General features: G+C 40.0%; 3 protein-coding genes across 4 annotated transcripts; all 3 read right to left on the bottom strand.

Moving 5' to 3' along the window:
• Nucleotides 1-57,576: 57,576 nt before the first annotated feature.
• COMMD10 (COMM domain containing 10) lies at nt 57,577-163,125 on the bottom strand. Its single transcript, XM_082074519.1, has 7 exons — nt 163,066-163,125; nt 162,832-162,922; nt 161,045-161,155; nt 159,275-159,430; nt 142,093-142,203; nt 58,773-58,832; nt 57,577-58,127 (listed from the first exon to the last, which is right to left on the bottom strand). The coding sequence occupies exons 1-7, from the start codon at nt 163,095-163,097 to the stop codon at nt 58,089-58,091; spliced, it is 600 nt and encodes a 199-aa protein (XP_081930645.1). The 5' UTR covers nt 163,098-163,125; the 3' UTR covers nt 57,577-58,088.
• Nucleotides 163,126-171,763: 8,638 nt separating this feature from the next.
• ARL14EPL (ARF like GTPase 14 effector protein like) lies at nt 171,764-183,840 on the bottom strand (the record flags this gene model as incomplete). Its single annotated transcript, XM_082074717.1, has 4 exons — nt 183,763-183,840; nt 173,931-174,050; nt 172,361-172,500; nt 171,764-171,986 (listed from the first exon to the last, which is right to left on the bottom strand). The coding sequence occupies exons 1-4, from the start codon at nt 183,784-183,786 to the stop codon at nt 171,764-171,766; spliced, it is 507 nt and encodes a 168-aa protein (XP_081930843.1). The 5' UTR covers nt 183,787-183,840.
• A 7,938-nt stretch (nt 183,841-191,778) lies between these two features.
• Nucleotides 191,779-229,493, bottom strand: LVRN (laeverin; the record flags this gene model as incomplete). 2 transcript variants are annotated; one of them, XM_082074313.1, is made up of 20 exons in its annotated part: nt 191,779-192,012; nt 193,574-193,649; nt 194,882-195,022; nt 198,094-198,264; nt 201,618-201,725; nt 202,317-202,411; nt 203,296-203,449; nt 204,707-204,762; nt 206,271-206,410; nt 208,956-209,032; nt 210,519-210,688; nt 211,463-211,528; nt 211,665-211,730; nt 212,074-212,217; nt 216,145-216,258; nt 217,548-217,702; nt 219,844-219,970; nt 222,099-222,238; nt 223,405-223,547; nt 228,898-229,493. In XM_082074313.1, 20 exons carry the CDS (start codon nt 229,491-229,493, stop codon nt 191,866-191,868), a joined length of 2,886 nt encoding a protein of 961 aa, XP_081930439.1. In that variant the 3' UTR covers nt 191,779-191,865. The 2 variants fall into 2 exon arrangements, with proteins under 2 accessions (XP_081930439.1, XP_081930440.1); XM_082074314.1 differs by lacking the exon at nt 228,898-229,493 and adding an exon at nt 228,601-228,811.
• Between the last annotated feature and the right edge of the window lie 25,918 nt (nt 229,494-255,411).

Here is a 255,411-nt window from a genome sequence, read left to right as displayed (position 1 = left end):
CAACCACCAGTCCAAAGCAATTGCCACATCTCTAGGTAAGAACAATTACTGATCAGCAAAGGAGAATTATCCTCCCCACTGATCTGGCTAACAGTTACCGTGTCTGGGAGTAGGGACAAAATATGACTAACCAAGATCATTGTCACATCTGCTTAGTGTTTCATGACAAACTCTATTAAGGCTAACAGCACCACTGTTAATTCAATTAGATCAGTGTTTTCCTTTGCTGGCCATGATGCATTTGGAAGACCAGCAACTGTATGCAGAGCATGGCTGGCAGTCCACTGCAAGGAATAATAGCATCATAAATAATATATTAAGACGAAGACAAATCTTGCAGGCTGCAGTCAGAGCACATCAGCCCTATAGCCAAACCCTGCAATATCGCAAGCCGGGGAGGAAAAAAGTAGCTATGACAGGAAATTATAACAACTATAAATGACAGGGACAACAGGAGGGAACAAAACTCATTAGGTCAGCTCTTTAAGCAAAGTGCAGGGGAAGCACAGGCCAGCCCACCAACAGTGGGGGAGGCACTGTGTGCCCTCACATTCATCCTCCTTAAGATGAAATAGCAGACATCTAGTGCTGGATTTAAGCAAGATGATAAATAACAAAAGGGAGTGGGCAAAGAGCTTGGTGGAAACCCAGCTCTTTCCCTGGCCTGCAAGCACTGCCCTGGTGTTTAGCCCCACGGAAGGCTTCACCCCATTCTGCAGTAGGGACCAGCACAGCTACACCCTCCCAAGCAGTTGTACTGCTGGGTCAGGCTGCCCTCCCTGCGGCCAAACTGCCCCATTTCGGGGAAGTACCTTGGGCAGGTGGGGGCTCAGCCCGTGGGAGCAAAGGGCACAGGTTAGCTCAGGGTGGACAGTCCTTTGTTCTGACCTGCTGGATTTGGGCTAGCGGGTGGCACACACCAGTGTGTGGGCACACCAAGCAATAGCTAACACCAGGGAGTAAGAGCTGTGCTTGCGGAAATCCTGTTCCAGCCTCTTCTGCGGTCAAAGGGAAAAAATAATGTACCTGTGCCTCAGCCAACATGCTAGTAAAAAGGTGCTGATAAGAGCTTCCCAGAAAAATTTCTGCTTTTTTTAATTTTCATACTGCCTTGGTGTGTAGGGAAGGGCACTGTATCAGAAGAGGGGGAAAAAAAAAAAAAGGGAAAAAAAAAGAAAACAAGAAAAATGTTATTTCTCCGACTTTTAGAAATGATGACATAATCTTATCAATTCTCCACAAACACAATCTAAAGTGCTCAGGCTGCTGATAAAGGTATTGCCTCCGATGGTGCAGCAAACTGCAGATTGAGGGTTTTTTTAATGCTGCATAAATTGCCCATGAAGCAACCTTTTACAAGATATGGTGGTTCAAACAATTTTGCAAAGAGCAGGAGACAAAGAGTTCCTTTTACACTAAAATGGTTTCCTAGGAAACACTGTAAAACGTAACGTGATGCCTCTTTGTAGAAGTTCAAGGACTTGTGTGTGTGAGGGAGCATGTGTTTCTCCTGACCCTCTTTTTTTTTCTTTTTTTTGGTGTGGTATATGGTAGCAATGGCCAATTTTACCTTTTGATGGTATCACAAGAACAGAACAAGCCTGTACAACAGCAACCCACAAACTGAAGGTCACCACCCTCTTTTGATAATCATATATCTTCTCTAAACAGAGAAGAAAAAAATTTCTTGAAACCAAGTCTTTTCATCTGTAGCACTGTGTTTTCAGAATAAGGAAAAAACAATGACTGAAAATTAGCAGAGCCAAATGTCAGGTTTCAGATAGTCCTCTTGCCTGTCCCTGTGTATATGTATGTAATATATATGGAGCCTATACTACACAACAAAAAATGGTGAGGGTAAAGCAGAAACCATCACCCTGCAGTGCTAATCAGAGATCTGGACCTGTGTGTAATAGGAAGATGAGACACTTGTCCAGACCTTCATTTTAATTAAAGCCTAATAAACTGCTCTTCTGAGAGAGGCACTTTGCCCTTCCCTAAGTGCAAGTACCGTGTCTCTAGAAATGTAGTTTCTCACTGGACAACTCGGGTGCTTACCCAGACAGGAGATAACTATATCTGAATTTACCTGACTTCACACCTCGTCATTAGTTGTACTAGTCTCATGGATTATGATAGTTGACACAGCATTAGGTCTATTTCCTATACATGTTAAAAGAAATAGTGATGTATAAAATCATTTCTCCTAGCCCTGACTATTCTCAAGACCTTAATATGTTGAGTTCCTCAGGTAGACAACACATGGAACTGTGCAGTGCTGCTAACATGTTATTCATCCTCTGAGCTGTGACCTGGGCACTTAGACTCATTCAGTTCTGCCCAGCATTACACATTCAATCAAAAAAGCATCCTGGCCCAACCGCAGAAGCACCATGACATGCATACGAGACAACAGAGCCAGATGGACAGGGCCCCAGCCTCAGCATAGCTAGAGGTGAGGGAACGCCCAGTTTCTTTCGAGATATTTTACAAGAAGCTGCTTTGCAATAGACCATCACTGGATAAAAGATTCGAACAGGGCTGGGGACAGGAACTGGATTTTAGGACTCCCTTTGCCCAGTTTGGAGAAAGGAGGAGCCAATACTTCAGAAGTCATAGTATTTAGTTTAAGCAGAGCATCATTCACAGATGAGAGGGGCAGCACTGGCTCCCCCAGGCAGCCTCAGCCAGTGAACCTCCTCGAGTTACCTGGCCTGTGTCTTTGAGAAACACACACCCAATATACTGATCCCTAGTGCTGCCCTCCCACCCCCATCACTAAATTTTACCATGTTGTTGCAGCAGATGGTCCTTTGTGCCTCGAGCAGGGCCTGGGACAGTGGCAAGCTGTGCAGAAATGTAGACATTGGGAAACTACTGAATTTAGCAGAGTGACCAGGGGTAAAGGAGAGAGCAGTGTTTGGATAAAGATGTGCACCCTGGAGCAGCTGGAGCTCATTCCTGCTGGCTGACCCAGGGAAACACTTCAAGCATAATTTCAGCCAGTGAGCTCCTGATTTTGCTGAACAACTGCTTCTCTGGGCAGGGTCCCATGGCCCTTCCTGAAGGAAGCATATCAACCACATAAAAAATGGTGCTGAGCTTCTTCCAAACCAACCCAGAGCAGACAGCCATGCATCCTCCATAAGGACAACTGTCTTTCAGGCCAGGAAACTCAAGGAGTTACCTGACTGTTTTTCTCATCCTCTGCTGTGCTGGCTCTGCTGTACTAACAGGACTAAAATGCAATTAAATTAAATTTCATCTTTAAGATCAGCAGGTAATCAAACCTACAGAGAAGTGTTATACAAACACTTTCTGAGTAGAAATGCATCCCACTTCCCATGTTTATCTGGGTGCCCAGTTACTGAAGGTTTAAATAATTCATGAACAGCTCTCCCTTAGTGTAACTTGTACGTTTAAATATCTCCTAACTGCAGTACAACTGCATTTAGAGATTAAAAACCCTACACAGACAAACACATTTACTAATGTGAATAACTTGTATTAAATATTAGTCAGTGCAGCAAAACCTGGCTTTCAGGCAACGGATTTCTGAGATGGAGAAGAGTCATGAGTTACTCAAGCCTGCAATGCTGGGGCTTTGGTTGTATCCCAGTGTAACCAGCTCACCACATCGTTTATTCACCAGAAGCCAGTCTCACCCCTAATCACGATGATACAAGATCTTCTCTGATACTCCAACACAGAACATGAAATGCATTAAGCTGACTGGCAGAAAACTAAATAGTCTCCAGAGTATTTACTTTTAAATGAACATGCCATTTTGTATAACACATGCAACTCAGTTGGGTTTTGTTCCTCTTCTTTTTTCAATAAACATATGTAAAACAAGTCTACCTGAAGACTGAACTATTAACTGCTATTACTACAATGCTGGGAAGGTCTTTCTTCATAGAGTTGGCCTAAAAGCAATAAAAAACAATATATCATATTTGGATTCTGTGACTACATCATCTAAGAAAAAGGATAAACTCCCCCTCGATCTAGCTAAAGATGTCAGTGGCCTTTCCCCATTGCTTTAAAAATGGAAATGAAAAGCTGTCCCACTAGCACTGATCACCCAGGCAGAGCTCTAGTATGATGTCTTTCCTGATTTCTGTGCATTGCCAGTACTGCCATCATGACCAACAGGATTTGGCATGTCTGCAGGACCTTTACCCCAAGGTATGGGGAAGGCCTGAGAGTCACTGCTGCTCTGGTGTCAGGGAGAGCAAGACCCAGCTGCTGAGTGCTGCAGGGAGTAGGGTGGCTGGGGGGATCAGTTACTGTCAAGGAGGCTTGCAGTCCTCGCAGTCCTCTCTGATGGTTGCACAAAAGTGGCTCTTGCTCCTTTCCAACACGGAGGCCTATGGGCTTCCTCAGGTGCCTTCAACCTGATTTGGACAATGCAGGGAAGCTTCATGTATTTCAAAAGGGTTTTGAGTCAGGCCATTCTTTTTTAAATCATTCTTTTCTCTCTCCTCTTCTTCTTATCTTGCTGCCTGCCCAACTGGGACTACTTTAATGCAGGTGAATGGGCTGGATGGCCCATTTTATGAGCAAGCAAAGTGAGGACAGAATCCATTTTGTCCCAGGCTACCTGCAAACCAGCAGTAAGAACAAGGGGCAGTCACAAGGTCCCAGGTCACCGTCATCCACATTCTCCTCCGAATTGCCCAGTTTAACAGGCAGGTTTGAGGAAAGACACAGAGCTCACAGAGTCAGGTGGCAGAAACAGACTAAAAAAGGAATGGGATTTGAAAGGAAAATAATTCTCTTTTTTTCAAAAATTTCCAAATAGGGCAGGCACGCATGTATTCCTGTTTCAAGCAAAAGGAACCAGGAACAAAAATGTTCCTTCCTGTAGGGTGGAAGAAGAATAAAAAGGGAAGCTGCTGGTGTGAGAGCAGGGAAGAAAACCAGCATGCTGGTCCAGGGGTCGAGGCTGAAGGTCACCTCAGTGGCATCTCTGCAGAACACCTCCCTGCCTTGCCTGGAGACCTGCGTCTCCAGCCACAGGTGACAGGCTTGGCCACCAGCCGAACCTCCATCTCCCACCAGCCCACACATGCCCGTGGCTCCTGCCCTGCCCTCAGCGCTGCCCAGACACTCGCAGCAGTGCCAGCTGCCATGGGACGGGCAAGCAAAGGGGATGCCTCCAGCATCATGGCATTTCTGCTGTCAGAAACCATCCTGCAGCCATTTGATCGCAGAACTTCAGTTTTACTGATATGTTTATTAAAAACACTTATAATAATATAGATATAAATATTTATATAATTTACATATATTATATGTAAGATAAAAAGTATTACGTATATTTTGTATATATTACAAAATTAAACTCAGCTTGATAGTATACAACAAATTAACTGCTTATATGCATTTCTTGGTAAAACAACTTGTTCACAGCAGTGGTAATTTGTGAGTTTATTTTTCAAGAGCTGACAGTCACCAGTCCTTTCCCCCTCCACTCCTGATCCCTTCAAAAGTGAGGTTTGACGTCTGTAGAAAATTTGGCAGAAAGTAGCCCTTTGCATGTTTTTTAGCTCCACGCAGCTTTATTGGGAAAGCAAAGGGCTGCTTAGAGGGGCAGCAGGGAGCTGCTCCAGTGCTGCACCCCAGGGGTGGCACAGGTGCAATGAGTGGGCTCTGTCCCCAAGGAGCAGCATTGCCACTGGGGTGAGGCACAGCGAGGTGCCCGTGGGGCTCAGAGTCCACACCTCTCCCTCAAAAATAAAATGTGAAGGTCACCGTCACAGAAGGAAGCTATGTCAGGCATTGCGGCGGGGCATGGCAGGAGATGAAGCGGCAGGTTCTTCCATGAGACGGGTAGGAGTGGATAGGGCTGAAACGCCTGCTAGCTTCCCACAAAGGAAATAACCTTATGAGGGTAGAATTTAAGTCGTTTAAGAGAGATGGTGTCGTCTTACTCATGCAGCTAATTAAAGGTTGCCTCACGTAAAGGGAAGAAAAAGTGTAACATTTACAGCAATAAAAATGATGAGTGATATGTTTCCAAATTGTGCCAAAGACAAAAAACCCACAGAGCCAGCAAAGTTTTTTCCTTGTCTCCTCCAGGGTATAAGGACTGCAGGCAGCCAGCTGCCTCCTGCCCAGGGGGCTGGCACTGGCCTGGAGCAATTAAATACTAGATTATAATTGGGCTTCGGTGAGCTACCTCTCTAATCAGTCATCAGCTGTGCTGCTGCTGCCAAAGTAGCCTGGATGATCTTCACTTAGCCTTTCTCCCTATTTATGAAGGGTTTGTATGGGTTTATCTGTATTTGAAGTGGAAGCTAGTGCCAGAATGGAAGGTCTGCCTACCACACACACCTGTTTTGATTGCTGTCCCTTTCTCAGAACTGTTCTGTGCTCCCAGGTGCAGAGGGACGGGAAGGTCCCACAGATGAAGAGCCAACTGGCTGTCTGCATGACCGGCACAACACATGTGGCAATGCCTTTCTTCTCCTGATCTCCTCTGCTGCCCTGTGTGGTGATGAGCCTTGTGCCTCGGTGCTGGGGCAGGGAGGAGGCTGCCGGCCATCCCCAACCGGCAGCTGTGCCAAGGAGGTCTGGAAGATCTTCAGTCCCAGCAACTTGGAGCTGGGCCACATCCTTTTCCTCCTTCCTCTCGTCACAGGATGTTTTTGATCCCCACTGTGACCCTGGCTGTACCAGAGGAAGCACAGATCTGTAACACCCCCGCGCAGGCTGGGCAAGCTCCGCTGGCCAGCGGCCTGGGCTGGTGGAGGTAAGCCCAGGTCACCAGACCACGTCACGAAGTCATCGTTTTTTAATGCGTACTTGTGCATGTTGCAGAATCTAGACGTATTCACAGGCTGACAAAACAGTGGAGGCTGGCAGGCACCTCCAGAGGCCACCCCGTCCTGCCGCCCTGTTCCAGCAGTGTTAGCTAGAGCAGGCTGAACAGGACCGTGTCCACTTGGGTTTCGAGTTATCTCCACGGATGGGGCACCACAGCCTCTCTCAGCAATCTGTTCCAGAGTTAGATGGCCTTCACAGTAAAAAATGTTGGGTTTATGTTAAAACAGAATTTCCTGTATTGCAATGTGTGACTGTTGCTGCTCATCCTATCACTGGATACCACTGAGAAAAGCCTGGCTACCTCCCATCAGGTATTTGTATATTTATATGTATTTTTTTAATACCCTATGTTTAATAGAAAAATAAAAGAGGGCTTCTGTAACTGAAGCAATAACTGAGGCAAATAACCCATAAAGGAAGAGAGGCAAACTGCCAGGAAAGCAAAAGTGGAATGCAAAGCTGCATGGTAAAATATGTAGTTAGCTTGTCTGTCTGCATATGAGAGCATCAAGAAGATTTGTTGTCAGATGCTAACAAACTTCCTTGGATCATATATTTGCATATCTGCGAATGTTTCAGTCTGAGTGAAAAGGATTTTCACTGGCCTACCACCACCCTAATCCCCCATTATGTTTCAAAAGCTTGCGCTTTTGCAAAGCAGGTCTGAAATTTCACAATGAGAAGATGGTAGAGGCTTTCAGATGGGGCAGGGAGAAGCTGCCTCACTGTGGCTGCACAAGCCACCACTCTTGGCACTTCAGAAGCAGCATCGTTTTGAAACACCCACCTGGCTGAGGCCCCTGCCTTCCTGCCAGACAAAGCCTGGTGACAGCTATAAACAGCAGCAAACAGTTTCTTGCAGTGGAAAATACTGAACAGCTATAAGTACAAGCACACATTCACCCACATCCTACCATGTCCATTAACACAGGTAATGTTACTGCAATTAAAACCCATGTATTTTCCAGGACGCCACAGTTAACCCATCTGTTTAGAACAGTTTATCAGAATAACATCTTACGTGCCACTATGTGGTAAGAACAATGTTTTTAATGGTAAGTACTGCATGTAACATTCTGACTTGAAGACTTTTATGCATTAAGGAATTTTCCTTCTGAATAGTTCCACTTAATTTCTGTATTTTAATTTAACTCAATGTGCAGCAGAAATACGCACAAGCCAGAGTCAGGTGTTTTTATTGCCCTCTGCTTAGGATAATGAATTACAATAAAACAGACTCAACATTTCACTGAAGGTCATTTGGATTTTCTTAGAATTTTTCTGAACTCAACCTTGTAGCTACATCCACCACATTGTCACTCGATGAGCTGCTGTTGTACTTGCCTCCAGTTAAAGGACATTTCTGTAGGATACAGCAGCACCAAGTGAATGAGACCAGTCACTCTGGGTAGTGCACACTACTGGGCAGGACCATGCACTGAGACTCAGCCTTCCTCCCTCTGTGTTGTTTTATGCCTTATTAAAGCCCAAACTCTTGTATGTAAGTTGAAAAACTTGCTGGAAATTTTGGGTTCAAAGCCTCAAACACTTGCCCATATATACTTTAGATCAGGGGTATCAAACTCCTACATTTATATATATATATACATTTACACAGTCCTAAAATGACATTCGGCCCTTTGAAGGCAACCGTGAGGCTGATGTGCCCCCCGTGAAAATGAGTTTGATACCCCTGCTTTAGGTGATGAAGGGGAAATAATGCAGTCTCTAAAATAAACTGAAACACCAGGGGAGAGTGAGATTATGGTGGCTCTGATTTTCACGCCCATCCATCACCTGTGTTGCATTTGGGGGAAAAAGACTTTACAGACAATATCTTATTTATGAGTAACATATTAAACAAAATATTTGCAGATGAGCCTAATCACAGAGACAGAGGCTTCACATTGCTGCTTTATATAGAGGTAAAACCCTTTCTGCTGGCAGGCTACCAAGCAGGAGGGCAAACATCCACCATACGTAGGAGGCCTTACAAGCATCGTGGATAATAAATGCCAGTCAAGCAGGTGTTCTTGGTAAAGTATGAAATTACTATTCTGCCTAAAGCTATGGATTTCCTCAAAAAGTTTATAAGGACAAGATGGAAACAAAGATATCTGGTTTTATGTCCTACTTTCTTACAGACTCCCTTTTTTGGTTATAGATAAAACAATTCATTTTGCTAGGAAGGCATTTTCTTCCTGTTTCTGGACATGCAAAATGGCTTTATTATAATAAGACATTATTATGTTAGTATCATTTATTGACATCTCTGAAGTCTTTTAAGAACCATGGATGAAAGGTTCTATACAAGTGCCAAGTACATCATAAATTATTAAATGTTTCTTCAAAATCTGCTTGCTTAGTCTTTGTTTCATCTACTGATACCAGATTTCAGAGTGAGATACACAAAAGGCCTTTATGAAACTCTCCCCACCTCACCACCATGCTTGTGCTGTGCAGGATGAGGCATAATCAGAAAAAAATCAGAATATGCACCATTTTCTGCAAGGCACAGCAGAGACACTTCCTGGTGACCTGAAGCCACTCTGTACCTGAGAAATTTTACAGGCCTTCACTTTAGAGCTCTCTCTCTCTAAAAAAAAGAGTTGATTATTTGCATTCACAACATTTGATTTTGTGTCTTTCAGAGTGTCCCCACAAGGAAGGGATCCTGAGGGCAGCAAAGTTAAAAGTAAGCGTACAGCTGCGTACAGTCCTGCCGTGCCGCTGTGAACAGCCGTTCCTGGGTAAAGCAAATTATGAAGCTGCTGCTGGGCATTTAAAATGTATATGAACAAGCTGTCAGTCCAAGATCTAAAACTTATTCAGTTATTCAAACTAATTCAATTCCATCACCCAGCTCTGACACCCCCAGCATTTGCTACAGACCATTTTAATGGGAAGTGATATGTAAGTGCAAACACCTGGGAGGCGGGTGGCAGGGGGAGTTTTCTGATACAACAGTCATCACCGTGGTTGTTAACAGCACTGGCATTTATGTGATCCTAATTATGCTGTAAGCGTAAGACAGGCAAGGAAGGTTCACAGTCTTCTTCCTGCATTGTTCCCACACCGTCTGCAGACTCCTGCTGCCCCTTGTGTCCCCCCTACACCCCATGTGTGTCCTCACACCACCCCATGTGCATCCTCAGACCACTCCGCGTGTGTTCCCCCACCCTGTACATCCCACACAGCCTCCACTGACTGACCGTTTTGTGTCCTGAATGCCTCTGGCAGGGCTTACATCAGTATTATGCAAGCCTTCAGCATCTCTTAGGTCAAACCAACGTACCAAAGAGTAGCCTGAAAGAAAATGATTGTTTGTGAGTAAATGTTCAAAGCAATGAACTTTCCCCCTCTTTTGATTAGCCTCTGTTTAACCACAGCACAGACCATGGTGACTGTTAGCAGACCTGATATGGCCACTTGCTGTATTTACATTCACATATCTTTGTGAGAGCAATAAGACCATGGAAGACCATGGTCTCTTGCCTTGAGACCAAGTTCTGATTCGCGCTAACATTCCCATCTGCAAGATTTTCAAACACCAGCAAAGTCTAGACATGGACATTCTGGTTCAAAGACAATATTGCATTAATTATGCATGAAGACAAATTACAAACTGGCTCTCCAGTAGATCCTTATGGATGATTACCAGTTCTGGCAGGACTGAGTCTTGGGCCAAAATTATTTAACTTGTTTTTAATCACTGTTCCAAAAGATTATACAAAATCTTCAATGGCGGTGTCTGCAGATGCTGTATTGGTTGCCCAGCATTGAGCAAGACAGGTTGTGGCTGCACAGTGGGTTGAAGTGCATGCCACATTTCAATGATGTTTTGGGTACGCGGGAACCTACCTCCCCCATGGGATAATTCAGGTGGGGTGCAGCGAAAGGCTGGCTCCCACACGCCATGCCAGTTCAGTGTGCACCCCACCTTGAAGGGAGGCAGTGGGAGCCATGTCTCTGTAGGAGAACACAGCAGTGGTCATGGTCTCTGCACACAGGAGAGAGAGCAGGGTGATTTTTGGCCTTGCTAAAGAACACGGTCCAGCTGCCAGGGATGTCAAAGCAGCATTGCAACAGCTCTGCATCATGCAAAGCCAGGTCTGTGTGCTGTTTGTGGCGTTTGGGGTGTGAGATGTCTCAGCCCAGCTAAAACCTCTGCGGGATGTGCCAGGTGGCCACCCTTAAAACAACTTAATCGCCCTGTAATTTACTGGCGGCCAGGCTGAGATACTTAATGTTCATTACTTAAGCTCTGGGGGGCTCTGCTGAGATGCTGTTTTTTATGTCAGAGATGCACCCACCAAGGTCAGAAATCCAAGGAAGGCAGAACAGAGATGAAGGGACTTTTATATCCCATTAACGGCCAAGCCAAGAGCAGAACCCACTTCCCCTGCCCCCAGGTTTGCATCTAGGCTGAGCCTTTGACCTTGCTCTTGCAGCAGCAATACTGGAAGAGAAAACCAGCTTTTAATGAAGTTTATGTGATCAAGCACGTTTCTTAAATACAATAGTAATTTTCAGCAACTTGTAAAGCAATTCTTCTTATGGTACTCAAGGTTACCTCCTTTGCCATAAAGAGGGTTGTTGTTGGTTTTGTTGGGTTTTGTTTGTTTGTTTGTTTTGTTTTTTAAATACAGAAAGCTTTAAACTTGCAGCTTCTCCGTCCACACAGGCCTATGCCAGCTCATTTAAAACAAGGAGAATACCCAGCCTTATGCTTTGGATAGGAGTGGTTTCTGCAGACAGAGAAAGCTGCAGCTCCAGTCGCCAGCTGTGGCAGCAGTGCCTGCTGAAGTGCCCAAGAGTGCACCAACACATTTCAGACCCAAAGGAGCCATGTTATTCATGTTCCTCCTTCCCAAAATATGCATCTGAAAAAGAAGAGGGGAAAACCAACCAACCAACCAAACAAAACCACACCTTTAGAAGACATTTCTGACAGCACTGATATACAGGTTAACCCTGGACTTTGTTTCATCACATGAACGTAAGGCAATAAATTGCACAGCAAAGCAAACAACAGTCTCCTCTGCTTTAACTACTTAGGCTTTCCTCCATGGAGAACAATGCCGAGGGCATCCTTCTGAAACACCAAACATTTAGTGGGGTGGACAAGCAATGCTATATGTCAGAGCAGTGGGCAAAAGTGCTCTTGAACTTATTTTGGATCATGCATGAGTACAGTGATCACGGTTGGAAGATTAGATACTGCAGTTTCCTCAACAGGAATTTTCCTGATAAAAAATTACTTTCTTTTGGCACTCTTTGTGTATCTCAAATGAACCAGTCATCAGAATAGAAAAAATAATCCTGCTTGTTTTCAAATTAACAGTATTTTCACTTACTATTAACATCTTTTAGCTGTGCAAAAAAAAAAAAAGCAATAAATGTGACTGTGGGGCTTGTTCATTTTACCTTTTAGAGGTAAAACCTATATGTATCTAAACTATTCTCAGATTCTTTTGCCAGATTCACTGAAAACAGCAAAATTCACTTCAAACATTGAGGCGGTTACAATTTCCTCACATTAAAGGGCTTTATTTGCTTAAGTCTTTTTGAATGACTGTGTTGCATGTAATAGGAAGAATAAGCATCATTAATTTATTACCTTATTACTATTTAACATGTAAATTGCAGGCGGGCACGAAGGACCTTATAATGCAAACACTAGCCCTTCGGAAATGCAAAGCATAGAATCAGTACATGATTCCCAGCACAGGGACACTGGGGACCACCAGAGTGAGGGGACACTACCCAAGGGGATGAGGATGGGGCCTCAGCAGTCTCCTAGCCAGTTCCTTTGTACTTTCCATGCCTTTGCACATTGGGAGCAAGCACCTTTGGCCTGAATATTCCAGGGTCAGATGTGAGGGAGAAGTGTCCCTATGACTTTTCTCACCCAGCCAGCCTGCATAGATGGCCTTGAATTTAGATAGCACTTCACAGAGCACTGCACATTGGTGCAAGCCAAACTAAGCAGGGTAGGGACAATTTGGAAACAATCATCTCTCTTTCTCAGTATGTATATAGGTGAAAGATAAATCCAAGGTTTGGGTTTCAAGCCACTTTGGGGAAGGGAGGGCAAATGCAGATTGTGATCACATCTGTTTTGCCTGCTCTCTCAGTAAATGAGGGGTATGGGTAGGAATAGCTAGTAACAGCTGAGTTTCACTTAAAATAGCAGTAGGTCACACTCACACGATGCTTTTTGAAGAGGGCAAGGTCTGGTGCCGGCTGTAAATGGGGAGAGCAGCATGTGGGAAGCAACTCAATTGACAGGCAAGGACCCCAGAGGTCATGTAATAGGGTTCAAAGTCTGTTTAACCATGCAAAGACAAGCTGGGAAAGTGCCTAATAAAGCATCAGCTAGGTGAGACACAGCTTTCTGCATCAAATCACAGTGTCTGGGCTAAATCACTGGAAAAGCAAGCCCTCCACACAGTGGCCATGTTGTTAATGGGCCCGGTCCCGGTGCTGCCCCCCACCACCACGTGCATGGGCAGGCACAGGCAGCTGCTGCCAGGCTCCTGATAAGTGAACCTGGGGATTTGTGTTGTTTTTGTAACCAGATCTCTGCTCCCCAAAGGGCCTGAATACATTTTGCTGGGTGCGTTCTGCCACCTACCCGGAGAGGTTTGCAGCCTACCACTCCTTGCAGACTGCACCACAGGGCAACACTTTGTACAGCTGCCTGGCGTGAGCACTGGAGGGACAGCAGAAATCGGGGGGACCCCATGCCAAGCAGCCAGGGTCATGAGAAAGCTCGTCATCCGCCTTTTGGGGCGTCCAAGTGTAAGAAGGAAAAACAAAGCAGAAGCTGGGTGGGAGGAGGATGTCTAAACACATGCGGCACTGGTGCTCAAAGCCCCACGACATTGGCAGTGGCTTGTACAAAGTGTTGGAACACAATCCTGCCCTGTACCTGGGGACACAAGGGTGGTGGGGACAGGGTGCAGGTCAAGGGGAAAGTCCTGTGCCGGAGTCCCACCAGACAATCTCACCAGCCCACCTGGCTAGGAAGTTACAAGGCATTTTTCATCCACTGGGAGGGATTATACAAAGGCTAAAGTACCTGAGGAACTCCAGGCTTGGGAGGACAGAAAGCACATGTCTAAGCTTATTTCAGGGAAAATAATATATTTCCAGCACAGTGAGATGTGAATGCAGATAGCTTTTAACCTATAAAAGCACACAAACAAATCATGCAACAAGAGCAGTTCAAAGACATCTCATTTACTTAGAAGCAGAAACTGTTCATTCAAAGAAATCACAGTAAAAACCTAGGGGATGCAGAGCTTTAAAAAGGGACATTTTAAACAATGTTTAACCTAGTCCTGAAATATTTCAGTCAACATTCAGATAAAAGTTGAAGAGAAGGAAGAAAAAAATACTAATTCATTTGAAAGCTTCCATGAAATGGCCCTACTTTTATTCCTAGTTTGTTATACTTCACGACTATCTTGAATTAGCTCTTCGTTATATCAAGTGAGTTCCCGTTAAAACAAAATTACAGGCCAGACAGGAATTATCCATCCCTTTGTTTTACAAAACAGACTATTTGCCAAATGCTGCTATATTTAGCAGTCTTAATTTTATTTCATCATATTATTTTATTTTGGCTGTTAAACTTAGTTCAAATACACCTCAGGTAACCTAGATTTTTTAAAAATTAAAGCAGTCATTATTTGAATCGTAGAAATTTATTCTTTGGTGTTACGCAGTTCAATATATGCTTCAGGGCTTGTGTGCATAATTTATGTGCATGTATACACACTACCAACACTGACTCGTATGTTCCTCCAACTTTGCAACTTGAGCTGCTGCATTCTTATCGTCTGCTAAGCTGTTAAGAGACCAGAGAGAAAAGACCAGAGTGAGCAATGCTCTTCTGGGGACCCCTCCCAACAGTGAGACTGCACCTTGGGGAAAGGAGAGGCTCAGCAGCAGGAGGTTTTCTGCCCTAAATTGCATCTCGTATCCAAGGAATCTCTTTCATATCCTGCTCTGCTCTGAAATGTCTTAAGCTGTTTCTGGTACTGCGCAAGCCCAGGACATTCAGTTTTGTGGGATGACTGCTTGCAGCCTGGCTACAGCCTCGGACACCAGGTGGTTTTGATCCTCTGTAGCCTAAAGCAGAAACTCTAGTAACTGGTAAAATCCTTCTGAAGCACAAGTGCCTTTATGAAGACTGAAGAATACATTTACATGCCCCATTGACTCCCCATCTCTTTTCAAATCTCATCTGAAAACATGTATTTTCTCCTTCACCTGTACCTCTTAATTTCTCACTCACTCAGATATTATTTATGGTTCTGCTTTACAACTGCATTATTTAACTGTATAGAAATCTGTAATTGTAGTTTGCACAGAAGATTATACATAACATAAACCAGTATTATCAATGTTGTTACCCTAGGGAGCTATATTAAAGATGAGCACATAAAATACAGCTCTAAATGTACTACACAGCCAATTCACTTGTGATGTTTTTAGTCCTTGTGAGGAGCAGCATCGTGGGGTCCTGGAGTACACAGGGGCTTGGCGAGCAGCTCAGAGGGGTGCAAAAAACTGAGCCGAGGCTTGAGGCGTAATTCCAGCTATGACCTCACTGCAGGTAAAAAGATTGTCTTCTGGGTTTCCACCAGAAGGACACCTCTGGGACCAAATTCCCCATCCTTCCTTACCCTGAACTGATTACAGCCAAGCATGAACAGCACGCTATACAGCTGAAGAGTGGCTGAATTAGGCCTTCAGCAAATGCAAGAGACAAAATATTAACAGGAAAAAAGAAAAGTAGTTTTTAATTAAAGAAAAAGGTGGTGTGGCTAACTATCTGGACATTCTGCTTTCCTAAGGCTTATATTTCATGAATATTGGCTTCCATAGTAATTTGGGAGCTATGTGTATGAAACTTCTATAAACATTAATTATATACCAGGAGCCATATCATTATACTTCAGCCTACAGAAGTTATAACTAACTCTCTGATACCCAGCAACAATTTCCAATGGATTCACATTAGATAATTAAATGGTTTATTTCCTTGTGATACCAAATCGCTTCATGATCCTTCTAAAGGACTGACCTTTAGCTTTTGAGGCAGGAAAATGCTACCCCATTACATGGCCAGGGGAGCCAGCCAAGGAGAAACAGAAAGGAAGGGGAGTGCTGGAGGGGGGGCTGGAGGCAGAACACAGCCTTAACCTGCCACAAGCTTTTCCAGCCGCTAACAGAATCTGCTGAGCTTGCAGAGGCACGGAGGAAGCAGCAGGATCTGACCCGTGTGTGCATTAGCTAATTCAGCTGGCGTAACTTGGCACACCTCAGTGGCACTCTGTCAGCCTACACGCACCGAGGCTCTTGGACCTATGTCTAAAAGTATATATTTCACCTACCTTTGATAGTTCTTGTAACAAAATACTATAAAGTGCATTGCTGGAACCAAATCTGCCCCAGCAGGACACCAGAGTGGAAAAACTAAGATTTCTTTCTGTCTCTCTGATAACTGCTCTTACTCACAAACATGGTAACATAACCAGCAAATGCTTTTTGCATACCTATGCACTTCTCTGAAGGACAGAAATATTTTCCAATTCATTTCTATTGCTACTATTCATTATGCGATTCAATTACATTAAGTGCCCTAATTACTTATTTACAAAGGGATAGTAACTCTGTATGTACTAAGCCTGGAGGCAACAAACACTTTCATGCACTCTGCTCTTGCTAGTACCTGTTTTCAATAGCGCTTTCTTTCCCACAAGGCATCAAGTTGGCAAAGCTTAAGAGAGAAGGCATGACTTTCAGCTGACGATGAGCCTAGACCTGGGGCAAGCCTGGGAGGTCTGATGCTCTCCTGCTCTAGTCTCGCTGTGGTCCATACATTTCTGCTGCTGAAGGCAGGGAGACCTGGCCTGTGTTTCCAGCAATGGTATGTGTAAACTAGGGGATGTGACCTCCTCAAGATGTCTGCAGAGGACGACAGGCTGTGAGGGATGTTGTGTGCCAGGGCCATTGCTGGGAGGTTCTTCCCTGTTGGCACCCACCCTGGGGCACTGGAGACCCCCCAACCTTGCAGGCACACAGCCTGCCCCACAGCCTCACCTATCCTCCCATTTCTGTTCGCTTTAAGGTTTATCCTTGTGGCAATCAAGTTCTTTCTGCCTGTCCAAGAACAACAAGTACAAAAACAGTCCCTTCACCACAACTTGTTTTGGATTCAGAGCTATCCTATCTCTGTTGGGCTTTTGTTCTCTGGCTGAAGAAGCACATTTTGTCCATTTTTTTTCAGGTTTTCTGGTCTGCTGTACTACTCCTCCTGCTTTTGGCTCTAATCAAGTAACCTACCCTTCTTTTGAGGTGCAGAGGCCAAAACTGGACCCAGTAGTACAAGGAACTATTTTCTGTGTAAAGCATAACATGTGTATCATGTGCCTTGTCTCTGTACAGTCATGCTCATGTATTGTAGGCAGGGGGGTTGTCACAACACTATATCTGAGTACTACTGTCTATATCCATCGAAAGCCATATCCATATTTTCCCTCACTCTGGCTTGTGCAGCTGGTTTGTTGTTTATGTGTTATACCTTAGGTTCACTCCTACTGAGTTATAGACTACTTTTTCAGCCCATATCTCTAATTTTTCAGCATCAAGTGGAATGTTAATCCAGACTTTCAACCTCCTTGCAGCATTACTGATAAGCATGATCACTACTCCAATATTTAGGTAACCAGTGAATTACTGAATAGTATCAGTGTTCAGAGCTGCTGCACAGGTAACTCAACAGATGTGAGGCTGCTGCCGCTCTGTGTCCCCAGCTCCACCCAACAGCAAGGCTGAGCATGTATTCTCCTCTCCTTCCAGTAAGTGGCCTTAGACATGCAGACTCTGCAGTATCTTGTCCTGCATCTCCAGCTTCCCTGGCTGCCTTACAAGCCACAGCCCCACTCCAGCTCCTGGTATTCATACCCCCTTGTGCACAGACACATACACATACACAGAGGTCCAGGGAAAGGTACACACACCCTGGTCTCCCCAGATGTCAGCATCCCAGCCAGGCAGGTGACTCTGTGACCATAGTCTCACTCCCACAGCTGGAACTCACACCCCATGCACACACACTCATGTAGAATGGGATCAGTCAGGAAAAGTACACTAACTTGTCCTGTTCATACACACTTGGCCCCTTTTATCCCTTCTCCTGTCTCCCCACACTCGTTCCTTCTCAATCCACCTCAATGTCTCCCTTTCTTCACCCCTGGTCCTTCCCAATCCATCACTTCATAAGGCTTGCACATCCCTGCAGCCACCCTACCAATATCCCATAGCATGTGCTGCAGAGTCACCAGATGCTCTTCCCCAGCGCCCCATCGCCACAAGGCAGCAACCTCCAAGAGTGTCGAGTGCCCCAGGGAGTCCCTCCCATATACCCTGTGAGGTCTCACTCTGCACCTGGGCCCATCACTTGCCAGATGCTTTTCTGACGATCTTTTAATCTTCTCCACAGTAGAACATGACTTTAGCTTGCCAATGACAACTACTAGGCGACACAGCAAATACCATATGTACTGAGAAATGCTTGTGAAAGGAAAATGAGCCAGCTACATTCTTCAGATCAAACCATGAGCCCTGGTCTGCTGAAGCTGGTGCAATTTTTGCCTTTTACCCCATGATGAACAAAGTCTGCCCCTCAGCTCTCTGCATGGTGACTAGAGCCTCATGTCCACATACATCCCCAGGGTTAGCCAAATAAGAGGGCAGACTTTCCCATAGCAAGGGTCTCCTGTACTTTTCTGGCAGTCGGTGAGGAACACGGGTGTGACAGCTAGCCACAACTGAGATTTCTGCTAGGCTTGGCTGCCCTGGGGCTGCCAGCCCAGGAAACTCATTGTTTCTATCTTCGGGAGATCCCCTGTTGTCAAGCGATGCATTGACGAGAGCATGGATGCACGCACACACAGGCAGCTGGAGGTGTGCTGCAAAGTCTCCTTGGGTACCACGCTCAGAGAGGGGCTTTTCCTCTCTCCTGAGCCCTGCTAGCATGAAGCCACACAGAGGGGAGATGAACACTTGCTACTGTGTGCTGCTATGGATTTGGCAGCCCTGTGGTGGAAGACAGCTTGTTGTCCAACTACTCTTAAATCGAGCTGCGTTAATACAGAAACATGTAACCACAACTTTTACAAAATAGATGGAACAGTTTATTCCTTTGAAGATGTAGCTAAAGAAATGAAGGGAAAAAGTGCTTAACATACAGCTAGTAAAATATGAAAGGTCTCTCTGTTTCTCCCTGTCTCATGGCCCTTCTCCAGAGCTGGCTGGAGAGCACCCAGCCTTGCATGGGAGCTCCTACGGACTTCCAAGGGGGTCTAGCCTTCCCTTTATTACAGTTGTGCCTCTTTCCTCCTCTTCCTGCCTCTGCCATGTTCCTGAGATAGTCTCGCCCCACTCTAATCAAAACATTGTTTGGCTCCTGGGAGGAGCAAACACAGTTTTGTGATGCCAAGCATTATCTCCTGGACTTGGCCAGTTAATCAGCTACTCCTGTAGGTAAAGAAGGGGGCACCCCCACAGCCCCCAAAGCATTCACCTCTCAGCTTTGAGGCATCTCTCCCCACTTGCACCTTAAATCTGAAACCAGTCCATATGTCTGCAATTGCACTCAAACATCCACATCCTTAGGGGATAGACTTGTACAGCACAATGCTGGCATGCAGCCAGCCACAGCTGTAATCAGCCACTCAGCAGCGTGAGCTTACCCTCCCACAGCAGCTTTCTTCAGGCCAAACCAAGGCAAGAGAATGAATGAACATTTGTGCCTCTGTAGCATAAACATGCGGAAGGCTGAAAGAGCTAGAAAGCCCCCCTCTTGCTGGAGCACTGGATAAAAATTGGAAGGCAAAGCAGAAAGTGTTGGAGGGGAGAAGCTGGAGGCAGCAGAAAGCACAACCTCATCTATGTAGTTAGAGCGCTGGACGCAGTTTTCACATCTCTGTGGTCATTGCTCTAAACAGAAAGTCTGTTTATTTCCACAAGCATCGGCTGGTTTGTTGTTATTACCCAGAATGCGGCAGATGAACTGAGAGTACAGCCCCTCCTGTTACACGTCTGTAAAGTTCCCTAAAATAGTAGCACACGTTATTGGGAAGGCAGAAGTGAGAATATATAAATAAGGGGAATCGGTATGACATCTAAGCACCACAGATATATTAAGGCATTCTAAAAATGCTAATGCTAATTTAAATATAAATTTACTGAAACTGCATTTATTTCATTATATGGTTTTGTGTTGTGAAGAGGATTTGTTTGGGAAAATCATTACTTTGAGATGCATTTAAACCTTGTATAAAGAGTGAAGGAAATGAAGACCTATCCAAAGGGTAATACATTTAAATGAGAAGACACCTTCCACACTACACATTCATGCATACAAAAGTGAACATCACCAGCTAGCAAAATCCTTCAAACTGTGTACATTTTTCTTGCTGAAAATAAATCCATGCAAATGGACACAATGGCATACACCTAAATATAACATTAGTTATAAAAATAAGCATCAACAGCATTCTAATTCACACACAATGCTACAGAAAATGCTCAGTCGAGAAATGTCTGATACCAGATTACAATATACTTAAAAGGTCTTTGCTTCAACATGCACTGGAGAGGTGTGGAAAATTCAGAGCAAACTGACAACATGTTTGATTTATTTTTCAGAAATCTCTGGAGCTCTGTCAACTTATCACAATTAATTCCAAACACAAAAAGAGCTTAATATGGTGTGTGAGGAAAGAAATGGATGCCATCTCTGCCTACCTTCTGACAGGAGAGAGAGAGACTATTTCATGCAACTGTTTGAGCTATTCCAGTTTCATTCCTCTGTTGTGACAGGGGAGCACAGGAAAAGCATCCTGGGGTGGTGGATTGGCTTGTTTTATACCACCAGCAAAGTGAAAAAGAAATTAGAAGTATTTTTGCATTCTCATCATCAACAGTGACAGTTTAATGAAAATAGAAGCAACTCCTCCCAAACCTCTGCGCACCATTATTCCATCATGCCAGTAGGCTCACACACGTACAGATTCAGAGCTCACTCATGCTGCATGAAACACTCTTATATTCTTGAATAATTTAGACAAAATATGTAGACATGCTGGGCTTTTCACTGTAATTATTCGATGCTGATGTTATCCCTTCCAGAAATCTCAGAAATACTGGTGATGCATACTGGGAGTTTGAGTGAGGCAGAAATATCTAAATAAAGGAATTGGCCCAAAGAAGCTGCTCGTATGTGCATTATACAAATTGCCTGCATCCTTTGTGGGCGGAGGACATCCTGGATGTGTACAATAAAGCAGCCAACAGATTTAGCTGGCCTGAGTGGCACTCAGGCAGCAAATCACTGCAGACCTTGACAGTATAGTGGAGGTCATTAAGAAATAGAAGCAGCAGAAAGAAAACTCTTTACCAGCATATTCAACACAAACAAGCACTTTCCCCAGAACAGGCAGGTAGGTCAGCCTTTTCTGGTCTCATTTTGCATCAGGGGAAACAGACTGCAAGTGCAGTACTGTCAGTTTCTGGGTTGCTGGTGCACTGGGATTTATCTCAGGACAAGCAGGGCAGTGAGGAAGTTTGGAGCATTGCTCCTGCCTCTCTTGAGCCTCCAGTACTTTAATGTTACAGACTGTGCTTCTCGTTCCATGCCACTGCTGTGAGAAGGATTGCTATCGATCATTTCCAACCTCACATCCACAGATCCATATTATTGTTTCGTTGGGTGTCTCCAGGGAGGGAAGTGGCACCAGAAGCAGATGGTAAGGGGGTAGCAGCTTTCTGAAAACCAAAGGTGGCAGTTTTGCATGACTAAAGTACTTAGAGAGATTTCTAGCCTGCACCTCTTCCACAAATGCAAATTACTCCCCTCACTGGGCTGGTGTCTCTGTGGGTAAAAATCATTCAGAGAGCCAGGGGTGATTGCACCCAGCCCCTGCACATATGGGGGTAAACAAAGCAAGCCTGTGGCCTTGGCCAGCTCTCTGCTCTGAAGGGATTTGAGGAAGGTCCTCCCCTTAGGCGACTGAGCACAATGAGCTTAAATCTCTCAGATCTTCTCCTGCGGAACAGATTACCAGTGTGTCCCACTGCTCAGCAGTGCTAGGCAGAGCAGGCAGAGGGACTCCTGCAAAGGATACATCCACAGGGGTCTCCCCATATGCACTCCTCCTGCCTGGTGCCTGCTCCCGCATGCATCTTGCTGAGAACTGTGTACATTCGGGATCAACTCTGCTGCAGATTGAGCAGCACAAGGGCTTGAAATATTTCCTTTCCAGTCAAGGGCACTAAAAACTCAGATGGCAAGTTGGTCTCCAGCTGTGCCTCGAGGCACAGCACCTCAGTGCTGAGCACCTCGATGAGGATGCTCCGAAATGCCTCTCGACACCCTCCTCCCTGCATTGCCTTGGGGGTCCTCTGCTGCTCCAGAGAAACCCCATCCAGCTTTGGCCATGCTGTGGGATGGCACCTGCCTCCTGCACAGACATCATCACCTTCCACCAGCTCAGAGGGCAGAGGGTTCTCAGCAACTTCCTCCACACCACCAACCCTGTTCCTGTCCCTGCCCTGAGTGCTGCATCACCTGCAAGATCACCCTCCACCCGTTCAGGTGGGAAGCACTGGACACAGAGCCATCATTCACGGCCCCTCCCTGGTTGTTACACTCACAGATAGCTAACGCCCATATGTTTGTTTCTGAAAACTGACTTTGGAAACACAGTCCTGACAACACATCTCTCAGCAACAGGAACGCGCCTGCCTTCCCTTTGCTGCCTGCCTGCTTACGTACCACCCTCTTCACAGAATATGGAACTGTGACTGTGCCACTGGTGTCTGTCAAGATTATATGATTACACTAACCACCTTAATATGTATTTCTTTACATAATAGCTAAGCAGACACTTCACACCCCAGCAAGCATTCAGCAGACACAAGAATCTTAACATCAACACAGATTAAACCCAGAGCGCCACTGAAAAATATCTTATAATTGGTGAGACTCAACCAGTTTCAACAGAAATTATCTCTGGCCCGCAAGATACAGAGAAGCTGTGAAATGGATTAGCTGAGACAAGAGAGGAGTGGAACAAAAGGAGAGGGGAACAAACACCAGCGCAGACTAAACTAGGTGGGAGGGCTGGGACAGTACAGATGTGTTTCCAAGGGTGCTGAGAGTGCTCCAGCAGTAGCCCTGGCCTTTTCCCACAATGAGTTGATATCTGCAGGGAAAAAAAAATCCAAAAAACAACAAACCACACAAAAAAACAACAAACCAAAATAAACCAACAAAGCAGGCATAAATGTGCAGCTCCCATTCAATGCCAAAGCTGGTTATCAGCAATGAGGCCCCATGTCCCACCAGTAGTTGTAAATTTACTGTCGGCTTTGCCTGATGTGCAGATAGGTTCATTGTGCAGTTATCTTGGTAAAGATTGCCAGTGGTTTGGGGGCTTTATGGTATTGGCTAAGGCTATGAAAAGAAAATAAAGGGCCTGGGACTGAAAATATTAACCCATTACCAGCCAGAGGGTCCACTATGTCTTTCTGTGTAGGTCCTAGTGCAGAAGAAAAATGATGTGATCCAGGTACAGGTATTAACTTATGTAACACAGCTAGAGGGCTGAGCCTGGGATGTGGCAGGCACCTGGCTGCTTCCCACCCAGGACAGTGAGATATATTAACAAATACCATCGGGGCAGCTGTGCTGCTGCGAACAGCCAGAACCTGCTGCAGAGGAGGATTGCCCATCGTCTGGGCATGGCGGTTCCCATGGTTGAAAGCGCTGGAGGTATTTGATGTGAGATAGAGGCATTAAATGCCACAATATCCATTGGGAATACCCAGGGCCTCGGAAGAGACCCATCACCTTCTCTGCCACTCCCCTCACAGAAGGACCCAGCAGCAGGGTGAAGCCCTGAACCCCCCAAAACCACGGGAGGAGTGGGTAGTCCCCAGGCCCCCCAGTCAGCCTCTGTTCTCCAGCACTGCTCCTGCTGCCTGCACATGGCAGTACAGGGGAGATGCTAAAATATCAGCAGGGAGGAATTCATGGAAGCAATGGCATGCAGGCAGAGACACCCCAGCACTATCTTCAAAATGAAAAATGGAGTTTACTTAGCTTCAGATGGAGTGTTTGCATACAAGACAGCAGCAGAGAAAACACTGAAATACATTCTTCCAACAAGCAAACCCCAGGCTATTGATAGCCTCTAGAAAACTAAAATGTCCCCGGGGGTTTTTCCCTCACAGAGTATTAGTTTGAATTAAATACATAGAACACCTCCTAATAAAAAGCTATATATTAAAATACAATGGAGAACATCGCACAGTGTGGACATCCACAAACAGTGTGATCCCACCAGCCTTCTCAGGGGCAGATGTACCACAGCTGAGAGAAGGATGTAAAAACAGGCTTTTTGCAGAAACATACCATTATCTCCATATTCTTTCCTAGGAAAAGGAGTACAGTTTAAAATAGGAAAGCTTGAAGAAGTCTACCATCAGTTATTTTGGGAGTTGTCTTTAATGTCTAGATTTGCAATTCATTTCAGTATTTTCATAGTACTACCTGCAGAACTACTTTGATAATACAAGTGTGTGTTAGAGGAATGACAGCTCTCTGAAAATGCCTCCCTGAGAAGCATCTGGACACTGGAAAATAAAGATATAATAAAAAGTGAGGAGAAAGTGATTTTCCTATTGATCTGAAGGTACTGATCTGCCACAAGGGGCTACAACTTTGCCGGTGCCTAAGGTCATATATGGCACGTGACACAGTAGCTCTACCTTTGTGAGAGTCTGGATTCTGAATCAGCTGGGAAAACATTATCCACCAGCCACAGGAATCGAATGTAAAATTTCTATGGTGTGCCCCATGCTATATATAAAATCTAGCTACTAAAGAAAACTAAAAATTCCTAGTAGAAGAAACTGGAAAAGGGGCTGAAGTGAAAGAATGACATCTGCAGAGCTTCGAAGAGATGTACAGGGAAGGTGGTGTGAGAGATGTGCTTTAGCTTACTAGCTAATGAAGCTTATTGGAGAAGGATTGTTTGGGCAACAGGGCAGCTCAGCAACAGGCTTCATGGAGGACCTGCAGCAACTCTGACAGGGAATGAACACTTCAAACTCTCACCAGCAAAATTTGCTGCAGAGATCTGTTTGGAGACCATCCTGATGAAAATAAATAAATAAATAAATAAATAAATAAATAAATAAATAAATAAATAAATAAATAAATAGAATATCTGACAGTCTTGATGGTCTCATGAAAGGTTTACAGCTCATTTACAGACATTTTCTAGTCTGAGGAAGAAAAACACTGAGCAGAAAGGCTGGCTTGCTAAAACAACCATCGTCAGTGGTGCAACCAATGACAAATGCTGGTAAGTGCTGTCTAACCAATCCTGACTTGGGCAAGCAAGCCTTTTCCCTCTTTTTTTTCCTTCAAATTTCCCAAGGAGGCACATTTACCAGCAGGCCCCGTGTCCCTGCGAGGCAGCCTGCAGGGAAGGGGAGCAGCTGCGGCTGCCCGGCAGCGCAGAGTCAGCGCAGCTCCCCTGGGATTGCTCGCCAGCCTGTTCGCAGTTTGATCCCACTTAGCACAAGCAAATATCAAAATATTTTGTTTCTAAACAGAAGACTGAAGGCTGTTATGCAAATGACTCTTATCCTAATGCACAGGCAAATGATTGAATTAGAGCAATAGGATTAGATGCTAATGTGTCAATATGATAGTCCAATTTAGAATATATTAAAAAATGAAAAAAGCTGACAGCGGAGTTTCTGGTCTACCAGTCAAATGTTTCAAGGGATGACGTCTTCTCTTTCAGCAGAAAAGTCCCCTAGAGGAGGGTAATGGACTAATTAAGGCAATTAAGGGCGAAGGCATCAGGGGCTTCCCTCCAAATCACAGTAGCAAGTCGCTAAGGCACCAAGCCTTCTGGGTCCCTGAGCCCATGTGTCCTGCGGTGCAACGGGGGGCCATGCTCAGGGCCTTCTCCTCCTGCTAGGACCCCCGTGTGCACGCCTGACTAGCAAGGAGACGCCCTGCCCCGGCACCGTGCTGTGACAGAACAGAGCTGGTGCGGGGCTCACCACACCGCCATGCAGAGGCCATCTATGGCATTTACACCAAAGCAATAGTCTGCTTCTCGCCAGGAGCCCTCTCTCACTCTTCTAGCCCTTCAGAGGAAACAGACACATTTTCCCAAGGTGTTACAATCACAGCGCCATAAAAAAAGTGCTTCTCCCCATCTTGCCATGCAGCCCTTTTCCCTTCTATTGTCTCTGGCTGCAGAGCAAGCCCAGCCTGCTATTTCACCTTCAGCAAAGAGAGATCAGTGGAGGCACCTGATTGCTTAAAGTACACTACAAGTGGCACTAGGCTCTGATATAGCAATTCCTGTCTGAGACAATTTAGCTTTTGATCTCTGGATGCAGTTAATTGCTAGCTATGCAGACGCTGGTGGAGGAGAAAACAATCACAAGCAATTTTAGAAGTGAGATGCTTGATGCTTAATCTTGTACCTGTCCTAAGAAATGAAATGGGCTTTTCTTAGTCCGGATCGTGCTGCATAGAGCTGCAGATCAACCAAAGGCAAAACATTTCAAATGTCAAATAGATGCAAATCCACCGCTCTCTCTCATGATAAAAAAGGAAAGTCACCAGGACAAAAACAATAAGCTGTTGCAACCAATATACTCTCATTAACAGCTTTCCTCTTGAAAACAAGGCAATAAATCATATACAGAATAATTGGAAAAAGCAGCTACATTCATTGTTCATTTTGGTCTTTTTTTTTCTTCATGTGGGTAATACAAGGATAGCAGAGTCAAGTCTCACTCCTCCAGGGAGAAACGCAATGCTGTTTTCAGATGGGGAAAGGAGGAGGTAAAACAGGACACCCTGGAGTGCACCTAATCCAAGTTAAAGTCCCAGCATGTAAAACAAGTCCTGGCGAAAATCCCTTCTGTCTCGGACCTGGTTAGGTGTGTCTCACACCCCCCCAACCCCTGCCACTGTGACACACATCCCACTAACCACCACCAATTTGCTTCTGTTCTCCTGGGGGTAATAATGACACATCTCAAACCCTTGAAAGCTCGGTAATTTGGGAGGGATTGCCTTAAGAAATGTCACACCAAAGCCTCATTTAGCCCACAAACTAATCACAGCTGGCCGAGGCTGGCAGTGAGTGCTTTGGAGGGGTATATGGAATGGGGCAAGCACATCTCCTGTGCTCCCACGCTGCCCCCAGTTTAGGACCTGGCTGCGCTGCAGGGTGTAACCACACTGCCCGGTTTGACTTGATCCCTGCACTCATCCTCCTTCAGTTTACTTGGTGCTCCCTGCACCCCCTGGTCCTCTGGCATCCCCAGTACACAGGAGCAACAGTGCAATTTACATCACGTGAAAAAACACTTCTCTGTCTTCGCTTCAAACCTGATAACCAGCTTGCCCACTGAGCAGTGCTTGGATGCTTTCAGCAAACTCTCCGCAATGACTCAAGCTGTCTCTCATTTTTTCCTGAGCTAAGAGATCATAATTTTGTATATGTAGTCACTTTTCCCCTGACAGCCCCAACACAGAATTTCATTTTAGTGCAATGAGCTATTTCAGAGTCAGCACTAGCTTTGATTATCCTGAATAACATTTTACTGGTTATAAGCATCGTCACTATTTGCTTGTATCACCTTATCTGGGCCACTTAGGAAAATGCTGAACATCAGCCCCAGGACTGGTGTCTGTAGGAGCTTCTCCTGATCTACGAGGTGACTATTTCCTTCAACCCTCAGCTTTCTGGGGTTTAGCCCACAGGTTACCTTTCCTGGGTTAGCCCAGAGGGTAACCTCTCCTGTTCCATAAAAAATGTCATTTGTTAGGAGCCTTTCTTGCTTCCCTAAGGCTGTATTGAAAGCTACATAGCCCAGACAGGCACGACCTGTGTGCTCCTGACATTCTTCCAGGAGTTCGTGTGGCTGTCAGACCCGATTTTCCTCTCAACACCCATATTTCTTTTCAAACCTCTAGCCATATCTATGACCACTACAAATGAAAGCCTTGGCTGACTGATAGCTCCCAGGACCACTCCTGCAGCCCTGCTCAAAGCCTGGCATCGCATTCCCATTCTCATCCCTCTAAACACAGAGCTGGTTGTAGCGCCAGATTACACAGTTAGTAATTCAGAAATTTCTTATTTGTGGTGTGTGTTTTTTTCAGGACTCCTGAGTAAACACCATCTGGTGCTAAGAATTTGTCAATGTTTAGTTTATCAATTTGTTCTAACATGCCTTTTCCCAACACCTCTATCTGAGGTGGTTCCTCAGGCTCCCTCCCCGTTCACGACATCTCCATCATAGCGAATGCCAATACAAAGAACTTGCTCAGCTTTTCCGCATTGCCCTTGCTATCTGCCGGGAGATCTTTTCAGATCGGGGTCATTTATTGGCCCCACTGTCTCCTGATCATCCCTATGGACTGTGAACTGGTGTTGCGCAGCCATACTCATCCCATTAATATTTATAAATCAAGATAGATTTTAAATGCATTTATACTTCAAATACATGCTGCTAAGTTTACTATGAAAATTTCAGATGGAAAACACCAAATGTGATCTTGGTACGCATTCAAACACAAATGTGAATTCTTTTGAGTATTTCCCAAACAGGAACAATTTTTATCTTAGAGATCTACCAAAACTAACTGATAACCAGCCCACAAGCACATTGTGTAGCCTCCAGTCAAGTCAAACATTTGCTATTGACAGAGATGAATGCAGCCTGGAACAGCACCTTTCTTTGTGTTAAATGTTGCATTCAATCCCTGAAAGTACTCAACAGGAGAAAGAGAAACCAAATACAAGATGACCCTTGCCTGGTCAGGCATAGTGCTTTTGAAGCCCCTGTTTATGTGAAGACTTGTTAATAAGATTTATGTGAAGTTGCTCATGAAAACTAATAATGAGTGTTTCAGTAGTGGAAGGTAAAATATTTATTAAAAACTGTGGATTGAAGAGAAAAGCTCATCCCTGTGATCAGTTTGTCATAACATAAAATGAGCAACAAAGGTGACTGCCTAGCATTTCCTTACAATCCTAACTTAAGCCCTTAGAAAAAGAGACCCTGGAGATAAGGGGCAGCAGCTTCCACAGCACTGAAAGAGAAGAGAGTGGCTCCAGTGCAAATGAGAGGGAGATGAAGAGAATGATTTATAAGTGCAATGATTAATCTTTCACTTTATGTGGGAACAGACTTGGGCATTTGATTAAATATCCAAGGCAGGAGAACAACATCTAATAACGTAAAATCTTGTTTTGCAACTGCTTCCAAGCTCTCACTTTTCCTTCCCTGAAAGTGATTTGAATTTCAGATTATTAAGGTTTTGATTTTTTTTTCCCCTAAATTAAAGCTGACATTTTTGGAATAAATTTAAATGTAGAAGTGTGGAAAGGACAGGAAGAGTTTTATTTGCTAACTAGCATAGTCTCTGTATCTTCTTCTTCTCCTCTCCTGGTCCAGGAGGTAAGGAAAGCAATCGTAACAATGAGGAACACACTCTTGGTGTTGGGGCAAACAACCACAGGAGGCAAATTAATTTGGATGCTGTTTAGAGCTCAAATATATCACTGTGTATTCATCAGCACTGGGCATGACGACACATAATGAACATTACTCACATAGATGTGGTTAGGGTAATAAACCGGCAACCCATGTCTGGGAACATAAAGAAACCCTTGCAAGTTCACATCTGGCAATCGAAAAGAGAGGATGGGGGAAGGAACTCAGGAAAACCTTAAATAGCATAGTTTCATGTGGGAAGATAATACTGTCACACAGCTCTGAACAGTGGAGATGGATATTTAAAATTATTTTTCATTAAAGAACATTTTTAGATGCTTAGCTCTTGCCTTTCTCTTCTCTTCTCTGTTTTCTGGGTAACATTTTGATGAATATGTATATTCCTGAATATTTTATTTACATATGTTCACTCAGTCTTCATCATAATTCTACCTTGTTACTAAGTGACAAAGCTGTGCTGTTGCTATGTTTTCTTCCTCAATAATCCTGCTCATTTGGTGCTGCCATTCTTCTCCCTGTACAAAAAGACTTCAACCAACAACTGGCAGAAACAGCTGGCTTTGTTTCAAGGTCCCAGTTTTCACTTGTGTTGGTAATTGTACGAGCTATGCTGAGTTCACAGATGTGCAGCCTTCTGAGACTTCCTTACTATTGCTACATCACAAGCTGCAGCCCCCTGGACTTCCACCCTGCCAAAGGCAATGGAACCAAACCAAGGAACTGAGTGATCTGCCAGCTTTGGTGGGATAACTCACGCAACCAGGAGACTTGACTCACAACTACATCCATCTGCAGGCACACAGCCGAATCATGAGACCAGGTTTGAATCACGATCGCACCTGAGGTCTCACACAAAAAATTTAGACTAGGAAAGAGATTACTCATTCAAAAATAACTCAATTACAGCTATCCATTGTGCTAAAAAAATTGGCTAGCATGTATTCATAAGAGTGTTTGCCCAAAGTGCAGCTGCAGCAGGAGCTGTAGGGCTGGCCAGGCAGTACTGGTGGCCATTCCCACCTCACCACCCAGAGTATGCCCACAGAAAGACAACATTATTGATCCAGACCAGCCAAGGGGCACGTCCAGCCCTTTGGTGCTCCAGGGATACCAGGCGTACAGAGCACAGTTAAGGCAAAGGTGGAAGGCAATGTTTTGGCTGCAACCCAGAGCTAGGCGCTGGTGCAGTGGGGCACTGTGGGCTGGCTTAGGCAGGACCACCACCTGTACTGGCCCACATCCCTTGCAGGGTGCTGGCAGGACAAGTGGAGTCCCTGGCCCTGGGCGAGGACCAGGGGGATGCAGGGGGACACTCTTGAGGGACCCGCTGTGAACCAGCCACAGCAGTCACGAGAGGAAGAGGAGCTGCTGTGCGCCGCACAGCTGGCCCGGCCCCTGGGCACTCTGCACGGGAAGGGAAACCTCAGAGAAACCATCTGGTGTGGTCTTCCAAATACCCTGGGAGCAGCACTTCACCCAGTAGTTCCCACTCCAGATTTACTTGGATGTTTTCAAATGATGTTGACCTTGATACTATATTGCAATGTGCATACGACAAGGAAAATATACCTCCGTATTTATAAAAGCTTACCCTGTAGAATAAATCCATTTACTTTTCACTAACACATTCAGAGTTCTTTCTCACACATCTAGAATTCTAATTAAGGACAACCAACAGTTTCCTTTAAAATATAAGAAATATCCTGTGTTATCCAACTGCAACTAGGGAAAAAAAAAAAAAACCACACAGAAAATAGGCCTATTTGTTTGCTGTCCTGCTGCAATTTGAAAAGCAGATCATCCCTTTTTTCACAATTGCTTTAAGAGCATAGCTTTGTCAGTCAAACTTCTGATCTGAGCCAATTTTCCAGTTGATTTGCAGACCCCTTAGAATGGGTGTTCCTAATCCCGTTGTAAACACGGACGTGGCAGACACCATCCTGGCGGGTACCTCTCTCGCAACACCACCCATTGCAGCTGCAAGAGGCGTGCTGGAGCGAGGCTCAGCCTCCCTCATCCCACAGCGTCATCCCAGCTTTCCACACACAGTAAACTGGTTTGTATCCTGGCCCAACAGTCAGTTCAATAAAATACCAGACCTCACTTTTCCTAAGCTCTCCTGTGTTCCTGTTGTTTTTCCATCTCTGATAAAGGCTGGCTTGCTGCTGGTTACCCTTCTCCCCTCTGTTCACCTCCCCAGTTCTCTCACCAAGCTCCGCCGCACCGGAGCTTTCAGGCCCTAATTGCTCTAGTTTAGTGAGGATAGCAATTAATTTTGGTAGGAAAAACAGGGAGCCAAAATTCACTCCTGCACACATAGAGATTTCCAGTGTGGAAACAACAGACTTGCCTTGTTCCCTTTGAAGTCCGATTCCTGGCATGTTTAATTTAAAATGAATATATCTCCTGCTGAGTGGATACTCGGCTTGAAATTTGGACTGAAGTGGTGTCAAGCTGCTCGGTGGTAATAAGTGGCACATTTGCCTCAGCTTCCTTTCAAAAGGTATTTATTTTTGGTCTGAGAACTCTGAAGTTAATTTGGCTGCTAGTTCAATGACATCTCACTCACGTAAAGATTTTCCTGCTTGAAAAACATGAAGAACACAGATATTTATCAATGAAGTAGTAATGGGGCATAGTCAGTATAGTACTTTAAATTGTGCAGTCTTTTGCTTTTCTTTCAAGCTGAAGAACAATGTGGTTTTGGGTAGTTCTCCCCTCAAACACACCCTGTACTTTATTTCTTTACTAAGACATAACACACTGAGTTCAGCTGTCATTTTTTTTTGAGAAGAGTACCAATTATTGTCCAGGATAATGCAACAATTTTACAGGATTTTTCAGCAAAGAAGAAAAAGCCTAATGAGCTACTGCTCAGCTTCAGTCTTGACAATACATATAAGACGTGTTCATCTCACATTCGCCAGACTTTCCTACGAGGCTTATTATTGAGGTATAATAGCACCTATCAGGAATAATAAGAGCAAATATGTAGAGTGGTCAATTCAGATGTAATACTCAGCCCCACAGATATGCCTCAAGATAAACTGCCAGGAAAAGTACAATCAAGTTTTGACAGAAGCATTTGCATGTAATAGTTAATTAAAAAAATCACTTACTAAACTGTAATACCTTTAACAATGACAAAATGACAGTTAAAAGTGACCTAATGGTAAGAGTATTTAATTAGGCTTAATAAAATGCACAGTCAAGACCAAGCCCAATAACTAATTCCAGGGACTGGCGTATTTTTTCTGTGTTTTAAAATCATTTTACTCAGTCACCAGAGGGAAAAAAGAAAAAAATGTTTTACAGCTTATTGCTGAAATGAAGTTGAGCTGCCTACCTCTTTCCAGGAAAGCCACACTGCCAGATTAGTACACAAAACATATTTTTAAGAATTTGTTTGGTTTGGTCTGGTTCAGTTTGTTTGTTTGGGTTATCTTGTTTTGTATTGGTTTGTTTTTTGGGGTTTTTTTTGTTTGTTTGTTTCCTGAGAAATAGCAAACAAATAAATATAATTTATTATTAAATATATTTATTAGTAAAATAATAACAATAATAATTACTTTCCAAGAGGCAGCTCTTTGAGTTATACATACAGGGGAGTGGAATGCCTTTTTTTTTCCCAGTTGTCATTACCAGTGGCCCTGCCCAATCCTGCTTTGCAGCCTAATTTGGAAATTTTTCACAGGGCACCAGCCTGTGATTTCTTTTTTCCTGGAGTATCCCACAGCTCTAAGGAAACATTGGTACGCTTGTGCCAGGCCCCCTGCCCCAGATGATGCCAGCTATTGCAGAGTACATGTTAGCAGGAGAAACGAGACTTCAGTTGTGAGTGAGAGGGGAAGGAGCCCACATTGCCATGGGCCAGGCTGGGGTCTGCTCCCTGAGGACTGAGCAAGGTGGCCCTGGTCAATGATGGGAGTCAGAGGACAGCCAGAGCTAACTGAGTGCTGCTGTCCACTTCTGCCTGCAGGTCATGACTTCTTTGGAGGCGCTGCTCACTCATCTCTTGTGACCCTTTTTGAGCAATATTCAGATGTGGTCACCTGAATCATAGAAGAGTTTGGGTTGGAAGGGACCTTCAAAGATCCTCTAGACCTGGGAGTAGGATCTCCCCAGCCCCAGTCCAACTCTGCCCAAACTGCACAGAGGTTTTCTGAGATGGGACTGGTGCACAAGTGCTGTGCACGCTCCTGCTGCATGGTGAGCAAGTGTGGGCTACCAGGACTCAGAGGTTGCCAGACTCACCAGCAGCAAGGCATGGGGTAGGTGCAAACAGCCTGTGGTGGCTAGCTTTTCCCTGACAGGCCTAATGACTTTCTTGCCTCCCATAACTTCCATCCTGTGCAGTTCGATTCATCACGGGGGCTGCAAAAGGGGGACTGCTGCAAGGACCTGAAGCATTAGCAGCATGGACCAAAGTGCTATCAGCATGTGAAGAGATGGCAGCAACTAGTGGAAAGAGCTGATTGCCTTAACAGAACACACAGTGTGACAGACAGCAATAAAACATCCATCCTGTGCATTGCAGAAGTTGCAGCAATACTTCTAGCAGCAGCTTGTGCTCTTCAGTGTGTGCACTGTCCAGGTGGGAGCCACCAGCACGGCCATAGCTTTTAGACAAAGGGAATTAGTCTAGTTTTGTTTCAACTTGTGATTCAGGCTGATCACAGCTGCTCTTCCCCCTTACACTCTTCTGGGCTGCCCTAAATTCATTAAGGACAGTTCTGGAGTTTCCCTCTTTGCACTACTAAGATGATTTGCCACACATGAAAATTCATATGAGACAAAGCATGCAAAGAAGATGGAGGGTCTTCTTCCTGATCAGGGACATGGTGATGATGGGAAAGATGTTTGCAGTGTTCTGGTGACATCTGACTTACAGCTTCCAGGAAATGCTTATACCAGAGACAATATCTGCCCAGTGAAGACTGTCCAGCTATACATAGGGACTGAGTTCCTGTTTGGGAGCATTAGCAAGTGGTAAATGGTCCTTACCTGAAAACTACTGGGGACTAGCGGTCAGGTCCTTCACAGTTATCTCCCCATGTCTGGACAGCTGTTACTCTTGGGGGAGAAAATGCACACCTTTCCTCCAGTCATCTGTGCCTGGGGATGAGAAATTACAGTTGAAGTTCTGCATTCAAAATTGACTGCAAATGTAGCACCTTCTCACATAGCCACCCTGTTCACTCTGAATTGTCACATCTGCTGACTTCAGGTGACTGAAATAGATTCTTACTACCTTCTGCTTGTTCGTTGCATAAAACCAACAGCACTGAGAGAGAGATTAAAAAAGGCGGACTGTTTTCCCTATTTCATCAGCTTTCACACTATGTTCTTTACCAGGGCCAGAGCAGGACAATGAGAAGACAGAGCTTCACATACAGATCTTGAGTAATTACGAAACACAATAAACACAGACTCTTACAACACAGTTTTTCCAAGGCTGCTTTTCAGAGCAGACCCATACTCTAATGTTTTATGAATTTCCCCAAGATTGCATTTTTGCAGCAGCACAGCTATTTTTAGCATCCAAAGCAGACTCTGGAACCACCAACCTAAAAAATTGCCATGAGGTACACAGATACCAGCTCACCTCGTAACCCCAACCTTGAACCTGCACTTAGGCTAGCAAGGTGTTTTTTGTTTTATCTGATCTGCCACCAAATATCCCAAACAAATAATTTCCAGTAGCATGGTTTGTCTAACACCATTTAGAAGTCTTGGATCAGCACTAACATAGAAAGGAGAAAGCTATTTCATGAATTACAGACACCGCAGCAGCCAGATTTTACTTAAGGGCTTTCACACAGGAGAGGAAGAAATGAAGTCCTGGGAAAGGGAGGTCTGATGATGTCTTTGTCATCAAGTAGCAATATCCCAAGTCACTGACTCGGTACTTGTAGATGCTCCAGGCTCTGCGTATGTGCCCTGGCTGCAGAAACAGTACCACTCTGTTTCCTGCTTTTCAGTGCAGGGTATTTGTATGGTACAGACAGTCCTTCAGGCACAACAAGAGAAAGAGCAAGCAGATGACAGATGATAATTTTGTGCTGTGCAAAGAAGCATTGTGAACAAAGCCCCATGAGCATATAAATCCCCACCTGGTCAATTATGAAGTTACATCTTTATCTACCATTGTTACCCAGAGGAGGGAAACATCCAGATCTCTGGATCTGGAGTTTTGCTCCAGCACCAGGTACATGACATGCCAATAGCTCTAATTGCTGAAAACCTTGTTGTGGTGATGAAATTCTTGCTTTCTCTTTACCCTCAGGGACAGCCAGGGATACTGATTTGAAGCCAGTCTTTTTTTTTTTCTCATGGAGACATATGCCGCTGCAGTAAACCAACTTGCCTAATCAGTCCTCTGATTTACATGGTCTCAGATCAGGTCCTCTCCAACTCTTCATGCACCTGACACTCAAATTGTAGATGCCTGTCATTTAAAGTCCTAAAAACCATCACAAAAACCATTACAGCTTTTTTTTTGCCAGACTCCTCACCTGAGGGAAATTATTTCCAAACTATAAACCAGCATAACTGCTGCTGGCACCAGTGCCAAACCAGTATAGTAGGACAAGCCAAACTGGCCCCTGCTCCCAGCCCCATGTTGAGCTCCATAGCAGCTGTGCATGGCAAGGCTGATGCCAGCCCATCACCAGCCAGCCCTCCCAGGACACCCCCGTGCACTTGGAGAGGTGGGGAGGGAGAAAGAGAAACAGATGATTTCCTCTCTCTTCTGCCTTGTCCTCTCCTTACAGTGGGGTGAGCCCTGCTTGAAGCATCCGGCAGAACTGCTCCCCCACAGACTCTGGGGGCTGTTCCTCTGCTCAGGCCTTCAGGGAGGGCTTTGAGAGCTTCACAGGGAGGGAAGGAGAATCTTCCTGCCCATTTCTAGCTGGGAGAAATCTACAGCCTCCAACGCTGACGGTGTTTTGTTCTGGCACTAGGTGGAACAAATTGCACCTCCACAGTACAGCCTGGCCTTGTCACCAGCGAGGCAATGTGTTGTCCTGCCCACATCCCAGGTTGAAGCAGCCAAGAAGGGACCTATTAACTCTCAAGGACAGTTCCCAAACATGACCAGTAATCAGCTGAGTTACTGCAGAGCAAATACCTGGTTTGGCTCTTGTAGGATGAATGCAAAGCCATGACCAGTCATGTTGACACCTAGTTTTTGGGATTTGGAAAGAACTGTTTCTATATTGTTTCTTCTGCACAACACCTTGTGGGTTACATTTAAAACAAAACCCTGTATGGAGAGAATTTTCACTGATGTGCTGGTTTGACTGAAAACAAGTTAATTTTCTTCATGCAATTAGAAACCTTTCTTTTTTCTACCTAGCATGGTCATTATTTGGACTTAGTCTGAGAACAAGAGGTAACACCCCAGCACAGAGTTAATGTTTCTAATTGCTCTGGTCTGAGAGCCAAGGACACTCTGAGCGCTGTGCCCACAGTATGAGGCAGTGAGGAAGGCTGCTCGGTGTGGACAGAGATTGTGAGGAATTGCACTGAGCATCTCTTATTTTATATTCAATATCCATCTTATATGTATTATTAGTAGTAGCATATTAGTGCTATTTTGTTATTTTATTAAACTGTGTTTATCTCAATGCAAGTTTCTCCCTTCCCTTTTGATTCTTTCCCCTACTTGGGGGGTGGGCAGTGAGTGTGCATCTTTCGTGGTTACATTGCAAAGCTCGAGTTAATCCACGACAACTGGGAAGACTGACTATTTTATCAAGAGTCAAAATCTCTGTGATGTTTATGAATTAATTTCTTTTTTTAGGATGATGAAGGCCATATCCCCACGGGAGCGCTTACTTGGCTCTCCTTTCATCTGTGTGCAGAGACAGAAGGCAGAGGTAAGGTGCAGAACTGAAAGGTAGTGCCAAAGCAACGCTGGAGAAATAACATATGGTGAATGGTGTGAGGGCGAGTTTGTCAATTTGCACAAGCCAATGTCAGTGAAACAATGAGCGGCACCCACCGGAGAGCTGATCCCTTCACAGCAGAGATTTCCCCATTCTCGGCTGCCAGAGCATGTAACATCAGGCTGGTTATGTATCCTTCTGGGTGACTGTTTTCCAAATACTTCCAAACAATTTTAATGTTCCTTTCTTGCTTGTCAGGGTTACATATCCTTGGATAGGGTTTCTATAACAGGTTTCTAAAATCCTTTCACATATCCTTAAAATGGCCTGTAATGTTACAGAGCGCTCTAATTTTGCATAGTTTAAACCAGTCGTAACTACGGAGCTGTTATATCCTGTGCATCTTGCCTCAAGGCACAACGTAAATGAAAGTGGAGCTAAGAATAGGGCCTCATGTCTCAGCTGAGGAGAGAAGCATGTGCCTGCCTACATAAAGAGAAGTAGGTTATGTTTGGAATAGCAAGAGATTTTTTTCTTTTCTTTTTCTTTTTTTTTGAAAGGAGGAAAAAAAAAAGTGTCGAAAGTATCAACCAAGCAGAGCTGATCTATTCTCCTTGCCTCATTCCCAAGCAGGTAAACCATATATACAAAAAAACCAGAAAGACAGAAAATCCCTGAAGGAGAATCTTGTCTTCTTTAAGACATAATGAATTCAGTCTTCGGGGACCACGAAGTCTGAGTGTTTTTAAGCTCTGTGATGTCAGTCGAATAATTATCTCACAAAATGTGTTTGTGGAGGTGAGGTCCCCCTGGTTTGGTTGCTTTCCTGCTATGGAATAGAAAGCTGTTAACCCCTTGAAAAAAAAAATACAGGGAAATCAGAGAACATCAAGTTTGTATAAACACTGCTTTCCACTTGTATTCTCCATTTAAGTCTCAGGGATAAAATACCTCAGAAATTATGTTTCTGTGTGACACAGACTTCTCTCCTGGTTGCATGTCCAGACAACCAGAGTGAAATGTTAAAAGAAAGAAAATTAGACACGTTGCCAAACAGTTGAATGTTAAACATGTCATTAACTGAAAATCTTATGCTGAAGTTAAATACAGAAATTTCAGAAAAACACCCTAATCAAACACATTTATTTTGTTTTTGTTAAGTTAATTAAAAGTAGAGTATTAATTCAGTTGCAAAGTGACTATGTCATTAACTTGATTAGATATTTTCAGATGTAGAATATTTTACATTTAGGAGATAAAATCTGGCAGTGTGGCCCAGTGGATATGGAACTGGATTAAGAATTAATCTGTTAATTGGCTGGGCAATTGGGCAAAGCACTTAATCCCTCTGCATGCCTCGTATTTTTTCGTCTTTAATACGGAGTTTTTATACTCTCCAACTTTCACAAAGTGCTTTGATATACACAGATAAAAGGCTTATATTAATTATTATAGATGAATACTGAAATGCCATAAAAGCATTGCTTAATGAAATATTGATTTAAAAAATATCAAGTGGGACTAACTCCTTGCCTTAGATAGTGAGGAAAAGTCTGTGAACTAGTGGTCTTAGACTGTTCTTCTCAGAGATGATTTTCCGCTCTGAATGGTGGAGCAGACAGAAACAGAGGTATTGTGTTGTTCAGTGGAAAAGCCAAGCCCTGGGTCTCCTAAGTGACCAACCAGGAGTGCAATTAACAGCCCAACCACACATACGTAAGACGCCACCACCGCTCACGGGAACATCCTTGGTGACTTCAGTGTCTTTGGGCTGGGTTTTTTAAAGTGGAAATGAAACCTAAGGGACCTGAAGATATAAATCAGTCTCTTGCAAAAGGCATCCAATTTTGTGCTCTGTCTCTTTTAGCAGAAAGTGGTCTGGAATAGGGGGGGGGGGGGGGTGGTAGCATTTAAAGGTTACTAGCTAATGAGGCTGCGTGGAATCAGAGAGACCAAGGATGGGAGGAGGAGGAGGCAGAGGTTTCTGCTAACTAAATTAGGGAATCAACAGAAAGCTGTTTGAGCTTACATTTGCAGAGACATTTACAGGATCCCACAAACACCTACAGTTTAATGCACCGTGGGTATTTTAGGTGACAGTGGTATGCTGAAGCATTTTGATAACACAGTATGAAAGTTTCTTAACTCTATGGGCAATCTGACAACAGCCTTCTAATTGATGCTTTAACATTAGAAGTGCTTGAAATAGGTTGGAAAGGTATCTGGAGCCTCTGGGAGGTGGAAAATCATGTGAGCAGGATGCAATGGGTTAAACTAAATAACGTGATCTTTCTACCCTCATAGTTATGAAATGTGACACCTTTCTTTTTATATTCGCATTTCTCTCCTTCTCTGAATTCTGCTCTTTTTTGTGTTACTACATTTTCCCCTTACCATTCCCCATTTCTTCCCAAGGCATTTTCTCCACCTCTTTAATGATGCCATTTGGTGTCCCAGATGGCACTGAGATTGTCAGTGACCACAACCGTGTTTATTGAAGTTACAGTGAACACTTCCAAAAAGTTTACCAATATAACTCAGCTTTGCTTCCCTGCCAGAAAATCAGTGGGACGAGTGGCCAGGGATGGCTGGGGCTGGCTCAGATCTTAAGCCCCAAGGCTGCATGTGCCAGTGTGTCACAGGTCACAGAGCTGGCCGTGCTGCTCAGCCACCAGAAAAAGAGGAGAGGAGACATGTGCAAAGGCATGCTCTCACCTTTATTTGCTTCCCAACCCAGATCTGTGATTTCTGAAAGGAAACATGGCTGATGGAGGGGCTGGTGGCAGAGCACAAACGTCAGCGTTTGCACCACACTCGGGCTGCCCCTGAGCCCCTGGAAACCGCGGATGGTTTTGAGCTGCATAAAGCCAGGTGAAGCTCTGACAATCCCCTGACTAGACTCCAGTGCAACCAGGTATTTTATCACAGGTGTAATTTTAAGTGCATCCATAATGTCACTGAAATCTGCAGGGCTATTCACATCTCTCCATTTAGGCATTTTCTGTAAGTACTTTGCTGAATCTGTCCCTGGGAGCTTATTGATTGGTTTTTTTTAACCATGTTTAGACTGCTTACCCCACACAACAGTTTGCCAAAGTCTAATTAACAACCCCAACACCACTTATGTGACCCAGAAGCACAGTTTAAAGCACAGAAGGAAGCGAAGACAGATCAAATGAAGAAAGATAAAAGCTCCCATAGGATGAAATTCAGATAACCTTGTATCAAATGCCTGTGCCATGAGCAGCCCAGCTGGCTTCCACGAGACCCTTGCAGGGGTAAGGTGACGTTCAGTGGGAACTGGGCTATTGGAGTTTGGCATTTAATAGCAGAGAGAACACACTGAGACGTAAAAAGACAAAATGAAGAAAACAGTAAGCAAGCAGTGAGTGTCTGACACAGCCCGGTCTGCAGAGCCCACCTGGGATGTGTTTGAAGGGAGCCTGTGGAAAAGCAAGATGCTTGAGCTTGTAACCTCCTGTACCAGGGGACATCTGCCCTGTGCTCAGCCTTCTGCAGCCTCTGTGCACAGTACAGTAAGAGGAGCAAGCCAATACACCAAAAATAATAAAATCCAACAAAAAACCTAAACCACACCAAACCAAAATTTACTGATTTACAACAAGGGGACCGGGGAAGTCTTTCATCCACCTAATCAGCAGCAAAGCATTTCTGGCTTTTCCTTGGTGTCTGTGAGAGAACCGCAGGCACAGAGGCTCAAGGCACACTAATTCACGTCCTGCTATCCTGCTGGGACACCCTGCACCAAGTACAATACAAGAAATCAAGTCCAGCAGAGAGAAGCTTAGGGCTCAGTTTTGCCTTTTCTCCTGGGAGCAGGAGTACAGCCCTCTGTTTCCATGACTGCCCTGTGCCAGTTGTTTTCTTGGGTTAGCCTGGTCTTGTGGGATAACTCCTGCAAGAGCAAATAATGTAGCAGCATAAATAAAAAGTATCTCCACAGAAATAATTTAAAGGGATGATCTAGAAATAGACTGAGTTCTCACCCAGGGCTTCAGTTTTGCCAGCGATGTTAGCTTTGATGTGCCTTCTTCAGATGCCATGCTAAATTCATACATCCATCTCATTTTAAAGAGTGGGAAAATTAATCCTTACTTTAGCTCTGTCACTTCGGAGAACGTATATCAAGAAGGAATCAGCCCATTAAAATAGATTTGAACTTGAGTCAGAGAGGTGAAAGTCTAATGCTTTATGAGTATCCATTAAATATCTAGTAAAAGTGCAGTATATTCCAGATTTTATCCATCTGATTTTATAGTTATCCGAATAATGGAGACAAATCTGAAAGGTGGATCTATTAAACTCTTCATATAAAAACAAAAGCTGGGAATCAGCAAAAAACTGGAAAGTGTGAAAAGTTTCACTTCAGTTCCCTTTTTTTTCCCCTCCACTGTAACTTCTCTCCCACTATCACTTTAGTGATTCAAATTCTACTCCACCATCTGTTCTGAAAAGAAACAAATGGAGTGCGTCTAATTTCTGGAAATTCTGAAATAACCTGGGTAATCTAGTTCCAACAATGAATCTAAGAAGGAGTCAGCTTTTCGATCTTAATATTATACAAGAAAATGCAGCTGAGACTGCATCAAAAGAATTCCTATAGAACAGAATGCAAACATCGCAACAGAGTAAATATAGACCCAAAAATATATTTATTCCTTCACTGCATTGCTCTGCCTAATGTGCCGTTACCTCAAGTGACAGGGTAGTGTCTCACTTAAGCTGCCAGACTGTTTAACAAGTCTGAAGGATGTTCACAGCAAAGTTACTTGGGAAAGTTCCCCTAAAGCTCTGGATTAAAAACTAATAAGTGACTATCAAGTCTGTAATCTAACTTGGCAGACTTGAAACCATGTTTTTAACCTTGTCAGCTGCCCATGAGTTACACAGCATGAAAAGCATCCCTTCCTCTTGATGGCCAAGGTAACGATACATCATCTTTTCATTGTGATGTGTGAGGGAGATGACAGATGAGCCTCCTCCATGTTCCCGTTCAATGCCGAGATGCAATATTAATGACAAGGCACATCAGCCACTCTCCAGGAAAAAAAAAATATTAAAAAATAGATTGAGGGGAATAAAATGCCTCTTAGAGAAACTCCTGCACTTTTTCATCTGCATTCCTAACTTAGCTTCTTTCCACATAATAGCCTGTAGGCTTACACACAGCTAGCAGATAAGAGTGAGAAGAAACAGAGCTGTTATTCCTCTCATTAAACATAAGCATAAATAGTTACACGAGCACCTTATAAAGATTGCTGGTTAAATGTACAGTGACTAACTAGACATCACAGCGTGGAGTCTTCGCTTCCAAACACCACATCTGCTGAACACCGCAGACTTACCTCATAATGGTGTATAAAACAGTCGGGCAATTAAAACAGGTGACTGCCTTTCAGATTCCCTCTGCAGAGAGCTTGTTCTGTCAGCCCAGGAGGCTGGAAATGAACTTCTCGTGGGGGCTTTGACCACTTCTGCTGAAGATTTCTCTGTGGCCTTACAGGCTTTGGGTAGGTGGGTTTTAAGTCACTCTATAGTGTGGGCAATATCTAGCATGCAGATATACAAACACAGCTAGTGGAAGTCTGAAATCTCTGAAAGTCTGAAAGCTTTCCTCTTTAAGTACATCTGCAGATGTACTTAGGAGTCTTCCAACGGCCAACACACACTTCAGTTTTTCCTTGCTATGTCTGTAGGATCCAGACAGAAATGATGACAGTGCTAGTTCTGTAGATTAATGGGTATAGGACTCACCTTAAGAGTGAGCTCTGTGGCAGTTCTTAGGATGACACTGTCCTGATGAATGGCACCAAGCTGAAGTTCAGCAGTCAGAGCCCTTGCTTCTGCCATTTTCCTCTGGGAAGCTTGACAAATAAGGAAGCAGCCTCAGTGCAAAACAGAATTATTTCAGCATTGTTCACAATATATTAGTACCCACAGGCCCCTTTCAGAATCAGTACTGCCTTTCTCTGCCATGGTGCAAGCACTCCTATTCCAAAAGTTAAAACAAGTCACTCTCAGAAAAAGATTACGAGTCAGATAAAATCAAATGCAAATAAGAAGTGCCCTACACAGCACCCTGACTCTTGCATGAGTGAAAAGTTTTATAAGAAAAGAAAATGGAAATTACTTTGAAAGTACGAGAGGGGGCTTGTATATCCCTTAAAAGATCAAGCCAGCAGTGGCAGAAGAATATAAATAACTTTTGCAAAGTTCTAAATGATGAACAACTTGTCACCACCAGTCACCAAAAAATTGTTGAACTTAAACCATTATTATAGATAAAACAGTATTCTTGTTTTGAAAACATCTGCCAGTCTGCCAGATTAAATGAATTCTACATCATCACAGCACAGGTAACGATTTCAGAAAAGGATTTTATTAGGTTGCAATTAAAGGATCACATCTTCACGGCCCACTGCAGGCCATGCAGAGCTACCTTCACCTGCCTTTGCAGTGGTTCTGTGCTGCTCACTCTAAATAACTCAAAGCACACTAGCCTGGATAGCAGGGTGCTCTTTTGTGGCTACTTCAGCACTTCAGCTAGCCCAGGTATCTCTACATACCACTGCTTGGTCCTGCCTGTGCTGACATTTTTCGCTTTTGTTTGCTGTGGAACACACACTGGGCATCCATTCCTCAAGATATCCTACATGGCAGTACCCCAGGTTCCCTAATTAGGATAAGGCTGGATGCAAATGACATAACAAACACTAGAAAAATAGATCCTTCTGCATTAATGAGCTCTACATAATAAATCTGGGCCTCAACTGAATTTAAGTGCCATGGTCTTAGGATTCATATCGTAACAATGTAAACTTTTAGGTATCCTTTATTTTAAAATATATCATTAGCTACATTTATATCATTCAAGGAGAGGCATGATTTTAAAACAGAAGTCTTGGGAAGTTAGGCCTACTCCTTTCAGACATCAAGTCCGCTATCCAGAAGTCAACCTGCTTGGTCAATTTTCCTTTAAAACATTATCTGCAGTAAAAAATGTACCAAAGCAAACAAACACTTTGTTTCCCTTTCAATTTAGGCTGCATTTTATCTAATGAGGCAGACACTGAAGCTGTACTTTGCATATCTCGATTTATGGATCAAAGAATAAATATTGCCTTAGATGTGGATTTTATTCCTGTCAGTGAATAGTTCTTGTTCTTTTTTGCTTATATTACTAGACATCACTGTCACATACTGACTTTTAAGGTTTTTACAATGTGTTATGATAGGTCCACAGATGAAGGTTGATGGAATTCACAGTAAGGAATTATTTTTCATCTGCTTCATTCCTCTGCTGACCATTTTACTTTCTTGATCCCACAGGGGATACGAGTACTGCCTCTATTTAAGCTGATGTAATGCCTTTAAAAAGGATCTTAACAGAGGCATTACACAAGATCCTATAACAGTTAGTTCTCTGTCCAATTTCTTAGCTTTCTGTCACCATTTTAGAGATTTGTGGACTCCTGTAACACTACAATTATTTTCTCTGCATTTTATATATGTGACACCTGATAAATTTGGTAGCACCTCATGGTGAACTACCCTCAAATAAAAACTCTCCATCCTCCCACCTCTGACCCCACAACCTACACCACATCACCAACAGACCCTAAAGACTAAGGTTATGAATACATATTAATTTGAAAAGAAATTTTTTTTAAAAAAATGTGCACCTCAAGAAAGTATCTGCCCTTGAACAACAGACAGAAACTTGTCTCTCTGCTTTAAAGCAATTTCAAACACTCTTTATGTGTTAAAGTTATCCCACTTGGACATACCACCAGATGGATGCTTCTTGATATCTTCAAACTTCGTCAACTGTCGTGGTTGAGACGGACAAACAACATGGACCAAATTCTTTCAAGATGAAAGTAATAGGTGCCATTTATTGCTACAAGTGCATTTTTATACAATTCTACCAGTTCATGTGTCTTTTCACTATTGGTTACAAGTTCCAGCACTAACATCTCATTGGTTAATTTTTCTGTCATCCATGTTATTCTTCTATTCCCTTCTCTCTCACGGGTACATCTCTCCTCTCTCCGGATACTCCTTTACTCCCATCCTTCTCAAGGGTAAATCTTAATATCTCAAGGCTGATCTCTACTCCCATATTTTCTGTCAAGGATTCCACAGACCTGCTGCAGTTTCCCACAGTCAACAAAGGCATTTTCCATAGATTTGTCTGCAGGTTGTGAGTAACTATGTGGCTATAAATTCAAGATTCAGCTTCATCCTTTGATTTTGTCTAAGGTTTTTGCAAAGAAAGGCAAAAATCTTTCAGACTGACATTTAACATGGCTTACCTTTAGTTCAAGCAGCCTTTGGCCTCTCTTTTAAGAGAAATTCCCAATCATTTTATATCCTTGCAAAAGTTTTCACACCCTGAAGATGTCTCTTAGGAGAAAGTTGAATTAAGAGATATCTTTATCTTTAGTAGGCAGCACATTTAAAGCAATCCTTCTTTTATGGACCTCCACTATAACAGAGAAGTACTAGAGGAATAACTGCAGTCTAACACCTGATCCTTGGGATCCCGTAAAAAGAGAACAACCTTCCTTGCAATAAGATTAAAAGCTAAGAATAAAGGTTGTATAAATATTAACACTGCAAATTGGCCAAACAAACAAACAAAGAAAGAGAGGGGGAAAAAAAAACCATAAACAGTTACGCTGCCTGGATGCTAAAAACAACAGATACAAGAAATAGCTGTGTGAATAAAGGAGGACGTGCTTCCCCACTCCCACTCTACCAACAAGGCAAGAAATCCTTGCCAGAGAGCTGAGATTAACGTGGACATCAGAAAAATCACTGTATCCCAATTCGCATGTAGATGTTTATTTACAACACAGAACTGGACAACCAGGAAAACTTTGAGGACTACCTAGAATTTTCAACCCCAGAAATCTGCCACACTGTGCTTTCCTGGAAAATAATTCTGATAGAAAGTAAGAAATATCTATGTAGGTGAATGACGTTAGAACAAGGCAAGGTGAAGACACAATAAACTTAGGGCTGGTGTACAAAATGTTCTAAATGATATGCCTCAACTGAGAGAAATGAAGAGTCAGCAGCTCTCCATGGGGATGACCAAGCAGCAGGTGTCAGAGAGCAATGTGAGAAATGGTGACTTGGAAAAGGAATTCACCTACCAGGTAAACAAAAGCTTTTTGCCAGGGGTTTAAGCAGGAGCCACAGTACTGCAGACCATTCAAACAACTGAACGATGCTAGAAGGAGCCAAGTCCCCACATGCTTGCTTGGCTCCTTCCTTTGCAGGGCATCCAAACCCTAAATCCAGCTCCCAAAGCACCAGCAACAGCTCACCTGTCACAAAGAATGGGACAGCATGCACACCACTTCCTTTGTTATAAGTACCTATATGGTTAATATGAAAACAGACAGCTATGGTGTGAAGTCTGTAAAAAAAGATGGAAGGGAAGATGAACTGTGAAAAGTGGAGTGCACAACGATGGAAAGAGATATAATGTCAGAGCTGACCAGGTGGGGAAGAAGCTTCTGAAGTGCTCTTAAAAATTTGTCATTAAATGAGTCATCCACTTCCAAATGCCAAAATGACTGTGTCCAACAGGCAGTTCATTAAGTGTCAGGTAAACACTGAGATCACTGAGCTTTCCTAATATTCCCCCAGGAGCAAACTGATCATAAATATGCTAAATTCTTCTGGCAGTGGTTAATTCAATACAGATGGATCCCCCTGAAGAAAGATATGAGTGGTAGGACAGTAAAACCTTACCTGATTTTGTGACTTTAGAGGAATATAACTGTGCTCAATACATCAAAAACAAGTTTCTTACGACCAATCCTCTGCCTTTCTGAGAAAGGAAATGGGATGTGAGTAAGTTGAGATCTGACATCCTGATGACAGGTAAAAGAAGACAAGGTTTGAGGTAGCTCCTGCAAAACATTCCCCTCCACTATACATACAAAAGAAGGTTCAGTAACATGGGGAGGAACCTGTGGGCTTAGCCGCCATCCTAACAAGAGGCTGCTCCAACCAATGATTTGCTGTAGCTGAGGAAGGCAATAAAAGAGTTGGGCTAACCTAGCACACATAAAACAGAAATAAAAGGTCTTAACAGAAGAGTTTTAGAACTGAAGTGCTTGGACTGATGGTAGAGCATCCCTTCGTGGGAGCTAGGACATGCTTCCCACTTGAAACTGGATGAAATGCAGTAGGGAGCTCTTGGATTAGCACCTCAAGTGACAGGCATCAAGGGAAACTAGTGAGGGACTAAATGTAACTTTGTCCCCTTCAAGTCACACCAGTAGGCAGGTAAATATACACGGAGCCAATACTGCATGGTGATAAAGTGGCGATCCAGGTGTGCAGATTTGGGCTTTAGACAGTTTTATATGGCAAGTTTTCAAAGAACCTCAGAATTTTTGAACTCGGCCGTGTTGTAGCCTGTGTTATGAAGATTGTCTTGATCCTGAAAAAGAACATTGTGAAGGCCTCTGCCTCTTGAGTGCTATATACTACTTACTGCACCATAGAGCACAGAGGACTTTACATTAATACTTGAAGAAACACTCATACTGCAAGCAGTAGGACAGACCTTTCAGTCACACACAACAGAACTGCAGACCAAGTATGTTAGGGGAGAACCTGAGATTCACTGTTCATGGATACAGAAAGCGTGCTCACCTGGAGATGCTTACGGCAAATTCTTCAGCAGGGCATTGGGCTCCATTGCCTCCTGAAACAAACAAACTTGGTACAGCAAGGCAACTCCCAAATTAAAAGGTCTTCTTATTCTGTAACCAGGTTTTCCTTTTCTGTAAAAAGGCCCCAGTGAAGACAATGCATAGTCAAAAGGAGTATCCAAGCAAAACGTTCGGTTGAGGTAAATGTCTGTGATAACCCAAATCACTAGAATTTGCTGGTTTCTTGGTGTTCAGATGTTCTGCATCCTGACAGTTAATAGGTTAATCTGCATTCAATAAAAAGCAGAACAACAATGGCAAGCTGAGACTGAGACTTAAAACTGTAGATACGCAATACCTACATGAAGCATATATGCACCTGAACTAGCTTCATACTGCATGATACTGGATATCAAAGGACGCAAAGACCAGAAATCAGACAATGTGTGACAAAATCACTCTAGATAATTAAGCCAGTCAAAATTCTGAGTGACACTTTGTTTCATTTAAAGCAGCAAATCTTTTTTGTTTTGAAACTGGGAGTACACTCAGGCCCTCTGGAATACAGGCAGAGGCTACTTGGTAGTCTGCTGTGCTACCAACAGATCCTTCGCAGCGTAGCCCATGAGAATATTTCAACTCAGATCTGCATGTTTTTGGTAATATAGAATTATTTGTATCATCAAACTGAAGATGTTCTATGTTCTTATCGTTTGCTGATAAGAAACACATCAGTCTTGCAAGCTCAGCAGCTGGTATTTATATATATCTCAGTTTTGATCATGAACCATATCTTTCAGCAGGAAATTAAAGTCTCTTGTGAAATAGTATCAAATCCATGCTCACAAAACACATCAGTGAAGAGCGTTGCTGATGTCTCTTCAGAGGATTTAACTTGACCGTGTCACATTAATCACCTCTGAAGTAAAGGAATGACTCATAATTGTTTTCCATTACCTTGCGTTTGCATTTTCAGCATTGCAAAAATGCCTGGGCCGGAACTGTGGAACATAAATCTCATTAGACTTGCACACAAGTCCTTGAGTGTTTTTTGCCATCCTATGTTACATGTTAGTCTTTTTCTTCTGATCATATAAATTTGTTTCAAATACAGGTGCTTCCGAAGCATCACGTTTTCAACCTTCTGTTCCTTCGAACGCAGTGATCCTGACAGTCCTTGTAGACGGTAAACTTAATCTATAGGGCTGTTCCATATGCTCGAGGATAAACTCAGACCTATTCGCTTTTCAGTGGAGTGCCTCAAAACCGCTGTGTACTAACACCCAAATAAATAGACTGTATTTGCAGCTAACAGAAAGATTGTTGTGCTAATGCAGCAAAACCTCTGTAAAGAAAAAGTCCATATGATCACTTAAGGAAACAAAGGAAACATTTGTTTCTTAGCAGGACTGATCTTCCAATAAAGGTGGATTAGAAATGTGCTTCATGTGTCTAGGGACCTTTTTTTTTTTTTTTCCTGAACAGGCTTTTCTGTATCTTACTGTTTCTTGATCTTCCCTGTTGTTTTGCTGGTTTGTTTAGTCACTTTGCTGTACCAGCAGTACTGACCTTGGGTGTCATCATGATGAACAGTGCAATTTTACACAGTATAATCCATTTGAAAACGGTGTTTTACTGGCTTTAAGTTCCTTACTGAGTCCTTCAAAAGTGCACACCCGTGGAGGGCCCCTGATCCTTCTTTTGAAACGTGTCTGAGGTACATAAGTTGCAAATAGGAAAAGAACATGTCAAAACATTAATTACAACTTAAGAGTGTGGGGCAAATTATGGGCAAAGCCAGTTAGCTCAAGATGCACAGCAAGCCAGGATAAGAAGAGTAAAAGAGAAAACTAGTCAGCAAAGAGGTCAAAGAAGAAACTAGGAAGTTAAATGCTTTTAACTGAAGACATTTAAAGTATTCACTGAACATATGTGGTGACATCCAAGAGCTAGAGCAGCTCTTCATACAACTGATATGAAGATCTCATATCTCTTTATACAAGAGATATCTCTGCTTTACTGGAGGCTGACAGAGCTGTCAAGGGCTCAGTTTTCAAGGGAGGAACAATCATTTGTGACGCAGACATGGCCTAACAGCAGCTGAAGGCACTATCTGGTTTGAAACCATCAAAATCACTAGACTGAAGATAGCTATGATGACGAAGGGACTACTCTGGCAAGGGAAAGTACATTCATGTCTGCATCCTGGGTTTGATTTAGGCAGAGCTATGAAATGCAGAATGAGGTTCCAAGTTCATGCTTTGTGACCTCATGCACTGAAATAAGGTTGATTAATAGGAAATTTCCTTTCTTCCAACATGCTGAAATCATTATACCACAGGGATATGACCTTTTGCTCAGATACTCTTATGCATTCATATCCAAGCCCTCCTGAAAGGAACTCAAGGGGAGATTTTATTCATCTAGCATAGTAGTTAAACCATGAACTTTGCTCCAGGCACTAGAGTAAGCTTCACCTTTGGCTTCTCTTTCATATTGACCATTTCAACTAAATATTCATTTAAAACCTCTGTGTTCCCAGAAAGAGGACTGATCTCAAAGCTTATCCACTTCAGTGCTGACAAAGAGACATTCGCCAGTCCAAAACTTGGTCTGTCAACCCTAACAAACATAGCCTCTTCAGTCAGAAAGACATTACCCGAGGTGCTTCACCTTCCCAGCTGGGTGCTGTTTGCAGAGGCAGGAGCAGCACCGCTCAGCTGGGCCTGAGGTCATTCTGGGACTTGTATCCTCCATCCTGACATACAGAAGGGTTCAGGGCACTCCTACTGACTACAGACACAAAGGCATCCATCAGTAGGCTACCAAACAGACTTTTGAAGGGCAGTTGCAAGGGTGACATCTGACAGGGTATGGGAAGCTGCAGTTCTGTTGCAGAAGGACGTTAAAAGGACAGCAAGTCACTTACTGGGTGTTGCAATGAGGCATGCTTGCACTCTGTGTTGCCCACATTGGAACTGAGAAAACTCCATTTCATTGCAAGTTTTCTCATTTGTATACTCAGTTGTATACTCTTGCTTAAAGGAGACTGCTCTGCTTATTTTTCCCTTTTTGGTGCCTTTTTTTTTTTAGATTATGTTTTAGTATCAGATTTTCTAAGAAACTTGAACCACTGCCATTCATCTCATGAGAGACAGTGAGTGAATCCGGCTCCGAAGGGATCAGCTCACGTTTATGTGCTTGTTTTTTCTACATTTATCTGTGAACTTCACTTCTGTTGCCCTAAATCAGATTCTAAGGATGCTTTAGCCCGCTGCAACCCATGGGGATGATGTGGGGAAACAGGGGTGATTCTATTCATGTAGGGAGTTTGGCTGCAAAGGAGAAACTGGACCGCTCATTGGCTGGACTGAGAGTTTGCTCCTGAAATGGCCAAATGGTGAATAATTCCTTTGTCCCTAAAGCTGGTCTTGTTTTACTTCCCTTCTCATATAGATCTTTTCTGGCTCTCTCTCAAAGTGATTTTCAAACCTGGAGTGCTATGACAGCCTCCACAGAAGCATTAGCCTACCTCAAGCTGCATCTGAATGCTGGACTGAGATAGGAGACAGGGTCCCTTTGGGGGCTGAGATGAAGCAGAGGAGGAGAAAGGTCCTTCTTTGTTCTTGAGATCTGTGGTGCCTCATGTGGAGGAGATCTGAGTTAAAGTGTTGCTTATCATGAAGAAAATATTATTTTCATCCCTTCCAGAGTGAAGAGCAAGGCGAACAACATTAAGTTTTGGCTGTGTTTGGCCCAATACAGTCAGCTCCTCTAAACTTTTCCAGACTCACTGCTGTCCAGCAAAGAGGCAGAGCTTACCTAACCCGCAGCCTGAGGTGCAAACCCAGGCGCACAGGCAAAGCTGCTCCCCAGTGCTTAGCAGGGAGCGGTGGGTGGAACAGGAGACACAGTCCTTGCCTTGCAGCCCAGGGCTTTGCTCAGATTCATTCTCTGCTGCCTACAGGGATTTTGGCTATGGCAAACACTTGAGAAGTAGAGATAAATCCAGGACAACAAAGCTTCTCCAAAACGCTTATTGTATAAACTAATGGTACAATTTCTTAAATAAGACTCCTTTTTTTTTTTTTCTTTTTTAACTAATCTGCAGTCCTTAACAGTCTGAAGGCAGAAAAATAAACAAGGGGGTGAGAGAAAAGCAGAGAGTTCTTATGCTGCTCATGAAATGCAATTTAGTTAAGTTGCACTACTATTGAGCCTGTGGATTGGAATGAGAAAAAACAAAGCTCACCTGTACACAGAGCTCTTCATATTAACCCTCATGGGATGAACCTTCCAACACAGTGCACGTGTGAGGAGTCTCATCAGCCCTGACCAGGGAGTGCTGCTGCTTCTTCCTTCACTTGTCCTGACCGACCAGAGGGTGAATTCCAAAGGCAACATGGTTTTTCGGCAGGTCCAGTCCCATAACTAGTACTCCACAGAAGTGGACAGCTGCCTGGGTGTGCGAATCTGTGCGGCCATGTCAGAGACAGCTACCACATTAATTCAGATTTCCTTGAATGCATGCTGTATATTACCATAGAGGGACTGTTAAGGTAACACTGATGAAAAGAATTTCACTGTGTCCCAGTGGAAGAGGAATTTGCTCTAACAAGGTGATAATCTTATTTGAACAGCCAGTCAAGAAAGGCAGCTTCCTGGATACAGAGCTCAACAGAGCTGAACACCATCTGATTTGTACCTGACCAATATTTCCTTCTGTCTCTTGAGAAACAAAGTAATGGAGGAATGAAGGGATCATCTAAATGTTTTATTTCAGCTAAAATGACATCATATAATTTGGTCTGATCAACACAATTACAAAGGTCAAGAGAAAATACAATAAAATTGATTAATTACTATGGAATTAGAAGTCACTTTATGGAAGAGTTGCAGATAAAAGCATCCTATTAGCTTATCTTTACAAGACACCATCAACAGTGCATCAGACAGCAGCACCATAGTTCATCCACCTAGATTAAATCACTGTTATTCAAGCCATTCTGGCTGATCCATAGAAAAGGAACTTTCTCCCACTGGCTCAAAATGTTTTTCAGTTTCATTACTCAAACAAGCTAATACAAGGGTCACAAAATGATGTGATACTTATTCACTGAACAAGAGGCATTATTAAGCTCTGTCATTTCTTGACCATAATGAGTGAATTCATCATCTTTGAAGATATGAAATACCAATACAGGCAAACAATGAAATATTACTGATGTTGTGGAAATCACAGAATATGAGATGGAACAAGTGTGATGGGGAGCTTATACCATTTTATCACAATAAATACTTTTCTTCCTTTGACCAACGTAAGCCTTAGCATTTCAGTATATTTTTTATGCTTTAGAAGAACAAGATTTCAGGGTCTTTAAAATCACAGACCGTAGGAAATGAAGCTGCAAGTCATAATTCAAAACTGATGTCTCAATAAATCCAGGAATTAAAGAAGAATTTGAAAACCTCCTCTGGAGAGCCAAAGCAGCTTTGGAAAGTAGTCAAAATTGAGATGGTAAAGTTGTATTTTTCTGCCTACCTACATATTTTATTTCAATAAAAACAGAATGCAGAAATTTACAGACATGTTTCATTAAGAAATAAGAAGTATATGCCTAAGACTAAACTGGGAAAAGACAGATTAACACATTTGTATTTAAGAAGCATTACCGTTCTATTAGTGTTTTCTCTAAGTGATGTAAAAATAGATTATTCTTTAGCAGTAAGCTGGTATTTTAGAGGCAATTCTCACACTGATTTATTTTCATGTTAGACTCAGAACTCTAAGTCTTCATGTCAAAACAATACTGATGCTTGTTTACACCCAAACTGAAAGATTTCCTTCTTTCACCAGTGGCCCATGTGAGGCAGATTTTTATATTATAGCTTTAAGACAAGAAAATACTGTCTTTAATGTCTGAGCAAAATGAATCAACTGTTTTTAAAATGCACTGAGAGGCCTGGAAGTAGATTTACTAATTCTTACTCATTCAAATTTCCAGTTTTAAAGCTCAATAAAACTCTGCAAATTATCTTCCTTCAACACTATCAGAAGCCTTGGTAATTTCACTTCTGGATAATGCCCAAGATATATTACAGACCAACGCTTTGCTAGGACATTGAACTACAGAGTGCCTGGGATGTATCCCTTTCCTTCAGTAAAAACTACAAAACACCCACCAGACTCACTCTTCAAAATGATGTTTTACCAGAATGTGAAACTAAAGCTTGAAGCCCTTCAGCCTGCACATCCCTGTCAACACTCCCACATCAACCTGGTATATTTGGTTCTGAATACGCTACATGCTTTCTTCCTCCCAGGAAAGTGGTTTTCCCTCTGTCGCTGCTGAGCTACAGCATGGGGTCTGCTGCAGGCAGATCTCCTGTTCTCCTCAGGCATCCCCCAGTCTGTACTGCTGCATGTTTTTTTCTTGTCCTCTGATGCTGCTTGGACACCAGGACGTTATCCAAACTATACAGGGGCAGCTGCTCACAGGGGAAGACTAATCTTCCCTTCTCCAGGTCTACTCAGGCCAGAGAGCAGCAACCAGAGTACAAGCCTTCCTTTCTGCAAGATCTAACAAAAAACTTCTAAATAGTTCTTCTCTTTCACAGTCTATCTTCTCTCCTTATACATGAGCACTTAAAAAAGTGACAACGTTTCCCTCTAAGATGGTATTGGTTATGCCATCTCTACCTAGTAATGTACAAGAAAGCTTCACATTACAGAAAGGTCTTTCTAAACAGAGTGTTTATTTATGAGTGCTCCTTGAAAAATGATAACTGTACTTCTTACCATTAGGAACACTACGGCTTTTTATGATGGCTTCTGATGCTAAGAAATCTAGTTCACTTAGTAAAAAAGGCAACCACCGTTAAAGAAATCATAAATCTCTTCATCCATCTGCAAACAAGGACGAACACATTTTACAGAATCCTTGTAATATTAGGCTTTGTTTTTTCTATGCTTCCCGTTAAAGTATATTTTACCACTTTTAAAATATTTCCTACTAATCCTAGATTTAAAATGCTCTTTTTTGTTATCCCACACTGTAATTTGATTCTGGTCAAATTTTCACCAAGGCTGACACTTCTGGGTTAGTTCAAAGTACTAGATACAGTTACACAACTGGCCACAGTTTTCACAGTTCACTCTGATTTAGTTAGTTTCTCCAATTTTCCTCCCATTCCCCTACTATATAAGGTTTTTCTTCCCCTCTGCCCAATATTTTCTTTGTATATGTACTTTTGCTATCGTTTCCAGTGTTGTTGCTCTCTTCCTTGTACCTCCCAGATTGTATCTTTGGACGTATCTGTTACTCTGTCGCAGAATCACAGAATGTTAGGGATTGGAAGGGACCTCAAGAGATCATCCAGTCCAATCCCCCTGCTGGAGCAGGAACGCCTAGATGAGGTTACACAGGAATGTGTCCAGGTGGGTTTTGAATGTCTCCAGAGAAGGAGACTCCACAACCTCCTGTTCCAGTGTTCTGTCACCCTCACCATGAAAAAGTTTCTTCTCATATTTAAGTGGAACCTCCTGTGTTCGTTGCTCCTTGTCTTGTTATTGTTTGTCACTGAAAAGAGCCTGGCTCCATCCTCCTGACACTCATCCTTTACATATTTATAAACATTAATGAGGTCATGTCCTCTCATTCCTTTAACCCACACCCAGTTTCTTCCTACTCTTTGGCTTCTTTTTTTTTTTTCAGATGTGGCTGCTAATTTGTCCAAATGCTTCTTGCACTCCAAACTGGTCCTTCCCTCATCCCTCCTCTGGGATTCATTAATCACTGCTTATATTCACAAAGACAACATAATCCCTCTCTCACACTCTGACAACTGCCCTAGTATGTCCTGCATCCACCCAGGAGATCTTCAGCTTGCTTCAGTCCTGACTTCCAGAACTTGAGCTCTGGAAACTCAGGGAGAACACTCAAGAGCAGTGTACTAGCATAGAATCATAGAATCACTTAAGTTGGAAGAGACCCTCAGGATCATCGAGTCCAACCATAACCTAACCTAACTCTAGCACTAAACCACGTCCCTAAGAACCTCGTCTAAATGGCTTTTAAACACCTCCAAGGATGTGACTCCATCACTTCCCTGGGCAGCCTGTTCCAATGCCTGACAACCCTTTCCGTGAAGAAATTTTTCCTAATATCCAACCTAAACCTCCCCTGCTGCAACTTGAGGCCATTTCCTCTTGTCCTATCACTTGCTACTGGGAAGAAGAGACCAACACCCTCCATAACATACATAGCATAAAACATGATGTCCCACAAAACCAGCAGCAAAGCCAGGACCTAAGTGTCAAGAAGAAGTGGATTTTCCTCACCTGCAGACCCACACCAACCTGTGCAGCCCAAGAAGGACAAGCTGGCAAGCGACTGCTGAAGAGCCAGGCTGAGGATGTGACATCTGTGGGTGGGAGTGTGTTACCCCCAGAAGGTAAGGCACGTTGGCCAATGGCTTAAGACAAGACTTGAGTTCAGCATCCAGCCTGACAAGGTGTACATAACAAGATTCTGCCATGCAACAGTGACTCATTATTTCTTTCCAACAGGGTAATACCACGCTACCAGAGTGGTACAGTATCATCTAGCATTTGGGTTAAGAACTACAATAAATTAGTTTTTCTCTTCGGTGCCCTTTACTCACATGTAGGCTGTTAATGACTTTATATTCTAAATCTATTATCTCACAGCTTAGACTACTGGTGCAAACCCTTTCAGTGTTCTAGAGCACAATCCCTAATAAAGCAATGCAAAAATCCAGAACAACCCCTGAAAAGCAACAAAGCAAGAAACTTGGCACAAGGGGACCTAAACACCAGATATTAAAAATATACGTTCTGGCTATACTTACATCTAGTGTCAGGAGCAAACAAACCTGAAAAGAAAACTGACCAGTTGGGTATTAACCATCCCTGTTGTAGGTATGTGGAAGAAAAAATCCTTGTTCAGGGAATCCCTTAAGGAGGAAGAAAGACAAACTAATGCCAAAGATCTGTACTTCCTCTCATCATGTCTTAGCCCGGAGTAGAGAGTTGTGTATTGTGCCCAGTATCAAGGTGCAGCAATGAATCTGCCCGTCAATGAATGGCAGCAAACAAGAACCAAGATGATTTTTACCTTCTCACGCTGTTCATGAATCTCCATTCATCTGGAACTAATGTGTGAAAACATGACTAACCTGTCCTTTCAGTCACTGTACTTTATTTTTTCCTGTTTGATGTAAAAACAGGGGTGGACAACATTAGGAAAGATCAACAAACAGCTTTCAGAAATCTGACTGTCAGGCTATTTCAGTGTTCTTTGTTACATATTCTGAGATTTCCCCCCCCAGATATACACCAAACTACTTAGATTAATTGATTTGCATGCAGAGCTAAAAAGCCGTATTCTCACTGCCAAAAGTAAAGACTGAAATCAGTGATGTTGTTGATTATTTAGAAGGAAAAAAAAAAGACAATGAAATGAAGTTAAAATAGCCAAAGCTAAACCAACCAGTTTTAAAATTCTGAATTTATTTTGACAAATTTGCAATAAGCATTATCAATTGTGTGAATAACTATTCAAAATGATAAAGGTTTTATTAGCTGTGTATTTTCTTACTATTTATATAATCCCTTAATGTCTAAAAAATATATTTTATTCCTGGTCCCTCACTAGTATGCAGATTTCTGCCAGAATCAAGTAACACACATAACAGGACAAAAAAAAAAAATCTCTGAAGCAGGGTAGCATTCTGGGTTTTTTTCTTTCTTTCTTTTTTTTTTTTTCCTACAAGTAAAGCCATTCTTCACAATTGCTCAGAAAACAAGAGAAAGTCCATTAGAACCTTCAGACTCTTAACAAAGACTCTTGGCTAATGTTACTGGTCTAAAAAGGAGATAAGCCATATAATTTTACAGGAAGTAACCCACTGAATCCTTCAGCAAATACAGCTTGCCAATCTATCTTCAATTCAAAATAATGAGGCGGCAGGAGTGTGATGGAGAAATAAGTCTTCAAAAACATCATGTAAGGGAATCCAGCTGTGCTTGTATAGCTTCCAGCTATTTAAAGGAAAGGAAAAAAAAAAAAAAAAGAGATAAAGACTCCACTCATATAAGATGTTGTTTAGAAACATGCAAACAGAAAAAAACCCACATTCCAACACCTTCAACTATGCATACTAAATCTATTCACATAGCAATAAAAAATCCTGTACTCATGAATATTTGTTTTTGCACGAAGCTATCAGAATTCTTTGCTGCAGTTTAAATATTCAAATTTTAAAGAAACAGTTGTCTAAATACTGCCTTTTTTACATGCACAGATGTTTTGCTGTGAATTTCCAATGCATAATAACAAGGTAAAAACATAACAGAGTTCACTTTGACTGTGAGCCTGGCATTTCAACTGAAGACATAACACAAAGATGTTCTTTCCAGAGAGCTCCTCATTGTTAATCATCAGCTGCTCCTCTCGATCTAACCACCAGGTATGCTTACAAGGACCCAAGCTCTGCCTATTCCAAATTCAAATGTACAGAGTCTTTTTGAGAATGCTTTATGTGATCAAACAAATCCAACAGCCTTAATTAAAGCTGGATCCATTTTCCTCCCAGTTTCATTAGCTTCAATTCATATAGTCAACACTTCCTGCTGAGCAGCATAAGGTGTTTACAAAGAAACTGTAGTATTGTAAAATCTACAGACCTTGTTATAGAACTCAAACAGCTCCTGGTGATTAAATTCTACAAACACTTTCTTCAGGTTCTGTGAAGGAAAAAGAAAAAACAAAACAACAATAAGCATATATTTTTTTTCTTATTCATTCTAATAATTCAGAATGCGAAATTAAGCTATGTGAAAGGTAACAGTTGCAACAGTTAGTTTTCCTTCCATTCACTAGAAAGTCTCTCACATACGCATATTTCATTTCAGTGAAGAATTCAAGTCTACATCTATTCTCCTGCTGCGAAGAATAATAATAATAAAATATTCTATGAAAATGATTTTGTTACCTTATTTTCAAGTCAGATAAAAATGAAAGATTACATTCATCTTACTAAGCAGTTTGTCTAAGATCTGGTAAATACCATTACACAATGACAAAGTCAGTAGTGTACTTGATTGAATTTGCACAGCTATTAATGTACTGCACCAGCACAGAGCTAATACTTCCATTCATTAATCTAACAGTTATGATCTTAGCATGCTGACACTGCTATAGGCATCTAGGCGCAGATTCAGCCTAAGTTAACAACATAACAGCTTTAAAGCACTGTTTAAACATGAAAAAAGCAAAATTAACATAACTGATGGAAACGACTGTGGATAAAACAGATGGCATTAATAATCCTCTGTACACATGTGCTGATGGTCTGTGGAGGTGGGGTTAAATTAAAATTTCTGTCCTGCTTAACTCGCTTGCAAGAAACAGGTAGTTTAATGCCTGCTACTTTCAATCACAGTGCAGATCTATCCAGACTGTTTCCGGCCCTATTTCTTCTACTTTGTCACTTTACTTCTTTCAAAATACATTCCTAACTATAGCTGTTGCTGTTAAGACTTTCCAAGGCTTGGAGGCATTTCTGCCGACAACACCTGCATTTCCACAAACACTAACAAGGCTCTGTGGAAAGCGAATCTGCAGACACCTCTACTCACAAAATATTATCAGATGAAATAATGTAGACACAATAATTTTGTTTAACTGGTACCAACTTCATGCACCACTAAAACAAGTAGAAAAGCACTTATTTATCAATTCAGCTTAAATGAGCAAGGATACTTTCGCATACAGACAAGGCTATGGGTCAAATTCTGTGTACTCTCATGCCAATGCAAGTCTTGATTTAAGTCAATGCTGCTAAATTTGGCGCACCAAATGCCCAAGAGCAGCAGAAGCCCTGGGAACTCAGGATAGGTACTGCCTGGTGCCTCCTCCTCAAAAGGAGCTGTAAGACACAGGAAAGGGATAAAATGACTGGGGCCAGCCTGTCTGGTGCAATTCCTCCTCCTTGCCCTGCAGAAAGAAGGATCCTTTCCAACAATTTCAGGGAGGCTACAAAAGCCTAGAAAAGGACCAGTGATTTGCATGAGAGACCAATCTTCCCCTCTGGGAAAGAACAATGCAATTCTGGGAATCGTATGCTGAATACAAAATAAAACTACCAGGACAGCAGTTCTCTTTGCCATGACTCCAGCTGATCCTCCCTCCAAAGAGCATAATGCTGTGACAGGGAAGTAAAAGCGTTTTTAAAGGCTTTCTAACAGTTAAGAAACAAAGAGAAAGCAAACAAGTGTTTTTTTTCAGAAAAGAAAGTGGGTAGAGAAAAGAAGAAAGATACACTAACAGCAAATGGATCTACCATTTCAGCTGGATGTTTGTTTGGCATTTGCCACTCCAGAAGGATTTTCCTGTGTGAATGGAAGCGAAACTGAAAAAAAGAGGAGGTTCTGAATAAAAGGAAGATACCATATATCTTAGAGTTTATCAGTCACAATGAATAGTCAGTGTCACCTCTTGCATGGTTTCTGGCAGAAGAGTCTGCTGGGTTTCGATACAGTGGCTTTGCAGAGAGGGGCAGTGGGTGTGTGACACCTCCAGCCACCAGATCAAATTACTCTCAGCTCTGTCTCTTTCAAGATGGGCATCTTCTCGTACTGTTTCAGATGAGCAGGAAAGATCAACTTCTCATATAAATATAAACTGGATCATCATAAAATATAAACTGGAAAGCTTGTCTTTCCTATATTCCCCTAACTACACTAATTATTGTAAGTTATAAGACAGGGTATGCAAATGAAAAAATAATAGTGCGATCTTTTTAATTCAGGTTCTTTTTATACTAAAAAAAAAAAAAAAAGATCACTATTCTTTATGAACAGGCTGAGTTGTCTCTTCCCATTATTATTTAATAATCATAGTCTGATAACTAAGCTAAAATTTATGTTGCATTGTGGCATGCAAATGTCTGTGGAGATCTAAAAGAAATGAGGCCCTGCCAGGCTGTGTTTCTGATCTGGGGGCGGGGGTGTCAATGGGAAAAAGGATTTAACAATCTTTAATGAAATATGCTGTTTATGTGCGCTTAACCCTCTGCTAAAACAGAACTGCTTCTGTGTGTAAAAACCTGGTACCTCTACTACATCACTTCAGCAGAGAGCAGTGTCACAAAAAGCCATGCAGAAGTGTGGCACCAGTCAAAAACGTAGTCAGGTGCCAAACAATCACTGTCATGTGATCAGGAGATTCTCCATACACCACAAAACCCATCACATCGTAACTAGGTCCCTACAAGAAAAAGCTACATCAGAGCTGAGACATCCATTATTCACTTCTTTGCTTTATTCTGTGTGAACACAAATAACTAATTAAAGCAACATGTCAAATGGCTAGGTTACCATATACTTCTTTAATTACTCAGTAAAGTACTACTAAAAATGACTGTATAGATAGACTATTGCTAAAGCCCTCAGAGCAGGCAAATTCCTAATCTACGTTGTGGAATTTTGCTCAGATAAAGATTCAAAATTACAAATGGCAATAATTTTTCAACCATAACTAAAACACAGGATTAAAAAAAACATCACTTTCAGCTTACTGATCTAATTAAATGTCACTGTGTGCAGATAAGAGTCTCAGCCTACTTAGGAAAGTGCAGCTAAGCTGCGTTGTTTTATCTACACATACAGGTTTTCAGATGTTGTCTCTGACCTAGTAAGTGTTTCCCAGAACGTAAATAAGAAAACAGTAATCTGCTGGATGTCTAACTCCTTTCTTGCTTCTATCAGCATTCTCTTTTCCTCTTCCCTGATAAATTTCCTCCCATTCCTCACCTTCACTCTACTCTTTCCCTCATTCCTGGCATCTCATTTTCACTTTGCTGTTATCATATTCCTGTGAAAGAGAACTAAACAGAGTTACCAGAAAACTAAAATGAATTTATTCCCATAGTCACAGTCACTCTAACTCTTTTTTCTCATTACATTCCAAACTTTGTCGCTGTTGCAGTAAAAGTTCCAGCTTCTGCTTTTAAGAGCTTTAGCCTTGAGTGCAACAGCTTCATAGCGTCAGAGAAACATCGTCGAAGACGTTATTCCTATGAAGACAAAGAAATATCTAAAATACTAAATATTCATTCTTCAGGAAGCTTTGAAAATGTGGAGAGTGGCTTTTGGTGTGATTCAGTGCCCATGAAGAGCGGCAGGGATGGCCCTGGCCTGATAACGCTCAATGAGCACAGCTGAAGAGGCGATGAGCAGCATCACCAGTTAAATAAAGTTGCCAGTAAGTTCAATGTGCTCGTCTGCTGTTAAACATGACAGAGAATTGCATTTGCCACTGGAAAAGTCTGTGTGAATTGCAGGTGCTGCTCAAGACAAATCTTTACATCACTCTGAATCCATTACAAGGAATAAGGTAGTAAGTTTTCTGAAACATATGGTTTAACGTATTTGGCCACATATCACTACTGAATATATTTTTAAGTGTTAAAATTAAGTTTTAGTGTCATTTTGCCATCATAGATCTAGATGGAATCTGATTTCATTCTACCTCTTCTCTCAATTGTATCAATTGTATCTTCTCTCAAATTGTATCAGTTTCCCATTTAGAGCCTCCTGAGAATGTCTGTGAAATTCTAATAAGTTTAACTGATTAGGATTGTTTTCTCCCCTTACCTATCTTCTCATTTATTGTCTGGTATCATTTTAAAAAACGTAACAACTTCACCAGTCTCTAAAACAGCTGTTCAAAACCAAATTTTCTTGGGCAAGGGGGAAGGAGGACACAGAGAGGCAAGAAGGGAAAGGAAAATAAAGATAAAAATTTCCTGCTCCCAGTCAACAATAACATGCTATCCTACCCAAAGCAGCCATTCTGAACGTACGGCTAAATCTAAAAAATAGACACAGTCATTTAATATACACTTAGCTTATAACAACCAGCAAATAATCAGGCAAATTTTTAGCTTAACTTGGTCATCAGCACAGAAAGGATGAAGACCCAACTAAACAAGATGTAAAAGACTTTCCAATTTCCCATTGCCTGAGCTAACAATTTATTTTAAACGTGAATACTTTCTTGCTGTAAAATGTTACTGTGGAAACCATGCAAAAAATACATCTCCTTAAAATACTTCAGAAAGCAGAGGCAAACTCCTGGTTATAATAAAAGGATTTTTTTTTCCTTAATCCAATGCTCTAGATACTTCTGTTTTAACATACTACTGCAAAAGCCTTCACTACTAATGACAATTTTGCAACCTTATGTATTGCCCAGCTGTATTACACACATTTAACTCCCCACCCCAAGCATAAGCATAGAGCAAGGTACTAGGAGCTATAAATAAAAGACAAACTTCTGGTTTTAAATCTGAATACGAAAAATTTACATTGCTGTAATAGTTCTCAACTGCAAAGCTGTAACTACTTTACGACATTGCAAAATAAATGCCAAGTATTCTGAAGCAAACAGATGGGGGGACAGGCTGGTTTGTATAACTAAATGTCTACTGATAATGACTGAGCACATGTAAAAAATTACAGTGCATTCAGCAAAGTTTGTTAATAGTAACTAGCTGAGGCAACACATATCCCAGTCTCCACATTCTAATATAACCTCTAATACTATCTTGAGCCACATCTCAGGTATGTTCAAGACAAGAATATTTTCACACTTGCATTCTATTCCCCTATTTATTCCTGTTAGATAGCCTTAAAATCTCAGATATAATGGAAGGATATGGATAATTCAACTAATCAGTTCGGAGCCAAATTCAGATGCATTCCTAAACACAGTTAGCTCTGGCCCTCCAGTGTCTGTTCTATACCAGTTCAGGCTTCCTTTAAATTTCCCTGGACCCCGCAGAACTGTGCATCTGCTTAGGCACTTACAGATCAGACGAGGGTCGCAAGTTCTGTCTCACAGTATTTATCAGCAAGTTTAAGCTGCTTGGTCAAAAAGATGAATTATGGTGTGGTAAGAAAAGCAGATGCGTTGAAACAGACTAGTATCGCTTAAAAGCACACCTGTTCCTTAACTCTCTGCACATAAGACACATCAATTAAGACTTCTTTATATTATAGCAGTAGATGGATATAACTCAGCTAAGGCATTCAGCAGAGCACAGGGAGTTAAATACCGACATATATTCCTAATTACACTTCTTTCACATCATCAGATAATGTGACCTTCAAACTTCATTCTTCTTCCAAGCTTATTTCCATCTGCAATATCAAATAATTATTTTTGTAGAGGAAAAAAAATCATGCTGAATAACATGCATTTTCAAGTCTCAGTGTGCAACTGCTATAAACCAGCACGTCTTTCATGCTAACCCCCTTTTTTCCCGATCGATATGTTAACATTTAGTTTGTACTTGTACTGCATTCTTCCTTTCAAAGTTGCATTTCTTTTTCATTTAAGCTTAAGAATTTCAAATACCCTGCGGTATCTAGGGAGATCAAAATCAGCAGCATACTAAAGATGAATTTCCCTCCTTTTGCAATGTATTCGTAAGCTCCCTACCCAAAGCTCTGTGCTGATTCTCGAGATCTAATCAACGTGTTACTGGAAATTGATGGTTTGGAGATACACACAGATAATTTTACTCCAGCAGATACAGGATCATCTTAAGCACATTTTCATGGAAAGTGCATAGAATAAACTCATTGCCCAGTCTAATTGTGAGCCAACAGACCCTGTAGACATTTGGAGACCTGCAGAAGACCTGACACATTTCCAAACAGCAACAATAAGTGTCAGTCATTTCCATTTTCACTCCTCCTGTTCTCTTGCACCCTCATGAAAATATCCATTACTGTCTGGACAAACTGGTGCAAAGCTACAGACAAGAAATGGGACACAACTACTAGAAAGACCACATAGGCTAGGAAGATCACAGATCATTAGAGGCAGACAAGACCCTTTCTTCACAGCAGGGGAGAAAAATGTTTTTAAAACTGAGACAATTATCTGGAAACAACTGCAGTTTTCACCTCAATATACCCAGTCAGAGTAAATACCATCTTGCTAAAGAAAAGGGAAACAGCCAAGTGTTCTTCCCAACAGCTGCTCCAACAGAGGGTTCCTTTGCCCTGAATGTACTAGGAATTTACATTCCTATAAATAACATCATCAGGTTGGTTGGGCTATTAATGATACTTTACCATGGAAAACCTCTCAAAACCAAAAATCTAGAGTTGTAGGGTTGTCACTTCTGTGCAAAGATTATGTTAAGTACACTTTTACAAAAACATCACAGTGAACAAACACACTTTTTGGTGAAATAGCTGGTAAATATGTATCGGTGCATACCTATCACAAGAAATACTTAAAAGCCGGTCTTTTCTACTGATACCTCCCTGTGTGTTCCACATATGGAAAACAGGTCATAGAAGATCTACTAAAAGGCTGACTTGTTTCTATGCTTGTTTTATATTTTGTATATGCCTCCACAAGTCCTTCCCTTCTTTGAAGACAACTCCACACAGCACAAGTTCATTATAGATTTCTCACTAGTCTCTGTACGGGATCAGCCATTAACAGCATAAAGCATCCATCCACACAAATGTGTCAGTGTAATTTCAGGATTCACTAGGAAAACATGTTGGTATAATTCTCAAATACAGTATCCAGTAAAAAATATGTTTGAAAATTGTTAGTTTCCTTCACTAATAGACCACCACACAACTACTAAGGCTACCACTGACTGATCTAAGGAACACGGGTCCTAATAATGACAACTTTCCTACTTCATCTCCCACCTAATTTTGCGAACTATACTGTAATCCTAATACTGTAAAAAGCTCTCTGAAGAAGCAACCTCACTAAAAATTTAAGACAAATATTCCCTTTCTTCCTATTAAATGTCACTGTTTCAAGTATGGAAAAAAGTCTCTGGGAAAGCACACCCACACTAATTGTTGCATATTGCTTACACAGTGTGCAGTCTGTAACTATCAGAACATAACTCTCTTCTTTTAGACAGAACTCTACTTTGATGGCTGAATAATTTTATTCCAGAGAAGAAATTAAATTCTCTGATCCTTCAAGTTTTTATGCATCTTATTTGGCATAGAAATTCTAATATTTAAAAAAAAAAAAAAAAAAGATAATGAATACTGCAAGGAAAAACAGGGAGTTACAACTCTGTGTTTCATTTATTTCCACTGGGACTATCATTTAAGTCTTCAAACACCATGGAGAGTAGTAAATTCACATTTCTGTTCTAAAGATATCTCACATCAAGACTGACACAGTAGTCTTACAGTCACCTTGAATGATAAGGAATTCACATTTCTTCTTATGCTTGCACCCATAGAGAACTACTGCTGAAGAAAGAGAGCCGAGCAATAGGCATGCTGGCTCCAGAAATGCTGTCAGGATTTTCTGACCTCGTATGTTCACCAAATTCAATCACAATCGAGTAAGTTTTTTACAAACTACACACGAAAAGTTGTCACGTAGGCACAGTTATGAAGTATTTCCATCATTGTACTCAGAAAAAAAATCCAGTTCTAGGAAGCTAACCGAACTGAGCATAAATATTAAGTGCAATGCTAGACTAGCATCATCATCTTTTGAAAACTTAATATTATGGACTCAAATGGGAAACACTACAGCTCAGTAAGTATCTCAGGACAGTGAAGTTCAGCCCTGCAGCACAGAAGACAGACTGACAGATTTGCGTGTAGATATCCAATGGTCATCACCTCCTACAGCAAGGAAATCAGCTCAACAACACGGACAGTGGGTTTCACAGACCTTCTCACACAGTTTGCTTTTAGCTGACATGATTCACATGGATTTACAAATCCTTTACGTTCAAATCAGATACACATTCAGTGTTGGGTCTGAAGAAAGCTGGACTTTGAGAAAGCTCGGATTCAAAGCGCTCAGGAAGCCACCCCTCTGGTCTCAGCTAAAAGCCAAACAAAACCTCCTGGGTCCAGGGGAAGAAACTTGGCTTATTGTCATCCGCATCCACATCTAGAGCACCTGCTCCGACAGGAACTTGATGTAGTGCAGTCATGCAGATGATGAACACTTTAGATGAATGGAGGAAGCTGGCATCTTTTTGCAGCTTCTGAGCCTACCTGGTTCAAAAAGATACTGCAACAATTCATTGTTTTACCACCAAAGGCCTCTCTTTACCGCCAGAAAACCTGAAAGCATCTATTGTTTCTACAGAGGCAGAAGAAAAGAGGCTGGATAAAAGACAGCAGCTTCTAAGGAAGCTCAGATCCATGTGAAATCAATGTAAATGATGTGAAGATACCCTTTAAAAAAATCTGCTTAAATATTTACAAAATGTCAAGATTAGATAATTTGTAAATTAGTTCTTTTGTTTGGGATGGGTGACTCAGCGTATCACCAATTTGGATTTTGTTAAGCAGACAAGCAAAGATAAAATGTTTGAGTTTCTTTCTGTGCTAAAAGGGTGTTAGTGGCTATCAGCAATCTCAGCTATCTCTGATCTCCAGCGGGCAAATCACTCCAGCAGACAGCAACTGGGTGCTTGCACACAAATCTCAGCTGCTGAAAGAAGCTGGAAAGCCATGGGGGAGTGAGGGATGTTAAACTATCCATCTAGTTCCCAGCAGGATCAAAGACAGAGCTCTCAGGGAATAAGATTGTTTGTAAAGTAATGTATATTGTCTTCCTCTTTTTTTTTTTCTTTAATTAGGAAGTCACTGCTTGTTTTTATTGTACTCTACGAAATATAACAGATGTACAGCTTTTGCAACAATACTCACAATTCACAAATAAATGCCAGATTCACAAACAAGCTCGTAGCCAGTACCTCTTCCTCACCAGAAGCAATTCAGCAAGGCCTTGGACCTGAGCTACCCATCTGGATGAAGGACACACTGATGTCAGAGTGTGATGAAAAAGGTATCGCCACCCTCACACAAGCAAACACCAACATTTCTCTGGCAACAGGGCACACTGCGAAACTGGAAGAGGTCTTTAAAAGCAAAGTTTCTCAAATTAGAAACAAAAAGCTTTTCCAACAATTAAAAAAAAAAAAAAAAGGAAGACTAGCTGGTCTATTCTGATTATGACTGTGCAAAATTCAGAGGAATGCATAAACAACTCCTTATTATGAAGCAATTCAACAACTTTTCTTTCTCAGTTTGTCACTAAAGGTTACACATGTTCTGATGAGGTAAAAATTCAGCTATTTTTTTATTTTAGACAATGTAATTTCAGTGATCTTCTTTGTTACTTTTCCTGAAAAGCTATTCAAAACTTAATGCAGTGGTGCGAATTCTCACGGCTTACAAAGAAAACTGGACAGGCTGCTAAGGACAGAAAGTACTACAAGTGTTGTGTGTTTTCACATAAAATGAAGATGAAATCAAACCACTCAGCCACAGTTTCCTTCAAAGCCAGAATATGAATATAAGTATGTAGGTAATACCCCCTCAGGGATGAAAATCCCCCACTTTCAGCTAACGTAAGCAATTTGAAAGAGGGTATCAAATCCCTTTTTACTTTCCTCAAGTCTGTGTGCTACTGAATTACAGTTCATACAGGTTGCTTTAAAAGAGAGTGATCAATGTGAAGGAATACAGAAGCAGATTTGGATTATTCTGCAGGTGGCTGGAGTACAATGCTGTATTCAGGCTGGCTGCAATGGTTTCAGTGAGTATCAAAAGCATGAGACTTTTTGTTTTTTTCTCAAAATGAGTGTGTTTAGCTCCAAAATAATTACATTTTTTTTCTTTCAAGACAGCATGATGCAAAACTGAAATGGCAAAGCAAGGAACAAAAACTGATATTATATGGTGTAATCTTTTCCTAAAGACAGAAATGAAATTAATATTTAAACTATGCTTAATGTCTTTTAGATTTTTCCCTTCTAAACACACACATTCATCAAAGGGAAAAAGGGAAAAATAATGTGTTACAGGTCAGTTTGAAAATGCTACTTTGGCTGTATGAACTATTTTATAAACTGATATTTAAACCTGTGTTTAAGATACTAAGTTACTTCTTCCAAAAACATACTGAAAGCTCATGATTTGTTTAATGTCATGTCTACACTGATTATAACACAGATTAAAAGTGTAATATATGGGTCATTTATATTTAGATTTTCAATCTAAGTATCTAAACTAAGCTGTGTCCAGATTTTTCTTACACCTCCTCTTATTTATGGAGAGAATGCTAAGAATATATTTGCTGCCTACCAAAGGTTTTATATTTAATGACCAAAAAAAAGGAAATTATTTTATATATTTTATCTTGAAATAATATTTCTATGTTAGTATGGAAAGGAACTTCACACAACCTTTGTTCTCCTTTTAGTCATGAGAAGGTTTTCAACATGCATACTGTTCCCCACATTCTTATCTCTAAATTGGAGGGATATGGATTTGATGGATGGACTGGTAGATGGGTAAGGAATTGGCTGGATGGCAACATCCAAAGAGTTATAATCAATGGCTCAGTGTCCAAGTGGATATCAGTAACGAGTGGTGTCCCTCAAGGCTCCACACTAGAACCAGTACTACTTAATATCTTCATTATTGTCTTCAATGAGGACACAAAAAGTGGAACTGAGTGCACTCTTTGCAAGTTTGAGTGGTGCAGCTGACACACCTGAGGGGCAGGACGCCACCCAGAGGGACCTTGTCAACCTTGAGGAGAGGGCCCATGCGAACCTCCTGAGGTTCAACAAGGCCAAGCGCAAGGTCCTGCAACTGGGTCGGGGCAACCCTCAGTATCAATACAGGCTGTGGGATGAAGGGGGGGTCCAGAGGAGGAGGTTGGAGGGGGTCCAGAGGAGGCCACAAAAATGATCAGAGGGCTGGAACATCTGTGCTATGAGAACAGACTGAGAGAGCTGGCGTTGTTCAGCCTGGAGAATAGAAGGCTCTAGGGACACCTTATTGTGGCCTTTCAGTATTTAAAGAAGGCTGATAAGAAAGATGGAGATTTTTTTTTACCAGGGCCTGCAGGTGGCAGGACAAGAGGTGACAGTTTTAAACTGAAAGAGGGTAGATGTACATTCAACGTAAGGAAGGTATTTTTTTTTTAAATGAAGGTTGTGAGACACTGGCACAGGCTGCCCAGAGAAGTTGTGGATAGCCCATCACTGGAAGTGTTCAAGGTCAGGTTGGATAGGGCTTTGAACAATGCAATCTAGTGACAGATGTTCTTGCCCACAGCAGGGTGGTTGGACTAGGTGATCTTCAAAGTCACCTTCCAACCCAAACCACTCCAGGGATCAAACATATATGTCTTCTTAACATGAGACATTATTTAACAGACATTTTAATACTTGTACTATATACACTTCAATACTTGTACTACAACATTCAGACAAATGAGAATGATTCCAGTTAATAATGAAATAGCTTGACTCTCAATACATCCAAATGCAAAACACCTAGATTTCCCCATCTTAAGACATAAGTAATGAGGTGATGCTAAAGGGAACAATGAAGAAGAGTGATATGCAGGTATGGTAGGTTTAAAAAAAATGTATTTCTAGCCTGACATAATGACACATGCAGTATTACACAAATAAATGCAGTTTTTACATACACCATTGAGTTTAGTTTAAACAGAGAAAGAATAATATGATGGTGAGGAGTACTACCAGGGATAGTAGCTGCTTTCCCACTGGCTAAATGGGGACGTTTACATGAGGCTTTCCTTTACACAACAGAAATATTTTCCAATTTCAGGGAAAACTTAAACTATTTTGAACCCACTGTATGTTCTCCCATATTCTGGGTTGTTGTACCCCTTTAGGCTATGACTATCCAGCTAGTACCACAGCAGTGCTCTGGTTGCATTAAAAGTCTAAAACTCTGCACTGACCAGCAGAAAAACGAACTGGGAGAACAAATGATTGACAGGTGAACTGATGAACCAGAAGGATACCTGATTAACCTGGTCAGGTACTTGGCTGAGGCCCCAGGGTGACAGCAGCCTTATGAAAAAGCATATTAAGAGTATCTGTGCTCTCCTACTGGTGAGTGACAGGATTAAAAGTTGAACACACACTACAAGGAGATGCCATTAGATTCCAGGCATGAGAAAAGTTTTGTGCCTGCTGAAAAGAGAGTAATTCCACAGCCCTGCACACAGGAATGAATTACCAAAATTGCAAACCACTTGCTTTAATGAGAACAAATAGTCCAATATGCTTGGGACCATTATTTTAACAGGATTAAAGTACTACTGTGTAGGAGAATCAATTCTATTTGGATTGTTTTGTTTATCTTGAAGATAAACAGATTAACTTGTCTGCAGCCACAAACTAGTCAGAACTCTGGTGTTCAGGCAAAGGCAGTATGGGATCAGAGGGGGTCTAAGAAATATGTAGATCCAACAGTTAATTTGACAGTTGGCAATCCAGGTCTCAAACTGCTAAATGCAATACTTCCCTCTCCCCTGACCCTCCCCCCTTGTTTTTGGGGGGTGGGGCGTGTGTTTGTTTCTTTATGCTTTTGTTTGTTTGGGGTTTTTTTGTTTTGTTTTGGGTTTTTTATGTGTTGGTTTTTTGTTTTTTTTTTTTTAATTGGTGGCATTAGTTTTGCTAAAGTTGAAGTCTATAGAGGTATTAAAATCTAAAATGTCACAACACAGCCTGAGCATGCAAGAGGAATACACCGCATCTCTGTATCAGCAAAAACGTTGGTAAATAAAACAAAGGAGTTTTTGTGCTTCAACTGAAATGTTTCTCCAGTAATTGTTTATGTTTTCTGAGTGTTTAAAGTATTAAAACATGAAAGTAAAAACTGTAAAAACTGCAGACCATTCAACAACAACCACTCTTGGTACAGCAATGAATGAAAACTTTTCAATACTAAAGATCCAGAAAGAATTTCCATTCCTTTTTTTCTTTGGAAACTAAAACTTCTCCTTCTGAAGTTCTGAGTAGATCCTTCAATAGTTCTACATGCACAGCAAGAGACTTCTTGTCTTAAAACATAACCCATTGTAAGAGGAAGATAAGAGAGCATTTACCTCCATTAGCAAGAACACAGCCTTTAGGCAGAGTGAAGTGATTCTCCTCTGCTTGGCACTCGTGAGGCTTCACAGGAGACAATGCATCCAGTCCTGCACACCCCCAGTACAGGATAGATGTTAAGAAACTGGGGGGATTCCAAAACTGGGGGGATTCCAACATTATCTGGGTGGTTATCATCTGGGTGCGCCACACAGAAGACATACTAGGAGAAGCTGGTTTGCTAAATTTGAAACAAGGTTAAGAATGGGGAATCTAATTGCATCCTATCTGTAACAGTTTCAGCATTAAATTGTTCCTCTATGATAAGTGATTTTAGTTTATCTTGCTAGAGATTACTGATCTCATCTGTTTAGCAAGCCCACCTCATAACAAAGAATGATATTTGGTAATAAATAATAACCATCCCTTAGCTGAAGAATTGATAAGGAATACAACTTCAATCTTCCCATGTAGAATAAATTTTTCTGACTATTTTTTCACAGGAAGTCAACCCAAATGAAATCCCTAGAAGCTAGCAATCACACCTTTCAGATGGCCACTGTTCTTCACCCTTAGAAGATATGGAACTGGATGTACAAGTCATTTCAATAGATAGTGGCTGATCAGCAGTAAAAGTTGCCAGAAGAATAATCTAGATAACTTGGTAGAAGGCCAGTAAAATCCACAAGGCTGCTGAATGGTCAGTCTTGGGATCCAAAGACATTGCTGACCTCTTGCTTGTCTATCACCACCAGTTCAAATGTGCTGCAACTGGAGTCTGATTAATGATTTTTAAACAAAGAAAAAGTATTCCAACACAATCTAAAATAGCTCTGAAACTTGAAAAAAGAGTATAAAAGATCCATGAATAGCAAGATAGGACTGAACATGCAAACGGGCTAGATCTCTTGGATAAAAAATTGCTGCTCCTAGTCAGTTACACCTCTAGATGCTGCCATTCAGACCATCGCTTAGCCATAGGGCTCTCGGTGTAGAATCAAACCAGTAAGGTCAGATAATACAAGGTACTAGATTCACTTCAACTGTTAAAATGTGTTTAACAGAAAGTCAATAGGTTAATTTTGCATTAGTGGCTGCATAGCCCATTCTCTCAGAATAAAGACAGCATTAAAACACAAAGCTGGCATAAACTCTGTATTAGTGGCATATATTCCAGACAATGTGACAGAATGGCAATCATGTACCCAACATTACAATTCTTCTGTGAGCAATTGGGTAGTGCAGAGATACAGTATTAATGATTGTGAAATCACGCCTAGACTCCATGGCGTAAACTTAATTCTGAAACCATGGCATTAGACTTAATTTCTTCTCTGGGTACTGACTGGCTGTGAACTGAACAGAAAATGCTATTTACAGGCCAGTATGTGGCAATATTTCCAAGCAAACAAGAGATGGAAGTGAAGACAGATATCAAAATGGGGCTGTAAATTACATTGCTGAAAGCTCTTACCCAAAAGCTCCCTGTAATATTTCACCACTGTGAAGCCACAGCACAAGATATCTCATAGGGCAGTATTCATATGATAATAATAATGGTTACTAGAAAATGCTGCATTTTCTACACTTGTGTTTAATGTGGCATGGCATCACCTCCTTAATAGCTGCATTTTCCTATACAACGCATTTTGCTAACACTGTGTTCACAGAACCCAAAACACATCAAACACTGACAGATCCACACTGAAAACCTAGACAAATTAATGAAATTTTAAGACAACTTACACAGGTTACGTCATAAAAGACCAGCATCCCACTACATCCCACTCCCAAATCCTCTCCAGCTGAATGACTACAGTTGAAAGAGTAAAATAATGCAAGAATTCTAAAACAAAGTATAGCTTTGTCACAGACCCTGTTTTCCAGCATGGCCACAGTGGTTTAAATATGCAATGGTTTCATAGCCTAGAAAATGTGCAAGATCAATGGTAGCTGAGGATTACAAAGTAAGTTCATGCAGATCAATGCAGAAATGAACACAGAACCTGGAAAAGACTCAGGCTCAAGAGCTCGCAGTAGCAGCTACTGTCCAGCGCTGCCATCGCTCTGCATCTGAGGAGCCAGGACGAAAAAACAATCCTCCTTTCACCATCCCTGTAATGCCTAATTACGTGACACCTGGGCTTCGATAACAGCCTTTCCCCCTCTGTGTCTAAACTACTACACTGGCAGCTGTGTGAATGAGGTAGGGGCTCTCAGTCATAACTCACAGAATGCAGAAAAAAAACAGTTTGCATGTTCTGTTGGTCTGAACACCACTTCAGCGGAGAGAAACAAAATACTCCCCCATCTCATAGCCAAGGCAGACTCCTGGTACAGGAAACACACGCTGATCTTCCCTAAGCATGTTTGAAGAGCAGAGCATGAAGAGAAGGGTGGTCTAGTTACGTTCTGCAAAACAACAATGTATAATACAGGAAAGACCAAACAGAGACCTTTCTTACAGCAAGAAAAGCTTATTGCTCTCCCTATTGCAAGGGACTGACAACAGCAGATATCACCAGCAGATTTTTTTCTACTGCTAAAAAGGAATTTTGCTGGACTATGGTCATAGACCAACATAAAGTCCATGTATTAAAAAAATACACCCACAACCAGCTTATTTCTACTGAACAAGGATTTGACCTGAGCAGTTCATTAGTACCATACAGAATTTAAAAAAATATTTTTTTTTTTTCAAAAAGTTAAATACAGATGTTATGTTTTTTAGAGATAAAATCTTTCTGCTCCATTGGTGCAATAATTTTATTTAATACCTTCAGCTAAGTAAACAATTTTAAGAATCCACAGACCTTCCATTCTCTTAATAGTAAAGTCTCAAAGAATTCCAAACAGTTTTGCCAGCATAGCTATTTTTCATTGAGCACTTTATTATTGAGCTTTTTGCAACTGCTTTTCAGTGAATTGCAGTCAACTTACTCCTGAGTTTTCAAATTTCCTTCTTTTCTGGTCCCCTGTCAGGGGGCCTATTCATGTTATATCAGAAATGGCTCCTTGCACACTACTGTAATGAAGAAAATCTAATATCAAAGGAAAAAACATCACAAAACCTGTGGGTAAATATCAAGTGTATATACACAGCATTCGGTATTTAAAATATTGTATTCTGTCCTTTTAAACTTTTTTTTTCCCCAATTCAAGCTCTTTTGAATAACAGGGAAGAAAAAGGCATGTGAAATTAAGTAAACTGATTTTACAGAGTTTTCTTTTTAACAAAAATGAAACGTGTTCATGGGCATATATATTTTATGTACATGCTCAGCAACAAAATAATTTTATTATGATTAAGACATATTTAAGTGGACAAAAGGGAGGAATGGAGCAGGGGAAAAGTAAGAGCTTTCAATGTATGCATAGAATTAATCCTACATCAGCACAGATTAAAGGAGCTAAAGTGGTAAATGTAAGTCTATAAAAATGTTTATATTTATGCTTTCCAGCATCCCAGAGAATTTATCCAATATATACTACCTTTGTTCGCAGGTTTGTGCGTCATCTATAGCACAGCACCAGACCAGACTGGCTACATACCCTAACGCTAGCTCGATACATTCATCCAGCCACAGTCGGGATGTTCAGTTTTCTGTTCTGCTGAAAGATGAAATGGCTTGCAAATGCTTCTGCTGATTTAATTTTCCTCTTGATCTTCAACACCGAAAGCCGAAGTTTTAAAAGTGGCACTTCTGAAAAAGCTTAGGAGACTGTAAGAGTGCTAACTTGCCTCATGCGTAATTTCGTAGTGGCAATTTATATTTTTTTCCTTAGGAATGAAGTGCAGATTTGTATAAACAAGTGGTAAATTCAGTTCCCTCATGTTGCAGTGAAGAGCAGTAACAGCTTGACTCTTGAGATATTTTTCTTTATTTTCAGTCCAAGTTTGGACACGTTTTGCATGAGAGATTATTTGAATTGCTATACTACCTAAGTTCTGCTTTCACACTCCAACAGAACATGTACAAATCACACAAAGTCATGTTTTCTTGTGGCCCTCTACATATACTTCTAAAAAAAATACAGGCCTACAATATAAAAATGTTTCTATCAAAGAATTAGAAGTCTGAAATCTCATTTGAAAATTACTCATTTTTCAAAAAATCCAATTAATTAACAAGCAGGTTTCAGGCAAATCCATCTGTCCATTCCAAAAGACAATTAACAACATTGCCCATCATATTAAATCTTACACAGCCACAGAAATACTGACACTTAATTCAATAATGTACCATCTTGTAAACTCTACTAAAAAGGTATGAGTTTTTTTTTTAATTTTGGAAAAATTATTTTTTTTAATCCATAAACCTTAAATGTCACACACATTAAAAAACAACATGCATTCTAAACAAAGCAGGTCAGAACCATGCAGCATATATTAATAACAATAGGGCTATTAGAATAGAATCAGAATGCCAGTCTTAACATGAGTAGGTCACATATCTGTACAGCGAGCTGACTGACAATATTAATTTTCTCAATACGCACACATTTTATCCCAAACTACTTTTGGTGGCAATTGAAATGCACGTATTTTATGCCACCATGACAAAACAAGTAGGTGGCATTATTTTTAAAACATGCCTGTATTTGTTTTTGTCCAAGAAGAAGCAGTCGCATCAGAGGATGGAAAAATAAATAAGATGGGGAAAAAAAAAATAATTAAAAAAATCTAAGATACCAAACGCCTTTTTTCCTGTGTTACAAATGACTTCACAAGAGATATTAAACTATGCCATAGGAATAACCAGTATTGCTATGGAAGTGAGAGATACAGCCTTAGAGAAGGAAGTTGTTTTCTGTTGCAGTAACACAAAATCAAAGGATCTGGAAAACACAGGCGTATTTAATGTTAGACTCCTAATCCAAGAAGATCCCCAAGTCACAGTCATCCTCTCTTAAAAAACTTGCTTCTCAAACTTTAAAGCACCTGAACACTCCAGGAAGAAGCACATTTTGTCAAGCCTTGTTACCTGCAACTTCAACTCCACTTATACTACATCAACTTTAATCAGTAGCCTCTCTTCAGACCTTCTCCCTTCGTCTGTTTGCAGGTATATATTTCGAACACTTTGGGATTGCTGTCAAAGGTTGCTGAAACTGCCTCCTGAAATTGGGTGTCTGGCCTTCAGAAGTCATTGACCATTAATTCATTTTTAACAAATCTAACTACAGTATGGAAAGAACCCTTGCACGAGTGTCTGTTTAACTGACAAAATAAACTCAGAAATACAATCTTTGTCATTACAATTTTTGTTTAGTGTTGAAGTAATAGACCCAACTGCCCCTTCAGTTTAATGCTACCACAAAACACAAAACCTGACAAATTTTCAAGTAAGTCACGCAATGGATGAAACACCAGTAATTACAGAGTAAAGATCTGGAATGAGAAAGGCAGCAGAAATGAGCAGGCAAACCTTCCCTTATTAAATAATTAACTTTACAGTTAAAACAATAATCTCATTTTCAGATTTCTCCAGTTTCACTGCGAACAATCTGAAATCAATGACTTTAGAAGCAGCAGTGTATGTGCAATGCCACCAAACACCCCCCCAGGCTCCCAGAGGATTTCTTGAGCCTCATATGGGTTTATCTGTCTAATAACCCTCAACAGACCCCTATTCACAAGCTTGTCCCTTCTTCCCTTAAACCCATGTTACAAGGTTTGCACTCACACTTTTGGGCAAGGCTTTCCAAAGAACTTCTTATGTGAGTGTACCAGCACTCCAGCTTCAACTAAAAAAAATCAGATCCTGATATACCAGCTCCCTTTATAAAGTTAGTATGAGTCAATGACAGTTGTATTGCTAATCTCAGTAAATGCCTTCTCTCCATCTGTTAATTGTCATGCTATTGTCAAATTGTGGGGAATAAATTAAGATATTAGTTAAAGGTTATACTACTTCTTATCCACTCTGCTTTAGCAAGGCGTATTTTATAATGCAGTAACAAGGGATTTGCGTTAACTGACAAAGCACCTTATCTGTTAGTTCAGTTTTTCCTCACTTTTAGTCCAGCTTCTCCTCACTGCAGAATCCATTTTTTTTCTACACATAGAACTCACGGTTTGGGAGTCTTTTATTTCCTTTCAGAAAACAGAAGATTCTTAACTGCAGGAGTAGGTAAAACATCACTTTAGAATGGAAATGAACTTTAGAACAGCAAGATTTCCTGCTTTTTAGTTGTAATCAATATACAATTACTAAAAGTATGAATCGTGTTGATTTTGATTTTTAATAACAATAATTATTATTATTATTAAGAAATTCCACTGATGATGAAACAGAGGTACTGTTCACCATCAACAATCTTGCAAATATCCTTTTTTTTTAATCCTTTTTTTTTTCCTTTTAAAAAAAATCTGGAGAATCCCTTCCATTTTGCATTCCCATTCCTAAAGCTGAAACTGCCTTTTTTTACAAAAGGGTTGTTATCTCTTAAGCTTGGAATTACAGAACATTACATTATTTTTAAATACACACAAAGTGCAATACCTGATTCAGTTACAGTTTCTTCAGAGTAAGTACATATTATTTCTTTTACACTTAGACTTTGCAAATAGAAGAATCCAATGATCCTTTTTCTACCAAATAATGGATAATAATGTGTTAACTATTAATAGACTTATTATTAAATTTATAGTAAAATAATAAATTTAAGTAGAAGCAGGACTAACTACTAAAAATCATAGCCAGAGTGTAAAAACCATGTAATTGATTTTTTTTTTCCCTATCAAAGTGAGTACTCCATCTCTAGATAGGAGAATGTTCTTCCTTCCTCAGGCAAAACCCCTATGTAAGGTTATCACTTCAAGGCCATGTGGTTAGTCTCTTACTTCATAAGAGTATAGCCTGTTGCTTTCTTGTAGAAAACTCCCAGCAACCTGCTACAAAACACTGGATTCTGCCTAAACATGTCTAAATAGGCTTCAGAAGTTTGTATGTCTTTAGATAACAGCATGTTAGCAATGTGAAAAGGATTTCCACCCCGACAAACCTGGTAATGACTTGCAATAGTAGCCAATTGTTTATCAGCTGATGTTAGAAGAACAGCTGATTTCTGTGCATATACAACTGGTTAGAGCTGCACAATTAAGAACAGTTCAGCTGACATATTTTTACCCACAGAGAGTAAAATGAGTAATGTGAGTAAACCTCTCAAAACCATGAATAGACTTTTTGGTAGAAGGTAGATGTTACCTTCTGATAATGGCTGAGTCATCTCTAATTATTACAAAGGTGATACACTACCACACAGTACTGTCACCTAGCCACCCCAAAACTGAATGTGCTCAGATTGTACTTCTTTCCTCTACCAAAACTTTGGAGAGAAATTTTTTGATAACAAAGCCACAACTTCTCTGAATTTAACAAGTAAATTCATATTTATTGAAAGCAAATTAAAAGTATTTAATCCAAAACATTTATATCACACAGAGCATTAATACCTATTAAATTGCCTTATGTTTTTAACACAGTCAAGGACACTTTATTACTGGGTTGGGGATTTTTTACTGGTATCGGTTGGTTGGTGGTTTGAGTAGACTATTTAAATTTCTAAATCTTAGTTGGCGTCTATAGTAAGCTAAACAAGAATATTTAATCGTTCATATATGTTAACTTCTAAATCCAGATTTATTTACTAAGGTTGTATCTTTTCCTCATCACAAGAAATGTGATGTGTACCATGAAGACTCTGTAAAAATTCTATTCAAGAAGAAATATTTTCATTGCCTTTAATAGAACTCTGTGATTTTAGTCTGCAATTGTATTAAGATCACTCCAGCTAAGATCAAACCAACTAACACTGAACTATTTTAATAAAGAAATATACTTGACTTATGTCCACTTTTTTTAATAGAAATAAACAATTGGCAAGATTGGTATTTTCCTAATATGAAAAAAAAAGACTACTATAAAACCATAATTTGCTGTAATGATTTAGGAATCTTAAGTCATAAAATAACACTCAATGTATAAGTTTAACGTTCTGCAGGAAAGCATACTGTGTGTGACAGGAGACGAAAGAGACACAAAACAAGAAAAAAAGTCTAGAAGATACAGGGATATAGGGAAATATTTAAGACGCTGAAAGCGATTTTCTCTCCCTGAGTATCTGTCACAGCATTTGCAGAAACAGCATCCATACTTATGCAATTGTTAATGTTAGCATAACAGTTCTCTACATTTATTCTGGCTCATGCCTGTTACGCTTATAAAATTCAACACAAGGGCAGCACAGTTCTAGTTGAAGATCTTGCTGTGCCTCCTCAGCTGCCTGTGCAACCATCTCAAACACAGACTCCAGAGACAATCTTCGCTCTTCATTTAGCAAACTTTTATTCATTGACAGCTTTGTTTTTTTCCTTCTTGTCTTTGCAGTAATGAAGAAAACAAAGAACTTGCTGAATGCACATATTGCCTTAGTCCTTGTGTACAGAAGTGGTTTAGTATTTGGTAACTCTGCAAATTTAGTGGCATTTGTGTAATACAAAACAGCTCAGTGTTTGGACAGCTTATGATTTCACACTGCATCTGCAGAGTTCATGCATAATACATATGTTTCTGAGATTCACTGAAATAAAAGGAACTGAACAAACAGCAATCTGTGATGATGACATGGACGTCATCTTAGTTGGAAAATTTAGTGCTCCCTCAAAAGTGAAATAAGTAATTTTACCAATGCACTGAATATCACTTCAGAATTATATTGCAATAGCTAGTTTGAATATTTAGAAAGTCCAGCCCTCATGGAGAATTCTCATGCAGAGAAATACTATATTTAGTCTTCTGTATCATCAAGCAAGAAGTTGTGCAGAGTATCTAGAAAGAGAATAAGGAGTACTGAACACTTTGCGTTTAACACTTCATCACTGGTGTAATCTTCTACCACTAAAACTTGCATTCTGTATACAGCAAATGTAGATAAAAGTGACAGGTGTAAAGGCAGAAATCAAAAGTAACTAATGATTTAGATGCTTGAAGATGGTTTACATCAGCTCTCCAAACCCTTTTACACTGCAGGATTCCTTAAGTTTCTTACTGAGCATAAACACAACAGGAGTTCAAATACTACTGAGAGAGAAAGCTGTCAGGGTAAAAGAACACTGGAATGGAAACAAGTGGACATAAATTACCCAAGAATTCAGGTCAAACTCAAATGAAGGTTCCTAAACACGGTGACAGAGAAGCCTGGAAGAGTCTTCCCATCAAATAATGGGGCCAAAAATCTGAACTAATTTTATAATGAAGATCACAGAATGTATTAAGGAGCTATATGACATAGCAACCTAAAGAAAGGAAGGAAATGGTAGCAAAAGGTATCACTTTCAGTTCCAGGTTCTAAAATTCTCATCCAAAGAGTGATGCAGCGAAAATCAGAAGTCACTTCTAAGCACTATATCACTGGATATGTAAGAACAAAGCAACTTTCAGAAGCATTAGACAATATCAGTTTCTCAAAGCACTCTAAATACTAACCCACATTAAAAATAAGCCAAAAATCCATTGTATATTGACAGCTAAGGTCAGCAACTGCCGCAAACCCTAACTGAATCTTAAAATAATGAAGCTCAAGAGTTCACAAGGAAGCAGCCTCCCATGTACTTTGCTCTCTGTGAACAGTTTGCAGCGTTGCTGATAATATTGCCCAACACAACGCTTTCAGTTCCACATCCGACACATCAGAAATAGCCACATGTTCCTTAACTTTATCAAACCTACAAAATCTCAGAAAGAGCTTTGTACTGTTGTGAGGCAACAGAATAGTATATCAGATTGCCACACAGTCCATTTGTTTTTTGTGCTTTAGTATTTGTGACAGCTGGTAAGATAAAACCCACTCTGCCCAGACTCTCAGTTCAGTGTAGTATCTCTGAGATTACTGGGCACTCTAACCAACATCTCTCCTACACCTAATTTCCCATCAAACATCGTAAACCATGTTAGACTCAGTGATGTCAGAAATAGCTTCAGGGAATATTGTATGTTGTCACTGTGAAACAGGCACAGCAGGTTACTTCAGAGTAATCTCTTCCATTAAATTTTTAAGAAGTGAAATATCATTAGATGATTCATTCCTTGCAATCTGTATTGTTTTGTAAAATAATTGAAAAAAAAGAGTTCATTGATCCATGCTTCAAAACGCTAAGAAGTAGTTTCAGTTTTATTCCTGTATTTCAGCCAAGTCCCAAAAGGACAGATCTGTAGCTAAATGAGCACAGGCAGAATATTTAGTTTTGCCACCATCATAGGACTGATTTCCATACAATAAAATAAAACATTCTCAGTCAGCTCTTGTTCAAACTGAAAATCTCTAGTCTTCGTATCTGTTTCCATAACGCTTCATCTCTTACAGTCTACTGCCTGTGTAGCAAAAAAGCCCGAAGCTTGCTTTATTCAAATTCTTCTTCAAATGCAGTCTTCCGATGCTTGTTTCAGATACACAACAGAAACTAATTCTAATTTTCTTCTTGTGCCTTCATTCTGCTAATGGATATATAATGAATCTTTAAACCATATTGCTGAATTTAGGAGATTTTGTAGAAGGATCCTTTCACACTTCAGTAGTTGTATTTAACTAAACAATCTGTACTTGACTGAAAACAACTTTCATTGTTTTTAATGAAAGTTTCCTCAAATAGTAAGAAAAGTTTCCCATTTCTCAAAAATCACTTTTCAAACTGAGGATGTGACTGAGCCACATTCTAATTTCTACAAAGCAAACTTTTAAAAAACTGGCCAGTAATACTTGGGTATCTTTAGTGGTTTCGGTTTAGAAGAAAGAGGAGCTATAAATAAAACAATGACAAAGTTTGCTGCAAATTTCTTGCCAGGTGCCTGTTTGTATGAACAAACATGAAGTAAGAAATAAGTTCACATATCAGGGAGGATGAATACTAAGAGAAATTAAATAAAACACTCTATGGAAATTCAAGCTAAGTGGTTCACAGAAGCCACAGTTTAGGATCAAGCCTGAATAACTTATTCTAAAAGATGAAAAATAAAAGGGACATGGTGGTTTTAAAAATATTTTGAAAGGAGCAGTGTTCCTCAGCACAGGGCAAGGGCCAGCACTATACAGGAACACTAAAAGAAATGCCTAGCTTTACATACCACTTACAAGGAGCTCTTTGTTGAGAATAAGAGATGCAAAAGAAGCAACACACATAAAATATACATTATGGATTTGATACAGAAGAAAGGAACAATACCAAAATGTGAGAACAATTCAGAGTTTCAAAAATCTGAATACATCTTGAAATGGTCAGGATGTTTAATTCTGTATTGTATACCATTTGAAAGATCGACAAGGCTTTTATAATTATAATAATAATTATTATTTTTATTTTTACCTTTATGTAGTTGACATTTCAGTATTGTCCTTAATTCTAAATCAAAATTTACTCTGTTCTTAATCCCTAGATGTGGATGTTTACATAATCACCTCAACTCATAGGACAATGATTTATATAATGCCAGACTCCACCATGTTCTTAGTACTAAAAAGTTACTGGACTTGCATAGGGACGCACAAAAAGGATGAAGCAGAACAGGAAAACGGGCCTCTGCTCTCTGGCCACCTGCCTTTTCCTCCTTTTCCTTGGCTACCTTTCCTTCTTTGAACAATAAATTTGCTTTGCCACATTACAGCTTTCACTTCTCAAAACATCCACTCTGGCATTTCCAAATAGAAATATCAATTCTAGGCAGACAGGGAAGGAGAAAGGAAGAGAGATAATCTAATGACAGTAGCAATCTATCTGGGTTTTTATTTGATGTGCTTTGGGATACACTGCTTAATTAATATTACACAAAGATAGTAGTTGTGCTCAAGGTAATCCTTGTAAAAAATCAGTCAAAAACATGCACAGTGATCATGCTTCAATTGCAAGTGGATCTCATCAAGCTTTACAACACATACAGAAACAGCACAAACTATTCTCCCCTTCTCTGGTATGCTATTAATTAAAATACAAATAATTCACTGAAATAATGTTTTTATTACTAAACTCTGTAATTTTTAAAAAACTTTAAAGCCGGAGCTTAGAAGTTGAACAAATATTCAGGAATAAAAAGGTAAGCATGAAAAATGTTTTGAATTTCAACTAATGAACATGGGCAAAACATCTTGGGCGGCACACCACCTTGCAAACCGCTGTTGTGATCTGCCACAAGGTAAATCAGGATTATAATGTGAAGAAGCTAAGAACTTATGTACAACGTCATATATTTGTTCTCCCTCAAATTTCTGAAAATTTCCTAAATGAACTGCAAAATCTTTTATACTGTTTCAGGCTTCTTCTTGGGAACCAAACACCCAAACCCTTAACTTCCTCTGGGTATTCTGGTTGTTTTGGTTTCCTTGACCTATTCCAGACCTAACCAGAACAATATTGTAACCACACAGAATGCAAAGTAGGTATCACCCACTTCCAACCTCTTCAATATTTTTTCTCCTTCAGGCTGAAAAAAATTAAGCTTTTAATAAGGTTGGTTAAGATTGCTCCAGGATAGCATATTTCGTCCAGAAAATGCTGAATTTCAAATGTTCCTGCAGAAAATTTTAATTCTAATGAAAGCTCAGGTAGCAACATGTCTCCTTTTCTGGCAGTTCCTCTGTCTGTCAAGGACACAAGATCCATGAGGTTTCTACATTTTCCACCTGTCTCTCCTGAGCATACGTACCAGGACACCAACGGTTTGGGATTTCCAAAACAGTGCTACCCTTGGCTGATGAACAATGAAGATATTGAGGTTTATGAGCTTCAGGCCTAGTAGCAGCACCATCAGGAGCTGCTGGAAGCTTTGGCTTCCAAGATATTGCCAACAGGCTGCCTGGTGGCCAGCCAGACCCTAAAGGCTGCCACTGCTTCTGGGTGGCAACTGGCCAAACATCTGCTACTCTGTCATACAGGGTAGGGCACAAAGTCATCCAGGTTATCTCAGAGCCTGATGTGTTCCTTGGCAAGAAACCAAGATCCTTATCTGTATGTGATTTTCCCACACCTGAACCAGGCTTTGTAGTTGTTATGGTCCTCAGCTTGCTTGATAAAGACAACGGTCTTTTGTTGCAAAGGACAAAGCACAGTAAGACTCTGTTCTTAGTTTGTGCTGCTGGTGGGTTTTGTAAGTACATAAAATACTATAAAAGAAGATGTAATAAAATAATAGTTTTATTTTCTTCCACCCCCCTCTCTATTGAGACTTGATTTCCTACTCTCCAATGGTGCAGACTGAAATACAGCCATGGTATCCCCCAAGGGAACCAGTCTGCCAATTAAAGCCTGGTTTTGAATACAAAATCCAGTCTGTTTTTACTTTCACTGCAGTTAAAACATTTAAGCAGCAAAAGGCATTATATATACTATGACATGTTGCATCCAGAAATCCTGAGCCATTCTGTATGAAATATCCAGCAATCAAATCTGAAGGGTAAAATGTAAGGACTGATGAATAAATAACTATTCATTAAATAATAGATTACTTTAGGCATTACCATATAAAATGGAACAGATAAGCAGGAAAAAAAGCCTTATAGTCAAACATTCTGTTGCAATGTGAGTAAGATATAAATAGGTTTAAAAGAGTAGTAAAATCATAATTTTCTGAGCACAGTCAGTAAACCAGGGAAAATAAAGTGGTTTCTTAAGTAAAATAAGCTTCAAAATGAAGTAAAAGTACACTGTGCTGAAATGGATGAGAAGCTGGTGAGGTGTCCAGTAATGATGCATTTAAATAAGCAATTTGGCTAGAATTTGCAGTCATCTGTGAATAATTTATCGAGTTGAGTAAAGCAGCTCAAAAGCGCACACTGGCTAAAAACTGCTGAATATTTTTGCTGTGTTAAAATTCAAAGTCTCCCCTAGTTTCAGTTCCTTTTCTTTCAAACCCATAAAATGGGCGAGAACATATACTGTATGCTGGCTAGGTGACAGCAGATCAGAGAGTATACTCCTCCTAAAAATATTCCTGCATAAAGGCTGTAAAAACGGACAAAGTCTTCCTTTTTTCTCTAAGAAAACAAAGGAAAAATACAACTATTAAAGCATCGTGCAGTTCACACTGACACAGCGTGCTCTCCCATCAGTAGGTTTCTACACACTACACAAGGCACGATCAGTGCCTGAGACTCAGGTACATTTACTTATCCCACAAGCTATACCTGCGCAGCTTGTATCATAGCGCAGTCTTCATATACTAACCACCTAGAATTAAAAACAAAACAAAACAAAAATCCAACAACAAAACAAAACACCAAACCCAGGAGCAGTATTCTCTCCACTGCTTGTCCTACCCTATACTCTCCAGAGACTGAAAAGGAATATTCAGACTCCCTTTTGGAGGGAATTCAGCTACTGAACTCAGACTGATTTATTTTTGTGTTCAACATCTGATTATTTTCAGTCCTAGCCTCACTGGAGAGAAGAAATATTGCAGAAGAACAATTAGTTCTAGCTAGTTGTAAAAGAACTCACTCTGTAAGACAGGTGTGAAAAACCGTTGCACTATATTACTGTCATTTGATCAAGAATAGCATATTTATTACTAGGAACTGTAGAGTCCAGGGTCATCTAATTACAACACACTTGCACTTATACCATAGCGATTCTTGTCCTTAGTAAGCATACTTACCTCAAATGCAGTTATAAAGAGCAACCTACCTCAAACATTTAAATATGGCATCCCATCTTTTCTTAGCCTTCATCAATACGTTTTTGCCCATATACATAAATGTCCACTTTCTGGCACCCTGCCTCTAATATAGTATAACTCTTTACTGTCCCTCAGTAATGCTGCTCACCAAAAAAACCCTATTCTCCCGGACACAACAAAAGCAGACTTCACTCCAACTTCTCAAGAATACATCTTACCCTAAATTTCTCAAACACAACTTGTAGAAAGGGAATCCCTTCAGCCTTGTATTGGTTAGTCAGCTTTTGTGTTGATTCATCAAAACAAACCAACCAACCAAACAAAATAAAAATTCAACCCTTAAGATTCAAACATTTCACTTTCTTGAACCAAACCTTGACGTCCTACCTGACACGGAGAAATCCTCAAAACCCTCCCTACTTCGTGAAGCTCACAGCTGCCTTAGTCGCCGTGCCTCCCCTCAAAATAGTGAATATCAAGGAGAATAAAGAGAATACCGACATGTTCAAAGTATTTAGTTTGACAAAGCCAAATTACTCCAACTGACAAATTTTCAGAATATTCCACTTATGCACATAACAAAACGGCATTGCATTCTATCTCACAGGAGAAATGCATTGCAAGATTAAGAAAAAATTAATTTTTCTAATTAAAAAAAGTCCAGCAAAACCCTTCCACTTTACAGTTTTGAGGACAGAATACTGAAAAGGTCCTAAAGCCTATTAATTAAAGTGCTTTGGTTCATTTTGTTGAAGAAAGCATTCAGCTTAGTGAATCCATGTAGAACTGATCATTATAATAATATTGAGGTCAGTGAGACAGAACTCAGGTTTGCAATGGGAAAAACAAGTGTTTCCTGTGCATCTTTGGTTCCTCAGATAATGGTAGAAAAAAAAAAGAGCTGTCTGCTTGGTAAGAAAATATAGCATGTATTTTGTCATAGATCCCACAAATTTGAAAAAAACTTCTGCTGACTTGACCTGGCTTGACAGCATAGATCATTGCAATGATTAAAAGAATGTATAAATATTATATGTTCTGAAACACATATATGCAACTAAATATATTCAAACGCTATTTCAAATAAAATAAGTTCTACTAATTGCAATCTATATTGCAGCATTCACGGGATAACAGAATAGGAACATGATTTAGCACTCCTCAACAGCTGCTCTTAAAATGTTGTCTTTGAAATGCACAAATTGGAATCAAGAAGTGGAAATTGATACAATCTTTACTCATGGGTACATAGATCATGAGTTAATTCCATTAAAATGTGAATAGAATTTTGTCAAAAGTAAGTCTAATGCTGAACAAACTTCCTTCGTGGTTCCCATTAAGTGAATTAAACTTTTCTTGATATATTCTCATTTGCGGCTCAAGAATCCATTACAAATGTCTAAACCAAGTCTGGATAACATATTACTTGTGGCTTTTTCATATTATCATTTTAATTTTCAAAATATCTCAACAGGTGAAAAAGCATTGAAGATGAAAATACTTCTACCAAAAGAAAAAAAAAAGAAAGCCTACGCAATTTAATTAGCTGAAAAAACAGAGCTTTGTTAGAAGTTGTAAGTATAATAAAGATTATCACTCAGCCACAGGAAAAAAAAATCTCCCAGCATGCCTTTGAAGAAGGATATTTAAATTCACCACAAGATCAATTACTGTTTGTAAGGATAACTACGAAAGTTAATAGAGAGCATTGGCAAGCATTGTTCTCATAATAAGCCAGCAAAGTACCACGGATAAAGTAATATAAAATGTTAAAGCTTTAGAGACTATGGCTCTCCCAAAGCACAGCTCAATCACATACAGAAAATGAACAGAGAAAGGGCATTTCTGAGACTCTGGAAAAATGCAGCCCAGAAGTTAATATTCAAACCCTTGTCATGTTTTGGCATTACTGAGTACGCAAAGCTGAAATTCAACAAAAGCATTCTTCCTCAATTGGCTGCTGTAAAGATTTCCCCTTAAGGCACCTCATGTGCTAACTCCTTCTTCCTAGATGCTTCTCCATGTGAATTACAGAATTGCTAAGCCTTGTACACAGGAATGAAGCAAGAGAACTTCAGCAATTTTATACTTGGACCTAAAAGCTTTATTTGAAGAATCCTAGTGCTCCCTTCCAGGTTTTCCTATGAAAAGATCGAAAAAAACATGGAAAAAACCTACTTTTGATATGTTTTGAATGTCCCAAAGCTTAGTTAGCACAGTTGAAGCGTGTAAGTGGTGTCATAGATATTTGTAGACTGTGCCTTAGGCAATAAGAACTAATGTACTTACCACCCCTGCACCATGGCCTTGGTTATGAAATCAAGGAACAGCCACTGTTCCTGGGAACGGCTCAGTGACAGGGGTTCAGAGATAGGAAAACCTCAGCAATTAGTAGAGGCTGTCTATCTTTTGATTTCTTTGGAGCTCCAAGATGAACTCCTGAAGACATGTGAGAAACCCATACTGGAAGGATAGCCAAGAGGCTGGACTAGATGATGGTTCTCAGGGGCCTGAAAATTGCTGCAAGATCCATGAATAGATATGTGAATGAACTAGAACAATGTGTTATTGTTTATGCTGTATTCACACATTTACATTCCAGCACATATTTGCAAACACTCCAGCTGCATTCACTATGTTAACACTCAGTGTGGCAACCAGTGGAGTTATTAGGGAGAGCAGCCTGGAAGAGCTGCATCTTGTGATTTGAAAAGAGTATATATTTATCCCAAGGAATCAAGAATGCCTCCTTTCAGGGCTGAACTGAATTGATTGTGTGGGAATGATTCAGCTACAAAGGTTCCCTAGAGATGAACAAAAATGCCTTCGTGTCATGGAATTACTAATAGCCTACTGGCATATATGACAATGAATCCTGAAAGTATAGCGAGGGGTAAGTGAAAGGAGCATCTCAGAATGAAACCCCAGGCAAGTCTGGTGTAATTTCTGAAGAGTAAGCTCAGTGCTGGGAAAAAACCTTACTTGCCATACCTATTTAAAAATCCAGATTTTGCCAGGGTAAAAAAAGGACGTGTTAGGGCTTTGCCCTACAGAGCCCAGGTGTTGTGTGCCCAGAGGTGTCGGGGCACCTGCAGAGGCTGTGCACGAGCATGTGAGGACACAGTGAGGCATCATTCCAGAAAACCAAAATTAAAATCCCGCAGTGGAAGCTGAACACATTAAATCATGCACTTTCTGGTTTCTAGAGGCTTTGTATTAGCTATTCTCTACATCCTCAAAAACTACAGAGCAGCAGTGAATAATCTTAACCCTATGCTAGTCAAGCTTTTATTCATTTATTTCCTTGGTCTTCAAAGCAACAAATTTCCTGGCAGGCCCTTAATTCACAGGCCTAATCCTTCTATCCATTTATTTGGATTCTTTGAGGAGATACTTCTGAATACAGAAAGCTCTAATTACTCCTTTCATTGCCCTTACATCATCCTCCCATTTCTCTGTTGTTCAGCACAGCCTGGCTCACACTCCTGAGGTATCTTCCCAGAAGAGCAGACCTTGGTAAAGGTACAGGAAACCGAAAAGCAAAGGATGCAAGAACAGCAAAGGACTGGTTCGGAACAAGGCTGCATTCAAAAGCTTATGAAAGAGCAGGATCCAGTGGCACGAGAGGAAGATAGATAGAGACAGAACTTATGCACTGGGAAATTCTGAATTGATATTCTGCTGTTACAAGTTTATTATGCAGTTTTGGGAAAATTGCTTAACACCCATGCTTGAAGTCATGCATACATTTGCCTGTATATGAACCACTGCTGTTAAAGTTCACAAGGAACTACAGAAATAACCCAGTCACCTTTCAAGGCTTGGATGAGGTCCAAACCATCCTGCACCACCTAGATTAATAAAGCCTTTATATTGACAAATATAACCTTTTCACATCTTCCTTCTCTAAACCAAGAATTTCACCAGTACTAATAAGAGATATGTCTGTGGGACCTAAACCACTAACAGCCAGTGCCTTCAGGTGTGTATCTTCACATCCAAAAGGCCTGTGTAACCACATGTGACCCGGTGTATGAGCTGCACATGGAAACAAGAGGCTATGGGGACATTTGTAAAATTCTGTTAGCCAAAACAGAGTATCACATGCAGGCCCAGCTCTCCCGGGCAGTGTGGGGCCATGCCAGCAGCAGAAGGCACGCTTTCTGCCTTTCAGGAGGGAGGTGCACACTGCTGGTGCTGCTTTCAGCCTCTGACATTTGTCCCCATCCTTCAGGGAAAGACACAGGCACGTATAAGGGGAAGAAATGAATAAAGTCTCTTAAGAGCACAAAAATAAACCCTGCTGGACTATTTCCACCAGACTAGTTAACGTCTGTGCAGGAAATCTGGCAGACTGTTGATCACTCTTAGGAAGTGACCAACGACATGGAACTACCAAGTCTCAGAACTTAAAAACCCCCAGAGGGGAACCACACAGGTACTCTGTTTTTGGGGTTTTTTTTGCATAAGGGGAAGTAATGTAGTACCTGTGTGTATTAGAAGCAGAAAATACTGTTGTAACATTTCTCAACTTACTTGGAAAACAAAAATACTGCAGGCATCCTCCCTCTAAAAAAACTCATCAATGTGAATTCCAGCACTATTTTACAACTACATTTACATACATGTTTTTTACTTTGGAACATTCAGGGCATCTCAAACAAAAAGTAGCTTAACTACAGCAAGTTGGTGTTCCAGAATATTAATTGTTCGTAATGAAATACAAATAAATACATCAGACAGAATGACAATACAGGCATAAGGAAAAAAATCTTCCTTCAAAAATTTGTTATTGTTAGACTTCATCTCTTCTGACCTGCACATATTGTATGTTCCTACCTTTTGAGAGAACATTAAAAGAAAGTTTCTCCGTTAATTTTCTTCTGCTGTGGATAAAGCTTACACTTGAACAATAACAAGAAACAATTGGAATCCGTTCAAACAGTAGCTTGGATTGCAAACAGAGAAAATGCAACTTCTTATTACTTTGAGCTATTCTTGTTCAATTTTAATAAAAACTTTAATGAGGGGAAAAAAACCCTCAACATCTCAGGTACTGTATAACGCTATTACACTCTTCCTGTTTTGTACAGTTTTATAGTATTTCAAAATCAATATGACTCAAGTAGCACACAAAGTGCTGAAAATAGAAACACCCAATGGCTCAGCAGGATGCAGCATCCTTGAACTTTCAAATGAGATTTATAATAAAGAATAATTCCTGTAAAATAATGGCACTTTTATCCAAGCTATAACTTTTGTAGAGTTTCCATGAAACTTTTATAATTACCATTATAAAATGTCACAAAGGAAAGCAGTATTCCAGTTGGTCAGCACATGGGGCACAATTCTAGAAAAAAAATTACACACAATGGTATCTACTGAATCTCATCTCTCACAAAGATTACTGCCCTTTTCTAGGTCTCACAAGCCACACTGATAAAAATACAAAACTTCTCATAAAAATGTAATTCGTTAAGGAAATGCTGATTATTTTTCTCACTCCTATGTTCTTCCATCCAATCTTGGGAAATTTTCCTGCTCCCAGAGTACTACTCTTTTATTTGCATGATACCATCTTCCTAAGATACAAGTCGCCTACTTACAGCCATACCTACTGTCCTGTCTATGTTTCTATATCACTTTGACACCTGTGATCCTCAGGAGATTGGGTCACTCCATTCTTGCATGATAGTCATGGTCTAAAATTAAACTGTATTAAAATACTGCCATGCAAAAGGATTTGTTTCAGCATTTATTACTCCACTACAGCAATGCACATGGCTTGCAGAAAGATGAAAATCCCAGTGCGCGAGTTTACCCAGTGGAGGCTTTGGAGTTGCTGCATGGGCAAGGAAGAGCAGGAAATTATGCAGAAGCGGATATTCAGGCTTGCTGAGGCAGAAACTGCATCGTATTTATGAAATACCACCCCTTCTGTTTTATCCCCTGGACTTTCCTAGGTAGCAGGATTACAGCCAAAGGCTGCTGCTGTCAGCCATGCATCCATCCAGCTGGTTGGGAGAATCGCAATGGGGATTCCAGAGGAATTCAGGATGAACAGAAAAAAGTATTTCCACACTTGGGCAACTGACATTTTCAGTAGGAGTTCTTGGCTCTCCTCCTTTTTCATTTTGTCTATCACAGCATTTACAGCCCTTCTTATAAAACATCCTTAGAAAGGCAATCAGAGTCCAGGGAGAAGTTAAATGATAACAGACACCAATCACTGACACCCTTCCTTCCACACAGGTGAACTTTGGATTTGCAACCTGTTATATCTTTTCTCTTCAGAATCAAAGGGGTATCTTTTTCAGGAACAAGTAGCAATAGTAATTTATCTGCTCTAGTCTTCTTCAGCTTCTTATATTATTACACGATACAGTTAAATTACAGTTTTGCCTTCTAGCCTCACTACAGATTTAAATAAAACAAAATATCTCATGAGAATCATGGGACCTACAACATGCTGAAGAGCAGAGTGAAAGTTGATTAAGTGTTAGAAATGAGGAAAAAAAAGTGATCTTGATTTGTAGGCATAATAAAGAAAGGCTTTTTTTCTGAACATAAAGGCCTTGTAAAGGTAAGGTAAATTTATGTTTTGCAACAATCCAGCTTTTAACATCTTTAGTTTCATTTAAGTACACAAAATGCTAAGAGTAAAGAATGCAAAGGAAGGCTAAGAATAAAAAAAAAAAAACATTTAGAGGACATAGTATATTTTATTATCTAAAATAATTCAGAGACTGAGGTGTAGTTCAGAAATTGGGCTATACGCTTTCCCTTCAGTTAGACAGTAATGCACAGATCTATGGCACTATTATCACCATGGCAAATCTAAAACACTGATTTTACATTCATGCTTAAACATCCCCTAAGCATTACAATATCCTTGAAAGACATTTTCACTAACAGGTCTTAATGCTTATCTTGTAAGAGGAATTCTTGTAGTATAATTGTTCACAAACTTCATTTCTGTAAAATTGCCAGCTTTACTCACTGCTTGTTGTCTTAAGACAAAAATAACTTCTTTTGGCAATTCTTCAAGGAAACAGCTTCAATCACATTTCAGTAAATAGCTCCACTTCTTTAATTAGACTGCTTTTCCAATATATTTGAGATGAACTTTATATACTGATCTATTTATTAGTGTAAAATGTGGGAAAAAAAAACCAAACAAACAACCACCAAAGAAAAAAGTCACCTGTACTTTTCATTTATTCAGAAATTTCAGGGGGAAAAACTGAGTCTCTGTAGGGCTAGCAAGTCAATGCAGTCTCACATACAACTGGAAATTTCTAAGGAGAGATGTAACTCAAATTTTTTTTGGAGATACAGCAAATGTTCTGTGTACTTTCTGAAGATCATCTTGAAAAGTGCCAGAATGTGCAAGGACTGAACAGAAGCAGTTTCTGTTGCAGCAATACTATTGTATATTAACTACAGGTTTTAATACCTCATCACTTCTAACACAACAGCTAGTAAACCACTTTATCGCGGTATGTATCTGTTTAATATTGTCATTTGTTTAGACTAACAAATCCGCTGAGCCTAAACTCCTGTGAAGCATATGCATTTAGCACCTGAGACTCTCTTGCTTTAAGGTATAGAAGTAATATTACCTCCCTCAGTACTAACAAGAGTACCAAGAAAAAAACCAAACCAACCAAAAAAACCCCCAGAAAATGTATGTCACTATTTTCATTAGTCCACTAAGGTGATCAATGCATTCACTTTTGTCCATCTAAAGAAATGTAAAATGTGAACATAAATCCCTATGCAATTTTGAGGCAGATGCAAAACTTCTAATCTTGTAATCCTGATTGTTCCACTCCAAAAGAGTATATAAATTCATTCATTATCTTCCCATGGAACACAACAAAGTATCACAGATGCAAAGTTAGGCACATGTAAACGGTCTGTTGGACTAGCATTCCCACACCATAACACGCAACATAAAAACGACGCCTTACTGAAGAGTTCAGGACTTGAATGGCAAGAGCTTGACATTTCTTTAAGACAGATAAGGCAAGCAATCAAAATATTTGAGAACTTGTATGGCAATCAAAAGAGGAAAACAGGTCTTTCACACTGTAGAGTGAATAAGTAAATTTCTTGAAGAAGCAGAGAAACTAAAACTTGAAAAAACAATGAACTGATAACAATTAAGTATGGTTCTTAATGGACTGTATGTCTGTAGGCACACACTTGTGTGGTCTTCTGAGACATTTATGACTTCTTTCTCACATAAGCTCTTCCTGTCAGATATTATGCGAGCTCATTCTGCAGCTTTACATTTAGTCAAGGATTTACAGGGAGCAGCATGTCCTGCACTTGAAACAAGCAGGAAATAAATTATCCTTGATACCTTTGCTCTTTTTTCAAGCTTAGAAGAAAATAAATAATAGGTTGAAATTGCTAAGGGATGAGAAGACAACACAGACTACACAAATGATACAAGTTTGACTACTTCAGAGAAAAGGACTCACCAGGACAAGAGCAGGAAGCCAGCTATTAAATTGCTGGAACACTTTGCAAGGGACAGCACTGGGTACCAGTAAGACCTCATCAGAACCGCTACATCCAAATCTGGTGACCACTTTGCAAGAAATATGACTCAAGTTGGCACAAGAACAGGAAAAGGATGCTAGGAATTTCAGGGAATTGAAAGCTTATTTATATCAGCAACAAAACCAGCTTGGCTTACATAAGGATTGCAATACAATAACAATTAGGGGATAAGACTGCTCTTTAAATGACAGAGGAAGTGTCATAAAAACTCTTAGGATGAAAGGTTAACTCTCCCCCCACACACAAGGAAGGCAGACTTTGAGAAGAGACCAGATAATACGAGGTTCATTGTCCCCAGAATACAGGTTCTAGTCAAACAACTAGTAGTAACAGCAAAGGTGAACCACCAAAAAAGAGCAAAACCACATGCAACTGTATCACACAGCAAGGACATGTCTTTCAGTTTCATTCTACACCTATTCATTTTTCCCTTAGCATACACTTCATTTTCAATATGCCAAAGTGTAGCACATAATTAGCATAAACATTCAAATATGCAGTCATAAAAGTTGCAGCAGTAAATACACTGAAGTACCATGGCCTTAGTTTCTGTAGTTTATCATTCTGCTTTGAAAACAATTAAATGCTATGTCACTAGCCCCCAAGATGAGAAGAATTTATTTCAAAATATGATTTAGCAACTCCTGAATCTGACTATTAAACCACGATTACATCAAGAAAAATAACAGGTATTGAATAACTTGGGGCAGGGGGTGAAACTGACTTTGGTAATGAATTTTTTGAAGTGTGCTGCTTGTTTTTTAACCACAGAAAATGGGAAAAGGTTAAGAGGACTCTACTAAACAATCCCCAAAATACATATTCAAAGTTTCCACATTATTCCTTTTCAGACTAGGTTCAGGAACATACATCCATTAGCAACAAGAAGTGTTACTCCAGCACCTGAACTATTTTAGATCTCATGAATCAGAAAGAGTAATATATACAGTGTTGATATATTAGCCAACTCTTCTCCTCTGGGAATGGCACAGTTCCTAGAAAAAGCTGAGCAACTCCTTAAATATCCACTGTTGAGTAAAACTTTGAAAACTGAAAAATAAGGTATTGTTCAAAATGGCAAGGCTTCACAAAATGAAACCACAAGCACAGCAGCTGTCATAAGAAACTCATATGAAATCTCTTTGCTGTCAGTTTCTGTGAAGTAATACAAACTTTCAAGGCCAAGATTTGGATAATAACCTTGTGGACGCTTTCAGGCATTCCCATCTCTCCAATTCCTGTGTGTATTTTCCTGCTCTGTAACAAAGGCATTACCCTTCATCTCACACTTGTGCACACAGTACCTGGCAATGCAAATGATTTCCATAAACCAGGAGTCTGAGTCGTCATTCCATTACTTGGACCATCATACATGTTCTGAATACATAATATTTAGCAACTCCCTAAAATGAGCTCATTTCAACTTGCTTTTAAAAGGGGCAAAAAAATCTTTGCAACACAATTACTAGTAAACAACTGAAATGCATGCAGCATTTCTACCCTGCATGTTTTTATTGTTGGTATTTAACCTATGTGCTGCCACTGGAAGTGATGCAAGGGACTGTGACAGCAACTACTGCAGATGAGGGCAGATGATCCCACTTGCCACTGGAAGACAACTCACCAGGCAGTGGCAGAGTCCTAAGACCTGAGGAAGAAATTTTTTACAATGAGGGTGGTGAAACACTGGCCCAGGTTTCCCAGAGAGGTGGTAGATGCCCCATCCCTGGAGACATTCAAGGCCAGGCTGGATGGGGCTCTGAGTGACCTGATCTGGTTGAAGATGTCCCTGCTCATTGCAGGGGGTTGGACTAGATGACCTCTGAAGGTCCCTCCCAACACAAACTATTCTATGATTCCATGGTAACTTCACTGCCTGCAGCACCCAGATGTCACGGGAAGCAGCACTGGGTGAAGCAGAACCCCGAGGCCAGAGGTTGCGCCTTACCAATTCGGCACAGGAACACCGTGCTCTCACAAACAGAAGCTCTTGTGACAGTGGAATAGCAGGTTAAGGTCTAACAATGAACTCAAGTTGAAAGAGAGGACAATGCTGTTCTTCAGACAAATGATTTTGATGACAAATACGTAAAATAAAAAGAATGATGGAAAACAAGGCGGGGTCAGGGGAGGTGAGAAGAAAGGATTGCCTACCCCAAAAGTGAAAATTCCAATCTGCCTCAGAATCAGCCTACGCTGCTGAACAAGATGGATCCATAAATATTCTCCAATAAATATACTTAAGAAAAATAGTATTTTGCTTCCACTTTGTAGTGCAAGTGTTCAGGTGTTAACTCCATCTTGATGGGATGTCCAGCAGCAATGCGTCATCAAAGAGAGCAAAGGATTAAAAAGACAAAGATCTGATTTTTAAAATAGCTATTGCTTTCAGAGAGACAGCCTAGTGATAGTCCATTTTGCAAATAAGAAAATGCAGAACAGTACCACGAGGAAGAGTCTGTTCACCACTGTTTTAAATAAACTCCATATAGTTTTTCAGGCTGGGGTGTTTTCACAACCTTTAATGAAAGAGTATGAAGACTGAAAAGTACCTCTTAGTAACCTTCAAAAAACTAAAATGCACCTTTCAGGGCATATGAAAATTCAGATTCTGGCAGCTGTTACTAATGATAATTCTGGAAAAGAAGCCACATTCAATCTGAAATTTCAGAATTCATCTGAAACTAAAAGTGTGGCACAGGCATATGTCAGTTTGTTTGCCTTATACTTTAACTAATTAATTTACTTATTTTAAATCTGTTTTGCATATGGGCAAAAGCTGGGGGGGACCAAAAATTCCCTGTAACAGGGTTTATTTTTTGCTATAAATACCATGTTGATTCTTAACACAATTTTACTCTTGTAACAATGCTATCGTTTCTTTATCCTCCCCTAAACATTGGTCTCTAAAGTGATTACAGCTAGATAACAAGCTTTAAAGCATACGAAATTCACTTGGGTGTTCAGCAAAAGGCCTGCATTCAGAGACCTTTTTCACATAAAAAATGAGCAATTTTACATCCTCACACGAACATACGTTCATGGCCACAGAGAAGGCACCCAGCTAATATTAGGAAGCGTACGACATTACAGTGAGTTTAATGAAAACTGAAAACACAATTACATTTCATTTTAACCCAGACTAAGCTAACCACTACCTACCATTGTGCCTTATTCATGTAGACTGGGTTCTACAGAGGTCTTTTTCATCAGAAGCTTCTGATGAGGAGCCAGACAGGATAATACTTACACTGACACGTCTCAGCCACTCTGTTGGTATGAATGCAAGTGGCTAAAAATGACATATGCCTTGTAGCTACTGTTACGTCAATATCAGTCCTCTGTGGAGAAGCATCTTGGAAAGTTAATAGAATGATGTACACAAGCAAAGTTAATTGCATATGGCTTTTACTGGGATGAACAAATCTGTATCACTGCTTTTACTTCAGTGTTATATTACATTTGAAGCACGATCCAGACAAGATACACACTAGCAATTTCCACCCTCCCTGCTTTTTCCCTCTCTCATGCAGTATCTATATAACACACAAACATTTTATCACTTTTATTCTTCCAAGGTTCCTGCCATAGAGGAATTACAGCAGATGTAATACTAGATGCAGAAAATACTAGATGCTCTTGGAAACTGTTGAGGTGGCTATGCTTATTATTTTTAATGACAATTTCTTATAAGTATGGTAGAGTTACAGATGTATTCATTCCTCTTTACATGTTTCTTTGGGAAATATGATCTGAAACAGAATCCAAGGAAGAGATTCAAACATTCTGGGGGGAAGTGTGTGTGTGGGGGGGGGGGGGGGTGCGTGGAAAAAAAAAAAAAGGCAGCTCTTATCCTCCTCCATAAGCTCTGACCCCAAGACTTAAGAACCATCCTTGCTCCCATAAAATGAACGAAGAATTCTCTGATCTTCCTAAGCCGGTTTTTGTTCTTTTCAGAGACTTTCCAATTGAAAGATTTGCATTATGGCACTCTTTCCTGAAAATCTTTTTTTATTTTCTCCTTGGGAAAAAAAAAAAAAAAAAAAAAAAAGTCTTAGAATTTTTTTCTCTATAGAAGAGTGACCTCTGCAGTCAGTGTCTGCAGAGGTCTTTATGCTGTTCTTTAATCTCCTCTTTTTCAGTGGCACAGATTTGCAGAGATGGGGGCAAGGGGGGACTGAGAAGAGAGGAAACAGAAATAAAAACAAAGAAAACAATCAACCTCTCAGAACTCTGATATTAAGCATTTCAAACATAGTTTCCCTCTCCTTTGCTCCAGGATGAAAAATGGTTCCAGATTTTGAGGAAACAAAAAACAAACCCATCACCAACAAAGGAACCATGCCACCATGTCTTCTTCTGAAGTACTGAAAGAAATTTAATACTGAAATATTCACTTGAGAGGTGACCCCTCTGAATCTGTAGAAAAGGATTCTGAACCCACTGCCAACCACAAGTTGAATCAACAGTGGGATGATGCTGCCCTCTCTGGTGCGTTAACAGGAGTGTTGTACACAAGACACATGGGGAGGTTGGTTGTTTTGTGGAAGTGAGGCATCAGCTCTGTCCAGTTTCAGTTACCTTACTCCAACCGTAGACAAACTGAAGTGAGTTCAGGCAAAAGCAGCAGCATGAAGTAACATTCAGAGAATGTGATTTACGAAAAAAAAAAAGGAAAAAAATAATTTGTTTAGAATAAAAGATATGTTCATGAGCATATACTTCACATCTTGGTATATTCAGAAGACTGCTTGTTATAAAAGAGATATATACTCCATGGCCACTTCACATGGTAATAGCTAGTAAATACACCAATTTCAAGTAAGGGTGAATTAGTGTCAATACCTACACAGCTGGAAAGATTTTCCTTCCAGCAACACAGATAATTTACACCATAGAAAAAATATATAAGAAACTTAAAGAATCTCTGCCACTGGGAAATTGTAAAGACTTAAGAAATATCTCCTGGGAAAGGCTTAAGCACGATGCATCTTTCCATCAATTTGCTTTTGCCTTCCAGTCTGTCACTTACATTTTAAGTTCAAAAAGACAAATACAGGTAGTGAGACCAGAGACTCCTTCCTACCCACCACCATGTGGTGGGGAGCAGTGTGAGAAGGCAGGGTACACTGTCAGCTGCCAGCACCACTGGGACAGTCAGCACAGGGATTTTTATGTCCAGCCCAAAGTCGCGGCCCTGCTGCCTACAGGATCTTTACAGCAGTTCAGGCCAGCCCACTATATATTGCACCCAAAATGCCTGCAGACACCTATCACCCGTACCTAGAGAAACAATAATCTGAAAACTTTCTGCAGTAATGCAGAATAAGCTCGAATCCAGCAATACTGAGCAGGATCCTGTTTTGCACGTCCTTCTGCTTTCTCAGCTAAGCAGGGAGCATGACAAGCCTTCACTGAGTCACAGCGTGGGTGAAGATGGAAGGGACCTCTGGAGATCATGCAGTCCAGCCTTCCTGCTCAAAGCTTCCCCCTTCCACCTGTGCAAAATGGATTGATCTGAGTGTTTATCAAGTTCAGTCACTTCCAGCCTGTTTCAAACAAAGATCTGGATCAGCCATCAAGAAGCAGCAATCAGTTGTTTGCTGAATAAATGAAGGATTTGGTTGATAAATTAGAAATTATTTCCTAATATGCCCTATGAAGAGTTAAGAGTGATTATGAGACATTTCTTCCTTGTCTCCAAATTTATATATGTTTTCATATATACCATAATTTAAGGCTACATTTGATTAAATGAATGACTGGTAGCTAAAAAAGGAAACGTGCTGTCACAAATACACAGCAAAGGAAAAAAACCTAAACAATAAATTCCTTTTATGCTCCAACAAAACGCAATAAAAAGCAGCACTAGAAACAGTCCTCCTCACAAACTTTTTCAACATCAAGATCAATTCAAAACCTCAATAATCATCTAAGCTTATGCAGCCCATTTTGCAAATACAGAAAGGTGCAATGCATGAGATTACTGTAAAATCAAGTGTTAACTAGGCATTTGTTCAAGATTACATTTACCTTACATGGTACACAAGCCACAGAAGTTAGTATAGATGAAGAAAAAAAATCCTAAAAGATTTTCTACTTGTAACTGAGTGAAGGTAGAAAGCTGCCTTGCACTTTCAAGATTTCTTGCACAGTGTTTTATCTTTCCAATATACAACACCTCGTCCTAAACAAAGAAGTCCCTGCTCATGGAAAGAAAAAATCTTAACTTTGAAAGAAGAGGCTACAAAGGAATAATGAAGAAAGCCTAAGCTTAATATTTTGTTAACCTACACAGGACAAAGATACTGCAAGCACTATGGACTGCATCAATTATAACTTAGAAACCAAAAACATAGGTTGGATTTCTATAAAAATCACCATACAAACTGTATTGCAGCTGACCTGCCTCTTCATTTGCGCAGCTTCTATTTTTAGCTTTCCTTTAATACTGCTACCTAGGGATGTCCCCTTGTATTTTCCTCTCTCTCCTATAATGTATCCTTCTGTGTTGTTATCTGGCTGTTGTCATTACGAGATTTTTAGTCTAAATTACCATCCAGTTTGCCCATTCTTTTTTAAGTGATTTAAATACTTGAAGAGTGCCTCTAGACACTTAGAAGCTGTATGGCCACACCAATAATACCACTGCAGTCAGGCATCACTACAAATTTCATTAGCTATATAAGCAAGCTTACTCTTTTTTTTTGTCTGACAGTATAAACATGTACTGAATTTGGTTAGCCAGTCTATATTCTGGGTATCTCTGTAAGTGAAATATAACTGCAAAATTATGATAAATAATGTCATACACTTAAGTCTAAGCACTGTTCTCAAATCCAAAATAAAAAAGGCAGTGCAGCCAAAAACGTCAACGTACAGATTATAAAGGTATCACTAATTCTGTTCTATCCAATATGTTATCTAGAATTTTTTGAGGTTTTCAATTCTGTAGGGAGAATCTTTCACTATTTTTTAAATTTAGTCTTGTTTGAAAACGATGTAACAAATAGCATAGTCAAAACAAATATCACGAGAAAGAAGAGTGAGGAGGACAAGAACGAAGATTAAGTTATCTTAAAATGTGCACAGAGAGAGCTTTAGAGGAAGATCTCGCTTCAGCAATAATTTTTTTGTTATTTATTGTTCCATAAAAGTCATGAAAATGAGTGATGAAATAGTTAAGAAATAAACAAATGAAAGGCAACTGTATTTATAGGTGTGTATCTATTAACTGTTTTAATAATCAGGCAATATTTTATAGCTATTAACTTCAAATCTATTCTAGACTTGCATTTAAAATGCATACCCCACAACTACCACATTAAAAATCCCACATCTCACAAATCACTATGCAAACTAAACCCTCTTCTCTACAAAGTCAATTTATCAACCTGAGATTCTATTTAGGACTTACCACTATTTCTGTGTGAGGGGAAAAAAAAAACAAAAAACAACAAAGTAAAAGATGTCCTAATTAGATTGTTTGAAAATCCTGCCATTCTAAAAATAAAAGAAAAATAAAACATGATTGCAACTTAAAACTAGGAGCCTTGTGGGTGTGGTATATTGGGTTTTTTGGTTTTTTTTTTGGTCTAAATCATATTTGAAGTGGTAAAAACAGGATGTAAGTACTTCTGAAACTTTTTGTGAAGCTGTTTAGAAATGTCATGAATTTAATCACTACCTTGAAAGCATTAGATCTCAGGAGAACATGATGCACTGTCCCCAACAAGTAACAGCTTTTCTCTCTAAAGTGCGTATTTGGTCAAATTACAGAAACCTTAGAGAAGTATCCAGTAAGTTCTTTCAGAAAGCTTTTTCCTTATGATGTATACAAGGTTCAAATGAGTAACAGTTAACGGGCAGGACGCTTGCTGGGGTTTGCATCAAGAACAGAGAATCTTGATGTCGTATTTTATATTTCCCTACCTTTCACCTCAGGGTTTGGTGGTTCTATAAAGGTATTTATTATCTATAAACTATGTTTTTTGTTAGCTTGCAGATTTTATTTCATGGGTGAATTTTGAGAAAGGAGTAAACAAACAAAAAAATAACATATTAAAAAGGATAGTTTCCAAAAAGACAGAGATGTACGTCAAATGCTGAATTCACATTTTTGGAGAGAAGGAGAGAGTAGGTAGTTTGATTTTCGAAAGTTCTGAGCAATTAGTGCCATCTATACAAACAGAATTCTTACAATAGATGTATTCAGATATTAACTAAGACAGAAATTGTCAGTGACATATACATAGGTAACACTGTCAACTCAAAAGGAATGGACTAACATGTAACACAAGTTTCTTTCTAACTAGGATTTAAGGTCTTACATGCAACTTAAACTTCCAAGGTATTACTAAATTTGTTAAAAATGTCTTTAGCTCTACTGACCTCTGAAAATAATAAATCAACTTCCTGTAGACTTTATACCATACATTAAAGCTACCTATAGCTTGTGTCTCCATCACTTTATCCAATCCTGGTTCTCACAAGAAGTTAATTATAATTTCATTTTTGTTGAGTTTTTTAGCAGACTTTCGGCAACATTGCCAAAAAGAACAAGAAAATCTGGGCTAAAATTTTCCAAGTGTCTGCCTCAGACTTTGCTTTTATATTTACTTGATTTTTGGTAAAAATTATTTAGCTTTTTCTAAGAATTGTCAATGAATGACTACATTTCTTTGTGACAAGACTATTATTTTTCTTCCTGCTACCTTTTGCATCACTCACTATGCAGCTTCTACAACAAAAGAGAGAAATGCTATGAAAAAACAGTGCATTGTCCTGTAGTCAAAGAATGTAGGATAGCGACAATTATAAGCAGACACATCCTCTAACTTCTGTGCTTGAATCTGTAGCCTTAATGCTACATGAGTAATTAAGTCAGGATCAGTTATTAAACACACACTGACTCCGTAGACTGCTCCCCCATCAATCCACAATTAGATATTCACTGAAATGACAGCTGAATCTCCCTGCTTACAGCAGCAGCACTTCAAACAAGTGCACAGACTCTCTAACTTGAGCATCTACCGTGAAAAAAATGCAGTCATTGTTACCTACAGCAGCTCCTCATGCATGTGCATCTTCCATGTGGCATTTTACTTTCTCCTTCGTCTTGCTGACATTTATAAAAGATCAAATTAGCATGGTGAAAAAGTACCCTGAGTGTCACAAGTGATTTTGCCCCAGCATAATGTCATGTTCCTATTGGTTTGCAGATAATGATGAATCTGGATTATAAAGATTAAGTTTTATTTCTTCTGTATTTTTGTTGGGGATAAGGAGAAGGTAGTAAAGAAGTCCAGTACTGCAAAATGAAAAGTCTGTTTTTCTGAACTTAAAAACTGACAGTAGCAGGGAAGCCTACACATCAGCGACCTGGTTATTGAAACATTTGCTCACATGCTGTAATAAATACACATAATGCTGTAACAAATGTAACAGATGAGACCACAAAACATAGGACAAATTAGTTTATATTCATTCATTTTAAATGATAAGTCTCTTTCACCTTCAGGCTAGTCACATCTGTTGACAACCAGTCTATTATCCTTGAGCCTAGACTCTGTTTTTACTGTAAAGCTCCGTATCTGGAGAAGCAATTAAGAACAAAAAGCCCATGCTCTCCAAAAGATAATTTATCAATATTTTTGTACTCAGCAACAACAACAACGAAAAAGAAACATTTTTTTTTTTCTCTTCTTCCAATGTCACATACAGGCAATGCATAAAGATATTTGTCTTATTCATTAGTAACACAGAGACAACTTTTAGAATTTGGAAGTATTTTCTAAATTATTGAAGGTTTACAGCAAATCTATCAGGTAGATCTTCTTAAAGTAATATTTCAATAAAAGACAGTAGCAAGGAAACAATAAGACTGGAGCGGTACTTCTGGAAGTCACGTGTAAGAAGACATGAGCTTCTAACTGCTGCATGAGAAAAACATATGTCACCAGTGTAATTTGACTCAGGATAACTCAGTCCTCTAGCAACTAACACATGAACTTTCGTGAATTAAAATAAAACCTTAAAAAGTAGATAATTCCCTTGAATCAAACTGGGAGCTCTTTTCAGCTATAACAAGCATTGAACTCAATTAAAATAAGTAGTTGCATCTGATTCTCTGACAGAAAGATGAAATTACATCACTGTCAGCAGCAGCAACCGAATGGCAGACAGTAATCATGGCACGAACTCTACAGTACATTGCAAGTAACACGTAACTAGATTAATTCCAATAATTTAGTGAGCAACTTGGAAGCTAGTCTTTTTTTCTTCCATCTACATTTATAAGGAGGATGTTTATGCAGGAATGTTTAACAGTGTCTACAAGTACCAAGTGTTTAAATATCTAAAGTACTAATGAACACTTGAGACATATGGTCAGCCCAGAATGCATACACAAAGTGTACCTATAATACTCATCTAAAAATGAATACATTGGTGCTAGACTGATTCTTATTAACTCTTTTGTATAAGTGGGAACTTCTTTTATCTGCGTATTAGATTTACAGTAAATTAGATTTACATTAATTCAAAAAACATACAAATAGGTTATAATTGTAGGTTTTTAAGTCTCCTGTCTCTTAATGCTATATTTCAGCAATTTCACTGAAATGTATTTTTCTTTACCAAATATTTACATAAAGAATATACTAAACATCAACTACATTGGTGATTGGAAAATAAGATCAAGGACAATATGGACCCAATGACCTGCCAAATGAAGAATAAAAATGTAAGTACACACTGTACTGCTTTTTTTGGTGGATTTTACGAATATAGTTATGGTCAATATTTTAAATGCTATGCTCTGCTGTCTGTTGAGGAGTAGACAGAAAAATAATTCAATCATCCTTAGCTACATGAAGAGTGATAGCAGTTAGGTTTTCCAACTAGTTCTTCATCTCACGGAAAAAACACAATTGGCCTCCTCTCCTAAGTTACAACAGTATAAATTTTTCACAATGGTAACAAGAAGTTAGTTGTGTTCTGCAGTCCCAAGCTTTCAGGAGAATTAAAATACCTCTCATATTTCTTAGATGCCCAAACTAACTCCCTGAATTGAGTTACGTCCTTCCAAAGTACATGGGGGCTGAGTAGAAGTAAATCCTGCAGTTCTGCACACACATTTTACTCCTACTCATGAGATAACCTTATCTTCTATGCACTTATCTCTTTTTCTCCCAAGCTCTCTTCTTTTAATTTCCTTTTTCTTCATTACCCACAATTCTCCTTCATTCTGTTTTATGATGAAGGTGTAACTTAACAGTATTTAAGACCCTACTGTATTGAAAAAGGATATATAATCACTTCTACAGCGGTAACTACCAAATGGGATGAACTATGCTCTTGTTGGTCAAGCATATCTGAATAATTATACTAATTTTTTTTTAAAAGTCGCCTGCAAGCACATCATAACAACAACAACAAAATCTCTTATCCCAAACCCAAAATAAACAAAAAACACCCCCAAAAGAAGCCCATATGTACATCTTTGTGCATCAGCTTCCTGTGTTTTTGAAATAACAATAAAAAAGGCTCTCTATGCCTATAAAAGACAGAGACAACTCACTGATAATATGGTTTCAATAAACTCCCCTTTTTACGTCTTGTTTCTGACAACACCGGGGAATTTCTGTAGGGCAGGACCACCCTATTTCTTAAATGCCTATGACAGTCTGAAGCCTAGACATATGAGGCTTAGATACACCACTCTGAGAGTTATTAAGGTGTGGCATCTGCAAAAGTTTATAAAAATAAACATTCCCAGCCTAAGTCATATTATAGTTCTGCATTTTTTCTATTAAATGAAATTTCAGGTTGAGTAGATTTCCAAATTATTCTATTAACATTCAATTCCAGTGGCTAAAAGAAACTTGTCTGAAGATACGGTTGGCCAAGCTCACTCCCTGCTACACTTGAGAGTATTTTCACAAAAGCAGGGTTACTAGTGGAGGTTAAATTGAGCTTGAAAGCCCCAGAAGTTTGTTTGGCATCACTGTAATGCCTTCCCCATTGTGTTCTGGGTCCTCTCTCCCACGAGAAAATGTACAAGTTCTCTTCTTTTATCTTCTCCCTCTTCAGACTGCATTTCATAATTGCTAACACATCACTGAAGCATCACAACTTACCCCGGCTGAGTAGAAGAATTCTCAATACAGAGGTACAGGGATACACAGCTACTTAAAAACCTGCTGATGCCACAAGGATACAGCATACTTGCTTGAGGGAGGGGAGGAACATATTTATATATTTATATATATAGCTTGGAGTGATATGTATGACTTTTTGTAGCATTTCTCTCTCAGAACTATCCTGTTTCTAAACACTTCCATCCATGCCCCCCTGAGCTCCACAAAGACCTTAGGCTCCCCATACTGCATTTGCACCCTCTGACGGTATGAAGGTGAAAACACATATTTTAAAATAGCTTTAGTTACCAAAAAAATACAAAGCCCTGCATTACTTTTTTGCAATCTAGAGAATTCAAAATACTAATCACTTTTATGTTAAATTTATCAACAGCTTATCTGTCTTATCTCTTTGATCATAAGCTTTGATCATTATCACGTAAAAACATACCAAAAAAAACAACTATGGAACCTTAAAAAATATTAATTATATCAAGTGAAGAAATTACAAAAGGTTGACCAGAGCCAGAGAAGGAGTAATTACAAGTGTTATTTCCAGTGAGGAATCATGAGAAAGGACAAAGCATGCACTTTATTTTCTTTGGACAGGATCTATACAGCATTTGGAAGGAAGAGCTATTCTCGTGCCCCTAAGAAGTTCTACTCCTTTGCCCCTTAAACAGTATTCAGTCCTAACAAAATCCAAGTCGTCTTACTTCGCACAACTCCTATCTCACCAATTTCTGTTGTCGATGGTAGCAGTGCCACTGAACACTGAAACAGAAGAAAATCACTCACAGCCATCCATAACCAGCAACCTTTCACTCCACCCTTACCCGTGATAGAACAAAAACACACTGTATCACACACACCTGACGTCCTCCTTGACTTGTTTAAATCACTGCTGTGAAAAACAACTGTGAGCATGTTAACAAAAATCCAGTTCATATATAATTGGGCCTAAAAAGCCTAAATGGCAGGAAGGCCATTGCTCTGGTGTAGGTTTTGCTGTGTTATGAGCACAAGCCTGAGCCTCCCCTGGCACCCCACGTTTCCCATGGCACCAGCTGCTGGAGGGGCCCTTTCCCTCCCCACTGTCCCCACTCTGTCCCCACAGCAGCTCCTCTGCACGAGCAAAACTGCCAAACAATAAAAAGCACTGAAACGAAGACTTTCACGTGACTTTGACAACAGACAGCAGCGATCGCTCCTGGAAGAAGAACAATGAATCTTAACCACATTCAGAACAAGAGTCTCAACCCTTCAATTTAGCTTTTCCCTCAAGTGTCTCACACTTTCAACTATGAATTAATCAAGCTAAAAAGGCAGAGGTAGAGAGATTGTCATTTCTATTTTTAAATACAAAGGAGACAGTCAGGTACTATCAAGATGAAGGCTAGTAAGATTGACACAGGTAGGATTTATGTCTAACAATCATGTTGGTTAAGGAAGGCACACACCACTACAGACCTTTTCCAGCAGATTTGCAAGAGTATGTTTCTGTAGAAGAAACACAGGTTTGAATACTGAATTTGATTAAGATGTTCTGTAACCCTGTGGCTGGCCTGTTTGGGGAAGATTACTGGAATTTTTTGTAATATCCTTGAAATTCTTTTCCATCATAAAGAGAAAAACTTAGTAGGATCTCACAAAAACTTTTATAAAACCCTCTGGCTCTGTCTCACAGCATGCAGCAAGCATCAAGCAAAATTCAATGTAGTTCTGCGTCTATACATTGATTTTTAGAGTCCAAAGATGAAGTATCATGAGGGTTCCAAATTACTTGCCTAACACATTTTTGAAAAGTAGGCCTAGACAGTCTTATAAATAAAGACCTTATAAAAAGGCCTAGACAAGCTTTTAAATAAACATAGTTTACATTCAGAAAAGTTCATCAGAAATTCAGACAGACTGCTAAGAGTTGCTAATGGTTCTTTTGACAGTGAAGAACCTTATATTCTTCATTTGGCATTTTCATCAAGTCATGTGTTGTAATGGACAGATTCTCATTCAAATAAAAAGGCTGGATTTACATATGGTCACATCCAGAAGCAGATAGCCCATGATAAGCCCCTATCATGTGGAGGTAACTAAGATTTTAGATCACTGAAATTTATGTCTAAAATACAGGTACTTCAGTAAGTCCTGCAATACCAGACTGTATCGATACTAGCAATTAAGACAGAAAAAGACAAATTGAATGCAAAAGAGCAATGGCTTTACTAAGAAAAAGTGAGGCTACAATGCGGAAGGAAACTATTGGACTACAATGAGATTAGGAGTGGAGTTCCTTACAAACCATTCTGAAAACTGACTTCACAGCAAAAATGGGACAAAAAATTGGATCACAATAATGACACTTGACGCTGATAAAAAAAAGAAAAGGAAGAAAAAAAGTAACTACTATTAATAGAGAGCAAGATCAGAACATCACATTGCAAGAACTGAATAGCTTTTGAGGACCAAAGTGATAGTAATGACAAAACGCAACAGCACAAAGTCAAGGTCAAGCAGTCTGGGAACATGAAGAAATTCTACTGTAAGCTAGAGGATCAGCAGCTGTAAATAATAGAGGAGGAGAATTACTTGGATGTATTAATCAGGATGAATACAAACTATTAGAGAGATACAGCTGCAAAAAAGGGAATTGCAGTCTGGCTGTATCAAGGGAGACATTTTCAGTAGAAGTGAGGACATATTAATGCCATTTTACAAGAGACTGGTAAGACCTCAACTGGAACTCTGCACATTTCTGGTCATCTGTCCTAAAAAAACCCCATGATTTAATCTGAAGCATGTGCAGAGAAAAGCTATGAGAATGACCACGAAAGCAAGGAAAGGATGGTACAAACAGCGAACTAACAAAGCCTGATTTAATTAGCCTAGTAAAATGAAGGCTGAGAGGCAATGAGAGTGCTTCCTATAAATAAATCAAGGATGTAAGAAAAGCGAAGGAGAAAAACTCCAAAGCTATAGACAACACTGGCATGTAAGAAGTGGATATTAACAAGCAGAGCTGGGAACTGGAAGCCCTTGTCATCAGGTGAACAACACCCTGAACAGTTTAATGAGCCGCAATAGGGGCAAGAAATGTCACAGAACTGAGAGGCATTTTTATTTGGTTATGCACAATACTGCTCTTGTTGAACGCCAGAAGATCCCAGCAGTCCTCTTTTCTACAAGCTGGTGCCTTACCAATATTCTGGGCTCAGATGCTGCATTTTTGACCGTCATTCCTTTCAAGTTTTCTCTTTTCCAACGTATAGTACGGAAGCACAAGACTATTTGCATGCATTTCCCTATAAAACCCGCTTGTTCTGAGGTATTCCTCAGCTCAGGGACTCTAGCCCAACAGCTAAAACACTCAGGTTTTCTGACATAACCACTAGTGTACCAGAAGATGTGGAAGCAGTTTGGTCAGGCTCTCCCTTAAACAAAAACCTAGAGTAGTTTTAACATCTGCAATATATCCCAATACAGCAGCACCAGACAGCATCTTTATAGATCATTCTGTTCTGCATAATTAACCAGTCTGCCAAATCTAGCTTTTTCTCCCCATCCTTATATTGTAATCCCATAGAAAGCTGGTAATAAACTAACATCTGTTCCATGATGCATTATAGAACAAACTCAATCAACTAGTCAACCACTCTAACCACACTATTTAATGTAAGCAATCTCCTGGCATCCTGGGCAACTTAGGAAAAGATTTCAACTGGCAAAAAATACATAACTTTTTCATGTAACATGTCATTAAACAAAAACATAAAATCCATATCATACCAATAATAAATTTTAGTATATGAATGCTAAAAAGCTAATGCATTTTTTTAAAAAAGCTTTTTTCCCTTTGAAGGGTTTTTCCCATTTGAAGACAAATAAATAAAGTGCTTAAAAGCAGTGACACCTGAATAGAGTGAGTTACCTTCAATTTGCTTCATAACGTACAGTTAGTAGCCTAGCAGGGCAGCTGTTCGTTTCAAATACAGAGGCAATGGACTGTCAAAACACTGTGTGTCCTACCCAAAAGTTGCACATTATCCTGAGGAAGGGCATTATGCTATGAAAAGCCATATCTTATGAAAGATCCACAGCCAGAAATTCAAGGGAGACTAGCACTGGCCTTAGGTTATGTCCGTGGCAGGTAGGAAAGGCGATGAGATCTCTACCTAGGAATGGGGAGGCATTTTCATTCAGTATGAAAATAAAACAGGATAGATACATTTAGTGCCTAATCCTTCATTAGTCCTAAACTTGAGTTAAATTGTGTAATTTCCGTGTCCCTCACACCGCCCCCCCACGCCCAGTTTCAACCACGGTTGTATTGATCATATGACCAGTTCGGAAGTACTTTTCCTTCCAGTTTGCAAGAGCTTGCACGTGCAGATATTGTGCTAACATAGTGATCCTAATTACTGCTGTTACCGAAAATTCAGTGCCAGTTTTCATAGGCACTTGAAGCCAAATTCGGCTTGTGAAAACATGGCCTTCTGTATGTGATTCCCCTGCTAGTTAGGTTTTACTCCCACTATGCTAAAATCAGTTTCTGCATCACCATACTCTCACTTCTAATGAAAAGACCCTAAGCAGGGCATGTGCCGTACATTTTAAAGAAAATGTAACCATCTCCATCTAATATGCAGTCCAGGCTGCTGCATGCATACAGTAGAAAGAAAAACATAGTAAGGAGGGTAGCATTGTGATCAGGGAGAGCAAAATGACTGTAAATACTGAGCTGGTATGAAAGAGAAGATAACTTGGAAGGGAAGGTGCACCTTGCTGCTTCGAGAGCTACATTCCTGGAGAGAAACAGCGAGCTGCCGCTCTTTCAGGATCAGGTATACTTAGAAGTCTCTCTGCATGGACGGTATTGATTTGGAGGCATTCCTTATGTAATGGCCATCTGTAATGTTATAATTAGACTGAGCAGCATACGTGCTGGACTCCTTTTCAACTCTGTGGGCACACAGCCCTTCATCTATAACCGGCATATGAGGTGTCTTTGGCAATGACCTTCCACTGGGCAATTCGTCCTCATAGGCTAAACGGAGTTCTCAGCTTAAAAATATTCAGTCTTCTTTTGAAGTATACAGTAATCTTAGTGGGAACCAGTAGTTTCACTGGTTCTCTAAAAATCACTCATTTAACAATAATTATATGATTATTGAATTTACATTATTTGCTAATTAACATTATGAAGGACTCCATGACAACAAATGAATAAGATCCAATGATATTTTAAATGAACATATTTTTTCTAAAACTCACCACTTTAAAATTACCTTTAAAAACAGAAACACCACTTTTTTCCTGTTTCACTATAATTCTCCTTCTTGCTGCCGACCTGGGGAACATATTCTTTTTGGTGTAAGAGCCACAAAAAGTCAGTATGTTATTTTCCCATTGTAGGGTTTGCTCGTTAGTTTTGAAATGGATCAAGAAAATAGTCTTTATTTTAATGGCACAGTCTTTTAAAAATAATAAGATTGAGGAAAATAGCCAAAACAATACAGCAAACTTCTAAATCATATGTGACATTAAAAATGTAATACTTCTTTGTGTACCTTTCACTTTAAATTTCAAGAGAATATCAGGCATTTGTGAATAGAAGACAAAGATACAAATACATGAGAATACATTTTTTATAACTAGTATTTCCCCAAGAAGAAAAAGTAGAAGAAGCACAAGGATAAAAACACAGCCTATCTGGGTTGTTTGCCCTGTGGAAATCCAGCTAGGCTTTTACAATGGTTTAAACCACAGTATGGATCTGCAGAGTGAGACGTGAAGTGAGCTCTATCCTCTGATGGTTTCTTCCACGTGCCTCAGTCTCTTAGGGACGTGAGAACTGTGCAACCACAAGACAGCTTTATCTGATCGCAGTAGCTGTTAACAATGTCCGAGTTGTTAATATCCACCAACTACTGCTGGCTATGTAAAGCACAATCCAGACTAGTTCCCTAAAAATGGGTATCTGCATCTCAAGATGACAGCCTTCCTTTTTTAGATCCAATTTGTTCTGTCCAAAACACAGCTTTAAGCACACCGGCAAGAAGTTGAGAGATTCTGTCTACAGCATACATCTTCACTCTGATTTTCAAATTTCAGTGCCTTACTGTACGTCTCTGATCTTGTACACCCTTATGTATATCACTTCAATACTCAAATACATCCCTTATTTTCAGATGAAGCTCTGGCACAGAAAAAATGATAGCTTTTTACAAGCAGTAGAAATGCACAGCTAAGTGCCATGCTCTCCTGCTATTCTACCCAAAGGAATCTTCCAATAATTTCAGTGCACCACATAACCATAAAAAATCCACGTTGTCCTTTTTCTGCAAGACCAACATGACTACCTGTGGTAGAGCTGAAGTCTCAATTACTGCAAAGATCATGGTTCAATATTTAGCCTGAGGTATAACACACAGTAACACTGCCCTTCCTTTGCAATACTCCTTCCCAAGATGGAATACAAAAGGAAGGCGACTCATCCCAGGAGCAGGAAAGCTGGTGCAAGCAGCACTAGCTCAAAGCACAAGAACACCACCAGCCAGAAGAAGCCTCCAGGGCAGTCCCTGAACCACAGGAAGCACCAGTGAAGAAACCTCACTGGGACGAGGCAGCTCACTGGACAGCACGATGCACCCTACAACATCTGACTAGGACTGTCCCTATGATGTCCAGACTTGCAGGGCACTTGTGAGGGAGCAGAGAACAGAGATCAACAGTGTGTTGCAAACAGCATCCAGACCAGCAACCCTAAACCATAACCCGTGGTAGAGATGACAGCTAATAAATACCTCAGCACAAAGGTATATTGCACAAGACAGACAATAATACAAAACAAACACATTCAACACCCCCTACTTTGTGGATGCTATTGAAAAGGGATTCCCCCCCTAGGATTCTTCCTTATGAAAATGCAAACACCACAATGAGCTTTCCTCCAAACACTTAATATGAAATTTACCTTGGAAGTAATGAAATAATGAAATTTGACTAGAAGCACCAAGCTGTTCCTTAGATGAAAAACAAACAGACAAAAAAAACCAACCAACCAACCAACCAACCAAACAACCACAACAACACCAAAATCATGTTTAAGCTGCTGATATGTTTCCTACAAAAATACTGTATGGAATTAAATTCCAACAAATACATCATTAATAGGAAGCTGAGCTAGATTAAGATGGACAATAAGAACATAATAAAACTAAATCAGTTTTGTATTGAAGACTGGATGGTCTCGCTGTATTTGAGAAAAATATTTTATTATTCGCTGTTAATACAAGTATTGTGGAAGCCAAAATTATAATCCTAAAAAGCACACATGAAACTGAAACAACCAGCAAAACCACCCTTTCTCTTGTCATTATGGAGCTTATAAAATACTTTAAATATTTTATTTTTGTTGCAAAATGTCAGGAAGCACTTCCTTTCCCATTCTTCAGATGCTGTGAAAACTTCAAAGCAATGTAAAAGCTTTAATGGACATAAAATATGGCTGTGTTCTTTTAAACAGAGTTCTGAAACTAATTAAGTTGAAATACTGTAGAAGTTGCTACAATATGAAAAAACTGATGAACCTGTAGCTGCATTTCAACTGGACACACTGTGAGAGAATAATTTTTCCATTTGCAGCCAGTGCTTACGGGCATTTAGAAAATTGTTAAAGTAATTGGAAGAAGTACGTAGGCCACAACTGTATGCATTCGTGAAAGGCGGACACCGAGATAAGAAGCTTAGGTGTGTTGATAAACCTGCTTTGCTTCATATATTGCTTTTTTTTTCTGGAGACAGTTTTATATTCTGTGCGCTGAAGCCTTACACTCTGACTAGAAACCAAATTTAATTGTGCTGAACATAGTTTAAACAGGAGCATTTTAAATGCAACATTCTCTCCTTCCCACATTTAGTGGCTCTAGATGATAAAGTTCATTTTCTACTGTTTTACCACCTGTAGGTTAGTGACAGTAATGGCTCAAACAAGGAGAACAAATGCCTGGCTGAAACAGAGATTAATGAAACAGCTGACAGTCCTCTGCTGCACAGAGGTGCGAGCGTGAAGACCAGTTCTACAGACTAAAGCTGCTCCCTGTATCTGCAAATAATTAGCTGCACTGAAGCGAATGGGTTGTACATGCAGTTTTCTTTATGTGTTGTTCAGTATTTCCCATGAGCAGCTCAGAGTATCTAAGAAGTCCCTTAGACATAAAACATAGTTTTACACTTGACAAGATTTAACCTAATTAAACGCAAAATACAAGAAAGCAGAAGAAACTCTTAAGGCTACACGCACCATGTATCCATACTTGGATGCAAACATTTGCATTCTTTAAGCTTTTTTTTCTTTTAACTTTTTAAAAAACACTGATATTGGGTGATATTTTTTTTCCCCCAAGGAAAGGGTTCAGGGGATATTTTTTCAGCACTATCTTGACAAATTACAGTAAATGTATTTCTTTTTAAAATACTCCATTATCCCAGTGGACCAGGTTTTCATATGTAGATTATATGCATGTTAAAATATGATCACTTCATATCAAAAATTAAAACTAAGACAGTTTTATTAACCCATGCTAGACCTGCACAAAAGATTGAATAGCTGTCCAGATGCATTTCAGTATTTTATCCAACTTCCAGACATCATAATGCTCAAATCATCAAACATTTATTAACATACTTTATAAACACTTCCTAACAACCTCGTTCTTCCTTGAAGCAAATCAGAGATAACATGCAAACAGAATCTCTGATGTGAAAGCTTCAGTTTTTTAAAAGCTGGAATAAATCCTGACCTGAATTTTACAGGCCTTTTTTTACCCACCGTCTTCCTCATACAAGAAAAGATTCATTTTTTTCCAACAAAGAATTACTCCTTATGAGTAATCCAGTAACTGCAATGTGGCTGTTGACATTCTAAAGAAACACTGCAAACAAGTACACAAGTTCTCATATTTCTATCTGGTAACCATGGTGAAGTCTGTCCTTTTGGACAACAAGGAGAGGCACTCAAGTCTCAGTTCAGTAAAGAACTCACCCCTCTTTAGAAGAAACGAAACCTAAGCTTCTCACATGAAACCTGGAAGAAAAAGGCAAACTGAAAAATTGGTGTTAAAAACATCGGAGCTTGCAGCACTATGAGCACTTAATGCAGTGTTGCACTGGTCTCTGACAGCACATCTGCTCACATGGGGCTGTTTGTTGCAAACAAGGCATGGTAAACTTGCTCCATACACAAACCTCAAACTAGAGCAATATGTTGTAGGATTCTCTGATAAAGTTTTTTGGAAATGTCTCCAAGCCCAAATGGAAGTAAGAGGCCACAGATGTAAATGTTACCTTAGTCCTCAATATTCAACTGTTCCTCAGGGGTTTGCTGTTTTGGTTTTTTGGTGGGTTTTTTTGGTGTTTTTGTTTGTTTGTTTGTTTATTTTGTTGTTGTTGTGTGGTTTTTGTTGTTGTTTTGGTTTGGTTTGGTTTTTTAAGTACTTCTATGCTCTACTATTCCAGCAATTTGTAAAAGAAAACTTAGTCCTATCTTGTAAAAACATGAAGTACTTCAAGTTTAGCATAACAAATTCATAAGAGAGACTAAGTCGATCACAGCTGAACATGAAGACAAACTTTTTTCTTTCATGTTAAGCTTTGCTTCATGATTATTCTGTAACTTTATGCAAAAGCCAGTCTTAGTACTCACAGTGAAATCTGGCAACTGTGAGGAACCATTTGTATATTTGTTCCTCTTACCTTACAATTCCTCCTGCAGGCTGAGTTAATTAAAGTCAAGACACTTATGAAACATGCACAATGGATGCATTTGAAGTTTATGATGAAGGAAGGTGGTAGAGTGTTTTTAACGTCTTACAAGCTAAAAAGTTGGCATTCAGTAATGAATGGGGTTCCACAACATGGCCTTGGTGCTACCAGATCTGTGAACCACCACAGAAATGTTAATAGGGTATCAGCTTATACTTTTTTTAAAACCTTTAGTGGTACTTAAAACAACCCTCGATTTAGAGTTTAATTAAGAATCAAGATAATGGGATAATAAAAGTCCTGTTTAGAAAGCTTAACATTTTCAGTCTGATATCTCAAGTCAATTAGCAGACTGTACTGTGCATCTTTTAAGGAGCATTGCCAACCCTTATTACTGGCTCCCCACACATTTGTTTAAATAGGTTCCTTTCGTGGTGCACAAGTGGGAGTGATTTTTTTTTTTTTAAATCCTTTGAAGCAAGTAAATAAAAATAATCCAGAAGTTCATAAGTTTAGTGATGGGTTTGGTTCTGTAGGGTTTTTTGTTTGGTTGGTTTTGGTTTTGTTTCTGGTTTTGTTTGATTTGGGTTTTCTTTTAATTTTCTTAAGAAACATGACAGCTCGAAAAACCTAAGTTACCAGACTAAGTCAGATGCTATGCAAATGAGAATGAGAATGCTCATTGTTCATCTTCTGTTAAAAACTCTTGTTCCATTTTGCTGTGCACCGTCATTTACCACTACCACTGCACCCACTGCAGCACTGGGGTGCTGCATGAGTACTCCAAATTATCACTGGGTCAGCCAGCACACATGGTATACGCACACCTGCATGCTTCACAGAATTTGCCCCAAACAAGGAGTCAGTATCCATAATATCTTTATCATTGTAACAGTGATGATTTTTTGCATCCAACTCGACATTTTCTTCAAAATCACAATAAAATTTCTCCTGTTATTTCTTGTTGCAACAGGAGAATATAATCAGCCTCTCTGCAGTTTCGTTAGCGCTAATGCAGAAGATGAATTTATGTCTACTTAACTAATTACATTAACCAATTGCTCACTGAGATGACCTCTGTGGATCCCGATAAATCATGCAGGGTGAATTCCCAAATACAGCAGAGGGGAATTCCCAGTGGTTTCCTCCTAGATTAATTCCATGACGAACTGAAGAAATGAATTACTTATCAAATCTTAGCTCAGCGTGCTACACAAAGCCCAATTTCAGCATTTTCAACTTAGTACGTTCAATATTTCTGATTTGTGTCAGAAAAATAAGTTTAAATCGTAAGGCATTCAGGGCAAGATTTATGAAGTCAGGGCAAGATTTATGAAGGGAGAAAAATCTCAGACAGGAAGATGTCACATTTCCAAAGCTAACATTATTTTATAAAAATGCCATAACTGAACCTGACAACGACTAAATTTACGTGGATAAGCAAGTTAAAATAACAAAAACACAAATAAAGGGATAGTAAAAAGCCAGGACAATAGTTCAAAATTATTTTCTGTAAGAGTCACATTTTTCAAACCCATATACACACAAAGATTTGCAACCACGCACTGTGGAGATCAAGTTTTATTCCTACTGACTTGTAGGTTTCTTCTAAGGCCACAGAAGAGTCTTCCATGGATACAATGGTTTGCACACAGAGCACGTTTCCTCTTTCCCTGCCCACCCTTCACCTCCTTTTCTTGAACATTTTTGTCTGATTTGCTGCTTGCAGAAAAAAAAAAAGTGAAGCTAGGGCAATATAAACATTGAGTCTATTTGCCTTTTAACTAATAAGATACCATGTGTCAAACCACTACTACAGATGAATTTTTTTCTTTATTTCTTTTTTTTTTTATTGATGTTGGAGAGAGGGCAGGGAAAAGGGAGGAAATGTGTTTGCTTTTTTGTATTTAAAATTATTGAAAACCAGAAAACACAGATAAAATCACAAACTCCATAATCACAAGAAAACAATTTACATTGCAAGTAATTTTAGTATGTGAGGAGGAGTATCAGACTACTGGTCCCTTACCCTTAAAGCATCAAAGATGCAGGTCGGTCAGCCAGTTATTAAAGGACTTATGAGACAGTAACGTTCTCTGCAAAACAGCACACAGATTATTTTAAGTGTCACTACAGTTTAATTGTTGCCACTAGAGAAAGCAGAAACACATCATTGCAGTTTGTTCCTCTAGTGTGGTTTTGCTGGGAAAAAACCACCTACATTTTATTTCTAATATAACCTACTACGATAGGCATAGCTTAACCTCTTCTCTCCCCTCTCCAACTCATGCTTCGCCAATTTGAAAAGGCTCAATTTTCTTGACTTGGGTCTTTCTGCATTTTTTTCTCTCTTTAGACTCATTTGGAGCTGTAAAGGTGTCCCTTTCCCCGTTTAAGCCTTTTATTTTATGATACTTACCTATTTTTAGACTTAAATGTTTCAGTCGGTATGAGGCATTAGGATAGAAAATAATTGTTGTGATCTGTTCCTCCATCTCGCTTAATGAAGTAAAAAGGAAAGTTGTATAGCAGTTTGGCAGTCTTACTGGCTGTGAAGTGTCATTAAGTAAGAGATGGCAAGTTTTATAACACACCTCTGACTACTAAATTCACAAAACAAACAGAAGGTTTACCATGGGAGGTAGAGAGAGATCAGGCAATATCCTCAAGTCACTCTTCCAGTAAAACAGCGTGTGGTTACTAAAATTGCTATGGGAACATGGGAGTTCATCAGAAACACACAGTTCTAGGTGAAAATGTTCCTTAAACTTTTACATTACCGCTACTACAAAAAAAACAAAAAACAACCACCAAGGTGTAGAAAGTCTGGTGGTCATATACCAGGAAAACACTGAAACATTAAATTTGAAAAGGTCATTCTAAAATCTTTTATGCAGCCTTTGCTGTTAAGCTGTAGTATTTGATTAAGGAAAGAAAGTCTCTGTGTGTGTCCTCCAGTAATGCACTTTACTTGGTTTATTTTAACATGTTCTTTAAATGCAGCTAAAAAGAAGAAGAGGCCGCAGTGAAGTGGCAAATGAGAGACAACTATTTTTCTTTCGAGCCAGCACTGCATGCAGTTATGCTGCTCAATGGCCTACTCACACAGTTTTGGAGGAAAGGGAACTTGTATTTGGGTGTATCCATTGTGCATACAAATTCTGCTCTGACTTCCCTCCACATTGGATAGTTCCCTGATACTTAAAGTGTATCTTAAAAAATAGTCCTTTGGCCCCAAAAAAATGCTAAATTTCACCAGAATTTAACTGACCGTCAACCACATTATTCTATTCCTTTCAACCACGTATCCTGTTTCCAGATATTCACAGTTTGTGAAAAAAGGGCTCACTCCCTCTGAACAGCAATTAAAAAATATATTTCAGGACAAAGTAAAACAGCATTCCTCAACAGACAGCTATTACACCACCTCCACAAATGTATTTGGATTTTGTACCACACTGTTGTTCCATTGAGGAAGCTTTATTTATCTGATTTCTGCAAAAGGGCCAAAATATGGTCTGGAAATGAACATAAATCTCAATTACTAAAGCCAATGTTCCAAACATAGAATTCAGGTTACACAGGTATTTGAATTTCAAAATCTGGCTTCTCTAAATACAAATGAAGACTTCTAAACTAAATATAACACCAAGAAGATTAAAAAAAAAAAAAATCCATGTCGCTTATTTCTTTCTGTTTCTTGTCATTTACCCCATGGACATTTCTTTAAAGTGACAGGGGAGAACAGCAGAGGGCACTTGAAATTTTTATGACTTTTCCAAGGTCATGGGTATCATGCAGGTAATTTAATAAACCAGACCAGTGGGTTGATGGAGCACAAGGAGTGAATTAATTCCTTGATCATTAAAAAAACTAATCCAGAAAAAACAAGTAACATACACAAGCTTTTTGCTTTCAACAAGCAAACTATCTATCAGAAAATGAGGTTAAAAAAAATACTGGCAGAAATACAGAAAACTGATCACACCGGTAACTGAAAATGCATGGAATATGCTAGGTATCGAATTTGGCCACAGGGCCTTGGCAAACATGAAAATGACCAAACCAAGAATATAAGACTAATAACAATGCAAAAAATATTCCCATTACATACGGAATGCTTCTTCATTATAAATATTTTCCATAGCCTTGATATCCTGATGAAAGTGTATATAATCAATTATTTAAATAATAGTGAATATGTTTGGTATCCAAAGACCTGAAAAACAGGATTATGTACTTAGTTACCTCTGTTGTAAAAATTATGCCCAGTAGTTCAATTCCATCAGAAAGTACCAGAACTCCTACACCACAAGAAGCTCTTAAACATCTCCTGCATGTTTGCCACACTGACATGGGTACAAATGGCTCTTGTGAAAACAGCTCAGAGAGAAAGCAAGGAGACACCTCCAATGATTCTAGAACTAGCCCTGTTCCAGCCTCTATCCACCTCTTCCCTCGCTTCTCCAGATTCTCTACTTCTAGAAAACCTTATTTGACAAAATATAGACATACCAAGATGTAGATCTAAAGTTTCACTTATGCTGTTTTTAACTGTGCCATGAATATTGTAATTGTCAAAACCCACTCACCCACCAGTCTGTTGTGTGCCACATTTGTATTCCCTAAAATAAAACATAAACACGTAAAATGCAATAATACAGTCCAGACCTTCAAAATGGTTACAGCACAAAATTAAAAACAGAAGCATGTGCGAATTTCTTACTTTGAGAAATTTGCCATGTCTCGGACATACTTATTTATTACTTCAGAGTTTCTAACAGAGTAAGAATAGTTCAGATGCGTCAACTGTTACAACACACATTATGAATATCCTTGCTCCCCTTTGTTCACAAGAACTAGAATTAAGACATTCTGCTTCCCAGAAGACAGTGCTTGGGCTCTGTCCCTGAACTTATTGTCAATTGTGGTGTGGCATTTCACTAACATTTTACCTCCAAGTGCATTAGTCTGTTTCAGATTAAAGAATCCTCTTTTCATGTAAAGCTTTTACCAATTTACAAATAGAAATAATATTGAAAACAGTATGTCAGAATTCCAACAGATTTTATTAAAAATTGCATTATTTTAAAAAATGTAATTCCACTACTAATTCACAATTGCCTGCTACTAAGTTGTGACATCTAAAAGGTCTGCTTTGTCTTTAAGAGACAGAGAAAACAAAAATACCCAGATCCCTACTTCAATATAAAGAATGTGTTTCATCATGATACAGGGTTAATTTTGCATTTCCAAAACTTCTCGTAAGTCTAATCTAAGAATTGAATCAACAAAACAGAGAAGACACCAAGGAGAGGGAGGCACATATTAAAACAAAACAGTAGAATATTTCAGGGCATCATTTTTTTCTTTTAAACAAAGCACAATTTTTTTACAAAATAAGTGAGAAAGGCAACAGTGTTATTATTCCTGCTGTGTTCTGTAACATGCACAACGTACTTTATCACCAGTGAACACTGTAGGTTAGGATGCAGTTTCATGTGAAATTTGAGAAGTACCTTCCACTGGCAGAATACCACTGTGAAAGAAATAAAGTGTCCCACCAAAACCCTTTTTCCAGGATTAGCCTGACAATAGTTAATATTTTGTATTATATAATATGCTTTGTATAAACTTTATCAGTTTATTAACTATAGCAATATGACATTTTACAAGCACTTTACTGTTCCTTACACCTTATGAAAAACTAAATGTGAATTCAGTCTAATAATCGGCTTGTACATTTTGGTTTTACAAACCTTCATCTTCTAACAGGTTTAAAAACCAACCACTGGCACTCAAGACAGCAATGCCACAAAAATACAGCCACCCACCACTTCACTTTCCCCAGCAAGCCGTCCAGCTCCTCCGCCCTCCTTCGCCCCTCTCCTTCCTGAAAGAAGGAAAAGTGCTTTGGCTGTGCCTGCAAGGGAAACCACATCCACAACATCGCTCATGCGTGACCCGCTGCAGAAGCACATCTGGAACCCCTGGGACTGTGCATCCCAAGGACGGCTCAGCACACCACCCTAACGCCTGCAGACCTCTGCAAAGCTGCGCTGAGCCAGTCATGGACCACAGCTTTATGGTCACTCCTGTGTCACATACACATCAACGCAGGTGTAGGTGTAACTAGGTACACAGCTTGTCACACTGATGTAGAGGCAACGTGCAATTTTAGCAGAGAGTCTGTTAAAGAATATTGCAGTTTGTGACTTGCAAAGAGGAGAGGCAAAGCTATACCAAATCAAAATCTTCCACAGCTTTTTCCACAGAGCATTAGCACTGTATTAAAATTAGTATCTAAAGAAAGCATTGCAGAATTACGAGGTGTATCAGTTAACAGTTTAAAACACTGATATGAGGAAATATGGAAGTGCTAGACTAAAATGGAAGAGCTACATTTGGCAATAGTCTAAAGGAACATTTTCCAATTGTGGCAAAAATCTGCTGTTTTTAAGTACAGCACAAATGGATCCTGTCTGCAAGGAATTTATAAATGCATACCTTATTCAGACACAACACATCAAAAAAATCCCACTAACTTCAGACTTTTTTAGGAAAATTAAGCATAAAAGTTACCTATCACAATAATGTACTTTCTTAATGCAGAACGCTGCTGATTTTAGAAAAAAGCTGCAGCAAATTAAGTTCAACATTTAAAACATTGAAGCTTTTCAGAGATGCACTGTTAATTAACATATTATGTTCATGTCCAACTCACCTAATCCTACTCTGGAAAATGTGGAGTCAGATTACAGATTCATAGAATAAATAGAAAAAAAAATTCCTTGAATTGCTATTCTGCTTATTGGTCCTAAACAAGCTCAAATCGCTGGTATTACTCTTAAAATAAACAAAGTAAATAATTATATAGAGTGACATGAGATCAGAATCCAGGTCCAAACAGTTTGTTTCCTGCACTACAAATTCTGCCCAGAGTAACTGCAACCACAAATATATGCCCAAATGCTATTTTAATATAAAATAGAGATACCACAAAATCTGCACTCCAGGCACAGAGCTACTATTGCCTCTGGTCCTTTATCTTGTCTATGGTTTTCACCTAATTTCAGTGCTTTCATTTTTGTTAAGGAGATCCTTATCGTGCATGTTTCACATAATTAATTTAATCCCAGGTTTTGCTAACTACAGTAATACTGGTTAATTCCTGACATAGGTCCCAAGTCTGTCAGGTTATGAGCAACTCATTCTTTTCCATTATCTAGTAGATTTTAATGAGAATCCAGTTCACTGAAGAACTCATCTGCAATGCAACACACCACTTTTGTACATCCCCTGTTAAGTAGCATTTCTAATAAAAATTCACTTGGACAGCTTAACATTATGCCCAGAATGGAAAATGTGACAAACTGACTAGAATCATGTGGTTTTTATAAAGAGCCAAAGCAAATTCAGAACTGTTCAGAAAAGCTACATGCAATTCTTGCCTAGGAAAGAGACTCTTTGATTTGTGGATTTAATGTCTCCGTTTGCTTTTCTCCTCTTGAAGGGTGGTCCCACCTTTGACTCTCTGTGAAACTGGGGCACTCTTGCTTACTTTTCTTGTTTAAACAAAACAGAGCCTATTAAACACTAAATTAGTCACGATGTTATTCAGCTTCTTTTTCAGGACTGTTCTGCAGAAAAGTCTAGTTAACCTTCATAACTGAAATATCTCCATAACTGCAGAATAATTTAACTTGAAATGGGCCTCAAGAGGTCATCTGGCCCAACCAACACTAGCCCCCTGCTCAAAGAAGGGGTAGCTCTGACAAGTCCAAGTATTTAGAAAATTTTCAACATATAGCTTCCCCAGAAATGCCCACTTCTGACATCTTACTCAAGGACAATGCTTTTACAGCATGACAATTTAAATATCTTTTAAACTTCCCAGGTACAGAACCACAAACACCATTCCTTCCAAATCTAGTTTAGCCATTTTCAGTGATGTTGTTGATCTTCTCCACTCAACTTGAAAATCTTATTTAAAATTCTAACTGAATACATTTAAATCCTTTCATAATAATCACTACCATCTTAGACAAGAATCTCTGCGTTTCAGTTGTGGTTGCCTCAATCACTGTATTCCTTTTTATCTTTTCTGCATAACTTTCTTGTTTTTTGCTTTTTGTATCACTGCACGTTACAAGCAAGATCCTTTATTTCTATGATTTCCTCAACTAGCTACACATCAATTATTAGTTGAGAAAACAAAGCGGTAGGCTAATTCCTGCAGCTCAAAGAGGGTTTTGCTTCTCAGCCATTCATTTCCTGCCTCAGTCAGTTCCATGCATTCCACATCACTCTTGATCCTTCAACCAAAACTATTTTATCTTATCTGTTATTAATGTGCACAGTATCTACTCTAAAAGTGCTCCATATTGACATTACCACAATTTCCATTCTTCTCCCCCTCCTATTTTCTCTTTCATAATGCATGTTGATTACAGTCAGGTAAGTTTGTTATCGTTCCTATTTCATACCTGTACCTTTTAATTATATGCACTCTACTTACAAATCAAATTCTTCTTATGGTATTCATTGGTTTATGTCTGGATACAAGAGAAAATTATTTTACAACAGCTACAGTAGTATGAGATAAGCTCACCGTCTGTAAAACTTTTATACAGAAAGTTTTTTGAGACTCTGAATTGCTTGGGGTAAAAATTATATTGTTTTAGGGTAGAGCCTATGAATGACACTACTAATAACAGGAAAAAAAAAACCTAATCAAATAGCACTTGAAACAAACATGTACAAACATTATTACAAAAAAAAAAGCTTAGCAATTTCCTGCTTTTTAAATTCATAGGAATTCTTGAAATATTTAATTGTCTCTCCATCTCACTGACTTCATTAACAAGAAATGCAAATGCATCAACCTTAATAAATTCATGCAAGTCACTGTTTTTTCTTGCCTCTGAAAACAGTATGTTTTATAAGCTTACAAAAAAATCTTCCTGATTTTTGTATTAGTAGCAATACTAAAGGCACAAACGTAGGCATAGGAGAGTCCCATTTTTATCTACATCTGTAAAACAAAAAGCTAGTCTTAAGATATCTGTTCAGATCTGGGAGACGACTGCCATTTCAGAAACCATGAGCCCAACAGCCATATAAAAGTGTAACAGTTAAGAATAGGGCATAGTTTAAAACCGTATTTTCTTTGCTATGTCACATCCTTCCTCATGCTAAAAGCTCACAACCACCTGAAAACCACAATCTATTTCATTTTGTGCCAGTGAAATTTCTTTGTAGGGCCCACGGGAAACTTAAGCACTCTTGATTTCTAGAAACTTCCAGGCCATTGGTTTTATTTAATTTTCTAATTCATTTCAGGGATGCATTTTGCAGTGCAGCTCCACAGACATCAGCCCAACTGAGAGAGTGGTGAACTTCATTCAGCAGCCGTTCTTCCAACAGAAGAAAACACACACTGGAGCTTTGTGTGCATTTAGAGGGAGAATCAACACAATTCTCAACAGCCAAAAGAGGAAGAGGTTTTGTTTTTCTTTGCTTTTATTTAAAACGCTTATCTCTGCAGTCACAGTTTGTTCTACTGCTCTTGTGTTTGCACCGAAGGACACTTGACAACCCTTGACAACCGCTGACACAGGTATCTGTTCAGATGCAAAGTAGTGCCATTTAAGTTAAGCAACATGAAGGTTTAGAGTCTGTATTGGTAACTTCATGATAAAAACATCTCTACCATGCTAGTAAGAACAGCCAAGGAAATTCAATCCCACGCTGTGCTGTTCCGGAGGACGGCTGTTCCAGAGGCAACCTTTTCCCCCATCCTGGTCCAGGATTTCCAGACTGATCTCCAGGCTCCATGAAGCCCACAGGCAGAGCAATGGTATTGTAAGCAAAACAAATTTCACTGTCACTCACAAATCTACAGTCCCTCGCTATTTTTTTTTAACTTAAAATTTAAAGCTTAAATTGGATTATTATAACCAAAAAAATGATTGTAAAATCCTTTTGATCACCTCACTCATCTTTCTGCTGGTACATTAGTGTATTCTATCTTAATACTCTCTGGAAGTGTTTTGGGGTTTTGTTTTTTGTTGGTCTGGGTTGGGGGTTTTTTGGTGCTTTTTTTTTGCTTGTTTGTTTTTTGTTTGGGTTTTTTTGTTTTCTTTTTATTTTTCTGTTTTCTGTAGAGCATTCATTTAACTGAGGGGACATCAGTCAGTCACCATCTTCAACAGTATTTTATATGCCACCTTGAGAAGGTGGAGAGCACACAGCTGATTCCCTGTACTAGATCCAAGATGAGAAGGAAGCCCAGCCAGAAACTCTCCTTCTCCCCGGTACATCCGGACAGTGTGCTCTCCAATGTGCTCGAGAGCATCATCTGCTTGGTGTTTAATAACTGCAAAGCCTGATCTCAAATCAGAATGCTCATAATCAATTAGTGTTTGGGCAAAAAATCCAGGACTTCTAAGAGAAAAAAATCAGCAAAAATGAAATGTTACTTTTTACACATTTTAATTCAATTAAACTGGATAGGGATTTTGTGGGATAAACTAAAAGACACTTTTTTTTAGCCCAAAAGCTTTATTCTTGACATATTCCAAATGGTTTTACACTCAGTAAAGAAGCTAGTGTTCTTTTACCAAAAAGAATAAACAAAAAACCCTGAATATTTTAATGGAAGTATAAGAATTATATACAAATAATATAGAAACGGTGAGTTATTGATTATTAATTATTAAAAAAACCTTTATTTCCACAAAGCCAAAGAATAATTTAATTTTCTCCAGCTCTGAGGTAACATGAGGATATTAACATATTTTGTACATGCACAATGGCACCTGATCCAGGCGTGTTGACAGAACAGCACATTACAGAATCTTTTTTCCAGTGGCAATAATAACCCCCAGTCCTCCAAATATTTACACTCTCCCTACCCCTGAGGGTTTTTGTGAAAGAATTAAACACATGCCAATTCCACCTAACTCTAAAAATGGTAAGTGCTTATTTTTACATAAAGACACATACTAAAATAATAGTATTTTAGTTTAGAGCTGAAAAGCTCTTTTCACAGTTTTATAGGCTGACTAATGTTTGGTCCACAATTCTTATTTATTTTAGTTAAAAAAAAAAAACAGGTTAATGCTGAAAGCACGTGACTGAAGTGCCTCAGAAAACAGTGGGAAAACCAGATTTCTTTCTTCCTGTTGTCCGAAACCACGGTGCTACAAAAACCAGTAGTCTCTCAAGTTTGCAAGTTTGACCGTCTTGAAAATAGTCACATTAACGAAAACATATAAGTTACTTCCACAAATTCAAAGCTGGGTTATGTTGGATTGGAATGCTTTGAAAACAAACCATTTTACTGCAAAGAGGGGAAGAAAGGGTTTAGAATGAGCCCCACAACCTAACGTCTTACTGCGCTACAGAATCAGCGAATCAGTGCTGCCTAAGTTACAGAACTGCACCTCTTATGCCCAGTGCTGGCAAATATATTTCATCAGTCTATCCATAAAGAACAGATATATTAACTGCCTTCCTTGGACTTAGGTTTTTTTGGTATGGTTTTGTTTTCTGTTTGTCTTTTTTGTTTTGGCTTGGGAGGGTGGTGTGTTTTGTGTGGGTTTGTTTTTGTTTGTTTTTGTTTTGTTATATTCTTCATTTGCCTTACTATTTCTACACATCTTTAAAGGATCTGCTGTTGGTCTGTGGCTCACCCTTGGATCGCATTCCCTCCGTTAAAGATGTGTCAAGGTCTTCTCTTCGAAAAGCAGTAAACACAACAACAAGCATACTCTGTCCTAAACGGGCATAGCAGGCCTCACTCTTCAAGTCAAGGATGGCTCCAAGTTCTTTGTGACTCCCTCAAGGCTACAGGAGCATACAACTGTGGTTTAAAATAATAACTTTAAAGCAACTCCACTAAAAAAAAGAAAGGAACTTCAAATTATGCTACACTTGACTTTTCAAGACCTTTTCAGAATGACTTTTCAGATACCAGGTTGAAAAAACCACGTCGTGAGGCATAACGCTTCTCACAGTGCACCGCTTCCCTGCACGTTAACCATCCCCAGCCTCACACAAAAAGATCTCTGCAGGTTCAACTCACCTTCAGTTAGCACTCAATGAACAACAATTCCTTGTTCCTACATTGCTACTAATCGTCCTTACTGTTTCCACCTCCCCATTTTTGTTTCACGCACTCCTGCTCTGTGTCACACACACCATTCTCAGACATCACTGTGCCAGTTTACCCGAGCCTGCCTAGCTACAGTACCCTTGGCACATCAACACGCTCCGACAGAGAAGCTCCTCACTGCTGCAGCAAAGCAGTTCTTCTGAAAAGGTTTAGCGTTGCACAGAAGCAACAATTAAAAAAAAATACTAGTTACATGAACACAGCATTTGAAAATGTGGATTAGAACTTCTTAGACATAACACCAGCCTCAGGAATTCTGTCCGACTTTGACGGCAATTCTGCTGTTTGAAGTACTTCAAAGATACTTTGGAATCCGTAGCCTTTCTTTGATAGGAGCACAGTGTGCTTGTTCCTATGAAGATGGGAAGACAGAACACTGGAACAGGCTGCCCGGGGAGGTTGTGGTGTCTCCTACTCTGGAGACATTCAAAACCCACCTAGACACATTCCTGTGTAACCTCATCTAGGTGTTCCTGCTCCGGCAGGGGGATTGGACTGGATGATCTTTTGAGGTCCCTTCCAATCCCAAACATTCTGTGATTCTGTGAAGAAGCAATGGGGAAGTGAAGAGGCAAAGTGACCTAGAAATGACATGAAAAAACAGCTTGGGAATTCTGTTTCTCTGCTGTCGCGAGCATATTCCTGAATCTACAGGCACCTTTCTTCCTGTCTCTAAACTGCATTTTCAAAGGAACCTTCTTCTCCTGAGTACTCTAAGATTTTCTAATAAAAGGCACTTCCTTTCCAGCAATGACTTCAGGTATTTGCAGGCAGCATTTGTAATTCATTCTGGAACAATTACATGATTTGTTTTCAAGTGTGTATGGTTAGATTTTGAAATTCCTTTATTTAGGATTCAGAATAGGAGAAGAGGAAAGACAACATAAATTTGAACTCCTCTGTGCATTTAATGAATTCTGTACTCAGTTTCAGGCTGCAAAACCCTCCAAGACTACTAGGTATGTCTGCATTTCTGGTGTGAAGCCACCGGTGGGCAGTCCCCCAAAGTATGGTGTGAGCTCTTCTCCAGAAAGTTTCAGCCTACCACTTTCCTATGCCAATGCAGTGGATAATACATTTCTCCACCTCATGAAGGAGACAAGTGCACCCTTCAGTGCTTAAGTACCTAAATAAAAGAAATACATGCCAGGTCTTCTAACAAGACTTATTCCCAAGCATAAGCATCTCCCAACTCCTCGTATCTGTTGATGTTGGAAAAGAGGATGTAAAAATAATCTAGCATTTCCAGCCTTCTTTAAAACTCTGCTGTCTGCCTTATGCACCAGAGTTATCAAAAAAGCCTTGAATCAGGTTATTACTGAAAAAGTCAGTGCCTAATCCTGATGTTGTTGAGGAAGAAAAGCATTTACAAACATCACTTACAAAGCAATTCTCATAACATTCTGATTACATGCACAGCAGAAATTATCACTGAAAAAGCTATAAACTCACCAAGAAGGCATCACAGTGCAATTTTCTCTTCCCTTTGACCCCCTGGCGTGGTTCCATCCCATGGGCTTGCTGGACAACTTAGTTACTATTACATATATGCAAGTTCAAAAATGTTGCTCAAGGGGTCAGAACAAGAAGTCGCTTCTCCTTACATATAAATTTCAAGCTAGACAAGCAATTTTCATTAGCTTTGGCTCTGTGTTTGTTTTTGTACTGTCCTTCCACTACTACAAGGTTTCAGAATGTATTCTTAGTAACAGGATCTGTCTCGATGCAGAAGAAGAAGTATTTTCCTTTCCCCCTTGAAATCTCTTTCTATTACTGCCTTGCCAGTGAGTATGCATTCCTAGAAATATGTATTTGTTATTTCATTAGTAGGGATTTTATATAATCATACTGAACAAGATTTCCCCGGGGCTGTAGGCCGTGTTGTGGGTTGTGGTTTTCCTGTAAAAGAAGTGGAATTTTGTGTATTTTAGTCTCTGAAAAGGTCAGTTGTCATAACAGCTTTTAAAGTTTTCTAAATGTTCATAGAAAGCCAAGTGGCACAAATTTAGATGCCACACACTTCCAGACTCCTGTCATTTGTAAATAGGAAGCACAATGAGTGAAAATTGCCACTCTTGCATACAACTGAGGTGATGACCTACCCTCTTCCACCTGAAGCATGACTGGAAAGGGTGTCACAGCATTGCTACAGACACCTGTTCAATGTCAAATGCATAGCATTGATACTGTTTGACAGTATGTACTGTGTATTTATCGCCTCAAGCGGGACAGATGTTAGCAACACAGGAGATGCTTACTTTGTACTCTTTCAAGAGTATACATATTACTTCTCCAGGAAGCCAGATTCGGCAATTTCATTAGTTTGCACATTTGCAAAAAAAACCAAAACAAAACAAAAACAAAACACCAACAACCAAACAAAAAACTAAAACCAACAACAACAAAAAAACCAAACACCACCAAACAGCAAAAGTAACAGGAAAGTAAGGCCAGACATTCTGCAAAGCAGACAGAAAATACAGAACAATCCAATTGCTTTTAAATTCAAAAACATGCTATTAACCCAGCTTGGTAGGAAACTCATTATCATCAAGAGGATTACTTTTCCTTAACAGTACCGTTTTGTACCAAAACTCACAAAAAAATGCATTTAAGGAACTGATAAAGGAAAAGCAGAGCATAGGGGAGAATGAAAATCATGGTGAACACAAACGTGAACTGAATGCAAATGAAGAAGCACGGACTTCTTCTATACCACTCTGAGCAGACCTGGTGACATGCTTGTCACATAAAATACCTAATTAGTTTGTAACAGTCTAAGTAATACAGAGCCACTGGCAAGTTATCAACCAAGAGGGTAACTGGATATCATTCTCCTCACCATAATGTTTTCTAAAGGTACATGAGACAAAAGTGAGGTGCAACCTGCAGGGTCCAGTTCTGGGCTCCCCAGCTCAAGAAAAACAAGGAACTACTGGAGAGAATCCAGTGAAGGACTACAAAGATGATTAGGGGACCGGAGGATCTTTCTTATGAAGGAAGGCTGAGAAAGCCGGGTCTGTTCGGCATGGAGAAGGCTGAGAGAGGATCTTATCAATGGTGATAAATATTTAGGGATGGCTGTCAAGAGGATGGGCACCAGATTCTTTTCCATGGTGCCCAGTGAAAGGATAAGGGGCAACAAGAACAAACTGAAACACAGGAAATTCCATCTGAATATGAGGAGAATCTTCTTTACTTCGAGGGTGCCAGAGCCCTGGAACAGGCTGCCCAGAGAGGTTGTGGAGTCCCCTTTTCTGGAGACACTCAAAATCTACCTGGACGCATTCCTGTGCGATCTGCTCTGGGTGAACCTGCTTCAGCAGGTAGGTTGGACTAGATGATCTCCAGAGACCCCTTCCAACCTCAACCATTCTGGCTGGTCCTTGCCACCATTTCGCCCCCAGAAAGCCTCTTTAATCCATTTGGCCCATCTTCTTTTTTGCACTTCAGAAATTTAAAAAGGCTAAATCATACATGTTAAATGGTGTTTATTTTCACCTCTCCTCTCTATTAAAAATTACATCTTCCAGCACCTAAGGGCAGTGAAACAGATTTTTAAAATCATGTAATTATACTCAGGCTTGCAAAGAAATGCTTACAAATATGCAATGGAGCTCTATAATTTTAAATATCAATTCCAGCCTGAACAAGGTAGATATTTTACAGAACTGTAGTGTTAGGACTGTCTTGGAAATGTCCATGTCTTAACTGGATTTGACATTGAAGCTGCCCTTATTTTGCCAGGACATAGAGCATAACTATATTTGCAAGGAAAAACAATTAATATTCAGCCTAAATAGGCAAAAAGAAAAAACTTTACAAATATAAGAACTTGAATAGCTGTGTCTACTGCAACTGAAGATCAAGTGATTTGATTCTGCAGAGAGAAAAAGACAAAACCAGAGACTGATTAAAATTACCCATCTGATGTGCACAAAGACATAACACGGCAAAAGTTATTTATGCAACATGACGCTCAGCAAGAAAACAAATACGTCAAATATTATGGTACTTCTAAAATTCATCAAATTTGCTCATAAAAACCTGCCCTACAGCAATAATTAAGCAAAATGGATTGCAAATACTACATTTTGCAAATCAGAAATTATCTGTAGTGGACTTCTAGTCTACAAGATTTCTTATGAAGATAACAAGGACTTATCACATGAGAAGAACGAAATCAAAGTGTCTGACTTGGGTTAAAATACATCACCCTGCAGCTAGGCTTTTCAGCAGACGCACAGGGAATCAACATATATAAGACATTCACAGGCTGAGTGGCTACTCCTTGCCTCTTACACCCTCCTGCCCATCCTCCCTTCCTTTTGGAGTATCTTTCATATAATTTAAACAGCAACATAATATCGCAGTTTCCAAGATAATCCTTCTACTTAACTTTTAAAGGTGAAAAATACACAACTCGGGACAAAATAATAAAGTACACCTTAGAAAGAAGTTCAATAAGTTTGTGTGGGTATGCTTTTTTGTGCACTTACAAAAGGCAGATGAAATATTGGGGAAAACAAGGAAATAAAACTCCTGCCTATACTCCTCAGTAGGTCAAGATGAATGACATCAGCATCATTATTTACTCTATGAAGAAAATTGAATAAAATTTATGCATATTACTAAAGAACTGCTTAGGCTGGACAGTAAGAACCCATTTCATTGGCATTTGTATTAGATTGTTTTTCTGTTCCTGTTTCTGAGTTCCATTTCAATCCATGCCGATCACAGAGCCTGCTGAGCAGTGTTTCAGTAAACAGTACTGTTTAACACAGGAATGGAAGGCAGAAAGCCTCCTCTATTTTCTGTCCATCCTGCCATAGCTGCAGAAGTAAAATGCAGTGGTAAGAAAACAAATTTTAACCAACTACAGTAAGCCTGAAAATAAATAGGAAATTATATAGAGAACAGGTGGAGAACTACAGTCAGCCTAAGCAGGTGTGGACATCATAGTGTCTCTCTTCTACAAGCCTGCTATCTAATCACCTTTTCTGTTTTGGTTTGGTTGTGGTTGTTTTTTGTTTGGTTGCTTGGTTTGGTTTTGGTTTTTTAGGGAGGGAGGGGTTGGTTTTGCTTGTTTGTTTTGTGGGGTTTTTTTGTGGTTTTGTTTAAGCTTAAAGCTTTGAACACCCCAGACTGTTCTTTCTGGATACCCCAAGCAAAGTCACTAACCTTTTTCAAGTGACTCCAAAATTGCATTTCTATGGTGCAGCTAGAAAAGTTAGAGGTATTTATAGGCAACTTCACAACTTCCATTAAAACACTGTAGACACATTTAGATCTTACTTTTAATTCCCTCTTTTTTATATTTTGCTTCTCTCTGGCTACAGGTCTCCTCATATACACAGAGTGCCTCCAGAGGACAAGGCATTCAGAAGAGGACACCTCCTCCATTCCCACCCAAGAAGTGAACAGCAAAGCACAAACTGTTCCCAAAGTATCGCTATCGTAATGAAGAGCAAGGCAACTGATTCTGAAATGTCAGTAAAAATGAAAAACGGGCAGTAATCATGACTGTAGAACACAATCCTACCTCTTCCAACGACCTCTGCAGGGTATCCCTTACATGGAAACCAGCAACAAGAAAATGAAACACAGCTGGGCCTTAAAGATGTAAAGTATTTTGAAGTATAAGTCTACTAAGAAAAAGCACACAGAAATTCTTTTTTCAAAATTCCACATCTCTCAACAACTTTTTTTCATTTAGAACCCCTAAAAGGAAAAATGAAAGATTAATAGATACCAAAACTTTCCACAAGTGTCCCCAGGTTGCAGCTGCTGAGCACTAACAAGTTCACCATTTTACAGATGGAAGAACTGAGAAGCTGAAGATGAAAAACTGAGCAGCATTACCAGTGGTACTCAGAAAATGCACAGACACATGTTTATAGGCAGTTCTGCACAGCTTCCCCAAGATCAAGGCTTTCATACATAAAAACTTAACCTCCTACTTTTACAAAGAACATATTCCAACTCGTCTCTGCTTGCTACTAATTGTCAAATAATGCAAGAGGCAGCCACTCGTACCTGATTTAAACACCAGAAAATGCTACTGACTTGATATATCTAAAGGCCTTATGACCTTCTGAATTTTGACCTTTTAACATTCAGGCCAAATTTTGATTTTATGTATCTATAAATAGAAAAATTATCTGGTTTTAAACATCCACATTAGAAAGCTGCTGACTGAGAGATTATATGTTGTCTTCCTCTGCCCTCACCCCCAATCCTCAAAGGCAGCAGCCAACCTCATTGTAACAGAGAACACATGCAGAAGAGTTATGTTGGTAAGACTGAGCCTTGCTGTTAAAGTTCAACCTTTATGATCACACATCCCTCATCTCACCCATTTCTTACTCTACCTTATCGTTCTACCTGAGAGCCAGGAAGAAAGAGACATGGGTGAGATGCCAATTTTTAACACATGTGTGAAGGGACCACAGAGCTTGTGGCCTAAGTAGAAGCCAGGGGATTGATAGTGCCAGGAAGTACTGCAAAAGCATAGCAAAAGTACTGAAAAAAATGGGCTTATTTTCCATTGCTACACACAAATGAAGACAACAGTTCATTTGCAAAAACACTGCAGAGTTTCTGAGAAAAACAGGCAAGAAATTATATAGATGTCTGAGAATTTGCAATTAATCTCACGAATGTTTTTTATCTGAAAAGGCTGAAGGACCAAGCCTACAAAACCAGTTTGAGGCAAACAGGAAATAAATTTTGTAAGAAAAAAGATCTTTGTGTTTTTCAAATGCCATCAGGGCCTCAAAGTTTAAATCTGCCTGGCAATGAAACAAGCTATCAAGCTTAAACTTAAAAATTTTCAGCTACTTTTCTGCTGTTTATTTAGACTGAGAATGGTAAAGTTTCACATTATGGACAATTTAATATACTTGTGTACCAAGCAGGAGTTTCAGTGCTAACTACAGGCTTGAGGTTGCCCAAGCCTGCAACCAACTATACATGGCCAGCTGGGGTAGTTTTCTTCCTAAATTCTGTAACACAAAAACACATGGACAAAGCTGTTACGAGTGTTTTAGTGGGAACAGAGCATGTGCAGAGGCTGTAGCCAGTTAGAGAGTTTGTAAATGAATGTCTAATAGATTGTATTCATAAATTGTGTATATAGCCAGCTGAAACATAAGCATCCTGTAAAGAGATCCTGACTATAAGCTGGGTAATTAAATAATGTAAGATCACAAATGGAGACAGATAATTAACTATACCCTGCAGTACAATTGCCAAAGGTGAGTGCATACTCCTAGAGTCACACCATCTGGTAAACGGTTTCTAAGTAAAATGTCAAACTTACAGGACGTGGTTTATTCTGCCATCTATTTCTATGCTTGTAAGAAAACAAGAGTCTTCTCAGCATCTTGAAATTCTGGACTGCACCTTTATTTTTTCCTCTGATTAAATGGATTTAATCAGAGAAAATATATATGATAGATCAAAATCAGTCTAATGTAAGAACTGCTGTGCACGGCAAGCCCAGAATTTCTGGCTCTCATTGTTGAGCAATGAAATTTCTGACAGCTTTCTGCAGCAATGTGACAGCCTGGAAGCAAATTATAAATTTCAGGCTCATTTTTCTGAGGTGTTCCACACACTGAAGATGACACAGTTGTTCTTTACTAAAGCTCCTACTAATATGAGGAATTTTCTCAACATTCTGAAACCTCCTCTCAGGGAAGTTTCTGCTTTCCTATCAGCAGCAATATTTACTAGATTTTACTTCTCAGAACAAAATTCATTTCATAATGTACCTTGCCAAAAGCAGCAACCTTGTTTGTCTACAGAAATTCAGAAAGACCTTGAACCATGACTGTGTTGTCTGAGCTTATCCAGGCCTCCAACCACCTCTTCTAAATAAGAACCAAAAAAACCCTTTCTCTCAATCACATCCTTAAACCTTTTTGCATTCATTTAAGGCCTGTCCTACTTATTTTTGCAATTGCTAAAGGCTTACAAATCTGCTTGATGAAAAGACTAAACTCTGTTCAAGGGTGTACATGTAAGGTTGTTTGTGTTCTGGGAAGGAAAAGCGTGATGTCCTCATTGGAAAAGAAATGGTTGAGAGGTAGCTGATGAAAGTGAGAAGCAATTCAAAATTGTTTAGTCTTTGCACCTCATCACAGTTCCTCCAGCATGTCTTTTCAATTGTCCTCTTTTTTCGAGGCACTACAGATACAAATTACTCCTTTATTTAAAAAAAACCCCAACAAACTGGCATCTAAATGCATCACCCCAAAAGCTGAGAACTGAGAAGGCAAATGAAGGGGGTACATCATGGCACCTCTCTGGCATAGGAACATAACACTAACATCCACCAACTCTTACTGTTACTCCAATTCAAATATGTGACTTATTTTCAGAGGGAAGCAAAGGGCTAAACCGAAGGGGCAGGGGAAGCACCACTATCTCCTTAAATATCTAAGTGCAGGTCCTGCCTGCATGCCACACAGGCTGCACAGAATCTACAGCCTGAATCCAATTACTGATTCATCTAGCTCTAGCTAGAAGAAAAGCTCTGTTTCTCATACACTCTGCTTTGCTGTTAAAGATGGGGAAAGTATTCACAATGGCAAACTCAGGAAGCAGAACGGCATGCTTACTGAAGTAAGCAGAGCAAAATCTCCAAGGTATAGATTTGTTCACAGTCCAGAAATCTAGAGAAACACTGTAAAAACTAGGGGGACAAATAAAGCAAACCATGTCCTGGTTTTTTTTAGCAAGTAAAAAATAATCATTTAAGATTTCCAGACTTATTTGCTCTGTAGAATGATGAATATGTATTACCATCTTAGTTTCTAATGAAGTCAGACCTAATTTTGATTTTGAATGATGGGCTGCAGAAAAAAAGTTTAAAATATTTCCATCGTTATATTCCCCTTTCGAAGCATCTAGAAGTTACGGGAAATGAAATAAAAGGAAATAAAATTAGTATAGTAACATTTTAATATTATCTGTCTTTCGTCAGAAGTATTACATTGGGAGATTTAACAAAACAGCACATTTATCAGTTATTTTTTGTCTTGCATTTGCAGACAAAATCCTGTAACAAAATTCTTCAAATACATGTATAAAGAAGGAACAAAAACCCAAAGTATTGAATTATCACAAGGAATGCATACACAGCATTCACATTGAAAAAATAAATAAATAAATAAGAGCTCCCTCAAGAAGCCCTTAGTGGGGAAGATAAAGAATAAAATCATAGAAGAAATAAAGAGAGGGAAAGGCAAGAAAAGAGCAAAGCTTTCCATAGGAAAACCTGTAATTAGATAACTCAATCTAATGAAATCTGTGGAATGGATTTACAGAAAAAAATGAATTATTATCAAAAGACAACACTAGGCAAAAATAGTTTATTTGTCCTGAAGATTTTCAAGCATAAATGTTAAATACAGATGTATAAAAATACACAATAATAATACCTATATTGTATTGTACCTTACTGGATCTTCCTAGTGAAGAGGCATAGCAGAAACTCTTTAAGAACATACTCCTCCTCTGTTAAGATATTCAGTACCAATGATGTGACACTTCTGAAACCCTCAGACATTTTCTACAGTCTTTACTACATTTTTTTTGTATGTGGCTTCTATGGTTATAGAAAATGATCACAGTTGCTTAGAAAGCTCCGGACTAGATGGTCTAAGGAATTACTACTGTTAACAGTGGGAAAGAATGTGCAAGTGTGTGCCTATGTGGATCACTATTAAATAAATTACTGAAGGAAACAGATATTAAATAAAGACAGTACCTTTTGAGATCAAGCTTTGTTTGCAAATCAAAATCATAATTAGCTGATTGTTAATTTGTGCTCCCTCTACTGGTTAATTCACCCTATAGTCACCAAAATAATAATGCTCCGTAAAAAATTCCTAGGTTGTTGTGTTGCCACTCAACAGCCCCAAAAAAATCTGAAACCAAATAGCATTATTAAATACACAGCCGATATCTTACACATCAGTTCTAAATGTCACCTTAGCTCATTAAAATGTCAGCATGGAAGCAAAACAATCTTGTAGTTCAAAAATATGTTTCCTACAATACTAGCTTGGTTTGTGTGCCTAGTTCATAGAAATTCCACTTCCCTCAGATTGAGAAATGCAATTAAATATTTCAAACTCTGAATCACTATAAGAAACCACTGTTAATTGGATTTCTAATTGAAAGCTCCCTATTTTGTCCTCCTCATACACAACATCATCAGTGACTGAGCTGTGGAGCAGCCCAGATGACAGAACGGCTGGGGCTGGAAGGCTGGGGCTGGCAGCCCCACTCACCACAGGGTGACCCCGCGCTTCTGTCACGATGCTCAGGGGTTTGTCCCCTTGACTCCTGAGTATCTCCAAGGTTGGCACCTCTGTGACCTCTCCTGATAACTCATAAGCCTAATTAACTGCCCCCATGGTGAAAAACTAACACGGCATATGTGAAATATTTGTTGGATGCAAACCAAGCATAATTCGAAGTCTGAGTATAAGCAAATGAGAAAATTGTAATGAAACCCAGGAAAAAAAAGAGTTTACCAAAAATGATGTGATCTGATCCCAAATTACTGCTAGTCAAAAGCAGCATATTTCCTGGGCAATGCAAATGTCACTAGCAGCTCAAATCACCTGAAAGAACCAAAGACCGCCTCACTTTTGAATTTTGATGGTATAATACCTATGGGACTCTGCATTTCATCTGAAGCTGACAAAATACACTCTATAAATATTTATATAGAATACAGCAGATCCTCTGACTCTTCTAATTTCATGAAGCACAAATAACATTCATATACCCACACATTTTCTGATTACCTCTCCCGGAGAGATAATTTAAATATTACTTTTAAATGTCAGCTTCTGACAATGAACTGTTTAAAAGATCTTTAAGTGAACTGAGTTGTAGTAAACATTAATGTATTAGTACAATTTCTTCTAGTTCGAAAAAGTGGAAACAATGGCCAATTTCATTTACCTTGCTTGGTAAGGGGTTTTCTATTAATAGACATAAGTTATGTAGATGAGCAAGACAAACTTCTATTATTACATACATATTAGAAATGTAAACATTTAACACCTCGCATAACATCTGACTTTTAGAATTTATTCTGAGTATTCTCAGAAGAGCAAAGAGGCAGTGTGACAAACAGCACTACTGCCCCCTAATGAAACAGCTCACAAAAGCTCCTCTGTAACGGCATTTCAGGTCTTTCCTGAAAAAATTCAAGCTAAATACATGAACCATAAGGAAACAAAACAAAAAGTTTTGTAAGAAATGAAGACAATCATTAAGAACATACATGCTAAATTCATTACAGACTTCTGTGCAAAAGGCACACACATTCGGGGAAGGAAAAAGAGAAGTATGTAGTATCTAGGATTTTCAGATGACTTAATACAAAGAGATCATGCAAAATACAGAACAAAAATTATGCTCCAACACGTCTGTCAATATATAAGCAGATATTAGCCAATCTTAAACCTATTCTATACTAGATGTAATAAATTCAGAAAAAAACCCTGTCATTATCTTCACACCAACCCAGGTTTTTAAATGTTAGTGTCTGTTGTGTGAGAATATCAGTATGTTTTTCTTGTAGCACTGTTCTATCTAAAAGCTAGTTGTAAGTCTATTCTAGGCTTGTAATGATTGCAAAATAATTCTGATCTTGGTATCTAATTATACCAACAGAAAGAAACAGAGATAAAAAAATTCTAAAAATCTACTTGCTGAATTCTATTTGTAAAGGAAAGACACAAATTTTCTATGTCATGTGAAAGTGACTTTTTTTTTTTTCCCTAATGTTTTAAAAATTGTTTTTCCACAGAACTGAATCTGTATGCAGTGCTGCCCAATGCAGCTTGGACATAAAATATTGTCTAGTTCCTCTATTTGCATTACAAAAATACAGATTGCAGTGCACTGCTGAAAAAAATACAACTGCCACAGGTCCTGGTGAGAAGCATAAACCTAAGCTTTTCTGTTTTACTATAAAGTAGAAATTCCACACACATTAGTAAAATTACTGTGATTTAAATGCAATACTGAAGCAGAACTGAATTCTGATTTTTCCCCTCAAGTCTTTTATACCAACTTTTTCATAGATGAATATTCTGACAGACACCACAGAAGTAAAGACTCCAATTTCTATTAGCAAGATAAGGTAAAAAGTAATTCATGTGTTTAATTTAAAACATGCTAGCTAACAGAAGACACAGATTTTATGGATAAAAAATTATGCTTATTGAGCATAATGGAACTTAAGACTTTACCACAAAACCTCCAAATATTGGCTTTCTGTGGCCTGACATACTATGTCATCATTCATATAAATACATCATTAGCACAGAGGGGTTACAAGTGATCAGTAATATCTTACATAACTACACATGGCAGAAGGTTGCAAGCTACTAGGCATTAAAAGTATAAGAAGTACGAATCACACGCTATGTGATAAAAATTAGTTATCTACAAAGATATTTTAGAGACCTAAGATATTTCTGTTACGTTACAGCCCAAAGAGGTGGTAACACAGCTCTCAGTCTACCTAATAGATATGCTATTACATCAGTACGTCACATTTCTAAGTGATTACTACAATTTCATTAAACATAGAAATGATAACTCTGGCAAGACAAGCAACTACCAAGAGTTCCAACTTGTGCCTCCAAACTTTGAACATAAGGCCATCACCACAACTCATTCCAACTCTGCCAGGTATATATTTCTTACCTTTGAATCTTCATTGCTCATTCCCAGCTCTAGCACAGCTTGAGGAGACTTCAGCTTTGCTTGCATGGACTCTGCCATTTGAAGATTAAGCTGCCATCCAATTGTTTCAAGCTATAAAACACAAATTTACATTACAATCAGATGGTACAGAAGCTCTCAGGTCAGCTTTCAATATTGTGAATGGTCTGTGTCAGTGAACACAATGTTAGGCTCTACAAAGGTTAAGCATTTTTATACAATGCACATTCTGCAAATTCTCCTGGACTCCAAGACAGATTTGCTTCTCTCTCGCCAAATATATCAGTTCAAACTGCCTGTGACCACCCGAAATAAAGCAACCTCATATGCCTCAGATCTGCTCGAACCAATCAAAAAAAACACAACTAAGGATCCAAACTCCTTGTGGGAAGCTTACCAGAAAAGTTGTGGATTCAGTTTTATTTCATATTTATTTTTATTTTAGGAAAAAAAAAAAATTACCAATAAATGGTAAACCACCTCCAGCTAAAAATGGTAATTTCTTAATCAACAGATCTACTCATGTGTGTTCTACCATATACAGACGTTAATGACAAAAATAATTCGGTGCTGCTTTTTAAATTGTTACTACTGAAAAACCAAAAACCACTTAAGCACGTGAGCAACAGAATTTTTAATCAAAAGATACATAAAAATACATCTCAAATTGCTTTTTAATCATTAATCTAAAATTATATTCAAGCATTATCAAACTATACCTCACACATTAATGAAGTACTCAAGAACAGAACTACAAGTCTCTCATGAAACAACCTGGCCTGCCTGAGTAAAGAAAAGTAGAAATATGAATCTTAACATCTGGAAAGTGTCTTTTCTCTGCTAGTAAATACTGTGGCTGACTTGTTAGAAGTGAAAGTGTATCACATCTCGTTTAACTTCCTACCAGTCCAACAATTCAGCAGAGAACCCAACACATGCCCTGCCTCCTACAGTGACAGTAACCTCTAGATGAAAGCCAGAATAGAAACTGAGTGGCAGAAATGTCTTCCATGGGCACAACTCGAAGACTGAACTTCCAAAATTCATTGCAGCTATACCATTTACATTTACACATTAATGTACACTAAATTGCATTTTTTTTGTGTGTATTGCATCAATATTATACCAATTACGTAACAAACACTTAATGCTGTATGACTAAGCATACCGAAAGGAAAATTGCATATCATGACCTGTTAATCAACACTACCAGTCCAAGATGGTTAGGGAGGTCAGACAAGGCTAAACAAAGTTAAAAGAAAGACAGAGACAGTCTCAGATTGACCATGTGTACAGCTATAGGAACAAGACAGTAGGAGGAACTTTGGCAAGTCAGCCTGCAGCCTCTTAGCCGCTCTGCAATAAATGCCCCTACTCAGGCTTCATTCTGTAGTAAAAATAAGGAAGTTTACACATTAATCAATTCGATGAAAGCATCCATACAACACAAACAGACAGAGCTAAAATACTGTAAATCTGGTCTAGCTCATTATGTGGTAGGTGTAGCTCTAGTAAGAGTATGCCCACAGCCTACATACTAAAGACAAGTTTTATACATTCTGAAAGCAGAGTAATTCTCAATCATAATTCTCTAGTTTGATTTCCTCTCACCTGATTATATCTAGGTTGATAAAAATAACAGGGCATTGCCTATCCCACCCAAAAGTACAGGACAATCCAAAGCAGATCTTGTGTATCTGCTCAAGTCAATCACACTAATGGACAAGTCTGCCAAGCCCCTGTGCTGTCAGTTATCTGGAATCTTCCAGAAAATTATACCACAGTGACAGAGCTGGACAACATTTTTCTCTCCACAAACTTCAATGAAATTAAATAAAGAAATTACCTCTGTTTCTCTCAGGAGCATCTTGCCTTATTCTAGGTTTTAGATCAAGAAAGAAGTTATGTTCAGCTAAAGAACCCTATCAAAATAGATAACCGTCAACAGAGAAGGACCCAAATGCTGACTCACGGGCTAGTGGTGGGAGCAGCCCAAAGCAGGAGACAGGTAACGGTACCACCTACTTCGATAAAACAGCTAACCACTCTGGTCAAAAACAGATAGTGAGCAAGATCTGCAATGTGATGGCTCTTCATACTGTAGTCACTAAGGCTTAAGCCCCACATGCCTCAATTTAGAAAGGCCTTTCTATCATTACTTAAACTGTTTATTATGGTAGTATGGAAACCAAGCCTTAGCTAGCCAAGCTAGCAGCTTATCCAGGATTATAAAGCAATGCCACTAGAGACAAGAACAATATCCTAGGAAGCTTGACTTTTTAAGACTTTCCTAAAGTCGTTAAACAGTGACTGTATATAGCATAAAAAACAAACCATCGAAAGTAAAGAAATACAAATTTATGTCTTCTATTTCAATTTTAATATACATCAATCCAGGAATATTGTAGAGGGCTCAGAACAAATACAATACATGTGGCAGCACAGTGGCCTGAGTTTATCACTGAATGGCAGTCATAATTCTTTTTTCTATACTGCTTTACCTTAAAATTACTTTATTTTCCTGTACGATTCATGTGCTTTTCCTGTTTTAAATACAGCCGTATGAGAACAATATTTGATTAACAAACAGTATGCTGCCTAAGGCTTCAAAATGGTCTGACTATTTATTTTCTTGAAAGAAAAATGTAACATGTATTTGGCTATGGTCATGTTTACTTAGAAGACATTCAACATCCTGAAATACCAATTAACCTTTTGAGAGTGGTGACATGTTTCTGCATGGCATTTCTGTCAAGGTACAGTATTTGGTAGCCACAAAGTGATACATATTTTAGGACCATTGTTTTTTCAAAAATGAAAGGGCTACAAAATTATTTTCACTTCTGATAGAAAACTTGTTACAGAAAACATAACACTGGGAGAGACTATATGGTGCCAGAATCTGCAATACATTACCTGAAAAGCATTTACTGAGGGGGGCAGGGAAGTACTTCTCTATAACTAGCACGAAAATAAAGCCATGTTTTTAGTTACTGTAGACCTTTAGCTACTTTTTACAATTTCTTATCAGCAGTTTAGACATGTGCAAGCTACCTTGTCACTGCAACAACAACCATTGTTGAAAATGTCCTATTTAGCACTGTAAGTTCTCACTGTTATCTCCAGCACTTATTTAACCTCAGGGTTATGTTTAGAAAATAAAAAACAGGTGCAAGCTGGAAAACAATGAAAGGAAGAAACATAGATACTAAATAAAAGCAATAGTAAGCACTATTAAAATGCTTCAGATCTGCTGCAGGAAACCTATGGCAAATGATTCCAGACAGCAAAGATATGAGGAAGCTTTTGACAGCCCCTGTAATCCTCAGTTCCCATGCCCACTTTGTTCCACTCAGGCTTCTGAAGAAGACACCATGACAGCCATGACTAATAAGCATGCAAGAACCCACACACTTTTCCCTTCCAGCACTCACACAGTACCCGCTGCAGAAACGATAAAATGTTGTAGCTGCTACACCAGCTCTGCACCCCCTACAAATGTAGGGCCACCCATGCCTGTCCCAGATCCACGCTAAGGAGCTGCCAGGTTGCCTAATACAAGAGGATCTTATGCTTCATCTATAGATCACTAACACCTTTACAAGTAAATAAATATATAACCTCTGGTCAATTTATGATCATGTCTATGATATCCACAGTCATTTTCCTCCAGTGGAAAACACGGGAGCTTCCAACTCTTGCCCGCTGTCCTGTCTGCCAGAGTACTTCCCATATTAAATAGTAGAGTGTAGTATTTTACATATTAGGACAAGATCATGAGCAATCTAACACAACTATAGTAAAACACCTTGGTGAAAGTCATCCTCTGCAAAAATTCCATGCACCCTAAATGTCATGTCAGCTTTCACAGCTTTTCTGATATGAACTTTAAGCACAATCTCCAACCAAATAAAGGACTTCACCAGCCAAAATTAACATTCACAGAATCCACCACTTCCCTCATCACTTACAGCCCATTATGTTTTTACATACCATTGTCTCTTCCTCTTGTTATTTTCACTACAGTCCCTAGCTTTCACTTTTGACTGCCTATAAACATTACTACAAATTAAAACAAAACTGAGAAGAAATTCAATAAATCAGATAAATATGACAAGTTCCTATATTAGTTGTCAAAAAAATCAAAATAATTCTCCCTTCTCAACGATGTAAAGGTATTTATCTTATACCCTTTAATGAGAAATCAAATAAACGTTCTCTGGCAGAGATATTCAGGCTAAAAACGTCAGGGAAGAAACAGGTTTATTAGATTCAAAACTGAAAGACTACAGCTTTGAGAGTGAATGCAGACTGGACGTCCAGAACAGGCAGGTTGTAGGACTCCAACCTGAAGGACCAATAACAGAGCCAAAGTGGCTGAGAAACTCACACTGAAAAAAATACGTTTGCGAAGACTTTAATTTGAGAAAATAAAATAACATGGGAATATTGGGAAAAAAGGGAAAAATGAAACTGGAAACAATTTCAGAAAACACATGAGCACCTAAAATGTCTTCCCTAACTCTTCCAACTTCAGCTGTTCAAAACTTCTGGAGCAGGGTCCAGTATTTTTAAGAGAGGAGAGGCAAAAAGGGGTTTAAACACTCAGTCAGTGTTTCCAGTTCCCAGAGCAGGGAAAGGGGATATTTTCTTATTTTGGACTGAGATCACATCTCCTGTCTGTCTCTACATCCATGAAGACTGGAAGCTTGTTTTAATTTTAAATGGAAAACTGGAATTTTCATATAAATCACTTGCTTCTAGAAGACTAAACTTTCAGAAGGTCATCTAACATCATAAAGAATCATTACATGAACTATAGAAAATCAGTATTATTGCTCTCAGAACTCACTGATGTAACACAAACAGCTTACTTCTTACCACAATGCAAGCAGGATGACATAATACCATGCAAATCACTATTTCTCCTCCACGGGTAACCCATGATTTGGTACCTATTTGTCCCTTAGAAAGTGCTGTAAGCATTGACCTCAGAGAAAGTGAGAGTAACGATTAGTAAACAAAGCACTGAGCCTGCAGTATGGAAATACTGCTTAGACACATAAAATCAACATGACTGAGGTTTTTATAACTGACAGAGATTTAGACAGTTACAGAAAAGCTGATCATTTTATAGCTCAAATGTAACATATTATGAAGATCTAATTATTTCAATCAGACTCTTGAACTCCATTCTCTTGGCAAGATTTGCAGCTCTGAGAACACCTATCTTTCCCTAAATAGAATAAAATATTATGTACTTCACTTCTGTGTAATACTAAAACATGAAATCACAATCTTCAGCTAATGAGAGAATAATTACATTGTGTTATATTCAGAACACATACAAAATTCAGAACACATGCGCAAATGCAATTAATCAGCATTATAGGTTAAATATAATTTAACAAGCCACTATAAATAAACTGGCTTCAGCAAAGATTGTCAGGATCCTGGCATTTCCTTTAGTAGCCTCTCAGACAAACAAGTGTATGCATTTCTACAGGGAGAGAGAAATGCCGATTAGCATTTAGCAAATAGCAAGAATTTTCAAAATTAGAATTTCACCCTAAAGTCTAAGATGTGAAAAAAAACAGTCCTCTAGGCTGAACTCTTGTTAACAAGTCTGATGGGCAGAGGATGCAGAAGCAATTCTAAATTAGTAGCACTGTTCAGTATTCTATGTTTATGGGTAAAAAAAAGCTTATGAAAGCCCTGGATGGGAAAGGAACACATAGCTTAAGCAAACTAGCATGTGCAATTTTTGAAGTCTACTGCTATTACAAAAAATGTTTTGAGTATTGCCAAAAGGTAACTGGCAAAAAAAGTGGTAATATTATCGCTACATTTGGTAATGTTTGAAAATCAACTATATAATAATTTTTCAACTGTATTATTTCAGTTGGGTATTTCTCCCATCATCAATGGGTTGTTTTAGTTTGTCTTTTTGCACTGTTTTTTTTAAAGCAACAAAACCTCCTAATAACATGTACCTTTTTAGAGAGCAAAAGGTTTTCCTTACCCTGAAGTTGCTAAGGGGCTGTTGAAGCTTTCCAACATGAGGGATGAGAATTTTAAAGTAAATGGAGCCTGTGGCCCATAGTCAGAACGAAAAGCCAGCAAGAGTAACCTTTAGAGTAACCATGTCACATGCTGCAAAAATTGAGAAGAAGAACATGTACTAAGGAAATTACGGTATGATACTAAATCTTACTCATCTAGCTCATAATGTACTCATCAGTTCAGTTGAATTGGCCTCTAGTGACAAGACTAACTTGAGCACAGTTGAAAAGAAGTCTTAACATCCCTCCTGAAAATTCAAACCTTGGCACAAAACTGAGTCCTTCTAATAGTGAGTGTAACCTCTTGCGGTATTGGTGGTGCTGAAGGACTTGGTTAATAGAGACATACCTGTTCTTGGTTGCCGGCAGCTTCGTATGGCACAGAATGCAGGTTTAGCCTTGCATAGCTGAAAAACAACATCCAAGTCTCCTGACTTTGAGTCAGTACTCAAAGAGGCACTTCAGGGTAGTTTAATACCGTTACTGGTGGTTCATATAGTTACTGTCCCTCACAGGCAGTCTGATTGCTTTGAGGACAGGCTGAAGCACTGTAATTGACTTCATTTTTGTGAGGTTTTTAAAAACTGCAATAGAAATTGCATGCCAAAAAGAACTTCTTACTGGCTCAGTCTTTACCAGTACCATAAAAAATGGTTTTCTGTTAGGCAGAAGCCTATTTCAGATAGTAGGATGGTTACAGTAATACAGAAATTAGATTCATGTACCACTGGTATGTGGGCCCACCCATTTGATTTTCAAGTACTTCAATCCTTATTTTGAGAGGCCATCCAGTTCAAAATTATATGGTATTTGGGATAACTCAAAATGTTCCTGTACATGGGATTATGTATTTCATATCCTAAAGAAAAAACCAACCAAACAACAACACACCAACATGCTTGTTTCTTTAATGCTTTTTCTGAAAAAAATAATAATAATATGCAAGTGTAATGGCACTATTTTTCAGACTTACAGTCTCCTCATCTACTTCTACCAAATGCTGTGTATCTCTTAAGAGCACACACAGCAACTACTCTTCAAAGCAAGTTCAGCTTCACTACATCCATGTTGGAGTGCTCATCTAGTTAAAAGGCTACTTTAACTCACAGTCTAAAGTAAATATTGATAACTTAAGATTCCAAAGTCTAAACTTCTACTATCATAGCGTTAAGAGTGAGTAACTAACACTACACCAGAGTGCATAATAGGGGGATGAAAACACAGCCTTCAGTCCATTCTTGAGGAAGTAGATTTATGATAGCTGAAGAAATAAGGTTGAAGAACTACCCCTGAGTAGCACCAGTGTAAGCAAAAGTATTACATACTTTAAAGACAGAGCCTGACAAATTCAGGAAGTGCACTGTACCATGTGTCTGTTTGCTTGCAGTAATGGGGAAAGTGAACACCTCAATGCCTCTGGCTACATGAACCTTGGCAAGGAACCTGTCCTGACTCCAAAGGCAACTACAGAAAGAGAAAAATGAAATCCTGTTTTAACAAAAGAAATCAGAATTTTCTCTTTTTAACTCAGACGCCAACTCATTTCAGCTATTTTTCCCTCTAATTTGAGAGGACCAGTCCAACCTCAAAGATAAAAACATTTCCTGGAACAATCTGAAAGAGCTATTTATGTAATTTAAGGTGTCCATAGTATTACTCTCACCAAAGCTGTTACGAACAATTCATTGAGACATAATAGGATATGAAAGACATCTTAAGCAAATCTTTTTCTCATATTATTACAATACCATATATTACACTGACAAAAACCACTTAAGAATGTATTCCAGCTAAAAAAAAATTATAAGGAAATAAATAATAAGAATTTTTCTGGTGCAGATGTTTCACTTAAAATACACATATATCAGTTGTTCTAAACAAATAACCTAGAGGAAAATTACTACAGCTATCCTTTCACCCAATTTAATTCTTGAAAGAGTAACTCCCATAGTTCCTCCACTGAAGATCAAGTACTCCTCATTTCATTGTAGAAAAAGAAAGAATACTATTTTAAACTTTGGGGGTCCTCTCCCCACAGCTTTCAACAATAAAATTAGACAAAATGTACTAAGTCATATTTACACAAATTACTAACTTTAAAGAAAGTACTGCAACACAGATGTATGGTTTTAATTAATTAACTATCTGTTGTGTATGGATGGGAGAGGACTAAGGGAGTGTTACATGTTAGGAAAAGCACTGGTATACAAAACACTAACTTCAGACCCGTGCAGTCACACCAACATAAAACTGTAGCAAACCTTTAAGTCTGCTCTCTACAATTTACAGCCTAGGATGCCAATTCTGCTCTCTGTCAGCACACTTAGCATTGCAGAATCAAAACTCCAAATTACATATGAAAATGTCAATTTTGCCTGCTGTGATGATGAAAATAATTTAGGTAAGAGGCTAACAGAAAGATGACAAAACATGTCTGACTGTGAACTCCTTCAAAAACACTGTCTGCTTAACAAAAGAATGTTAGTGCAGAGGAGACACCAGCAGGATGAAGGTAAAACTGTACTTAATATAGCAAACAAACATTAAAACAGAATAAAAGGTGCACATTTGTAAGAGGAAGGCAGTGCATGAAAGGCATAATTTGCCAATCATCACAGGCAGGGTCTTCATCATAGAAATATTCTGTAATCGGGAAGAGAGTGTTTCCTTTAAGATAAATCCCAGATCAAACATCAATTTCCTACGGATGGGAAACTCCAGCACTAGGGGCAGCGGAGATGGCTGCATGAACACACTGACTTCCATTCTTATTGTTGCTACTGGCTTCAGTTGTACTAAGCTGCCCTGGATATCTTTGAAGGAAGTTCTGGATGTTGCAGCTCCTTTTCAACAGGCCTCACCTAAACTGCTCCATGGGCTAGGAATTCTGCAGTGAAACAGATGGATTTTCACATCAGCTGCATACATTTTCTGACTACAGTCCTCTACCACATTTTGAATAGTAATGGAAAAACCTGATGGTATACAGTATTTCAAAATCTTTCCCACTACCGTACAAAAAATATTCAACTTCAACACAATTCAGTATCCCCATTTTAAATGGATTACTAAGGTATTTTGTGTTTTCAGTGAAAATAGTCTTAATGGCAGATTTAATATCTGTAAGACTCAATTTTTATCCAGAGATATGACTCACAAATTGAATGACTGGGCAAATCTTACAAATTAAACCCAAGACTCGGAGCAGTCACCACAAAAATGGTACGTAACTATCAACGAAGCCTTACATACATCCACCCATCTGTAAAACAAAGTCAAGATAATAGTTTTTTTGTTTTTTTTTAAAGGCAAGAAAGTCTGTAATTAAAGGCAGTCATAACACATATTCACAGTCAAGTTAGGCAGAGGTCACAAAGGCAACTACAGTGCCTCTTGCTAAATTTTAAGACCAGAATTTGCAACCTTAATGATAGTTTTGCAGTTTGTCTTAGTCAAGGAGTCGTAACAAAAAAAAAATAAAAAAGAATCACTGGATGGATCTTACCTATCTAGTCACAATACTAGAATGCAATGTCAAATCCAGTCCTGCCTTAATCTTGCAGATATTGAAAGATGATCAGCAAACAAACAAAACAAAGCAAAAAGGAAAGCAGCAATTATGTTTTTCACCAGTAGACAAGAATAATATTCTAGGGTCTGGAGTAGTACCACGTGCTATGATTGTATCTTGATTAGACATAGTGGTAATTGTAACATAAGGGCAAGGAAAGTGTTGGATTGGGTCAGGCAGATGGACAGTGAATTTACAGAATCCTGTAAAAAGACTGATCAATTCCCAATGAAAAAATTCTGGAAGTTTAAAAAACAAAAAGGAACTGTTTATGTGGGTTTATATGTTAGCCTCAAAAGAAAGCACTGCAAGACCAATAGACTGCTGACAGGCTGGGCCAAAGATGCACCTGAGTGTTTAAACCAAGTGAATGGGATAGAGAGATACTGATGAGAGCCACAGGTCATGAGCTATGTTGCTCTGCAGCTCTCAGATCCCCCACCACACCTTTCCCTAATGATACCAGTAATAAAATGAAGAGAAATAAGTGTTTTACCTTCATAAGCTGGGAGTTTCATCTTGTAATTAATGCTAGAAAAAGCAAGAAGAGCAAGCCAAAAAGCCAGTACCTCAGTTACCTCTCAGAGAGGACTTAAATATTAAGAGCATATTAAAAATAGAGACTCAGACTTAACTCTAAAATGAAAACCTGCACAAGTTATGTACCTAAAGCCATCTTACTTGGTGAATATTTAAGATGAGCTAGCTTCTTCATCCAAGACTGGCTCTCTCCTGGAGAGGTAATTTCCTCTGATTTCCCTTTTTCTCTGCAAGGATAAAGTCCTATTTCTCTTCAGCAAACCTTACTTAGCATATATGCCAGGAAAAAGCTATTTTCAGACTTCTTTGTTCAATATTCACAACAGAACCCCTCACATCTTTAATCTTTGCATTTAAAAAGGGAAAAGACACACACCAAGAAGTACCAGTGTACTTCAAAAGGGAGGAAACAAAAGAAATAATATGACATGAAATTGGTAGAGCAAGAGTAGTGCTAAGAAGCAACAACTTCAAAAGACTTTTCCCTAATTGAAGTTACTGCAAGTTTTCATCTTTACATGTATTTTAACTGATAAGCAGCTAGCTTGAAAGCAAACAGAAAGGAACCATATGACAAACATTAGAAACAGCATTGAAATTTCCACAACCCTAGTATTTAGGGATTCACTTTGTGCAAAAGCAAAAAGTGGTGCTGTGCTCTGTCTCTGGGAAATTTGTGGGCATAGAGCTGTGTAAAAATATGCACCAGTCTATGAGCACTTATATGGAAAAGTCATAGCTGACTGGCTCTTTTATATAGCAGAGAATATACAGCAAGATCCAACTGTGGGAAGATGAAGACAGACAGATTTTAATTAGAGATAAGGCACACTTTTTTAAAACCATAAAAAATAACCCAGAAGTTACCTGTCATTTCATGCCTTGAAATTACAGGCAGGCTCCCATTTCAAAAGCTTTTTTACACATTGAAGAAAAAATGGCAGTTCGTATTACAGAGGAAGTTACACAAGATAAGCACAATACTCCTTTACAGCCTTAAAATACGCTATTTTGCATGTAGGAACAGAACACATGTTTTAGATGTTTTTAATGTACCTTCTTCCAACCTTTATCGTTTACACTTTCTTGGTAGAAGACTGAAGAGCATAAGAAGGATATGAAGACACTAATTTAAAAAATCTTAAAAAAGTAATACCTAGAATTGCAAACAATTAAAATACTAACAAAGCAGGATGAGTGGAAGATTAAACAGATTCAGTTGTGCTGTAGCTGACTATGAAAATGATTCTCAGTAGGTATAAAACTGGGTCTTTACTACATCTTTCATCATTTGCGTTCTCTTTGCCACTGTATGTGATGGCATCATATAACACAAGCTGGTTCACAATTCATTGTGACAATGCCTACAGGTACAACATCATCTTTGTGACCTCTGTTTGTCACTGTAACAATGACTAGTGGATTAGACACTAACGAGAAACAGAAAGATTCTTTCTTTGAGCTGTATCCCTCCTTATTTTACATTTTTTTCTGACATCAGAAAGAATTTTTCCCCCATGACGCATGCATTGCACACCAAATTGCTTCTTTTCTATCCTAACCACCACAAGATGTATGTGTTTCAGAGTATTTCTGTAGATTTGCCAGCATTTAGCAGAGAGAATTTAGCATATTCACATTACATATATACCCCTTAGCAAGAAGTCCAGTTTCTGAGAAAACTGCTTTCAGCATTTCTCCCATATGGCTTCAAACAGGCAGTCAAGATACAGAATTGACAGCTCTTTCAAGAATTTTAGGTATGTAATTTCACTAGTTGCATTCCCACGCATCATTATATTAAGTAAAGCTGTCTAAAGGCTATAAAAAAACTTCTCCTGCTTGGCAACTTAGGACTCTTATATTTATTATATATATTTTAAAGATACCTTGAATAGTTTTCAAAACAAGAAAACTATGAGGCATTTAGCTTGACCTGCCTTTTTAAAACAAATAGACACAGACTACAAAGAAAGATGCAGAAAACATAATCTAGGGGGAGCAGGAGGAGGAGAAAAGCAACATAACTGATGAAAAATTGCCACAAGAATTCCAAGTGAACCCTACTAAAAAGCTAGCTCTTCCTTGCAGAGAGGAAAAAATACACTTTAATCTGATCAATATGTGTCCTGATTTCTAAACTGATACATTACCAAGCAAAGACTTAAAAACTGGACACGATTGATATTTCAGATTGACTATTATCATTGTCCTATCATTCTAGAGGCCAAATTAAGAATGTATTCAAAGAAAAATCTGATAGAAATACCATCATTCTAATTGACTAGGATTGTATTATACAGCAGAAATAATATCATAAAGGGACTGCCATATGAATAAAGATTCAAAGAACAAATTAATGCAACAGGAGAATATACATCATTAATAACCTTGTACAGCTGAAGACTGCCTCTAGTTCAGTGAAAAAAAATGAAAATATGAAGTGAGAAAATAAATGCTATTAAACAATACAGCTTCAGTCTAACTATAGTTTTTATTAATTTCTCAAGATGATAATGTCCTATCAATTAAGCAGTCTGCAACAAAAAAATTTCAAATGCCTATGTTGAAAAAAGAACACTTTTTTCTCTAACAATTAGCAGTAGTGTTCAATATGCCATAGAGAACTTCACCTAATCAGTATTCTGGGAAATACTTGTTCTGTTGCACGAACAAACTCAGTTTGGCTTGGCACCCCAATGAAGCTATCAGCCAGCTCATAACCACCTACATCTTTTGCACAGAACTAAGAGACCCAGAGCCCAGAAAACTATTTTTACCAAGTTGTACCTTGCAGGTGAGAAAATAATCTGGTTTAAGAGAAACAACATGTCAATACAAGCAAAATATCTGTAAGAAATTACTTCTTATAGCAACTAGTGGTCTAGACTCCAAATCTGAGCACTGCTGCAAGCCAAAAGATGCAGTGGCCTACTCTCTTGAAAACAGTGATGAGCCAAATTAATTAGTACTAATTTTGTCTGTAACTTGGTCAGTCTTCAGTTCTTCCTTTAATTTGTCCAAAGGCTCCAATGGTTGTGTGATGTGCAAACTATACCTCTAAATTAAAAACTGTCAACCATTGTACATTGCCTCGAAAGAGAAATGAAAGATTAGTGCCTGGTCCTTCTTGTGTACACTACCTAAAGCAGACTTAGTGGCAGTACTTCCACAATACACAACTTGTAAGCACCATATGCCGGGAGAGACTCAAATTTATTTTGCCACTTGGGTTTTAGTAAAACACTTAAAAATGAAGATAAAATTCCAAATAGATCTTTCTTAATTACATTGCAAACTCTGCCTTGCACACAGTTTCCCTGAACACCCAATCATGCCAGAACAGAACTATCAGAATCTCAGTAACACTAATCATGACCCTGATTCTGCACTTGGATCCAAACAATGCCATACATACACACACTAAAGCCATTATAAAGAAAATCAAGAGTTGATAAGTGTACAGAAAGGCACATGGGAAGTGAAAGCATAAAATACTCACACATACTCTGAATTCTAAATTAATATGATGTAGCCCTGAACACCACCTGAAAAGGTCAGTAAAAGCCCCTACGAAATATGGAGTACGAAAGAAAAAAATCTGTATTCATATCATCATATAATAGTTTGGGTTTAAGGAACCTTTCAAGATCATCTAGTCCAACCCTCCTGCTGTGGGCAGGAACATCTTTCAATAGATTGTGTTGTTCAAATCCCCGTTCAATCTGACCTTGAACACTTCCAGGGTTGGGGCATCCACAGCTTCACTGGGCAGCCTGTGCCAGTGCCTCACCACTCTCATAATAAAAAATTTCTTCCTTATATCCAACCTAAACTTACTGACCTTTGGTTTAACACTATTGCCCCTTGTTCTGCTGCTGCTGCTACAGGCCCCAGAAAAAGGTCTCTCTCCATCTTTCTTATGAGCCTCCTTTAAGTACTGAACAGCTGCAACAAGGTCTCCCCAGGGCTTTCTCCAGGCTGAACAACCCCAGCTCTCTCAGCCTGTCCTCACAGCAGAGCTGTTCCAGCCCTCTGATAATTTCTGTGGCCTCTTCTGGTCTTTCCTGTGCTGAGGGCTCCAGAGCTGGACCTAGAACTCCAGGTGGGGTCTCAACAGAGTGAAGTAGAGGGGCAGAATCACCTCCCTTGACCTGCTGGCCACGCTTCTTTTGATGGAGCCCAAGATACAATTGGCGTTCCGGACTGTAAGAGCACATTGATGGCTCATGTCCAATTTTTCATCCAGCAGTACCCCCAGGTCCTTCTCTGCAAGGCTGCTCTCAATTTCTTTGTCCCCCAGCCTGTGTTGCTGCTGGGGATTGCCCCAACCCAGGAGCAGGACATTGCACTTGGCCTTGTTGAACTTCTTCCTGTCTTCAAGAAGGAGGCTCTGTCTGAACACAGGAAACACTTTTGCACTTTGAGGATGACCAAGTACTGGTACAGGTTGCCCAGAGATGTGGTGGAGTCTCCATCCTTAGAGATGTTCAAAAGCTGTATGGATACAGTCCTGGGCAACTGACTCAGCTGGCCCCACTTGAGCAGGGTGGTTGGACCAGATGATCTCCAGTGGTTGCTTCCAACCTCAGCCAATCTATGATTCTGCAGTTATGTTACTGATAATTATGACAACAGAACAGTCATACTCTTTCTATGTACCTAATATTGCTTCTGTGAGAAAAGTGAACAACGCAAATCATTAACTTACGCATGGCCATGTAAAGAAGCACTTCTGTATTTACAATAGAAAAAGTTGATATAATATGTAAATAAATCTAAAAACCTAAATCGTAAATCTAATCTAAAAAAACCCACTCTGATTTAAGTATTTTTCAAGATTCTAACTTTAATCAGAGAGGTTGATGAAAGGTATAAAAAGATAATATAGCAAATAATGATGGGATCATGCAGTCATCAGCAGCACTCAAAAGACATTAGAAGAAGATTCATAAAATTATAGGGAGGTGGCAAGTTCTTCCATTATCCCATGCAATTTTTAAAATATTTTACCTCTCTGTGCCTTGTTAGCAGAATAAATACTTTATTTAGCAATTAGTTATGTCAATTAAAGTCTATGTGATTAAGATGTTCTCAAAACAAACTGAGAAAGTAAATTCAAGTTTTACACTGACACCCAAACTGACACTCAATTTGTTATCCAGGCTAGGAAAAAAGGAAGGGAAATTATGCTTTAAGCACATGTAGAGGCACACATCTAAACCTGCTCTCACACTAAAAAGCAAGAAAGTTGCAATACGATATTTTGACAGTTGCTTTTCTGCAAGCTTAATTACAAATGACAGCTTCAAACTACTTTATATGGGATGTAATACACTAGCAAAATGTCACCGCATTATATGAGATCATGCTGAAGTCATAAAGAATCTCCAAAATCATAAGATATGCCAGAAGTATTGTATGTTGCAGGGCTCACTAAACTGAAGACAAGAAACAGGGCAATGTCATCCCCAAACTAGGCCAGAGAAGGACCACAACTGTGTATGGTGCAAGCTCCAAATAAAAGAGGATCAAAGGTGTTTTTATTAGTTTCTCATATGCTGAAGACTCAGTAGAAATATATGTATTAGAGCATAACTTGTCTGAAGAGAATTCTCAGACAGCTGCTGTATAGGTTATCTTCAGAATTGCCTTCCATTCTGCACACATTTACTGCACTCTGAAAAGTTAGCCTTATTAACCTTCCATGATGTCACCTGGTTTTCAAATTACTCCCCTCCTTCAATGGACAGTCATACTTGCCTACATACTCACTGTATCGCTGACCATATAAACTTTGGGACTTGTACGCTTGGCACTGGTAAATATTATCATCTCAAAAAGACAGAAGCCCAAAATGCCTTGTTCAATTCAAATTTTTTTTGCATACTTACATCATCAGTCATTTACCTGGCTGGGTTTGTGAGTTACCCTAATTTTGCATATGAAAATTTTACAAGTTTTGTGTCTAAAATTACCCAGTTTTACAGAGGATCAAGTTAAAATAATTTTGAAAAATCACCTGTGATGCAATTCTGAGTATCTTTAGTCTGCTCCACAGACCTGTCTTGTCTTCTCAAAATGTGCATTTTACACCTAAATAAAATCGTAGGTTTATTTAGGTGTAAACCTGCTGGTATAAATTATGTTGTTCTGTTCTGTCAGTGTGTCACGTGTACCGTATATAGAAAATCTATTTTCTATGTATATTTTACTAATCAAATCAGAAAGTAACAAACTGAATCTTATCCAAACAAGATATACAGCAACGATAAAAATAAAGCAAGAATAACTGAGTCAGTGTTCCACAATTCTTCTGAACCATTTGATCCTGGCTGACACTTATATGTTCTGCATACATCTTCTAATGCAGTTGAAGGCTTATTATCAATCAACAGAAGGATGTTATTATACCTTCTTATAGATATAGATATTTATGCCTAAAGACACAATGAGACTTCCACAGCATTTGCCAAAGTTTTCACTGGTAACAGGCACACATGAAGCAAGATTATTATGCCATTGTAGAAAAGTATTTCAAAATCATAATAAGCATCTCACAAAATGCACCATCCAACCAGCTTACAAAAAAGGTGGCAGAAGCTCAGATACACTTTAAGTATCAAGAATCAACAGGCTCATGAGCTAAACCACTACAAGTGTCATGAGCTTGTTTTACCCTTGCCCTACTGTAAAGCATATTCACACGTATCTCCATGTAGGTTGCACTGCTAACAGCGCACATATAGTCAGGTTCCAACAGTTACAGCAGCTCAGCGAACGTGTAATAGCTCTTGAAGACAATGGAATTCCACTGCCCCAATCACATTTATCTACAATCTGATAAGTACCCTTTTATTTTCCAGTACCTTGGCTTGTCACAAACTTTGTATCTTAGTTTAAGCCCCTTGCTTTAAAACAAAACTACACAGCTTTACTCTCTATTAAAAACAAACGAACAAACAAAAAAACCCCAACACCACAACATTACCTTCTGAGGGGTCAAAACCCTCTGCCTGAACTTTTCAATTGTATCTTGACCTGCAGCTGCCCATGCGCTGGCAAATGCTTCAGTTTTGTCTTGATCCAGGTGAATGCTTTGCAGCTGTTGTTGCAATGAAGCAGGCTTCAAATTATGATAGACTGCCTGTTAAAAGGAAAAATAACCGCTGTTGTTGAGTACTGCTCTACGAGTGGTGCCAGATATACTCTACCACAGATGGCCAGCATGTTCGCACAGGATTTTTACTAGCAATTGTATTGTGGGACTGCAAGCATCCTGTTCATCTTAACCCTCTAGCTGAGAAGACAGAAAAGTTTAACTACCTCAATTGTGTCTCAAAATACAATAATACAACAATACAACTGACTCTTCTCAAAACAGGAAAATCATGAAAAAAATGCCTACACAAGCTAGATTTGAGTGTATGTATGTGTTTCTACCATACATAATGCCAAAGCAGCTACCATTGGGAAGAAAAAACACACACAAAACCAAAAAAAACTCATAAAACTGGGCTTTGAAGTTAATTGTGATCATGAAGAAAGGACAACTTTTCCAAATTCACACTGTTCAAGCAAGACTGAACTACAAGGTAATGTTCTGAAAAGACAGGATTAGTCTGCCAAAAAAGGTTAGATATAACCTCCATATTAGCATCACTTTTTGTGGTAAACATTCTATGTATAATATTATGCCACTTTCCACTTTCAAAATAGGACTCTACCTGCACCAGGGAAGGGAAAAAAATTAAAAAGGAACAACCCATGTGTCAAAGACCATGCAGCAGATTTATTGTCTATAATGCATCCATAAGCCAAAGGGCTGTTAAATAAGTTATGCTTTCACAGAACAGACAGCTATTCTAAAAAGTGTAGCTATCTGCAGGAATACAGAAGAGTCCTCATAAAACATGTATTCCATCTGGGACTCTTCTTTGGGCAGATATCAATAACCTTCCCCCCCTCCCTTTTTTTTTTTTCTTAACGCAAAAGAAAAGTCCTAGAGGAGACTGAACCGCTTTTTCTGTGCATTGTAAATAATCCTTATATAAATGAAGCAGTCTGATGAAATTAGGACCAGGCAATAAAACAGATAAGTTTGCTGTCTGGTTGAGATGAAAATTCAAAATTCCAGTCCAGATGTGATCCCAGGTTTCGCTTTGATATTTTGGTGGATAGAAGCCATTTGCTTGCTTGCTTTCTAATGTTGTAAAATGTGTTAACTAAGGGAACTAATCACAAAAACTTTCCCTGTTTATAAGACACTTAGCTCTACACCATGCAGTCACCTCATTCAGACATTAAAACTACATCAGGTGCACCTGTTCAACTAAGTACAGACTGCTGCTGTGCATGAAAGTTTTCGGTAAGTGACGCTTCATGTAACCTAAGCAGTGTCAAATAATGCCATCTAATATTTTGCTTACAGGAATTAAAGTAATGCATGGCTGGCTTGCTTCCAATGAATAAGAGGAAAGACTACATCACGTAATTACCAACACTTTTCTTGGTGCCATGCAGAGCTTGCTTCCACCACGTACTTTTACATTAACTGGAAACTCTCCACAAATGCAATGACGCCAAAGCAAATCAGGAAGGCATTCAAGCAGAAGCAATAAAACCATGCCTCCAAAACATACATCATATATTAGAGATACATGTTTTCGCTACCTCCTTTTTAACTTGACTTTTTTATCTTTGAAATTTACAATCGGATAAAAAATATATTTATCGCTTCATAAGGACAGAAACAAGGTACCTGTTCCAAAATGAATGATATAGTTTCAAGAACTAGATGAAGATCCTGCTTTTCCAATGAAAAAGCTATTTGAAGTTTTTCTTCCTCCTCTTCACTGAAGCTACTTTCACCCTGAAGCACAAAAATGGTTAGTGGTAACATTCCATTTAGCAACTGAGAACGCACTTCCTCTATACAAAAACTTTCTCCCCATTTTTAGAGACATAGTGGCTGCCCAGTTGTTTCTAAATAGAAATAACAAAGTAAAGCTGTTTTCCAACAGAAAATGCAATGCAATTCCTCTCACTGAAAATCAAAATGAAAAGCCATGAGAATTTACCAGGATTACTTGAAACACATCACAAGAAAATGCTTTCTCCTTGCACCTGAGGGTCACTAAATAAATATTTTTCTTTTAACTAAGAGATCATCTCCAACAACCTTTTATAAATCAAAATAAGGAAAGTACAAAGTGTGTTACTTGAATCAGACCCCGAAGAAAACAAAATGCAAAACTGCAGTGAAGTTAATTACATATGCTTCTTTCACTCTGGATACTCTTCTGAAAACCACCCATGCTGTTTTAAGGAAATAAAGGCCTAATGTATGCTTCTTTTAAAAGCCAGATTTGAATCTATAGCCTACTATATTACTGAAGATTACTGAGAATGTGCTGTATTTTTAAAATACAGCAGTTATATTTATTATACTAGAGCAAATTAAACAGTAAATTAAATGTAGATATTGCCATCTTTTAAAATGTAATTACTAAAAAATCTATGCGACAGACATTAAAACACCATATTTAAACCACTTAGTAATCCAGAACTGCAAAGCAAAACAAAAAAGCAATTGAGCTGTCAGAATAAACAAAATGAGGCAATTACACAAAAACGTCAACGATGGTAGTGTCTGTAAGGAGAATATCAAAACGGAAACATTATTTGAACCATTAGCTGTTAAAAGGTAATTAAGAGCTCTGAGTATGTGCTTTGTTAACACAAATAAGTTTATTCAAAGTTTCCAGCAATTTAACATGCCCTCGAGTTAGATACTTTGGAAAGGACAGCTGAACAATTCATTAGGTTAATTGAATGGGCTAAATCAAAAAGACCACTTCAACTCATATAAATGCTGGTTAAAACTCTAAAGAGCTACAGAACTACTGTTGAGTAGTTAAAAAAAAAAGGTCGGTGACATTTTTCCAGTAGCCAATGACTCCATATTCACGCAAAACAACTAAGAAAACCCTTTGCAATAACAGAAGCATCCATGTTAGTAATTTTAGTAGGAATAAAATCAGCAAGGAAATCAAATAATCAAAGCAATCCTTACAGTCTCAGAATCACAACTTTTAATATATTTGTATTTTCTACGCATGCTGCTCCCAACCTGTAATATTTTAACTTTTAGTTTAGTGTGTTCAGAAAACAAATTCTATATTTTTTTTATGTTTTTTTTTTCTAAACATGAAGCAAGGGAATGAACAAAACCTGACACTTAAAGAAACTCAACAAAACAACTTCTGGTTTAGCACTTATCTGACCGCTTCCCCTGCAATATTTAGTGCCAAGGTTAGATTTAGTGTCTATTTGACTTTGTGGCACCGTGTGGTAAAACACAACTAGTGATTTTACTTCTTCGCTATTCATCCCGTTCCGCCCGGCGGGACCCGCCTGCGCCCCGGCCCAGCGCCGCTCCCGCGCAGGCCAACCCGCCGCTTCCGCCGCGCCCCCCCCGGCGGGCACAGCTGCCCGTGCAGCGCGGCGCCCGCGGGCACCCTGCGCCCCGCCGCCCGCCCCGCCGACCTTCAGGTGCAGCTTCTGGAGGAGGCGGGAGAGCAGCCGCGGGAACCGGCCCGAGTCCAGGGCGTTCAGCAGCGACACGGCCCGGCGGATGCTGCGCGGAAAGAGAGGAGGCGGTCAGGGGGACCCAGGCCCCGCCGCGCCCCGGCACCGCGGCCAGGCCCTGCCGGGCCGGCCCTGTGGCGGCGGGAGCGCGGGCGGGAGCGGGAGCGGCGCTGCCGCCGGAGCAGCAGGTACCTGTCACTCTCCGGGACGACCGGCGCCGCCATGGCCGCTGCTGCGGCCCCGCCCCCCGACGGCAGCCCAGCAGGGCCAAGCGCTGCTGCTCCGCCCCGTCACGGCGCGGCCGGGGTTCCGCTCCCCCGCACGCTATCTCGGTGGAGGTGGAAGGAACCTGCGGTGGCCTTCGGGGCTTGGGGAAAAATTTAATGAAATATAACAAGGGCAAGTGTAGAGTCTTGCATCTGGGCAAGAACAACCCCAGGTTCCAGTATGAGTTGGGGAACGACCTTTTAGAGAGCAGTATAGGGGAAAGGGACCTGGGGGTCAGGGTGGACAGCAGGATGACCATGAGCCAGTGGTTAGTAGGCCGAGGGAGGTTCTTCTCCCGCTCTACTCCGCCCTGGTGAGACCACATCTGGAATACTGTGTCCAGTTCTGGGCCCCTCAGTTCAAGAAGGACAGGGAACTGCTGGAGCGCAGAGCCACAAAGATGATGATACATCTCCCTTATGAAGAAAGGCTGAGGGAGCTGGGTCTCTTTAGCTTGGAGAAGAGGAGACTGAGGGGTGACCTCATTAATGTTTACAGATATGTAAAGGGTGAGTGTCAGGAGGATGGACCCAGGCTCTTCTCAGTGACAACCAATGATAGGACAAGGGGCAATGGGTATAGACTGGAACACAGGAGGTTCCATTTAAATTTGAGAAGAAACTTCTTCACAGTGAGGAAGGATGACAGAACACTGCAACAGGCTGCCCGGGGGGGTTGTGGAGTCTCCTTCTCTGGAGACATTCAAAACCTGCCTGGACACATTCCTGTGTAACCTCATCTAGGTGTTCCTGCTCCGGCAGGGGGAATGGACTAGATGATCTTTCGAGGTCCCTTCCATCCCCTAACATTCTGTGATTCTGTGTGATTCTGTGATTGGGCGAAGCGGTGAGAAGCAGCCTGTCAGCGTCTCTTGCACGGGTTTGCAGCCCCCCACCACCATTGGAAAGCTCAGGCTTGAGATCTGTGTATTTGAAAGTTTAAAGAGTTGCAGGTGCCCAGTAGAAGGTGCCAGAGGCCCGTGTTTCATCCTCTGTTGTGTGCTGTCCATACTCACATGTGGATCACACAGGTGAAGTGCAGAGGGTGTGAGACCCCTCGCCCAGTCCAGGCCCCGCAGACCCATCCTGTCCTCTGTGGTCAGCTCCGAACCGCAGGGCACAGAGATAATTGTTCCTGGGCCACAAACTCGTAATGAAGTTGTAACACCTTCGCTAGTACAGCAGATTATCCCAGAGGCCATGGAACTAACTGCTGCTAGCCGTGTTCCCAGCTTCCCCAAATAACCTGTTTCCAGGTGACAACCCCAAATTCTCCCCTGTCCCACGCTGATTAACCCTCCTGCGCGAGGTGTGGAACACACCATGTTGTGCTTCAGGTGACATGCAAGTTGCTTGGCAAACAACATGCACAGAAGCATTAACATCTGAGCTTACACAGAAGCAGCACTGGACTGGAAATTTCTGCTCCATGGATATTACTTTGCATGGTGTCATGTCTGTGAGACCCCCAGTTTCCATCAGATCTGGCTGAAAATGAAAAACGGCCCAAAAGACGATGGGACAAGCAAAGAGAGGAACAGGCAGCATGCCTCTGTAAGTCTTTCTTTTTTAGGAAGCCAACAAATAATACCCATAAGACCTGAATGCGGCTGTCAAAGTTTATAAGATGTGGCCCAAAGGGTCAGGTGTATGGTAATATATTATGGTAGGGTCAAGAGGCAGGTGGGAAAAGGCTGGGATTTTTTGAGGTACTGTAAAGAAATGTTCTGTAAACATATATGCTGAAATCTTGCCGCTGTTGAAGTGAGGGGTATTTAGTCATTAACTTCAGTAGAGCCAGGAAATTTGAAAAGATAATGTCGTTTAAATAGATTTGTCCTTAAGAACCAACTTCAGGAAAAAAAAGAGTGACAAACCTGGCCATACTCCAATGGGAATTTTAAAGCAGAGAATTGCTGGCTGAGACTTTAACAACATTTGTACTATACCTCTTACCAGAAGTTGGACCCACCGTTGCTGAACGCACATCGCTGTTATGAAAGGCAGCTACATTTTTGAAGCTGTTTTGCTGAGGTGAAGTATGATTACATTGGACTATTTCATCTGTTTTTCTGTACTCTTAGAAAACGTGAAAAGTCCATACTCTTGCAAGAAATTTATTAAGCTGGAAAAGAAAAATTAGTATTTCACTCCACATTGAACTAATGTAACTTCATGTTCTAGGAAATCTCCCCTGAGAGCAGAATTTTATACAGATTGTTCATTTAAAATGAGCACGGGCGACTGGAAGTCCAGATAATTGTTTACATATTTTAAAATAAGTTCCAGGTGATACAGGAATTGCATGTGGCACTCAGGTTTGCTGCCAGTTCTCTGGTTTTATAATCACATGGACCTATTTTAAAGTATTTTCTTTCACACTTTGCTACTTCAAATGAATAGTCAAAACATTGAACATTAAAAACCCAACTGGATAGGATCCTGAGGAACCTCCTCCAGCTGGATCTGCTTCACATAGAAAGTTTGAGTTTGAGGCCTCTGGAGGCTTCTTCCACCATTCCATGTTCAAAGCTTCACTGAAGAAAGACAGGAAAGAGAGTACCTGACTGGAAATAATAAATAATGAAGCTAAGCTGACAAGATCTTGTCAAGTACACAGTTAAATAATTTTTTTCCTAATACCTTTTCTCATGCTAAAAAAAGAATTATAAAAAGTTGTGACTTCTCATGCATACATCCATTCATTTATTATTGTTTAGTGCTTGCATCCATGATCCATTTTTCCAATGTGAATATTAGCTTTTTTTCACTGAGCTAATATTACACAATTTAATGCATTTTATCAGTTGTCTTAACTAGCCCTCTAGTTAAGACATATTTTGAATCAAATTGTTACCAATATTTTGACTCAAAAAATTCCAGTTAGACATGCAAATGGATGTTGTATGGGCTTCTTACTAAATATTATATATTCTGTTCTTTCACAAAGACCAAACAGTTCTTCATGTTATTCAATTATGGTCTGTGTTACAGACTTTTCTCATCACCCTGTCCTTCAGTAAGAATTAATTTAGACTCTGTTTTTAAAAATACTTCTATGGTTGTCAGGTAAAACATTGTATAAAGCATGAAAAGGATGTAAAGGTAGGAATTACGGAATACTTTCTGCACAAGGTTAGTTAAGCACTTTAATAAACTGCATGTGAAAGTTGAATAATCTCTTTCATTAGAGGTTTTAAAGCACAAAGAGAAATACCTGTAATGAAAAATGGGTAGTGAATGTGTAGAATGTGAGCAAAGCTGATCCAGTATTGAGAACTACAGGCTCTCAAGATCCTACCAGGCCAGGACTTGTTTTCTTTGAGTGTATTATTTTCTCTTTTTTCTCAGTCCCTTTTTATCTGCTTTTTATTCCATAGCCTCTTACTTGCAATGCCATTCTGTCTACACTCAAGCTTTCCCCTATTTCTGTCATCTTCATGTCTTATTTTTGCTTACTTCTGAAGGAACACACAAAAGAACTTGTTGAACTCCTCCAAGATCTGATTTGTACAATATCCCTGACACTATTTATTGACTAAATAATTGTTCTACAACTCAATGAAAATAAAGCAATAATGTTTCACATAAATTTTCACTTGCAACTGCTTAAGCAATTGAAGTTAGAAAACTATAAATTTGTGTGGCAGGGATTGAATTGTGCCTTTTATCTAGTATTAAATAGCTCAACTTTTGAAATCTGCTGAAGAAATACTTCTTTTTTGTAAAGTGTGTCCTAAGTGTTTCAGTTAAAATCTCTCAGAAATAAATACTCCTCTGTTGCTACCTGTGACATCATTGTGAAACAACCCAAGGCTCTTTCCATGTCATTATTTGCCTTTCAATGAATGAGTGATCTCATTAAAATCACCAGGACTCTGTGGATTCTGCTCAGAAGGAGTAAGGGCAGGGACTATGAATAACAGCAGGGGAGCCTATTGGTTCTGTATGGTGTTTTATTGTTTGCTGGTTTTGTGCTTATATGGCAACATTTACTATTACATCTAGTGACATGAAGGCAGTCAGATTATTCGGGTAACTTCACAATGGAAATCAGGGCTGCATAGTGTACCCCTTTAATCAAAGGTACTTGTGAGCATTCAACTTCGGACAACAGGCCTTAGTTTATTCCATTATAGCACAAGCATATGTGATCCTATAAGGAACCAGCATTCATGCACTTGCACCTGAGGGGAGGCAGAAGCAGGTCAGTACTTTGCGGGGTCCGTCCAATGGAGAGAAGATGTGTTCCCTCTGCAAATGATAGGACAGGTAATCTTTCTATGGTTCGTGCCAAGATTGCAAATTAGGGTTAATGAAATGCAAGTATCATGTTCTGACTAATGTTCAACGTTGCATTTAGCTCAGACTCGATATATCTGTTTTCCAAATAGAAGGGCATCAAAGAAAATAGTCCATTGAAACATGCACAGTTTGTTTTAAAATTTTGTAAGAATGTGAACAATGTATCGAAAAATCTATAACCAGTTTTGCCATCAGTAGCTAAGAAATTCAGTAGAGCTGCAGCAACTGTAGTGCTTTTGGTGCAAATATTTATCTAAGGCGTCTTTAAATATTCATCCTGAAAGTATCAGTCTATACTTCTTTAGTCAAGCTCTTCTGGTTTCCCCACTTAAGTGAATAAAATCTGTTTTCTACTCTGGTGTGAATGTATATAGAGAAAGTTCAGTTGTGCTCTTATAGGAGGTATTAAAAGGATCATGAAAATTGTCTGATAAAGAGTTCAAAGTGGTTTTGTTTGTTTGATTGATTTTAAATGCACTTCTGTGTTTGTATGAATCACATACACTGGTAAATATTAACTGCAGAGTTCTTAACGCAACAAATGCTGGCACATGCTAGTGTAAGTTCAATAAAAGTATGGACTTATTTTTCTCTAAATGATGCAGTGGGATTGAATGGCACCTCACCATATACAGAAGTTTGTTTTAAGCCAGGAAGAGCAGTTCAGTGGTCTGAGGTTGTGGCTGAAATATCTAGGCTTTCTGGAACCACAGATGTGACTTCTTCCAGGGCTGACCGTCCATCAATTTTAAAGCACTGTAGGTAAACTGAATACCATTCAGTTTACTGCACTTAGCTAACATTAGGTCTCCATGTGGACAGGAATCCTGTAACAATTTTCATACAAAATTTGGGAGGTTGTTTTGGGAAAAAGTCTCCATTTTCTGCCTGTCGTTTTACAGTGCTCGTCTATTTTATCCCTAATCTGTGTTTCAGAGGTGCTATGTTATATATGTAACTGCAGATTAGTAATCATGGAGCCTTCACATAAAAGGATTTATAAAAATAATTATTAAGTTTTCATTGAGGAAGGATTTGCAAACACTGAGAAAGTGCAAAGTTAGCATAATTCTGCCCATTTATTAGCACAGAAACAAAAGCAGACACGGAAGCGGTGGCCTTGGTACAGCTGGCTAGCTAATAAGCCTCATGCCCCAGGACAGCTTTGTTCTGGCACCTTATTCAAAACTCCTATCTCTTAACTCACCTGATAAAGCTTCGGGTGTTCTTTGTCTTTAGCACACCTTTGCATCTTCAAAGTCATAGTATTTGTGGCCTCTTCTGAGACACATGATAATAAAACTATTAATATTTCCTTTAAGTTGGCTGTTGCTTTAGGAGCAGCTGTAAGCATCCAATGCAATATGCAAGGACAGCTATTGTGTTTTTTTCCTCAGAGCTGTGACAACTTCTGATATTGAGAAGTATAGACTAATTGTCTTTAGTGGCTAACTTTCTGGCTTAATGTCTAATGGAGTACGATGAAGGCAAACAAGAAGATTCTGTGGTTTGTGTTCTGGGTTTTCAAGTTTGTAAATGGCAGGAGATGCACAGTGGAGTCTTTGGAATTAAGAGGATCCCAGTAAGACAATTCCCAAGTGCACAGGAGGTTAGTAGAGACAGAACCAGCTTTACCTTTACAAAACTCATACAGGAGCACTTTATTCATTTCCATGAGCTTGACTTCTTTGTAGTAATAACATCTAAGAAGGCAGAAGGTGAATATCTCCTTTCAGATGGACTGCAAGCAAGGGAAATATGGTGGAAGTCACAATGAATCCAAATTAAACAAACTGGATCGATTTTTAGGCAAGAGACTGAGAGATGGTATCTTAGCTGGGCTGTAGTTCAATATGTACCTGTGTTTCCATGGCTCCTTAAGCCACAGTTGGATCACTGGTAGCTATGAGCAAAGAAGCCATGTTGACAAAGAAAACACAGGTCAAGTAAGTTAACAGTGTCAGAAACTGTTTAACTTGCTCAATCAGGGGATGGGAGTTTGGGGAGAGAGAGGAGGACCAACAGACATTATGGAACGTTCATTGATCTGCTTCTCTTTATATTAAACATTAGCTTTCTAAAGCAAACTTATTCCATAGGGAAAAACATTATTTAGACTGACATAAGGTATAAAGATGATCTAGTGTCATCTGTAGAGGGGCCAATTTCGTAAGAGCCTAAGAAATGTTCTCTGCCTTTTCTGCTAATGACTTTTATTTAAAACCACAACATCATGCAATGGAGCATTATGTAATTGCCTAAAGAAAAATCAGATATGTGCACTGTGTTGTTATTTTTATATACATGTCTCTACCACTAACTTTAATAATCAGTATAAACATAGGTTTGACACTGGTCATTTTCTTTCTTCCTCCCTCTCTCCATGTACAACTGCCCTAATAGGGATTATACTTGTGGTCTGTCAGCTGCTCATTTGGAACTGGGGGAAAAGTTGGCAGGATCATTGCAACAATAAAGAGTAATTTTCAAACCACAGCAGAACTGCATCTGCAACATCGTCTTATTTCATGATCCTTTTATTGGCTCTTGCTTCTGTTTTTTTCAGGTTCTGTGCTGTATTTTCAAGGTTGCACTAAGTGCATTCATGATGCAGTTCTCTTGCACTTTGCATTTAGCTATGATTGTGACAGATGCACAGTCCATGTTAAAAACCACAGAGTAACACCAATTAATACAGTCATATTGTTATAAAGATTTACACCAATCTGGGTTTCATCACATTACTCAAAAAATTTAACATGTGGCCTTGTCACAGGAATCCATGTGAGAGACTATTTGGGTTTTTGCCCTTAAGTGGAAAGAAAGTCAAGCTAATTGAAACCTGTCCAGTGAAACCTCGAGGCTGTTTCAAAGGAAGGCTGCCATCTTCCTGTCCGTGTAAATCAACTTTATCTTCTTGAAGACCTGCTTATTCAATCAAGTCCAGATTGAGTCTGTGGCACACCTGGAACAAGAAACCAATCCCTGGCTACATTGGTAGGATTTCCACCTCCTTTTAGAAATATAGCTCAGAGGTGACATGGGCAATTTGGATGCCCAGCACAAGTCAAAGAATACTTTGGGACCAGTGAGGCAGATGAGAGAACAGCACCAGACCGACTGCTGAATGGAGGGTGTTCTAAACACTATAGAAAATATTCCTATGAAGTTTTTTGGTACTGGGTGTTTTTATGCTACAAGCTTAAGTACTGAGGTGTCATTAGTGGAGAGGAGCAGCAAGCCTTTCTGATTTATCAGGTCAGAAGGATACTGTAGCGTTAAGGCACTCTTAGGATCTGTTCCAGGAAGTTTCTTCTGCTGGGAGACATCTCTGCCTTGGAGCAGGAGGTTTGACTTCTTGCAGAGGAGAAAGAAATACCACGTTCAAAGTTGGGAGAGTCTCCTCAAAAACAAGCACTAGGCCCAGGGAGCCATTACTCCAATAACAGCACACTCCTGGAGAACAGCTGTGGCAACCTGCAGCCTTCCCCACTTCAAGATCTAGAGGGTCTCTCACTCCTCAAAAAGTGTATAAGTGCCCATCACACTCATGAGAACGCCTGCCTCATAAGAAGACTAGGTATAAGTTACAGTATTTCAAATCTGTCGTGTCTTCCATTAAGAGGTAATTCCTGGAACTGAAGGGACTTCTCTGTCCAGAGGCTAAAATATCCAATCTGTTTACCTCTAGCTATGTAATTAATGACTGATCAAGTTTGAGTGCACCATGTGCTGACTGAACATGTTGGTTTCAGTCTCGTAGCCTGGGCAGCAAGAAACAATTGCAGAGTTGTTTCCACTCTTCCGTGCTTTATATAGAGAGGGATATGAAACGTGGTGACCTAGTTTCAAAGAACAGTTTTATCTCAAATGACTCCTGCCTCATCTGTACAAGATATGAATGCACCAGAGGAAAAGACACTTGACAAGCATTCGCAAAAGAGCGAGCTGTGTCACACATCTGAGTAAATGAACAAGCAGGGAAATGAGCAAGAAAAAAACTCATTACAAGTAATGTGGTTTGGCTTCCCAGAGTAAGAAAATTGTCATCCCGCAGCATCCCAGACACCTTCAGTTTTAGAAAGTCAAGATTTAGAGAGGACCAGATGCCTCAGTACAGCTTGCAAGGATGAGGAAGAATGAAATACATACTTTTATTTAATGGGGAAGGTTAAAGTCTGCTAGGTAGGCAGCAATAAAGAAGCACAAGCACCACTGCCAGGCACTTCACTAGAAACATTTCATAAAGACAAGATTTACTTCAATAAAATGTGAAGAAAGAAGAACTTTGCTCAGGTGCAAAAGCTATCAGAACAAAATCAGTCAGGGACAGAAAATGGAAACATGCTGATCACATTCCCATCTTCAGTCTCAATTGTGTCATAAACCCATTTTCTATTGCAGCGACATTGTGGTCCACATTTGTTTGAATTGCATTTGGGGCAAGGATAGAAGCAACCCAGGCAGTTCTTTTCCAGGCAATCACACAAATCGATGTTACTACAGAGCAGCCTCCCATCTTTGTCATACTTCTTTGTAGTTCTGCGAAAAAGAAGAAAAAGTTAATTCTCAGAGAATACTTTAACATTTTTGAAGACTAATGCCAAACAAATGTGGAAAACACCTGTTCAGAAACGAATATTTCCTCTTTAACAACCTCACAGCATAATGAAACATCAGCATTATATCCTAATTACAACAGTCACTGTTATTAAAAATGAAGGTATGCCAAAGAAGTAAATCAAAATTCTCTTAAGTCACACAGAAAAAATTTTTTTCCCTGCACAGCTCTCATGTGTAATAAGAAATCTCTCTGCAAAATATTAATGCTTTTATTTATTTCATTTGTATTTAGTAAACAGCATACTAGACTTTTATTTTTAAAGTAAAATATGTAATAAATTAGCACATCTTACCTGGGATTACAAAAAAAAGCTTGTTTCATCTGTGACATGAATGCTTTCTTTTTCAGCTTTCTGGTTTCAGGATTGAAGTCAGCTACCTGAGGTCCTGGATTTTGAAAGGCTAAGCATTTTAATTGTTTATCAAGTTGTTGCTATAAAAAATAGCAGAAAGTTTATCATTAGTACAATTGGAAAAATACTTATTAGCTTCCAGGTGTCCCCACTGGCTTCCAAATGACATTAAAGTTAATATTCTTGATAAATTAAACCACACAGATAGGAAAATTACTCAAAATGCAACTTAAATTAAGAGCACATTATATGAAATGGTTGCTTGTCTAACTGTTGAGTATTCCTTTGACCAGCTGTGCATCCTGACAGGAGGGGGAACAACAGTGGCACTGATTACATGACTACAGTACAGTGGCACAGAGTCTGAAAGTTGTCTTGTGGAAGGCAGAATAATGTAATACTTTCTTCACCTTTATCCATAATGTAAAAACAAGTACTTTGATTATGAGCATCTCATCTGGATTCACCCTTATCTTCACTGTTCACTAAGATGCCTAGAACCCATCTTTGTTCAAACAATCTGAGGGCAAGAGAATGTCTGGAGGAGCAACTAGTGCAGGAAGGAAGCATTTGCACAAGTAAAGAGTATGAAAAAAGCACAGACAAAATAAAGCAGCTAAACTGAGCACAGTTTTTGAGAAGTAAGAGGGAGCGTTTTCTTGCCTATTTTATGGAATTGTTTGCAATTAGCTAAAACTGCCAAATAGTTTTTGAGGTTAAAGCTTCAGCTCTGTGTATTGCCATTCCACATAGCCCATGTGTGTTGACGATCATGTCTAACACCAATGTAAATATACATGGGCATTGTGTCAAACAACTTCTCTTCAGATGACTGTGCACAGTGAACATACACTTGTTATTCATTATGCAAAGGCACAAATGTACATACAAAGTCATCTTTTCTCCTCATAGGTAAATGGAGCTGACTGACCACCCTTCAGTTTCCCTGGGGGCTGTAATTTCTTTCAGAGTCCAAAGTGACTTTTCACAAAAGTGAGTGCCTTCATTGCTTCTTGTGGGGAAAACAGTTCAGTCTAATCTGCTGATACAGTGATTTAGAAATATCCATGTACTTGAGTGCACACACTTACAAGGTGGTTAATGCTGTGCATCTTCAATTGCATCCTCCTGAAAACCTACAGGGCAATCTCATGTACCTATATTATTAAGATGTTTCTGCTTTTGAGTCTGGGGTAGATTTTCAGTGCAGAAAATATGCTTCAGCATCATCATTGTCTGTGATCATAAATTACACTTTGGAAACAAACAATAAGCTACAGAGATAGTTCTCTCTCTAAGACTACTCTCCTATTTCCCTACTTACTATTTCATTTGACCTCATAAGTGCTCTTAGCCCTCTAAATAACTGCACTGCAAACTTTACTCATTTCAGTGTTGTTATTATCGATATTTCCCTATTGAGTCCAGCTTTTTATTTTTTGTAATTATGGAAGAAATTGAAGGCAAGTGTAAGTATCTTGATAATAAAATGGTACTGGAGAAGTCATACCGTGGTTTTTTGTGTCATTGAGCAATCTTTAGGAGGAGAGAGATTTCCTTCTGCAGATGTTTCCTGGGCAGAATTGCTTTTCTTGGTGTTTTCGTCCATATGATAGCTCATGTTGCCACCCTTGTGAAATACATACGTACATATGTGTTAGACATATACAGAAGTGTGAGATCCACAGAATTTTAAGTGAAGGTTTTAAGGTAAGTAGGTGATACCCATACTAGGCTTTTATGTATTCCGAACCAACAGCAAATGCAGAACAAAATGTGGCTCAGCGTCAACCTCAATGTTAAAACTGTATTAATATAACTAACACATGCAAAAGCTGTTTCACCAAAGCCGCTCTTATTACTCGTTAAGCAACTCTCAGAAAAATCTCAAGTGTTTGAATAACACAGAGATCGAAAGAAATGCTGTCAACTCTGCATCTGTTACTGGCACAGCTTCACCGCATCGTCACTTTTCATGTAAAGGTGAGAAGCGGCCTTCCCACAGAAAAGCAAGAGCAGCCGGCGATGTGCAGGGCAGATGGAAACGACTGCAGGCAGGAGCAGTCATTTCGCTTACCAGCAGGTGACACCCTTGTCCGAGCTGCGGTTCGTTTCAGCACGGCTCCCAAAAAAAAGCGGCCGCAGGGAGGAGCGAGTGGGGTTCTGGGGGAGCAGGAGGGACCTAGAGTGTTCTTTGATGTTATTCATGGACCCTCAAAGCGTGTGTCAGAACTGTGACCATAGCAACTCGGCTGTACCCCGCAGTCACAATTTTCCTCCTGAGGCCTTCAACCAATGGACTAGAAGAAAACTTCCTGGCTTTTAAATCTCAGTCCTTAGCTTTGCGAAAGATTTTGTGTACAAATAGAATGTGTAGCTTTTAGGTTTAATAGGAAAAAAGTGCACCTCTCACTCAGCTAACAAAGCACCCAGGGAGGACTGTGGGTTCTGTGAGTCTGTCATACAAATGCCATCCATCACCTCACCTTGTCGCACAGGGACAGTGGTGGCAGCCGTTCAGGATGGATGTTAGCTACTTCTTCTTAGTCATCCGGTGAAACTACTTGCTGGAGAATGGCTAAGAGAGAAAGGGCATGAGACCCTCTCTACGAAGAGGATCTTTTCTAGTTAGCATAAGTAGGCCTCAGTTAGCATGAGCTGAGGGTAAGTGAGAAGGTATTGCCTGAGAAAGGCCTGGATAAACAAGTACCAGGAGGCAGCTCCAAGATAACGAGGGAATTCACATACCAGGGGGGCCACAGAAGGGGATGGACTCATTATGTATGTTGGGATGGGCTCATTACGTATGCTATCAAATCGGTGTTTGACGAGTAGGCATAACTAATAGAACCACTATAAAAGTCTGTGCGCTGTATCAATAAATTGAAGTATGCTTATCATTCACACTGGATGGCCGCATTTCTTCCTCCGTCGCCGCAGGCCAGGACCCATGCCAGGGTCTCGACCCCCGACATTTGGCGCCCGAACAGGGACCCGAAGGACTAACAGGGACTTACAAGGATTAACGGGGACTTACAAGAACTAACAAGGACCATGGAGACTAACGCGGGGCCGAAGCGATGGAAAGGACAGGGATATCACTTGAAAACATAAGAGGAAACGTAAGTGGATACATAAGAGGAAACATAGGAGGACACATAAGCGGAAACATAAGCGGAAACATAAGAGGAAACATAAGAGGAAACATAAAAGGAAACATAAGAGGTACCGTGCCAGTATTATTATGGATAAGGGGGGCATGGATTTAGAAGTAGCCCTAGATCTTTTACGGAGCTTTTTAGAAAAGCGGGGGGTTGATAATAGTTGCGTTAAACAGCTAGCTGGTCTAGTAGCAACAGGGAGGACTAAAGGGTGTTTTCAGGATCCTGATTTATTGTTTGATGAGGGAGAGTGGAGAAAACTAGGAGATGTGTTATGAGGACCTCAAAGGACTATTAACTTGGTGCAGAGGCAGTGGGTATCCTGCTGACCTGTCAGGAGTTTTTCAAATAGGGACTTGGAAAAAAATGGGAACTGTGTTGTGGAAGGCAATAAGTCACCGTGCAAATATATTCTCGGCCTTGTAACCGCCTGGAAACTGATAATTACTAGAGTGAAGCAATTAAAACCTGAAAAGACTGTTAAGAGCATTAGTGACTCAAAACTTGAACTTTGGGACAATATAGAGCAGAAAAAATGGGATAGAGTCAGCAATGGAAATCATGGGACTGTCTTAAAAGACCTTAAGGCTGAACGATCTGCTGCTGCCGGAATTTTTGCGGCGTTGCAGTCCAGGGCATGGGGAGGAAAAATGCCGAGCGGGTGGCCTCCTGTACCATCATCTAACCCTGGTGAGAACAACAAGTCCAGGGGATTGGAGTCAGACAACTTACTCAAAGACCCTGTGAAAGAGGAGAATGCTAAAGTCGTAAACAAGTGTACTGTCAGTCCTTTTACCAATTTTACCAATCTGCTTTTACTGTCTTTCAACCCTCTAACTCCTACGAAAGAGCAGAAGGAGTCGCCGGATGAGAACTGGGCAAAAGAACTCTGTGAAAGGTAACAGCTATAGATCATTTAGGACAGAACAATGCGGATTCGTTGAAAGGGGCAGGTATCCCACAACTCCTGGAAGAGACACTAATTGATACACCGCAATCAGGGTCCCAATGAGACTTACACGCAATTTATTGACTATCTCCAAGAGGCCGTCAGTAAGCAGGTTGAAAACTTAGAAGCTGAGGAAGCACGAGTGTTGAGATTAGCAGTAGAGAATGCTAATGTTTGCTATCGACATGTTATTTGCAAGTTTTACAGTACGTATTATGTGCTCCTGTGTATTGCCTCTTTGAAAATCAAGCAGCTTGTCAGGAATGTGCGTTTCCCGCCCCCCGCCCCCCCCCCCCCCCCTTCTCACGGTTTTTACTTGCAAGATGGGGTCAGGAATAATTGCTTTCAGTTGTGTTCCTAGAGAACCAGTATTGGGAGGTGTTTTAAAACTTGGGAAAGCGCTCAGAATTATGAGGAAGGAAGATCTTGTTAAATATTGAAATCAGTGTTTGCTGCTGTATAAGTTAAATGATTGGGAAAAGTGTCCAGAGGATAGAATCTTGTTGCAATTAATGTTGTTTTTGAGGCCGGCAGAGCAGGACAAAATAAATCTCTAAAGAAGTCCTTGAATCATTTCAGACAGTTTTACAGGCAGAGCGATTTGACCTTCAACAAGCTGAGAGAGTTAACTGATAACACACGGGTCACAAAACTTGTTAAAGTCTGCAAGATTCTTTCCTTATTAACCTGTTTTCTTTATGGGTATCTGTTTAAGTATGTTGCAATTTTGGTAGGTTTGTGCTATATGGTATGATAAGTTTGTAGTCTGTTGAATCATGAGAATCCGTTGACTCAAAATGTGCATTTTGTGATAATTCAGAAAATCATGAGTAATTTAGTTCCTTACTGCGTGAATGTGGTCGTAAAAATTTTGCGTGTAGTAGCTGTTATTTTTCTCTCTAGCGTACTAGCTTTATTCCAATATCCAGACTTGCGCAACTCTGTGACAGGCTGTCTCTCATCTCGGTACGCTAAATTTGGCTTTTTTGTGCACATCAAGTAAAGAATCCAGGTTTTGGACTAACAGTTATAGCGCACCGGATGAGACACTAAAAGAAACCAAACAAAAACAAAACAAGGCCTTGCCCAGTTCAGCTCATTGCGATGGCGGGGGGGCGAGTACTGATGGGCTCCGGCGCCACTGACCTGTTTTGTCAGGGAGACCCAGAGGTACCTCCAGCTGGCTGAGCGGTGAGCGGCTCAAACGTGCAATGCAAAAATTGAGATATTGTCTTAAATTAGTGTGACTGTGATCTATCTGCATATTTGAACTGGGTATTTGGTTTTCGCATCTGAGCTCAGTATTTTAATTTGCATCTTTTTAATGGGAACCGGTTCCATTGCTAAAATTCCGCCTTGCTTCACTTTAGGATGCATCCTTACGCGTTAGAGTAACTTTGAGGGGAAATATTCTCACAAAAAAAAAAAAAAAGAGAGAGAGAGAGAGACAAACTTGAAATGATACTTTAAATGCTATGATGGATGGGAACTTGGTATTGTATGAAGTTATGAAGTTGTATTTAAAGATTGCTGGAATATGAACTGATTTGGATCTAGGACAATAGAATAATGGATTGATGTTTATTATACTGGTTTATACTGTTTTTTTTGACATCTCTACATTGTAAAAGGTAACTGGACCTAAGGAATGTGTAACTGAGGAGTTTGCCAGAGCCTCCCACTTCGTACCAGCCATTATGCCAGCTGCGTGACCTTGGTTATCTCTAAACTGCAGCACGAAGAGAAAGAAAAACAAAAATGGAAAAACCTGGCTGCCTGCTTTTAAAACGAAAAGGGGAGGGGTCCCCCCCAGTGCAGCGATGTAATACTGAATGGAGCAGTCCGAGGGTGCAGTTTGAGGTCATGGGAGAAAATGAAAGAAAGGCTGTTTTTTGAGACAAATGGAATGCCAAATTTGGAACAAAGTTTTAATACATGAATACTTATAGTTGCCAGAAAGTCCTATACCTCTCTTAGGTTAAGATTTGTTAAGTAAATTGTAAGCTCCAATAACGTTTTCTGAGAATTCTGTTTAGTTGCATGGCCTACAAGAAGCTGCTGGGATGGTGCAGATCTGCTTGCTGCAAGTGAGAAATCTCCAAAGAAATTTCAAATGCTATTAACAGCCAATGTTGCGATAGAGCAAATTCTACACTGATAGATCTGAAACAGGACTTCGATCCGGTAAGGGAAAACAATATCCAATAACTATGACAGCCAAAATGGAGTTAGGAACTTTGAGGAATGAATTTATGACAACTTTACAGGCTGGCTGCATTCTATTGGACTTGCAGATTTGTCTATTTATAGCTACAACGTAGAAACAACTTGTGGTTGTTATGAGACAGTATGATGAGATTGCTAGCAAACTGATATACCGATTGTTATATACCAATTGTCACTCTGATCAAGAAAATGCAGGGAACGAATTTCAGTCTTAATAGGCCATGATCCTTTTGTCATATATGTACCATTTGTGAAATGTAATTCTGATTTTTTTTAGTTTGTAATCTATGTCTTTATAAATTGCACTAGCTGGTTTTCTTAACATCACAGATTTGGCATGCCTAAATGTAAATTGCTGTAGAACCTGCAAGTCTTTAGCATCAGGTCATAGGCCATACTTGTATTTGGTCTGATCTTACATACTTGCAAAGTTTTTGTTGATGATTCTGGGAGGTGTGAAGATAACAATTGGCATCATTCTGTAAAAATTATTGAAGGCTCAACCCAATTAGCAGAACTTGGCGCAGATTTAAATTACTTAGAGCTTTTTAAGGAGGAACCTCTGAATTTGATTTGTGATTCTGAGTACGTAGTCAAGGTCCAACGCACGTATCTGATTCTGCACTGTGCTTTTATTTTAGTTTTGTTCCTTCTTAAAAGAAAAAAGGGGGGAGAAGTAGGGAAAACACCACAAAACCAATTGTCAAGAGCATTGTATGTGATGAAATACTTTGCAAGTGTGACCCAAAACCATGCTAAATCAGAAAGAACCTACATTAGTTATGGTCAAATCACTAGTCAATGGAGAAGGCCACATCAATTGATAACCTGGGGGAGAGGTTATGCTTGTGTCTTTACAGATCAAGGGCCGCAATAGTTGCTGGCACGAAACGTGAAACCCGTGTTATCTTCCTGATGATGATTGTCGCAGCTGCTGTGTTTTGGATGCCTGCACAGACAAAGATGACTACAGCAGCATCACACAACTGTTTCAAAATAGTGGTCAGTGCAGAGGCATTGCAACAAACTGTAATAATACCAACATGGCACTTTAGATTAATTGTCTCCCGGAAATAGACATTGAACCACAGGAACTGGAAGTGCTGGGATCTGTGCCCATGGATGCTTGTATCCAGCTGGTTTGTGAAAGGTGCCAGGACAATATGCTAAAGCATGAATGGACAAGACTGCAAAGTATGGGGTATCCTTGACCTGTGAAGATAGAGCCTAACCAGGAATTCCTTCTAATGCTGTTGGAGGACTGTGTATTTTGGGACTATTAACTCTCTTAATGCCCAATGTATCTATGATAATAGATCACGGAAGAGCAAGATGAGAAAAACGTTTTTTGCATGCATATAAGTCAAAATGTGATGATAATGTAGATTTTTGGGGCTCAAGGTTAAGGGTTTTAGGATCTCTTGTATCTAGTGCTGGCACAACTAAAGCTTTAAACATTTTAGAAAATTAGGATGCTGGCTAGTTAAGCAAACTAACAGAACTTCAAGGGCTTTAAGTGGACTTTTGTTAGATGTAGATTCTGTAAGACATGCCACACGGTAGAGTAGAGCTGCGACAGACTTTTGTTAATAGCTCAAGGACATGGATGTGAAGGATGTGATGGTCTCTGCTGTATGGACCTAAAAGATAAATAGATTTCAATCCATAAAGAAATTCAACAACTTATGGACCACTCCCAAAAGATTCAAAAGGATATGGGGTTTTTCAGCCTAGAAAGTTTGACGAACTGGCTGGGACTGGTTATTGCAGTTATTGGGCTTTTGTGTTTAAGCTATGCTTTATCTTGTATTAAGAGAATATTTGAGCACACGTTGAGACAAACTCTGCTCGTCCGAAAAGAAAAAGGGGGGAATTGTTGGAGAATGGCTAAGAGAGAAAGGGCATGAGACCCTCTCTACGAAGAGGATCTTTTCTAGTTAGCATAAGTAGGCCTCAGTTAGCATGAGCTGAGGGTAAGTGAGAAGGTATTGCCTGAGAAAGGCCTGGATAAACAAGTCTCAGGAGGCAGCTCCTGAGAAAGGCCTGGATAAACAAGTCTCAGGAGGCAGCTCCGAGATAACGAGGGAATTCACATACCAGGGGGGCCATAGAAGGGGATGGACTCACTATGTATGTTGGGATGGGCTCATTACGTATGCTATCAAATCGGTGTTTGACGAGTAGGCATAACTAATAGAACCACTATAAAAGTCTGTGCGCTGTATCAATAAATTGAAGTATGCTTATCATCTACACTGGACGGCTGCATTTCTTCCTCCGTTGCCGCAGGCCAGAACCCATGCCGGGGTCTCGACCCCCGACAACTACTTAGTTAAAACTTTTCATGCAATACATACAGTTCAAGTGCCTCAGACTTTAACCCCAAACATCATCAGAAATCTCTAAGCTTTTTTGGAGTTGCTCCAACCCTTCCCCAGGTGCAACCCAGTCCCTCCCATTGCTTCTGAAATGTAGTGCCGTGGTCTCTGCCAGGTTACCTGCACTTTAGAATGGCTGCCCAAACCATGTCCCAGAGAAGGTCTTCCTTTCCTGACTGCCAAAGGGCCAGCACCTCTGAGAGACGCAGGAGAGCTGTCCAGGCCCTTAGTTCCCTCTGTTGCAGACCTTCTCTGCAGGGCAACAGTCACAGTGGGAATAGCAACGAGAAGGAAGAGACCTTGTAGTAAAAGGAGGGGACGCTTTTTGAGAGGTGAAAAGAACAGCCTTCAGCCTGTTTCTGAAGGGCTTTCCCTTTCTCTGCTTCAGTGACCTGAAGAGTGACTAAGATGGTGACACTGTTAACAATGTGCAGCAACGGTCTTAGTCCTGACACTTGAGCATCTTTTTAGAATTAGAAAAGGAAAGCTATCACCAGGCAATTAATATTTGCTCTATGGAGGAGCCTGCTTTCCTACTGGAAATTTGCTCAGGCACTACAACTAAAACAAGAATGAAGGCCACTGCTCCAGAGAAACTGAGTATTGTTCTTCATTTTCACTAAATTTGGACTCCCAATGAGGATTTATTTCCTACATCTCCTCTTGTGTCCAGCTGTGCATCTAGCATTGTTAAAGCACTTTATGAGTATGCATGGCCATCATCTGTTCCTGTTGTATTACAGTGTGCAGGCTTCAGGAGTAGAACAGCCAACAGCAGGTACCAGCGTAGGCATGCAGAATTCCCACGTGTCCTCTGGTAGTGTAAATATTTGACTTCTTTGGAAAATAAGTTCTAACAGTTATCTAGAGCCAAGTACCCAAAATAAGAAGACACTTTTGAAGAATCAGCACAAAAGGGAAAAGCATCTTGTTCCAAACATGTTTCAAATGCCTTTGCACCTTGATGAAAATGGCCTGCACAGAAAATGTAGAACTTTCTGTCTCCATGTACATTGTAAAGACAAAGTTTTAAATTTTAATCTCCAGGAAAGATACTAAAAAATGAGGCAGTGTGCAAGATTCAGAAAGTGGTGAGACTCACAGGACTGAATATCCTCTATAGCATGTTTGAAAGGGGGCTAGGGGAATGAAGGAGACTGTGAGGCTCAGACATTCACTCTCAAGTCTGCAGAACCTAATTATCCAAAGGAAAGTATTCCTGGCCCTGACACAGAGTTTTTTCATCTAACGGTTTTGGTCTGGCTGTAGTGATAATGCAGGGGCAATGCACTGAACCCTAGTCTCTTCCACAAAAATTTCAGCTCTGGGGACAACCATCAATTGCACACTTCTGCCATCAATACCTGTGTTCTCCCACAGCTTTTGAAAATAGCAGGAACTTCCTGGAGGTGATAATCCACATCTCAACATTCCATGCCAGAGCATATAGCTGAAAACAGGCAATTTCAGCTCAAACCCTTGGCACAGCTGACAAGGATAAAAGCAAATTAAGGGAGGAAGAAAATCAGAGGCTGCGTTATATTAAAAGAGGCTTGGTCTTATCCAAGAGACAGATGTTTCTACTCAGAAAACAGTTTCAGAAGATGTTGGGATTTGGAAGGACTGCATTTGTTTACGATTTTCTTAGGAGAAATATTTTCCTGTATCTGCACTTTCAAGAATTTAATATTCCTATTTATGATCCTTGCAGACTGCACTGCTAAATATTTCAGCTGGTGTGAAATGTGGTGACTCGCATTCCAGATACTTGAGGATGCTTGATCTCAGCAGCCTGAAGCTAGTATCTCTGCAGGGCTTGCCAGAGTGAAGGCATGTTGTTTTCAAGTTGTATTTGTTCATGCCATTGGAGACTTTCTGGCTGAGATCTCTTAAGTGTGTTCATCAGCTTTGACAGGGCAAGACAAAATGCTGTCTGTATGGGTTTAATCCCCTTATGCCCACATGGATTAGACTGACCCATTGCAATAGTCCTATCTTCCTTAGCTCTGAAGAGATGTCTGGGCTCAGAAACCAGCAGTCAGAGTTGTGGCACATTCACATATTCATCTTGAAATCACTATAGGACATCTGGTGCCACCCAAATTAAGAATAAGTTAATCTTCCTCATGATCAGCTATGGACTGAGCTGTAAAGATGTGGAAAGGCCACTTACCAACTAGTGCCTTCTCTTATAGCCCCAGATGTGCATGCGTGGTCAGAAGGTGGCCTTGAAGCCACCTGGGAAACACAGAACAGAAAAAGAAATAGGTCTCATCTCTTGTAATTCAGCTTTTTTCTCAGAAAACTGATGAGAGAGCAATGGCCAATTCTGTGATAGGAGTCTGGAGGAGCCAGTCTCGCCCTCTCCCAGTAAAATAAAACAAATCTTCATGAGTTTTCACTCCCAAACCAAGAGCCTTTCTGTCGTATCTGGAAGTGAGGGAACACGTAGCTAAACTGTGAGAAATAATTATAAGATCATGTGCATCTTCTAGTTGTCAGGCAATAGGCAGAAGAGATCTGCCAGAGTTACCTTCTGAAAACCTGAAGTTCTTAATGGGGTATATTCAGCTCAAAGTAATCAGTAAGTGAGAAACAAGGTTCTCCAGAATTTTAAATTGCACTTACCAAAGGAAGGGGCTGGCACAGCATGGGTTTACTGCTGCACAGTTCCTCTGATAGTGGAAGTATGACATCAGTCCCGAAGTGACTGAAACAGAAGACAAATAATCAAAATAATGCTCCCCAGAGAAGCAGGCTGAGGACCAAGCAGGTAACTGTCTTAAAGGACCTCACACTTCCTGTCTTTATTATGGCTTTTATACAGCACTTAGCACAAAGACTGAAAATAGAGAAATGATATGAACTGGGATGAGAGCCCTCATTTACTACTTGCATCTTTTGTATGTTCACAGAGCAAATGTATTTCTTAGAGCTTTTTTTCTTAAAGGTAAGTAAACAAAAAACCCTCTAGTAACTACTCTAGTAAATACTGCATTTTTTTTAAAAAATGAGATTTTTATTTTTTTTTTTTTAGGACATGGATGTAGGAATGTTTTACCACTTCAGACAAAACATTCTGGATTCTGTTTACCATCTCCAGTAGCCAAAATTCATCAAATAAATATGCTTCCCAATAGCTGAAGTGACAATGCATCCTCACAATTCAGCTTGCTGCCCTTCAGGATTGTTTGTTGCATTAGTGAAGACAACTCAGTCTCTTCCCGATACCTTTAGATGCTGTTTCCCAGCATGCTGCAATCACTTATGGCTTTCATTACTCTTTCCTAGAACACAACTAAATCCTAAAAAGCATCCAAAACTGTCAAGTCTTATAAATTCTCCTGTTGTGCTTAGACAAATATCTTCATCAGCGATACGCATCAATTCTCTCAGGTATTTCACAACCCAGCCTGAGAGCAAGTAAATTTATTATTTACCATGCTATTTTATTTCCCTTCAAACACTTTTAAAACCAACAGCTGATCTAACATCCTATCAGCAGATCTTAGCTAGATGATTTAAATGCTGCTATACATACCTTCATTTTGTTCCGCAGACTGTTTACCTTGTCGTGAAAAATAAACCAGAAATCCCCTAAGGGGGGAGAGAGGGGAAATCACAGTCTCCAAGGTACTCATACAACAGTAAGACACAAACAAAAACCTACTACCTGTTTTATTCTCCTGCATTTTTCCACTGTTCTTCTAATTTCTCCATATTATACATAATGGAGAAACTAGGAATTATTAGCTCTATAAACACAAAAATTATAATTAAACCACCTTATGCTTAATATCACCTTTTCTTCCATTTTGCTAATACTTATACGGGTGTATCTGAACTTTTTCCGATTTGTTTGTGCAGGAATTATGATATTTCTTTATCACCACATACATGATAAAGTGAAGCCTGCAATCTAGTCAGAATAGTTATTACTGAGTGGGTGTTAGGCTGCAAGTGAGGATATACATGTAGATTGAAGTTTTAGGTGACATTTAGAGAGATTGATCCTGGTGCGGAAACTCCTTAGAGTTCCTAAAGGGACAAGTCTTCCCCAACATGAGCATGTGAGCTTAAATACACCTCAGGAGATATGATACAAAAGCCCCTACTACTGGAGGGAGGGAGAAAGAAAAGGAGAGAAATGGTTACAGAGTCATTGAATTTATTTTAATTGTCATGGCAGTAATCCAATGTCGAGCTGATTGCTCCCTGTACGCTTCAGTGCACTCTGCCGCACAGTGTGCTCAGTAGCATCCTGCAGCCAGTACAAACAGGGCAGATGAAGAGGAAAAAAAAAAAGCATTTTTCTGTGTCAAAAATTAGTCTGTAACGTTCTTCTCCCACTAAGAAATAGTTTCTTGGGGCTCTGTGATTTTTGTCGTTAAAACGTTAACACGAGTGAGGTCTTAGTGGTGTTCCTCCCATTTTGTAATTCGTATCCCACTCGTCCTCCTCCTCCATTTTTTTCTAAACTGCCAGGTTTATCAGGTGTTTTTGCCTCTTCTGCTCCCTGGATGCTCAAACCAGCAGCAGCCGGGGTCGGAAGGGAGCTGACAGGGAGGCAGCACATGAAAGGCAGGGAGATAACTTTAGTGGCTGAGACGGCAAGGAGAAGAGGCTGTGAAAGGTTTGTTTGGGGCACAAGGACAGCACAAAACATAGTTCCCCATCCCCCCTGCCGCCCAGCCCGGCACTCGGGCTGCTGACAGGCCACCTCCTGGCTCATGTAGCGCCGCGCCCTCCGCACTGGCAAAGGAGCGGCAGCAGCAGCCGCTCCCTCCTGCCCGCCGCTTTGTTACCACTCCCGAAGCCAGAATGTGGCAGCATCATTTTCTGGACCGGCTTCAGGAGGGCTGCCTCGGCAGCAGGGCTGGGTCCCACCTCCCCACACCCGCCGGGGCTCGGTGCTGCCGCCGGAACTGGGCGTCCCACAGGCGGGGTCGCGTCCCCTCCTCCTCCATTTGCGGGCGGCTGCTCGGCTCCCTACCCCCACACTCGCCGTCCTCGCTCTTCCTCCCTCCCTGTCGCATATAGGTTACAATGATGCTCCCTCTTCAAGCGTTATGTCCCTCTGTGTACCGGCTTGTCCGGGCGCTGGCAGGTGCTCCGCGGGCCGGGCCTGAGGGCTTCAGCCGCTTGTGGTCGGCTGCAGGAGGCCGAGCTCGCGGCTCCTCTGGGGAAGCCTCATGGAGAAAGGGCAGAGATGCCAGTCGAGCAGAGGAGCGAGGAGGAAAAATGAAAAAGCCACGAAGTGAGAAACACCAGTGCGAGCACCTAGGTTGGTGGGGAGGTGCTGCAGAGAGGTCCCCGCAGCCCTGGGGAACACCACAGTGGAGTAGGTGGATGTTCCCTGGAGGAACAGGGGCCTGTGGGGGGCACCCCATGCTGGGGCAGTTTGAGCAGCAGAGACGAGCAGTTATGGACTGACCTCGGCTCCCATTCCTCCTTCCCGCTGGGCTGCTAGAGGGCACGAGGTGGAAGAGGTGGGAGTGAAGATGAGCCTGGGAGAGAAGGCTGGGTGGGGAGAAGGTGTTTTAAGTTTTGGTTTTGTTTCTCACTGTCCGAGTCTATTTAAATTGGAAGTAAATAAAATTGATTTCCCAAAGTCAAGTCCATTTTGCCATCAATGTTCACACCTTGTTCACCCAGGCCCCAAAACAGGATACTTTCCCCTCACCTGCCTGGGAGGCTCCTCGGGGTACCAGGGAGGAAAGGAGGCATGGGCAGAGTGGGGCAGCAGGGCAGCTGTGCCAGGAGCTGCAGAGCACTAGTGGGCTGGTGCTCTTGGACCTTGACTTAAACAGCTCTGAAGTCCCTCCTCCTACTGGGAACAGCCTGGCTTGCAGTGATGGAGAAACAGGCAAGGAGAGTGTATGGCAGCAAGGGGATAAAGCGGTGACACAGGATTTCTTAGTGCCAGCCCTGGCGTTTGGAGGAAAGCTGGAAGCTATGTGCTGTGAGGCAGCTGGTGCTGGCAGCTGCAGTGGGGACTATGGGACTGTATTGATCAGCACTGTCAGGATTTAGGCAGTGGGGGCTGCTGGTGGGACAGGAACTGCCCTGTGCCCTAACAGATGTGTCCAGCCAGCTCAGAAATTGAAAAAAAAACAGCACATCACACCCCAAAATTGCAGCTCAACAGCGTAACACATGGCATCCCTGCTCAAACATATTTAAGAAAGAGCAGTAGGGGGACAGGAGCAAACAAAAGAAACAAACTGGAGGAGACACATGGAGGATGTTGTGGACTCAGCTGGAGATGCTTGATGCCAGAGGAAGGACAGCTCCAAGGCAGCTGAGGCCTGTGGGCAACTTATGCCAGGGCAGGGACACTGGTGAAGAACAGCAGATGACCAGTTCTTGGACAGGAGCACAACTGAGGGGCTAACAGCCCTATTCTGGATGAACAGCACAGAATCCAAAAGAATACAACATAATCCTTCAAAATACAGAATCACAGAATTGTTAGGGTTGGAAGTGACCTCTGGAGATCATTTAGTCCAACCCATCTGCTAAAGCAGGTTCACCCGGAGCAGATCACACAGGAATGTGTTCAGGTGGGTTTTGAATGTCTCCAGAAAGGAGACTCCACAACCTCTCTGGGCAGCCTGTTCCAGGGCTCTGGCACCCTCAAAGTAATAAAGTTTCTCCTCGTATTCAGGTGGAAGCTTATATGCTTCAGCCTGTGCCTGTTGCCCCTCATCCTATCATTTAGCCCCACTGAAAAGAGTCTGGTCCCATTCTCTTGACATCCACCCTTGAGAAAATTCCTAAACATTGATAAGATGCCCTCTCAGCCTTCTCCAGGCTGAACAGACTCAGCTGTCTCAGTCTCTCTTCACAGGAAAGGTGCTCTAGGCCCCTAGTCATCTTCGTATCTCGCCACTGGACTCCCTCCAGTTATTCCTTATCCTTCTTAAACTGGGGACCCCAGAACTGGACACAATACTTGAGATGCAGCCTCACCAGGGCAGAGTAAGGGGGGAGGAGAACCTCCCTTGACCTGCTGGCCACACTTTTCCTAGTGCACCCCAGGATACTGTTGGCCTTCTTGGCCACAAGGGCACATTGTTGGCTTATGGTCAACCTGTTGTCGACCAGAACTCCCGAGTCCTTCTCTGCAATGCTGCTTTCCAGCAGGTCCACCCCAAACCTGTACTGGTGTCTGGGGTTACCCCTCCCCAGGTGCAGGACCAACACTTGCCCTTGTTGAACTTCATCAGGCTCTTCTCTGCCCAGTCCTCCAGCCTGTCCAGGTCTTGCTGAGTGGCAGCACAGACTTCTGGTGTGTCAGCCCTTCCTCCCAGTTTGGTATCACAAGCAGACATGCTGAGGGTGCACTCAGTCTGTTCATCCAGGTCACTGATGAACAGACTGAATAGGACTGGACCCTGTACTGACCCCTGGGGGACCCCACTGACTACAGGCCTCCAACCAGACCCTGCACCGTTGATCACAACCCTCTGAGCTCTGCCATCCAGCCAGTTCATGATCCATCTCACCATGCATTCATCCAGCCCACACTTGCTGAGCTTGCTTATGAAGAGGTTGTGAGAGATGGTGCCAAAAGCCTTGCTGAAGTCAAGGTAGACAACATCCACTGCTCTTCCCTCGTCTACCCAGCCAGTCATACCATCATAGAAGGCTATCAGGTTGGTCAAACATGATTTCCCTTTGGTGAACCCATGCTGACTACTCCTGATAACCTTCTTTTTCTCCACATGCTTGGGGATGACACCCAGAATGAGCTGTTCCATCACTTTCCAGGGATGGAGGTGAGGCTGCCTGGCCTGTAGTTTCCTGGGTCAACCTTCTTGCCCTTTTAGAAGACTGGAGTGACATTGACTTTCCTCCAGTCCTGAGGCACCTCTCCTGTTCTCCAAGACCTTTCAAAGATGATGGAGAGTGGCTTTGCAATAACATCTGCCAACTCAGGTTGATCAGGTTGAGTTTCTTTGGGGAAAGAAGGGCAACCAATGTGCTGAACAGGAGCCTGAACCTCTCCCTCTTAACCTTGTTCTCCACATTCCCAATGGATTTTCCCTTGCTCTTTCAGCTTCCTTCATTTGCTTTCTCATCCTGTCTCCTCTTTGGACCACTGGTTCTCTCACCTCTTTTCATCTTCCCTTCCCAGCTATTCTGAACTAAACTTCCCATAACATTTTACCCCTAAGCCCAGTAGGTCCAAACCATTTCCTTCTAACCATGGGTGACCACTCCACCTCTTCCTGAGGTCCTAATTCTCTCTCATTCCTTCCACTGTACATTCTCTTCCCAATCCTTGCCATCTCCCCTTAGTCTCCTGCCCTGTCACACATATATGCTGTAAAAACAGAACCAGTGTAACATTTTGACTTCTACACTACCAGGGCAGAGAGCAGGACCTAAGGCAAAAGGTCTTTTCACATCATATCTACTTCTTTTTTCCCCTTCAGGGTCTGCTAAATGCATCCTGTCTGTTAATGACACACCTCCTCTCACTGGAAATTGCTTCATACACACACGTCTGCACAATTACATGCCCCATTACACATACACAGTCTATGTAAGTACTGTAAAAGCACATGTCCTAAAGCTCCATCCATGTCCTCATACTAGTTTTCAATGAACTTCCTTTCACCACAACTCCACTCGCAATAAAGCAGCTTTCCCACTTGCCCTGGATTCCTCCCATAGACGTCTCCTTCCTTTGCTACATCTCCCAGCTGTCATTCTCCAAACTTGTGTGTCCAACTTGTACTCAACAGCACAAAGAGCTGCCACTGTACAGCTGTCAGTGTGACATGCCACCAAGTGCAAAAGTGTGGACTGGAAGCAAGAGAAATTCAGATCTGTTCCTACTCAGGCAGCCTGCCTAGCAATCACCTTCACTGTCTGCCTCTGCCATGAAAACTGTGCTGCTATTCTGCAATACAGAGTATCAGCCAAGAGGCACACATCAATTGGCAGCTGTAATTTGAAAATAACTTCATATTTTAAAATGTTTTAGCAATTGTTTACATATTGGCATTTCTAATTAAGATTTTTGTTGAGTAGAAAGAAGAAAAAGATAACAAAATAATAATAAGGAAGAGTGGTTACTCATGGTTGGAAGTAAATGGTTTGGACCTACTGGGCTTAGGTGTTAAATGCCGTTACAGGAGTTTAGTCCATAAATCCTTCAACAATGACTTTCTTGAGCTTTGCTTAGCCTATCCAATGAGGCACGCAGAGACAATGATTAACTAGTGGGAGTCACATGAAATGCTCATGAAAAACCCCTCTAACTCATCACAGCCTCAATGACTTCAACTGCTTTCTGAATGAACTTGATGAAGACTGTCAAGAAGGCACACAATTTTTTTGGCACTACCCTTCACCGGATCAAATGCTAAAGAGGTCAAATAATTCCACCACAAACCTGACTGCACCAGCTGGTAATTCCCATACACTGAGGGGATCCTCAAATAGTTTCAAAATAGTCAGAAATTTTCTTTGCAGCCACAGGAAGTAGAGATTCATTGCAGTCAATAGGGCAGTGTTTTCCTTAAATGTGTTTAGAGGGTGCCAGTGAAGATTCTTTGTATTAACAAGTCTGGGTTTTATTCATTGTCTCCTCACAGTGCAGTACTCTAAATTCTTGGGGTTTCTGCATTCCCACATAACTTTGTTGACCTGAGCAACAGTACAGTACTTTTTGGTCATAATACTCTTACCCCCCATACAAATAAATTGCATGGACTGCTGATCCCATACTTCTTCAACTACAAGCTAATACAGTTTGCTAATACTAATGGACTGAATTCTGTCTGTCACTTCCAAAATGCTTCATAAGCAAGACAATTAACCCTATGTCTACCTCAGCAAGCAGCTCAGTGGAGTAAGAATGGAAACACTTGGTGATGTTGTAGGGGGATTAGTTTAGACTAGTTGCATTCTAGTGACATGGACAAAATGATCATCAGATGGTGGTGTCTATCCATTGCACAACAGGAGCTCATCATCTCCTAGATAAACTTAATCCAAAAATAATCCAGTTCACATACACCAAGACTGTTCTAGGAGTTGAAGTGTGCTAAAAGGAGATAATTGGGAGAGTCTCTTCAAAAGCACATTCCTAATCAAATGCAAGTGTGATTTTAGACACATTAAGTACAGATGTGCTAAAGAAAAATACATTTTGAATGGCAAGACATTCATTTATTACAATTATAGTTTGTAGTTTCTTTAGCTCTTTCCTCCCTATGGCTCTTAAGCCATTCTTAAGTTTGTTTCATGGTGTTGTTCTAAGTTGTTGTCCTCTTCACAATTTACAAACATAAAGGTAGAGAGAGACAGATTAAATGAATTTCCAAGGTCATAGTACAAATCATAAGCAAAACAGAATATAAAACTTTTCCAGCTTCCTCATGTGTTTTTGCTACAAACTTGTACCACACCTTTCATTCTGATATTCAGGAAAAAAAGGGACTTAGGACTGTATCTATATGTTAGATCATTACTAGCAACACATCCCTACTAATAACTCATCCGGTAGGAGATAATTTAGATATAATATGAAAATATATCTCTAATTTGTTTAGCTGAATCTTTCTTTTCTTTGTGAATTATTTTAGCTTGACTTTCCAGTTGGGAAGGCAACGACAGGACTCGTAAAAATATGCTTTACCTTTAATTACATCTTAAAATGAATATCAAAATACTAGTGGATCACACTCTAAAATATACTGGAAATGGTGTTTCAAGTCAATCATCTACATTCTTCTGTAACCAGTTGGCAGCTTTGATAAATAGTTCTCTCCTTCCCATATTTTCAACTTTTGTAAACTCCAGCAGTAGAGTAGTGGTCACTCTCTCATCCTCTTCCAGTGTAGCATTGTAAAAAACCTGCAACTGATGGAATAAACACATGAGCTTAGTTCACATCATTTCACTTGCAGCAAGCAGCTGTGCACCTGACAGAAGTGCATAGAAAAGAGGGAGATGGCAGAGACTAAGGAGAAGATGGGACAAGCTTACTGATTAACAGTGAGGTGGGAAAGCTGCTTGCACAACAGGAATGTGCCCTTCTGCCATCCTGAAAATTCTTTCAAATGCAGCCAGCCTCACTAGTACTAGTGGTGCCACACAGTGTCTACAGCTAGTTGGGCAGCAGAATTCTCTTGTGCTGCCCATTCTACAATCACAGAGCAAGAAGTCTTTACAATCAGTCTAATAAGCAGAAGACAAGAGAGGACTGAAGAATAGCAAAGAAATACATGTGGAGAGTGGAAAATGAACATGAAATGAGATAGATATCAGCATGGCAAGCAGCAGCCTAAGATGTCAGCAGCCCAACTTTTGGTACATTTCCTTAAGACACTGTGGCAAAGGTGATCTCTATACACAGATTTTAAAGAGGAAAATGAGACAAGCTTTGACAATATTTATTGGGACTCAGTTCCAAACTTGAAGTTTAATTTAAAGGCTGGCACTGGGCTATTGCTTTTGCCATTGTGGGGAGTTAAATTATCGCTAAAAATAAAAGGTGAAAAACTTACAGTTCATGAATGTTAAATAGAGATTTATTTGATTTGAGAAGCTAACTATTTGAATTGGTCTCCTCATTAAGCATCGCCTCTGAGTTACTTGCTGTATGCCTGCATCAGCCAGCAGCAAAAAAGGGAAGCAAATTTTTTCTCCTAATGACAGATACTAGCAGTTCTGAGCTGGCATGGAAATGTGGATCACATGCAGACAGCATAAAAGGTGAGATGTTGAGAAAATAAAATAATATTTTGGGAAGAAATCTGAGGAGACTTGGACTGAAGGCAAAAGAACAAGAAAAGAGTACGAAATTGGCAGTGACAGTTAACAATTTGTCAAGAGGTACTAGCATGGATTGTTGTGGGAAAAGAAGTAAAACAGCCTACAACCACCCCCAAAGATTTCCACTCTTCAGCAGGTTTTCCAAAAGCCATCCCCTTTTTCCAGATGCACAGCAGCCCAATGAGAAAGTGTTGTTCATGGGTTCATCCGGGCTGCTGCGCAGTCAAAAGGAAATAACTATATCACGTGTATAGACCACCTGTTCAGTGCATGGGCAGGTGACCTCTTACCCCGCAACCATACAGAGCAGGACAACGTCCATCCCTGCACAAAAGCTCACTTTCATGCCGTGCTTCAGACCAACTGCTCACACAGACTGCAGGGCTGTGGGTGCATGTTCATATGCTCATTTTGCAGATGAGGAAATATCATTTTTTCTCAATGTCTCAACAGAGCAACATTAAAAAATACATTCTATGGTTTCTTAAAAAAAAAACAACAAAACAACAACAACAAAAACACACACAACAAAAAAACCACCAACTAACCAACCAAAACACACACCCCCCTCACCCAACCAAAATATTTAAAAATCTGTATTTACAAATTGGCAATAAAATTGAAACTAACTGCTTCTCTGATTTACCTCTTGTATCTGTACATCTGTATTGACAAATCTTCCCATGACTTTTAATACCTCATGTAATAATTCCTTCCCATACCTGTAAAATTAAGACAGAGATCCTTTCATCAGCATGTCAGCAAATATACTAATTTCACCTCATTTGGAAATACTGTCACTATGTAGTTATTATTTGCCATGTTTGAAATACCAACTAAGATGAAGTTTGCAATTATGTGCTCTTTTTCCCTTTAAAGAGATATCAGTAATGTTCAACTTAGACATCTGAGCACGATGAAGCACATTTGGTACCCTTAATTTTCATTTCCCAGTAAGATCTGGTATTTCTACTTTGGTAACATGAATTCTTTGCTTAAAACAGATAATCTTTGTGAGCTCATATAGCCACAGTGAGCTAGAAAGGCTAACCAATAATGAGTCTAACAACTTGCTGTTTATGTGGATGTCTTGAGGATGGTGTATGAATTAATGCCCACACTATTATTTTAATTTTAAAATAACGGGTCCATTTCCCAGCAAATTGCTTATCAGGATGGAACACAGAAAAGTTCTGCAAGGGAACAAGCTGGTGCGACACACATCTGCTACAACTTGCCTTTTCTAGCATTAGCAATACAGGTACAAACTTGAATGCTCCCAGATGGCTGGTCTTGGTTATGCTGCCACAAATGGCTCCCAATGGGCTCCTCTTCCACCAAAGGCAGCAGGAATGTACTCTGCCACAGCCCTGCTGCTTTTCACCATTGCCAACAAGCGTGGGAGGCTTCAAACAGACACCTGAGAACTTGCTGTACTCCAGATAGGTAGCCTAAGCTCACCTGCAGTTTACCTGCACCAGTGCAAGTAGGCTGGAGATGGGTTAGGACTTCAGTCAGGGATTAATGCTGTAGTTTCTCCTTGCAAGTGCTTGTAAATCTGTATGCCCCAATCCCCTAACTCTTTGGAAAAGAGATTACAATCTTAATCCAGCATTTTACACCCATGCTCATGAAATACTAGTGGATAAAGCCATTTCTAGAATCAGATTTTTCAGGAAATTTAACTCTTAAAAGCTCCAAAACAGTCACAGACTAATTTTTAAAGCATTCTGTGTCTGATATGAACTCTTCTTTGACATTAAGCCCTGATCAGAGTTGAATCCCCTGTAAACCCTACTCTGCATACTTAAAAAAATTGCATCAGTCATCACAAAAAAAGCCATCTCCAGAAGGAAAATGTGCACCTGGATTTTACAGCTCAAACATAAAGATGGAGGAAGAAGCCAAAGAGCAACAAAAATGAAGGGAACCCAAAGCTGGTTGCTTACCATACCTTTCACTTAGAAGTGGCCAATTTTCTGTAACAAATTCCCAGGCTATACGGTGCCCAATATCCTTCGTCGCTACATATAAGATGACATTTGGAGTGCAATTGGAAGAAAATAATGTATTGCTGAGTCCATATTGCAAGTACCTGTTAGAAAAGAAGGTAACAATTGTACCTGTCACTTGTTTAACAATTATGATCTAGAAATATCATCTAGTTTGGGAAAATTCCTGTCTCAACAAATACAATGTATAGGGTTATACCAAAGCTGGTGTCACTCTGAGCTGTGTATTCAGCTTGGTTTGCAACCCTACATTGGTGAAAACCCCTGTCCTTGCACACTGACTCTCCACTTCTCAGTAAAATGTCGATGTAGCACATCAGGTGGATATACGTGCTTTTCTCATCTGGGTTACAGAAAGACAGCCATTCCTACCAGATAACCCTGTGAAAGTGTGAATTCCTCCACAGTTTCTGGAGACTCACTTTGCTGTGACAGAGATGGAGCCTAAAGAGTAAGCCAGCAGTGAGACACTCTCTCATGGTTCAACCTGAGCGACCTAGCAATATAACCATGACAGCCGCTTGCTCACTCCCACACTGCCCCCAAACAGGGGAGAGAATCAAAAGGGAAGAGAGAAATTTTGACTGAGATAAACACAATTTAATAAAATAACAAAACAGTAATACAGTACTAGTAAATATATATATATAATAGAATATAAAATAAGAGATACTCAATGCAATTCCTCACAAACTCCATCTACACCAAGCAGCCAGTCCCAGGAAACAGCACCTGGTCCCAACACCCAATCCCGGAGAGAGAGAAAAGAGGAAAAAGGCAGAAAGGCTCAGAGGCCTCTACAAAATGGCAGGATGGCAAAAGGCTGAACTAAATAAACTCCCAAACAGAACTCCCCCAAACAGAACTCCCCCAAACAGATCCCGGCTGCAACAGAGAGCGAACAAAGAAGACAAGAGAGAAACTGGAAGATTCTCGCTCTCCTTAAATATGAAGCATGATATTAATGGAATGGAATACTCTTATTGATCAGTCTGGATGTCAGTCAAGCTCTGCCCCATCCATGTCCCCCACTTCCGTGATGCCTCACACCTGTGGGCAGAGCAGAGAGCGAACAAAGAAGACAAGAGAGAAACTGGAAGATTCTCGCTCTCCTTAAATATGAAGCATGATATTAATGGAATGGAATACTCTTATTGATCAGTCTGGATGTCAGTCAAGCTCTGCCCCATCCATGTCCCCCACTTCCGTGATGCCTCACACCTGTGGGCAGAGCACTGAGAACGTCCTTGGCTCTCAGACCAGAGCAATTAAAAACATTAACTCTGTGCTGGGGTGTTATCTCTTGTTCTCAAACTGAATTCAAACAATGACTGTCCTAGCTATGGAAATGTTTTTAACTGCATGGAGAAAATTAACCCATTTTCAGTCAAACTAGCACACACTCTGTTATGCAAAGGTGACCTGTTCATAGAGTCCCCTATAACAAGACGAAATAACAGGGTCTTGGATGCTTTTGTGGGGTTAAGCCGTGATTTCAGAAGTATTTAAGGAACTACCTGCCAATAATGTCAGTGGCAGTGAGTGCCTGAATAGTTTGAAAAAGCAAGTAACTATTCTCTTTGTTGCCTCAAACTATCACCTTGTATGCTCCTGCTTTTAAGAGTTAAAGAGTTCTCATAGGGTCTTGCAGGCACGCGGATGGTGTAGATGAGCTGGGTTTCTCCCATTTGCATGCTGCCACCACCACACTTGACAGAACAGACAAAACATACTGAAGGCCAGAAAAAGCCCAGCTTGACATTCCTTACCCCAAAAGACTTCCAGGGTGGCATTTAGAGAAATAGATTGTCTTATGAACTACTAAGGCACAAGGAGGAAGGAGGTCATCATGACTCTCTGAGCTTGTCACAGGCCAGTGCTAGCCTGTGCCAATGACAAAGTCAAAAAGGACCATAAGGTAAGTAGAAAATCAGCACAGCTGACTGGAAATCTCTTTGGAACCCATCTTGCTTTCTTCTCAGGCATATTTGTTCTATCTTCACAAGAGCAGGTGGCTGGCAGGAGAACCACCTCTGCTACGTTCAGAGCTTCAAACCCTTTCAGCTTATGCCAATCACTGGCAAATTTCTGTTCTTTAACAAATCCTTTAGGTAATGTGGACATGACAGATAAAAAATTCACCTTCAGCATATCTTTGCTGATAAACCAAAATTATTTTATATGGATGTCAGTGAAAGATAATAAACACAGTATTCCAAACTGTGTTCAGGAAGAGTTTGGACAACACTCTTAGATATATGGCTTAACTTCTAGGTTGCTGCATATGGACATCAGTAGGACATTCACTCAATGATCTTCATGGATCCCTTCCAACTCAGGATATTCTATGATTCTATGCTTTTATTAAACTGGAAATTAGAATCAAAAACACACAACAAAACAAACAAACAAAACCCAAACCAAAAACAAAGAAAAAACAAACAAACAAACAAACAAAACCAACCACTTTACAGCGTGAGCCTGGCTTCAAATGGTGAACAGCTTGCTAGTAAGTCTATTTTCAGTTTTGCCCTTAACCTGGGTGACTTGACTTCCACGCAGAGGCTGAAAAGACTATGACACTTTAGTTTGCAAATAAAATAAGCAGGGGAGAAGAAGTCTAGGAAAATTGCATAAAATCATAAATGCTAGGGGGAAATGTCAAAGCAAATTATGATAATTACTTTTTCTTACAGTGCAGAGAGTAAGGGCAGTGAATGATTTCCAAGTTAAAAAAACTACATGAAATACCTTTAAAGCAAAGAGGAAGCATCTTTCTGTACATGTAATTATAGTAGGTGATGTGTTGCCGTAGTCTGCTAAAAAGCCTGAAGGTACAATTTTAGTTCAAAAAGGTCACTACATATATTGACAGAAGACAGGCTCAGTGTCAGACAGGACACAGTAGTTACCAGCTCAGGAAATCTCTTTGTCAATGATTGCCAGCACCTGGGATGTTGTACCAGCAGAAGGATCGTCTGTGTTTCCCTGTTTATCAAACCTTCTCTGTAAGAAAACTCTTAAGATTCTTCCAGTGGTCTATATGATATATGCTTCTGAGGCAGGCAAACCTCCCTCAGGTTTGCACAGTACTGTATTTGTGTTCTTATGATTATGATCTATATACACAAATATATACTTTGATCGAGGTCACCTGTAAAGTAACCATGACTCTCTGGCACAGCTCATAGCAGAGAGCAGGATGTCTTTATCTTCCTTTGTGGTGTCAGAATGGTTATACATTTCCCATGCAAAATTCCATTCTTTATCACTTCCCACTGCAACACCATAGCAGCAGACGGTTCTTCTAATTAAAAAGGGAATTCTGCAAAGAAAATATGATTTAAAGGTATTGTATAGTTCTAAAGTCAAAACCAACAGTTAACACATAACTGAAAACAGATGTTTATTTACAGTTAAAAGATGTACAAGAAAGGAGATATAAAATAGCAATCTAAATAGAGCTAGTAAATTTGTTTGCTTTATTCATGATTTAAACATTTTAAAAGCATGCAGTTTAAAGGCAAACCAAGACCATCTTTTAGAACAGTTGGACCAAGCTATTTTGTGTACATACAGTGTCTATGCCACTGTTTCACATCAGAGCCAAGGACATGGATCACACCATTAAAGAGTGTATGGCTGCATGTAGGCATCATCCCAGACAAGCCCTTTCAAAGTTTCTTCAGTGAATGTATACAGTAGCAAGAGCCATGTGCAGCACCAATGGAAACAGAAGGAACATTTCTCCATGCAATATCCTATTACTCCCACCCTAGGGGAGGGTCCTCAACAGGGTGATGAATTTAAAAACAGAAACTAAATGCAGACATTATCACTGTAATACTCCACGTGCAAAGGCTGAACATAAAATGTCTCCTGTGGCAATGATGTATTCCTGACATTAAGACATTGTCAACACTTTCCAGTGACAGCAATGTATTCTACTATCCAGGCTATCTGAAAACAGTTTAAATTTATGGTAGTATGGATTAATTCTCTGTAGGAGAATGGGTTTCATTGCTACAAATGAAACACTTAACTTCCCAATGATGAAATACTATTTATCTGCTTAGCATTACATAAGACCAAGATTGTAAGTAGAGATACCAGCAGAAAGAGAGGCAATATTAGTCAGGAGGAAAGCTACATGACAGTAATCTTCAAAATGTAGAGACAAGGTATAAACTCTGGAAACTCAGAAGGAGTAGTGGGAATGAGGATAGGGTCAGGTGTTTTGCATGGCAGACATCACTTGCTAAGAAGTAAAAATGCAAGATGCTGCTATTTTGATAGTCTTGTTGTGGATGGGGGATTTCACTGGCATCATACAGAAAGTGTGGACGTGTTCTTTATTTACTGAAAAACATAATTTGTATTTTTTTACCTGGATATGTTCTGGAACATAAGGGATTTGCCACCAAGAATGATACTTAATGAGGCTGAGTGGTTATGTCAAGGTAAAGAATAGTCCTGAGAGGAATCCATTTATGACAGGTCTTATATGAGTTACAGTGTCCAGTAATTTGTTTAATAATAATTTCATAATGTCGCAGAAAGAGGCCACAGTAGGGTGATAACACCGTAAAGCTGCTTTGGCTAAAATACAGCTATTCATGTTGCTACTGCAGCTGTTCCAATAGCTTCAAGAAAATGTTGGTTACTGAGTGTAAAGTTGTTCTGGGTGAAGAGCAAATAGACAAGCTCTGTGTGCCATTTGGCTGCAGCTCTGATGTTTGGCACTGAAGGCAGGCAGCACGGGACAATGGTCTACTGGCTGGTGACATCTATGGTGGGCCTGAAGTGGTTTATGCTGTGTAGTTCACAGAGGAAGTCCACTGTGGTCCAGAGGGACTTTGGAGCTTGAGGTTATATTAGATTGGGGGGTGGGGCTTGTTAGTCTTGATATTCTTTTTCTGGGAGTTGTTGTGTGGTTTGATATTACTGGCCCACCAGGATTGTCTTGTTTCTGGATCTTAGGGAAGATGCAAAAAGCTGCTGGGAAGAAGGGTGGATTATTTTACATAATTTTCCTGGAGCCAATGCAGAAGTGACATAGTGATTTCTCAACTTTGAGGGCAACAGCAGTATATGGTTATTTACCTTTAGTAAATAACTGACATAGTCTCTCCCTCTAGACTCACTTCCTTTTTGCAAAAGAAGACAAGTAAGTAACAGCACCACAGAGACTACATTAACTTAGCTAGCTCCACTCCTATAATTTAAAAAGAGTAAAACTGAGAAACTGGCGGGGAATCATGGTTCTTGGCTTCTTATCTCCATGGAATAGATAAAAATGCACCATATCAAGTCCAGTTAAGTTCTGCCAGGAACTATTTGGAAATGTTCAGCTGAAAGTTGATCTGACAGGAAAAAGCATTACTCCCTTCCACAGATGTGAGAATCCTACTGGGTTCCACCTGTGGCAGAACAGCTATAGTGTGCTGTTAAGAATTTTGCACTCAGAACATAAAGGCATCTAAAGGGATCTGTGAACTATGAGTCAAAAGTTTATCGTGCCCTTTTCTTTCCAGCATATGAAAAGCCTCTTCTTTCACTGAACAGAAACTGTGAACTGTCAACTGTCAAACCTAAGAAGTGTTCAATCTCCCATGTTGTTTGTTTGGGTTTTTTTTTTCCTTAAAAGCTAATCATTTTTTTCACTTAATAAAATTCATAGTTGCATTTTTTTCCACACTTACAGTTTTGTGAAGTGTTAGGCTGGGATAGTAAGAATATCTCTCTGGAACATAGCAGAATGTATTTAGGCTATTTAAACTTCTCAGTTTAACCGATAAGCACAATTTGGTTTTTATGGGGATGATCACTATGAAGCTGTTTAAAAAAACCACAAACACAAAACTACAAGTTCAGTTAACTTAGCCAACTACATATATCAACAGGGATACAAGTAACAACAAAATATTTATTCCAACAAATAAAAATTATATTAAATTTTAAATATTCACTCACCATTGCCAATACTATTATACTATTGCATAGAAAAGCATAAAAATAGAAGAGGGAGGAAAAGAAAGTAAGTGTTTCAATACATCAGAAACTTTATTTAACAATGCAATACTCGAATACAGGAAGTCTGCTTCTGGTAGAGCCCAGATTCCATCCTCACAGATCAGGAACCTGACTGCCAGGCTCCAATATCAGCATAAGAACTGAGAGCTGTTCCCAGCACCTCTTTACACAAATACAGCACATGCAAGGCAATTTGATAGGCTCACCATGGGAAGATGTTTGTATCATACAAACACCATTTCACTCAGTATTGCTAAAAGAAGCTTAGAAATTGAGTTGTTATACAGGAAAACCCTAGGGCTGTACTGCAGCAAAGGGCCTGGACAATATGGGATATTAGCCCTTATCTGAGGTTCAGCTGTTATGTAGCTAAACAGATTCTGCTCTTCATGACAAAAATCTGCATCCTCCAGCCTCTAAAGTCCATGTAAAAAGCAACAATTACGAAATCATCCTAAAGCTGGGATTTGGGGAAGAGGATTTGTTGCAGGGGTGAGCACAGTTAGGCTTAAGTTCTGTCTTTCTATCAAGAAAGAAGAGCAGCATACAGAAGTATCTCTCATTTTGCCTCCCCCATGTCAGAGCCCTTTAACTTTCCACCTCACTTAGGCATGCACACCTCTAAGAACACATTATCATTCTTACTTGTAGTCAGGGTTGCCCATCCACTTAGCATACAGCTCAGACGACAGGTTCAAACAGTCCTGGAGGCCCAGCCAGCATGCTGTTCCAAAAAGTTTTTCCAAATACACTCTTGAAAGAAAGCCAAAATAGCAAGAATAAAAGATATGTATTCCACATTTGGAGTACTTGAACTGTGCTTGACCAGCACAGTTTCAGCACATGATGTCATTAACCCAGAAGAACCTCTACTAGAAACAGTTAAGGTTTAATGAAAATAATAAAATGAACTACCAGTAATGGGTTCCTGACATCAGTGTTCGTGAACATTAGTGAGGCTACCAATTTACTATAGTTTTTTGTTTGGTTTATGTCATTCTTGGTAGTTTAAGAGACTAGTTGCATCTAGTTGAAATCATTCTGACACTCAAGACTGTGGCTTCATTAGCCTTGTAAAATGAACTATTTTAAAGTTCTAGTAGTTGATCCATAAATCACATTTGACGTTCATTGCTGTTCAGTTTTTCCTCAACTATTAATAGCAGCCGCCTATTGAGCAGGTTTTCCCATAAACAAAAGCTGGTAGCCCACTAAATGGACTGAAAATATGCCATGCTATCCTGATACTGCGGTTTCATTGGAGGTGTCATCATAACTAACCCACACTTACAGGACAGTGAAAATCACAATTCAGTTACAGTCAAATTAAAGCAGAATACTTACTGAGCAAAATAGTCATCTTCCAAAGCATCAACATTTTGATGAATAAAACCTGCATAATAATGGTATATTGGCAACATTCGCTTTAAAAGGTATTTCTTTCAAAAGAAGGGAAAGAAAAATTACTTTAATTTAGATGCAAGTTTTTCTTTTACTGTATTTTTCTTTACTTAGATTTATCCTGAAAATTTACTGCTATTAATTTCTTGACAACGCAGCACATTAAAACAAAATACGTAAATTTGGTCTAAAATCCAATACACCCGTACATCCATTCAAACATGGAATTTACCACTTCACATCACTTGGACCTTTGAACTCATTATGAAAGAAAACAAATGCTCATTCTCAGATAAAAAGATGGAAAAGTTCTCACATATTTTAAGCATACCTTTACATTTAGAACTTAAGAGAACTACCATTATGGGACTGTACTTTAAAGTGAATTCTTCAAATAGAAGTCAAGGAAATAAACAAGACAATATTATCTCAGGTAGCTCAAATATGGGAGACAATAATCTCATTTAGTATCCAAACCAAATTCCTTCTTTCTCTCCATGAAGTTGAACTGGAAAGCAGTATGAATCCCCAAGCACATATATTCTATATCCCCCTTGTACATAGCAGTTTTACTCTCATTACTTATTACTGACTATTTACTACTGACTGATAGCTTTATTTTCCAGATCCTCTGTTTTGCAAATAAACAGGATCAAGCTTAATATAGAGAATGTGAATAGATTTCTGTTTTACAGTAATAATTGCTCCTGATTCAACGATATTTATCATTGACTGATATATACAAATAAGTACCTCCTCCTATTTAAAAAACAAAAAAAGGTTGACAAAATCATGCAAAGGGCATGACAAGAACTGTGACCCATCATAGTCTTCATTACATTCATTTTAGTCTGACTTTATTAAATAGTCTAGCATCTTTGCTATAATAACTAACTAACAAAAAAAAAAAAAAAGGTGGTACCTTTAAAAGTGGATACAATTCATAGTTCTTCAGAGTACTTTCCAAATTCTCGGGTACTAGGTTTGACAATACCATATTCCATATGAAGAGTTCATCTTCTTTGGCAAGATACTTTGTTAGTTCAAGTGCTGTTTCAATCTCAATGTATCCAAACCTATTTCAAGACAAAACCTCATACTTGAGCATACCTATCCACATTAATTACCTACCACAAATTTCTGTTTATTTATGAAACTGACAATAAAACATCAGGAAAAGTGACCTAGAAAGGATGTTGGAAAAATAAAATAAATACAAAACAATGGTGCCTTTAAGAGCACAGTGCCACTGTCCAAGTTACAGGACAATCGTGGCAGTAAGCATGGCATTATGCAGACTGTATTCTCTAGTGTCTGTAAGATACAATAGAGGCGCATTTACAGCATGCTTCACTTTCACTAAATCAAAAGCAAGTAAAAGAGCTCTGTTTTGAGCTACAATACGTATGTATTTTTCTTGCTAAACAACATATTTTCATTACAGGTTCTTTTGTGGAATATACGTTATTGTAAAAATCAAACAATTTAATTTGCATGCACGCTATTCTTGGAATTAGCAACCTCAGCATGGCACTTATGTGCCTCACTGTGGAATTCATAAGGAATTCATTCTTTCCTGATAAAATTTCAATTCAAGCTCCTCTCCTTCAGAACAGGAACATTTCTAGTGTACTTCCACAGAAGCACAGTTACATTCCTTATTATATAGTAGGTTTGAGTTCTCTTATGAGAAAGGACATTTGTATGAGAGGGGGAATGGGCATTTTTACTTCTTCCTCTCAAAGCTGCTTCCACAGGCTACGAGATGGGCGAGTATGCTTGAGCCACTTTTGCCCTGAGCTCCCACACCATAGGTGTCCGATGCTCTTGGGATCTCTGGTACGTCTGAGGCACAGACGTATCTATTGCTTCTTCAGCTCCCTACAGTACTGGCGACCTCTCTAGCACCACAGACATGAACAACCAAGTCATCCATCAGCAAGGGAAATGAAAGCGGTGTTAAGTGTGATGCATAGCTCATATCTCAGCACGGCTGAGAGAGCCCAGAATAAATCAGGGAAAATTCAGAATGTTCATTCAGAATCTTTTTTCTGTTGCAACACCTACAGGTTACTACCTAAAAAAACTCAAGACAGTGCCATTATTTAAAAGATTTCCTAAGAGCTGGAACAAAAACTTAAAAGAAGTTTTGAAAGAAATCACTGAGCACTGACAGAAGAATGGAGTAAATACTTAACTCCCCCACCATCTTACCAAAACAGTTTCTGTTCTTAAGAGGCATATATGGGTAGAAATAACCAAGGCAGAAGTAGCAATATTTACTGCAATCATGTAGTTTAATCATTTTCTATGACATACCGAAACATACTTACTGTGTCAGTGCAAAAACATCATCTATCAGCTGGATCCTGCTGACAGCAGGAATAGCCTGCAGAAAGGATTCATGTAGTGTTAATATGTCTAAACATGTCATTTAAAGTTTGAAAAAGCTTTACTATCTTTCAGAAAGATCAGACAAGTCCCCAGCAATTTTTTTCAAAGCCAAAATCTTCTGTAAAACATCAGAACATGGATCCTGCATTTTAAGCTGAAATTATGTATGTGCTTTTAGGGAAGTTTATCTATATAAATACATAAATATATAGCTACATAATATATTTTTATATATAAATATACAGCTACAGTTCATTAAGCATGGAATTCCAAGACCCCTCTTACTTACATGCTGTAATGAAAATTAAAATTTGGAAATGCTACATCTCATAAAATATCCTAGTTATATAATTTTGGTACTTTTTTTTCTTTTTGAGGCTTCCATTCAGAATACATACTCAGACTAGTCCAGAGCAAAGTGTCTGGTACTATCATGAGTTAAGTGACAGAGGCAGAGCTGTGGGTGAACCCCTGACCACAGTTCATGCTCTCATGGAGGCTGCTGGTCCCTCCCCATCTCCTCCCTGCTTCCATGCCCCTTCAGCTCAGCTGCTGCTCCTGCAAACCTTCCCACTGACCAGCTCTGAAAAATAGTCCCAAATCAGCACACACTTATTTTCCTGCTGACTTAGATTTGCTGTCAAAGAAAAAACCCTTGTAGAAAAGAAGCCAGTGTGCTGTAATAAAGGTTTAGCCACATTGCATGCTCTGATCGGCCTCAGGTACAGACCTCCTGGAGAAGTTGTCTGACTGCTCTGATAACTATTATGCTGAAAGATTAAACTTTCTCACTGTTGTTACCAAAACCAATGAGAAGATATTACTACTGGAGCCTCTGGCTCACTCTAGGGTTAGGCAGCGTTAAATACTATGCAGACCCATATACAACTACATGTATAGGCTGCTCTGTATTGCTTTCACCTTCAGCCCAAGCTGTGGTAAGTCAGAGGTGATATGAAATCTACTCTGAGTATAGTGTATGTACAAAATTTAAAGGGCCCAAGTAGAACTGACTGGAACTTCTAAGAAAAATCTAAGCAAAAAGAAGCAAAAACCCATGTCAGATGATTTATTTTTAGTTTTGCTGGCAGAAATATTGTGCTTTGAGGAAATGGGAAATAAAAAGCTCTCTCCCAGCTTTCCTTCTCCACGTTTACCTAAGAGCAGATAAAGCTTAGTCACACATCTAGACCAATAACTCTTTGTGCCAAATTTAAGAGAAGGGAAGAACCACAAACTGTTAAGACAACTTTGAAGACAGAATGCCATCTCATGTGAAATTATTTTTCACGCTTATGTGAAACTATTTGGGTCTGTTCCTATTCCACTATAGAAGGTTGCCAGTGACTTTGGTGGTGCAACAGTGCATCATTTCTTCTTATGTGATACCTGAATTTCTCATTATTCCAGGTTTTCATCAATGTGACTACTGGTAAAAAACTGCAAGAACAGATACATGGAAAGAATCTGTTTATAAGCTTGAGAAAACAAATATGATGTTACCTTCGGATCATTTTCAAGCAAGCGTGCTAATCTTTTTAAGTTTAATTGATCATAGTTCACTCTGTAGTAGCCACTTAAATTTACATTTAGCAGGATCCAGTCATATTCTGACTCCGACACTTGCATTTCAGGAAACACTTCTGTAAAGTGACATTAAAAGATATTATTTTATTTTCTGTGTGCTCCTAAATTCTCTTGCATTTATAAACACTGGACTCAGTGCTCCTCTGAGATCTGAGACACAAATCTGAGGTTGGACTCAAAAAGAATCTCCCACAAAAATCCGTGCATTTGTGATCTCTGGTCTGCACAGCAGAAGAACTTCAAAAAGCAACTGACCCCTCGGGTACTGAGCACCTTGAGATGGCAAAGGGGAAGCTGAAGACCCACTTTGATCCTACCATTTAGCTCATAGGCAGCTGGGAGAGTTAAGAAAGGTTACCCAAGAATAAAGTCTGGATGAAGGGCAACACCCTCACCTGCCTGCTGCAGGACACAGACCCCAGCATGTCTGCTGCCCCAAACACACTGCTTGGTACCTTACCGAAGAACTGACCGTCTACCAGTATTCACATCAACACAGATCAAGGAAATCAAAACAGCTAAGCTTATGCAAAAAACAAGCGAACAAAAATTTTATTTTAAATAAATGTTCCGTAGTCCCTTTGAGTTACCTCACTCACTAAAGGCCTCTTTCTGCAGTCCCATTTAATCTCACTGCTACCTCCTTTATGTGTGCTTGTCTGATCACTTGCTCCTGATGGCTGACAGCACATGTGAAGGAGCCAGTGCAGCCTTGAAAGCTCTGAGCTGCCTCAACAGAAAAGGATTCACATGCTGAATTAAGAAGATGGTAAAATCTCTTAAGACAACAAATCATATTAGTGAGTAGCCTAGGCCCAGCACTGCTCCACTCCAAACAGAAGACTGAGACTTCAGTGTGTTTTGACAGAGTAGGTACTACAGGGTTCATCATCAGTCATCTTCACAAGGCAAATGGGAGGGAAAAGTGGTACAGGACAGATACTGGCTTAACCATTTAAAACCAGCACGGATGGGTAGAATGTGGCACTAGCGGTACTTCTCCGATAATGCCGTATCAGTTCAGTGCTCAGATTAGTTCATCAATCAGTTCATCATCAAGAGCATTTTGAGATCCAGCTAAAACAGCAAAACTATGCTTCTCCACTCCCCAGGCTAACTGAAATGATCTACCATACCAGCATCCTTTTCCTAGTGTGTCTTTTTTTTACTACAAAGACATGTATCACTCAGGGACAGTGATCAACACAATTTTATGGGCAGAAGCCGAGTATGTAGACACTGCCTGAGGAATCCTAAACCATTAGGACAGGCTTTTAACACTGTACAGTGCAGCACTGAATGAAAACACTTGGCTACTGGTAGCAGCGCAGCTTGTTTCTTGGAGATCCATTTAACCTGTTCAAAAGTAATGTAAATTAGTTCCTGAATATATCTTTGTAGCAAAAATACACATACACAAAATTGTTTTTGAGACGTTTCCTCATTATGCCACTGCATTAACTATTCTGAAGTTGAAGTTAAAACTATTCTTTGTACCAAATAACTCATTTTCATTTACCAAAACCATGCTCATGAATACCTCTGACAGACCGCATTAACAGTCTTCCACCAGAAGCCTCTTCAACCTGACAGGAACAAAACAGTAACTGAAAACAACCTTTAACATTTCTACCTTTGTAAGAAACCATTTGGTTCCTTTGGTTCGAAAAGTCAAAAAGGACTATTTTTTCATCTTAAAACATGAATGCAAGTTCTTTGACTGAATAGTGTCTGCTAAGTTTGATACATGGCTTTCAAATACAAGTGGAACGTGTTTTAATCCTGAATTTCTACTTCCTCGTGTCTAGCCTGAATCTCCCCTCCTTTAGTTTAAAACCATCACTCCTTCTCCTGTCACAGCAGGCCCTGCTAAAAAGCCTGTCCCCATCTTTAGGCTCCTTTTAAGTACTGAAAGGCCACAGATTATTGGAAAGCACCAAAACGAGAAAGAACTGCATTTTTCAGTTCATGGAGACATCCATAAATTATTTTTTCTATTATAAGTCTTTACAACTTTTAAAAATTTTACTCGTTTTGTAAGATAATTTTTGCATTTAATTTGGATAGACAAATTAAATCACACAGTATTGAAAATATTAATTTTCCATTTTTTACAGATACCCATGTGTGACAATGTTGAGTCACTTCACACAGCCGGTGTTAATATTTTTCAGTCTTCATAACTACTACTTGAGCTTGATCATTTTCTGATATACCACAGCTGAGATCCTACTTTACTCAAAAGCTGTCATTAACACCAGTGGGATCTGCTGGGGTAAGAATAATACAGAAGCATGAATAGCTAGGAGTTTGGATTTGTGTTCAAAATGACAAAAACAATATTATTGTGGAAATCTCTATTCGTAATATACATCCTGCCATATTATTAAAAACATATGCAATTGATGCAACATACAAAAAAACACTGTATTAACCTATGCAAAAATGTATTGCTATCGTAACATAAAATTAGCACAATAAATATAGGCATTTCTGTAATTAAGTTTTATCTCCCTATTCAATTCAAAATCTGTTTATAGAAGCGTTATCTTGGTTTTTCATTAGCTGTTTTTAGCATGTGTGAACAAATACATTACTTACTGCTGCTTTTATCTAGCCACAGTAAGGGTTGGGATGATCCATTTCTCGTCCAAGAAATAGGAATAATCCATGTGTTACTTAACAAACAAACAAACAAAACAAACAGAGATAATATAATTAGTTCTTATACTTAAAAAAAAAAAGAACTAAAACAAACAAATAAAAAAAACCAGCACCTCTCAGCTGATGCTAAACTAGATTGCAGATGAGTGAGCTCTTGCAAGAATCTCCATCTACCTCCTCTCCTCCCTGATACACAAAACCTCAGCAGATGGTACTTTTGCTGTATCATCACTTAGGTTCAGCAAAGACAAGGGAGTTTTAACATGGATTACTCATATCTAGACTACTGTTCAGTGGGAAGTATTTGAATACCACTGTATCTTTGTACTCTGGCTTTCCTTTTCCAAGCATTAATTTTGTTCTCCTCAGTTATTAGACTTGGCCCTATTTCTGGAGACCACAAACGTCCTCCTCATAAGGTATCTACTAAAAAAAGGCTCGAGGCAAGCAATACAATTCTAATTCTGACAACCGTAATTTCCTTTCTGAGGGAACGTAAACCTTCCGTCAAAACAGATGAGAGCTACAAAACCCTAAAGTTGCTCACAAAAATGAAAAATTCTGTAATATCTCTCCTGGATTTGCTTAAATTCACATGCTATTGACTCTTGCTGAGACTGCAGTAAAGGACTTAATATTTGTAACTTAGAACTCCTTATCTGATTTAACCAAAGACACTGAATGGACAACTTCTCTATGCTTCCTGGAGCTTGGAAGCAAAGGAAACTCTTGTTCTCATCAAAATTTCTCTTTTGGCTGTTTGTATGACCCGCAATAGCATCCAGAGAAAACTCCCTTGGGGTATGCCCTCCTTTATGCTTTTTCCCTGTGTGAGAACTCACCTCATGGGCCCATGTATCTCAACACTCATGAGAGCTGCTGAATTCAATGAAATTTCAAACTCTACCCATGAGTTTCCAGAGTGGGTAACCAAAGACAGCTCCTTCTACCACTGCTTTTAAGCATCTAAATGAGTAGCACAGCTTGCAAACGTACCAGGTACTTGAAAGTGCTCACTGACAGGAAGTTTAGAGCTGCATATCAGGTACTCAGCATTTTCTGAGAAGAGGTCATTTATAGAAGTACTTAAATGAACTCATTTGCCTTTGCCAAGCAGAAGAGACTGGGAATACGTGCACTGGAAAGAAGCTACAGCATGGTTCATCCAGGTTGCCAGTACGTGCAGCTGAGGGATGAGGAAATAAGAAATTTCCAGGCAAAACTCCTGCCCTGCAACCCTTGCATGGCCTATGCCTGTCCTTACAAACCCATTATGTGCCTGGAAAAGTCACTAGTCCAGAGGAAGGCAACCTTTTGGAAAAACAGGTGGCTGGCAGAATGAGTGCAAACTCCAGTGTCAAACAGATTTTACTTGACAGCCCATGAATGAAAAAACATTAATTTTAAAAATCAGATGGTCAAAACATAATGTCCTAACAGAAGAGCTTCCTGGAAAAAAACAGGGCATGAACCCATAACAGAAACACAAGCTAAACTTACTTGTAAGAATCAGTATTGTTTTCATTTTTTTTATTAAGAAATTGTTCCTGACTGATTGTGCCAGTGGTTAGATTTAATGTTAAAACTGGAAACCCGTTTTGACATGTCCAGGAATCCATTATTTGTTTTACAGATGCTGGCAACTGAACTTCATCCTGTGCATCTACAACCTGCAAGAGAAACGCAATTATCATTATTATTACTTATGATAAACAGGGTACTTATCGATATTCTTCTCATTGTTATAACCTGACTGCTAACCATTCTCTTTTAGTGTTAACATATTTACACACCTGTATGGCTATGATAGACTTAATCTGCTAGTTTCACTCAAATAAAGCTGCCAGAAGACAGCCTTGCATATCTCAAATTGTGGCACTCTTGTTCTTAACCTGCGACTGAGTCTGCAACATAATGTCAGTCTTCTTTAGAGGAACAGAAAAGTGGATTTTTTAAAAATAAACCTATTATTACCATCTGTTTTCTTATTCAGATTTCTGCCAAAATGAGCAAAGGGTGAAATGCTGAGTTACTGTCCTGGGTATAGACTTTGCCGCGTCTGTGACATATCAGCATCTTGGATCGTCGAGCCTAGAGCGTCACACACACTGACCTGGCAAAAATTAGGCTTCAGAAGATTAGGCTATGCCATTTCATGTAAGCTTAGGCAACCTCCATGAAACCCAAAACTCCACTTGGCCCTAATTTCCCATCTCATCTCTCTACTCCTCGTACGTGTTTCCACTGATCTCAGGTGCAGTAAAGCAGCCAAATAAACACTTGTGAAGACATGAGCCGAAAGAGCAAGCATAGCAAATATTTTGCAAGGGAAAGACTGCACTAGGGACAGCCAAATTCCAATGCAGTCCTCTACAAACTGTATATACCCTAAATTTGAACTGTGTCAAATACTAGAGCAAGAATACTAGAGACAAAATGAGTACCATCTGTATGTGGGTCCAGAGATCATCTTGGTTAGCATTTGAGAAGGAAAATTCTTCCAGGTACAACTGTATGGAAACAAACAGAACCATCAGAATTCATGACGGTTCGATGAAAAACATCATGAAGACAAACAGTAATCTATGCAACTGTAATTTTCAAGATCATAAATCAAGATGGAAGATGTTAGTTTTTCAGACTTACTGTGAGTGCTCTGATAAACAGCTTCTCAGACAGGAAACGGGAAAGCATCCAGGTAATAGAAGCCCCCTGGAGCAGAAAAAAAAGCTATGAGAAAATGTGAATTATTATTGCAACTATTATGGCAATATTTTTTCAAACTTTATTCTAGGTAAGTTAGTCAGGCTACTTCTCTGATTCATATCTCAAGGAGGTTTAAAAAGTTTTCACTGTTTCTGTCATAGCCAAATAGATTTGAAACATCAAATATATTTGTGTGTGCAGAAACCAATACTGAAAGATAAAACTACCTAAAAAAAAAAAAGCATTGTAGTTCAACAGAATATTCCACTGTTACTCTCAAAACTACTTCGTTTAACCTACCATTAGTTTAGAATATACAAGAAACTGGAAGAATTTTATATTTTTTAACCTTGTTGTATGTGATGCTGTCAAACAGAGACATTAAAGCAAATGATTCTTCGATCTTGTCTTCACTCTCTGACAGTGATCGAACTCCTATTTCATTGTCTTCCCTTAAGACAGGTTGGACAACATGATCATAAAAGATTTCATCCTGCAAGAAAAAGACAAATCTATGTGAGCTGAAGAGAAAATAATTATTCTCAGGAGAGAATGTCATTATAGGATTAGCACTAACAGAAATAGTCTGTCAATAAACAAAGAATGATCCTTTTTCCCGCTATCTAGCTTTCCATGAACTAGGGACCTTACACCTGATCCTAACATTTTCCACAAGCAACATTAATCAGGGCAGTGAAAATTTTATATTTGAGATGATTGTTGGCTTGAGCCTGACAAAGACAATGACAGTGTAATCCTTCAGCAAAAAATAAGTCAACTATATTGAACAGCAAATGAACAAATATTGAAAACTTGTATCTCATTTACATCTGTATGTGATTAACATGGCAGCATTTTTCTCCTAAATCCTGTTCCTCCTGCTGCAACCCTGAGTAATAACCTAAAAACCACTAAGGGTAGCAAGGCTTAACTATGCAGCATTTCTGCTGCCACACGATGACAAATATGGAGGAAAACAGATCATTTGGTGCAAATCAATGAAGTTCTCTTTTTATTATATGATGATTCATTGCCCTAGCTGAGTACCTCTCCTACAACTGGATGGAAAATGCTATAGTTACAAAGGTAAAGAAAAACAAAAAAAAAAAAAACACCAAACCAAACCAAAACCAAGAGAAACAAAAACCCCCCAAACAAACCAACAAAATCCAACTAACCAAATTAAAAAAAAAAAAAGGTATATTTTTTTCTAAAACATTGCAGGCCACTTTGACCACTTCTACTTCTCAAGAAGAAGAGCACAGGCTTTGAATTAATACAATCAAATTTGTCAAATTATTTCTCTCTCTGTAAACAGCCAGTAAAATTAATCTTAGAGGTTCAATTTGTAATTGAGTGGTGATCAGTGGCACAAAGTCTAGTTGGAGGCCAACGACTAGCAGTGTACCCCAGGGGAAAATATTAGGTCCAGTCCTGTTCAACATCTTCATTAATGATTTGGGTGATGAGGTAGGGTGTACCTTCAGCAGGTTTGCAGATGACACAAAACTGGGAGGAGTGGCTATTACCCCACATGGTCATGCTGTCAACCAGAGGGACCTGGGTAGGCTGGAGAAATGGGCTGACAAGAACCTGTTGAAGTTCAGCTGAGGCATGTGCGAAGTCCTGCACCTGGGAAAGAACAACTCCAGGGACCAGTACATGCTGAGAGTTACCCAGCCAGAAAGCAGCTTTGCAAAAAACAACCTGGGGGTCCTGCAGGACGCCAAACTGAGCACAAGTCAACAGTGTGCTCTTAGAGCAAAGAAAGCTAATGGTATCCTGGGCTGCCTTAGGAGAAGTTGTGCCAGCAGGCTGACGGAGGTGATCCTTCCCTCTAGTCAGCGCTGGTGAGGCCACATCTGGAGTACTAGTACTAGTTCTGGGCTCTCTGGTACAAGAGGGACATGGCCATATTGGAGAGACTCCAGCAAAGGGACACCAACATGTTGAAGGAAATGGAGCATCTCACACATGAGGAAAGGCTGAGAGAGCTGGGACTGTTCGGCCTGGAGAACAGAAGGCTCAGGGGATCTCATATGTAAATATCCAAAGGAAAGGTACAAAAAAAGTGGAATCAGGCTCTTTCCAGTGGTGCCCGGTGACAGGATCAGAGGCCATGGGCACAAACTGAAACACAGGAGTCTCTGCCTGAACACAGGAAACACTTTTGCACTTTGAGGGTGACTGAGCATGGGAAAGGTTCTAAACTATAACATTAACATTAAAAAGGAGACAAAGACTTTTTTCCAATTTAAAATTTGGTGGCCTTTATTCTTTTCAATAATATTAAAATACACCTTTACAGATAATAAAGTGAGCTGTTTTTGAAGCTTGAACCAGGGGTCTGGCATATCCCATGACCTAAAAAAACTTCTGACAGAATTTGTTTGACATGCCTGTATTACTTTCCAATTAAGCATGTAATTAAGTACTTCGGTGAACTAAAGAAAGGAAATGATGAATGGTATTTCATCTGGGCAAAATGAAAAGCAGAGTGGATTGACTGCAGATTCAGGCCTGCCCAAACTAGAGGCTTATGCTTTTTCAGAAGCTGAGGGCACCGTGCACAGACATCCATGATTGTACAGGTGAGCGCATCTCATCTCATCGCTGCAATTAGCAGAGACTATCCTCTTGTCTCAGAGTTTAATGACGAAAGGGGTTCTCCAACATGCTGTGGGATTTATGTTTATTTCATTTGGGTTGAACAGGAAGGAGTTTTACCCTGCTGTCTGATTAGCCATGTGCATTACCTGTGACTTACCTACAACCAGATATCCATGGACCCAGTGGGGTAAACAGACTTAAAATGACCCAACTTACTCACTGCTCAGTAAAGGTACCTGGGTAGGGGGCACTTGGAAGAGAGCTTGGACAAGCAGGGAGGCAAACCATCAGCTACAGAAGCCAGGAGAAAAAGCTGTGTTTGCTGAATGATAGACCTAGGGCAAAAGACCAGTTCCTTTTCACTGAAGAATGACAGCTGTCCAGCTGTCCTGTGCCCCAGCTATTGAAGAGCTGGGTTTGATGACAGCCCCTGGCAGATGGAAACCCACCAAAGAAGAATCAAGACCAGCTGGGCTTTCCCAGGGGACTTAAGTTACTAACGCCATGGCTTGATTAGATCACACCTCCTGCACCTTCCTTGTCTTCCTGCATGCTGGAATTTTCCTACTTTGACTTACTTACTTCAGTACCTCAATGTCTTTCTTGTAACGAGGGCCCAAAACTGAACACAGTATTTGAGATGCAGCCACACCGGCACCAAGTACACTGGCACGATCACTTCCCTAGTCCTGCTGGCCACACTATTCCTGATACAAGCCAGGATGCTCTTGGCCTTTTTGGCCACCTGGGCACACTGCTGGCTCATGTTCAGCCGCTGTTGACCAACATGCCCAGATCCTTTTCCACCAGGCAGCTTTCCAGGCACTCTTCCCCGAGCTTGAAGCACTGCCTGGGGTTGTTATGACCCAAGTGTAGGACACAGTACTTTTCCTTGTTGAACCTCATACAGTTGGCCTCAGCCCAATGATCCAGCTGGTCCAGATCCCTCTGTAGACCCTTTCCACCCTCCAGCAGATCAACAGTCCCACCCAGTTTGGCGTCATCTGCAAACTTACTGATGGTACACTGAATCCCCTCATCCAGATTATTGATAAAGAGATTAAACAGAACCGGCCCCAGTACTGAGCCCTGGGGAACACCACTCATAACTGGCCACCAACTGGATTTGACTCCATTCACCACAACTCTTTCGGCCTGACCATACAGCCAGTTTTTTACCCAGTGAAGAGTACACCCAACCAGGCCACGAGCTGCCAGCTTCTCCAGGAGAATGCTGTGGGATATGGTGTCAAAGGCTTTACCTAAGTCTAGGTACACAACATCCACAGCCTTTCCATCATCCACTAAGCAGGTCACCTTGTCATAGAAGAAGATCAGGTTGATCAAAGAACACCCGCCTTTCATAAATCCACACTGACTGGGCCTGATCACCTGGTTTTCCTGTAAGTGCCACATGATGGCACTAAGGATGACCTGCTCCATCACCTTCCCCAGCACTGAGGTCAGACTGACAGGCCTATAATTCCCTGGTCCTCTTTCAGGTCCTTCTTGTAGATGGGCGTCACATTTGCCAAGCTCCAGGATGAAAGGAAATGGCCTCTAGTTGCACCAGGTGAGGTTCAGATAGGATATTAGGAAAAATTTCTTCATGGAAAGGGTTGTGAAGCAGTGGAACAGGCTGCCCAGGGAAGTGGCTGAGTCACCATCCCTGGAGGTATTTGAAAGACAGGTAGATGAGGTTCTTAGGGACATAGTTTAGTGCCAGATTTAGGTTACGGTTGAACTTGATCCTCTTGAGGGTCTCTTCCCATGAAAATGATTCTATGATTCGGTAAGCATCAGCACTTACCAGTGAAAGCTCCGGTTCAACAAAGGTTGCTCCCAGGTACTCAAAGTAAGATGTCAGTCCCTCATTAAGCCACAGATCATTCCACCAGTTCATTGTAACCAGATTTCCAAACCACTTAAACAGAAAGAAAAAAATGTCTCAACATCTCTTTGGATCGCTGTTTTCACTTTTGCATGTTCAACACACATACCTATGCTGAAGTAACTTTATTTAATGTGTACATGTCAAATGGATAAAATGCTGGATATTTATTCAGATAGTGAAAGTTCAGAAGAAAAAGATGCATCTTGGAAAAGGTCAGAGGTTCAGGGCAGTTAATTTCTAACTGTTTCACCTACAATTTCATACCGTGACAATAGATGTCAGAGCTTTATGTCATTTTTCTACTCTATTCAATTCTAAACACTTCCCAATAAAATTTAAAGATCTAAAAGATCAGTCTATGATTAAAAGCAGGACATTCATCAAACAATTACAAAAACATTTGCCCACATTCTTAACAAAAGCAAATCATTAGGGCGCTGATAAACAGAACTTGGGAAATAACAGTTTCCAAAATCAGCAAATGCCTATCTTGGCAAGCAATAAAACTTCCACAACAGTTGCTATGTAGTCATATTTGGCAGTTCACATTTAACAAAAAACTATTCAATTGCAGATTTCTATTTTATTTGTTAATTCTTGAAATCTTGAACTAAGTTACTGACATTTGTTTTATTTGCCTGCAATAAAAACACTCTGCTCATCTGAAGGTCTGAAAAGTTACAGACTTTGTCAGAAGGGCATGCAAGAGCACTAGCCAAGTTAAACTCTTTCACTAATTTTGTTAACTAAGTGCAAACACTTGTTGTTCTAGCAAACAACAGTAAATTAAACACAGTTAATAAAAAAGTGAAACGTCATTATCATTCCAAACATAGTAAGAAAAAATTTTAAAATCTATGTGACAACTGGACAAAGGTCCAGCTACGGTTGATTTTGCTCTGTCATACTGTTTCTTACAGAAAAATACATGACTTTTGCAATAATATGCACTCCCACTGCAGAATAATACTTATGAAGTTCATTAATTCTCCCACTGAAGTATTAAGTATATTGAATACAGAGAAAACCATGTCGTTCCTACATCCCTACAGTATTTTCTAGTAAGAAAAAAAAATAAGCAGTCCATTAATGGTTTTGTAACAATGAGTCTTGTGCAGTCAATATGCCATCTGTAATATGATGGTATCTGCTTTTAATATTGATTTCATAACTGAACACATGATCTTTCAGTCCTCTAGTACTCACACTCCCTACTGTTAATTCACTACATTTCTTCTACAAATTAGTGACTGCATCATTAGCAACTGTAAGGAAACAACTCATAGACAATTAAATGTACATAATTTTTTACCACATGCCTGGTGTCCTAGCTCATGTGACACAATTATGGCAATCATTGCCTTTCTGCTTGTGAATTTGTCACTTGGGAAGTACATCAACGATGATTCTTGGAAAGTAATTAGCCCCCAGTTTTCCATACCACCTGCTCCAAACTCAGGCAGTGCAACCAGATCTAAATTGATTCAAACAGAGAAGAGAAAAGAAAAAAGGTATCTTTAAAATTCAGAAGCAAAATGCTCACATGATTTTAATGCTCGCACTGGTTCAGCATGCAATTAAAGGATAATACATTTTATTGGTTCTTTGTTATGTTATGGCAACACTCTTGCAAACAGCCTGTAAAATTTCTTCTTGTCATACCTTTCCTCTCTGACTGCCACTCTCTCAGGGAGCCACATAATAAATTCCCATGAGGACCAGATCTGCACTGTATCTTGTACATACAAACGTTTTGAACAAAAATGATGACTGTATTCTACCAATGCTAGGAGAGAATACATTCACTTCTGGCTGTCAGAAATCTTTCTATGAGTTTCTCATGTGTTTGGGAAGTATGATACCTCTTTCTTCAGCCTAGCAACTTCAAAAAAAACCCACCACACAATCTTGCTCATTCAGCTCTGTGAGAAGGGGGATCCTTTCCACTCTTATCTGAAAGGAGCCTTAGAAACATCATCTCTCAGTTTCCACAGCAAGGCTGCTCTGCACTCCCCTTCTGCCTTATGCACAGTTTTCCAGTTCAAAAGCAAGAGTTGGACAAAACAGAGAAGGGTCATGGATGAATATCAAGGATCTCAAAGAAAGAGATACTGTTTGAACTTAGCAGCAAAGAGCAAAATTTGCAAAAGGTATATAGACCATTTTGGAAGCAGACACAAGATTGTACTCCAAACCAGCTGACCATGAGCCTGTTAACCTGTGCGTGGTGCTGAACCCCAACAAAGCTAGACTGCATCTCAGTGGGGCATATCGCCTCAGGCCCACAGCAAAGATACTTCATCTAGCCAGCCTTGGGCAAAAGAGTTCACTTATAACTGCATTAAAATCAGGTGAAGACAAACTTTTAAATACTTCTAATAAATGTGTTTGTTCTTCACATTTTGAGTTCACAACAACAATCTCTAGCATTTACAAGTAGCTGTTCTTGGTTGACCTAATTGCATTGATTTTTTAAGAAAAATATCATAGAAAGTCAGTGGGAAATGCAGTCAGTATCAGATGTCATTACACTGGGGATTGTAACAGTATTACTGCATTATGTGAAACTGAAATCTTACCTAACAGGAAGCTTAAGGTACCATTCTTCTACTTCAGTTTTGTAATATATTTGTTCTAATTAATTAACATATTGGCATTGCTGCTAAACAGAAGAATATAAGCATGAAACAGAATTGTCTACAGCCTTTAAGTAGCTTGTATGATTACCGAGATAACAGAATTTAAAAAGTGACATTTGCATATATTACATTTTACATAAGTGTAGTGTTATTCTAAATACACTGGGAGATAACACATGTACACAGATGTAAATGTATTTCTTTCAAGTTCTAATATACAGATTTGACGAATCACCAAACTGTCAAGTCAAGAAAGGAAGGAAATTCTTCCTCCACAGTCCTACAATCTGCTAAGATCACAGGCAGGTAAAAACTCATTTTAACTGCGAACTGCCTTCTGTGCTCTCAATATTCTACCAACTTGTATAGAAGAGCATGTTCCCACTTGGGAATCCAAGTCCAAGTAGCAGACAAATTGTGCAGTGAACCACATGATGGCACCCTTCTTTCTTGACTGAAGCTTGACTTAACTAACTTACCTGAAGTCCATTTTAAGCACAAGCAATGCTTTCCTGCATGAGTGTTTTTCTGGGGAGGAATGTGCAGGAACATACAGCCAGCTCACAGGTAAGACAGAGCCATACTGAAGAAAGCAAGGAATGCTTTGGGGAGACGTGGGTTACAGCAAGCACAGATTTACTAGGAGGACTTAGGGACTTGCCTGTACCTATGCACCCCAGAAACAGCCACATGACTGAACAACTCCTTTCTATCCACCTTTTAGCCCTATCTGCCCCTTCATTAGGAAATGGTGCTTTAACAGAATGAGAATTATGTGAAGCTAAGCATGATGAGCTACAGGTTAATAAAAGCTATGATGCAGAAAAGAGAATTCAGTGAGTTAAAGCTTAGGGGGTTTATTCCATGAATGTGGTAAGCTGTAAAAAGAGATTACTGTAAAAGAGGCCATTGCTTCTGCGAATGTTATACCATCAGCAGCCATTTCTCATGCATTTAAGAAAATAAGTAATCTCACCTGTCTTTGGCAGAGGGTAGCTGACATTAAGTAAGTCTTCCAGAAATGAAAATATTGGGCCTGTGATATTTAAAGCATAGTCAACATACCCATTTCTAACTGCCTCTTTCCGAGCCCAAATACGTATCTGAAATAAAAGAAGAAAGTGTTATTTTAGATAACACTCATATTTTCATTTTATTTGTTTCTCTTTTGATAATCATTGTTTGAAAATGGGGCCTGCCCACACCAGATCATGCAATGAAGCTTTTAATGAAAAAGATCCCAACACAAGTCTTGCTGAACCAAACAAAATGTGGCACAGAGCCTAATCCTGCTAAAATCTAGGAGAGTTCCAGCATTTTGAAAGGACCAAGACTTGAATCCAACTATCCACTGCTGGAACAAACATATTCCTGATTTTCTTTTATTAAATGGGAAATGCTGTAAAACTGTTTAGATCTGCACATCATAAGTCAGCATATTCCAGCCAGTAAGTCTGGGTGACAAACTTTCCTTCAGCTCTCGAGAGAAATGGATGTTCAGAGAGCATTTGCTGTGCATGCATACACATCTCTCCAGCTTTCTTACAGGCTACAACAGACCACTGGCCTCCCACTGCCGCTACTGAAAGCAGATGACATCTGAGCAAACTGACATCTGTACCTCCGAGTAATGGAGATGGCAGCAGCAAGCAAAGCTTCCCCCTCCCGTGCCCATTTGCATTGTCATGGTACCAAACAGGACAACTGCTTGCCCAAGGTGATAAAGTAAACTGAGGAAAGGTTTATGTTTCCATCACATATCTCTGGACTTGAGACCCCTCAGGTGTCTAGCAGCTGAAAACCCCCACATTTCTTGCATCTTACAAGGAGCTGAACAGCCAAAGCCTAGCAGTACAGCTGAGGAAGCATCAGGATGTAATTTTAAAGGGAAAAATTACAGCATATTCACTCAATGGACTATCCTCAGCCTCTGAGCCTCTCTTTTCAGCCAAGGCTTCAGAAGAGGTCCAAGATCAGATTACTTTGTTTTGCAAAACCTAAACATAATGGGCAGACTTAAAACCCTAATCTAATAGGAGCTTTGAGTTACAATACCAGTGTTTCAGGCTGTGAATTACTCAACAGAAGTGACAAAACAGACATGACAAACATGGCCAAGCAAATAACTCTGGAGGCATAAATTGAGCATCTCTGTCTGAAACCAAGGGGTGAAATACTCTCGCCCCTCTGACTCACAGAAGATGGGTGATGGTGCCTCTTCCCTCTGAAAAAAAGCTAGTTTGAAATGCTTTGCTTTGCTGGCTCCTGTCAGTACACATCAGCCCAAGAAAAAGGCACCACAGTCAGTGCTATAAGCATCCAACATGTTTGATACAGGGTATATATGGAAGTATGACATACCAAGTCCAATCTTCACTTTAAAAAGGAGCTTCCTAGGACATTCCTGCATTGTCCTCACATCTCATCTCATCTCATCTCATCTTTCTGCAGTAGAATGAGAGCAAACTGACCATGAAGGTAACATCGTGCTCTCATTTATTAAGGGTAGCAAGCATAAGGTTTTGTGCTTGAGTTTACTATTTATTTTGGAACATCTTGTTACATTTTTTCCCTGTTGGTTTCCAACAAAAGAAGGAAAGTGAAACAACCGGTGTCAATGGAGTATGTTTTTTTACAGTTTCTCTCAAGAAGCTTTGTCCACTCTGGTGTAAAAGCAAAACTGAATACTCACTGATGTAGGAGCTTCAAACATAAAAGTCACTTCTGGAGGCTAAAATACATGTCCTCTGCAGAATAAAAGGTTAAAATACTAGCATACAAAATGCATGGAGCACAGTATTTCTCCCATTGATGTCATGACACTCCTTCTCAAAGGGCCTTCAATAACAAGGCACTGAACTTTAGTGGTTTGGCACAGCAGTGGAACTGTGTATTTTTTCCAACTAAGAGAGCTAAGAAGATAAGAAGATCCTAAATTACTTCTAGTACTTTCTGTTGAGTCGCTGCCTCAAAAGTTTTAACATTCAGAGATGACACCTACTTGTGGAATTGTATGAAGTGATCACGACAGGACAAAAAATTATTACCTTAAAGGAAATTTTTCTGCAGAAATATCTACAGGATAAATGTTAGCAGTCTTGCCACATAAGCAAATAGTTTTGGAATGGAAAACACAGTAAATGTCTGTGATATCTTCGAAAGCACACGATGCAACACAGAGCCAAGTTCTGTTGTAAACTGCTATAATGTGTTATGCAGCTTCATATTTACCTCGTTTCCCCGCTCAGTTCTGGTGACATAATCAAAATCACAGACCACAAATGCAGTCAAGTAAGTTGACATTTTCAGGGAAGTGTTAAATGTGGTAACAGTCCACAGGCTTCCATTTTCATCAGCCATTTCAGATACATCTAGAAAAAATATCAAAGAAATATTCAAACCATTGCTCTTCCATAACAAACAAGGAACTTTGTGTTTCCTGCATATTTTTTTACACTTCTCTTCAATAAGCTATGTTTCTGGTAGAAGGCAGGCAGCTAGAATCCCTGCTACTGCCACGTATCAGAGTCGTGACCTTACACGCAAACACCAAAAATCCACTTGTGAGCTTCTTAATTGAAGTCTTGGAAGAATATCAAACTGTGTCAGATATATAATAGGATGTGGGCAAACTGTGGACAACTTATCCCATGCTATATATCTCTAAAATGTATGATCATTATGATTCAAATATAGGTCATGTGTGCCCAAGAACTACTTAATCAGATACCTTCCTTCTAAATGATGATTCTCAGGGGAAAAAATGCTTCAAGCAATGCTGACAGAGACCCCATCTATTATAACTCCCAAGTTACTTAGTTTCCATGCAAATCCCATAAACCTTCCTTTTTATGGCTAAAAATTATTTGGGCAAAAAATAAAAATTCATAGCACTGAACTGCAGAAAAACAAAAAAGACATTAAGAAGGAGTCAAGAGATCCAATTGATTTCAGTAGGAATACTGATTCACAGAATTTGTTTGGAATCTTATATCCCACATGCATCCCACAGGAGATCCCAGCAAGGGACAGCAGGAGCATATCCAGAGCATTACAGTTCTCTTGTTCTTATTCTGCATTTACACAGGAGGCTATAGTGTCTCTGCCTGGTAAAACAATTTTTTGTATGTTTTAAATACATCTTAAAATTTACTTAGAATGAAAGGAATCCCTTAATAATGCAATTACAGGCTTTGCATACTGGAGCTGATGTTTTGTTTTAAGAAGGTGTCACACAGTACAACAGACACACTGATGAAGCAGTAAATTCCAGGAATCAAACCTCTGCAGCCTCCAGCAACCAGAGTAGAGGACATCACAACTGACAAAACCATGGAATTATTGCCATCAGAAGCTTTTATTATGAATAACTATGTCCAAATTTTTAAGCTTATAGGTGCAGATTTTCTGTGCGTCTTCAAGGCATTAGTGCACAGACAATGGAACAGTATGGATATAGTCTGTTCAGATAAATTACACCCTTTAAAAAAGTAATTTAAGGGGAAAAAAACCATAAATCTACTTGTTGTTTACCTACCAACAGCAGGCATGTTGGAAAGAGCCACATAGCTTGGGTCATGGACAATTCTGATATTAAATGTGGCCTTCATGGCAGGTTCATCAAAACATGGATAAACTGTCCTAGCATATGTTGGTTCCAGTTGGGAGGCAATCAGCATACTGTATTAAAAATACAAGTTAAGATTAATCCAGCATGCTACAGCTGATCAAAACCAACATATAATGCATAAAAACACCGAATCAGGAAAAAAAAAAAAAAAATCATATGCAGATTTGGAAAAGGTTTGGTTAGTATTTAAAACCATGATTAAAGCCCCATGCCCACAGACTGTTCAGCTTAGATGCCTCTAGAGAAAAGCAGTCTTTTAAAACTGGGTTTTTTGGTTGGTTGGTTGGTTGGTTTTTTTATTTTTTTATTTGTTTGTTTGTTTGTCTGTTTGTTTGTTTTCCTTACAGACCTTTTCCAAATATCATATTTAAAATATGTGAGCTCTTCTGGTTTGTTTATTAAGACAGAGCTGATTAAAGTTTTGCACTCAGCAGGCCAGTGCTCAAAAGTGATACAATGCTCAACATTAATTTTGTAATTAGAATCTCTCTGCACACCTATTTCTCTCTCCAATGCACACAGTCTTATTTTAACACTACATTTTAATAAAAAATTGTAATAAACTTCAGGTGACCACACACACATACACTTGTACACTTCCATCAAACCACATAAAGAGGAACTCCCGTGAAAGCAGCACCAGTCCATCTCAGCACTGGCAAGCCCTTTAAGAGGACATTTTTCTACCTTACGCTACGGAGCCTTGCTTCACTTGGGGCAAGTCTCTGTCATGCACTGGCCGGAATCAAAAGATAAACCACCTTGTCCCAAGGACGAAGTTTCAAGGAAGAACTGAAGTACTAGCAAGCTTTTTTGTACACTGCAATATAATCACAAAAAATTAACCCAAAAGGAAATTAATTTTTGAAAAAGCCTAAGAAGACAAATAATTTCCTTTCTTAAGCCTACAGTTTTGTGCCTAGATTTCATTTTCTTTTTTCATAAGTATCATGTAATGCCTCCTTCCTCTGGTGAAAAAAAATCAAAGCCACAATACTTCTAAATAATGAGAAACAAACAGATAATAGCCTCTCTTAGTCTAAATATTGGCAATTTATACTACATAAGTGTTTAAAAAACACGAAAAGGAAAAAGAAGAATGAGTCCTATATAGTATATGAATTCCCAGTGGATGCTGTTTCACCTGATTAAAAACCAGCATCATTGTAGAAGAAATGTTTTCTGTTAATGCAAAAAAGGTTATTCTTCTAAAAATGTCTTAGTAAGATAATATTATTTGTAATATTGATGACATAATGGGGGTTTGCGTTAACATCTTTTATGTCTGATTTCTTCCACTTCAAAAATATATAAGAATTAAACAGTAAAACAAACCCTGAAGTGGCTCAAAGTAAGGGAGTTTTACAGTTACCAGAGTCCTGTTCTGTGCATCAGCCATCCCCAACACTCAGTCCTCTTTTCAGGTGACCAGTGCTCAGTACTAACATGCAACCCAAAAAAATGCCATACCAGTTATTTGCTCTGATCTCTGTTCACCGCCTTTGATGGTCTTACCCACAGATTCATGCAAAATAGAGCTAAGAACTTCAGATCCTCTGCTCAAAGGCACAATTAACTGCATCAATGCTGTTCTAATCCCCTTGCCCTCATTCTAGTAATTGGTACAGAAGCAGTGTATAAAAAGTGTGATTACGTTTTTGGATGCCTGCTAATACCAGCCCTATCCAGTCAAGTATTTTATGGAAGTTGCATAGGGTATGTGCAGAGTGGCTACCAAGAAAAATTCTCACAGGATTTTGAAACACTGACACGAGCAGTGGCATGCAGCCTGCACTTTGCAGCACACCGCATGGGGATCCTGGAGTAGTCTACATGAGCTCATTCACGGCAGTGCAAGACCTGTACGCAGGACAATGCTACAACAAGCATCCTGCATTGTATTATATGCTTGAGCCAGTACTGCTGAAGAAGAAGAGCAAAGGTGGTTTCTGTACCGTTCTGCCTACTCAGACCCTGGCATGGACCATCCCAGCTATATGCAGAATACAGATTCCCCATTTCAACAGGAAAGCCTTCAAATACTTAGTGCTGATGAAATGGGAGCATCCTCCTTTTTCACTTTCTTTGCTCCTGCAAACACTGCAGGCACGGGCTGTGAGCAATCCATAAAGAGTCCTTCCATTTTGCAGAGTTTTCTTTTCTGTGTAAGAACAGATCAGGTGGGTAGTACAACTAGTCAGCAACAGTAAAAACATATGCAGTCATCAATGATCAAACTGGTAACAAACACTTCCCATGTTGGAAATTCAGTGAAGTTTGGGCTTTGGTTTATCCAGTTTTCCACAGTGGTGAGGCTAGCACTTTCTCAAAATAGCTATCTCTGTGAACAGCCTTCCCTCACCACCTTGCCAGTGTGCTCCAGCTCCAACTTGGAGAGGACAGGGAACAATACTTCATGTCAACTAGCTAATTCTGCCAACCTGCCAAGAGCAATGCAGATACCTGACAAAGAAAAAAGCCAGCGCCAAAGCTCAGACAGAACAAACATTTCAGGGACTTTGCTTCTCTTTAGGATCTAGCTGTCTACCAAAAGCTTCCCCCTCTGTGCTTAAACTCTTCTGTAACAAGACGTCTTTAGTGGTTGCACAAGTACAGGCTACAAAATCCACAAAGACTTGTAGTGCATAGGAGAAATACAGGAGTCTTCATGACCACAGATAAACAGCACATAGCCTGTTACAGCTGGTGGTTTAAGTTTCACGCTGAAGTTAGAAGCCAATGCAGAAATCAGACCTCAAAGTTCTGCTGGATCCAGGTACAAGCCACTTTAGAACTACTACAGGACAGTCTGCTGGAGACAGTGGTTTCCTTGCAGAATAGTAACAGGCAGCTGAAGCACATTCAATGTTTTTAAATCACTCTTGATCTATATAATCCATTAGAAGACAATTTTTTAATCATTAGCAGTTTCTTAGAGCTATACAGACTATATCCCTTGAAATATAATATACCCCCTCCAAAAAAAAAGAAGGCAAAACCCCTTCATTGTAACTGGACCCCATCATATTAAGAAATGGCTAGTAAATCCATAGTTTAGTTCTTAGTCAAGGAAAAAAAATAACAAGATACTGTTGCATACTCTCGATTCAGCAAAAGCCTTTTTAAAGCAGAAAAGATATGCAGAATCCATTCAAGAATATTAGGAATGTGGGAAGGAACAAGTAACCAAAACAATACGTTGTATCTGCAATCAGTGGATTTCCTTTGATTTATTTCAGTGTCTAAACTGTGTTGGCATCTCTTTAACCAGACTGCAGTCTCATATTTCATTAGTGCTTCATGATGAGCTAAGAATGAAATGGAACAAAATTGTCATAAACCCTTTAAACAATTGGAACTAGAACTATACACATTATTTTCATTATTTAAAAACATTTTTTTCTTATTTTCTACTGTGGCAGCACAGCTGACAACAGCTTTTTTTTTCAGATCCTCTAAATTTTACACAGTCTGAAACAAAAAATGTCATAGTCTAATTCAGTGTTTCTTAGATAGGACTTGATTGAATCAATACAGCATCAGAAAGCACACTGATACAATACTAAGTAATTAAGTGCCTGTTCTTTTCTTACTTAGGTGGATTTTTTTTTAATTATGTAAATTAAGCAAAGTGTTCTAGATTTTCCTTAACTCAGAAGTTGCACAAATAATCCTGTGAATGATAATCAGTGAATGAAGAAAGAGCAACTGAAGAAAAACATAATTTATTTCCTAAAAATACTTACTATCATACTGCATTTTTCTCTAAGGCTAACCAATTTACCTCTTTTCTCTTAAAAAGGAAAAAATTAAAAGAAAAAAAAAAAGTCCGCATAAGTTACATTTTTCAGATGTGGCAGACAGTGGTATTGGTAAAGATTTACACAAGAGCTGGCAGCTGAAAAGCCAACTCATTGTTGCAGAAAAACCACACAGTCCTCCTCCATTTCAATAAAACTATTAAGTTTATTTTGTGGTTTCTTATTAGTGCTACTCATACAGGGACTTGCATGTAAGGATCTTGTGGGTAATTGAATATTACCTGCTTCAGCAAGAAGTCTATGAACTGCCAAGATATAGTTCATTTTAGTGGACTCATCGATAGGCTGGAAGCCAAGAACACCTGAATTTTAACTCTATTTTTCCTGCTGACTTACTGATTGCCAATCCTCAGCAATTCACTATATATTAATTGTTAAAAGTGAATTAACTTTCAAATAAACAATTTATCTGCCTCTCCTTTAAACACCTATTTTGAGAAACTTATCTTCTGCTGGAACTATTTGAATCATAATCTCAAGTTTCACTTTTCTGCAGCAAGTTTCACATCCATAAGTTTATAATGTAATTCAACATGAGAAGATTTCCAGTTAAAAAAAAAAAAAAGAAAGAAAAAAAGCAATCATTGAGAGTGAAAACAGATTTTAGATGATCGACTGCTTGTTAAGCTCACACTACTCCAATACAGATTTTGCAGTTCAAAATAAAATAAAAATGAAAGCATCCTAATATCACTCACTAGGGAAATCATTGGTTGATGGCAGCCTAACAACTTCACGTGCAATAGCCCGACAAAGTCCAGCTGTACAAAGCTCCCAACCATTCCACTCCACCATACCTCTGAAACTGCATGGGGTTAACATCTTTAAACTCATGCCCAAAAATATATTTAAAATGTTGTGTGCTCCCCACAGATGCAGGCAGAGGAGGTAAGGAGCTGCCTGTGCTACACAGACATGTGTGAAGCCAGGATGAAGACTGAGCCAGACTGTGGCTGCCAGGTACTGGACACGGGTATCGTCTGATCCCTTGTTGCCTGTCAAAGGCACAGATAGAAAGACTTGAAATTGTAGAGAAAACGTCGTTTGACCAGTTGAGATAGACTCTTTCCTCTGCCAAAGGCAGACCCGTGTTTTACAGACCTTCAGGAAGCCCTCCCAGACAAACTCCAGAGCAGCAGCTCCTCACCAGCCTCCACAAATGAAGAGGTCTTTGCAAGCCATCATGAGCTGGTGGCGTGGATCAAGTAAGTTGCTGAAGGAAAGCCAAGGCAACCTAGCTGGTGCTCTCTGGAGAGAAAACGGACCATCATGGAGCACTAACCTGAATTTCTGACAGCCTGTGATGCACAGCCGGGGAAAGGATGCAGACTGTGCAAAGCAGCTGATCCCGCCCGGGGCAGCCCCACCGTGCAAAGCAGCCATCCATCATCTCTCCTGCCACCCCAGGCAACGAGCTGTTCCTGCAAGCTTCGTCCAGCCCTGGTACCACCTGAAATACTGTCTGCGGAGACGCAGCAGCTGCGTCCGACGCCTCCACGCCGCGGGTGACCCCGCCGCGGGACCTCCGGTACCGTCGGCGGAGGAGCGCCGGGTCCCCGGGGCGGCCGCCGCCGCCTACCTGCTCCGTCCCTGGTCGGTATAGCGGGTGAGGAAGAGCCCGTCGAGGTCCTCCTCCAGCCTGCCCTCGAAGTCCAGCTGCAGTACGTAACGGCGCCCGGCCCGCAGCCGGCCGCGCAACTCCAGGACCGCCAGCTCGCCCGCCACCTCCTGCCGCAGCTCCGCCACCTCCACGGCGGTTCCCATCCCGGGCAAGAGACCGCGCACGGCGGCCCTGCGGCTCCGCAGCCCGGAGCTGTGCAGCACCGCCGTGTCCGTGTCCTGCCGGCAGCGCACCGTGATGTTCACCTGCCCGCTGAAGGTGAAGGGCCCCGCCTGGCCGGGCCGTACCCGCGGCCACAGCTCCAGGTCGTAATGGAGCGGTAGGAGCTGGCGAGGCAGGCGGCGGCCGGAGCCGCCCGCGGCAGCGGGTCGCGGCGGGGCGGCGAGGCCGGGGGCTGCGGGCGAGGGGGTCGGCGGCGTCGGCGCCTCCTGTCGGCAGCGCCCGTAGAGGGCGGCGAGCGCCAGCAGCGCGGCCAGCAGAGCCAGCAGCAGCGCGGCCAGCAGGGCGGCGGCCCTCCGCCCCACGTACAGCCCGCGGCCGCCGCGGGGACCCATCCCCGCCGCTCTGCGCCGCCCGACGGGCCGCGCCGCCCGGTACTTACGGGGGCGGCGGCGTGGGGAGCGAGCGCGTCTGAGGGCGGGACGCGCCGCTCCGGGCCGGGCCGGGCTAGGGGAGAGGGGTTCCCCCCCGCCCCACCAGAGAAAGAGCTCCCGGGAGGGCTGCTCCGGCGGGGTGGGCAGCCCACGGATCCCCGGCCCCTTCGCGGGAAGGGACTGAGGGGGGACGAAGGAGCAGTCTCAGCCGGGGACGGCCCGCGAGCTGCCCCTTTCCCGTCTGCTTGAGCAAGCAGCCTGCGGGGAGGATACGACGGCAGGCAGCTGAGCAGCGGCTCCGGGGAGCGCAGACGGTCGCAGGCGTGAGCGATGATGCTGGATAGGGTCCGTCCGAGGACCCCCGAGGATAAACGATAGTGTCGCTAGCCGGACAGACAGCACGGCACGGACAGATGGTGTCGCACACATGGGATGGCACGGGCCACTACCAGCAAGGCCAGGCCAGGGCCGGGCACAGGATGGTGGCTCGGGGCTGCTGAAAGCTGGGGGCTCCTCGGGCACTGGAGGGAGAGCTGACTGTAAAATACCCAAACCAAACCAAAACACCACAAACACCCAAAACAAAATGCCAACTCACGCCACCACCAACAAAAACAACAAAACCAAACAAACACCACCCTAAGGAATGGCAGGGGAAATTATGAGAGAATGGGGTTTCAGTGCTTGAAGTGTGAAATGTTATAGGTAGAGCTGACCAGCTCTTGAAGGAAGCCTAAATGCCAAAAGATTTGGGAGAATGACATCGAGTCTGAAAGATCTTTGGTACATAAAAAAGCCCATGACCAAAGTGGATTTCTGGTAAATCATCCTCATTTAAAGCCATACTTCTCTGTGTAGTTCAGTTGAGGCTATAACCACCATACTCTACATGCATAGGTAGCCTCCTTACAATCAACAGGATTAATCCTAGGTTCCTAGTTAAACACGTACTTAAAGGATTTGCCAAGTTGAGGCTGTATTGCCAGCGAGATTGCAAAATTAAACCTTTGTCACCTTATAAAACCTGCCTGTTGGTTTTGCTCAGTTGCAGCTCCTCTTTTAAATCACAATGAGCTATGAATTGACAGGAGCAGTAGCCAGAAACAGCAGCCCTGTGTGCCATTGCCTCAGACATTTTTTAATCTGGGTTACATGCAGGTTTTCCGCTTGCTTTTTAAAAATACTTCCATCCCCCCACCACACTGGTTTGAACTCAAGTCAATTCCCTTGGGCTTGTAGTTTGCACAACAGCTACCCTCAATACCAAACAGCTCTGTTTGCAAAATTGAGGCAGTGGATTAGGTATTACAGTACGTTTTGTCACCAAAGTTAAAGCTAAGATGGCTGAAGTAAATTACTGAACACAAAAGGTTGCCCTTCCTGCTGATTTATTTGTTAATTGAGAGAGATACCCTTTCCGTGGTCCTCTGCAGAATACAGCTAATGCTTTCCTCATGCTGGGCACAGCAGGTCTGGCTGCTACAGGTTTAGGGAATAGTTCTGAGCCACTGAACAAAGAAAGGTTCTGGTTCCAGCAGAAGACCATAACCTGTTGTTTTCCTGCTGCTTAAGGGATGGAGGGAATCTCCTCTGCCAGCCTGTCCTGCTGCTTGCAGGCTCTCCCACTCTTCTCACCTCATCTGCCCCATCTGCTGCTGTTACCCATTAGCTTCCCAACACGCTGTCTTCTGGCACTGGCCTATCTTCTGCTTTTTTCTTTCACACAGTTGACTGTTATGTTTCTGTTTCTGTGCTTCTTTTCTCATTTTGTCCTTATTTACCCCAGTTTAGCCACCCATGCACTAAGACCTGTTTCTGTTTGATTCAGGCCTCTGTATTTTTTCCATTCAATACGTCATCCTTTCACCCTTCTGTCCTTGCATATGCCTCACATAGCTTTACTCTGTCTTGCACATCAGTGGCTTCTCTTTTTACTCCTAGCATGCTTTGCAGCATCCATTATATTGCTCTCACATTAAGACTTCACAACAATCTCCAACAAACTTCTTGAAGGTTGCTGGATCTGCAGCCACACAACAGTCCTGAACTAACTGCTGTGTGACTTGCTGCATGTCACTTGCAAGATTTCACAGAAAATGTTTTTAAATGTTCAGGTCTCTTATTATCACTGTAAATTTGGGAAGAAGTTTGTTGTGCCAGTCCACAGAGTTGCTCCATCCCGTAGGAGTGCTGATGTGCTATGGGAGCTGGGTAAGATGAATGATCAAAAGCTCCCAGAAAGATCAAGGAAGAAAAGACAGTGCTGCAAAGAAGGAGCTGATGGGAAGAAGAAATCACAGAAGTACACCTGTGTTTCTAAGGCATGAGCCCAGACACTGAAGAAAATTATGGAGGATTTCAATGCCCTGCTTTCCAAATGTTTTTATAAAGCCTCAACATACAAAACCACGCACGTCCACTCACCCCATCAAAACAAGTCACAGGCAAAATCAAAACCGTGAGGCATTTCATTTCAGATGTGTGAAAACAAGCAAAACTGCTCAGTATAAGCCTGTAAGTAGTGCAAACCCCATGGGAAGGTTGCCCTTCTTAATGGTGCAGAATATGTTTTACATTTTACAGTTCATATGCATAAAACATAGTTCATCTTCTCTTGTTTGCAGTGGAGTATTCAAACCTGCTCCTTTCCCAAATTAACACATAATAAAACCACAATAGCTACAACTTAAAATCAATATTTTAAGAAGTGTTCTTAACCTGCTTTTTGCTTCCAAATTATTGTTAACAGTCACCTTATAAAGCAAGTGATGGCTGAAGTCTTTTACCAGCCCACAAGTGTGGATTCCCCTCCTGGTGGGAACACAAATATATGTTCGAAATGAGAAAATCCTTTGCATGCCGTACAAAATGTGTGAGTAGCTTCTGTTGCAAATACTACAGTTCACCATCCTGCTGAACTTATTTGCAGAGTTGTCTGAATGATGAGTTTCTGAAGCTGAAGCTGCAGGAGGTCCTTGGCCAGGACACTCTGGCCATAGCATGTCACAGCTCAGCCCAAATCCTGACCTTGGATGGGAACAGGAGGCTTGTATTTAAGTCAGCAGAAGCCTCTAGTACACATCTGAAAGTAGAAACAAATCACCTGTCATAGAAGAAGTCAGGCAGCTCTGTCACTCTGAAGGACGCCGAAGCATCTGACAAACTTTACTGTCTTGTTGCAGATGAAGGGATTTGTGCATGCTCACTAGCTGTTCAAAGTCCTGTCAATGTCCACTGTATTTTAAACAACAGAAAAAGGTCACCTATGACAGCATGGGATCTACTATCTGTTAAAGTGCAATAAGGTAAACAACACTTCATGTGGCAGCTGGCCAGGAAATTTGTCATGAAATTTCAATTACCAAAATATTACAATGACCCATCCTTACAGTTCATCAAGATTTTCAGGTTAAAATAACTGTTTTCATAAGAAATATTGTGATATCATCACAAATCGTAGATACTGAGTGCAAATTAAAAGGGTAATCATGTGCTTAAGCAATGTGAAATAATTGTTAGACTGAAAGATGATCCCCTAAATCACATTATTACTGATTTGTTCAACCTAATTTGAGAAGTTCTGAGTGATGGCATATATGGCAATTCCAGCAGTGGGATTTGGGGGTGATCAGCACTCCTGAAACTGTATTTTTAACAGAATCATAGATCTTGTTTCCTCTTCAGGTTTTGGGGAGGTGCATGATTTTTTCTGTATTTATGAAGTCAGACCAGTGCTCCTTCTAGACATGAGGGATCCATAGGTACCACCTACATCCATGAAATCCATAATTTTTTTAAACTTGGTCTGTTCATTTTATGCACTGTAACTTGCTCTCCTTCATTTATTCTCCTTCTCTAACAGAGCCAAAAACACATTAGAGCTGCAAATGTTGTAATACCTGGAAGTATCTTTGGCAAGAGCTATTCCATAGGAGATGCTGAAGTTGCAGACCTTCAGTCTCCCTCTGAAGGCTTGATTTAGTGGATATTTCAAATTTCCCAGCCATTTGAAGTAAGAAATGTGAGCTAGAGGTGAATATACATAGCATAGATGCAAATAGGTGCAATACACATAAGCCAAGTGTGAGCAGCTGTGGACCATGATTTCTTACTGGACATGTCAAAGAAGTCCTCAGCTTTCCTGTAGCCTCAGGATGAATGCTTTATGTCATCCTTCATGGAGTATGTGTCTTCAACATTAAAATCAACACAGATGATACTAGTTACCAAGTATTTGGAATTAAACTTACATGAACAAGGGATTTTATACATTGCCTGTGTAGATCTGTCAGTGGACATAAGGCTGACATACTAGCAACTGAGCATGGATCTGTATTTATATCAACAAGATTGTCTTAACTGGTCAGTACAGGCCGGTACAGAAAGGCAATGTGGAAAAGACTTGCAATTTAAAACGGTCACATTTGACCAAGCACGGGAGTATTAGGCTTTCACCATAGGGAGTCGTGCATCTAATTAAAAAATTGTATGTAGAAAAGCATGTTTGAAATGTTGCCATTACTGGTAATCATGTCTGATACTGTAATGGAAGTGCTTTAATTAATAATTTTCATAAGAGTTTAAAATGGACAGTCCACTGATAATCCTCTGTCTTGCAGAAAACCAAATGATGCATAAATTTGTTTGTAAGTTCTGTTCTCATTCAAAGAATCAGCTCTGAACTTGTTACCAGGTCCTCTCACTATGGAGTTATGTACCAGTGCAATGATCTGGATCTACACAGCAAACCGTGGGTAGCAGCAACAATTTTCACCGGTGGAGAAAGGATGGCAACTGGAGCAAACCCAAGTTATTTTTTTGGGTACTTCTGCCTGTGGAGGACAGCAGAGTAATCCCCAAATGGTATGGGTAAAATGGGGTAGTCAAGAACCATAAAACTAGGTGTTAACAAAATGATCAATGTGTTCAGTGAGGAGAGTCATGCTCAGAGCTGGAGAAGACTCCATCCAAATAGTTCAGGGTGCTCAAAGGAACAAGAGAGGTCTGCAGCCCTGTTTGAAGGTACGATACCTGGGAAAGCCACCACTTTGGATGAGAGAGTCAGGAAAGCACCTCCAGGGAACAGGAGGAGATCCATAGAACAGTATGGAAAGTAACCAAGAAGTAACCACAGCAGATGTGAAAACCATTATTCAGAATATGAGCAGGAATTGAAAATTACACCACAGCTGGAGTTAAGTAGGCAGCACTTTTATCAGTAATTTTTTTGTGTAGCTGGTAATTCTACCAGTTGGCTTCTAAGACGTGGCAGGCAATCAATAGGACTGATAAACTAAGTCTTGCAATGGAGGATGTATATGAGGGAAAGGAGTGAATAACGTTTTTGCCAGTTTGCTTAGCAAGAACAAAATGTAACAATGCCCTCTTAATTGGAATGAAATTTTGAAAAAAAGAACAAAAAAATTAAGGATTTAATAGGAAAGAATGAATGAATGCATGTATCATTTGCGGCATGTAAAACTTTTTCCAGATGGCATTTAACTTTTTCTTTAGTGAAGTTTAATGTTTTTTTCACTTAAAACCAACTTAAATATATATCAGCTTTTCTCCAAATATGCAGACATGTCCGAGGTTGTGCCTGGTGAGGCTGTATGAAAGTGAGCAAACGTCTGACAAGGAATAACTTGCAAGTGGATGTTTTTTAAATGGCATTAAATGTCAGTAGATTGATATTGCTTAAGATGATGAATTGTGGCATTTTCAAAGTTTCTGGCCTTTTTTATTAAGTGTTTTACAAGCTTTCAAATGCTTGGTATTTTTCTGGCAGCTTCACTGAACTGAACCAGGAGTGTGGTATTTGTCCCCTGAGTGCTAGTCCTACTGAGATGGATCAGCTCTCTAGGAGGGATAGCAAGTTGAAGTTTGAACAACTGACGTATTGAGATACTGTAAACTATTTCTCACCCATGGAGATGGCCTGATGGAGTTGGACCAAGGACACATGTGTCTTCTCTTATTTAATCTGCTTTTGTTGCAATTTGGGCTATTGGATGGCATGCAAGCTTAAGATTGCAACAGCTGAGTACAGGAAATGCTTCATGAAGCCTATCCAGCCCTAGAGCTGCATAGGGAGCTGAGAGGGAAACAAGCAGAACCCTGCAGTGTCCGGCTTACTCTCTTGTTACTACAAGGAGGATAGCAGAAGCAAGATAGATGGCTGTTCCTGCTGGAAATGACTTCTTTACTCACACTCGTCAAGTGCTGGCCAGCCCAGCTGTCCAGAAAGGTGAGCAACACTCACTCTTCGTGAGGACTTTTGAAAGCGGTCTCATGCACTTCAGCCATTGAGGGGCATTCAGTCCAGGACATCAGAAGAGAGAGGTCCAGGACACCACTGCTAATCTGAAGCTGACTTCCTGGAAACACATAGGCTTTGAGGACTGGGTCCTTTGTACCAACTGCTTTGATCTATGGATCCACTCCTTTTGGGCCACCCTATTTGTATATCTCAAATTAACCTTTCTTGCATCAATGTCATAGGAAACTGTGTGCTTTTTCTGTGCTGTGAATTAGCTCTGCAACAGAGCATTATTATTGCGTATCTACAGCAAGCACCGTTGGCTCCTCATAATCATCTCATCATCATAAAAAGAAAATATGCTTCAGGTACTGAGATACTGTTTCTAAATCTTAAAGTCTTCTTAGCTTATAAACCAAGATGTTTGCTACATTTTGTAAGGCGCCAAGTTTTCAAAATATTATTGAGAAATTAGGGAAATTTCTTTGTCACAGGTTTTGTTATTGTTGTTGGTTTTGTTTGTTTCTTCGTTTGTTTGTTTTTCCTATTAAAATCTTCATTAAACCTGTCAGACTACTACAAAACACCTGAAAATTACGTGAATTCACGTGCTGTTGGAGAACTAAACATCCAAGACTTCAACAGCTTTAAAGCTTATAGGTAGTCTTTATCCCCAGAATCTGGATGTTGTATTTTGCAAGACACACTTATTGAAGAAGTTCACAAAACACTCCCTGCATCTTTATCAGTCCAACAAACCTGTGTTTCACTGCAAAATGTGGCTACATGCCAACTTGTGGTCAAATTGGCCAGAGCTCTGTGCATCTCTACAGACTATAGAGAGCCTGTTTTCCAGGACATCTTTCTGGCACATCTTTCATGGAAACATACTAAGGCTTGAGCCTAATTTATGAATGGACTAAAACACATCTCCAGTTTAACCCTTTAGTGTGCTGTTCTTGATGTCAGAGCACTGCGCCTGTTTACCATTCTTGTCTTGGTGCAGCCTGCAATCCTATTGCAGTTCTCTGTTCCTACATAGCAGGTTTGCTCTTGTGAACCCTAAAACTGGTCTTATCTGACCTCTGAACACTCTGATCCATTCAGACAAAACAGAGGAAGATCTCTGCTGAAGGCTGTACGACTGGCTAGCAAGTAGTTTCAGTATTTTTGGCAAATCTCAGTACTGGCTGGCATGCCACATGGCACAAGAACACCTGTATGTGACAGAAGTCATGAAAGTGTTTCAAAATGCATGAATTGCAAAATGCAATTCATAAATCTTTTGTATGGATAGTCCTGGTGAGAAGATGTACCCTCTGCTGTTGTATGAATCATTTTCCTACAGAGAATGTGACACAGAATAGGATACAGAAATGAGACGTCCTTACTCACAATAGGATAGGAATGAAGTTTTCACCTACAAGTAATGTGTGCAAAACAATAAAGCTGGTGGCTACTAGACTCTGTCTTTAGTGCAGGAAAGATCATAACAAAGGATATGGATCAGCCTCTGAATGGCTCCTACTAGTAATAAATTAAAAAATAACTCTGTGCATTTGTCTATGTTTTTAAAACTACAGTGACAAAAGCCAGAGCTTCTTCCAAGACTACTGATACAGTCGATGGCTCTAAGGATAGATCAGTGACAATAAGAGAGTTGGGGAAATATTTCTGATCTTTCTCTTTTGCAGAGCTGGGACTGCGGACTGATCCATGCCACCAATTCCTAAGTGTGCTGTGGTGGTTCCTGAGATGATACCAGAATGGTGTCAGGAGAAGACAGGCAGGATGCCCTCCTGAGGGAGATGGAGATGGTGATATCATCAGTGAGAAAACAACTCCCAGCTGATGACAAGGTGAGGAGTAATGGTAGGAAGCCACAAGGCTTAGAAGGCAGCAGGCTGTTATCACTAGTTTATTCAGGGGATAGTTTCTGATTGATTAAGTCGAGCTGCAGGAATGCTACAGTTGTACTAGAAAGTCAAGACATGGAACTTGTGCCATTTATAATCAATCTACAGCACCAAATTATCTAATCTCTATGAGAGGCAGAGAGAAATGTCACAAAAAGGAGGATCCAAAACTCTTCATGTCTGCTGCAGGAGTGACAGAAGCAAAGTCCCCGTTCCCCTTAGATCCCCCCTCAAAAAAAAAAAAAAAAAAAAAAAAAATTATGTATATATATTAAGGCAAGTTCAGCCTGAGAAAATTTGGGTGTATGCAACATATGTTATTCGTTTGTTCTGAAAACAGAAAGAATGATGTCAGTAAAGTCCAGAAATGGGCTGCTAGCCACACTCTTCACTTTGAAATTAGCAAATCTAGCTGCAAGGCAAGAGAGGGAAGCCTAGCAGGCACATAAACCAAAAGAAATACCAAGGAAAAAGCAAGTATGTTCTGGGAAAACATTCAAAGCTCCAGGCTATGAGGAGCTTGATGCTGACATTGGGGAAGAGCACAGTTTTGTAGTGCCGGCCACTCAGAAGAAGGGTGGCCCCAGGTTTCTTCCCACCCCACTGCCTGGCAGGCCTTTGGGATGATCTGCTGTGGTGGCTGAGCCTCACACGGTGAAACAGTCAGGCAGGTTTCAGAAAATTGCATTCTTGGATTCAGCAGGTGGAACAAGAAGCTGTTCCATGTCAAAGTGGGTAAGCCACCTGTCCTTCTCTTATAGCTTATCTACATCACATGCCAGTATTATGTTGTAAACTGTCAGCCAGTGACTTCTGAGAAATGGTATAATCCACTCAGCTACTTGAAGAGGAAAATGTGGTGTATTTTTGATGAACTTCAGTCGTTAAAGCACTTTCCCCACAGATGTCTCAAACCATTTTCACTTATATCTTGAAGGACCTCTTTGGTTCACTATACAACCTTTACTGCTCTGGTATCATCCTGGCTCAAGTGTCAAGTCCATCTTTAAACACCTGCCACTAGATCTTCCTCTTTTTCAAGGATTTATTGCTAGCATCACACAGCACTCTTAGCCTAACATCAGTCACACCTGGTTCAGGAGAGATGACTGCACAGATCATGTATTTCCTTCTGTTTGGGGAAAAAGCATCACTGTAATGGGTCTCAAAAGCACCACTGTAATGCTTAGATCTAGAGAAGTACATGGCAAAATGAATAAAGTAGACAAAGGCCTTTCCAGGGAAGGCTCCAGTGCTGTGGCAAAAGAAAGGGCTCTTGAATAAGAACAATAATGGACAACAATTGAGCATAAGCACACACATTCAGTTCCTGCCCCTAACATTATGAATAGATCTTATTTTCTTCCCTGGCATCACTCCTGGTGGGAATGAAGTAACCCTCCAGTCACAACTGCAATTTTAACCAGAACTTAAAACCTAGATCCCACAAGGTCTGTATCCTACCCCCTGAAGCTGACCCTGTGGAAGAGATAAACCTCAAAGCCCAAGCAGATGGGCTATATCAGGATAATCATGGGCTCACTTTAAAAAAGGAATTTTAAAACAACTTTTGTTCTAGGGGCCTCATGGGAAGCTTTTCAAGCAAGCTCATTTTTTATTACTAGCCCCACACCCATTTTATGGACACTCCAATTGATGTCCAGGATGAACAGTCTATGGTCTATAGTGTTTCCTTTTCTGAAGTATCAAACCCTTCTGGTTTTGATTATCCCTTTCAAGCACTCCCTAAATCCATTTACTCATTTAATATTCCCTCAGTCCCTCGTTGCATTACGTCTTCCCTCACCATCTTCTCAAAATAGTGCCTGTGCCAATAGAATCTGAACTCTGAAATTTTTGTTTCTGTATTATAACAAAACATTCTCTTTCCCTTTCAGATGGCTACTGTTTCATACTCTACTTTAGTTAATGGCATCTTGGAGGTTATAAACAGACACTCATACTAAAGGCTTTTGTGTATCAACAGTTGTGGTTGATAGGCAAAGATGAATCTCAGCATAGGGAGTACGTGGCTTCCCATCTCAACAACATCTTGAGTTTATGGCTATCTTGAGCCTTGATAGGGTGTTTTTCCATACATCAAGACATTTCAAAATGCAGAGTAGTGAGTACCAAGGAAAGTGAAAGTATAGAAACACAGAATGATTTTGGCATGAATCATGGAAGGCAATAAAGTGATTTCAGAAATGGAAAAAAAGTGACACCAGCACTGGCCTTCTACTGCAGCATTTTTTTTGAGATCACTGTGTAGAGTAATACCACTCATATTTTGCTGATACTCTCACTGTTTTCTCTGCATCTTCATCAAACCAGAGATAACATATTTCAAAGTAAAGATGACCCACATCATGTGGTCAGGACACCCCTATTTTGCACAGATGGCATAAAAGCATATTGAGCAAACATTTCCACTGAACATTGCAGAGGCAAAGGCTGAGACATCTTATCTACATTGAACAAAGAGTATTACCCTTCTTGTCTTCTATTCAGTGAGAAGTATATATCCCATTTACTCCACGAGATAAATTTCTGCTCTATACTGATATGCAAGAACAGTATTTATTCTGTAAAGGATGAAAAAGCACTAGTCAAAAATAATCACCTTGTGTTTTATTCATCACTTTTGTCCTCCACTCTTTTTTCTCTGCTCACTTCAGCATGTTGCTAACCCATGGCTTAGGCCCTGAGAACTTGTTTAGCTTGACAGCTCATTACAAACTCTTCAAAGGCACCACTTGCTCTGTGTTTGTATGAGGAGATTTTTGGGATTCCCAAAGCTCATAGGTGGAACTGAAGCATAATGAAAACCTGACCCACGAGCCATGATCTGAAAAACTCCAGTTGCTTTTCTCTAGGTTTGTTTACTGGCATCATGCAACATGGACTAGCCAGTGCAGATGTTTTTGAACTCCCAGGATTGTTGACTTTTCAAAATATTAATAACCCCAAGGGCAACCTTTGACCCCTCTGCCAAATCTGGCTCTATTCTCCTTCATCCTTATTCCCCTTTCCATATTTTTGTTGTTAGAGACGTATTTTCTTTCTTGAAGTTGGTTACAATCAAGAGTACATTAGAACCCAACCCTTTACAGTAATCTTTCCAGTCTCATTTTGAAAGACATGAAAATCTCAAGTGTTGAACCCTAACATCTTGTCTTCATTTGGATTTGGGAAGCATAAAGGGCAAAACACAGACCTCACATCAACTGAGTTCTTTCCACAAGTTTCTGGATTTGTAATCCCTGAACAATGCTGTCATAAGATATCAAGTGGGTGCAGACTAGTCAGGAAACAAGTACAGATGGAAGTGCAATTAATATGGCATTATATGGGTGTACAGTATTTAACCACTGCTTCTCTGGGCCAGAAAGATGTTGTCAAATGGGAAAAGCAACACAGAGCACAGTGGACAGTACACCTTCCAAAGAAAGATCTCCCCTCATCCTACCCTTTCCATTACCCCTTCAGGAGCTACCCCTCCTGATATGTCACTTTCTTTCCCTTTAGTAATTAAGTTTCCCTTAAATAATTCTGTTTGAATGATAATGCACACCAAGTTACAGTGTTTTACTCCATTCTCAGTTACCTTACTTCCTTCTGTTCACATTCTGTACACTATGGGATCAATCCTATTGCTAAAGAATCTTCTCAGACAATTAGCAATTTTTCAAAAGACTATTAGGGCAAATACCCCAGACAAACTTGTTGGACCAAATGCAACTACTCAGGACTCTATCTCTCAACACAACAATTGCATATATTCACTTGATGGTTTTTATTTTTCAGACTGGGAATATTTTCAAAGTTCAGTTAAAACAATGGTATTTTAAAAAAAGGCAAGTGAGCCAAATCCCTGCCAGCATACCACTTTTTTTATACTGCTTAATCAGACTTCTTCTTCACTCATGTGACAAATGAAGCTTGAACTGTATCCCCAGAATTATCTCAGTACTCTCCCCAAATTCATTGTGTCACCTCTGAAGAACTAACAACTTTCACCATGGGAAATGGTGATTTCATTTTAACATTATTACTGGCCTTCTGGAACTGCAACCAAGCTGACTGTTGCCCAACAAATGTGTTTATTGTTTATTGCTGTCTCTGTTGCCGTGCTGTATCCCTTCCTGTCATCAGAGACAGTTGTATAAGACAGGTTCCTCACTACCGTAGAACCCCACAGCATAGGGAAGATAGGGCCAACATTAAAGTTCATCTGGGAGACATCTTACACTTGCACAGCCATCAGTTTTCCTTGCCTAAACTTTCATTAGAGTGTTGCTTACATATCCAGTACTGAAAAAGGAACTGAAAATGTTTATCATCCAAATATCTAACTAGCAGTTGTGAAACAATGATACTCACCAGCAGTCTGAAGCAAGCAGCAGGACTCAAGAATCAAAATGAGCCAACTGCCTCATCTACCGTCAAACCTGCCACAGAAATGGTATCTAATCACACACAAACACCTCACATTCAGGAGTCTGAGGTTACTTGGTGTGGTTGGCATAGTGGTTTGCCGTAACAACATTTGCCATTGGCATGACTGTTGTGCCAAACAAAGAAGCTTTCCTGAAATGAGCAGAAGAGGACAGAGGTACTGTGTTGGGAACTGACTGACAAATTGGAAAGAAGTATGAGATGAAGGCACTGAGGAGTATGAATTTTACAGGTAAAGGGAAGGTGTCCATATCAAGGAATGTCATAGGTATTGCCAATTGAGACAGCATAAATTTCTGAGAAGACCTTTTTAAAAGCTTAGTATTGCACTGCTATATTTCCACTATTATTTTTCTTCTGGCTGATCCTGAAATAGATCTCAGTATACCTTTACAAAATGTCACATATTTTGCACACGCTTGATTGTTTAAAAGAAAAACATTGAACAAGAACATACACCAATGATTACAGAGATATGAAGATTCTCCTATTCTTCTTTGTAAATACTGTCAGAAAAGCACTTTTGCTTGCAATTGCATTGAAAGAGGCAGACAAGCAGCAAGACATTTCTGGAAATTTTAAGTTTAAAAAAAGAATTCCAAGAATGCTCCAAACAATTAGAGAATGGGAACAATAGATTTCCAACAGGAGGGGCAAAATAAATAAATAAATAAATGCAAACAAACAAACAAACAAATAAATAAAGTAAATTCTGGACATCTGCTCACTTATTTACATTATGTGTTTCAATATGTGTAGGAAAATTGTTGCTTCAAAACCAAAAGGGAGATTAGTAAAGGTCTAATGTTACATCTTTTATGCTAAAAATTTCATGTAGACACATTCCTTTCTAGTTAACTTAGAAAGTCTTTGTGATTGCTTCCAAAAGTATCTTACATTTTTTCTTTTGTGTAAAATTGACTACCACAACGAAATGACTGCAATATCAGATAATGCACACATAGAGCTAACCAAGCAAACAGAAAGGACCACCCCCTGCGATAGCCTCAGGGATCAGATCTTGACCATGCGAACCACTGGGAGCATCTGGTGAAGTGAAGAAAAGCTGTTCAAGTGGAGAACATGCTGGGTTCCAGAAAAGTGCGTGAGTACAAAATAGATCAGTGATACAGGCTGTAAATAGCAAAATACGACTAAGGGCTTGCATCTGGCATGCTGATACTGCAGCTTTTTCTTCTGTCCTTTATTTATTTGTATATTAGCATTTCTTTGATTACTTTTCAAAACTGAGAAGACATGCTCACTCTTGCCAGCCGTAAACAGCAATTCATAGTTACAGCTGCTAGTTAGCACACCTACCGAGGCAAATCTTGCTGCATAGCAGTGGTAGAATATGTGTATGTATTCAACAGCAAACAGGAATCATCAGTTTCTGTGAAAAATATCAAAATGACACTTTGAGTTACTATGAAGTAAAACATTTTAAAGTGTTTGACTGTATAACTTCAAAATTATTTTGAAGTGTGTTTAAAATTGTTCACATTTTAATTTTATATAGATATTTTCTTTGTATTACCTTTTTTAATGTCAGTTATGAAACAGTGAAGAATGAAATACCTGCATATAATTTCCCAGCCTCCTTAATTAACTTACTGACTAAAATTTAATATACTTTATACCAAAATACCTACAGTAATTCTAATAACAATTATGAACAGATACATAACAAAATGACAACTTCAAAATAAATACTATAAAAGTGAAGAATCATAACATCTACAAACATCTAAATCTGAAACAAATAATTTAAAGTTCAGCAAAAACACTTCAACTAAAGTGAAATGACAAATATGTAGAAATGCTGGAATTTTTCACCAATTGGATTTATTGCTTCATCCAGCTCTGTGCTTTTTGGGGATGTGATATTTACAGGCAAGAATGTCACCATGTGACTTTTGGTATGTTAGCAAATCTTTGGCTCTGTAGTATCAAGGAGGGTGCAGTTTCATCTTACACATCTCTAGTGACAGCACTGGCTTTAAAGTTTCCCGTCCTCCTTCAGTCTTGACTATTTATTGCTGCCCCCATGAGGCTGTTCACCCCTTCTGTGCTGAGACAAAGTTATGGCCTTTGAGCATCATGGGGAAGAATATGAAACCCCCATATCCCTTAAAAGGGGAAAATTAGAGAGAGGAAGAAGGGAAGCAGTGATGAAGTGTTGATTGTGCACTTCCCACTAATATTTAATTTATTATTTGCTTCTCTAAAGTCCATGTAAATGTTGTCAATGCCTGTACATTGTCATTTTCTGAGTGCCCACAAGGCATGGTACTCTTCCCAGTTAAAATGTAGACATCCAAGGGCTGTTGACCCAGGACAAACCCTGGGTTAGTGTAACAAAACTGAATTCTTATCAATAATAGGATAAAGCCAAATTAGCAGAAGTGACATGACTTTTCCTCCTAAACTTCATGTTTATATTCTGTTGAATTAATGAATGAATGATTTGCATGGGGGCTACACCCACTTCTGCTAGGTAGATTTGGCTGAACAAGACCCTTGTCAGTTATAATAACATATAACCAAGAAAGCATTCTCAGAGGAGCAGATGGGAAAGGAACTGAACCACCCTTTTCTCAGCTGCATCAATATTTCTATTTCTCCTGAGCCCAGAAAAGTCAAGAAAAAAACTATCCTCTACCTTTGAGACCTTTGACTGGGAAGCGCTGTAGGAATCCCCATAAATCATCATTGATTCTTAAATTATTGTATGCTGTTATAGAGCCTACAATGAATACTTCATGTAAAAGATGTTTGTATAGTCCTGAGATTTCTAAGGCAAAGGTAATAAGCTTAAGGAGCATTTTGGAGAGTCTTTCTCAACTGAAGAAACATGGTATAATGGATGAATGTTTATTTTTCAACTGTAGTCACTGTGAGATAAAATACTTCATGCCAAATGCAGATATAACAGAAACGGAAAATGTAAACCATCTGCCTGTGAAAAAATATAAAGGATTTATGGAATGGTTGGGAGGACTTCTGCATAATGTATAGGCCATAGCAAGCTTTTGGTTTTGATCAAGAGGCGGGATATGCTGAAACAGCCGCAGGATCTTTGCCAGTACCTGGTAAGAAAAACACATCAGTCAGTGGAGACACAATCTTGACTTTACCATGTGTTTGGAGACATTTGGCCACAGACTTATTCACTTTAGCAGCATTTTACCACTTTAGCATTTATCATCTGGGGCTGCTTAATAGTGAGAGCTTTACCCTAGTCTTAGATGTATTTAAATAAACAAGATGCGTGGCCAAACTTCTTGGGACGATTATGCAGCACATACTGCCATAGAAGCACCAGAAGAACAGTCACCATTTGTCTCACTGCATATCAACTTGGTGTTGCTTAAAATGGATGTCACAGGACAGATGTGAAGATTCAGAAAAATGCCCGAAAATGTAACAAGTAAAATGGCTGATGTGAACATCAGGTACATTCAGTTGCAACACCTGGAAAGACAAGAGGTTCCTTTGGGTTCAGTGATCCTATAGTTAAGTCATCTGGGTTTATAGGTGAGAGTATGACGGTAGTTGGACGCAGCAGGAGCATTTGCAGACAGGAAATCACAGGAACAGAGTCTTGGGGATAAATCTTAGTCCAAAACTTATGTTCTGTTACTGTTATTCAGTAACCAATAAAGCCAAACCCCTCAAAACATAGCTAAGCCATACAGTTATAGGGTACACTGTATTCCATGGGCCAGTAATTATTTTCTGTGCTCTGGGGTAATGAAAAAGCAGAGACACTGTTTGAGGGTACATCAGTGTGCTCCAGATCCTATAAAAAACTGAGGTGAAGCACAAGGTCGTTGTCTTGAATTACCCTTTCACACTTTTCACACTGCACCTGTCTCTGCATCTCCTCTCAGAAGACCCTTTTTACTTCCACTTTCTCTTGTGGCCTGTCTGCCTTGCCATTGCACTTTTTAATGGTTTGCTAAAGATGAACCCTCCTGAGGCTGGAGAAGGGCAGGAGAACCTCTGGCACAACCAGGCAGCACAGATCCTCAGACTGACAAGCAATCTGTCATGCACAATTGACAAAACATAGGAGGAGGCCTTACAAAGGAATAATGAATTGGGTTATGATAAAATCTGTCCAGTTCTGAAGAGCATTTTATGATGCAGACAGAGCAAGTGGCTGCCCCTCTCCAGGCAGGTAAGTTGAGGTAATAATGAGTAGAGGCAACAACTACTAGAGACTGCTAAAATGACACCATGGACACAGATGGTCCATCCATTTGTCAAACAGAAAACATGTGGTACAAAAGGAAAGAGAAGGACAGAAAATACAGGGTTTGAGTATAGAAAAAGCAGTTTTTCACCTGCAGAGAGTAGTAGATTTTGCTGTAGTCTTACTCAGAATTGAGTATCTCAACTGAAATAGACAGATACTTAATTCTCTCCACGATAAATAGATAGATGATGTATAGGTATTTAGTCTCCATAATTTTGAACTCCTTTGATGGCAAAGAGCTGTCTATGAAGTAACTCTGTCATAAACAAGTGACAGAATCAGAAATACATTTTATCTGTAACTGCTGTAACAGCCATTATTAAAAGTTATTTTGTGAGCTGTAAGAAATGTATAAGTAAATTTGAATTTTTCAAGTTAGTTATTTTTACATGGTATTTACTTGTACTGAATAGCTCATACTTTTGGATCCAGTTAAAACAGGCACTTTTTAAAGCATATAGTCTTGTTTCTTGAGACTTGAATATAATTGCCTTAGACACATGAAGTAAGCTCTCCCTATGTGATCAATATGAAAAGACCTCTTGAGAGTAATCAAGTTACATCACTTACAGTGATGTGAATTATATAAAACATAGGAGTCAAATTTTAAATCCTAGCAAGAAATAGTAGAACGGACTTCAGATAAACCATTTTCTTATATGAAGATCCATAGTGATAGCAAAAATTACAGCGAATGCGAGGAAATAAATATATACAAGAAGAATCAGGATTAGTATTCATATACGGGTTAAAGAACTCTTTTTCCTGTGTAGATGAAGATCTCATGATAATAGCATTGGCAATGTGGTTAGGACATCACAGCTCCCATAAACACGATCTATCAGAATTTTTTGTAAATGATTGCATGTACCAATGTTTATTAATTGGAATACAGCTGGCATGGCTGGATAATGGAAAACAAATAAAACTTGCCAAACCCTAAATATATTTATCCAATCCTAAATAATAACTCATCTATGAAGTCAGAGATAGTTTTGGTTACTCTGTTAGAGAGGGGAAAAACTTCAAGAAAACGATCTGTAGAGCTTGAATTTTGTCCTTTATACATCATGTAATTAAGACTAAGGAACTAAGAGCAGACAGTGAGTCCATTTACTTATTTACAAATGAGGCCTCTAGCTCAATGGCATGAGAGGGCAGCCTGTTGGCTTTTATGCTAAACTTAATACCCATTGAATTACCCAATGTCAGTAGCTGACTCATTTTTTAAATTTATCTGGGTTTCTATCCTACAATCATTACATGCCATCTGAATGTCTCAAATAGCTTATGCTATCCCTATCAATGCTAAATGGCAGATTTTCTTACTAGTATAATCAGCATACCAGTCCAAGGAAGAAAGCTTTTTCAGTCACTCCTTCCCGCTTTTGAACCTGTCGATTCACTTTAGCCTGTGTGGCAAAGCTAGACATCTCAAAGATGTTTTATTACCCAGAATTTACATATCTACAGAGACAGAAAACTGAGGGCAAAGCTGGGGGAACAACTGTTCCCCATTCCCTTTGGCATGTGGTGTTGGGCCATTCATCCCATATGTGTTGGTTCACCACTCAGCTCATGGCACTGCCTGACTCACTAGCTCATTCCTAACTCCATCTTTGGCTTCTCCCCTCACCTCAGAAACACAGGGAACCAAAAAAACCAAACCAAACCAACAAACAAAACAAGCAAACAAACAAACAAAAACAGATAAGAATGCAGAGGCAAGTGCTGAAAAGGAGACACTGCCAGCACAGGAAGATCTCAAGTTACTGAGATGCAGATCTCATGGGATACTGGAAGGGAAGCTGGCTTATTGTGGTGAGAGGTGTTGTCTGACAGAACATGCATATTTGGAGGAAATCAAGCTTCATTAGTTCTGCTGTTCATGGAATAACTTGTCCTCCCTCCTGATTTACTTATTGTGTTTCAGCAAGCACATGGAACATAACTACTCTAATAGCATCTTCTGAAATGGGCCAATATTTAGGACGTGCATTCTAATATAGATTCCATATTGTTTTTTTTTTTTCTAGTTGTTATGCATTAGATGAAGGTGCCACGGGATACTGCTGCTCAAAAGTAATGCTTAACTAAAGCTGTCCACATAAGAAAGGGTGATCATTCCAGTTCCAGAAGATAACACATATGTGCAGCTGTGGGGGAAGAAGGAGACAAATACATTTACAAATTCCAAATAAGGAAGGCTTCAACTGGAAAAATGTCCCTGTTGCAACATTTAACTCTCTCCCCACTCTTAAAAAAAACACAGAAAGATAATTTCTCTCTTTTGCAGTCGTTCATTTACCTCTCTTCAATAGGTACTCTGTGAATATCATGCAGCTGTCTGCATTCCCTGTGCAGCTGAAATAAATTGTTTTAGATATAGTCAGGTTAATTTAGGGCTAGAAATATTAGTACCGGTTTAACCTTCTCAAAATCTGATGTACTCATTTGACACTTCAACCAACCTGTGTTTTGGTTGCCTTCACAACCACCGATCAGCCTGGCAATGGACCAAATCCAAAGTCAGGATGCCCCAGTGCTTAGTGAACTGTGAAATGCACCAGCTCAGTGGGAGATTCAGGGTGTGCAGCTCCTTCCAGATTCTCCTTTTTTGGTGTCATGGATGCTGGCACCTCGTCATTGAGTGGTTAACAGGACTGTACTTGGCCACGTCATATGCTCAGGGAGACACATCCAATCAGACATTGCTTGTTGGGCTCTTTTTAACTCTTCACCCTCATTTCTTTCCTCAGCACCTCTAGTGAATATCTTCCCACGCATTACCCCACTTTGGTGAATAGACTCTCAGAAGCCCAGCTCTCCAAATCCACTGGAGAAGAAGCTGGGCTGTGAAATACAGGCAGTGGGAAGGCACTCCAATCCTTTCTTTCTTGTTTTAAATCTTGTTTGACATTTTGGGTTTTCTGAACTCTGGAAGCCAATTCAGGTAAGTAGGCAGATGGAGACCTCCAATTTGCTATATTAAGGCAGAACCTCTTGTTACTACATTCTCCTACAGCTGGGCAGATTACAGGCAGAGGTTTTATCTGTGTGAAGACAGAACTTTAATGCAGACTGCTTCTCTGAGAACTTTACTGTCTGGAAATGGAAACTGCTACCTAGAAAAAAAAAAAGGCTCGAAGCTACTTTATGAGCCTAGGCTTATGGCCATAGTAGTTAGGTGTTTAAGTGCTTTTTAAACATGGCCTCACAGACCTTCTTGTCTTTGCTCGCACAGCCATATTTTGAAACACTTAGGAATGTCATGATTTGTTGTTTGATACGGCCTGTGGTTTCAAAATGATACTAAGCTTGTTATTGAGGTTACCCTGGAGAGACAGACAGATTTGTTTAGATCATTTTTTGCCAGTCTTTGCAAATCTTTGCACTCTCCAGAGGAGTTTGTGCGAACTGTAACATCTAAGAGGCTTCTAGAATTACAGAGGTCCCAAAAGAAAACAAAAGAGTACTAAAATACATGGAGCAATACTGGCAAATTTGATCACAGGGTCCAGTTCCCATCCTGCTTTCAAGACCCTTTATGAAACTTGCACAACCCCGTAGTCCAGTTTAATAAATACTCAGTTAAATAAAGCTACTCTGGCTTCACAGCAAGATCCAGCTTTCAGTTTTCATTGTTTCTGTCACAGTCCCGTGCACTGAGGTGCAACAATGTCAAGGAAGCTGCTCAGTCTCAGAAATGTAAACCACAGGTTTATTGGTTTCCTTCCCAAAGTTCGGCTATACAGACTGATGGCTGCCACTGATTCTGTGTGGAGTCTCCAATGGCTGGCACTGCTGAAAAGTTCAACTCTGTATTTTGATAAAACTAGCATGATTTTTTTGAAATCCACATTCTCTATGGTGAGAACTCTGGATTTCCTAATCCCACCATTTCCTGGTACCAAAGATTAAGGAAGAAAATTCTGCAGATGGTATGAACAGGCAACATCAATAAAGAACCTGGTATGTAACCTCTCTCTACAGCCTTCATAACCTGGATTAAGTTGGATGGATATGAAGGGTGATACAGGGATATAATGTTTTAGAAAAACAAGGAATGGTAATTATAAACATAGACACCTTTCTCCCTGTACAACATTAAACACCACCTGAAATTAAGAATCTTCTCTATCTTTTGAAAATGTTGGATTTTACCATTGCATTATACAGAAAATAAAAATGCCCCACTTGTATTTGAGATGTTACATACTGAAACAATAATCTTTTATAGTTATTTTAATACAAGATAAATGAATGTGTTGGATGTTGTATGTTTTCAAAAGGAGAAAAAAAACATGCACATTAAGTGAAGGTAAAATTTCTTGTGGTTGAACCCATGAAATAAATGCAGAACATGTTTTGTTTGGATCTTAGGGAGAACAAACAGTTTTTATGGTGGAGTAATCATATTACACTAAAGAAAGCACTGTAATGTATTGCATTTAAAAATCACGTATTTATAAAATCAGGAATGTACTGACATCCAACATAATCAGTCTCAATCACAAAAACTGGAAACAATTCTGGAAAGTGAAAACTTAAAAAAAATACACCTTTATTTTCAAAATGATTAGAGGAGGAAAAAACCCTGCACTGAATGCTGATGTAAACCTTTATATCCCTAGGGTCTAACAGTGAAAATCTGTTTACCATACATGAGTTTCTGATGTTGAGTCTAATTCACACTGCCCATTCAAAATTGTTAGACTTGCAACATCCTGTATTGTTAAACCCCATTAACCTCCTCAAGATCCAGGTCTTCATGATGCCGTATTTTATCTTAATTCCCCTACTTGTGTTTCACTAGGAAAACATATGACAAAAATAGACATTGTACATAATCTTTATTAAATATGACTTGGCAGGTATTTTGCATGTTTTACTGGTAAAATTAAAAAAGATGGTATCTTAAGACAATTACAGTTCCCAAGTCGCTAGAAGGAGTGTCCGGCAACTTTTCAAAATTTGAAAATTGTTCCTGTCCCATTCAGGGAGAAAACAAAGATCTTCTAAAATCTCCTGCAAAGAAACAAAGCATGAGAAGCTCAGAGAATATTTTGCTACCGAACTACGATTTGACTGCCAGGCAGCAGTCCATGCACAGGTGCTGCTTTGGGAGCTTCTTTGGTCCTAGACAAAGATTGCATGCAGTGAACACCCTCAGCAAAAACTCCTGTCAACTGATTCACCCATTAACAGCTGTGGTTGCAACTAATCACCATTTTACAAACCCCTTATTTTGCAAAATTCCTAACCTGCTGAATTGGTGCCTCTCTCCCAAGATAAACAAGCTGCTCTGTATTGATTTATGAGTGGTTGCATTTGGGAATTACTATGTGGTAAGGAATTATGACATTTCTGTATAAACAATGATGCTGAGCATGAAAATGCTAGCCTCTGTTTGTGATCCACTGAAACACAAGATGGATCTCAATATTCCTAAAGGAGGAGTAAGTTAAGCTCATTAGTTTCAGGGATAAACAGTGTGTTTTGAATTATATCAGTGAGTCACAGTAGAGTGTGAATTAGCACGATACTTTTGTATGCCTGAAGGCTGTTAACCTCTTCAAAAACCAGTGTGCTTGTCCCTCTTCCTTTCCTCAAACATCACTAAGCACACTAGCCCATCAGCACAACTGGGGACAATTGAGGTCACAACCCTTAAACTCCTTCATACGAGGACATTTATACTGTCACTACATAAGTGCTACATGAGGCAGTAACACAGCCTCTTTGCTGGTTGTGCAAAGTGGTATGAGTGCTGTGTGTGGTGGAGCTTAAGAAGTGTGTTACTACATAAGTAGTATGTACGTACTACATAAGTAGATCTGAAAACATCCCACTCACACCTACTCAGAACACTTCAAGCTCAAAAACATTTAAAAATCTACTTTTCAAGGCTATCCTTATAATAAAATGGCCAGAAAAGGGTAGAAAAGAGTACATATTTAAACAAAACTGAAACTTCAAAACAAGGATTCAGCTATGATGGTCTTCACAAACTCTTTCTTATGGATCAACATTTTGCAGCCTATTATTTCTTCACTAGGGGCATAAGATTTTTCAGATTAGAAGTGCACTTTAGATAGCTACAACTCTAACTTCCTGATTGCTTAACTTTTGTAAAATTCTGTTCATTAAGAAAACACAAGAAAAGGAACGGAGGTTACCTAAATATGAAGTTTTGTGTGGGTCTCTATTTTTTTGGGGAGGTTGTTGTTTTAAACTGGAGACCAACCATGATAAATTAATTATGACAGTTGTGATGATTGCTCAATCGCCACATAACAGTAGGCCATGTGTACAGAGCATAGTCATCTTGGCAACACTGCCATGTGAGTAAGGCTATGGTTTATTCAGCTTGGACAAAGTACCTTTTCATAGCTAGAAAAAGAGTTTAGGGAAGTAGTAGGAAAAGAAACTACTGTACTTTTATCTATCTATCTATCTATCTATCTATCTATCTATCTATCTATCTATCTATCTGTCTATCTATCTATCTATCATCTATCTATTCTTTCCCCCTGAGCCCACATCCGCACGTTAGCTTAGAAATGTCACAAGTTAACAAATTTCCGGTAGATATTTGATCCCATTTTCCTCCATAAGCATCAGCAAGAACCCCTAGATCCCTTCCTTGATTCACATGCCTCTCTCTGCTAGTGCCTCCACACAAACAATTCTATGCAAGAAAGGCACATGCAATACCATTTAAGTGTAAGATCATACTAAAACAATGCACTAATAAAAAGAACACAACTTTTATGTATTAACTCCAAGACCAAGACGTTTTATAGCTCTCATTTTGATCTGTACCCTTTGCCAAATACATTAGCATAACTCATAAAAATTCTCTACCGTGATTAAAATTAAATTTATTCTGGAGCAATTACTGTATTCACAAAACAGAAAAAAAGAACAAAAAACCAAAACAACAACAACAACAAAAGAACACCACCAAAAAAAAAACAAACAAACCCATGCAAACCAACAATGGGTTTGATATTAAGATTTCATTTATGGTGGAAAAGTCTGTGCACCTGGAGAAAACATTCCAGAGCAATCTGAAGAGAAAATTTCCCCCAAATTCCTCCCCAGTGGCTTGATAGGATCCACATAGTTTACCGAGCCAAATGGCTCTGCATCAAAGTCGCAGGCCTTCCTGATTTTCTCATCTGGCAGTCCTCCAGCAAACTTCAACCTGTGCAGCAGAGTCTCCCAGTAGTGTCTTGATTCTTACTCTCCCATTCTGCATTTGTCAGTCACCTCTCTGTTTTTTTTTTCCTTCAGAACTTTCTTTGTATGTCCTCTCCGTGCCTGCCTTCCTTCCCATTACTTTCTCCACCTCGTGAACTTTTTTTACCCAAACTGTCCTCAACTACCATTCTCTCCTTGCCAAGAAACTTCCTTTCTCAGTTTCTACTCCCACCCCAAAGTATTCTATTTCTTTCTGTTGAATTCATTAAATTAATGGATTTTGTCAAAAAACAGACTCTTGCCTTATTCCAAGCAAGGAAGCCGAATGGCCCCTCATGCAGAAAAGCTGAAGTTGCAATTGCCTTTCCAGCTAAACGGGGAGTTTGCAGCTCCTCGCGTGCGCTGCGATCCTGAGGATTAGAGGATCTGCCCAAACACGAAGCTGTGAGCCCCGGCTGCCATTAGACCACCTATAAACCAAAGCTCCTCCTGAACTGCCCCCTCAAACTCTCACTAAATCTTTACAAAGAAGAATAAGATCTCTAGGAAAACTCTGAAGGGGAGGATAGATTTTTTTTTTACATATATACTGAAACACAGAAACTCTAGGGAGGGGAAAAGAGAACAATTTTGTTAGGGCAAATGAAACATATGGTGTAGTAATTAACTTGAGGACAACATAAAATCATAATCTAATATATTTGCACCGGCCTTGTGCTGAAACTCTTTGTGCTAAGCAGGTCTGTGTTTGGCCATTAGTCACTGAAACTCCCAGACCTTCAGCACAGTGTTTAAATGTAATAAAAAGACTAAATAAGTGGAAACCCACTGGCAGCACGTCTTCTGGCAATAGACAGTCTTTACCGTTCTCCCTAACTTGAAACCTTCCCCATTCAGCCTTCCCACTGCTGTGCAGACTCAGTTCTGCTTTTGCCATCTGCTGTGGGGTGGGTCTGCAGCCCGAAGCCCCAGCTGCACATCCTCAGCCCTTGCTGGGCTCTCGGCCTCACGGGGCTGCACACAGACCCCACCTGAACTGGAATGGGAAGGGGAAGGAGGGCAATTGCGTGGCTGAGGCACGAGAAGCCAACGCGCACACACGCGCTGTGCATTGCAGGGCTCATCGGAGGCTGCAGTTTCCCCAGGTCTTCTGATGAGTCCAGGTGTGGTGTTAATGGTGCCATCTCCAGCTAAGGGAGGTATAGTCCACAGGATCAGCCTGGGAGGAGGTGTGTGCCTTCACTTTGACAACTCACTTATAACCCTTCCCACCTCTATTACCCCTTTCAAATGGTGCCATCTTCCAAGCATACTCGAACGTCTATCAGAATTTCATTGCTAAACAAAGATGAGGAAGGCCAGTGGGCACAACAAGCAGAGGCATTTGAAATTCCACAAGCGTGTCCTCCTAAGTACAGGTACGACTGCTACAGCACACATCAAACAGTGAATGGACATTACATGTGTATACAGGCAAATTTGGAGGAACACACAACAGCGGAATTGCTAAACACACCTCTATTTTAGAAACAGTTTAAGGCTTCCTGCCTTTGTCTTTACCTGTGAAAGATCTGGTTTTGCAAAGGCTTGTCTGTTTTCCAATATGTGTCATTTAATGGGGTGATACTTTTAAGCTTTTGGAATCTGTTCCACAGATGGCAGGAGGAAAAGGAAAAGCACTAACCATTTCTTATCATGCTACAGATTTCCTGGGTGACTCTAAACTGTACAATGCTCCGGCTGTTCCTATGTGCTTGTTTGGTTTGTTTTTTTTGGTGT

This window comes from Streptopelia decaocto, assembly GCF_964273445.1.
Source record: "Streptopelia decaocto genome assembly, chromosome: Z".
Taxonomy (NCBI): domain Eukaryota; kingdom Metazoa; phylum Chordata; class Aves; order Columbiformes; family Columbidae; genus Streptopelia; species Streptopelia decaocto.
The sequence above is the reverse complement of the archived record's forward strand: the minus strand, read 5'-3'. Positions and strand labels throughout refer to the sequence as shown.

What these genes read in the sequence shown, in the direction of transcription:
- COMMD10 (XM_082074519.1), bottom strand. Translation starts at nt 163,097, where the DNA reads ATGGCGGCGCCGGTCGTCCCGGAGAGTGACAG. An exon ending in TATCATTCATTTTGGAACAG is followed by an intron (nt 159,431 to 161,044) that starts GTACCTTGTTTC and finishes TCCTTTTAACAG; the next exon opens with GCAGTCTATCATAATTTGAA. An exon ending in GGGTTTTGACCCCTCAGAAG is followed by an intron (nt 142,204 to 159,274) that starts GTAATGTTGTGG and finishes TGTGTTTTATAG; the next exon opens with CTTGAAACAATTGGATGGCA.